At 39.9% G+C, this 246,931-nt stretch overlaps 4 protein-coding genes across 8 annotated transcripts; 2 read left to right on the forward strand and 2 right to left on the reverse strand.

Moving 5' to 3' along the window:
* Positions 1–50,139: 50,139 nt before the first annotated feature.
* VLDLR (very low density lipoprotein receptor) lies at positions 50,140–65,249 on the forward strand. 2 transcript variants are annotated; one of them, XM_080573626.1, is made up of 19 exons: positions 50,140–50,461; positions 54,667–54,786; positions 55,767–55,889; positions 56,770–56,892; positions 58,311–58,682; positions 58,778–58,900; positions 58,980–59,102; positions 59,550–59,669; positions 59,746–59,871; positions 60,284–60,455; positions 60,777–61,001; positions 61,168–61,286; positions 61,658–61,797; positions 61,913–62,054; positions 62,384–62,530; positions 63,441–63,530; positions 63,909–63,986; positions 64,095–64,264; positions 64,596–65,249. In XM_080573626.1, exons 1-19 carry the CDS (start codon positions 50,158–50,160, stop codon positions 64,629–64,631), a joined length of 2,853 nt encoding a protein of 950 aa, XP_080429752.1. In that variant the 5' UTR covers positions 50,140–50,157; the 3' UTR covers positions 64,632–65,249. The 2 variants fall into 2 exon arrangements, with proteins under 2 accessions (XP_080429752.1, XP_080429753.1); XM_080573627.1 differs by lacking the exon at positions 63,441–63,530 and having other exon boundaries at positions 64,596–64,783.
* A 33,957-nt stretch (positions 65,250–99,206) lies between these two features.
* Positions 99,207–115,736, forward strand: KCNV2 (potassium voltage-gated channel modifier subfamily V member 2). The gene is made up of 2 exons (XM_080574381.1): positions 99,207–105,986; positions 110,054–115,736. Exons 1-2 carry the CDS (start codon positions 104,547–104,549, stop codon positions 110,327–110,329), a joined length of 1,716 nt encoding a protein of 571 aa, XP_080430507.1. The 5' UTR covers positions 99,207–104,546; the 3' UTR covers positions 110,330–115,736.
* A 10,310-nt stretch (positions 115,737–126,046) lies between these two features.
* On the reverse strand, positions 126,047–152,903 carry PUM3 (pumilio RNA binding family member 3). The gene is made up of 18 exons (XM_080574376.1): positions 152,448–152,903; positions 152,096–152,196; positions 150,245–150,427; positions 148,321–148,456; positions 147,542–147,617; positions 146,622–146,715; positions 146,340–146,406; positions 145,421–145,595; positions 143,378–143,481; positions 142,774–142,852; positions 140,599–140,697; positions 139,793–139,846; positions 138,559–138,639; positions 134,723–134,865; positions 133,735–133,957; positions 133,247–133,334; positions 131,082–131,172; positions 126,047–126,286 (listed from the first exon to the last, which is right to left on the reverse strand). Exons 2-18 carry the CDS (start codon positions 152,184–152,186, stop codon positions 126,157–126,159), a joined length of 1,914 nt encoding a protein of 637 aa, XP_080430502.1. The 5' UTR covers positions 152,187–152,196; positions 152,448–152,903; the 3' UTR covers positions 126,047–126,156.
* A 3,633-nt stretch (positions 152,904–156,536) lies between these two features.
* On the reverse strand, positions 156,537–234,489 carry LOC308185822 (histone-arginine methyltransferase CARM1-like; the record flags this gene model as incomplete). Of its 4 annotated transcripts, XM_080574380.1 has the most annotated exons (14): positions 234,143–234,489; positions 210,837–210,962; positions 195,153–195,259; positions 194,840–194,944; positions 192,556–192,615; positions 187,218–187,328; positions 175,521–175,698; positions 169,172–169,262; positions 165,842–165,923; positions 164,064–164,149; positions 162,534–162,623; positions 160,706–160,843; positions 158,878–158,967; positions 156,537–156,725 (listed from the first exon to the last, which is right to left on the reverse strand). In XM_080574380.1, the coding sequence occupies exons 1-14, from the start codon at positions 234,309–234,311 to the stop codon at positions 156,716–156,718; spliced, it is 1,443 nt and encodes a 480-aa protein (XP_080430506.1). In that variant the 5' UTR covers positions 234,312–234,489. The 4 variants fall into 4 exon arrangements, with proteins under 4 accessions (XP_080430506.1, XP_080430504.1, XP_080430503.1 ...); XM_080574378.1 differs by lacking the exon at positions 192,556–192,615 and having other exon boundaries at positions 234,143–234,470; XM_080574377.1 differs by lacking the exon at positions 156,537–156,725 and having other exon boundaries at positions 158,874–158,967; positions 234,143–234,473.
* Positions 234,490–246,931: the final 12,442 nt, after the last annotated feature.

Consider the following 246,931-nt stretch of genomic DNA (forward strand, 5'->3'; position numbering starts at 1 on the left):
AACAGAAGTGATTTTACATCCATCTCAGGGTGGCCTGGCCAGCAGGCAGGCACAAAAGTATGTGTTTCAAGGTGTCAGCCCAGGACTCCTGATAGGACCCGTGGGAAATGTGTCAAGCTGAGGCAGGGGAGGTTTAGGCCAGACATCAGGAAGAGGTTCTTCACCGAGAGGGTTGTCGCACACTGGAACAGGCTCCCCAGGGAAGTAGTCACTGCACCAAGCCTGTTGGAGTTTAAGAAGCATTTGGACTGTGCTCTTAGTCACGTTGTCTGAATTTTTGGGTAGACCTGTGTGGTGCCAGGAGCTGGACTCAATGATCCTTATGGGTCCCTTCCAACTCAGGATATTCTATGATTCTGTGATTCTATGACTCCTTGCATGACACGGAGGATGATGAACATCCACTTCTCAGTCCTTCTCTTGTGCCCTGTATTCCCCAGAGTTTGGAAACCCTGTGCCAGACTTTGGTCTGCTCTTCTGTACCCATTGCAGGTCTGTTTCTCCACCCACTCACCTCTGTGGATCACTACAATTTTCTCACCATCCTTCTTACTTATTTGTGTGTTTTATAGTTCCTACTCTGTTTTCTGCCTTCTGACATGATCTTTAAATTGCTTGAGCATTTATTATTCTAGCCTAGTAGTAGGGTCTTCCTTCTTTTAGTGTGTCCTTTATTTTCATGCCGTGTCCCCTTGTATGTGCTAGTGCTAGGGTCCCAATGAGCTGCTAATCTAGGGGTCATCAACCAACACATGGTAATACTATAGCCGTTCTTCTCCCCTTAACATTTCTATTACAATTCTCTACATAGATTTGTTTTAGCAGTGCTACCAACCTTAAAGTGGTCTCCTGGCTGTCTGGGAGAGAAGAAAAAGACTTTTTTACTTGCTTAAAGACTTTGTGAGCTTAGTTTTCTTACTCCCCAAATTTTTTAAGCTTGACTGTAATCTGTGCCTTCATTTGTAGCTGTGTAAAAAAAAAGTTGATTATCAGCTTATCTTCTATCTCAATTCACTATAAATGCTTGGAAACACAGATTGTCTTGGAAGCATTGGAACTGTGTTATATGATGCTGGCAGACGGTGGCACTGATTTTAACAGGTATGTCTCAATGCTACAGACCTACTCCAGTAGGCAAAGACACCCCTGGAGTAAGGATGGGCAAACCACACAAAACCAACTATTCTATTTCAAGGGACTGCCATAAAAGATTGGATAAGTAAATATTGGCAAATAAAAATTACAGTTTCTGTGCAAGCACAGATTGCTACCCTCCTTACTATTTTTACTTAAATACGAAAGCATCAATAAACACCTTATTGTGTTGCTCAATTTTTGGTGTCTATTCTTAATTTACATTCAAGATAGGATGTTTGAAATATATATATATTTTAACACCTTTTAGTTAAGTGTAGTATCTGATAGGAGTGTTTGAAACAAGAGAAGAGACAGCTTCTCTATATTGTCCCAACTTCATATTCATACCTGACCTAAATGAGCAGCCTTCTAAGCATCAGAGCAGTGTTTCTTTTTTCCACTCTTAAGCCTTGAAGTCTGCCAATTGGTTGTTCTCCAAGGTAGTCATTTTACTCACAAAACATTTGAGTGACAAGAAATAGGCTAAAAGTGCCCGATTATCTCTCTGGCCACTGAAAAACATCATCTGGAATGAATTATGCATTGATAAAATATGCATAGAAGAACATGCAAAGATCACACTTCATGAGCAAAACTTGGTCATGATGTCCTATTCAGAGCAGTTACCACACTTTTATTGCCATAGAAATTTGTTTTATTTTGTCTATATTTTACTAAAACCACAACATCTTTGAGAAATTAATCTGTCCCAGTTCAAATTTTCTCAGTTTAACTTACAAGAACCATTCATTTTCATTGGCCTATTTATTCAAGGTGTTTATAAGCAATGTTTAAAACAATCGTTGTAACAAAAGCAACTTTGTGTTTTATCAGGTATTCTGAGACTGATTTTCCATGAATACTAGGGGTCCCTCACACTGCTTGGAACAATTTGAGAATCCTGCAAAGGAATTGGAAATTTGGTTAAAGTACTTTTTTTTTTTTTTTTTCCCAACCTGATCAGTACAGAATTATGGGTTGTCAGTTCAGTGTATTTAGGTGTTTCTTTCTGTGACCATATGATTCATCAATGCAGCTGAAACAGCAGGTTCTTACTTGCATTTGTCATACATTGAAAAGCTTCTTGAAAAAGAAAAGGAAAGAAAAAAACAATAAGTTGCTTTTGAGTTATATCTCTCACCATTCCCTGCTCTGCCTTTGGACACCTGTAACCAGGGAGAACCAGATTCAGTCTATGTAGTTCTTAGCTACAGAAGCTGAGAAGGCACTTGTACAGCATCAGTTCCATGCGCTTCATTTTTCAGTATTTGTTCCATTTGATTGAATTAATCTCAACCCTTTTCCTAAAGGAATCAATGGATATTTGACATAATTGATCTTTCTCAATAAATATGCACACAAGGAGGACAGTGTGTTTTTTCTAGCTCCAGTTCAACCTTCTAAATTGTTTCAAAAATGCATCCATCTCCTATAACAACATTTTTACAGATCAGAACATGTAGAAATTATGGGACAACGCTTGGATCAATACTGCCCTTCCCTCCCAGGCTGCTCACAGGTAACCTGTCTGTAATAGCGGAAGATCTTAAAACATCATTTCAAATGCTTGTTTAGCACTAGGCTATTTCAACAGCCACTACCCATGCACTGGAGTTCATTAATGTCACTGTGTGTTGATGAGGCACTGTACTTACACCTGCCTTCAGGGGTACATAGGAAAGCAACATCACCCAGCACAAGCACAACACACAAGAATTGTTTCTATTCCTTCTGTAGCTCAAGTGTTCATCCCCGGGCCATTTTCAAGGTCTTGTTTTTTTTTTTTTTTTCTATCTATCTCCAATGCTCCTGCTACTGTTAAGGTGACCAGATTTTTTTGAAGGAGTATTTTAGAGAAGGGATCATTCTTAATATATTTAGTAGTCAAGAGCTGCTTATCCAGTTTACTGTTTCATGAAAGCTTGGGAAACCTCCCCTGGAATGCCCTAGAGCATCTTAGAGCACAAACAGTAAAGGGCACCAGATATAAAAGTCTAATGTGATCCTATTATCCAATAATTTTGGCACTGATTTGTATAATCCACTTTATGGTTATCTTAGAGTAAGTGTAAAAAGAAACTGAATTTTCTCATTATACTTTGCCTTCCTGAAGATGATTTAATAAGCACACTCTTTTTATTAATTTACAGGAACATAAGTGACATTCATTGCCTTTATACTTAACCTGTACCGCTGCAAAATTTGGTGATCATATTAATTTCCTAAGAAGTGAAGCATCCTTGTCTTGCTAAAGAAATAATCTCATTAGTAAACACAGTCCTAGCCAAAGGGGTAAATTCTGCACAAGTAATCACTGGAAATTCCAGCTTCCTGGAAACCTGGATCACTTAAATCAAAAGACAGAACACACCCTTGCCACAAAATGCAGCTCTAATAGTCACGCTTCACTTGAGCGTAAGCCATGCCTTAAGGCTAAAATATACCTGCGTGCAAAGGCCCAGCACAAGGTTCACACACCACTTACATCTTCAAAGCAGGACACGAGAGGAGGGCTGGCTTTGTGCAGTCTCTCTCTGCAGGCTGGGTGCGGTCAGCACTGAATGGTGTAGCGAATCGATGCCCTGAAGGTTACTTTTGACTATTTACCTTCTCTCTTCCCTCTACCCATGAAATACACAGCATTCGCCTTTAAAATCTCTCCCTCTGGCAAACTGTTCTGGCATCATTAAAAGTTGCTTTCTCACAGGAGAGTAGATATTCACCTGAAAAATTGTGTATAAAAATTGCATTTCTATATCACAGATATGAGATGTGGTGGTGAACTAATAGAGAAAATCTTGGCAAAACAGAAATACAGGTATTTTCACTTAGATCCTCAGCAGTAGATTTTGTCTGGTGTTTCTAGACTTGAAGAACTTCTAGAGTATTTAAACACAACAGCACATATATTCTTCTGCACTTTACCATACCAAAAGCCATTCATTCTTACTGAATATCCATCTCTTCTAAACATTAATGCCTCAGTCTCACTGCTAATCTCTCCTCCCATCAGCACATCATCTGTTTTCTCTCTCCGTACATCTTCTCCGTACACCGTTATGCTAGCATGTAGTCTCCAACCCAAGGACCCACCCACTTTTTACATCTCTCTCTCTCTCTCTGTTTCCTTTGGCCTTACTTGAGTGTTCTGAGGATGCACATGCAACACACACAAAAAAAACAAGCCACATACAATTATAAATGGCCCCATTCTTAGGGGAGATATAAAGGATAGAACAAAATATAGAGAATATTTGTAGTATTTTAGAAATATTCTTACCAGGATCCAGAAGGTATCTCCAGTTAAACTTGTTGAGTAATTGTGCCAGTATGACTAACTGCATATTATTATTATTATTATCAATAATAATAATAATAGTTTGTACATCTAAAGAGTTTGCTGACTCTCAGTCAGTGGTTACAATTTTCTCTTCAGTAAGAAGCACCATTTACTTTTGAGGATCTCCCCAGAATGCAGCTTTAAATATTTCAGAGATGTTTATGACTGATTTATAAAATCAACAAATGTCTATATCCTACTTTGATGTGGATTTCAATGGCTTATCAGTTTCGGCAGGGTCAATCTGCAATGTCAGGTATGAAAATATTAGTCTATCAAGCACCTAGTGGCATTAAAACCAATTAACTTCCACCCTGCTCATTGCTTTCTTTCTAAGATGAAATTTCATCAGCCATAACAGATATCTTTTTAAATTTTGATCATTAAATACGTCAGAAATTATAAAGCACTCTATATGGCAATGGATTTGGAAGTGAGTATTGTCAAATGGATTGCAAATTGACAGACAAACTGCGAATCCAAGATAATTACCTGTGTCAGTGAATTTGTCTCATGGGTACCTACAGAGACAGATGCTATAGGAAGCATGTCACACCCAGAATCTGGGGTAACTTTTGTGTTATCGGCTGGGAAAGACATGACAGGAAGTGCAGAGCTGATACTGATATTCATCACATCTACCATTTTAATGAGGTTGAAAAAAATAGGGAAAGAATAAAGAAAAAACAGAAACTAAAGCAGAAAATACATCATCCTGTTTGAAACAAAACAAAACAAAGAACAAACAAGTAAGCTAAAAACAAGTAAACTAACAACCACATGTTGAATAGGACATAGATTGAAATCTTTCAGAGTAACTCCCTGAGGCTGACCACGGTGGCTTAAGTATGGGTTTGTTAGCAGAGAGAAAGGAAAAACGACATTATGCAATTTGGAAGATTCATTGCCTCTCACCACAGCATTTCCTTACGGCTAAGAGTACACTTCTTCATACTAGTTCACAAACACGTCCTCCAGCTGCCAGGAGAGAGCGCTAGCAGGTTTAGTCCAGCACGACTAAGGGTGAAGTTACCCTCAATATTTTAATTGGCCACTGTACCAGTTGGCATGCTATGAAAAAAATAAAAATGCCGAGAAAAGAAGTTTCTAAGCAAGAACAGAACAAACGCATTGGTCACTCATTTGCTGTTCAGGCCATCCAGTCAAGCTGGACCAAACTGAGAGGGACAGGACTTCAAATAACCCTTCATACCATGTTTGCTGTCTCTGCGGAGCTCCAGGCTGAATATACACCACCACTCATTGCTTTCCCTCTCAGGTTGTGCACTGGACAGGGAGCACAGGCACCTTGCTCCTGATCACAGATGGCAGGACCTCAGATCAGTGTGGAGGTCCCATTAGAGGAGTTTGTAGCTGGTTGCCTTAATGACACAGGTGTTCAGGGGGGGTGAAATTCAGACAGTAACAAAGCATGTTTAGAGGCCAGCTGACCTCCACTAAGTGGGTGAGATGAGATAGACAGGTAAGCCTGTAACAATAAGAAGACATTGGAGGAAACAATCCTGCACAGTTCTGGCTAATTTAGCTGAAAACAGTAACCACTTCTAATCCACTAGATAGCATGATATTCCCGGCCTTCTGTATCTCATTACAATTCCTCCAATGTGGGAGATATGCTCTTTTGGAACTAAAACAAAACAAACAAACAACAACAAGAAAAAAAATAATTCTTTTTTTTCTTTCAGAAAAACCCACTTACTTTCCCATAAGCCTTCCTCAAGTATTTCAAGAGCTTTCAAGATCAATCCAGCTGGAGGAACGAAAGGAACATTCAAGGTTTACAATAACCTTTTCCTTGAGAGTAGTAAAAATTCAGTTTTGGATGCAGCTTTCAATGCATTATTAGTCCAAACACTTGGCAGTATTTGTTTCTGTGAGATAAATCTGATCTGTGAACACAAAAGAAGGAGAAGGAAGACAGCTGGTCAGACTGGTTGTAGGAATACCTGCTGAGCTCAACAAAAAGCCAATATTTTTAGACAGAAAACCATGAAATGTGGACATAAAACAAAGTGCAATGAGTAGCAAATGCTGGAAGAAAATGTGTTCTGTTACAAATTTCTAAGAACAATTATAATGCAAACTACAGTGACAGTAATTCAGCTGCAATGCAGACAAATTAAAGATATCAAACCATGTAAACAAGTCTCGTATCAAATAAAGAAGACATGAAAGGAGATCCTGAGGCAGTGCCTCTGGGTTTACTGCAGGGGTTTTCAGTCTGCAGATGCCTAAACGCTTCCCAGGGAAGCAGTACACCTTGCACAGCCAGCCTGATCTGCCTACCAGTGGGTTCTCTTGACTCAGCTACCTTACATGGATCATGCGAATGTACTTTTTAAGCTCATAGGGATACACGCATATACACACACAAACAAACAAACAAACAAACAAACAAGTGGGAAACCTCTGCTTTGGTGGTTCAAGTCACCAAAATAGAGAACAGTCATCAGGGCAAAAAGCATGCAATTGCAAGGTTGCGATCTGTACACTGCCATCACTCTGTTAACGTGCTAGGGGTTGGACTGGAGAGAATGGGCAGCTTGTGATATGGCACACAACAGCAGCTAGGCTGAATGAAGGAAAGAACCAGATGAAAAGATTGCACAAAGTTTTTCCATTCAAAATGTGTATTTTTGTGACCCAAAGTCCCTCTGCCAGCTCAGGACTGATTCGTACCCAGACTCCTGCAGAATGATCTGATGTGGGGAAAGCAGCTACAGGTGAAAACTGAGATGAAGCCAAGTGCCTGACTCAGTCACCCAAATCAAACAGGTGACACAGGGTTTGTTTGTCTGTTCAGTGTGCAACATTACTTAAAGAAATCATCAAAAACTTCAACCAGACTCCTTTGTGGCATTTGGTGTCTCTACTACAAGGACTTTAAAAGTATATCAGTTTAGAGTATAAATTAATATCATTAACCCTTCACCCTGGGTGAGGACTCACATTTAGTCCTGTATAGTTTTTCTTTGATCACAGTAATTTATCCTTCCCTCAAGCAGGAGAAAGCTGCTGCAGTCTAATAATATGTTATGTCACAACGGGAACTTCCACAGCAGTAACATACATACAGATTTAACTCTTTGTCTTCAAACCCTCCATTGATTTGACCTAGCTTTCCTGAAAATAAATTACTTAGGGAGTGAGTTGGTTAAAACAGTCACCTGCTTAACCAGATATAATAGCTGATGCCTGTGTCTGTGGAAGGAAGAAAGACAGCAGCTAGGAAAATAAAGTGGACCACAGAGTCTGGAAGAAGGAATGGATACAGCTCTCTGCCAGCCTCTCAGAGAGGCTCCATGAAAATATATTCATGTATCAGGCTTCGCTATCTGTTGGCAGAGCACCCTGTTTGTCCCAGTGCAGGCTCAGGGAGCTGCACTGCTAGTGCAGTGATAGTGCAGTCTGCCTGCCTCACCAGGTCAGAGCGAACTGCGCTCACTGTCTCCAAGGTCTGAGGAGATCTGTGGTCTGCTTTTTCATAAAACAGCTCAGTGACTTCATGGAGGAGTAAGAGGGAGAAAATTGCCCTAAAAACTCAGTACACTAGGATATGCTCTGTATTTTCCTTTCCCTTACAGAAAGAGAGTAATCTAGGTCAGTCTTTTGTAAGCTAAACTTTTTTTTTTTTTTTTTTTGGTAGCTGCAACTAAATTACTCAGCTCATATCCTTGGATGTTCAACGGTTCTTAAAGAGTAGACATTTCTTCTATGGAGCTGATACTCCTGTTCTCCTTCCCCCTTCTCCCATCCCAGATTGCTGTGAGAAAGTATCACTCTGATATGTCATCCTACTCAAATAGGTCTTCTGCAAGCATTATTTACATAATCACCAAATGACCTATTCATCCTTCATAGAACTAAGGTTTTCTTTAATCAAGTCTACAGTTACTCTGTCATGTCTTCCTTGTTAAGCAGACCAGACTTATCTCAAAATGTCAACAACCACTGTGACTAATTAATTATTCTACCTTATCAGTCTTTTAAGAATGACTTCAAAATCACTGAAGATTTCACTTTGAAACCATACTGTCAACCATGAAATAAAAAATTAGCACACAAAAGAATAAAAATAAGAAAAATTATTCAGTACAGAAAGTTCACTTAGACCAGGAAATGGCATCCAGTACAATATAATAAGCTTCACATATTTTATAGGGTTTTGATCCCAAAGAATCTTGATTTTTTATATGTGGTTTGCTCTGTCCTACCTTGCCAAGCATATATACACACATAAAACACAAAGAACAGAAAACAACCTCATTGAGAACAACTGGCAGAGCTTCTTTTTCTCTGAAAGGAGGCATCCTTTTCTATGTCTTTCCAAATCTTTCCCAGATCCATATAATTTTTTTTCTTCTCCCCCTTTCAAGTTTAGGAAGCATGCCATGTACTTTGATCATCTGCCCAAAATTCTCTTTATAATCTCTGTATATTAAGAGCTATCAGACTCTGAATGACTTAAAAATAACCTTTGCATTTGTACATTTATTTCTTTTCAAACCAGTGTAATTAACATTGGCTACCTGCAAAAGCTGTTTTCATTCAACTGTACTAAAGGAAGACGGAGTTGAGTTGTAATGGTGAAGATGTCCATTTATGCCTGTCTGTCTCAAGGATTGAGTAAATGCCAAGACTGTCATGAAGTAGATTTGTGGCTATGTTCACTAATGTTTCTTGAAGATTTCCAAGGAAAGACTATATTACAAAAGAATAAATTGAATAGAACAAACTATCCCTTAACTGGTTTCCACAGGAGTCCAGTGAGCCCATGTTGTGGGGCTGACACATGTCCTGTTGAACATATTCTGAGCCATTCTAGATGCTTAAAATAAATGTCATACCTTTTAACAAATGTTAGAGTATTTGCATTTACTGTGTTTTTCTTACTTATCCATGCAACAAGTTCTTTTGCAATGATTATCATTTGCTGATCTGAGCACTGCTGTGTCAGATACTCTGAGGTGAGAAAAACTCATCTTCTCCCCAAGAAAATAAAGCAAGTAAAACAAAGACTACTAAAAAAATAGTTTGTCATATGTATCCATCTGTAGTTCCGTTTTTTTATACTAAAATTACTTTCCTTTGTATACAAAATAATTCCTATGGAGCATGAATTACGTTCTATGTAGACACCCCATATAGTCTTTGTAGAACTTAACTGGAAAGATTCTACCTAAAGCATACATTTGCACCTGACTATAGCATCAAAGGGAAAACATTTTGTCTAATTTCCTCCTCTTATCCTCCCATCATTTTTAAGGTGAGAATTGACCACTGTTATTTCTTCCATATTTGCAAAATGCAAAAACTTGTTCTTAGATCCCCAAGAGATTTGCAGATTTGCAAGCTGGAAAATCACACTACACTTAGGATGTTTCTGTTGCCTTATAATCGATTATAGGAATCATCTGTAAACAAAATGAAGTGCTGCCCCTTTTCCAAGCATACTGGAGAAATCAATATACTGTGTTAAAATCATCAGATTTGCCTCATATGTTTAGTTCACGGTTTGCAGCTAGAAAAGGCTGAAAAAATGCCACTTTCCCTGCAAGAAGAACAGACAACGTTTCTTCAAAACACATTGACTGTATTGTCAAATACTTGAGACAGTATTTGAAGTATTTAATTAAGAAGTCATTCCCATTATTATGTTGGTTTGCTGCATGAAGTGATGAGAATTTTTTGTGTAAACCTTCAGCAATCTTTTTTTTTTTTTTTTTTACAGAAGTAGCTTCATTTCCATGACTAAGTATGTAGCTTAACGGTGTACCACCCTCTTTGTCCAGCTGCTAAGGCTGGCTAATAAAGCTGTTATTGCTTAGAAATGAGGTAAACCACCACTGGCTCAACACTCCAAAACCTTCTGCACGAAAGGGGAAAACAGTACCTGACAGACTTGCTGTTTCCACTCCCAAAACTTCAATTAGGAGAGAAAATGGTGCCTCTCACAGCAGAGGAAATGTCTGTCCAGTAAATAAATATATGCTCGTGAAAGGGCCTGATAGCCATAAATACTGTAGAGGTTGTGACATCTGCAGAATGTCAGTGGTCTGAAATACATAGGACTCCCCTGGGACCACCAGGCTTACCAATGACAGCAGCTACAGGGAGACTGAAAGGTGAATGGTGAGTGATGAGCACTTAAGGAAGAAGATGCTCCAGAGGAGTAGAAAGAGACACTACACACCACTGATGGTGAGGAAAATTATCTCATGTCCCGCAATACTGAATTTCCACTGGCTGTGCTAGGAACAGAGATGCACAGTCCCTGGAATACCTATGACAGCAACAAGTTGGGCCTCAGGAGCATTAACAATCTTAGTTCTCCTTTGCTGCAGAGAGCAGCATCATTTTGCTGCTGACTCTGTCTTCTCAGCTCCATGCAGATGACCAACAGCTTGTCTAGGAACGTAACCCAGATTTTGAGTAGTGTGACTGTCATGTAGGCAGATACTGTCCTTGTGTGCAAAGACTGAAAGGGTCCCAGAGGAAGCATAGCCAGGACTGCTTCAAGCCTTTCAATAAAGGAGCTCAACGGGACCTATTGCTGCTGCCAGCAAACACTAGAAGTCTGCTCACCACCGGTGATGTCCGATAGGACATCAGCATGCCTCAAGGCTGATCTCAGGAGGAGCCAGTATGGCTGAGGTAGTGCTGATTAGGGAGTAGAAATCCTTTGAAGAACTATCAAAATGACTGGCCTTATCCTCCATACAGCATGTCTCAAAGGGCATCAAGTCAAGCCCTCAGGCTGCTTGTATAAGGCCTGGAAGATGAAGCCTTTTATCACCTCCAGCCAAGCAGGAGTCAACCCTTCTCCCCAGATAAGCGATGGTCACAATGACCAAGGCATGAGCAATTCTGAGCTGGATTACTTTAATTCACTGTATCTAAGGCTCAACACAAGCTGTACCACACTTTTCTATTTCTCAGTCTGTGACAAGTAAATGAAGGTCCTGCTCAGTTTTATCCACTGAACCAGTTAGGCTCAGAAGATAGGTTGCAGCTTTTCTTCTTGTATGCCCCACAGCTAATATGTAGACCAAAAAATTTAAAAAGAGCAAATATGCTTCAGAAGTCATTTTCAGCCCACCATCTAACTAGACAATTCCTAGAGGCAATGCAGCTCTTCACAGAGATGTGACAAACAAAACCAAGAAATAGTCAGAAGGGGACTCTGGCCTGGAACAAGTCACTACAGAAATAGACTTAAATACAGAGTCTCACAGCTTTTATGAAATTTTAAGAAACTCATGAAAATCTCTGCTCTGGCAGTACTGGGGATATTTTATATGTAAATGAACAGCATGTTATCCTCAGAGATTCCAGAGTTTTTTCCAAAGTTTGTGGGGATTTCCCCACACAATGATAAAGGCACCTCTGAACTTGCAAGTAGAATTATTTTGCACTAGTGACATGACAAGGACTTGTTGGAACCGTTCACCTTGGAGAAGAGAAGGCTCACGGGGGATCTTGTCCATGTCTATAAAACCTGAAGGGAGGGTGCCAAGAGGACAGACCCAGGCTGTTTTCACTGCTGCCCAGTGCCAGGACAAGAGGCAATGGGCACAAACTAGAGCACAAGAGGTTCTGTATAAACATCAAGAAACACTTCTGTACTCTCTGGGTGACTGACCACTTGGCACAGATTGCTAAGAGGCTGTGGAGTCTCCCTCCTTGGAGATCTTCAAAAGCCACCTGGACATGATCCTGGACAACCTGCTGCAGGTGTCCCTGCTTTAGCAGGGGGTTGGACCAGATGACCTCCAGAGGTCCCTTCCAACATCAACCATTCTGTGATTCTGTGATTTTGTGATTTCTTTAAAAAAGAAAACCTCAGTGTTTGAGGCTCCAGGGCAAATTTTCGCAAGCAGAAATGTATCAGGCTGAGGTGGGGTCACAGCTTTTTTCCCAGACAACCCCATGTCAATCCATAGGTGCAGTGATCTGCAAGGCACTCGACATTTGATAGGACCTGTCCATGAATGGTCCTGAGTCATTGGCCCGATGCAGTAGATTCACGGGTTTCTATGGAAAGAGTTCCAGCATCTCTATTAGCTGTTCAAATGAGTTTATAATGGAGTCAGAGGTCTGTCAATACAAATCATCTCCCTTGGCTAATGCAGTTGAAGGACAGACATCTTCTGAGAGGGCTGGCTACATTTGTCACACATCAGTTGTTCACAAAGAATTACACGCAGCAGTTCTTCGTTCAGAAGACTCCAAGCAAGGAATAAATGTGGCTCACTGTCTGTGAACCTTCTACCTCCCACTTGAAACCTGAGAGCCCTGTTCCTGCTATTTTCTCAAGTGTGAGGTTGTCCATATCTCCAGTTGTCCTGACAGAGTGAACAACTTCCCTTATGTCCTTGGCCATGCATGCATATGACTCCTCTGCAGAGCAGACTTCTCCCCCTCAATCTCTTGTTTGCAAGTGTTAGACACTACACTACGAGGGCATAAGGTATAGCAACATCATCTTTAAATGTGCTGTGAGGGGTTTCCAAGGACTTAAGTAATCTCTCTCTTTCCAAGTTCCAAAACATAGTTTGTTTTCAAACTTCATTTCTTCCTTTCCCAGTACTTCCAGTACTTCCAGTACTTTTTCCTGTTGCCTTTAAAACTCCCATTTGTGTAAGTAATCTGTGGACATTTTCAGGTTTTCCTCTTCTTTCTCTCTACCCATTTAAGCTCCTGCAGACATTTAGATGTTTGCTCTGTGAATGTTTTGCGCATTTAAGACACAAGTTGAAAATGCAGTGCAACAAGTCAACAGCAGATACTACTAAACAGAGATACCTCTTCCACATCATGACAATACACAACAAACAAGCAGCAAAGCTTTCTCCTGTACCTAGGATCTCACTTGGTCTATGCAAAGAACTTCAGTGGAGGTCTTGAACCAGAGGAACAGAATGCCCTGTGATTAAGGGGACTGGAGTTGCTGAGCTCATGTTGGGGAAAAAGAGGGATGAGAGACTATTGTGTCTATGTGATGTTATAAGTTGCCAGACAGTGTTGTGAAAAGGTAATTGTGTTGCTGTGCTGCAACATGAAAGTAAAGTGTGAAATGCACTGTAGATGCTACTTCCTCCACCAAATCCTTTGGAATTTAATATCGATGATTAATATTAACAATTTAAATCTTTCAGTTTAATTAAACAGGAAGTGGATATTCAGATACATTTCCAGCAGTCACAAATACCTGACAAATGATAGCTAATTTTGACAAATCAGCTGCCAACTAAAAAAATTTAGCTAAATTAGAAGCAAAGCAGATCCTGCAAGATATAGCTGAGTTGCATTCCCTACACATAGAAATTCACAACCCGAATATGTTGTTATCCCATTCCCAAAGGAAATTAAGAACATTTACAGCTAACCAGTGTTATTACTTATGCAGTTAGCAAGCAACTTAATAGGCTATAACATGAAGAGATTGAACAACCCAGTTCCCTGAACAGTTTACATCTGAGTTGCTAGCACACAAGTCCATGCCACTGGGTGTGGCCTGATTTTATTAGCTATGCTATCTCTGCCATAAAGATTACATAGCATTATCTATGCTATATGTAGCACAGATAAACCCACACAACACTGTAACAGTGCTGTCATTCAGCAGCAGGGAGATACCCTTCAGTACCACCTCTATTCCTTTTCAGAAGTAAATACGTTAATGATAGTAAAAGCCATTCAAAGATTTCTGCTTATTTTGTCTATATCCTTTTATCTTATATTACTGAAATTAGAAAGGACCTTTTCCATGGAGAATCAATGTCCTACGCAAAAGCTAGAAGCTTGCTTAACAAAGTAGTTGTAGATTTTCCAGCATTACACTATTGTTAGGCAAAGTAAGCTTTAAACCCCTGGGCTGAAGAGGTCTGGAGTAGCTGGTAACCTAAGTGATCTGGACTGGTGATTTGAAGATCCTGACTGCTTAAAACACTTAAAACAACATTTCCCTTTGCAGAATAAGAGGAGAATTAAAACTGAAGATTTAGATTTCAGAATTAACTCTGAAGACAAAGTGGTATCTCTTATCATTATGAGACCTGAAATTTGTCTAACTCCAGGTCCACAAGAATTGCTGTCTCCAATATTCCTTGGATCCCTAAGATCTGTATCTAGAGAATTAAACACAAAGGCCCTAAAAATTCATTGAGCCAGTAAGATTATTTAATCATTCTCAATGACATTCTCAACTACTTTTAGGGTTTCCATTGAAGATATCTAGCAGGATAAGTTGTATGGACTAAGTACCAAGCCCTGCGCTGGTTGATTAGAAGTGCCACTATGTGAGGCAAACGCAGATAATATGACTTGATCAACACTAATTTGAACCATATGTTTTGGGAATACTCATAGGTCCATTTGTTCCAGAGAGGTACTTAATTACTGAATTAATTTTTCCTATCATTTAGAAGTATATTGCAAGCAATCTATGTAATATGAGCTTTACAAAATGGAAAATGAATAACTGTATTTTTGCTCAGAGTAGAACTAATCATTGCAACTGCTTCAATAGGCTGGCTATCACAAAACAGATTGTATATCACAGGGAAAAAAAAATAGTCCCAGATAAAGATTTGAAGGTACAGGGTGTCTTTTCAAAGTATTTGGATAAACTTAATTGTTGTCTGATTCTCAGGTAAGCTTTTTTTCTTTTTTTTTCTTTTTTTCTTCCTGCGTAACTCAGCTGTTTTTACACATTAGGAGAAAAGCCCCATACTCTACATCATCTCCCCAGATGCACCTCTGGTTTTCTGAGCACACTCAGGAGCACAGAGGGGAGGCAGGATAAATTCCCTCCTCTTGTTTACCCTTTCTCCATCCAGACTTCTGCTGGAGTTCTCCTCAGCTTTTGGTAAAAGTGAGAGAAACCCTAATATTTTTTCAGCTACATAATGGTCTTTAGCCTAAAACTGCTAGAAATTGCTACAACATTTGGCTACTCTGGCCAAATTCTCCTACTTGCTGCTTATTGCCTCAGAATGCTGTCTCATTTTTGGGAAACTAGTAACATCATCTGCCAGGTCTGTACTGTTCAGATTCACTCTTGTTCAAGGTTCTACTGTCCTGCAGATGTCACTTCTGCAGAGTCCCTTGGGAGGCAGTTTTGAAGGGCAGAGGACTCCGGGAATGCTGGGCGCTCCTCAAGAAGGATATCTTAATGGCTCAGGAGCGGTCTGTCCCCAGGTGCCCAAAGATGACTGACGTGGAAGAAGACTGGCCTGGCTAAACAGAGAGTTGTGGCTAGAGCTTAGGAAAAAAAAAAAAGAGGGTTTTTGATCTTTGGAAAAGAGGGCAGGCCACTCAGAAGGATTATAAGGATGTTGTACGGATGTGTAGGGACAAAACTAGAAAAGCCAAAGCTCATCTGGAGCTCAATCTGGCTACTGCTGTTAAAGACAACAGAAAATGTTTTTATAAACACATTAACACCAAAAGGAGGACTAAGGAGAATCTCCATCCTTTACTGGATGCGGGGGGAAACTTAGTTACAAGAGATGAGGAAAAGGCTGAGGTGCTTAATGCCTTCTTTGCCTCAGTCTTTAGTGGCAAGACCAGTTGTTCTCTAGATACCCAGTACCCTGGGCTGGTGGAAGGGGATGGGGAGCAGAATGTGGCCCTCACAATCCACGAGGAAATGGCTGGCAACCTGCTACAGCACTTGGATGTATGCAAGTCGATGGGGCCAGATGGGATCCACCCGAGGGTTCTGAGAGAACTGGCGGAGGAGCTGGCCAAGCCGCTTTCCATCATTTATAGGCAGTCCTGGCTAATAGGGGAGGTCCCACTCGACTGGCGGCTAGCAAACGTGACGCCCATCTACAAGAAGGGCCGGAGGGTAGACGCAGGAAACTATAGGCCTGTTAGTTTGACCTCAGTGCCAGGGAAGCTCATGGAGCAGATTATCATGAGTGTCATCACGCGGTACTTACATGGCAAGCAGGTGATCAGGCCCAGTCAGCATGGGTTTATGAAGGGCAGGTCCTGCTTGACGAACCTGATCTCCTTCTATGACAAAGTGACATGCTTGGTGGATGAGGGAAAGGCTGTGGATGTGGTCTACCTTGACTTCAGTAAGGCTTTTGACACCGTTTCCCACAACATTCTCCTCAAGAAACTGGCTGCTCGTGGCTTGGACTGGCGTACACTTCGTTGGGTTAGAAACTGGCTGGATAGCCAGGCCCAAAGAGTTGTGGTGAATGGAGTCAAATCCAGTTGGAGGCCGGTCACTAGTGGAGTCCCCCAGGGCTCAGTACTGGGGCCAGTCCTCTTCAATATCTTTATCGATGACCTGGATGAGGGGATTGAATGCACCCTCAGTAAGTTTGCCGATGACACCGAGTTACGTGCATGTGTCGATCTGCTCGAGGGTAGGAAGACTCTGCAGGAGGATCTGGATAGGCTGGACCGATGGGCTGAGGCCAACAGTATGCTGTTCAACAAGGCCAAGTGCCGGGTCCTGCACCTGGTGCGTAACAACCCCAAGCAGAGCTACAGGCTGGGAGATGAGTGGTTAAAAGCTGCCTGGCAGAGAAGGACCTGGGAGTACTGGTTGATAGTCGGCTGAATATGAGCCAGCAGTGTGCTCAGGTGTCCAAGAAGGCCAGCAGCATCCTGGCTTGCATAAGAAACAGTGTGGCCAGCAGGGCTAGGGAAGTGATTGTCCCCCTGTACTCGACTCTGGTGAGGCCGCACCTCGAGTACTGTGTTCAGTTTTGGGCCCCTCGCTACAAGAAGGACATGGAGGTGTTCGAGAGAGTCCAGAGAAGGGCAACGAAGCTGGTGAGGGGTCTGGAAAACAAGTCTTATGAGGAGCGGCTGAGGGAGCTGGGATTGTTCAGTCTGGGGAAGAGGAGGCTCAGGGGCGACCTTATCGCACTCTACAGGTACATTAAAGGAGGCTGTAGCCGAGGTGGGGATTGGTCTATTCTCCCACGTGCCTGGTGACAGGACAAGGGGGAATGAGCTAAAGTTGTGCCAGGGGAGGTGTAGGTTGGATATTAGGAAAAACCTTTTTACTGAAATGGTTGTTAAGCATTGGAATAGACTGCCCAGGGAAGTGGTTGAGTCACCATCCCTGGAGGTCTTTAAAAGACGTTTAGATGTTTAGCTTAGTGATATAGTTTAGAGGAGGACTTGTTAGTGTTAGGTCAGAGGTTGGACTAGATGATCTTGAAGGTCTCTTCCAACCTAGATGATTCTGTGATTCTGTGATTCTTTTAAGATAACAGGATCACAATAGAATGCGCACAAAAAAAGTTAGTGTTGAGAAATTGACCCAAAAGGTTTTTTTGATAAACAGTTGGATAAAAATGACACCGAAGAAACAAAGACCTTAACAACATCCCAATATTTTCTTAAGGAAGGAATTAGGTTTGAAACCAAACTGCTTTTCTGAACTTGGAAAGAGAGACATTGCTTACGTGCTTGAAATCCTCCACAACGTAACATAAAAAATGAAGATGGTGGTAATAATAATAATGACAATGATGATGATGACAATAATAATAATAATAATAATAATAATAATAATAATAATAATAACAATAACAATAATAATAATAATGCTTGCTGTGAGATATGCAAGATTTGAGCCAAGAAAAATAGACTTTCAGGAAGTTTTGCAGTGGAAAGAAAGGCTGTAAAGCCAACTCAGTTTCTTTTCTTTATCTGAGATTGGCAATATCAGACAAAGTTTTAGACACTTACTGTAATGATGAATGTCTTGGGACTACAGGTTAAATAATGTTTTTTAAATCTTGGCTTCTGCTTCCCTCTAAGATATTAGAGGCTATTAAAGTAAATAATATCCAATTGCTAAATTGGATAATCTGTCAAGAATGGGTTTCTGGAATTATATTAGACAATACCCACAAAAGTGGATGTAAGACAAATGTGCTCACCAGTGTCTGTTTTAACCAAGAGCTCTTACACACACACACACAAAGGTGCTGCAGAAAATTCTCAAGAAATATTCATACATTTCACAAATTAGTCTAGTCTTGTCCATTGGTCCCAAGAGGTCTTGTTCTCTATGGGTTGAAAGGAATTAGAATTTGATCTACCCCAGATGAGGAATTGATCCCCTGGTTCATAAGGAAAAGAAGAAGAAGAAGAAGAAGAAGAAGAAGAAGAACAACAACAACAACAACAACAACAAAAACAACAACAATAATGGAGCCAGTATTTGGACTGCTTTGCTGTAATAAACTAATAAATAAAATTCTAACACCTAATACTGTGTTCAGTAATTTTATCTAAAAGTCACCTTTTTAATCTGAGGCATGTTCTCTCACTAAAGATTGGGATTGTAGTTGTAAAGCCCGTCAAAATACTTTGCAGTTCAGATGGCAGGGAAGACAATTCAGACCCTGTAACGACTCAGATCAGTGTCCCATCGGGGACTCACACAAAAGGTGGCCTCAACCACATGTATTCTCAACTAGTGAAGGACTCCTCCATGTAATGACCTCTTCAAGGAGCATACTCTTTCCTTCTGTGGACCAGTTAGAGACCATCCCCTTGTCCCTGCCTCCAAGATAACTAGTCCACTTGCCCATAAAGATATCCATTAGGCATCAGTCAGTTTGGTCTTTGTGCCATCACTCAACACAGACCTTATGCCTGTGGCCCCTTCTCCTACTCCTTTGTTTGCTGAAACTGTTTCCCCAGCTCCTGGGCTGGGTCCAGCCTTCCTTGCTAAACAGAAATTTTGACTCCAGTGCAGCCTTCAAATGCACCAGGGCATAGGAATACTTATGGACATGAGACTTTTGGGAACAGGAAAGTATTGTCACTGAAAGAGGCAATAGAGCAGCTTGAAATAGTAGCATGAGACAAAGAATGCCAAAATCACCAGTCAGGCAGGATGAAGGGATGCAGATCTTTGCAGCTGCATGGTTAAAAATTGATATGTGTACCCTGATTAGGATTTTGTATGTAGCAAACCACTTGACACACACCAGAGGGAGAGGTTTTTGCTATCTCAGTCCACATATATTTGATCCAGAATGCACTCTGCCTCGGCATTTTTTTCTGTTAAAAAAATAAAAATAAAATGATGACAAGCACTCCATAACTCATTGAAAACAGGACAATGGTCATGTCTCTGAACTTACATAAAAACAGAACAAACAGGCTTATTTCATGAGACATCATTCTTTCTAACTCTCTATTCTGTACACAAATAAAGAGGAACATTATAAAAATAGAATAGACTCCAGTACTAAATAAAAATATAGCGGGGTACCTAGAAAAAATATCCCTAAACCTACTGTTACTATTAATTACAATGAAGGAGTGAAGGAGGTTACAACCTCTCTTTTCTCACTTTGCTACCACTATACAGTCTAGTCATCCATCTCCTAAACCTGATATGTCATAGATTTTGAAGTTCAATATTACTAGGTACTGGAAATTCTTTACCAGGGTATGCTTATTAGTAAAAGCAAATGGTGTCATTTTGTCCTCCTTGAAAGAGCTGCCATGCAATCCTATTCTATGCTGTAGAATCAGCTAGAAACAGAGTAGGAATTTAAGGACTTCAGTATTAAGAAAAAGAACAAATAGCCACTAGACAGAAAATGAACACGGAGAAGAAGGAACACTTGAGAAGTCCTAGTAGGAAACACATGCATGACTAGCAATTCAATCAGGTGAGGAAGTACTGGAAATGGAGAAGGAGCAAAGAGCAACAGTGTGCCCTGATAGCACAGGCAGTTCATATACCTTTCTGACTGATTTTCTTTTAGCTGGTTCACTTTTCTCATGCAGAATGAATGACGAACAGTGCAAATACAGCCTTATGGTATTGATAAACACATTCTTTTCTTACCCACCCAGCTAGTGGTGCATTTCACAATCAGCAGAAGCCCAAGCAATGTGGAACACTTGCTAATGATGCTGAACTGAATGCTTATTCCACAGAATCAAAAAAAAAAAAAAAAAAAAAAAAAAAAAAGCTGCATTTTCATAGTACAGCCATGTAGCTGCTAATGCCAGCACAAAAGAGGTGGCAGAAATGCATGGCCTATGAGTTAAGACTAATGTGAAATTACACATTGCATATGGACAGAAACATTTAACTTTCACTCTGGGAATGCTGTGTAAACAGAGAAATGCATGACTGCTTTTTGAGAAGCCATGATTTACCATATGCCAAAAGCTGCTTTGTTCTGATGTAGTCTTTCTTCTTACTCCCACAAGAACACATGAAAGTGGCATAAATTGGAAGAAAATAAGATGGAATACATTTCTATATAAATCATTAATGGTTATGTAAATATCTTAATTGGTAGGACAAGACAGAGCAAATTCATATTACAGCTTTTGAGCATTTTTGGGGTAAGGTACTCTGTTCTTTTCATCTGAATGAATAAGCGAGTACAAGACTTTGAACAACACATATCAAAATTACAAATACTACCTTAAAAATATTTTTTTTTGAGTGGACAATCTACAAAAAGCTGATTTTGATGCTTCTTCTGTATCAACATTTGAGCTTATCAAACAGATCACATTGTCAGTACACAGGCATGTAAAACACTATGTTTATGACTGTCTAAATGCTGTGGGGATAAATTTAATTAGATCGAGAAATGGACTATTTCATGTGCTGTTTAGCTTATTTTAACTGAGAGGTTCCAAAAGTATCAGCAACCTTTGACAACAAACACTGAGAATGCAGAATCTATAAACCTCACTGAATTAAAGGTTGTGGTGAACTGCAGGTTTTTTTACATGGAAATCATAGGCGAGGGCTGCAATGGTGGTTGTCTTATAACTTTCATAAAATGCATGCATACATATATATATACTTATATACAAATAGATAGATACAAATACACACATATATACAAATATAGTAGAAAGAAATAAAGTAATTCATTGTTCAAATATGTAGTGACTACTGTAAAGTTACTCTCGTAGGCAAAGACGAGAAATGAGACAGGAGGACTAGGCATTTCAGTTAAGTCATTTTGCTAACATATCTTTAAAGGTTGGAGAAAGCTTCATGTGCTGACCCTATAATATAGCTGATATATAAGATGATGCATTTATCTGTATTTTTTCAACTTTATGTTACAAAATATCCTTTAGTCACAGCTGGAACAATATTACAATAACTTTTGGAATCTGTCTCAGCATTCCTAATGGAGGCTAAGCAGAAAAAAAGCCCACTGCTTCCTGAACAGCCCTGTTGTCTGAAAACCATATGGGAAGGTGTGCTTACTCATGAGCTAACCCCAGAGATAGTTGCAGACACCTCCACTTGTGGATAAGCTCTTAAACAGAAAGCTTTTATTAAGGCACAGTCTTCAGAGGTCAAGCTTAAGGTGAAAGTCGTGCACCACAGTTAAAAATTTCTTGAAAAGATGGTCTTCTAGAGTCTTAGCATATCAAAGTAGTATGATACTTACACCTGGATTTGGAGATGGTGATAATCTGTGGCAGAAAGTATCTCTTTGGCCATGCTTCTGGGCAGAGCTTTCTGTCATTGTGCACCTGTAGCCTTGAGGAAAACAACTGATAGAAACTACTTTCAGTACCATGTGAACACCCAGAGTAAATAAAAACTGGGGAAAAAAATAAAAGAGGGAGTTTTGATATTGCGTCTTAGAATTCAGTTTTCCATTTTTAAAAAGTAAAAAAAATAAAAATAAAAATGTAGAAATCTGCATCTACACCTGACCACTTTTTGTTAATCTTTGTTGTAAATACCTCATTGATTAAAAAAATTAAATGGCAGCTCAGAATCTGACTTCAAAAAAGCAGGTTCCGTAATTTTAGTTTTGGATTACTATTTTGGATCTTCTTTTTTTGGAAAATAAAGTGATTTAATGTTGTTGCTTTGTTCACACCTTACATGCCAAATCATTGTGAATAGTAGCACACAAGAGGAAGAGAGTCTCTGTAGGTAGAACCAAACCGTTTCCTTCTTTTCCTCTATATTAAGGCCTTTTTATTTATTTTTTTATTATTTTTTTTGACAACTGAAATACTGTAATCATTAAAAAATAAAAAGAGTCTTTAAAAGAAAATAACAACAACAACTCATTACACCTATAAAAAATCATTCTTACAATAAAACTTTCTCAGGGAGCTAATTAGAAATAGAAAGTCCTTTAATTGATGAGCATCTGACCATTAGGGCATTTTCAATTTCTCATAGTATCCCAGATGACACTGTTACAGAAAGGCATAACTAGAAAGAAAGAGAGACTAATTGGAACAATTAATTGAAACAACATACAGTTAATTTCAATTATAAGAATCCTGACTCCTCGCTTGTCCCTTGTGGCGTGGCCTGTTGCACCGGGGTGATGTTTCTGCATACTTCTCAGAAAAATCTGCATGGTGCTCCCATTTGCTGATGATTATTATTGTGTTTATGATTTCTGTTATTATAACACACACCAGCTCTATTCCTGCTCCCTGCTTCCAGTGCAAGGTGCTCCATACAAGCAGAATCGGAGAATTAATGACTGTAGAGACAAGCAGGATTCTACATGCTTGAACTACCCACTGAGCCATTAAAAAAAAAGAAAAAGAAAAAGAAAAAAAAAAGTTGTCACTTCCTTGAATGATTTGTTTTCTAAATGTTCCTAACTGAAATTTCCTCAAGAAACATCAAAAAACATTTCACAGAATCACAGAATCATCTAGGTTGGAAGAGACCTCCAAGACCACTAAGTCCAACCTCTGACTTAACACTAACAAGTCCTCCACTAAACCACATGACTAAGCTAAACATCTAAACGTCTCTTAAAGACCTCCAGGGATGGTGACTCAACCACTTCCCTGGGCAGCCCGTTCCAATGCCTAACAACCCTTTCAGTAAAGAAGTTCTTCCAAAAATCCAACCTAAACCTCCCCTGGCACAACTTTAGCCCATTCCCCCTTGTCCTGTCACCAGGCACATGGGAGAACAGACCAATCCCCACCTCGCTACAGCCTCCTTTAAGGTACCTGTAGAGAGCGATAAGGTCGCCCCTGAGCGTCCTCTTCCCCAGACTGAACAATCCCAGCTTCCTCAGCCGCTCCTCGTAAGACTTGTTCTCCAGACCCCTCACCAGCTTCGTTGCCCTTCTCTGGACTCACTTGAGCACCTCGATGTCCTTCTTGTAGCGAGGGGCCCAAAACTGAACACAGTACTCGAGGTGCGGCCTCACCAGAGTCGAGTACAGGGGGACAATCACTTCCCTAGCCCTGCTGGCCACACTGTTTCTTATGCAAGCCAGGATGCTGCTGGCCTTCTTGGACACCTGAGCACACTGCTGGCTCATATTCAGCCGGCTATCAACCAGTACTCCCAGGTCCTTCTCTGCCAGGCAGCCAGTTTCTTGAGGAGAATGTTGTGGGAAACGGTGTCAAAAGCCTTACTGAAGTCAAGGTAGACCACATCCACAGCCTTTCCCTCATCCACCAAGCATGTCACTTTGTCATAGAAGGAGATCAGGTTCGTCAAGCAGGACCTGCCCTTCATAAACCCATGCTGACTGGGCCTGATCACCTGCTTGCCATGTAAGTACCGCGTGATGACACTCATGATAATCTGCTCCATGAGCTTCCCTGGCACTGAGGTCAAACTAACAGGCCTATAGTTTCCTGCGTCTACCCTCCGGCCCTTCTTGTAGATGGGCGTCACGTTTGCTAGCCGCCAGTCGAGTGGGACCTCCCCTATTAGCCAGGACTGCCTATAAATGATGGAAAGCGGCTTGGCCAGCTCCTCCGCCAGTTCTCTCAGAACCCTCGGGTGGATCCCATCTGGCCCCATCGACTTGCATACATCCAAGTGCTGTAGCAGGTTGCCAGCCATTTCCTCGTGGATTGTGAGGGCCACATTCTGCTCCCCATCCCCTTCCACCAGCCCAGGGTACTGGGTATCTAGAGAACAACTGGTCTTGCCACTAAAGACTGAGGCAAAGAAGGCATTAAGCACCTCAGCCTTTTCCTCATCTCTTGTAACTAAGTTTCCCCCCGCATCCAGTAAAGGATGGAGATTCTCCTTAGTCCTCCTTTTGGTGTTAATGTGTTTATAAAAACATTTTCTGTTGTCTTTAACAGCAGTAGCCAGATTGAGCTCCAGATGAGCTTTGGCCTTTCTAATTTTGTTCCTGAACAGCCTCGCTGTGCTTCTAAGTAAGAAGCTGGTTTTCAGCTAAATATCCAGCTCTGATATTCACCAGTCTCTGGAAAAAGTTCTGAAATGTGTGTTTTACAGGCAGGCTTTTCATGCTCCATTTACAGCCTCACAAACATTCAGCTACAAAACCTTAACACCTGTTCATCAAAAAGCAGCGGCTTTCCTACTGTCATTTTTCCAAGAACCAAGCACTCCACTGCTTGTGGCACCATGCACAAGTTGGGTGTGGACTCACCCTTGTAGGCTGATCCTGAAGTGAATGCATTCCCTTGATCTACCAGTTTCTGCTAGACATAGTGATTAGTATGGTTATGATCCTGTCATACCCATGGCAAGGCTTATACTCCTTTTGGTTAGGCTAGGATTTCATGCTCACTCTTTTATTCAGTGCAGAAGCTTATGTGCAGAGTACACTGCTGCCATTATTACCTGTATAAATTATCCAAGGTCTATCTTGAAGTTGCATATGACTCTTGCATCTACATACAGATGTTTTTGGCCTCGAGATTTCAGCTATGCTACAGCTGCTTTTGGGAAAAACTGTTTGATTTTTGATATTAGCAGTCATTTCATATGTCATGGTGCCTCCTAAGTATGCTACAGGGATCTTGTATAAATAGCCTATTCAGCAAGTCTGTGCTGAGTTTGGGACATGGCTAATTATAATTTTATATGGTTGAGTGAATCAAGACTGTACTGTTCAAGAAGGTGCTGGCTGGATAGTTGAATTTAGTCATAACATCCTCCAATGTTTTACCTTGCTTTGTCAGGCACTGTGCTCCTTGCAGCATATGAGAATTATTATTTTTTTTTCTCAGCACAAACTAGCATTTTCTTCTGTATTTTTCCCCATACCCTTCATATGTAGGTTTTCACCATTCTCTGCTTCTAAGCCTTTGCGGAATATACAATCTGAAGCTCATTTTTGTATGGACATTATCTCATCTACTGGTAGCAGAGTGAACAACCCTTCCGATTATCAGCTGTGTTAACAGCTCTGGAGCTCTTGAGTCACTGTGAAGACAAGATGGATGCGTGGAAGAAAAAAATGTGACGGCTGAGTAATGATACTGTCTTAAACTTACGTCAAATCTTTCATCTTTTATTTTGCAAACCATAGATCATCATCTATTGAAGCAGCATTTCCTTATAAATGCACTCTACACAAATGGGCTTCACACTGATAATCATTCTACTCCTGTACTGATTACTCCTGTGTGAACAAAAGCTACCCTAATGCCTGGGTACTTATAATAATTTGAACTTTGTACAACCAAGTATGCCAAACATTCTCAGTGAAATTCATTAGGTTTGTCATATTTTGTCCTATCTTAAAATACAGTCCTATGTCAGACAACTGTGGTGGGTTGACCATGGCTGGTTTCCAGACCTACTCCCAGTTGTTCTCTCAATTCTCTTCCTCGACAGGAGAGAGGGAAATGTAACATGAAAAAGTTAATAGGATGAGATTAAGGCAGTTTAATAAGAAAAGCAAAAATTTCATCTGGATGCGAAGAAAAATAGGAATCTATTTGCCAACTCTCCACCAGCAGAGAAAAGTCCCGCCAGTTCCTGGGAAGTGGGTCCTCAATATGCATGCAGGTTGCTTGGGAAGACAAATTCCATCATCATGAACATCCCTGCTTTTCCTACCTTCCCCCAGTTTTATTGTTGAGCACCTCATCCTATAGCGTGGAATATCCTTCTGGTCAGTTTTGACCAGCTGTCCTGACTCTGTCCCCAAACTCTTGCTCAAACTCTTGCTCACCCCAAGCCTGGCTTTGGGGGCGGTGTATATGTGTGTGTGTGCGTGTGTGTATGTTGAAGACACAGCCTTGACACTATGTAAACACTGCTCAGCCATAGCCAACCCTGTCAAGCCACAAATGCAAAGCGAAGCACTATACAGGCTGTTATGAGGAAAGTTAACTCTATCTCAGCCAGATCCAGTAAAAAAAAAAAATACACCAAGTCATCATCTACTAGAGTGACACGATGCACAGATGATGTTGATACATCAACGGAAATAGTGACTGTCATGAGAACACACCCTAGCTCCTGCAGGACAACAGAAAAGTCCTTCACTTGACAACAAATGGCATCATGGCAAGGATTGATGGAAACCTGAATGAGGAGGATAAACACTTCCCCCACCTCTGAAACATATGTATTTTTTGGAGATTGTTCTTACTTTACATCTAGCACAGGGATCATACCATCCCTGATCCAGGGGCAGAGAGATGATTTTTCACAGCTAGAGCGCAAGACAACAGGTTTAGTAGGGAAAACCAAACCATCATGCAATGAACTCTGCAAAATTCCACTTGTCAGAACTTAAAAATCACAGAGAATTAAAATATGAGATACAGAAAATGAAAACATTTACAGTTCCAATTAAGCTAAACCATTGTATAACTTGCTGCACAATACCAAGCAGACAGCCCAGTGCATCTTCAAATGCAAAAGGAATTTCCATTTTCTTGTTTGCATGATAACTCTTCCACACTTTTTCCTAGTCTACTACATTTCTGGGGTTACTGAAGCCAGCTAAAATGGCTGATAAAGCTGACCTATAGACAAACACTGACAAAGTATCCAGAACTACCATTACCAGTAACAGTCACTGTGAAATTAACAGTAGCAAAGGAAACATGACAGAATTGTAAACTTAGAAATCTAAATGAGAAATGTTTTATATTCTCTTGTCCTTGAGTGCTTACGAGGGTTAAGGAGAGGGTCAGTGTTCTCTTTAATCTCTTGGCTCTCTGTTCAATACAGCCTAACACTCAGGAACTGGATGGAGGATTTTACATACCGGTGAAAAGTTTTCCAGTGGAATTAGTTATAACTGAAATAGGTCCCACATATTTGGCAGGAGCTGTTTATATTAAAGAATAGCACAGAAGATAGGTTAGTTTACATCCAACTTTTTTTCCTATCCATGTGTTTCAGTCAGCATGTCTCTGCTGTTCAGAAGAGATAACAAAATATCAAAAACTTCAAATTGTTCATGCAAGCAGCAGGATAAGGGTAGTAAAATCTCTTTTATAGGCATAAATGGATCAATCACTCATAGAAGGAATTTGTTCTATGATGTACTCCTATTGCATGATTGGTTAGAAGCAGACAACAACAGCTGTCTTGAAACTAAAATATTGATTATAACTGCTAATGATGACAAGAATCAATAATCTGATCTGGAATGTCAACCCATATGGTCTCATATTTCCAGGGCAACACTTCATTTCAATGCTGCTTACATCTTTATGTTTACAGTATTATATCCTAGGTACTAATTCAAAATAATGATATTATTTGATTTAATTTAATTTAATTTAATCTTAATTTGTGAGGTCTCTTGGTAATATAAAAAGTTTAGGTATAAATTACTTGAACTATAAATAGTCATTTTCTACCAGAGCAGTCACACCTGTATGTAATCACCAGACTGTGTAAATTAAAATAACTCTATAAGACCTAGTATATTTTCAGATTTCATAATAGGCTTTCATGACTTCTGATAGTCTTCACAAAAACTGAATATACCTAATATACTGTTAGTGGAGAATATGTCATTGTTTCGACCTAAGTCCATTTTACTTTGTGTGTAGGCTGTATGTATTTTCCAAATGAATTTATTTTTACAAAAAACATAACCTCTACTTCTGGTTGCAGCACAAAATGTTTATTGATGAATCCAGTCTGGAATAAATGTAATGATAAAAACAATAAATGAAGAGAAAAACTGGACACTGTGCAGAACTGGGACTTGAATTTTGTTTTATAAAAGAAACCTCTGTCAGAGTGTGGTACATGGAAAATACTGGAAGCATGGCTGTATTTTGCTTAGATTTGATGTTTCCCAACCCAACATCAGGCTCTTCATTCATTCAGCATCTTAGTCACTGCAATCAGCTGTAATACTGATGCTTCTCCATTGATGCAGGCATAGGCATGACTCTTCCATCTCTCCATGGTCTTGCTACACTGAGTTAGAAACATAAAGAACCTTGATAATGTAAAAGCTGTAAATTAAATTTGACAGGCCTTAGATGCCTCATTTGCCACCTTCAGTACGCTGCAGTCATATAAGGTAACCTTGTCAATGAGGGTTGGTTACTATGCAACTTCTGTGCTTGTGGGTAAGACATAAATAATGAGAGTTGATAAAATTTGTCCACAGAGACAAGCCAATTTCCAGAACACAAGGCTAATCATGCCGTTTTGTTGAAATATATTATAAATATGAGCATTATTAGATCAAGAGTTACTGCAGGAACTTAAATCTATGTGGAAAAAGAACAGTACAAAATCTCCCAGAGAATCTGGGGCATTGTGCTGGCACTGCCATGTATATAATTTCATTATTTTTTTGAGTTTCTGTGCAGACCTATGACCCACTTCTGTTCCCACTGAAATCCATGGCAGATTTAATAGGTGCTCTATTTTTTTCATTTTAATAGGCACTCTATTTATAGAAAAATGTGTAACTTAAAACTATGTGAATTTTAGGCTTGCTTCATCTCCTTCTCCTCAAGGGATACTTCTTACTGAAGAATTAAATGCTACTCCATAGTAGTAATTGCAAAGGTGGCCATACAAGGTGCCTGAAATGCCTGTCATAGTATGCTTAGCAGATTATCCTACGTTGAAGAATAGTCTTTTTTTAACCTAGCTACAAAAATACAATAACCACATTTCATCAGTAAGGCTTTGCCTGGTTTCCTGGTTTTGACAAACCATCCTTCATAAATAAAATAAATAATTTTATACTTCCTCATCTTTGACTTCTTACCACGCAGTATTTGTTGAAGTTTAAAGTTATCAAAAAAGACACCAATGAGGCATGAAGGTTGGAAAAAGTGGAGTTACTTCCCATTGGTCAGTCTTCCATCCTCTTCTGCAATGTCATATGTCAAAGTTAGGTTCTTTGATACACTGCACTGTTTTATTTTCTCATAGTGAGGTGAGTGAAAACTCTTCCTGCTAACATGTCTAGGAAATGTCAAGGTCATTTCCATTCGAAAGATTTCATTCTGCTATCACTATACTGAAGATGTAGTTTTTTTGATGAGTCTCATGGCTGTCAGGACCATGGGAAAGTAAAATGAAGCAAAAAAAATATACCTCTAGTATACAAAAGTAAGTTTAAAAAAGGAGAAAAAAAAAAAAAAGATTTTGTCAAGATAAATTGTTGTGGTACTTCAGGTTTAAGAAACTCCTATTTGTTGCAGACCAATGCCTGAACCAGATGGGGACTCAAAAGCAGTGAGCTGAGGCACAACACCCGAGTTGTGATGTCCCTCAGGAGAGGCTTGGTGATTTGCTGCTGAGCCACAGAGATGTGCAGGGATGGTGGCAGAGGCAGCTCTGTGGGGACTGAGTGGTAAAACTGTCCTCCAGGTCAGGTGTGCCTGACTGCCCTACACTTTACATGGACATTTTAGCAGTAACTTAAGTATGCATTAACCAGCTTTTATGTATTTATAAGCCTTCAATCTTCATTTTCATGACATTTAAAATTATTTCAATGACCCAGACCACAAGTAATTTACAAGCTTGCTCAACCAAAGCAATTTTGTTTAAAAGAACTTTAGAGTATGCTATTGCCAAGCAGCAGCTTACATGGATGCTTATCCAGTCCTGGCATGCTGTTAATCTATGGTAGCGAGCTACAACTCGCAGATATGTACTCCCTTTGCCAGCACACCAATCTAATGGGCCCCCAGCCAGCTCCAAACTGAAAACCCTTGTGACCTTGTTAGGGTGACACTGTGCCTGAGCTAATATGCTGTGCTGAGAGGCAGAGCGATCTGGGCTGGGCTTCACAAATATGCTTTTGAACTGGAGGTGGCTTGTGTCCAGGCAGCTGAGAGCACAAGCAAAGGGAATTTGTGTGTAAGTGCAACCAGCAATGTAGACAGAGACACAATAATCAGCATGAAGGCTACAGCTTCTCTCCACAAGACCTCCAATTCTACATTGTAACATATATGCTCTGTATTTTACTTGAATTTCCCTTTTGAGACAAAGGAAACAATATACTGACTGTACAGTCATCTTCTGGCATTGTTTATTCCTAATAAATCTTAGGATCCATTTGAGTCTCTTGTTGCAGAAACCACCCATTTCCATATGGTTTAAGGAACATTCCTATAATTACCTTGGATTGTAAGGCATATGAAGCACCATTATGTTTCTTCCATTTTAGTAACTGACATGTCTCACAGACCGAAAGTTTGGCCATGTTCCTTGTTCAAACTTGATATGAATATCTGTGCACTATGGCAGTCTTGCTCAGTAAAGTTTGTCTTTTTAAGACATTGGTAAATATGTACTTCAGATGTGCTGCTGCAATTATTTACCACAACATTACTGACATGAAAGCAAGAATTTTTATTACTTGCACTATTGTATATATACAATTGGAACTTCCCTCTTGCCCTCCATTTCTCTCCCCTGTATAAGATTATTGTCAAAGCTGGATGCCCTGATGCTCCATATCTCTTAAGACATGGAAGTTATGCAAGCAGAAAGCAAAATAAGTGTAGAAAAACAAACTGAAAAGCAAAACCAAACTCAGTACAGGAGGAGTAAAAGTACACAAAGTGCAGTGCGGAAAATGACCACTGTTAGATGTTAGTAAGTAATTGGAGCAGGAAGGAGAAATCTAAAAATCAATGCACAAGGAGACTTAGGCCCATTATTAAGTAAGCTGGGTAGAAATTGAAACAGTATTTCAAATGGGGTATATACACACCATGTACCTTAGGCAGATATTCTGACAACTCACATCTGACTGGGAAACCTCTGCATGTCAGATTAATGTTGGGTTTTCCTAGAGGATTGAATGTGTGCAACTAACACATCTAAAATCTCAACAACAAATTCAATGGCTTCTAACTAAGTTATGAAATAATTATGTACCTTTACTGTGTAACATCTACCTAGTGTTAAGAGTGGCCTATTTATTTGGTCATGAGCAGCAGTTGTTTTTTTCGTTTTTGGAACTGTTGATATTATTTGCCATTACATATCTTGTAACCATCTCACTATTCTTAACAGCTTATTTAAAACTGAATTAGGAATTGTGACACTGGACTCTGTGAAAGCAAAACTCTTTTAAAAGGTATCATTATTTCATTATTTATGTGTCTTCAAACAGCTGGGAAAAAATTTTGCTTGCACAGAAAAAAAAAAGAATTTAAGCATATCAAATGGCATAATGAAATTAGAAACTTTCAAATGATTTAATTAAGCAACTGAACTTAATGGGCGAATGTGGTTTGCCTGCAGTAAGGAGACAGCTCAGCTACCCAGAATCCAATAACAGAAAAGAAACAATCAATATTTTCCCCTTCTGGGAATGGAAGTAAGTATCAGCTGCCACACTGCATACATAACAGAGATCTGTCTGAAAGACCAGTATTCAGATTTTCATTAGAATGAGCAAGGAGTGTTTTTAAACTGCCCATCTGACTTAGGAACCTATGTTGCTCATAGTGAGAGTTAAACATGCAACCTGAACTTGGTCTTTTATTCCCCATGCCCCCAGGTACCATTACCCTAACTCACTAAGTACCTTAGAAAGTATGCCCATAGGAAATATCTTCAGTGGGAATGGAGAGTAGTCTGTGAGAACAATGAAGATCCCACTATACAAATGGAGTGATTCACACCACCTCCAAGTAGGGTAAGAGCAGGACCTAAAGGGACAAATAAGCTTCCTCTATGCAAAGAATACCTTATGGTCCTATTTTTAACATGCAGTACAGCTAATCTAGTCCATATGGGGAAGTGCACCAATTCTGTATGGGATTATAATATGACTCAGAGACAGAGTATCTTAGCTTCACAGGATCACAGAATCACAGAATCATCTAGGTTGGAAGAGACCTTCAAGATCACTAAGTCCAATCTCTGACCTAACACTAACAAGTCCTTCACTAAACCATATCACTAAGCTAAACATCTAAACGTCTCTTAAAGACCTCCAGGGATGGTGACTCAACCACTTCCCTGGGCAGCCCGTTCCAATGCCTAACAACCCTTTCAGTGAAGAAGGTTTTCCTAATATCCAACCTAAACCTCCCCTGGCACAACTTTAGCCCATTCCCCCTTGTCCTATCACCAGGCACATGGGAGAATAGACCAACCCCCACCTCGCTACAGCCTCCTTTAAGGTACCTGTAGAGTGTGATAAGGTCGCCCCTGGGCCTCCTCTTCTCCAGGCTGAACAATCCCAGCTCCCTCAGCTGCTCCTCACAAGACTTGTTCTCCAGACCCCTCACCAGCTTTGTTGCCCTTCTCTGGACTCTCTCGAACACCTCCATGTCCTTCTTGTAGCGAGGGGCCCAAAACTGAACACAGTACTCGAGGTGCGGCCTCACCAGAGCTGAGTACAGGGGGACAATCACTTCCCTAGCCCTGCTGGCCACACTGCTTCTTATGCAAGCCAGGATGCTGCTGGCCTTCTTGGCCACCTGAGCACACTGCTGGCTCATATTCAGCTGACTATTAACCAATACTCCCAGGTCCTTCTCTGCCAGGCAGCTTTCTAGCCACTCATCTCCCAGCCTGTAGCGCTGCTTGGGGTTGTTGTGCCCCAGGTGCAGGACCCGGCACTTGGCCTTGTTGAACTTCATGCAGTTGACCTCAGCCCATCGGTCCAGCCTATCCAGATCCTCCTGCAGAGCCTTCCTGCCCTCGAGCAGATCGACACACTCACCTAACTCTTTTCTCCTAAGCTCAAGACACAACTCTCTGTTCAGCCAGGCCGGTCTTCTTCCGTGCTGGCTCATCTTTGGGCACCTGGGGACAGACCGCTCCTGAGCCATTAAGATTTCCTTCTTGAAGAGTGCCCAGCCTTCCTGCACTCCTCTGCCCTTCAGAACCACCTCCCTTCAGCTACCCAAACTCTCTGCTCTGTCATAGAAGTCCAGCCATGACATGAGGAAGGTTGTTTAAGCTGTGCCTTCAGATCCCTCAGCCTGTAAAACAGAGGTAACAGAGCATCCCACCTCCCATTGCTCTCATGATGGGAAATATATAAGAGACCATGAGCTGTTCAGCTTCTGAAATAGGCTATGACTGATCACTGCAGTTACACCATTACCCTTAATCTAGGCCATTAGGAGTAAATTAAGGATCTTCTAAGTCTTCAGTGCTTCAAGAAACAAGAGTGAGGAAGTATTCTTTAATTAAAAAGTTGTTTTCAACATTGTGTGCTTTTTAATCATGCCAACCTTAAACAAGAACAGCAATACAAAATCAAAATAAAACAGAGCTTGTTTAGGCAGTACAAGTCAGAAACATTTATTCAACCAAAATATTGAAGTAGTCAGAAATATCAATTTAAATAATACTGAAACAAAAATACCTTTAAAAACTGTCACAGGTTTCTGTTTATCTATTATAAAAAATGCATTCAGCTATCCTACTCTAGTGGATGTTAACATATAGGTCTTTTTTTTTAACTCAAATTAGATTACAGTGTTAGTAGGTCATAATGGAACTATTGTTCTTCTGCCATGTACATTCTTGTGAAATTCTGCTGCTGATAACACTTCAACTCTAGGAATTTAGGCTGAAGGAGAATGCAGAATCTTTATGTCAAGTCATCTAATGAAGGCATGTATAAAGAAACAATATACTTTAAAACAGCAGGTGTTCAGCTAAGTATTTCTTTCTTACATTAACATTGAAGACAACAATCTCAGGCATCTTTCTGGTGAGGCAAACTCTATCAAACACTACCCAGCCTGGTCTTTCAAATTGGAGGTGTGAGGCTCACCGCTGGAAGAGAGAATAGGAGAGATATTTTTGTGCAGATATGAATTTGTCTGTGAATGTAGTGGTACCACACTGCACCTGCACACGCTGTGTGTGATGTTCAAGTTTCCATGAGAAAAGTCTCACCTTCCCACATGAACTTGCAGGAGCTGCCGCCTGCAAAAGGTGGGAGTGAGAAGAGAGATGTCCATATACTCTGCAGAACCAAGATGTCTTGTAACCTGGTGTGGAGAGGACTTGCAGCACAGGATTGTATCTGTTACTAGATGAATTGGCCACTTGAAAATAATCATTGGGAGCCTGCAGAGGTCCCTAGTAAAGGGGTATTTGCTAGTTGACCTTGTTATTTTTCTGTAACCTGTAAGTGCAAAAGTATCATTTTATGGAAAACTCTGCCTTGGAAGCAGATGCAGGAGATGGGCAGAAGCCTGGGCAGGATCTGGCCTCTTCCCTTGCAGCAGGGCCAGAGTGACGATGGGCCCCACCGCCTAAGCACACAGGAAGGGAGAGAGCTGCTGGCTGCGATCCTGTGCTCTGCCCTCTGGCTAGCAGAGGGTAGATTTCATCACCCAGCCACACTGTGACTTGTACATGCACAGAGCCCCGGCCAGCACCTCATAGGCTTGAGCTCTGCATTTACAGGGCTCGGATCCTTTGACTTCAGGTGTGATTTTTTTTTTTTGCCAAGTGACATTCAGATCAATTCACAAGGTGAATTTGCTTGTAATCCCAGGGCTGCTTCTGCCCCACAGAGCAGCTGTAGCTGCAGTTGCCAGCTCTCTGCTAAGTGTCCTTGAAAATCACTCCATACATCAGGATAAGCATGCTTTAAGCAACATCTGGCTTGTTTAACCAAGAATAAAACTATGTAATTTAAAATTTGCATAAATGCACCCAAAGCCTCTCTTTCTTGTCCATATATAATCAGTCAAATGTAGCATCCTCAGCATACTGTTAACTTTCTCCCAATAAAGCTTAATGAATCTTAAATATGGGGAGGAAATCTGTGGGTAGACTGAAGTGTCAGCAATGTCTTGCTCTTGCAGAGAAAGGCCTGGAGTCTCCATTGTCGGAGGTCTTTAAAAACACATTAGGCAAACATCTGTCAAAAGCAACATGGGAATATCTCAGCCTTCCCTAGAGAAAGGAGGAGGATCAGATGACTCTGGAGGGAACATCTAACCCAGTTTTTCAATAAGTCTGCCTTAAACTACTGATCTCCAGCTGTACTTAGCCAGATGCCAATTTATATAGGCAAAAGCTAGCACCAGTCTTTGTTCACCTCCAAGTCTGATAAGAGTCTCACTGGACCCGTGAAAAAAATAGGTGAAGATTTTATGATTTTACTTACTACTGTCATCAATATTAATTATCTTTTAAAACAGCTATAAAATAATAACAAATACTAAGAGTTAATTATGCCATAGTGATAAGACGATTCTCCACCCATTCACACCATTATACTTTAGGTTTCTGAACAGCAACTGCACTGTACCTTTACAAACATTTCTTTTCTGAAGCAGCTCCTTTTGCCCGTGCTGACCCATCTCTGCATTACACAATACACACAGTGTTATATATTTTCCTTATTTAGGTAGCTACACAGTTATTTACCAACACCTAGAGAGCAATTCCATTCATGGATATCAAACATGTTTTCTGTTAAAATTGTGGAGTGAAATACCAGTAAACTCTTCAAAAATCAGAGCAAAACCATTAGCAAAGTGTCCATGTAAGTACTTCCCCAGCTGCTAAGTCATATCTAAATAATATAATATCCTTGGACAAAACTGAAACCTGGGAAGAAAGTCTGTTGCCTGAATTAGATCCAAGAAAGCAGAACCACAGCAGCTAGGTATACACAGACAGCTGCCAGGCATGCCTTTGGCAAACTGCTACTCAGCAATCAATTAGGAATTGTTACTGCTCACAGTTACATCAGGAGAGAGAAAAAAAAAAAAAAAAAAGAAAAAAAAAAGAAAGAAAAAAAAGGAAAGAAAAACAACCACACACACAAAAACAAACAAACAAAAAAAAAAAACAGACACTTTTACTGAACCAGAGGCCTGGAGTTAGACACATAAAATTCCTTAATTTTCAAAGGGAGCAGCAAGATGTTTCTAATTTAAGGCCCAAATATAGAATTTAGACTCCAACTTCAAGCATAGGTGCATAAATACTTTGACTTTATTAAATAATTGATGTTCAAATTGATCTAGTTCGTAGAATCATAGAACAGCATAGGTTGGAAGTGACCTTAAAGATCTCCTAGTTCCAACCCCCTTGCCATAAGCAGGGATACCGCCCACTACATCAGGTTGCTCAGGGCCTCATCCAACCTGGTCTTGAACATCTCCAGGGATGGGGCGTCCCCAGTTTCTCTGGGCAAACTGATCCAGTTTCTCACCACTGTCTGAGTAGAAAATTCTCCCCTGGTGTCTAATCTAAATCTCCCCTCTTTTAGTTTAAAACCATTCCCTCTTGTCCTATTACTGTCTGCCCATGTAAAAAGTCACTCTCCATCTCTTTTATAAGCCCCCTTTAAGTATTGAAAGCTGCAATGAAGTCTCCCCAGAGCCTTCTCTTCTCCAGGCTGAACATCCACAGGTCTCTCAGCCTTTCTTCAGAGGAGAGGTGCTCAAACCTCTGATCATCCCCATAGCCCTCCTAACAGATGCACTCTAACAGATCAACATCCTTCACATGCTGAGGTCCCCAGACCTGGACGCAGCACTCCAGGTGGGTTCTCACAAGGGCAGAGCAGAGGGGGACAATCCCCTCCCTCGACCTGCTGACCACTCCTCTGTTGATGCAGCCCAGGATGCAGTTGGCCTTCTGGGTTGCAGGTGTGCACTGCCAGCTCATGTTGAGCTTTTTGTCCACCAGAATTCCCAAGTCCTTCTCTGCAGGGCTGCTCTCAATGAGTTCTTCACCCAGTCTGCACTCATGGCCAGGATTGTCCCAACTCAGGTGCAACACCTTGCACTCCGACTTGTTGAACCTCATGGCATCCATTCCTTCTGTTGTATTGACTGCACCACTCACCTTGGTGTTGTCTGCAACATCGCAATGCATCCCATTGTGTGTATCATTGATAAAGATACTAAACAGTACCAGTCCCAAGATGGACACTTGAGGGTCACCACTCATCACAGGCCTCCACCTGGACAGAGACATTGACCAAAACTCTCTGACTGTGGCCTTCCAGCCAGTTCCTTATTCATTAAATAGTCCACCCTTCAAATCCATCTCTCCAATTTGGAGATTAGGATATCATGTGGGTCCATGTCAAAGGCCTTACTGAAGTCCGGGTAGAAGACATCAGTCAGTCTTCCCTTGTCAACTGAGGCAGTCATTCCATCATAGAACGGCACCAGGTTAGTCAAGCATGATTTGCCTTTGGTGAAGCTGTGATGGCTATCTCAAATCACCTCTTTGTCTTGCATGTGCCATAACATTGTTTCCAGGAGGATCTGTTCCATTAACTGGCAAAAAGCATGCCAGAAACTGCATAGGGAATATGCATAACAACACTTCCTTAGAAAGGCTGAAACTCAGGTTCAGGCAATGCTTAGAACATATCATTCGTAGTTGCACAGGAGAAATTCAGCATCCTTGCTTTCAGGACCTGGGGTAGAGGGCTGGTCCCTGAAATGCAGAGATGCTCAGTTTGACAAGGGTGTCTGGGGAAGGGTTCAAGGCCGGTGTGGATGGGGCTTTGGGCAACCTGATCTAGTGGAAGGTGTCCGTGTCCATGGCAAAGGAGTTGGAACTACATGACCTTTAAGGAACCTTCCAACTCAAAGCACTATGATTCTATAAAGATCTGGGTGCTTACACCAAAGCCTTTTTTTTTATCTTTAACCACCAAGACTTCCTCTTTGAGATGCACAGTTCCTGTGGATGACTCCTCTGGAACAATCTCTGAGAAAAAAATGCAGTCAGAAGTCAAAACACATAAAACAGCACTAGGACTCCATCAAGCAGTGAGGCAGCAAGAAGTGGGTAAACAACCAGGACAGCTTACCATGGCAATTGCCTTCCTGCTGAACCAGTCCTGTGGGCTGTCCCTGAGGCTAATCTGCACAAGCTCTTCCCCTGAACTGTCGCAAAGCTTAAATTATTAATATGTGTGGAGCACAGCATGTCAGCGAGTACCAAAGAGCTATTTCCCTGTAAAATAAATAAGAAACAGAGCAGATCTCACTGCTATTAAGAGTCTGCTGATAAAGGCCTGGATCTTGCACTGACCTTAACCCATGAAGATGGGCCTTTCAGCTCCCGATGAGGAGCAGCGTGCAGCACCAAAGCTGGTCACATTACCATTGCTATACAGTCACGTTCCCATATCATAGCTTCTCACTGGGGCCATTTTTCTGGAACTTTCCACCATCCCTGAATCAACTCTTGGGTCAATGGCAAGAAATTCCACTGCTGATTAGTCATTCACAGCAGTGCAACAACCACAAAGAACTATCTTGGTGACAGCCACAGATGATGTGGAGACCAATGCACAACATGTGAGAGCCTGGAACTCATACATATCAAAACATACATTCCTTGGCTTTTACACATCACAGGAATGACTACTTAGCAAAAACACCACAGATAAAATAGGGGTAGTTATTCTCATTTATGCTAATGAGGACCTATAAAGGGTGTTATGCTTTTCTAATTCTTAACATGAGAGGATAAAAGATAAAACAATTTTCCCATAGTTTGTGTGTGCGCTTTTTTCTGGAATGTTATGACACCACAAAGACTTCTGCCATATCCAAGCCAAAAGCAAGTGGACTGTGACCATTAAGTTTTTTCTCTAAATAATCCAACTAAAGCCTAAAACAAACAAACAAACAAAAAAACAAACAAACAAAAAAAGCTGTATGGCTGTATGTATCTGCTGGGAATTGTTTGTTTGTTTTATTTTTTTTAAGATTTTTTTTTTTTTTAAAAGAGATTTTGTCACTAACAGCAATAACCAGAGCAACACACATAACAAGTGGAAACAGGATAGGATCACACTTGAACTTTTTGGCATGCTAGCTTCAACCATCACCCACAGCTGAAATATCAGAACAAGACATACCTTTTACTTCATGTCTTTCTTAACTAATGGGGGTACCTTGGCAACTTGTCAACGGCGTCAGTGATGCTTACACATAAGCAGTACACTTGAACATGACAATAAGGATGATAATGAAAACCTGCTCACAAAGGGCTGAGTAAACAGCGACCAGAGAGAGTCAGGGCATGCTTGGAAAACCAAAGCAGAAAGCACAATTGCAATGGAAGATGGGTGTGACCCTTTTCTCACTGAAGTCTCTGGGACTCATGATCCTGCCTGCAGGATGAATTCCAGCATGACATCCCATTGGAATAACGTGACTGGCAGCTGTAAAAGAATGTGGGATTTAATACAGATGATGCAGAGAAACATATTAGTTTTTGCAAATTTAAAATTACTATGGAAGCTGAAAAGTTTCATCTCTGTCACTTAATCTGTCCAGCTCCACCTTGTAGAAATGCCCATGGCCTCAGTAGCCCATCAGCAGTGAAACTGCACTACCCTCTGCTTCACCACCCAATTCCTCTCATTGTAAGAGACACTGTCTTACTGACTTGAGATTTTCCTGTTTCAGCTTCAGGCCATTGCACCTTGTCCTTCCTTCTGAGAATGTGGATAATTCCCTTTCTTCATCTATACTATTATCTCTGCAATTATTTATAGTCGGTTACTGTAAATCTCTTGAGTCCTCCATTTAATACAGCTTTTTCAGTGTCTTTTTCTGCAGCATATCTTACTTTTCTAACATCATCCACTACTGGCTTTGTAACTTCTCCTTTTCTTTAAGCAATTTTCACAGTATGGGGACTAGATTGCATTCACCATTCTAAATGTAGCAAGATTGCAGCTATTTGAACCTGGGAAAATGTGGGTGTGTTTAACAAGACAGTGAAAGACATATTCAAAAGACCCTGACAACCGTTTTCAAATGGCAAATCACACAGCCTAAACTTTGAAGTTTATAAAGCAAAACTTGACGTATTCTCAGCATCTCCCAAACACTGTTTTCCTCTTCAATCTCGTGCCGTGAAACACGAGAGCAAGCCATCATTGTTGAAATTAATGAATAGCAATAAAAACTTCAGCATTAAAACAGGATCTCATAATAGAACCTATTAACAAAAGCTTTATTCTATCTAGGTGAGAGTGATTCCCTTTTACATGTATCAAAATGAATTTAAAAATTTAAATCGTATTTCCCTAAGAAAGGCCAAAGAAGTCTACAATAACATATATTAGGAAAGGTACACATAAAGTTTATTGTAAAACCAGTTCAGTCTGAATATGTAATACAAGTGTGGCTTTACTAAGCAGAAGCATTAGTAATAGCACTGTTAGAACTGGCTAAATAATGTACAAAGACATTTGCATTTATCTTTGGGAATAATCTTACTGTATTTTCTCACTTTTTATTTGCGAAATCAGGTTATTTTTTAATGCCTGCTGGCTTGATGATAAAATTGTGGGTGTATTTCAAGTTTTCCTAAATTTTCATTTAGAAAAAAATCTGTCAAGTTACTCACTACTAAAAATCTATTAACTACTGTTCTCCATATTCAGCCATATATACAGTAAGGATATACTGCAGGCTGTAGACTGCCTCTATTATGCCTCTAGTATTTACCACTAAACTACCTGAGCACTTGCTAATAATTTATAAGTGTATTCCCTGGGAATGCCTTCTGACACATGGAAGCACTTTTACCTCCATTTTACTGGGCAGAGCCATAACAAAACTGAGTTGTCCAAGAACACCTGGATTTTTTTTTTTTACAGAGCCAACCCATACATTTAACTTGCTGTTCAGCACCCTCACAGCTATATTAAGAAACACACACACACACCAAACAAACAACAACAAACAGACAATGCAGTTGCAGTTGCAAAACCTAAGGAATGATTCATGATATGCCAATAAGATTTATAATCTTGTATCAGGAGAGAGTATACTTAATTGGTGCTGAAATGAGTAATACTAACTACAGGGATCATAATAAACAGGAAAAAAAAAACAGACATGGTGGAATAGCAATCATGACAAAAGCACAGCTTTGAAATGGTACACGCCTACATTTCAAAGACAGTTACCTACAGATAAAGAGAAATAATGGCTATGACAGTGTCATAATTTTGCATGTTAATAACATGATAGACTTCAGTAAAAGAGATGGGAAAAACAAAACAAACAAACAAACAAAAAACAAACAAACAAAAACACAAAACAAAAGAAAAACTTTGAATCAAAATCAGCCTGGAAAAGGAGGACTCTGGTGGAGCTGCATTGGAGTCTGACAGGCCACCCCAGTTTATGGCAATGGTTAGAGACAGGTCTATGGTATTACAAGGGAGAAATGTGTTAGGACAGCGTGTTAGTAGAAAAGACTTAAATTTCCACATAATGGACAGATAGCCATCAGTCCTGAATATTTCTGGATCTAATTGATTGTAAAGGTCATTGCCAAGTAGCCAATAAACCCATATTGTTGTGGTTCAGTTTTAGGTCTGCTTTTCATCACATTTTCCACATTATCTGAGGATAAGATTTGACCAGAATGACCATGGCTGACTCATTTTATCTCAAATGAAATGATATACAGAATTAATTTTTCCATTTGAAAAAAAATATAAATTGAAAAACTAAGAGAACTACAGGGTTTTTGAGAGTTTGGAATTCCTTCAAAGGCTCATCAAATGTACTAATAAATAAAAAAATAAAGTGCATTATGTATGTGTTGCATAAGATATAAAGATTAAAGATCTTCTAAGTGTAACTCTGTAACTGCATTAATACTTGATTCACTTTTGAACAGAAATAATGACGATACAGTGAAGGGTAGGATGGCTAATGGAAATGAGGATGTAGAACAAGAATCACCAAAATGAAACAGAACTGAAACTCCAGAGATCTTGCAGTGGAGTAGACAGTCCCTTTCCTAGGACACATGCTGTAGGAGAACAGATGGGACATTGTTTACGTTTAAGGAAGAAAAGAGGAGCTTGAACTGCTTGGTCAATCAGACCTCCAGTCTTACCTCAATAGTATACAAGGTTTTAAGGCAAATATGGAAGACACAGTAAACTTGAATGTGCTTGGAAAATGGGAGAAAACACAATGTGGACTTACCAGAATTAGATAGTGCCCAGCTAACTTGAGTCCATCTCTTCATAAGTCATCTGAATTTTGAACAAAATATACATTGAATATACATCTGAATTTTGAACAAAGTATACATTGGACTCAGCAAAGCATCTGACAGTACTATACTATTGGTTAAGCAGAAAATCCTGGCAATTTTGTGCAAGAGTTGCCAGATGGGTAACAGATGCCTTGAAGAGAACATGACAAGTAATATTGGAAAGAAAACATGAGGTTAAAAGAGGTTACTAACAGAGTTCATCTGTGCTCAGCCATGGGACCAATTTATTTAAAATCACCACCAATGGTCTAGCCACAGATATTTGGAAGTGGATAATAAAATTAAGGACAAAAATTTGGACAGCACACTTAATAGACAACTGACATATTAAACTGAACAGCAGAAATTGCCTAAATGTCTGTTAATTGTCACACAGAAGTGCTTATCTCTCCCCTTTGATTACAGAGGTAATGGGTATGTTCCCGTTTCTTGAACTTCAAGTTAAATACTGAGGGTAGGCGGTTACCTACAACAGAGACCATGGAGCCATCTGATGCAGCTGGAAAAAAGGGCACAGAGTTAAGGTATTTCTAGCAAAGAGAGTATTAATGTCAGCATAGGGGGCTGGGATGAGACTCACTCCAAAACTCTGTACACTCTGGAGCACCACCCATCTTTCTATTTTGTCAAGCTTGCGAAAGGTGGATTTAAGCTGAGGCTGATGATTTAAGAGGGGATGATGGTCTGAGCTGAATAGTTACAGGCACTGTCTATCACCAGTAAAGTGCCTGATAGCATTTTCCTAGGTTAGCTTAGAAAATAGAGGACTGAGAGAGGACATGGTAGAATGGCACAGACACTGAAGGTGAAGGTCAAACCCAAAAGAATTAGAAACAAAATGAATAGAAACAAATTTTATCTGGAAAGCAGAAGATGACTACATGTCCCAGGAATGAGATGTCAGTGTACTCTTGACAAGGCTTACAGTAAACATCATTGGGGAAAGAAGCAGAAAAAAAGTTCAGGAGCCCCTGTCACCAAACAACCCTCAAAAGGATTGCAACATGATGCATAATCAATTTATTGTTTCCTTATGACTTAAATTTACACAGCATGACACTAGAGTAGACTTAACCTTCCCTTCAACCCTTCTGTTTATTATTATAAACATATATTTCACCTTTTGAAAACATTTGCAACACGGAAATAATTGACCTTACAAAATAAAACATATTTATATCTATCCTGCCTAGGCATGTCCTAAAATAGTCCAGGCCAAAGAAAATTGATTTTCAATCAGCAGAATCAAAGTCAGAGTCTTGTATTCCTATAAACGGACTAATTTATATCATATTATTTAAACAGATAGAGAAACTGAATTTCATAGCATCATTTCAATCCGCAGAAGCAATTCCCTTGTAAGCATGATCTAACAGTATTTCAGCATGCAGAAAAACGTTATCTTGCATATAAAGACATCAGTAGTGATCTATTTCAATGTAATTCGAAATTTAAAAGAAGTGTTGTTATTGCGCATTGCTTCAGTTTGTAAGTCTGTCTACCACTTCTTGTAAAACACCACCTGCATCAGAGAACTTGACCATTTTCCTGTCAAAACTTTTACTTCCACTCAGATGATGGTAACCAAAAAAAAAAAAAATTGTTAAACTCGAACGTATGGGGAGTAGAAAGGCTAGTTAATGAAAATAGCAAAAGTTTACAACACCCTGAGGGACGAAATCTGAAATTTGCATTTAAAATATAAGTAGGAAACACAGTGTGTCAACAGATCATTTTTGCAACAAATATGGGACATGGAAAACAAAATCCACTGTCACTTCGAATAACTGATGAGCCCAGTGTAGCTCACTAGCCAGGTCCTTAGTTTACTCTTTTTCTGCTGCCAAGTGCCACAGCCTCTCCGCCCAATACACAAGAGAACTCCTCCAGTACATTTCTCCACTGCATACCCTTCTACAGACAAACATATTTCTTCCACATTTGTTGACCTTTCATGCAGATCAAGAACCCATTCAGAATTTTCCATATTCAGCCTAATAAACTGTAATCTGTTTCCATATTATCATCAAATCTGAACAACTCCAAAACGTTACAGATCATCAGGTCACAAGTTACTGTTAAGGGAAAGTAACATTTATTTTCATGTCTGCAATTACACCCTCATCATTTCATTATCCAATTTAAAACCTCCCCACTAGCATGAAAGAACACTATGGCCCATAGAAAACTTTTAGTAACATTTCTTTTTATATCCCATCCAATTTACTACACTCTATAGGCACAACACAATCTGAAGTTTTAACCTGTTTAATTAATCATATTTGTTATTTTTAACATACACCACCATTTTCCATCCTTTGCAAAGAACAAAAATGTTAATATCCTGGCACACCAAATATACCTGTGGTATATACATATATATACATATGTGTTGGAACACATATATCAGATGCTTGTGTACTTCCACAAAGTCACTATTACTCATGAGCATACAATAAGAAAATGCAAACAAACTTCAAATTCATCTTTTTTCCACTAGAAAACTTTACAAACATACTTTCAGAGGAATTTGGATGAATCTTTTTATTAACAGGACTAAGTCGCACAGGAAAAATTAGTATATAAAATATATAATAAATTATATCAAAATATAGTTCAGCGTAACTATACTGAAAATAAATCTTGAGGTATCAGCAATTTAGTTTACTATTAAGCATATGGAATTCACATCATGTCACATGAGGGAATGATGCTTCTAAAGAATATCTAATTTGCAAAGATAAACATAAAAAAGCAGAAGTACCCACATAGCTGCAAAATGGACACGGCTATTTTGAAACCCACATTTTCCCTACAAAGTATGTGCAGTACAGTACTGCCAATAAAATATGGATGTTAGTCTAGAAAACAAACTAAGTACTTCCAGGTTCTGATTCTATCATGTCTTTAACTTCTGTGAGGTCCTCCAATACCGTGTCGTTGCTCATATCACACATTCTAGAGCCTCAAAGACCGGGGAAACCCATTAGTGACTACAAAGAGAAAAATGATAATTTACTTCACAGTGCACTGTGCTCTTGTCCTCACAGAAATCAGCAGCAAAATCCAATCCATGTTGGCTGGTCAAGAATTTATCCAATGTGTTTTCCATTGCAAAGAGTGCAACCAAAAGAGACATTTTCTAATATCTTTCAGAGATGAACTAGCCATGTGTCTTGTACCACTAATGATAAAAAAAAAAAAATCATAAAAAGTTGTATTAAAATAAAGAGCAACACATCAGTTCATTCTGCCTCATTTTTATAACTCAGATGGTGATAATGGGAAGGGCAGGGGGAAGTGTTTGTGAATCTTAAATTTGCCTCCTTTAATATAGCCATGAAATGATTTGGATCAGAGGGATTCATGCACATACCTATTTTAAATTATTCCCAAAGGATGAATTCTGTCTCTCTTATGCTGTGTACAACTCCACTGAAGTCAGTTATGCAGATCCCAGCTCTGCACTTCCAAAATACAGCCATAAGCACAGCTCCTTTGATTACTGCCAGTTCAGGTATGCAGCGATCTTACAAAAAAAATAATATCTTTGATGGCAGCACACATTGAAGAAAATATTTTTGCTAGCGATCCTAAGGCAGGGTGCTATCCCATGATATGCAGCTGTTGCTTATTCTACCCATGTGGCTTTCCTTTTCTTTGTTAGATTAAGTTGCTGCTGTAGACATATTCTCACTTCATGTCCTTCAGCAAAGGAACCGGAGGCAAAAGTTTCATTGATTTAAGACCTGAGGGTGAATTAGTAATCCCAGTGCTTCAGGAACTCATTTGGGAATGGAAGTTATAGGGTCTTTAAGACAAAAAGACCAAACACACTGAGTTCATGTATTTTACGTGTACTCCAGAAGGTACTTTCTGTTCTTTATTTTCTTTTTCAACTTGACTTTACACTTTATAACCAAAAGGGTAAATTATCCCAAAGAATCCAGGTCTCTTATAAGTCCAAGGGCATTATCAGGTGAATTGATGTTGCAAAGTCTCTTGGGCCCAATATCCACCACAATTCCCCAAAGGACAGGTAATGTGATGCCATTTCTTGTTACTTGGGTCACTTTTCAAGGCAAAGACCATGCCTGACTGGTTCATTGAGCTTCTTAGCAATCTTTTCCAGCTTTTTTCAAGGGGATATCACAAGATATTCAAGAATACTTCCTAGTTACAGGGCATAAAACAAAATGGAGATTTGGAGACTTCTCTGTAATAAGCAATAATAAGCAGTAATAAAATCACTACACATAATATTTAATATCATTTATCGCTTGACTTTTTACAGTTCCAAGTGCCACAAAGATGTGGCATCCTCTTATCACAGATGAGAAGTCTATGACAAAACTTCACATCTGGTGAAACTCCATTGAATCTCTCTGCTCAGTACAGCAGAAGCCACTGTTAGAAACATATTTTAGGAATGAAAAACTTTTCTCTGATCTCTCAGTGTTTTGATCTTAGAAACTAGCCCTGGATAATGCCAAAATGTTTTTGGAAATATTAGCCTATTATTCTGAACAACACGTGTATTTATAGTGCACATTTAATAACATTACTGCAGATATGTATTAATGCAAGCTCCAGATGATGGATCTATACAATTTCTGAGAGCAAACGGAGCACTCGAGATTGTTGTTGACTACAGGAACTTGCTTAACTGCAGTGGCAATGCCAGCTTTCCCTTCAGACATCGTCTCTGCACTCCATGAGGTAGCCCACTTTCTCACCCACCTTCCGTTTGCAGCTTCCTGACTTACTGACAGCTGAAGATGTACAATACGAGCAGACATAGCAAAAACGGAAAGAAACTCAGGGTCACACATGGAAACAAAGCAATGTTAATGCACTTCCCAGACCGATGATGAAATGACTTACAGTTGCAAACGCCATCTTTTGTTCTCTACAAACTTCAGTACCCTCCCTAAATCTTAGGCTCTCCTGGTTGCTTTGCTCCTGTTTTATAACTGGCAAGGTAGGACTGGTGTTCTCCCAGATGTGCGTATTCTCAACAGAAATCCACAATTTTACTCTGCTTTTCTTGTATAGATCTATTCTGACTTGAATCATTGTGTGTATGAAGAAAGAGACATGACACATTGCACATACTGCAGGTCCCCCCAGACACCTTCCCGTTCCCACATGAGACCTTCACAAGACTACAGCTGTGAAAAGGCACAAAACCTCAACGCAGACAGCTCTCAGCTCCAAGAGATCTCACAGACCTCTGCGTAAGGCAGGCTACTTGTCCTTTTCTTATACAGGCAGAGCTCCTGTAAAGACTGAAGGAGGGAAGAGATCCTTTCTGTCTGAGGTCCTCTTCTGGAGATTCCATGACAGCTGGGGATGATCAGACTCATGCGCTTACCGCTGCATTTGAACTTAGTTGAAACATAAAAAAAATATTTTCAACAAGTTCTGCTTCGGAGTCCAAACCTACAGGTGTGCAAAGGTCTAGGTACATCCAAGATAGTAAGTTGCTTCCCCATCACACAGCCAGGTGAAGGGACTCATGTAGCACGGGTAATGCAGGGGACATAGACCACTTTTCTCCCCTCCAGTAAATCTGTACCTCCCATAGACAAATCAACTCCCATCAACTACTAGTATATACTAAGCTATGTCCAGCCACGTACTTCTGCATGACTCAGGTCTTGCTGCGTGTTGCTGAAAATGAAATATTTCTGTAATGATAACAGGGCATTTGTGAAAATGATGTTCAGTCCAAACCACAGCAGACCATGCAACAGTGAGCACCCGACCGAAGGCAATGTGTCAGGCGGAAGATTTGCAAGGAGAACCACCTTTTCAGTGTACCGCTTACACAAAGACATCTTCCTGAGGACCCCAGTCAACCCCTTTGTACACAATAGATTTTTCTTGTTTGAAGCAGCATATGTTTGCAAGGTCATGGCTATAATAGCCAATGCTACATCCAAGGCAGAACAGGAAAGCAGAGCCTTTTTTGCCCTGCTCATGAGGCCATGAGGAAAGAGGGCTGTAGGGAGACAAGCGCAAGGAGTTGCTCTCTTCACATTTACACACATATCAGAAATACCAGTCCCAGAGGTACTTCATTTACATGAAATTAAATTTTGCCTTTTTTAGCAAGTCTCTGCTACATCAACCATTTGCCCATTTGGATGACTTGGACGATCGTTCATGATGTGATTGCAAGAAATAATCCACTCCGATGTTATTCATGCAGTGGTATGATTTGTCTTTAGTGGAATCATGATACAACTGGACGTGATTCGAAAAGGGCTTCACTCTGCAAATAATACATATAGAAATATGTTAAGACATATAGGAAATATGCAGTCTCAAAGAGGCTTGCTACATTAGAGGAATCATCCTCATAACTGAAAATGACTTAAAATATCAAGCTAATACTGACTTAATTCAAGACTTCTCTTCCAAGGAAAGAAATTAGAACCAGGTCTTTAATCAATTACAGACAAGGAAGAAAGCTTTCTGAGGTTTATGTCACTGCCAAAATATTAATAGCACAGAACACAATATTAACATGAAATAGCAAGACTAGGGAAATTAATGAATAAAGAACAGAGGGCCACTAAACCTCAGTTGTAAACTTAGAGAGTGCCATGAACATAACCACGTTTGCTTTTTAAGGATCTGCCTTTTCTTCCTGTATTTCACCAAGACATAATTGGAAGCTTGAAAGGCTACAGATGCAGAATAAAACTACCAATTCTCCACCTTAAAATAAAAGATTAAGCTTGTAATTACACGACTTTGGCATATCATTTTGTGCAATTACTAATTAACTACAATCCCCCATCGCAGGATGCAGAAGTAGTGATTTTCATCCCCGGCAGCAGTGCCTGCTTCGTTTAAGCCAACTTCTGCTCCAGAGGCGGGGAGGGTGGGAAGGTGGTGGAGGGGGGGGGGGTTCACAGAAGCACGCAACCATGGGAGGGTGTCCAAATGGAAGAAACGCTTTTTTGGCGAAAACCACCCCTCGGCGCGATGCCGGCACGCCTCGCAGCGCTGCGCGGGCCGGGGGACCCAGCGACACCCCCTCCCCGTGGCGGGGCGCGGCATCGGCGCTGCGGGGGAGCAAAGGAGGAAAACAAAGCCGCCGCCATCCGCACCGCCCGGGCAAAGCCCCGCAACCCCCGGTACCCCCAGGCAAAGCCCCGGTACCCCCGGACAAAGCCCCCCCCACCTCGCTTCCACCGGGGGCAGGGGCCGGCAGCGGGGAAGCCCGGTGGGGCGGTGACCACTCACCTTGGGGCCACTCGCCGTGCCGAGCCGAGCCGTGCCGGTGTCTGCAGGTGCCGCGGAGGAGGAAGCGGGGGCGGGCGGCGCTGGCGAGCCAACCGGGGCCCGGCGCGGCGCCGTGAGTCACCAGCGGCCGCGCAGGGCGGCCGGGCGGCTGCTATAAGAGCGCCGCGGGGACACCCTCCCCCCGTGCATGTCTCGGGCTCCCTCCGCTCCTCCTCGCCTCTCCGACCGCGGCGGCTGCCTGCCCTCCGACCCTCCCTCTCCGCCTCTCCTCCCGCCCTCTCTCCCCGTCCTGTCCCCGCGGCGCGGCGCAGCGATGCGGTCGGGCCGGCAGCGCGGAGAGCGGAGCGCCGCGGCGGCCGGTGGCGGCTGTGCCGGAGGAGGAGGCGGCGGTGGCGGCCCCGGTGGCGGTGCGGGGCGGCGGTGGGCGCTGCCGCGCTGCGGGGCGCTCTGCCTGCTGCTCGCCCTCGCCTGCCTGCGCGCTGCCGCCGATGGTGAGTGAGGGGCCTGGGTTTTGGGGGATGGGGGGGGGGGGGGGCGGGCGAGGCTGTGGCGCGCACCCCTGGGCTGCTCCCACCCCCCGCGATGCCCTTTCCCCTCCACCCGCTTATTTTTTTGTTCCGCTCTTGGGCTGCGCTGGGGGAGCGGGGCTCGGGGGGATTCGGGGGGGACGATAGAGCTGAGGGGGGAGCTGCTGGGGTCTGTCCCGCCGCCCCCATCCGCCGCGGGAGGTGCCGCCGCTCCCCCGGGGCCGCGCGGGGATGGCGCGGGTGGGCCCGAGCCCGCGGCCGTCCCTGCCCGCCCCGCCCCGAGCAGCTCTCCCGGGGGAGCCCCGGCGGCTGGCTGCCGCGGGGGTTTCCAGCGCGATGCCTCTGGGTGAGGGAGGGTGTGCCAGCCCGGGGCTGGCACGGTGGCTGGGGAGGTAGAGAACCCCTCGGAAAGCCGGCGGTGTTGGAGGTGTTGTCAAAGTACTCTGCGAGCAACTTTGGCTTTGTGGCATCCAGCAGCATTGGCATGGCTCTAGTTCAGGGCCAGTTGCAACCACCGTACGATCCCTTAGGATCTCCACCTGGTGGCAAGGTTGAGTCTTGCCAGCGCCGAAGCCCTTCTTGCAAACCTAGTAGCCCTAGTCGTGGTCGTCTCCAGCATAGTCGCAATTGTCCCGAAGGCGGTGGAACTTGTGCGTTAAGCGAAATGCGTGGTCAACTAAAAATATTTCCCTCTTGGTAGTAATCAACTTGCCGACTCCTTTCTTCCTCCAGAAACTGAGGTCCAAGCTCCCGATCTAGTTGGGAGGTGGGCAATTAGTGCCTGTGTTGTATCTTGTTTGAGTTGAGGGTTTGGGGACAGTGTGCTGTTAATCTCCTGACTAGCACCCAAAAGTATACTTAAGTGTTTTATTTTGGTTGTATTGGCAAAGTATGCTTAAAGGTAATTCTACCCTGTAGTCCCAACAATGTGCTGTGTTCAGACACTGGGTTTGCAAGGTAGAATCCAGCAAGGAGAAGATTGCGTCTGGTCCTCATAAAAGACAGAAAAGGAGAAATCATCCCTCCGTTTCTAATCATATAGACTGCTCCCTTGCCTAGTCTACAAGAGACATGGACCCCCTTGTTTAAACAGCTGTAAAATGAAGGCTGAAACTGGCTGATGCTGAAGCTGTTGGTTCACTGTAGTTAGAAATTGTACTCAGATATAAAATGGGGGCAGCTTTAGTCCTCCAAGTTCGTCCAGTTCTTCCCTCAATGTGAGATAGTGGCCCACCAGCTCTTATACTGATAGTTGTAATTGCCAGGGTCTGGAGGCAGTCTACTTCACTAGTTCCTGTATGAAGGTTTCCCAATCACTATTGCAAGCTTTTCTGGGACTTGGTGTCAGATGACAGCACACAAGTGTCACATGTCTGAAGCTGCCTAGACAAGTAATCTGATGACTTGCTTAAGGGCCTGAGACAAACAGTGACTGCAGAGGTAAGAAGGTAAAGCAATTGTCAGTTTAACTTAGGTAGTGATTGTAACTGTTCCTTCACCCTGCACACATCGCTGCTTATAAGACAACTTCTAGTGAGTGGATAACCTGGGGAACAGTGGAGTAATTCTTGTTAGCAATCAGAGGCTGTGCAGCTACAGGTCCTCTACATCTTTTGCCCAAGACTTATGTCAAAGAGAAGGTGTGAAGGTGCTTGACTAGCACATGCAGAGAAGCTTTTGAATTAGTGGTGAACTGATACTGATCTAAAAACTAAATGTTTAGTGACTGAAGCTGCAGCTGAGGTATGGCTGTTTCAAAAAGCAGTGGATCAGATGGGTAGCATCTACCTGATATTGCAGAACTGTGCTTAGTGTAAGAAGGGACCATAGTTAGTTATGGACTGGAGCTAGCTTTCACCTTAACTGGAGCTCACTCCATGTAACCTTTAGAGTTTGACAGCCATCTTCAGGAGCATCAACAGATGATGACCTTTACCTTCATGCACCTGGGTGGGTGTTAGGTGCTGTCAGTTCTTTACTTGTTCATGGGCTAATAGAAGTAGTTGCTTTGACATTTCATTTGTTATCAACTGCAGAAGAGATGACACCTTCTTGGAATGGCTTGCAATTGTAAAGTTATAGTTGTAATTCCAAGTTCAGTTCCTGTTTTGTTTAGCCTTGTTTGTAGCTTCCCTGTTGTAACATCACTTTGACCAAATGCATTTGTAAGTCACAATGTAATGTGTAATCTTAGCAAGCCTTTTCCGAGTTATTCTAGCTTGAAATAGAGTAACTGAAGACTGCGGGAGTTATTTTGGGATCTCCTGAGTGGCAGGCTTAGTCTAATATCTCTAGCATGCTATTTTGGGAAAGGTTGACTGTTCCCACTCTGAAAGCCTGGATGAGAATGTCTCAAAACTAGCAGCAGTCAGTCACTTCATGTTTTAGCTAGTTGTACAGTAATAATTGGAATAATGTGTGATCAAGCTTTGCTAGCAGAAGTCTACTTCTGCTAGAAGTAAGTAGATAACAGGGTGATGCTAGGCTAAGAGCAAGCTGGTACTTGTGGCTTCTGTACCGTGTATTCTGCCTGAGGTCTGCCTTCTGGCACTGCTAGGCAAGCTGCTTTTTTGACCACTCCTGACCGAGTAGTGGTAGCTTTGCAAAGCCATTCTATTGGAAAGTGCTTGCTGGTATAATGCTCCCTCTAAAAAGGAGAGGAGGCATGGAAGTAGAGAGCATATGTGCTGATGTTCAATTGCTTTGACACCTCTAAACAGTTCACAGGAAACAAGTTGTTATGGCTTGACTCTGACAAGTGAGTTAGTGTTTTACTTGACCAGTAAGACTGCTAAAACATCAGCACAGCTCAATAAGCTGCTGTTTCAAATACTTTATTTCAAGTGTGAATTTACATAAGACACCCAGCAGGTAAAACTGTCCTTGTTTTCCTTGCTTATACTCTGTCCAGGGTTTGTCATTCCATTACTAGCTCTCTTGCATGGGGTAATGTGAAATGCATCAGTTTCAGAAGGCTGAATAGCTTCCTTCCACTTGGAAACTGTTGCATTTTGCATGTCATGCACAGAAGATATAAAATAACAAGTAATGTTTGTCTAAAATTAGATGTCCTTCCAGACCCTTGGAATGCCAAGACAAAGCACCTCAATTAAATGATGCAATAAATCAAGGAGGACCAGGAGTTTTGCATCATGCCATGGGCATGTGCAGCCAAAACTAATGCATAAAATCATACACTTGCCTGCAAGCATTACATGGATAGCCCTGGCTTAGCTGCTGAAGAAGCAGGCTGCTGCTTTTAGCAGCAGTTATAGCAAGAGCTTCAAGACAAATAACATTCCCTTGAGGGACAGGGCCATACAGGTTCAGAACTGAAGGTATTCTGGAAAATGCACTTTAAGCATCATGCACAATGCAGTACCTAACTGGAGTGTACTAAGAGCTAAGACTTACCAGTCTGGAGACAACAGACTTGATTCCAGAAGGAAGTGATAATTTATCTTGCTCTCTTAGTATTACACTTGACCTAGCTTTAATGAGCAAGATCTAGATATGTCGTGACGCATCCTTTTGGGTATACTAAGGAATATCTCTGCCCTCATTTGTGGGGACAACCAGATGGTAGCAACTAACTTTGTCCATTATTATAACTTTCCAGGCTTCAGGACTACTACTGCTGAAGTAACTTATATCAGGAAAAAATGGTGTATGTTTAAAAAAAATAGAACAGGTATCTAAGCTATCTTTAGAGACATCTTAGGATGGTAATGTATGAGCAGGGGAGTACTGAATTCAGCTCAGCATTAGTCAAGTTTAAACTGTTTGCTAAAAGTCTGAGGATCTTTTAGAATGTTATGTTAGGTTGTCGACAGCAGGAGCCTGTGCACAAGCATCCTTTTCCCTTGCAAACTAGACCCTACCTTAAAAAGGAAAGCTCAGTAATAGGAACACTGAGGGTGGTTTACTACTATCTGACGAGTATACTGTCATACTGCTTAATCTCTGCACTTGTACTATGATGGAAAGCTTCTGGTTCTGCTGTCATAGTTGAATAAGGTAACTACAATCAAAAGATTCAGAGATCAGATATAGTTTCATGCTGATGTTATGCTGTCCATTAAGCTGGTTATCTACTTGATCAGCAGTGGGTGAAAGTGAAGGAAAATACTGCTGAACAGTACTGGCTCAGATTCTTTTTTTCATTGAAGGTGCGAGAGCAAAATGTGAAGAATCCCAGTTCCCGTGTAGTAATGGACGCTGTATTCCTTTACTCTGGAAATGTGATGGTGATGAAGACTGTTCAGATGGCAGTGATGAGAGTGCTTGTGGTGAGTATTTAACCAAAAGAAGTAATCCCTCTGTAGCTATACTCCCTAGTTGGCAGTAGGGGGTTAATGGTGGAAAGTAGATAGCTGGAGAGATACTTACACTGTCCAGCACTTCTTACATGTGGAATACAGAATAGAGGACAAATCCCCTAGAAATGCTAGGGGACTGCCTAAATGCCCTGGATCAAGCTGATGCAGTTGAGTTTTTCTTAGGTTTCTGAAAGTTTCCTGGAACTGGTGAATAAGAGAAAAGCTAATGAACAAAATTTTGTTTGCTGGAGTGGTGATTGCCTAGAGCTGAACGCAAGCCTCTTTTTGGTTGTTGCATGAAAACATAGTAGAAACGGATTGCTATTATTACGCAGCTGTTAGCTATTCCGTGGCTAAAAGTCCTCTTTCATGCGTGAAAGTGATTCTGTTGCATCTCGTATAAACGCTAATTCTAGCTCTGTCTGCCAACTCATGTTTTATGCAGACATGGAGGCCAAGATGGATGACTAGAAATACTTAGAGACACTGGAAAGCAGATTTCATATCCAGCACTGGTGTAGCTGAACTGTCAGTCTGCTCAAGCAGACCTAAACTCTTGTTGTTGGGTTACGTATACTATACTTATGTAATGACACTGCAAATCCAATGCTATGGTAATAAGCATGAAGTTCAAAATCTGAATATAACTATTATTATTAATAGTCCTTTAACTCAGGTGTGATTGAAGTAGCAGCTCTTCTAGCTGCATAGTCTCCCTTTGCACTAGCAGTCATTCAGTGCCTGCTTACAGGAAGATAAATGTTTCTGTGCTGGGTAGCTCTCTAGGAAGTGTTAGACGGTGTCTAAGTTAGACTTGTGGAAGAAGACACCAGACATCCAAGAACTAAGGATGTTGCATCACTTTGCTAGGGCAAGGCAGCAAATCTGTAGCTGCAACAGAACAGCTAACCTCTGGTATTTAAACCAGTGTCTGTCCTTCTCTCTTGCAGTGAAGAAGACGTGTGCTGAATCTGACTTTGTGTGCAACAGTGGTCAGTGTGTGCCGAACAGATGGCAGTGTGATGGGGATCCGGACTGTGAGGATGGGTCTGACGAGAGTGCTGAACTGTGTCGTAAGTGAGCTTTGCATGTCAGCGCAGGCAAGCCTGCGGGTTGTAGCATCTTGACTTCTTGCCTGCTTGCAGCCTGGCTCTCCTCCTAAAAAGATTGCACCTGTCTTGGAAATGTACCTTCGTAACTGCTAGCTTGGCTTTGGCCACATCAGGGTCTTGTCAAGACTTATGTATTAAAAGGTTACAGAACTGTGTGGGGAATCTGCACTTCTACTTGGTAACAGTTGGCGAGTGTAAGATTTCTTACCTTTACAGTCACTAAGCACAACGCTGCAGGCCTGAACATTGCTGTATCTTGTTCAGAGTGATCACTGTCCTCCAAGACAACTACACTGCAATATTACCAAAGCTAGTGTAGGAACTGAGTGAATGACTTTGTGCTGGGAGGAGGGAAGTGAAAACACTGATCCCTGACTATGAGGTCTTGCAGTTATTGAGTCCTAACTGCGGTAGTTAATAAAGGGATATAGATCTGTGGGATCTGCAAAGCTTCATTTCTCTGTATTAGGGCTGAAATACAGTGACTGCTCCTCAGTGTAGATCCCACTAAGTTCAACTGCACTTTGGTATTATTCCTACCTGCTATTATGTATTATAGCTCAAGCTTCTACAGTGTAATTGGTGTGCAGTCACAAAGCTGCCACTACAAAGATACTCTTAAAAGATGCTTCCAATTCCTAACAGATTTACCAAATACTACTAACTACTGTAACCTCTTCTATGATGGAGCCATTAATTTAGATGGATGCTGGCATCTAACTGCAGCTGTGTCCAGAGCTGAAGCCTTTCAGACTCAACTTTCAGGACAACTGCTAAAACCCAAGATCAGTAGCTCTTAAATTTCAGAACTCTTAAATTGAACTTGAACTCTTTCCAATAGATATGAGAACATGCCGGGTAAATGAAATCAGCTGTGGTCCTCAGTCAACCCAGTGTATCCCAGTGTCCTGGAAATGTGATGGTGAAAAAGACTGTGACAGTGGAGAAGATGAAGAGAATTGTGGTAAGGGAAGAAATGGTGGCTGCATAACTCTATTTGAAATTGAGTTGTCTGGAAAGGAGCTAGCTGGACAGTATACCTGGGAAGATAAATTTCTCATACCAATATTTCCTTAAACCTGTATTTGTATTGCAGCCTGTTTAACAAAACAGACTTGTTCTAACACTCCTCTACCCTGTTACGTCAAGATGTACAGTAGTATAAACTATTCAATGTCTGTCTTGCTCTCTGGCTAGTTTTGGCAATAGCCATAGGCATAGTAATTTGTCAAGCAAACCCTCAGAACTTGATCTCCGCAGTATTTCTCAACAGGTAACTCTAGCTGCTGCTTATACTAATAATTTGTCTCCTATACTAATAATTTGTCTCCTTGTCCTGGTTTTGGCCAGGATTGTTAGTGTAAGCATTCTTAGGTGTAGCAGGGACTTGTGTCCAAGGGGGAAGCTGATGTGCTTCATAGCCCTGACCTACAGTATTTTGCACCCTAGTCTGGAAATGCAGACTAGGGAAGTTAGGTTTCAAGTCTTGAGGGGCAACTTCACGCCAGTGCACAAGTGAAACTGCAGCAGTCAGCATTAGAGTGCAGTGTTCCCAGCTTGTTCTAATGAACTTGGTACATATGACTTGCCTGAGGTGTCCCGAGACAAAATTACTGTAAGCAAATCCACAGGGCTGGCTTCCTCCAGAGCTACCTTGAGCCTGGATGGACTAATGAGATGCAGATCTCTGGATGTGTGCTCTGCATCTGTGGGATAGCTGCCTTACTCAGCAAGCAAATGCTTTAATCTGACAGATTTACAGACTTCATTTCTAATGAAGCTGATAAAACTATCAGCCTAGGCATACTGAGCTGCTAGCTACGCTGCTAATAAACCAGCATAATTTGTACTGGCATAAGTTGTGTGGATGTTCTTAATGCCACAGGATCAACTGGTGCAATATCTTGTTCTGTTTATCCCCAGTGGCCCAGGTAAATGGGCCACTGCTGTCCTGGGGACCAGCACAAAACACTTCAATTTCAAACTACAGTGCATGCTGACCATCTGGCTACCTAAACCTTAGACTGTACTCCAGAGTTAGCAATTCTCTTACCTTCTGTCTCTGGTTCACAGGATCTGAGCCTGTTTTCCCAAAGGCTAGCACTCTGAAGCAGAACAGCCTGTCTGCTTCAGGAGGAGGTTACTTTCACTCAGTGGCTCAGAACTGATCCCTCTCACTCAGGCATTTAAGACAAGGAAGATGGTCTGTATGTATCACAAGCATCCTGCAGGTGGTCAGTTGGGTTCTTCTAGAGCATTCAACATGATGTTGACCTACTGTCAGATCACAGATGATGGAGCAAAGAGCCTGCAAAGCAAAACACCATTCAAAAGTTGTCTTTTGTGATAATCTGCTAATATTTTTCACTCCTGTTACTCCAGGTAATGTGACTTGTAGTGCAGCAGAGTTCACATGCAGCAGTGGGCAATGTATTTCCAAAAGCTTTGTCTGCAATGGTCAAGATGACTGCAGTGATGGCAGTGATGAGCTGGAGTGTGCACCTCCTACCTGTGGTGTTCATGAGTTCCAGTGCAAGAGCTCTACCTGCATCCCTATCAGCTGGGTGTGTGATGATGATGCTGACTGCTCTGACCACTCAGATGAATCTTTGGAGCAGTGTGGCCGCCAGCCTGCACCTCCGGTGAAGTGTTCTGCAAGTGAGATGCAGTGTGGCTCAGGTGAATGTATCCACAAGAAGTGGCGGTGTGATGGAGATCCTGATTGCAAGGATGGAAGTGATGAAATTAATTGCCGTAAGTTAGCTTGGTTGCTCTTCTTTAGGAGGTGTTCTTTGGCCTCTGTTCTGACAGACTTTGTAGGTCTAACTCTGTAATGGCTATGTCCTTAGCTTCTAGGACCTGCAGACCAGACCAGTTCAGATGTGAAGATGGGAACTGTGTCCATGGGAGTAGGCAGTGCAATGGTGTGAGAGACTGTCTGGATGGCACTGATGAAGCGAACTGTAACAATGGTAAGTTGGACCTAAACAAGAATAAAGACTTCATGGAATTTCTGAAGCCAGTGGTCTTCCTCATTGTCTTCATTATCAGTTATTCAGTGCTCTGGACCTGGCAAATTCAAGTGCAGAAGTGGAGAATGCATAGATATCAATAAAGTGTGTAACCAGCAGAGAGACTGCAAGGACTGGAGTGATGAGCCCCTGAAGGAATGCAGTAAGTGGACAAACTCATTATGCAGTGCTGACCACTAGACACGTTGGTTACAGGTTCTGAGCTGTCAGATGTTGGACTGGAATGCCCATCTGCATTTCCTTCGTAGCAAGCAACCCAGTTAATAGGCTAGCTTTATCCTAGCCAAACTGACTCATGGGATGGCTAGTCTATGACCAGAAAGTACCTGAGGCCACTAAACTCTGAAGTGTCTAGGAGCCTCAGTCTTGATCTGCTGCTGCCCACTTGTAATGCAAGCAACATGTTGATAGCTGAGCAAATATGATCTTGAGTAGATATTCTGCAAATGACTTGAAGCACCTGTGTGGTTTAGCAGATGTGGCAGACATCCTGAGAAAATGGATGGGTATCTGCTAAAGCACTCCATGACTAAGACTTCAAGACTATGTATGTATGCCATCTAAGAATTGGCCACTTCTTCTCTTCTAGACGTAAATGAATGTTTGGTGAACAATGGTGGATGCTCCCACATCTGCAGAGATTTCATTATTGGCTATGAATGTGACTGTCCAGCTGGGTTTGAGCTTGTAGACAGGAGAACCTGTGGAGGCAAGTATCTTGTGGATAATATGGAACCTACCAATGTTACTGGGGATGAGAACAAATGAAATTGTTGTCTTTACAGATATTGATGAATGCCAGAACCCCGGTATCTGTAGTCAAATCTGTATCAACCTGAAAGGTGGCTACAAATGTGAATGTAGCCGTGGCTATCAGATGGATCTTGCTACAGGAGTATGCAAAGCTGTGGGTAAGTATAAGATTTCTATATCCCTAAGCCTGAAAGCCACTTTAAAGTGAGATACCAAGTGGTGTATGTTTTATGCCACTGTGGTTACAACAATAGTTGTGCTGATCCTAATACAAATTGTACAGACCTGGACACTTTTAACATCTTCTTATGATGCTATGACACAGCATTTAAGGCTACCATGTCAACCTGACAAACTGTTTCCATCTGCTCCCTGGGCAGGAAGACCCTCCCCATGAAGTTGTGGAGGGAGAAAAGGATGAGGTAGGGTACAGCTAAGATGTCTGTCAGCATCTATTAGCAAGTGTGGAATGGCAAATACTAAATCTGGTGACACTTAAATCTTGTCATAAAAGAACAGTCTGAGGCTATATGTCTAGAGATATAGATAAATCTTTTCACTCTTTCACAGGGAAAGAGCCATGTCTAATTTTCACCAACCGCCGGGATATCAGGAAGATTGGTCTTGAGAGGAAAGAGTACATTCAGCTAGTAGAGCAACTAAGAAACACTGTAGCTCTAGATGCTGATATTGCTGAGCAAAAGCTTTATTGGGCTGACTTTAGCCAAAAAGCAATCTTCAGGTAAGTGGACTCAGCCTCTAAATCTAGAATTAAAATGCTTCTCTAATCATCCTGCATTCTGTTCAGGATGCTCTTCTAGAGAATTAGATTCCTGATGTATCATCTGCACTCAAGTCTTTAGGGCAAGTTCGTGTAACTAGCATGTTGTGTGCTTATTGCACTTCTTTGTAACTGCTGCTACAAATGAACCAAAGATACTTCATGGAAAGTCACAAGTACATCTCTGTAGATAGCCTGCCCAAGAGCTATATGCACTATTTGAGGCATGTCAAATAGTGTCTGTGGAGGAAGGTGTGAAAGCAAGTAACTCTTGTCTTCCAGTGCCTCCATCGATACCCGTGATAAAGTTGGAAAACACATCAGAATCCTGGACAACATACACAGCCCTGCAGGAATTGCTGTTGACTGGGTTTATAAGAACATCTACTGGACTGACTCATCTGCAAAGACCATTTCAGTGGCTAGCCTAGATGGCACAAAAAGAAAAGTTTTGTTTCTCTCTGAGCTGAGAGAGCCAGCTTCTATTGCTGTAGATCCTCTTTCTGGGTAAGTCTTTGTCCTGGTTCTTTAGAAAGAACAGACCTGCTAGTACTCTGTCCTGATAATTGACTTAGGCAGCCTTTGTCTAACTACTTGTTAGCAAATGGTCATAATTAAGAGTGATACTACACAATACTATAGTGCATTATACAACATAAATTCTGCTTCACAGCTTTATGTACTGGTCAGACTGGGGTGAGCCAGCAAAAATTGAAAAAGCAGGAATGAATGGATTTGACAGACAGCAGCTTGTGACAACAGAAATCCAATGGCCTAATGGAATTGCTCTAGGTATGTTGAACTTGTCACTGTGCCAGAGGTATTCTGGAGCTTTAGAAGTCTGTTTGCTACAAAAGCCAAGGTCATCCTTCAGGGAACTATTTTCAGCTTTTGAGATTGGGAAGTTCCTACGTGCCTGGAGACACTGCAACAGGCACAGCACCCATCAGATGCTGAAATAGTAACCTTCCTTGTACTGTTCTGTATTCTAGTCAAGGTACAGGTCACTTAGGCAGCACTGCAGCAATCTAATGTGTATACCCATATATTTAGAAACTATGGCAAAACAGCAACTATTCTTGTACCTGCAGGTGTTTCAGCCTTTGCGGGGACTTTGGAGGTCCTGTCTGTGTAGATAGTAAATGTGTCTTTTTTTCTTCTAGATCTTGTAAAAAGCCGACTATACTGGCTTGATTCTAAATTACATATGCTGTCAAGCATAGACCTGAATGGCCAGGATCGTAGACTTGTGCTGAAGTCTCATATGTTCCTTCCTCATCCTCTTGCTCTAACAATATTTGAGGTAAGAATGACTTGCTGTAGTACTTGTCAGAGCTCCTCTTCTTGCTAGTGTGCGGTTAGCAGTTACGGTGGTAATAGTAACACAGAGTGACTGGGATACAATGACTGTTTTCTAGGACCGTGTGTACTGGATTGATGGAGAGAATGAAGCCGTCTATGGTGCCAACAAATTTACTGGATCTGAATTGGTTACCCTAGTATACAACCTCAATGACGCACAGGACATCATCATTTACCATGAACTTGTTCAGCCTTCAGGTAGCTATGAGTTTGTTCTGTCACTGTATACTTTTCATAAAGCTTGCTCTGCCTGGGTGCTGGCAAATGATATCCTTCCCCTGTATTGCTGTCTGTTTCACTGAAGTGCTGGAAGCTTCCAGCCTAGGCACCCCTACTTGAGCTTCTACCTCTCACAGTTTGAGAGAAGGCTTAGTTGCAATTGTTCTTGTTTGGGCAGAGCTGGCACAAACATATAACCTGCAGAGGCAAACAACTCTAGAGTGATTCCTGAACAAAAAAATATGCTGTACCTCTGGAGCATGAAGGCTCACTTCTGTTAATTGCTTAAAATCGACTTGTGCCAACAGGCAGAAACTGGTGTGAAGAGAATATGGCAAATGGAGGCTGTAGCTACCTGTGCCTGCCTGCTCCTCAGATAAATGAACACTCTCCAAAGTATACCTGTGCATGTCCTGCTGGATACTTCTTGCAGGAAGATGGTCTGAGATGTGCAGGTATAGTAACCTAAACTTTTTTTCTAGGGTGGATGGTGAGGAAGAAGGAGGGGTACTGAATCTGTAAGAAACAAACATGACAGTACAAGCTGACAGCTCTGCATGAGTTAGTCTGATGTAACTTATCTTGGAGATCTTTTGGCATGCCTTAAGCTGGCTCTTCAAATCCATAGGTGCTGTTCAAAGTCCATGCTTGGCTTCTGCATCATCATCATCACCCAATGGCTTTCTGCAGACAGCAAGCACACACACAAAACATGCCTAGCTGCTTTCTTATAAAATAAGGGGTATAAACTAACACTGCTCTACAGCGTATAAATATATTGAAAAGCTGATAGGCTAATCTTGCTGACTAGGGAAGGATGTGTACATCACTTCCATGTCCAAAGAAACATACTGCTGCTACTATCCTGAGCACTGGCTATATGGCAGGCTTGTTTGTCCAGTCTAGTGGAACTAGGAGCTTCAAGGTGCCACTTAATATATTGCATGTTGACTCTGACTGCCACAGTCAGAGCAGTGAATAAGAGGATGTGATCTTCTGCTGTCTGAGGATAGTAGCTTCTCTAAAATGTTATTATATGTATTAAAGTACTTGATTAGCAAGTCTGTGGAACTAATTCTTATACAGAGAACCTGAAGTGAGGGGGTGGGGTGGCTTACGGTTTTAATGACTTTACATACCTAGAGCTTATACCTGAAATAACTGTCTACTCTGGTTCTTGGGATTATTTTTGATCAACACCTTCAGCAGAACGTGTACATAGTGAAGTAACTAATGTCAGTGTTTCTGATAAAGCTAACAAGCTGCATGACCATTCTGCCATCTGCTAAACATTCACTGCCATGGCTGTCATAACTAAGCCATTGCAGAACTTCCAGATTAACTGGGTTCTTGATCTATAATTAGTTTCAGGTACTGGAACTACTGTGGCTTACACTGAGGCTAAAGATACCAGCAGAACAGAAAAATCTCCAACTGTTGGACTAGTTCCTGGAGGTACTGGTCCCAATAACTCAGACTGCTAAACACTAGAGAGGTGAAATGCAAACTGACCCACTAGCTTACTTGAAAGTTTTCTCCTTTGCATGCAAGTAGAGAATATAGGACAGTTCATGTATATAGTAGAACTACAACAGCTGAAGAGTGAAACATAATTAGCTCATGGTATTATGGAACCTGTGGGTTCCATGAAATCCCAGGAGTGCTCAAAGAAGGCAAGTAATAAAAGCTTTCTGCTAAGATAAGATGAAACCTCTTAGCAGTTTCTTGCAGACATGTTAATGTTAGCCCACCTTTTGGGCTTAGTGTCTTAGTAAGCCATCTGATAAAAATCTGTCAGCAAGCCATCTCACTACTCTACAAATTTTCACACAGGGTTCAACATCAGTGGTACAGTGTCTGAAGTAGCTGCAGCCAGAGGAACATCAGGAGCTTGGGCTGTTCTTCCCATCTGTGAGTACAGCATGTGCTGGCTATTGGGGACTCTTGTGATGGGATAAGCCACTCTTGTTCAGGAGTTTAACTTGACACTGCTCTGTATTTCTGTTTCTCTCCCTAAAGTATTGCTGGTGATGGCTGCGGTGGCTGGCTACTTCATGTGGCGTAACTGGCAGCACAAGAACATGAAAAGCATGAATTTTGATAATCCTGTCTATCTGAAGACTACAGAAGAGGACCTCACTATTGATATTGGAAGACACAGTGGTTCAGTAGGACACACCTACCCTGCGGTAAGCAAGCCTGTTGATGTGCCTGAGCTCCAGGCTAGTCATCAGAGTAGACACAGCAAAGACTTGCCAGGTTCTATCTGACTAGAACTTGGGAGAGGTCTCTGCTACTGGCTACAGTCAAACTACTGGGCTCAATCAGCTAAGAGCACATCACTTTAATCTTGATTAAAATGATGTTTGATTAAAATTATAGTAGGTAACTGCTACCCTATGACTGGGATGGAGTAATCCAGAGCTGAATATGGTCATTAACCTGAAGAACTAGATCCTAGCATTGTTTTGTATTCTTTATAGGTAAAATTGTAGCTAACTTGTAATTATCTTTTTACAGATATCTGTTGTAAGCACAGATGACGATATGGCGTGAGCACTGGATCAGCAATCACTTTTAGTTTACTTGTGTTTTACACTTATGGGGATGATAAACAGGTTTGTGGCTGAAAGACTTCCTCCGTTCTTGGAAGAATGAAGATACTTTCTCTACGTACGGAACACTTATGTAAATAGCTGTTTTATACAGCTTAACAACCAACTCTGTAAATACCTGTCCACAACAATTCAGCTTTTAGTGGCTACTGTTTTATCAGTACCCTTGAATTGGTCAGTCAGTAACACCACTGGCCAAATACAAAGCACTTTCCATAGAAAGCCATATTCCAGCCACAACTTGTGCTATATTGTAACAGCTGTACATATGTGTATATGCCACTTGTAAATATTATTCCTGGAAAATCACTATCAAGCACTTTGAAATACTTCAAATGTAAATTATTGTACACTGTCTTTTTCAATGGTGGGGGCAATGGCAATAGGAAAAAACGGGTTACTATGATTGCCAAAAATTTGTAAGCATAAGTAATTTTGTATGTATGACTGAAACAATCTTGTCTGTCTCAGAGCTTGACAGGTATGAATGCTCTTTGAGAAATCACTGTAAATCCTAAATGCAAAGGAGGGGAAAAAGTAAGAATAAAAAAAAACCAAACAGTTAAAGTTTCCATTATTCTTCTTTCACTGAAATGAAATGAGTATCTCCTAAGTTGGAAGTTTTAGTGGGCTACCCTGCTGCCAGCCAGAGCATAGAATACTGTCTGAAGTTATTTCAGTAGTACCCCAGACTGTTAAGATAATGCTGACCTGCCAGGTGACTGAGGTTTGTACTCAAGACTGATAGTCTGCAGAGTTCTGGACTGAATGCATCTTGCTTCATAGGTGTCCAGCTGGACTCTTGAGGTAGTATTTTCAGTCACTGTCAATCCTCAATTACATTTGTGTGGTTAAGAGGTAGTATTGACAGAGATGACACATTGTGAAGACAGGTGTCAGTGTTGTTGGCCAGGGAAGTGTAAGGTACTTGTAACAACTCAGCATTACTGCTAGCTTGTACTTTAAATTTTATTCTTGATGGCAACCCCAGTGCAAGTGGGGTCTTAGTAGCTGCTATACTTCCATAAAGGAATAGAAGTGTGACTTGGTTGTTTATCACAGCAGCCTGCTCCTGGAGTCCCAGGGCTAAAAAGCACCTGTTGCTACATATGTAATGCAAGAAGTCCTCTGTAATGTGCATCACCGTGAAGTACTATCCTTCAGGGGAGCGAAGGCACTGTCTGATTTTTGTATGGGATGGAAGGTACTGAGCCAGATGTGTAAGTAAGGCTGACCTTTGTGCATCATGGCTTTTGGTGCTCTGCCTTCAACAGATGAAGTACGTGGATATGCTGATCTCTTCTCAGCATGCTATCTTGTACCTTGAGTGATTTAAATTTACAATGCAAGCAGAAGTTAGAACCTGTTAGAGAACCTTGTAAGTAACCCATCTTGGATGGTCAATTCATCTTAGTGGCTCAAAGATACCGATCATGTCATGTGCTGGAGCCTTCTTCTTCATTGACAACAGGAGAGGAAAAAATAAACTGTACAACTATTCTGACTCTAAGAAAGTGGTATTTATTTTGCTGGTAACAGTTTAGTACCATACTGCTTGAGTGCTCAATTCAGTAGCACCTAGTCCATTTCTTATTCTCTGCACAAGTGTAGTTCACTGGTGCAATAGAGAAGGACTGCAAATAAATTACCTTGCAAGTCTTGTGGTTCAAGTATTTTGCTCTGCAATTAGGTATGGAGTCAAAAATAAGAAGCTTTTGATTGTGGTAAAACTGTTTAGTAGTCTCCAACTAATGGCTAGGCAAAACACCTTCTCAGACCACCTTCTTCTTAGTCTTCTTAGTTGTGTACTTAATGCCAAATTTACTTCCTGGATCTTGGCTTCCTAGGTCTTGGGCTTGAGGATCTTGGCCTTGAATTGTCACCCCCGTGAGCTCTACCAGGAGGTGCTATGGTGCTATACTTCACTGTAGCTAACCCTAATGCAGGTCTGATAAAATGGTTAACTTCTCCCTCAGGATGGGGAAATTACTTATTGTCTTAGCCTCAAACCTTCCGCCATGGTTTGTGGAAGAAACTAAAATCTTCTGGTCATGCTTTAGTGATGACTTGTTAAATCATTCTCTATCATTCACACTAAAATAGAAACAATAAAAATCAAGACAGGACTTGGATCAGTTCCTGGACTTGGTTCTAATGTCTGTTTTCATTGCAGTTACATCTGGGGTCTGCTCTCTTAATGCTCTTCTGTGTATTTCTTGACAGATGAGGATAGCTGCCAACTTCTACAGATTTAGCAAGCAAACCACTCTTGGGGGAGTTGGAGCTTTAGCCAGCTATCTCTGGCAACTCTTGTCTGTGTCTAGATGTTTGCTATATCTGGAATGCACATGGACTAAAATGAGTCGTGAAGATCAGAGTGTAAGGAGAACTTTGAAGTTTCTGGTTAAGAATACTCTATTTTGCTAATATTTTCTGTGATACTTTTTTATTTCACCCTAATGTGTAAGGGTTATTAGTTACTAGTTAGAGTTCAACTGGTTTGGTTTTTCATTTGTTTTTGTTTTTTAGCTGTCTAGCTTGGGATACTCTGAAGTACTTGTGCTGAAATGTGACAAAGCCTAAAACAGAATTCTCAGCCAGCTTGTTAATTATAAACTTTCATGGCAGCTAAATGCAGGCAAAAGGCTTTGCCTTTTTAGTCTTTTCACAGAAGATGTACAGCTCCCTTTTCTTGCTAAAGTTCCTTGCTGTCACTGGTATCATACCAAAAGGCAGACAGAATAATCAATAAAGGCACTTCTTGATGTTAGCATTCAATGGAAGCTGAAACTTAAGTTCATAAGTTGATGAACTAATTCTGTTTATCATTCTTCAGCTTTTGTACTAGCTCAGCTGTGGAGGAGTGGGAGATATCAAGCAGTAGCAGGGGCTTATATAAAATGGCCTGTTCTTAGTTATAGATAGCATTTGGCTTTTAATCTCACTTATGTTTTTCTGCCCCACCTCTCTTCATTTTTCTGTTATGAAGTTGTTTATTTCCACAGCAGGCTTGGAGAGTAGTCAGGGATTCTTTCTGTTTAAAAAAAAAAAAAAAAAAAGATCCAGCTTGCATAGACAAATGCCTTACTATCTTTGAACAATTTTTTTCTCCTGCCATCTGCAAGTCTCTGACTCTGTTTTATTGCTCTGTCATGTGACTTTTTTGGCACCTAATGAAGGTGGTATAGCTGCACAGAGCACTGCGTCTGCAGCAGCCTGTGGCTGTGCTGATGGCTGCTAAATGGATTCTAAGAGCTCATCCTTGCCTGAGCTCCTCAGCTGCAATCTCACAGGCTCCCAGAGCAATGTGACATTAATAACCCCTTTGGTCAAGTTTCATGGGTAACTTGGCTTTGTATGCCTCTCAAAGAACATGCTGTCAATAGATGCATAAATATGGCTTCAGTTGGTTATTGAAGTATTCAAGGTTATGACATAATTCTTTTTTCCCGGCTGAATTCAAAGCCCTCTGGTTCCGGCTACTACTTACTTCTGTTCAGTGTCTGCTGGCCAATGTGAGTGCAGAGCTAGCTTTAAAACTGTTTTTTTTTTTCTTTCCTTACAAATACTCAAATTTCTTTTAATAGCATCCCTCTGCTCCCACATTCTTTCCTCCCTACTATTTGATCTGCCTTTGAGCAATATAATGTAAAATATCTACAATGCCAGCAAAAGCGACGGAAGATGCACATACAGGGAATTCAAATTGCTCAGTGCTTCACTTCTTCCCTTTCTCCACCCCATTCCTCTAGAAGGTAGCTGCAGTGTGTGCTTTTTCCCAAGCCAACTTGTATTTGCCTACATTTTTAATGAGAATACTTAACTTTTTTTTTTCCCATCAGATCTTTGCTGAAATACAGTGAAGATGCATCTATCTATTTTTATGTGAGTGCTGAATCTCCATAGATTAGGGAAAAGGGTCAGAGAGAAGTACTCAAGCTGGAAGAACTTGTGTGGGAAACCTCAGATAAGGCGGGGGGGAAGCTTACAGCTGTGGAAGTACTCTTCTCTCAGTAGCTCTTCTCTCAGTAGCCTTGGGTGCAAGTGAAAGCCTGCCACTGCTTGCTGTAGACCTGCCACAGTATGTCTGCAAAGAAACATGCTTCTCTTCCTCTTGACCTGATTCACACCGATGGTTGGTGTTGCCAGATATTGGAAGAAGGTGCTTGAAGAGTTCTGCTCTGCTGAAGTGCAAAAGCCAACTTAATACATTCCTGGCTTCCTGTTTTTTTCCCCTCTCTTGAAAAGGTTTTGCAGATTTCCCCTTCTGAATGAAGAAGTCTTAAGAGCAGGACAGAGGAAGACTGTGAAACAGTTGGGCTGTTGAAAATCTAAAATAAAGACTGCCTGTTGAACGATGCTGGTCTTAATTCTCCCTTGCATGGCCCTGGTCAGGAGCTGTACACACCTTTGCCAAGCAATAGAAAATGTTCAATATCAGACCTATTCTATGGAAAAAAATGCATTCCACAAGCTCTACAGATTACAGAAGCCTAAAGTAACTAAGCTACTCTTTTGTGCATAATAAATTGCTTGAACATAGAAAACACTGAGCACTAACTTAAGATAAATGCCTGTGAAATACAAAGATTTAGTAGAATTTAGCAGGTTTATTTTGTTTGTTTATTTTTCTTCTGTGGACATGCCCTATCTAGAAAAATTAGGTGGTTTTCAGGTCCTTTTTCCCCACCTTCCGTAAACATGATTTCTGGAGTTCAAATTTCAAATTATTTGGAAATGAAAATGTTTTACTGTAGTGTTAGTGCATAGGCTTAAAGCTCAAATAGTTGGATAGCAACTTGAGAGGATTACCTTAAACATTCTGAGCAGCTCTTTGCCTCCAGTGGAAAGTATTTATTATTGAAAGGTCCTCGGAAGGGCTGATCCTTTACAGAGAATGCCATAACCATACAGGAGCAGTGCTGCTGGCTGTAAGGTCCCTTTTGCAGCTGCATACAAGTGCAGCAAAAGCATTGCATTGCTTGTTGCTTTCTTTGGTCCTTAAATATATTAAAAAAATAAATAAAATCTGTCCATTACATCTATCACTTATCCTTTTGAATTCAAGCAAGTTAGCCTGTGATTTTGTACCTGTGTAACAGATTGTGACTGAGGTTTTTTAACTCATGAAATCAGCAATTAAGTAGGTGCTTTAAGAAATTGTTTAATCCTCTGAGGCCTTGACTGGACATGTAGTTAGAAGCCTGCATTTTATGGGGACATAGAAGTCTAAGAAACTTGGTTGGGGGAGGTTAAGGAAAAGTTTTTAATTTGTGCTTGTTCTATCCTCCAAGCCTACATACTGTTATCAATCTGTATGATACAATTTGAGGGATGTATTCAATCACATGATATGACACAGCATGTGCTGGTGGGCACGTGAAGGGAAAGGTCTCTGGAAGCAGTCTGCATGGAGTTACCAAGGGTTGATCACACCTTAATGACCTGCCTTCCATCAGGATTTCTACACTGTCTTCCACAATATTCTTGTGTACAAACTGTGATACATTGCAGCCCGGATGGAAGGACAAAGAGAAGGGGGAAAAAATGTTTAGATGTTTGGATTATGAGAGATGCAGTTAATGGGTTGTGCCCTACATGGGGGTGGGTAACAAGTGGGCTGCTACCTGATCTATCCTGGAACGAATCCTGTTCAACACGCTTATCAGGCATGGAGGAAGTGATCATCAGGTTTGCAGAAGACATCAAATTGGTGGGGGGCACAACCACTAGGTGCACTCAAGGACAGAATTGCAATCTTGGAGGACCTGGGCAGGTGGGAGGAGTGGGCTGACAGGTACCCCATGAAATTTAGCAAGGGCAAAGGCCAAGCCCTGCAATGGGAAGGCAGAGTCCTGCAGCGACACTGGCTGGGGACAGGCAACAAGGGACAGCAGTGACTGGAGCAGTGTGAGTGGGGCATAGACCAGAGAGGCAGGGGAGGGCAGAGACAGCCCCCTCTGCTCAGTGATCATCAGACCTGATCTGAGTACAGCATCTGGGTTTCAGCCTCCAACTGAAGGAAGGACATTGATAAACCTGGACAGGTTTGGCAAACAGCAAGATGGTTCTGGGCTGGAGGCCTTGCTCTCTGCAGAAGGGCTGCAGCACAGGGCTGACTCAGCCAGCAAAAGGGGCATCATTTTATTCTACAATTTCATCTGAAATGAATAGCTTAAGAACTTTATACTTTGACATATATTACTACTTCAAGCTCTTGTAGTCTGCAGGCCACAACAATGAAGCTTGAACCTCTTTTATTTACTTCCTTTAGAGAATATTTTCTAGGAAAAACAGTGAATTTCTAAATTTCAGTCTGCTCCTCAAGTGTTATGAGAAGTTCACCATAACAAACATTTTTCAAATAATGACACTTACTAAAACCTCAGTACAAAAATTCAAATTACATGTACAATTATTGATGCAGGAACAACTTAGTCATTTTGGTTTTCCAGGAAGAAGAGAACGTTATTTTTTTTTCATTGAGCAGCAACAAGAAAAGCACCCACTTTTTTGTTGCTGAGTTTGTGTTTTTTAATTGAAGAATAGGACAAAGTAATTATGGTGTGTGTGTCCCCACTGAATTTATATCTGAGCTATTGGTTGTGATCCTATCAGGTAAAACATCTATTATCTTGCTTTAGTAATAGAAATTGCACAATTGCTTGGAACTGAATAGCTGATAGATTATAAAATGACCTGCCCACAGACAAACAGCTAGCTCTTCATAATCCTTTTTATTCTTTGGCAGTCTCCATTGCTGGTGTAATTTATGTTAAGTGAACACAGAGAAAGAAAAGCTGTAAAGCCACTTATTTAGAGAGAGCTTAATTTAAATGGTGTTATGAGAACTGTGTTTCAATATTTGATGCACCGCATCCACTTGAGAGGGGGAAGAAGAAAAAAAAAAAAGACAATTTTTTTCACCACCCTAGGTGCCAGCTACAAATAGTCACCAAGAGATTAACACTAACATTTTATTACCTTTTTTGGTAATTCAAAGATCAATTGCAAGCAACAGGTATTCACAGCTGTATTACACCACCCAAAGGTCCCCTGTTGACCAAGAAGAATCCCTAGCGGGAAGCTGTTTAGCACTCTGTGCATGAACGTAGTGTACCCTGATATGACTTTGACTAGGAACTATCCCAACACTTTCATCTAGTGTTCAGCACTTACAGGGGTCCAGTCCATAGTGGGGCATCTGCAAGTCACTAGGAAAGAAGTCAGCACTAATAATTAGACCTGATATTTATTTTGTTCTTCTCCTCGTTGTCTGACACTTCAATAGCAGTTAGTTAATTTAGCAAACACTATGTGTCACTTTTCTACACAGCACTGTAGGGACAACCGAGAAAATGAATGTGCCTTTAAATTGTTTTGGAATGGGAGGAAGTCAAGCATCCAGCCCAGTCATGTAGAGCTTAACAATCATGTTAATGGGTCTGCAAAGAATTGAAATAATCACAGTATGACTGTGTAAGTCAGTCTGGAACTTGCAGACTTCACTGTAACTGGCGTTTTTCTCTTATAGGTCTTTGCAAACCACAGTTGTACACATTCAAAAATAAAAGAGGGAAACCCTGATACTTGGTAAGTCCAAGGTTGTTCACCACCACTGTGGGATATGGGACTCACGTTTAGCTATTCTAACGCTTGGGTTAATCCAGATCTCACTTCCTGAGGTTTTAAAACAGTGTCAGACTGCTGTTTTGTTCTCTCTGTAGGGAGGAAGGGAAGCTTCACATTCTGCCTCAGGTGGTGGGGCTGAGCCATGGGCCTGGGACGGGGAAGCAAACTGTAAGTACAGAATATTCCAGTGCCTCTGTTGCACCTGGATGTGTGACACCTTCCTCTTTGCCCATACTCCCCCCCCCCCCCCCCCCTTTTTTTTTTTTTGGAAGACTCTTGATACTCTGAAATAAGGTCTTGTAGGACAGTGGTGTACAAGATGGGTAAACAAAGAGGGGTGAGCAAACCTGAGTTCACCGGTGTTGAAGAGCATGTCATGTTTGCTAACCACAAAGTGGTGAATGCACTGTGAGGTGGTGGTCTGGATTATCTCCTTGTTGTGCTTTTGTCACTCCATACAGTTAAATAAACTTTCAATTTTTTTTTTATTTTTTTTTGTCCTGACTCAGGTCTCAGGAAGGAACATGACCCACATACACAGCAATCAGAAACAATTGCACGGGTAAGCCCAAAAACACAAGCAAGGCATGCAAAAATCCCATTGCTCACTCTGCAAGAGGTCGGGCAGCCAAAAAGAAAGCACAGTCTGGAAGGCCTCAATTTTGCCTGCAGTGACAGCCTTTTTGCTCTTTGAAGGATGAGGCTCTGACCCACACACACAGACTATGGTAAACCCCAGTAGTCTGGGGCATACAGAAAGGCTCCAGCTCTATCCAAGCTCAGTGTACCATGACTCATCTATCTCTTGAGACAAAGGAACAAGAATAAGCAAGTAGAAGGACATCCTGTATTATTTAAGGCTTTCAGAAATGAATAGAAATACTGGAGCAGTTGATTACAAAGAACATAAAATCAGTTAAAGTCAGAGGTGAAGCTGCCACATTAACTTGTCTTGCAGGGGATGCCTCTTGGTACAGATTTTACTTTATGAGCTGCAATAAGTACAGAGAGGAGAGGTGAGAAGGATTGCCAGTCCCAGTCATTTGAATAAGAATGAAAGTCCAAAAGACCAGTTTGGCACAGCTCAGCTACTAAAATGATGAGGATTAAGAAGGCCATAATAAGTCAGTAGCAGGGAGTATACATTATCAGTGCTTTAATTCATTTTAGTGTTTTTTATATGCTGCAAATTGAAAGGAAACTACATCAATGTCTATTCAGCTTGACAAATTTATGGCTTGACTTCCTTGGATGTTACAGTTTGCTTTTAAAAGAAATACACAGACAAGTGTACCAACAAACAGTCCAATTTACTCTGTACAACGTTCTTGAAAGGGGAAATAAATGTGCAAAATTCACAGAAATCCTCAGCCTGGAACAGAAGAAAATGCCTCACTCAGCAATTTATCTTCTTAAGCATACGAGCTGACACAGTTAGCTACAAAGAGGTATTGTCACAGGATCCCCTGGCACGTTAGAGTTTCTGTGCTCAAGTCCATCATGTTCGATTGTTTATGGTTCATGGACCTTAGAGGTATGGCTAGACAATACAGCCCTGTGCTGCGTAAGGAGTTACAGCTGCTTTTGGATTAGGTACGTATGAAAGGCCATTAAATAGCTCTCGTGGTAAGCAAATGGAAAGTATATTCCATTCATTCTGCTATTTGTCTCCCATTTCATTTAGGGCAAATCTCTTTTCTATGCATCACTTTTTCCACCTGTAACAAGTCACAAGAGCTTGGTGAATATTAACTAGCGCCTGTAAGGCTCTAGCAGAGTATGGAGGTACGCATGTGCACACTCATACATATAAGTACACATGTATAGTCAGATTTTGTATAAGTATGGCCAATATCACCTCTCAGACAAATTTTAGCAAAAGCTTGAGATGGTTTCTAGTGCTCTGCTACTGTGGTTTTCCCAGTAGGTAGTGTATCTGATGTGCATCATAAAAACATTTACTTCACTGTTGTAATATTTTGCGTTAGGCATGCTATGCTTAAGGAGATAGAGAACCAAAATTACACAAATGATTTTTTATGCAACTACATAAATGAAGTGTCTTTATTCTGCAAGTTGTACTGCACTAGCCTGAGATAAAAACAGCAAGTTTGAAAGTTACAAGACATGTAAACAGAAAATAATGTGTCATTAACTGGATTTTAAATACAGAACCGTAGAAAGCTCACTGGAGGTCATCTAATCCACCCTCAAAGCTGGGCTAGTTTCAAAGTTAAATCAGGCTGCTCGGGGCCTTGTCTGGGAAAGTTTTGATCATCCAGGGGATGGAGCTGCCACAAACTTGGGGTAGCCTGGTGCAGGGCTACAGCTCTCACATCCTGAAAAATTTAGAGTATTTTTTTTTTTCTATGATGTGTTAAATCCACATTTTTCTTTTTGCACCTGGAGAGGGCTTTCTCTTTTCCTTTTGTCCTGAGAAAAGTCCTGCTCTGTTTTTACTCTTAGCCCACTCTTGTACTCAGGGGCCAGTACAGGAGGGGCACACATTGGCATCAGGTGGCATCCTGGCTGTATTCAGGTTCAGCAGCCCTTCACAGCCCATGTGCATGCTGCTGACTCGAGTTCTGCCAGTCCGCCAGGACATTCAGGTCCTTTTGTGCCCTGCTTTTTTAGGGAAATAACTAAATATCTCACAGTTCTCAAACTAGGTCAGCCTTTATTACTCAGTTGCTGACCAATATATCATTACGATGTTCATTTCTTTTAGAGTGCAGTCAGCAAGACTTTCTGGTACTGTGCCACAATACATGGTGATATTCTTTGAAAACACTAAGGGACCCAAATACAGATGTCAACCATTAAAGAAAGTGTTCTTTGGTACAATTAACATAATGCTCTTAATGAAAGTAAATGTACTCCGGGATTAGGTAAGGCTTTTGAGTATAAAGACATGCTTAATTTTTCTGTCAAATAAGAACCACAGTCAGTAGGTCTGAAGCTGCTCAGGTTACACGGGAAGTTCAGGAATAATCTGGACTGGCTTTATGGTGCTCAGAAGTCTCATACATGCTTACCACATTTGTCATGTATTAACATACTCAGCACAAGTGCACTTTCAGAAGCAGCAAGATAATAATATGAGCAAAGGCCTTAAGCAGATAGCATGGATGACCTTCAGCTGCTTCTGCTTACTTTTATAAGGCTCCGCCACTAAGAACATTAAAAACAAAGATTCCTCTTAAATTTAACAGAATCATAACACATTTCTGTGACTGTGATCCTTATTACTGTACTAAAACATCTTTGTCCTATACAAGTGCAGAGTTTATCAAACAAGTAAGGTGAAAGCGAGAAAAAGGAAGTGTATTGAGCTGATGAGCACATTCATCCCAAAGACATCAAATAAAAATCAAATTAATACAACTTGCATCACTATACTATTTATTTTGTCTTGACGGCAAAGGACACTGGCATAGCATTTGTATGCACTCCGCCAGCCTGCTCAGCTGTTGCTGCATTAAAAATGAACAATTGAATAAAACCTTTTGTTAAAAACTGGTCAAAAAAAAAAAAAAGTCTGGTGACATTAAAAAAAAATAAATCAGCAATTTGTTTCATGTTTGCTAAAGCTATACATCTGAATATATGAATGGCCTCCCTGATTTGGGAAGACAAGAATTTTCATTCTGCTTATCTTAAATCAGATCCTGCACTGTGGGCACATTTGCACTATGATTGGTCATGTTAAAAACAGTCACAATTAAGTGTTTTGCTTCTATGCTAACACTGGGCTCATAACTCTTTCAGTTTTAATTTCTGCTACTCTGCCTTCTCAACAGGCTCCTTAGGTCATTAGCAAACATGAGCAGTATGGGATAATCAGTAATGCAGGAAGCAAGAGACGGCTTTCTGCTGTAGGATAGGTCACCCCTGTATTGTTAAAGATGTCAGCAAAGCAGTGAGAGGATTTTTTTTTCAACTTTGGGAAACACTGTTAAGCATTCAAGTTGTTTGGTGAAGAAATCAAACTTTGTGGAAAGCTAGGAAAGACAAGCTCACAGCCCGCTCCTTGCTCAGCTTTTACCCCTTTGCTCTCCTTTAGCAGCACAGAGGGGCCACAGACCCCTCTGGAGAGGAATTTCACAAATCTGGGGGCTGAGTGGTGTTTTCGGGGGACTGATCCAGTCTGTGCTGGGGGATCAGGCCGGCCCTTAGGAAGTATTGAGCACAAAGGTTGTATGGTCGCTCAGTTCCTTTCCTCGCATCTGGGACCTGAGCCAAGCACAGGCGAGCCCTGAGGATGCGTGCCGCCTCCCTCCCTCCTCCCTACAGCAGCTGTGTGCTCCAGCACCCAAATAAATCTTAATCACTCCATGGTGGCTCTTTTGTTCGACTGTTTTTAAATGTGGAGACCCAGTTGTGCAATCAAGTTAACACGGGACCCGGAGCTTGAATCTGCATTGTCGTCGACTTTGTGCAGTAATTAAATGGGCATGCCAAACGGCAGTCAAACAGCACTAAAGCCTGACCGACGTTTTGTCTGGCTTTTGTGTACAGCCAAGTGATTGTACAAGAGGCAAAACAGAATATAATCCAGCCTCTGAAGAGGGCAGTCATTTTGCAGCAAGAATAGGTTACTTGCTACAGCACAAGCTGCAGGTTTTGTCATATTGTTGTCATTTCCATCCTAGCTACAATTAATTAAAATTCACTTCGTGCACCTAAAAAGTAGAGGTGCACACTCAGATATGTGTGTGATTGTACCCAGCCATAACAAACAACATTATGTGTAGCATTCTGATGAGTGGAAAATGGTATTTTAAACAATCCTTTCAGTGAAACAGCAACAATGAAAAACAATTGCAAAAATTTTCACAACATATTGCCCTGTTTTCAACAAATTCACAATAAAGTTATTTGTTCTAGATAAAGGGTGAAATGGAACATCACAGATCACTAAAAAAAATACCATGTATTATGAATATTTGTTTTGCACGGATCCTGCTTCAAAGTTGGATGTCATTTTCACTACATTGATGGAACAGCATAAGAATACAATTTTCCATGTCGGAGATTCTATACATCTGATGGGTTTGCCTGGAGTCTGGAGTACAGCCATTCCTTAAAAATCTGCTGAAAATACCGAATCCTGGGACTGGAACCTGTTTTCCTCAAAGAAGCAGCTTTACAGCCACTGTAATAGTACGAAAGTAACAGTCTGCTAAATTCAGCAGGACACAATTTGCAGAATAATAATCTCCAGGACCAAGATAGCCTGAATGGTAATGGAAACAAAGAGATTATCAAGATGTATCAGCTAAATTTTACAGTGAAAAGTTCCAGTTTCACTTAATTACCAGGTAGCTTGTTGAGTGCTCTGTACAGGATAAAAGAAGAGGGAAATTTCTATCATACAGTGAAGGCCTATTGCATAACAATTTAATCTTGATTTGATGGGCTTTGCCACAATTACATGAGCTTAAGAAACCTGTGAAGCTTTAAGGTCACAATCCGAGACTGGAATATGCCTCAGCCAGGAGAGAAATTTCTATCTAACTTTAAGAAAACAGAAGTTTCCCTTTGTTTTTTACAGACTGAGCAACTTATTGCTAGCATATAGTGTCTCACTGCCATTCTACAGCATAAGGGATTCTGTTACTTGAAGTTATGCAAAGAAAACGTACATTTAAATAGTGACATTCTAAAACTGAGTGGAAGTGGTCATCTACAGTTTCAAGTACTTGAGTAGAATTATCCATGTTACTTTAAATAAATAAACAAAGAAAGGATGACAAAAGTAATTGGAAGCAACATTTTATCTTCTGGCTTATTCAGAAGCACTGCTTTATATCTAGTATTTTGAGGATATGTTGGCTAACTAAGCAGAAAGAGCCATGTTAGTTTCAGTGTTTCCAAAAGAAAGAAAAATAAAATAAAACCCAAAACAAACAAAGAGAACATAAAAAAAAAAAAAGAAAGAAAAAAAAATATCAAGACGTGTGAAACAGAAGAACATGTAATTGGTTTAAGGAAATAACATAATTTATTTTTTGTTATTTAGCGGACTACGACCATTTAATGGAAGAAAAATAATAAGTATGAGAAGGAAAACCATTAAATTTTCAGTGATAAATAGCAGTTTTACAGCTTTTATCTTCTGTGTCGTAAGTACACCAGAGGCTGAAACTATGACATCATGAATGCTTTGCTTATGACATGTTGTTGTGTCCACCCACGAGAGGGCAACATGATAAAGCTCAATCAGGTGGTCTGTCACTCAACTGGCAGAAGACACTGAAATATGATATTGTCAGAGGGCAAGCCAATAAAGATACAAAGAAAGAAGCAAATTTTTTTTCTGGCCTATGACCACCTTTTAGCATATATTAGTCCAAGAAATTAAATGAAAAAAATAAATCTACTACACACACATACACACTGGTTATATCATACTCAAAAATTGATCCTAAATTCTCCATTTATTGGGAGACAACTATGCAAGCATGTAAACTAGATTTGTTAGATCAGCTGTAACTAGGTTTTCCTCAGTATGACTCTTTCAATTTGTTTCTTGTATTGCATTAATGTCCTTTCTTTCTTAAGAAAGAGGGGAAAGAAAATCACTAGATGATAATTTCCCAGTTTAACATTTCCATTGTCTTTCATGTTAATGACTTTTCCCAGGCTCAGGGCTGCACCTTATGCTACAGGGCAGCCTATAATAATAATTTCACTCTACAACCAACTCTTACACTTGAGTATTAAACTGTAGGTTTAATTGTGCTTCAGAGAGATCCTTATTAGACTACATTCAATTTCTTTTCCACCACAGACCAGGTGTTCACAAATACTTTATCTATTTAGAAATTAATAAATAGGGTTTCTTTTCCAAGACTGAAATAAACATTTGTTTATTTCAAATAAATAAATTCAAAGGAATTTCCAATTGCAGTAAGGAGGCAATCTTACTTCATTTTCAACTATTTTAATTGTACAATATGTTTTAAAGGCATTAAATGGTTGTTTTAACTGATTAGAATAGGACCATTGTTCTTCCACTTGTAGGTTTTTATCTAAGTGCTTGTTCTGCACCAGCACAACTCTCTTGTGATTATGTGCCTTTGTCAGACAAGCTGGAAGGGGGTCATGTCTCTGAACTGAGATTTTACTGACTTAAGATTTGATTCCTGTAACTGGTAACAACTGAGGCCAAGTGCTGTGCCACACAGCTGAATAAAAAAACAGCCTCTCCAGGCAGCTTCCTGCCCAAATACTTCAGAGATGTGGAATAAGACACTAAAGCAGAAATTCCATGGACTTTTACACTAGTGGAAAGCTGAATACCCCAGATAGGTGGGGTTGTGCTGTTCTCCCCACAGGGCAGGGTGCGTGTACCCTATCAGGTGGGAGAGTGGTTACAGGGGAATTCTACATACATAAATGTGCCAATTTAGCTCAATCAGTGCAAACCTCTTTGTGGTCCCTGGTGTTGCTATTTATTTTGATTGTGTATAAAACTGCCCCAAGCTGAAAGTACAAGTTAGTATGTTTAGTTAGTTATGTATGTTAGTTAGTATGTTAGTTAGTGTGTTCAGCCAAAATAAGCCTGGTTTAAACTTGAAATACATGTGTCCATACTCTTTTATCTACCTACCTACTCTGTAGATAGGAAGAACCAAATAAACCCATCACAAGGTAAGAATAGAGAGAACATTTAGACTTTTGACTCATCACAGTATGGATACACAACATTATTTCAAATGCTCTGGGGGGGTCTCAGTGAACCTCAGCCCTTCAGCAGCACCTGGAACATGGCTCAACCAGTGATTGCACGTGTTATTGAACACTGACATGAACCATAAATCTTCCAGCACTATTATTTCCCAAAAACTAGGACACCTGGTGAAAAAGACCAATTCCTGAACAACCAGTAATAGATGCCATTAAAGACACAAGTGAATTACAAATTCATAGAATGGTTAGAGGTGGAAGGGACATTTACAGATCACCTCATCCACCCCCCCTGCCATGGGCAGGGACATCTTTCACTAGATCAGGTTGCTCAAAGCCCTGTCCAAAGGGAGTGTTGAAGGTTGTGGTAGCTGTGTTAGCACCACACTCAGCAGTGTCACATCCAAAGGGCTGTAAAACATAGATTCCCTTGACTGATTGCACACAAGTGTAATTTCAGATGACTTCACTGGATGCCTTTACAATAACGGTGGAAACAAAATCTTGGCTTTTTATTATTTACTGAGGCTTGCAAAACAAATTGCAGAGAGGCAGCAAAGGGCTCAGAGCTTGGTATACCACTTGGCTCTGAGGCCAAGACCTGAATGGCCTCAGGTAACTCACAGGAAGCATGCACAGATGATAGTCAACCACTACCTATGCTGCAGCTAGGTAATAAAACCCACAAGTCTGAGAAAACTCATGGCCAGAACTTCAGGTGAGCTACAGGTCATGGTGGAAACTAGAGGAGAAGGCAGGAGATGCCACCACCTGGGTGATTTCCCTGCAGGAGCACCTGTGAGGCTTAGGGCTCTCCACAACATTTTCACCCATAAGCATGGGAGACAAAAGGCACTTCTACAGCTGTCTCCCACGGCTGCTAAGGGAAGACCAGAGGTTCCCAGGGGTTATCAGGGAAAGCACAGTGCAAGCAGTGTGATTTAAAACCTCTGCAATGACTCTTTCAATTAGAGGCAAGGAACATTACACTTATTACACTAACATTACACTAACATTCATTACAGTTAGTAAAGCTGACCTTTGTTGCTGTTTGGTCTTCTGTCTTTCTGTCTGGTGGGTACTCAGCAGGAGAAAAAAACATCTGAGATGCTTGTACACCCAGGACAGCCTTCAAGGTGTTTGTGTCTTAATGAATTGAGGGTTTTTGGGGGTTACTGAGAATGATGAGCTTCTAACTTTTTTTTCCTGTTGATAAACCATGGTTTGTCCACAAAAGTCCAGGCCTTTCAGAATGCATTATCACTACGAACTATTCCTACTCTCCCCCAGGCTTTCAGCCACACTTTCCATATTCACTCCTCTTCAGCCTGACCAACACAGCAGTTGCTTTTATGGAGTCTAGCCTTTAATTAATCAACTTATTTGCAGATGTTTTCTGCAGGCTATAATTTTTCATCTATGAAAACATTTCCCTTAGAAAAGAATTTAAGTTTGATAAAATAAAAATCAAGTGGTAACTAAAAACTGAAGTGACTCACTTTGTCACAATCTTCATTGCTTTGCTCCAGTTATGTGATTTGCTACTATAATACCAACAGACTGTGGCAGACAGACCACTGGGATCTCTGCTGTGAGTGCTCGTTACTGCACCTTCTGATGAATGTTGAAGTGTTGAAGCACATTGACAAATAAAGAAGATCACTAACTTATTTTCACAATGCCAAACAACTACTGTAGAATCATAATCTCTTTTGCTCCGCTGTAGACCATTGTGAATACTGGAGCAGAGAAATAGAGCAGAGATTTCCGGACCTTATAGGTAGTCTTCTAAACTGCTCCTACTCCTCTGCAGATCATTATTTTACAGCTTTTTACATATAAATTGAAATGTGTTGATATCTCCCTAGTTAAAGGTTTATCAATGTTAAGAAAGCACGATAAGTCCCAGACCCTTAGCTGAGTTTCTCCTCGGTGCTGCCATAGTGCAAAGGCTGACTAATAAAAATGCTTCTGATGTTGCATCACAGCTTTTTGGATACACCATCTGCAAGACCATCTGGGGTCCCAATGAACGTTATGGTTAACCGTTAGTATGAGGTCCCAGTCTGTGCCTGTTGGAGGAAGCAAAGGAATACTATACAACATTTGTATAAATCTATTTCTAAGGTTATTGAGCAGTTTAACCTGCCACATATTTATATAGCTATTGAAGTCAGTACCTAATCTTTCCTGCCAAAATCAATCAGACAAACAGTCCACCTTATCTATACATCTGTTGAACTTTTCATGTTCCATTACGAGTTCGGCCTTTTGCTGCTCTGTAAAAGTAATAACAAATAATGGTTGTAAAGCTGTGCAAGAGAAACCCAGCTCACATAGCTTTGGAGAGGCAATCTCCAGTGCCTTCCTGCACTGCTGGCTGCCTGCTAAAGTGGTGGATCTGGGGACTGGGCACAGCACACTGTGGTGCAAGCTGGTGGAAACAGTGGTGAGAGCCTGAGCATCAGCAATCGTGAAAAACCCTAGGTGCTAACGTCATGTATTGGGTTACACCCACTTTTGTAACAGCCTAAAACAGGGCTGTGAGCTATAAAATCTGTTCGTTTGATGTACTGGCTAATCACTGAGCAGTTGGTGGCTTTTTCCATTCCTGCAAGCAGCTAACAGAGAACAGGAAAACACATGATGTACTTTTTCCTCTTTCATTTCCCTATCTTGCCAGTCCTTTTATGCTTTAATTAGGCACAATAACATGTCCAAACAGTTACTGGTTGGGAGAGCTCACTTCAGAAATTCACATTTTAGACAGGCATAGAGAAGGCAAGACAGCAGCAAAGTCCCATTCCAACGTTGAGTGTTAGAAGTAAGCTTCTACACCTGCAGAGGAAATAGCAGTCCAAGCTGGGAAATCACACTGGAATTTCTTTGAATACAAAAGGTATTTATATCCCTGGGTTCTTTGAAGCAGAGCACAGACACTTTTCCTATCTAATTCAGCATTAATCACTTCAGTCGGCTCAATAAAAGTGATTGGCATTTAATCGGTTATAGTCACACCCTGTCACTTGAACGTTCCTGACTTCTGTGTGGCCAGTGTATGAATTTATGTAGGGCATGTTTGAAGTCTATAAATATGAAGGGCTGCTCTCTAAGGCAGTAAACAGTGAAATGATAAGGTAGTTAGGACAGGCTGACAACACAATAACTATCACATATTAATGGGGAAGTTAAATACAAGATTATTTTATTTTATTTTATTTTATTTTATTTTGAAGGGAGGTTGTGTTACTGACATTTTAGTATAGCCCAAAACTTCTATATAGGCAATTTATAAATTATAAATGTAATTATAAAGGTGGCATTACCTATAAAGATAATTGTAAAGGTGGCATTGTACTAACCAATGAATAGGAACAGGAAACATTAGTCTACTGTAAAGAACTGTTTGGTCAAAAGGTAACAGCAGAAACAGGAACAAAACAGCCATCAGATGGGAGGAAGCATCAGAAACAAAATTTGGAAAAGCATTTTTCAACTCCAGGACAAAATGTTCCAGTCCGACAGTAACAAAACAAAATCATGTAAGTGATTTGCCATATTTATGTATATATGGGATGTAGCTGTATTTTAATAAGCTGAATTGTTAGTAAGCTAACAGCAGGGTATTTGTTTGAGGAATTGTCTTACAGTCATCTCCTGTTAAAGCTGAGGCTCATACCTGCAGGTGCAGCAAGGAGCATCTTGCTCCTCTCTTCCCTTTTCTGATGAAGACTCTGAAGCTTAGAATAGATTTGTCTCTTGAGAACTGCCCACCTACTGGTGTTACTTAGACTTAAGAACATAAGATTTGTTGTTAAGCTTTCTGGGGATATAGTAAGGTCACAGACACTGTATGCCACATATAATTTTCTTAAGGGATTATTTTTATTGCATTATTCCTTATATATTTTCTTTCTTCCTTGCCACCATTGCCTGAAAGTTCTTTTAGATTCTCCTTGAAAGAGCTGGGTTTTGCAGGTGCCAACTGCTCCAGCTCTTTGCTCCTCAAACCAAGAACTGACTAGTAGAAAACTCCACAATGTCTTCTGCCCTCTGCACCCCTTTCTTGGCATTACATTTTTCCTTCTGCTTGGAAATGTCAGTCTTCAAAACTCTTCCAATATTAGAAACCCTTAAAAATAAGCAAATAAATAAAAGTGCAGAGCTGTGAGAAAGAAACAAAATAGTGCTCTCCTCCCCACAGCCTGAACCTCCCCCCACCTTTAATAATTTCCTTAATAATTTCTCAGTGGTTATCTCATCCATATTCTATGAAATTAACGCTAGGAACACGGGTGAGGATGTCCAGTTTGTCTATTTCTGCCCACTTAGGATGCCTACAATCCAGGCAGTAACTTCCTGTTAATGCAGATGTGCCAAGGTGCAGATACCAGCTGTTCTGGGAAGGTGGAAATGTGTACAAAACTGTCAGCAGCTCTATCAGGTTCTGGTTTCTGGACCACATGCAGAGTGGAAGTTCTCTATAGAAAAAGGCAAAGACACAAAACAAGAGCATTTTCCAATTTATTAACGTATGAATTCTTCTACTGATCTTTACAGGGTCTATTCAAAGGCCTCTGACACCCTTAAGGGTTTCTCCTTCTGGATAGCATTGCTAATCTTTAAAGTAGGAGTCCAGCTATAGGGCTAGAACCAGAAACATTTGCTATCTAGGACAGAAATGTCATAATTCAATAGAAATGCTTGCTATTTATGTCAGTTTTGCATTACCCCTTGGTTCTCATCTGGTGGGTATGAACATTACTGAATTATAATCATAAGTAAGAAAACCGTGAAGAAACTACAAGAACAAAAAGTCCAATGAGAAATGACTGTCTCATTCAGCTGGAAAATTAACGTTATCCTTCATTCAAGGCTTATAACTGGCAGAATAATTGCAATAATGTATTTTAAAAATATCTTACATTTTATTCTAAAAATATTCTTATATTCTATGCTAAATTTCTGCCAGATTTCAAAGACCATGTACAAATGGACTAACCCAGTACCTATGTTGCCTTATGTTAGCATTATATATCAAGATCCATTGCATAATATATCAAGTTCCTAAAAAGACTTGCTTAAACTACTATCCCCTATCATCAAGATCAGTGGCTGAATCGCAGGGCATCCTGGCCAAACTCCATGCAATGTTCAGAAAACATATTTGCACCATATAGCCCCATGAGGGTCTCATGTTCCTTTTCATTTCCAGCTTTATTCTGCTTTATTGCACAGTGTCACGGAGCTGAATAGGTGCACTCGGCCAGCTGGAGACAGCTGTGATTCTGCGATGGACGATGTAGTCCATACACTGTTGGAGCCTATGTTTCCAGGATCATATCCTCAGGTGGTGTAAAATAGCTTGAGTCCATTAAACTTAATGGAGTAACCCTGATATACTGCCTGGAAAAACAGAGATGTTGGCTACTACAGAGTGTGGTTCTCACCAGTTCATCAATGAGATCTAATGTCCTCATATTTTTATACTTCACAGAAACCAGATTTGAGAAACTCACAGTCATTTAGCTGCCCTGAAAGAAAAAGGGTTGTAAAGTGTGCCATAATTCCTGTATGAACTTCTTGTCTGTGGAACTGTTGATTCAAATTTGGATTCTGCAACTGAAGAAAGACTGGTAATATCAAACCGTGCACACTCATCCAGTTCTCGAGGGAGCTAAATAAATATACACACATTCAAAGACTTTCCGCCACACTATTTACAGCCAAAAATTCCTTTCTCCATGGACATGAGAGCTGAGGCAAATATGTCAGCTGAGCTCCTACAGCTCATACATCAGCATTTACTGGAAAACTTATTCTCTTCAATCAGTTTATTCATTTTTCCCCATTTATCCAGAGATTGCTCAGCACAATACTAGCCATAAAGATTCTTCAGGTTATCTTATGTCCTGTATGTCCTATCAGTATTCACTCATCTATTTCTAAATTGCAATTGAAGAAATTCATATTTTGGCCCAAGGAGCCATGAGTTATGATTGACTGGGAAATGTTTTACCTCAAGACTTACTGCCTTTGCAGTTCTGTGCCAAGCAGATAATTGCAGCAGGATATTGTGAGTAGACTGCTGGTGTGAGTATTGCATTGTTCTCATCTCCATACCCTTCATGAATGCAAAAGTAAAATCAGACATACATCCACAGTCACAGTTCGAGTCCCTGAGCAGATTGCTACTCTCAGAAGTGAAATCAAATGTGGTGAATTGAAAGCACTTCTGATTCCCTCTTACCCTCAAGCATGCAAATGGCAAGTTTGCACCTGCAATGGGAGGCACTGATCACCATTTTTTTCAGTTATGCTTTTTGAACTGCCTTGTGCCTTTACTGCAATATCTCATCAGTCAAAAAAATTGTAATTCCATTTTGCTCCTTAAGCCGTAATTTAAACAGAGTTAGGTGGATAAAGGCAATTTTATGCCAAGAGTGCAGGCTGATGAACAGGATTTTTGCTCAGGAGTAAATTCCTTTCCCAGAAAATGGCTTCAGTTATTTTTCAGATAGAGAGCAATGAAGGCACATCCTAATGTATGTATTACATACCATGATTCATGCTGAAATAAAACACTTTTTTTTTTTTTGCTGTTGTTCTTAAGCCTGAAATTCAGTTGTGAATATTATGCAGAAGTCCCCAAACTGTCTTTTGCTTCTTCAGCAGTTCATTTTGTAGTGTCATTGTAGTAACAGATACTCAGTATGATGGTGAATGAGTTGTTACATATTTAGGTTATGCGCTGCAAGAAGGAGGAAGGGCCATCTGGAGTCTCATGGTAGCCAGCTCCTATGAGAGTACTTCATCTTGGCTATTGAATCCACAGTTCACGTAGTAATTGACAAGATGACACACTTGGATATTGCAACACATTATGCTTCATTTTTCTGGACTGCCGCATGGCTTAGGTTTTACAAACCTGCAGATGTTTTACCTCATCATGTAAGTGTTTTAAAGCCATTTGGGAGAGCTCTGTGTTCTCAGTGCAACAAGTTAAAAATGCTGTAACAAGGACAAGTTCCCGTCTCACAATTACATTCTACAGTTTTTATTCCAGATGCACCTCTAAAACACCCCTCTCAACCAGCAAGCAATCCCCAGGTGTAAATAAGCTTTACCAGGCAAAGACAAAGGCAAAGGCAAAGGGGTTTCCTTATCTCCCACTTCACAACCAGTAGCGGCTGCCAGCTACCAGCCTTAGGACAATTTTAACTTGGGTAGGATATAAAATCGTTCTTCAACAGATTAATATGACCTATTTTCTTTTTAAATTAAGTCTTTATAAATCTTCACACAACACTGTTGGTGAGTAAGGGATTGCAGCATACTATCCACTCAAATGTCGTTAGGGCAGAAATGGAGCTGGCACCACTGCACCTTTAGCAGCTTCAGGAGAACACATGCACTGCAACACTTAGTTCTCAACAATGCTCTCAGCATTGTTATTTTATCACGCCATACCTAGGAACCCTAAATATTTACCCAAATCTCCCTGGTTTTATAAATACATAAGAATTAGACTGTTTCTGCCCTCAAAACTTCCCGTCTCTGTGCAGATTAGAGACAACAGATATAGCAGATGGACAAGGTGACAACACAAGAAGAAAATATCTGTTGTGCCAGGGCACATGAGAGCTCCATCTAACCCATTGCCTGGTCCCTGGCAGTGGCCATCTGCAGTTGTCTAGGGAGAATTTAAAGACAGCAAGCAGTGATACTTTGCCAGAACACTCAGCCAGGCTCCACCGATTGGCAGGTCAAGGGCTTCCCCATACAAAGGCAGTGTCTAATTTTAAACCAGCCCTTCATGTGTTTTTCTAAGAATTGACCTTGTCTCCTTCATGAGCCATTACAATTTTAGCATCCACAGAGTCTTTGGACAAGGGGCCAATGCCTTACAAGCTGTTGTGCAAAGAAGAACATCTCCAGTTTCCTCTGATGTCTTTAACTCAAGAAAAAATCTCTGAGCATCCCGCACTCACCATCACAGCACCATGCACAATTTTGTCATTACTCCACTACCCTAGTCAGCTCCTCTCCAGGCTGAGGGCCACTGCCTATGTAGCCAACCCCCTGGAAGAAGAAATTCAGGATTCCTTCATGCAAACCGTATGGTCCATTTGATGGCACGTCAGCTACCTAGCCCCAAATTTAGATTGCTTGGTGAATGCTAGGCTGATTTACCTCAGGCCTGCACAAACCATCAGTCAGGGCATGCATGAAGCCTCAGCCCTTTCTGTCTCCATCCATCACACATGCATGCATGCATGCAGGGCAAGATGGAGCTGCTCTACCACAAAGGCAGCAGCGTGGACCTCACCCTCAGGGGGGATGATTTCTAGGGACAACACACATGGGAAATGACAGCAGGCAAGGGGCAGTGGCAAGACCATCCCCATCAAACCAGCGGCAAGGAGCAACAGCCCAGCACAGTACCACCTTGGCTACAGGGGTTTGTTGTCAGCAGTGAGCAGGGCTTTTAGCAGGGTCCAGCACAGAAGTGAATTTCTCCGTGGAACCTGAGAGGAAAGGGTTAGCAAACAGCAGGCTGAACTTCTCAGCTTGATGTGCCAGCACACCCTCAGCCTCACACACAGCAGCCTGACCCAGCCTTTGCTCAGCCATACCACTGAGCTGCCCACAGCTTGGCTGTGCCAAGTCGTGCCCAGAGCTGCCTGCCTCCAGCCCATCAGCGTCTACCTCTGTGTTCTCTCATGCTGCTCAGCTCCAGGGAAAATGGAAGGTCTTGCTTTTTATCCGTCACACGGGATTCACCGAGGCAGGGAGGGAGACTGTGTCTGGTCTCATCAACATACTAAATATTGCGTTTATCGCATGAACAGCAGCAGTAACTCCAGGATGATTAATTACCTAAGGTACTCCAGCTCTCAGAAACACAGTAAACAATTAATATAATTTAACTTTACAGCTAACACAACAAATTAAAATACAGAAACAAATCCATTTTTTCAGTTCATTAGACAGGACATAAACTCTCCTGTGAACGGGCCTGATAAATGGAATTTCCCTCTAGGGCATTACTTATAAAAAATGACAAGTGTAGTGTTTCTATCCAGCACTTTGCTGAGATTCAGTCAGCAAATCCCCAAACCCTGCAGTTCCAAACTACTCTGAGGGAGATTTTCTCTTTCATGGCTCTTATTAGGAGCTCTTTCCCACCTAAAATGTATTGGGGTTTTGACATTATGGGGCTATCTCTGGAAATACTCTGAAAACCACAAGGTATGGCTCCTCCTCAAGAGACCAACTCCAATTCATTAAAAATAAAATTTTGATCTCATGGGTGTATAAATATGCTGTGCAAGCATTGTGCTGAAGTACAGAAAATTACTCATCTGAACTGACACTTTAAGCTATGAAGAGGAAATGTTTCCACCCATCTAATCTGCCCACCTATTTATACTTCCATTCACCATGGCATCCAGTCACAACAACAGGGGAAAACAACAACAACAAAAACACTCGGTTTGTCAGCCATCATTATTAGCATGTATGAGCCATCAGATCCTATTCACCCTGCTTATGCCTCCATAACTCCCAGGGAGCTGCATCTGCAGTCTGAATGTATAGCACTGGCTTCAAACTAGAGACAGCATGCAATGCTGAATCCTGAAATCCTTCCTTCACTGGGTGTTTCTGTTATCATGGGTCGTTAAGGTGGAGCTCTCTTGGGAGCTTGCATGGGCAAAAGGCTAAAAAGAGTTTTGTCTGCCAGTGACATGTTAACATCTACTAATATTTATCTTATATATTTATCTGAGTTTTGTGGCATCGGTTCAGCTTAAAAAAAATAAAAATCTGTCATCCCAGATTCTCCAACAGTATGAACTGTTACAGCTGCAGCAAAGGCTGTGTTGTCTTCAAGTATACACACTATCAGACTAATTTACATTCATTTATTTGGACCAAGGACTGAGGTTGCCAAAGATTTGTTCCTGCTACCACAGGTGAATAGGGGCAGTATTTAATTTACCTAAATCCAATCAAGGCTGGACCGAATGTACTTAAAATTCAGCAGAGTCTAAGGGAGCAGTCTAACCCTTCTGCTTTTCCTTGTTACCTAGCACAACACCTAAATCCATTAGCTCTTTGCTCCCATGCTAACCTCCCCAGGAAGCAGTGCTTTATAACTTGGATACTTGTATTACTTATGTCAGTGGACTGATTTATACTATCTGTTGCTAAACATACTACGTGTGTGTGCTTGTGTGTGTTTCTACAATTTATGCTGCAGTCAAGTAAATGGTGATCCTTATATGCTGCTTCACTTACTAAATTGGCTATAACGTCTCTTCTGCAATCATTACAGTTTAGTCCCTCTGGACTTATGCAAGCCTAGGGTGGGTATTCAACTGCTCATACCTGAAGAGAAAAAAGTCAGAAAAAAGAATAAAAATAGAAAGTGCAAATTGTCCCCAAGCTAAAGCATTACTGCAGGGCTAATTTAAGTTCAAGATTCAACTTTAAGCGTAGCTTATAGCAAAACAAAACATACTGCAGCCCATAGCTCTGCGAACACAAGGGAAATGGCAAGCCAGGACACTGTAAGTTGTGCCCAGGTCAGGTAACCACCCATTCTCTAGTGTAACCAAGGGGTAGTGTATGTTCCACCCCCCCTCCCCCACCCCCCCCCAACATATGCTAGATTGCTGTTTGTAGGTGGACATCACAGGCTTCAGTAGAGGACTGTCGGGTGACAGACAGGAGCAGGAAGTTCATCATGTGGCAAAGTAGTAGGAACATCTGAACTGCTAGAGCCCCAGTGGGCAGTGCCAGATGATGATCTAATTCTAAGAAAAATACTTTATTTGAAGTCAAGCATGTCCCTCCAGTGTGTGCACGGCTGTCCCGTGATACTTTATGAGTACCATGTGTTGCCCTGCCTCCAGCAGACTCTGTGTGAACTCGTTGGTTCTGCGCAGTGGGGAGATGTGGAGGAAGTGCCAGGACAGAGAATAATAGCTCTGGAAGCCAGCTCTGAGAAGGTGTTCACAAAATAGATGAGGAAAAATAAGAACTCAAAGAGCTACCATCTCCTGAAACATTTCCCCTCCTTTAAAATTAAATTTTCTTCCTGGGCCTATAAAGTCCACCAGTCGCAGCAAATGTGAGGCAACTGTTGAGCTGTGGGTACTGCTTATTACAGGGATCACAACTGCTTCACCATAATCTTTCTCCCATTTTTGTATCACTTATCTCTAGCCATAATCTGCAACCTTAATTCACATGGCATGAACCATGTTGCTTTTTCTGTTGCCTGAAGTGAGGATGGGTTTTGGTGCTTCTGCATCATCTTCCCTGTTCCTCAGTTTTCAGTCCATCAGTATCCCTTGTCTGTAACCTTATCATCCCTTTGCTGCCTGTGGCCTTCCAATGTTGTGCCCCTGATGCACAGCATCTGAGCAGCTTCTTGCCACCAGGTCTAGGCTTCCCTACTGCTTTCAGCTAAGAAAGAGGGAAATCAAGGAAGGCTTTCTCCTTTGTTTTGGTCTCTATTTCAAACATATTAGAGCTGCCATTTGTGGTGATACATTTGTGTTCATGGTGATATGCTTGCTTACACTATACACAGGAGGAGCTAAAATCCTGCACGCAATGCCTTGTCTTTACACCATGGAATAGTAGAGAATCACAAAATTGATCATTTCTTCTTTCAGTAAGCAGGGGTATTTCTTAATGTAAGGAAAAGAGTGCTGTGCTTAAACACTTTCTTTATCGTTCACCTGAGTCTTAGAGCAATTCAGTATCAGAGAATCACACAGAACGGATATTACAGAATGGTTGAGGTTGGAAGGGACCTCTGGAGTTCATCTGGTCCAACCCCCATGCCAAGCAGGATCACCTAGAGCACATTGTGCAGAATGGCATCCAGGCAGGTTCTGAATATCTCCAAAAAAGGAGACTCCACAACCTCTCTGGGCAACCTGTTCCAGTGCTCTGTCACCCTCACAGTACAGAAATACCCTCTCATTTTCAGCCAGAATTTCCTGTGCTTCAGTCTGTGCCCATTGCCTCTCCTCCTGTCGCTGGGCACAACTGAAAATTGTCTGGCCCTATCCTCTTGACACCTTCCCTTCAGATATTTGTATATATTGATAAGATCCCCTCTCAGTCTTCTCCAAGCAAAACAAGACCCAGCTCTCTCAGCCTGTCCTCATATGAGAGATACTCCCTTGCCCAAATTATCTCTGTAGTCCTACTCTGGACTCACTCCAGTAGCTCCATTTCCCTCTTGCACTGGGGAGCCCAGAACTGGACACAGTACTGCAGGTGAGGCCTCACCAGAGCAGAGCAGAGGAAGAGGATCATTTCCCTTGTCTCCACAGTCAGAGATTCCTGAGGGCTAGTTTTGGCGGTGAAGACTGAAACAAAGAAGGCATTCAGTATCACTGCCTTCTTGGTATCATTTATCACCAGGGCAAGCACCTCATTAAGAGTGGGCCCACATTTTGCTTAGCCTTCCTTCTGCTAATGATATATTTGAAAAAGACCCTCTTGTTGTATTTGACTTTCCTTGCCAGATTTAATTCCAAATGAGCCTTGGCTTTCCTTGCCACATACCTGCATCCACTGACAATGTCCCTATGTTCTTCCCAAGTGGCCTGTTCCCTTTTCCACATTCTGTATACTTCCTTCCTCCATTCAAGTCCTTCCAGGAGCTCCTTGCTCATCCAAGAAGATCTCCTGTCCTGTGGATCATGATCCACATTATCAGTATGATCTCTCCCTCTTCCCCTGCCTGCTTGTCTTCCCACAAAACAATAAAAATCAACTGCACTTTCCTAATAGTGTGTGTTGGCTTACCTCATGTCTCCTTCTTTCCTTGCTACCTCCATCCCTTCTGATCCACAGCCACAGCTCCCTATCGCTTCTCCTTCATGGTTATTTCCCACTACAATTACCTAGAACATGACATCCCACATCTTTCACAGCTAAATTATGCCTGAATAATTAGGGCTGAATGCCCTGACCCTGCAGTGCCAACTTTTGTGGTGATGAGCCATACATTCACATAGGAACTACAGTGGTGAGCTAGTGGAGAATTCAGATGGTAACTAAATGTAATGTGGTACAGAGGACAGTTAATGAAGTAAGACACAGCATGATACTGTTAGTGAAGCAGAATGGTGACCGCGGATTGTCCTTCAGGACCCACTTTTCCTAGTGGAGGATTTTAGCAAGTTACTCAGAAAGCTGTTTTGCACATACTATGGAAATCACTGAGATGGGACATAAAAACATGTATTGGACCGTATTGTCTTTGAGGCAGAAAAATGTCACACACACATGTTCTGGAAAGCTCTTGCCTACTTACAAAAGACTGAATAATCATAAGTTAAGTATAGTACTGGAAGGGACTTCCTGGCCATTATCTCCAGGCCCTTGGTCCTGTTTGCATCACTGAAACCCACATCAAAGAATTTCACATAGAGCATAATTACACTTTTTGTTTGCTTTTCAGCTCCTCACGTAGATTTCAAACAGAGGTGCTGACAACTTAGGCAAATCACTCTGCTACACTGCCAAGATTAGCTATTATCAGTTAGTCATGTTTGGCTTGTTTCTCCCAGATTTCTCCTGTTTGTGAATAAGCTGTATAATTCCCCAGCTGCGTTTGTCATCGTCCTGTTTGCTGCTGCAGGCCACTCTGTGGCAGCTTGTTCTGGGAAGCTTTTCCCTTCTTTCCTTCCTTCATCCCAGCTTAGTGCTAAGCCACCCTCACTCAGCTTTGCCATTTTGAACCCCCCTGCAGCAACCCCCCTTGAGCTGGAATGAAGCCCATCTAATGCAGGCAACCATGTCTCACCGCTCATACCACTCACTTGCGCAGACAGCAGGCAAAAGCTCACCATCTCTCTCTTCTGTCCTCCTGAAGCCACTCCTGATCACATTGGTGTTGCAGTAAATCGCCCTTCATTACTACTTTTTGTTCTTCTAAGGCTACCGACAGAGGTAAACTGTAAGGAAGCTGATAGTGCTTTTAATGCTGTCTGGGTTCCTTGTTTTTGCGATCCCTTTTCACTGTGCAGCAGTATATATCAGGCTAACAGGTTACCTCTGATTTCACAGGTAGCAGCTCTAGTTGTAGGATATTAGGCAGTCCTGGTGTCAATATAAACTGCTTCCTTGTAAAAACAAAACAGAAGCAAAATCACAGTGAAAAAAAAAAAGGTCCCAAGGACCTCCTCTCTGTCCTCTGAATATTTTCATGAATTTTTATGCTAACAACATGTATGAAATACTACACTGCCTTGTAGGAATGAGAAAAAGACATCAGTGCTTCAAGGGCATTAAGCATGGTCATAGGTTACTGTAAACTGCTGCAGTGCCATTGCAATACCAATGTTTTACCCAACACAAAAAAGAACCTACAGGTGTGTAGAATACCAAGCACAGACAAGTGGAAGAGGAGCAGGCTGAGACATTTTCATTCAGCAGAAGTCAGAAGCCTGATTTTAGTACAGGGAGAATCTGCGTGGGATTTTGCATGCAGTTGTAGAGGAAGTTCTCTGGGGATGCTGCCCATGAGGAAGGTGGTAGGGAACACTGTAGCACGGCTCCTATGGAGGTTTCTGCCTCTAAACAGATGCAAAGAACAAGGAAGACAAATGTCAGCCTTTGATGAAAAAAGATAGGGGTACTCATCTCAGGTAGCTACACCTGACACATGACATTGTGTTCCTGCAGAATATTTGCTAAATACAGTCTCCTGGACAAATCTGACAATAATCACATAGTGTGCAGAGGTTTCAGTTCACATGGCAACCCCCGTTTCACATAAAGCATCATGCATTTAACCTCTCAGTATATCTTTATCCAAAAAGTCATTAAATGGGGATTCATGACCAGTTTTAAAAACAGCAGAGTATAGTGTATATTCTAAAAGAACTAATTTCAGGATGGTATTCTAAATAGTGTTTGACAAAGGCAGTGATTAGGTTAAACAGGAACTGGAACTCTGTCACCTTCAAAAAACTTCTGTAGCCGGGCTGCTCTACCTGTTTCTTTCTCTTGCTGGCCTTTGAGGTGAGAAGAGCAGAAGGGAAGCAGTGCTTTTCTACCAAAAGTCAAAACCAAAGGAAGATTTTCAAAGGTGCATTAATTATTTCTTTAGAGACAGTATCAGTAAAAGATCTTTTCTCTGCCTCCTTTAGCTCTCTATGCAGAGGAGGGAATGACAATTTCTGAGAACACTGCAGAAAAAGGAGTTTTGGTCATTGCATTGCACTGCACAGGGGGATACAGAGTTGGAAACTGAAATCCTCTCCTACGGAAAGTTTAGCCTGTAAATCGAACCAGTGCTATGCAGACTGGAACAACAGAAGATAAAGCAAATAACCTGTTTAAACCACTCAACCCTATATTCGTGAAATGCATGACAAGCTCACTCTACTAAAGTGATTTCCAAATGGCACATGGTTGTGATAAGGACAGCAATCTTGTTGACAGATTTTCACACATATGCATAAATATGTGTGTGTACAAACACAAAAAATCTGGCTAAAATCCATGCTGCAAAAAGCTTTGTCTGTCCCTGAACCGTTGTGTTCTTTGCTACACAACATTGTAGATAAGTGGAGTCAAAACTCTTCTTGTGTTATGAAAATATCTCTTGGAATTTGAAGTCACGAGTTAGCACTGACTGAAGCATTTTAGCAAAATCTTTTCCTCCACTGCAAAGTTATCTAATTTCCTCAAAAATTCCCAGCACTAGTCTGCTCATTTTAAACCAATCTTTCCTGTGCATTAAAAAAAAATAAAAAAGGATAATTTTGCAGCTAAACATTTCGATTTGTATGCTAAACACAGAGCACAGTGAACTACACACTGACAGAGCATATTAAACTCTCATAATGAATTTGAAAGGTGAGCCCTCGAGCACTCTGAATAGCAAAGTCTCTGTGAGGTAAACATTCATCTGAGTCAAGGCTGAAGAGCGATGGTTTTATTGCAAGGACTGCTGCTGTGGAGCAGCGTGACAGACAGGGTCAAGGGAGTACGATACAGGTACATCATGGGCAGAGAAGGAAGCAAGGACCAGCTCCAGAAATAAAACAAATGCTAGAAAAGCAGAGGCAAAGCAGCTGTATTCCCAGACCAGCAGGGAGAAGTGTGATGTGCATACACATGAAGCAAACAAAATTTCACAACACCACAAATCCACTATGGATTATGGACTTAGAAATGTGGTTCAGAAAATTCACTCCAAGGAGAATGGCACCTCCTTCTCCTCTCCTCAAAGACAGTGCTCCATCTCCACTGTGAATTGTGGATATGCTTGTCATTATACTGAGGAGGAGGAGATACATCTTCATCCCCTACCAACCTGGCAGATCCCAGGATCTTCTTTCAGATTTGGGGTGCAACACAGCATGAAACTTGCACGTGAGGGAAATGCAGGTACAAAGCAGTGAGCAGAGGTTGAGAAGACAGGTAAGCTGTGTTAATTTACCATCACTTGGAGTGCTGTGAGAGGAAAGGCTCGGGAGGGGCAGTCTCACCCAAGGAAAGGAGAAGAAGGAACTACAAAAGAAAGTTACTTGGATGGGTGTGTTTATCAAAGGAAGGAACTTGGAGAAAACTGTTAGAGGTCCTGAAAAATATTCACAGATCCAAAGCTTCCACTAAGCCCTTTCCAAGTCTGTGTGGTCCTGTTGCATGTAAAGTGCATGAATCAGTTGTCTTTTTTCCTGTTAGCTGGTTTCAGTGAAGTCTATATAAAAGATCAGCAGTTCTCAGCACACTGTGTGAGAGTACACATAAATCAGGAGGAATGGTTATCCAGAGGCCATGGCACATGGCACATTAAAACATCCTGTAAATGAGTCCAGCACAACTCACCATTAGCCCACCACCAGGAATCCAAGGTTGAATGCAGCCATGTACTTCATCTTTGTTTTTTTTTGCAAGATCCTGACTTCGTGGACCATCATAAACTCTGACTGCCATTTTGTGACTACCACCTGGGCCAGTAGCCTTTGCTAGGGAAGTGATGCAAACAGGGAAAATGAGGAAGTGTTGGCTGGACAATACAGCTGGACAGTTGGCTGGACAACTGGGACAATACAGCTTACATAAAGAGACTCAGGAGACTCTTTATGTTTCATGGGGCAAGTGGGTGTCCAGACCACTGCAGAATACTGAAATCTGAAAAGGGAATGCATAGTGTGTTGCCAGGAATGACTGTGTGGATTTGTGGGCTGTTATTCCTCATTGCACTTTCACCTATGGTTTCTACTTTGTGGCTTTATCATTTATGAAGTTTAGATGGCTTTCACTAGTACAGAGGTATTATTGCTTGTGCAAGGTCTTTGCCAAAAAAAAAAAAGTGAAAACAGATGCTGCCAGTCAAAAGTCCTTTTTCCATATAAAAGAAAACAGCAAAACAAGAATAAAAACAAACAAATTCCTGGGAAAGAAAGGAAGTGCAAGTGTTTTGATGAGTGTGTCCATTACTTTCTCCCTCTTGGCAGTCCAAAACAAATTCTCAAAGTAAAACTGGCAGTTGAATTCTGTCACCAGGAAAAGTGTTTTTTCCCATAAAGGTGTAATGTTGAGAAAACATCAAGCCTGTCAATTGTACACTCCCCATCCCCCAACTATCCCCTTCCCCACCCCCCAACATTTAGAGGAGTGTGAGTGTCACCGTGTGGTCTCTGCTTCCAGCATATTTCCAGCTTCCCAACATACAGCTGATATTCATTCCCACCCATTAAGTAAAATTTGTTCTCTCTGCTGCTGTTTTGTGCTTTTTAATGTTTGCGTGCAGGGCTGGGACCAGCTGTCCATGTCTGAAGAACCATTAATATTTATGAATGAGCCACTACAAGCAGCAGCGAGCAAGGCGCATGGAAAGCCTGGCAATATGCAATACAGAAAATACTGTCTGATCCCTCTACTGCTTGTATCCTAGTTTGTTACTCAGCATACCACCTGTAAAAACTAGTTATGAACTCATTAAGCCAGAGGAATATGATCCTGTCAGCAGTATATTTTCATCCTACCGAATGTATGTGCTGTCCTGTTTTCCATATTAACTCTGTTCTGCTCACTGTGGTCATAGCTAACTCTTGCATAACTTGGGAGATACTTGGTATTACTTAGTGGTAATTCCTGCTTTCTTTTCTTAACTGTTGGAGCTCTTTATGTCCATATGTCCTGTCTTTGGCAACCTTTGATTCACTGTAATATTTCTCTCCTTGATATGTGGGTGTCTGAATATGTGTGTGAGGTGACCCATCACCTGCATGAATGACTAGCTCAGCTCTTTTATTGCTGTCCATGCCTTTGCAAAGGCTGGCTTGCCTCTTGGAATTCCAGAGAAGCTAGCCTGCATTTGCATATCATCTTCTGAAGACTTTACCTTCATCTTCCATGTAGCTGGTGCTCTATGCAAATGCCTGAAGTTGCTGTAGATCCAGATCAGGACAAAACACTACAGGATCTTGGATCTTGTTCTCTATTTGTTGCTCAGCAATGCATGGGCAAAGCTCCTAGGATTGAATGTAGAGCCAAAACCCAGGGAAAGCTGGATTTTTCTTTCTCTGTATGAGGCTGCACATGCCTCCCATGCCTCACTTCTTGTCTTGTTACATGTGGTTTCTTTGAAATAGCAAATGAAGTTTTGCTGGCTTTTCTCCTCACAGCTTACTGCAAAATCTTAGGCAAATTATACCCCTCAAACAAGACGTGGTTTGGCTCAAGGTTTAACAGAACAAGCATCGATCCATTACAATATCATTTACTATTTCTGTCCAGAGATTCAGGCTCTTCCTACCCAATGCTAGTTAAAATTCCTCGTATTTACAAAAAAAAAAAAAAAAGTTTTATTCTGTCATTATTTAACACCATCTGTATAAACTACTCCTTGTAATTATACACCAAATGTGCTTAGAACCTAATAAGAGCTAGCACACAGATGTTAATGCACGTGATCCAGGGTTATCAGTTGGTATGTTGTTGCTGACAAGCCATCCTTGTGTTCCTGTGGGTACTTCTGCTTGAGTATGCTAAGGGATATCACAGCAGAGATATTTCCCTGAGAAAATATATACAGTAAAAATTGTGTCTTTATTTGTTAAAAAAAAAAGAAAAAAAAAAAAGCTGTAACTTAACAACAATCAGCAGAAGTCCACTGCAATACAGAAAAGATGTCATGGAATTGTAGGTATGTGAAAAGGATATTGGCAGGGACTTAGGTGGGCTGGGTAGACAGGAGGAGATGCTGGCAGAAAACAGAAAGAGTCAGTGGCAAAGGAGAAACATGAACCACTTTAAGTGGATGCAAGGAAGAGTCTCCAGGCTTGTGAGAAAGAAGGGCACCCCTTCCAGAATGCCTCTAGTTGAAACAACATGGAGGGGATGAGGCAAGCTGTGGCACAAATACTCAGCAGAGTTGCTTATGTCAGGTGAAACCAGTAACTGGCTGCATCTCACTCATAGTCTTTGGCAAATATATGAATGTAAATACTAAGGAGAGATTTGCTTCACATTTTGCAGCTGTTTTGTTCCATACCTGTGAGCATTTAAGCATACACATTCAACTATGGTAGATCAGATAATTTGTCCTGGGTCCCTGGGCTTAGGCATTTTTCCTCACCCATCAGGTACATCCCTTGGACATCAGTGCTGTTACCCTGTGTGGCACAGACTAACTGCTCAGGTACAAAACTGCCAGCTTAATCTCGGTCATGTTTTGCCCTCTCTGCCTGGTGCCTACTCTTGAAGCTGGCTCGCTGCAACAGCTTCCTCTGTCTCTGCCCTCTCTTTCTTTTTCCAGTGGTGCAGGCAGCACCAGTGGGTGGAGTTGGGGGATTGCATGGGCACATGCTTCCTGCAGTGTGTTAGCAGGAAGAGATGTGGGCAACTTGGTGGTGCTGACTACTCTAACCCACTCTTTCACTCTTCCCATTCATTCTGCACTTTCTAAGCACCCTCTAGGAAGCTGCAGCAACAAGGTTGCCAGGTACATGAAAAAAAAAGAAATACAGTAAGAAACAGGGAATTATTTGTTTGTTTGTTTGTTTGTTTGTTTATTTATTTTCAACAGACGCATGGCATTTTGAGGGCTGAGAAAGTCTGCGAGGGGTGGTAAGATGCAAAGAACCTGAAATCACAGAATAACAAGGATCCTCTTGCCCACTGTCGCTTGCATCTGAGTCCAGCTGAGTTGGGTGGAGAGGAATGGTAGAGTAAATGTTGCTTCAGCTTTAGACATATCTGTTATTGCGGCATAGTGTGAGCTCAGGCTTTCTTTTTTTTTTTCTGTCCTTTTTTTTTCTTTTTTTCTTTATTGACAATCACTGTTTATAACAAATTGGTATGGGGAACTGAACAGAACAGAACAGAATTGTAATTCTCCCACTGCCTGAGTCGCCCCTCACAGTTTAACCAGACATTACAGTCAGTCAGTCTGCCTTCAACCCCATTATGGTTTTTTTAGTGCCCTAATATAGAAAATAGGACATACATTAATAATTATCAGGTTATTAATAATCACCAGTAGAAGTATTTTCTACACTGTCAACATAGCTTGAGAGGTCACTGGGTGTTACTGAAAAAGTCTGACTGGACACTTTGAAACAAATCTTTATGTAATTTTCAGTGCAATTCCCTACAGAGAGCTGAGCATGTTGTTTCAAGTCTGAAACTAAAGCAGTGAGGCCATATAGAGCCATATAAATTCTTCAAGGTCATTTTAATTAAAAATCGTTATTTATTTATTTATTTAGTCAAGACAAGGCAAGCATATTCAGCTCTGAAGGTGATTTGCTCAGTGTAAAAACATTGTAGTTACATGATCCCTTACCATGGGAAAAGTCAGCACTCCCTAAGTTGAAGGCTTACACAGACTCATCTTCTCATGACCCTCTTCCATTTCAGCTAAAGCTTCCTATTGTGAAAATGGTGTTCTCAGGAAGCTGGTATCCAGAACACTGACTGGTTGATTGGACAGCACTCTCCACTGCTACTGACTGCTACTACTGTCTTCATGTCTCTTCTACTACCCATAAAATAAAATGTTATGCAATTCCTACTACCAACACTTATGAGTACACTGAATGAGATGGCTAAGGAAGAAAATAGGGGTGAAGAAAGTCCCACCTGATCACTTCATTTTCTTGTCTATCTAGGCTGAGAATCTAGCATCTCAGAATCATGTCTGGAAAGAACTTGAAAGAACATAGTAAAAACATAAATAAAGCAATCTTATTTTACCTATTTCATCAGTGCAGGCAACCTTGAGCAGAGTGTATTGGGTGCCTGAGAGTTTCCTTCTCAAGAAAAGATAGGTCAAAGTGATTAGCCTGAGGAGAAGTGAAGCTAGTGACCTTTCTTGCTTTCGTTAGTAGCAATGTCCAAGGTCTTAGACCAGGTGTACAAACTGCTAGCATTTGGCAGTCATGAATTGAAGCTCGTGCTGCTGCATGGTATGAAAAAATATATATATATATCTTTTGAGTAGTGAGCAATGAGCCTTACCAGAGACTTCTCAGAGGTGAGACCAGGAAGTCTGACAAAAAGCAAAACAAAATACTACAGTGAAGTCTGGCAAGAGGAATGTGGTTATACTCTAGCTTGAATCTTGATTAAGAAACATTCAATAATTTTTGGTAGTAAAATGATAGTATTGCAGACCAGTGTTTTTCTTATGTCTGAAGTAGTTTGCTTAGATTAAAGAAACAGCCCTGACATTGTACATTAATTTGTACTAAGGTTGCTAACAGAGGACTAACCACAGCACGTTTTAATATTCAAAGAAAACTGCAAAGCAGATGGGTGTCTGTAATAAGGCACTGACAATCCCTATAAACATGGGCCTTACCTTTATTGCATCGAGAAAGATAAAGAGAATGGGCAGTGGAAAATTCATGAAACAAAACACCCCCAAGAGCACCTAAATATGAATTGCTAGAAACACAGGCCTTAAATAGTGTGACTTGAAGAAGCCTTCATTAGTATGCAGTCTGAGAACAGAGGTACTGTCAAACATTCAGTTATGATGTCTTTTGTCAAGACCTTGTCCTTGTCAAGACCTAGTAAATGTAAAAGCTACAACAAGGAGGTAGGGAAAAGGTGGAAAAGAAAGAGTAATTCTCACAACAAAGGTGATTTTTTCACATAATGCCACCAAACTAAAATTATTTGCCTGCTTGGGAACAACAAAGGAAAGATATTGCCGCAGGAGAGCTGGGGTACAATGTCCTGACAGCTTGTGTGAAAGGGTAGGGAGCTGCAGGTAGAAGACAGGCTAAAGGGTTGCAGATGGAAAGCCCTTAGCAATACACAGGTTCAGTCACTGTGCAACACTTGGTTTTACAGATGGCAAGCTATGCGTATGTATTATTTCCAAAGGGCAGACTTTCATGGCTACAGTACCTCTAAATATATTAATTAGGTGAGATATGATGGTAGAAGAACATTTTCTGTTGGATAGCTGACACTAACCAGACCCTGAAGAAACATATGCTCAACAGCAGCTGATCTTTTTACTATTTATATCAGTCAAACTAATAATCTCACAGACTTTTTCTGCTTATGTGGCTTTTTTTTTTTCAACAGAATCATTTTGTGTTGTATGCAAGAACTCAGGCTGGGACAGAACTCAATCACATCAATCCAAAACAGCTTCTAAGAGCACCTGCTGCCCAAGTATAAGAAATCTCTGAGTTCTTGCAACAGGTCTATTTCCAGATCACTGGTTTCTCCCAGGGCCTGAAGATAATGATCCAGATTTGCTCAGATTATGTCTCTGTGCCCAGGTGCACAGGCAGATGTTCCATGCTGTCGGCTGTGGTCCAACCACAGCAGCACTTTGGGACATACCATGATTCTGGTGCAGGCTAGGCCTACCAAACCTTTTTGATAGACACTCATTACCATGGGAAACCTGGTTTGAATTAACCTTTTGTAGGCCCCTTGCTGTTAGGTAAGCCAGGAATGTTGAAGTTGTGATACTGAGCAGGAAGGAATACAAAGGTAACATAGCCAAAGATGTAACAGGAAGCCTGGCTGCCACTCCTTGAGACAGAGACTTCTTCATTTTAGGGATTGCTTATATATTGAGTTACTTGGTAAGATGCATAAGTGTTTGAGGAGCAGGGACGGAAACCAGGATACTTCCCCTCATCCTCAGTTCCTAGGGGTAGTTTGGAATTTGTGTCAAAGTTTTAATAAAATTGCTCTTGAAAGATTGCTTGGATGGCTAACACCGTCACTGATTATTCAAGATTTCCAACAAGAATTTCTTCTGACTGAGAAGCAGTAAAAACAAAACCTAGCTTTTGGCTGCTCCAAGCATTCACACTGCAGCTTTCTGTACCTGTGAAGGTGTTGCCAGAGCTTTCTAGTTTCAGAGTTTCCTAGTGCCTCATCCCATCCTGCACCGGCCTGTATATACCAGGGCTAATGAGCTGGTGTTAAAAAAAACTCAGGGACTAAGAGTATGCTGAAGGAGCCATATGTTTATTGTGTGTATCCTCTTCTTTAGAGGAGCTCTAGCTCAGCTGAAGTGCTTCCAGCATCAAGGGGAAGCAACCTGGCTTTCAGGAGGCTCATTGTTACTGGAGATGCTTGAGCCAGCTCACCGAGGGCTGAGGTTGAAACCTCCACCAAAACAAGGAGAAAGAATCTATCCTGTCCTGCTAGGTACCTTACATGGCTTTATGCTACTAAACATGCCCTACAAGAGAGGGGGGAGTGGCTTTGCACCCTGTTCCCTTTCTCAGCATCTTAAGAAGAGTTTGAAGTGAAGCAGTGTGCTAGAAACTCCTTCACATGCCCGCTCTCACTTGAGCTGTGTCCAGAGAAGCATGAGACCTGTGCCGGCAACCGGACAGACAGCAGATATGCTAACCATGAATGAAGAGGAATGATTTTTATTTGCTCATCTTTGGAAAATATTTTAAGACTTATGATAATGAATCCCCACAAAATATCTGCATATAAGTTATTCATTATTTTCATTAAGGTAAACCAAGACATACTATACTGATGTAGATGAAAGAAATCTATAATGTTCCCTCTCTTCTCTCTGCTCCTCATATGTTTTCATTTTCAGATTATTCTTAATCCCTATATACTTCAATTAGGGAAATGTATGGTTTTTTATTAGCAATAAAACTACGTTTTTTTTTCCCCCCTTACTGATTTTTCATAGATTTATGGATCCATAATCATTCACGTCACAGCCTGAGGGACATGAGGCTGGAACAGGATAATAGCCCTTAAATCCCCTTCTCTAAGCACTCAGATCTTCCCTGTCAGCAAGATTAAAACAGTCAACAGCAGTCTTCATGTGTCTATATCCCACACTGAGCTTTCACAGCAACTGGAGTGGTGACTGGCAGGAGGAAAAATGCAGAACTGTCGCTGTGCTTGATATCACCGAGGTGAAGAGAGAAGAGAGCAGGACTGTCATTCTTCTTAGTATCGGAAAGGATTGGTGGTAATTTGTCAACCAGGTGAATGATAAGAAGGGAGAAGGGCAAGGGAAAATAGTATGTTGCAGTTTAACATGAGGAGGCAGTTTCCTTTCCTTAAAGCTAAAGGAAGAGAGAGGGAAGCAGCAAATGTCCTTCCACAGCCCGCCAAGAGGAAGGACAATGAAGGCATGTGTTTAGACAAGCAGAGTGGCTTTTCTGCCACTGCCCGGCTGAGCTCCCAGCCCCTGCTGCTCCTTGGACCGGAGGGGAATTACAACTATTATGTGGACGATGAAGATGAGGAAGAAGAAGAGAAAGAACAAGGAAAATGGCCAACCGGAGACCCATTTGAGGGAGAAAACAAGCTCTCATCATCCATTCCTTGCTCCCCTGCCTTTTCCTCTGGAGCCCCAGCCACGGCATCCACTTCATCCGTGCTGAACATTAATGTCGGTGGCCAAAGCTACCGCCTCACCTACCAGGCAGTGGCCATCTACCCCAAGACCCGCCTAGGTCGCCTGGCCACCTCCACTGACCGCCGCTGCCAGCTGGGCCTGTGCGATGACTATGCCGCCCAGGTGGACGAGTATTTCTTCGACCGTGACCCAGCCGTCTTCCAGCTGGTGTACAACTTTTACGCCTCGGGGGTGCTGCGTGTGAGGGACGAGCTTTGCCCACGCAGCTTCCTGGAGGAGTTGAGCTACTGGGGCGTGCGGCTCAAATACACACCCCGCTGCTGCCGCATCTGCTTCGAGGAGCGCCGCGACGAGCTGAGCGAGCAGCTGAAGGTCCAGCGCGAGCTGCGCTCCCAGGCAGAGGCTCAGGAGAATGAGCAGCTTTTCCACCACATGCGCTACTATGGGCCCCAGCGCTGGCGCCTCTGGAACCTCATGGAGAAGCCCTTCTCCTCTGTCACCGCCAAAGTGATGGCGGTGGCCTCCAGCTTCTTTGTGCTCATCTCCGTGGTGGCCCTGGCACTCAACACAGTGGAAGAGATGCAGCAGGTGGACCGGAAGAGTGGGGAGAGTCGGCCTGTCCTGGAGCACATCGAGACCCTGTGCATCGCGTTCTTCACCCTGGAGTACCTGCTGCGCTTGGTCTCTACCCCAGACCTGCGCCGCTTTGCCAGCAGCGCGCTTAATGCTGTGGACCTCATTGCCATCCTGCCCCTCTACCTGCAGCTGCTGCTCGAATGTTTCGCTGATGACGACCAGCCCCGGGGCCGGGGCTCCCAGCATGAGCATGATATCGAGAAGGTGGGACGGGTGGGCAAAGTGGGACAAGTGCTTCGCATCATGCGCCTCATGCGCATCTTCCGCATTCTCAAGCTGGCCCGCCACTCCACAGGGCTGCGTGCCTTCGGCTTTACCTTGCGCCAGTGCTACCAGCAGGTGGGCTGCCTTTTGCTCTTCATTGCCATGGGCATCTTCGCCTTCTCTGCCATGGTCTACACAGTGGAGCATGACGTCTCTAGTACCAACTTCACCAGCATCCCCCATGCTTGGTGGTGGGCTGCCGTAAGTAAACACAACTCGCCTTGCTGGGTAGCCAGAGACCCTCCCTTCCCTCACCACTCTTCCTTTACCCTCCTCTCCCCTCCCCTGCTAGAGTTGCTGACGGTCTTGAAAACAGAAGGCCTAGATCAGTGAACATCTGCTCTGAATTCAGAGCTTACAGGACATACGCACTCACTCATGCACACACATGCATGCACCCATTCACCTCAGTTGTAAGCTTTAATCAAGGCTTAATCAGGCAGACGGTGTTGAAATTCCCATCTGACCAAATGCAGGCAGTACTTGCCCTTTAAAGAAGAAGTGGGAAAAGAGACAGAAATGAAAAGCATTTCTCCATTAAATCCCATTGTCAGTGTTGCCAAAACAAGCAAAGAAAAAAAAGAGTGTATCAGGCTAGCTGGTTGCAGCTGGATGTGGGATTTTCATTCTTGATCTTTTTGAAAATCTACTGTGACCCATCATACAACTGCAAGTTGATAAAACGTGGTTTATGTACTATTCACTGTACTCTGGACAGGCAAACTTGCAAAGTCCAAACTGTCCCAGAGCTCTGGTTATTAAATTTCATTCGGACCAGTGGTTGTTTTACACAAGAGATTGCATTCTGCTCCTTAGGTGGCACTTCCAGTCTTCCATGTCTGCACATATATACACACAAAACATTGGTGGTTATTTGTATTACGCCAGAGTGGATGAATGAATGCAAAAATAAGTGGAATGGCTCAGGGGGCTTATAATGGGATAGGCTGCCTTCTACATCTAGGTCACTGGTTCGAACCCCCACATCAGTCTGTAGTAAGGGGGGTTAATGTCTGGTTAATGTCACCTTGAGTATTTTTGCAGCCTTTGCTAGAAAGAGTGTGATTTTAGTCCCTTCCCAAGCAACTGGAGTGTGGGTAACTGGCTGAGGTTCTGCTGACAAGACTTAGAAAGGAAGGCAGAATGACCTCATTTCTAGAGACTGCCATGGGGGTCTCTGCTCCAAGGCATTTGGGCACATCTCCTTGAGGTCTAAACTATCACTGATCTGTACTACACTCTGTTATGTGGAGGGATGTTTCTCAGGCAATGTTTTCCATGTTGTTTAGTTCACCTCTTGCAGGGGCATGAAGATTTAGCTGGGAACACAGAACCATGACAGTTTAAAGTACTCCACCTTACTTAAAATCCTCCTGGCTCTGACAGTGTACTGGCAGAATGGTTCAGCATCCCAAACTCATAGTTCACCTTAGAAGCATTTACAATCAAAGATGGCCATGCAACTATTTCCAGTATGCTAACCAATTTTTCTCAGACTATTGGCTGACCAAAATGATAGTTATATCCTTCAAGGTGAGCTACAAATACAAAAGAAACACCTCTGGATTGATAAGGACTAGCAGACAATGGAGGCTGGGAAAAGGAAGCACAGGCTGTAAGTAGATGCTTAGCAGATAATCTTGATGCTCAAGTATGGCAGTTTCCCAATTATCATCTATACAATAACGTGTTTTTTTTTTTTTTGGGGGGGGGGTGGGGCTGACTGTGGGGAGAAGTGAAGCTGATCCCTCCCTGTACTGCAGCCAGCAGCATCAGAGAGCTGGAAAACAAGAGCTCTTTATGCGGCAGCATCTGTGCATCTTTACAGCAGCCTGAGTCAAGTCAGAAGGCATTGTGCTAAGGCTTGTTCTAGTCCACCATCACTTGCAGGGTATGTATATTTCCTTTCACAGCAACCAATGCTGTCCTCCATAACCCATTTTTATGGCAGGGCTCCAGGGGCACCTCTGACCCCTGGACCTGGCTATGTAGATGTCTACATCCCCATCACTTCCCAGGCAGGGAAACCAAGGCAAACGGACTGGAAAAGAATCAGAAGAACTCATGCTGGACAATCAGCATAGCGTGGGGCCCACAGGATGGCAACCCCAACCCGTCCAAGATTCCTACTTCTGGCCAGCAGCTGGGGAGGCCCTGGCCAACTTCCCTGTTTCAGCAGTGACTAATTAAATGTGGTGGTTTCCCATGTGTTTGTAGTGATTTCTAAAAATGCAAGATACATGAAAAAATCTTAAGATATCACTCCGGCAAACTGGTAACACCATGATTATTTAGATACTCCTCTGAATCCCACATGACTATGTGAGAAAGGCCTATTTACCTTAGCGAGTGTATCCAAAAGACGTGCTGGAGCATGCACATTGTGATTCTGAGGCACACAGGAATTTTTAAAGCCTATTCATTCTTTAAAAGTAAAAATTAAGAAATACAGATCACTCAAATTTCATCAAAATCCAGCAGTGTCCACAGTCTGACCCACCCGAGAGAACAACTCTCCCTCCCAAACTGTCACAGTGATGTAGAAGACTGTGCCAGTGGAACAGAACCTTATCACAGGATAATAGTTTTGTCCTGGCTGGTAGAGATAAACATCTTGCCCTCATCTCAGTATTTATTTTTGGAGATATTTATCCTGTATTATCATTCAAATCCAGTGACTTAATTTCCATTAAACCAAATGACTAATCCTTTTTATTCCGCAGGAAGCACCAGGTGCATCCTACAAATATGCTTATCCAGTGCTGTCTCATGTAGCCTAATACTTTCTCTATTTGAAATAACATTTTATTTAGCATGTTAGAGGATGGCAGGCTGCACACCATGACCTTCCAGAGACTTATTTCAGTGCTAAAGCCACAAGAGAATTACAGTGAAACTCCTGCCTGTACTGTATTCTGTGGAAGTTTTATATTACCAGATACAAACAGTCTCTTCAGATACTGTGAAATAAATAAATAAATAAGTAAAATTCATTGGCTGAAAAAGATCCCTTGCACAGGAACATTACAAGGAAGTGCCAGATTGCAGAAACCTGCAAGTTTTACCTGCCAGAGAAATATAAGTTATGTTTACTAAATGTAAACATTATAAACAATCAAGATGCATAGAGTGGAAGAACATAAAAGGAGTTATTTCATGCTGACTGTTTGGGAGTACATCATTTATATGTAACATCCATGTAAGCAAACAGCCAGGAATTTTTAAAACTATATTTTACAAAGAAAGTTTTGCATTGCTTGGTACAGTATAGAGGCCGTATAAAACAAAGCTCATTCATACATACCTAGTTTAAAAAGAGAAAAACTTGAAGGCTCAGGAAAAAGATCCTTTATGAACTATGTAGACAATGAGATGGCAAATTTCACAGGTTCATATAAACTGTGAATATAAAATACCATCACTCATAAGCACACAGAAGATATTTTCATCTACCCCAAAACACATTCAAATAAAAATTCAGCAAAATTCAGCAAAAGTTTTGCAAATACCTGCAAGCATATACTGTGAGCAAATATTTCTAGACAACTGAGAAAGATATGTGTTTTTTCATTAGGTCCTTGTATATATGTAAACATTAAAGGCAATTTTATAAAAAAACTTCAGACAGCTGGGTCACATCTTCCAACAGTGCAAACGTTATAGAAATATATTTCACAATTAGCTGAAGTTTTTCATGTGTTTTTCATTCATACCTCACATATGTACATATATGACAAACAAAGGTACTCAAAATAAACATTCAACACTCAGAACACACAATACTCAAAATAGAACACACACAATAAGTCACAAAGCACCGGCTTTCATAATCACACTGGATTTAGACACAGAGGGGTGCCTGTTCCCAGTGACACAATGAGGTAGCAGGGTTGCAGTTGTCATTGGATTTGTGCTGCCCTCTCTATCCACAGCTGAGCAAATCCACCCGCTGGTGGGGAAACATTTGGAAATTCCCTCTGCAGGACAAAGTCTTTAAAAATCTTCCTGACTGGTGCCTCACTGCACTGTTGTCTTTCTTTATTGCAGGAGAGGGATTTATTTATTTATTTATTAACTTCTTTTAACTGGGGACTTTTACATAAAATTAACAGTATCCAAAAAGGCCAGTGCAGTTTTGTGATGCAAAGTGCAAGAATGTTAGCTCCTGAATCATCTCTGATCCCTGAGCAAATCTAGAAAGATTACAAGGAGATAACCATTTGTATGTCTCTTCCCAGCTAATAAACTGACTGCTGATTCGCTTGTAGGTCAGCATCTCTACAGTGGGATACGGAGACATGTGTCCAGAAACTCACCTTGGCCGCCTGTTCGCATTCCTCTGCATCGCGTTCGGTATAATCCTGAATGGCATGCCCATCTCCATACTCTACAACAAATTCTCAGACTATTACAGCAAGCTGAAGGCCTACGAGTACACTGCTCTCAAGAAAGAAAGGGGGAAGGTGGACTTCACACGGAGAGCCATGAAGAAAATATCTGAATGCTGCGGAGAAAGTGCTGCCCGCTCTTTGCCACAACACTGATATAAGCAATGCCTTGGATGTTGGGTTGGAACACGGAAGCTGAAGGAAAAGAAGGAAAATTGATCAGTCAAGCTAACTGGAGATAAACTGAAAAGGCTGAAAGCAACAAAAATTAGATGGTGAAATCTGTTTTGAAATGAGTTACTTTTAAAAGAAAAAAGGCTCAGATTATAACAAAAGATTTATTTTTTCTTGGCTTTGTTAGTCTGAGAGCAGCACTCAAGTGCTCGTCAGCTATCTGGAAGGAGATTATTCAGACAAATCACCCAGAAACTCTGAATTAGATCCACGCAAAGATGTGACCCCTTAAAACCGATCAGACCAATGTCGAAGACCAATGACCAAACCAAAGGGAAACAAATTGCCACCATTAAGGGTCAGACTCTTCACTGCTGCCAGGGTAGTCTTAAACAAATAGTATACTGACTGCATTGCTGAAATTGGTTTTGCATCATCTTTCAAAACCAGGAAAACAGCCTAGAATGTCTTCCTGAATATTAGCAGCATCTACACTCCATGAGCTTTCAGCTTCCACTTGCACTGGTAATTATCCTTCAGTGTCCCAATTGTACTTTTCATCCCAGCAAGTGACTTCCATTTTCACACCTAGGTGAGCAACATGCTGGTTTTACTATTTTCCCCACCACCACCTCCATAATCATCTATATTATGCCAAGATCTAGTGGAAAAATCTGGATTTTGAGTTGATAAATGTCATCAGCTTTGAAAACACTTCTAAACAAATACCTTCTCTAGGGTTAAGTGATAATCTACATTTATTCTACTACATTTAATATATCTGCTTATTGATATGTTAGAAAAATAACAGGCCTGTCACAGGATGTAAATGTTAGAGAAATGTTCTGAAAAAATACTCAGATGAAACATGTAGTAGGTAATATAACACTTTTCATGAAAAGGATATTATTAGCTCTTGTCCGAAGCCAAATTTAAATATAATTTAAAGTCAAGATACTGTGGTACATACAGTTATTAATGACACATTTCTGACACCTTAACCCATCTCCAGTAGTACCTTATTTCCTGAAATTACTCAGCCTTCTTGCACAGCTTGGCTTTTGCATGTTACCCCAAGTACTACGCAACAAATAGCAGTAAGAAAAAAAAAAATAGATGGGACCAGCATTTCTTGTATTAGTTCACAGTATACCAGGAATATTCTTTTTACATAAGAGCAGTCCTACGATTTTAAAAATAGGAACCTGAGCAACAGATCTGAAAGAAAAGTTATTTAATTGATACCCACATCCAAATAGTATAAACTATGGGGTGACAAAAAGAAGCAATGGCAACAGTCACATGATTGTTATTCATTAGCACTCTTTCTGTGAAACAGCCTGACAGCAAAGATGCGCTTTAAAATTCCTGAACTTCCACATTGTGTCTGCCGTGCACTGCTGAATATAAATTGTCATATTCAAATCTCAGAGTCAGGCTGGAGACAATGGTGTGAAGCTCACTCCTGGGACAGCTGAGGGTGAAAAAGTTCATTGATTTTGCTACATCCATACAAATTGTGTCAAGCATGGGGACATTTTTCATTTGCATAATGAGAAGGTAATCTGTAACCAAGTTGCTCATCTCATTCTCTACCTCCAGACAAACTTATCATAAGCCCAGCTGTCATTTTGTTCTTTAGGAATGACAGTCAGCACATTGTGTGCTGAGCAGCTCTGTTAAAAGCTAAACAGTGTCTTTAAGGCACAGCTGAGCCCTGAGAGTTGACTGTGATAGATGTTTGCTGTCCTGGACTGCACACAATGCAGCAGGCACAATCCCAGCACTCACTGACAAGAATAGCTTCTTTACTTTGGCTCTGGGGTGGTATGAATTTGCATGGCCCTTCTGCACAGCAATAATAGGACCAGTGGCTTCCTTAAGTCACAGGAAGCCTCTCTTTTAGACCCCTGTTGCAGTTGAATGGGGCAGCAGGTAAAAAGTATGCAAAAACACAACTGTGCTTCATTTTCAACGTGCAGCTTGAGACAATAGGTTACATCTATCGGATGAGATCCATTAAAGGACTTAAACTTTGGTGACCACCCAACATTCCAAGACAAGGGACACCTTAATTTAATTTCTCCGTCTGAAGGAGCTGGCAGGACTTAAGAGGCAGTTCCCACACCTTGCAGCCACATGAAGGCAGGACTCGCAATACTCTATAACCTAATGGTTAGAGGCCAAAAGCCTTTCAGACATGGAGGAGACCCATTTCTGTTCCTTCAGGAGAAAACAATAGTGCTAAATCCCATCTGAGTACTCTGAACCAAGGCATCACACACTAGGCAGCTCAACTTGCCTAGAACCTGCTGCATGCTCTTCTTCCTCAATACATTTTCCTCACTCCTCTCTCCAACACCCAATCCCACCATTTTGCTGACGGCAGCTTTGGTGTCTTTGTGATTGCTTTATGATTCCCTTATGAGCTGATTTAACATACAAATGTGACAGTCTGGGGGAGCAGGATTAGATTCTTCATTGGTCTGTGCCCTAACTTGATTTGAAGAACTCTGACTAATGCTGATGCAAGATACATGGTAGAAGTGTGCAGTTTGGAGGACAGATCTCCGGCAGCTGCCACATGAAATGTGAAGCAAAAAAATGACTCAGAGTTGTTGTTTTTCTCTTTCCTAATAATTGGATCATTTGCCTTGCCTCATGCAGCAGGGGAACAGGCTCTTAGTGAAGTAAGGCATTTTCCAGCAAACCATAAGTTAGAGTTTTGTGTTTTCCTTAATTAAAAATTCATCATTTGCTTTACTGTATTACCCCACACAGCTTTCTGCCTTGTACCTTACCTCATTTAATTGTAGTGGTGCTGACCTTAAGTCTGTGAATTCAATAGTATAGATTATGCCTAAAATTGAGGCACCACAATGCCAACCGGATGTTGCCCGGAATGCCCGAGTTCTGTCAGTACCAGCGTTTTCTGTAGGTGGTTTCTAGCAAGGTCCTCCCACCTGCCCAACTCCTTAGACATCCTACCTGATGCTCCTACTATACAAACTGGCCAAAGGAGCTCTACCAGCTCGGAGGAAGGAAGGAGTTCATAGTCCCACACAGCAAACTCCTCACTACCTGCAGTGGGCTGTGCATATCTTTATCAGCTGGTTTTGAAATGTAACACTGCATTTTTGCCATTTTGTTGTTGTGTTGACACAATGGTTCCTTTTGAGAAGGGCACAGTTAATTTACTGTCACAGCCACCAAGACTTTCAGTGGCATCACAAGTGCCCCTAGATTACTGTGAAATGAAATAGCCAAGTGCTACATGATGGCATTCAAAAGTAATGCAGGACAGCCTTGATTATCTTGATTACTTGAATGCCATAGGGCTTTGACAATCAAAAGATTTCAAAATAACCACTTCAAGGGAAAATATGCTTAGGTTCAACAAAGATGGGTAATACCATCAAAGCTAAAGTAGATAGGGCTTTTTTTATGAGATGTTAATTTGGTATAACTAAGATTTTGGTGAAACAGAGTGGGGGATTCTCAAAACACTGATAAATTAGAAAACTCACAGAATGTGGCCATGCTTAAGTCTTCCATTTTAACTAATTGCAGATATTAATGAGTCCCAGAGGGAGAAGGAAAATATGTTCTATCATGATGCTTCGCTACAGACTTAGCAAACATGTTGTCCCTGGTAGACAAAGAAACAATTTGTTTACCTGGATGGCCTGGCTTCATTTTTAGACAGCTAAGTATTCCTTCTTCTATTTCTTGTAGGCCTGTGAATTATTGAAGTAAAAAAAAAAATATAAAAAAAAAATAGTAGCATGCAGGGATGGTGGAGTCTGGAGTCTGTCCCTACATGAGACAGTGAGAAGAATTCCAATTAGAATAGCTTTTGCACAAATCCTTGTCTTAGAAGAACATCACTTTCTCAGTGCAATTCAGCAGCTGTTTGCTTTTCTCATTCAGAAAGATAGCACTTAAAGGGGTAGCTAGAGTACAGCCATAGATTAATATGCATCTGGTGCTATTCCCAGGCTTCTAAGGCAAACAGTAGTATTCAGTCTTTAAGTATGTATAATTTTAAGATTATAAACGAAATAAGCTTTAAAATTTCTGGGGAAAAATAAGGACTATCAATAAACCTAGGGGGGAAAAAAATACGTCTACTTGCTTTAAAAGTAGCTTTAACTGTTTAGATTGTTCTGTTTTTATGTTATGTAAAAATATTTGATTCATGCTTATCTGCTATTTACAAAACCTTTATTAACTTCTTTATTCAGAAGTAGAGAAAATACACGGCATTTGACTGTAATCTAGCTCTTTATCTTGCATTGAAAAAGAGAAAGGTCAGAGGTACTAGCTTTTTATGTACTTAGGTAATTTAATGGAAATATGCTGAGAAAAATTAAAGCATTCCCCAGGTAGTTCCCGAGACAGAGATTATCAGAGTTCTCAAAATAAAATTGCTCAGAGCTTACTTCTACTCTGTGAAATGTCTCTAAATGGTCATTCTAGCTTCTGAACCAGATTTGCTCCATTTAGAAGCAAAAGCATTTCCCCTTCTATCAATGACCAGATGAACTAGTATCAAACCTGAAAGTGAGTCGTTCACTACCCCTTATAACAGTTCTTCAGGTCACCAAATACCAACACAACCCTCCTTCCTTCAACTGTTCTGGCAGAAGAAACTGCTTGAAACACTTCTACTAGCACCTGGGAAAAGGAGCAGAGACCCTGCTCTGGCTGCCGAGACAGCGTGGCTACACATGGTTAAATTCAACCAGCACAGTCACAGAGAGAACAACTGTGCAGAGGAGTTTCTCCATCCCCACGCCAGAACAGCCTTTCTCAGTAGAAAAGTTAGACTTTTCATTTTTTTTCTCACCAAAGGCTGCATATTAAGGCAAAGGCACAGGCTGAAGACAAATGCAACGGGCCACCCACAAAAGGAAGGTCAGACTTTGAAGTGAATTCTTCGTGATCAAACCCTGGCATAAGCTGGATCCACACTGACATCAAAAGGACTCCACGCTCCTCAGGCAGTTCAAGCCAACTCTTGAGGGTCAGATTGGCCTGACATCCAAACTCCTTAACATCCAAGTATTTTATTATCATAAACAATCGGTACAAAAATAAAAACAGAAACTTGGAATTCAGGAAAATGCCCTCATCACTCACAAGTTGCAACGGCGGTTCTGCTGTGATGGGGGCCGGGAAGGACGAGGCAGGGGGGTTCTCGCAGGGAAAGTGCAGGTCCTTGCATGGAAAATTGTTCACTGCTGCCACCAGGAGGCTAGAGGACGGCAGAATCCCCCCTTTCCTCCAAAACGCCTCGTGCATACACCACTTGCTGCGTTAGCTTGCTCTGCTGTGTCTTCAGGCACAGAGAGCACTAAAATCCTGGACCTCCATGGAGTGCAGTCAGAAAGTGCCTACAAGAAAGAAAGAGTAACTGTAAAATCTGTAATATCACCTCTAGGGACTAAATGAATCTTCAAAATGCCACATCAATTGCACTGGAGATGATTTTCTCTAGCTCTTTCATTTCTAAAAGACAGCTTCAAAACCAAAAATGCTCCCAGAAGGTCACTGCACAAAAAGGGAACTGATTCTAGGCAGATCTGAGTGATGCTGGGCCATGGTTAATGCTCAGTATGCGTATTTCTAAAACAGCCTAAACAAACAAAAACATCATCCCTTACACCAAAAAATAAAATAAAATAGCCAGGGAATATGAAATTTCAAGACAAAGTTAACCTCAATTGCAGGCTGTATGAATCATTTTAGATCCATAGTGAGACTTTTACTGGCAGTATAAGCAATCACAGTACTGGTCTCAAGCAGTTGTCATTCTGCCTTATGGAATGTCAGGAAGAAAAGAGACTAGCGACATTTTATACACAGATTTGGAGTGCAGTTTGATCATGAAGCTGGGCCAGCCAGGAGATTAATCTGATCCCCTGTGAAGGGAAGGTTTGGTCCTGGCTGCTGCCAGGCTTCCTCCCATGCAACTCTGCCATTTAACTCCTGCTCTAGTGTTCAAGTGGGCTCTGTTTGTTTAGCTCACTAATACTTACACTCTGTTTATCAGCTCACTAATAGAAATTAATTCAACAACACTACACACAAGTCTTTAATAGGTTTGTAAACTGATTCATTTTAGTGAATAGCCTGACAAATGCCAGAGCCGCTGTAAAGAGAGGGTACATTAGACACTTTGTATTTCTGTCTGAAAAGGAACTTTGATGTGTAACTGTGGTTTCTGGTTCTGGTAAACCCTACAGAATCTGGAGTGATAGTGTTCAGTCCAGCATGAACACAACAATTTCCTTTGCAAAGATACAATGCTTCAGGCTTCATTCATACCATTTAGTCCCTACTCACAGCGTCTTCTTCAGAGTAAGAGCACTCAGTTACATAAAAGAATACTGACCTTAATAAAATAGTCTGAAAATCAGCTTGGTTTAAGGAAACCAACCATTTCAATTAAAACAAAAACAAACAAACAACGAAAACAAACAGTCTTGGAAAGGGAAGGGAAAGGAATGGAAAAGAAGGGAAGGGAGGGGAAGGGAGGGGAAGGGAGGGGAAGGGAAGGGAAGGGAAGGGAAGGGAAGGGAAGGGAAGGGAAGGGAAGGGAAGGGAAGGGAAGGGAAGGGAAGGGAAGGGAAGGGAAGGGAAGGGAAGGGAAGGGAAGGGAAGGGAAGGGAAGGGAAGGGAAGGGAAGGGAAGGGAAGGGAAGGGAAGGGAAGGGAAGGGAAGGGAAGGGAAGGGAAGGGAAGGGAAGGGAAGGGAAGGGAAGGGAAGGGAAGGGAAGGGAAGGGAAGGGAAGGGAAGGGAAGGGAAGGGAAGGGAAGGGAAGGGAAGGGAAGGGAAGGGAAGGGAAGGGAAGGGAAGGGAAGGGAAGGGAAGGGAAGGGAAGGGAAGGGAAGGGAAGGGAAGGGAAGGGAAGGGAAGGGAAGGGAAGGGAAGGGAAGGGAAGGGAAGGGAAGGGAAGGGAAGGGAAGGGAAGGGAAGGGAAGGGAAGGGAAGGGAAGGGAAGGGAAGGGAAGGGAAGGGAAGGGAAGGGAAGGGAAGGGAAGGGAAGGGAAGGGAAGGGAAGGGAAGGGAAGGGAAGGGAAGGGAAGGGAAGGGAAGGGAAGGGAAGGGAAGGGAAGGGAAGGGAAGGGAAGGGAAGGGAAGGGAAGGGAAGGGAAGGGAAGGGAAGGGAAAGTTTGCTAGGTATTGTGACCCAATGCTTTCTTGTCAGAAAACAACAGCTTATGCGTTGCAGCAAGTGAAGTCTGAGCAGCACCTCACTGCTTGGAGCAGATAATGTATGCACCGATTTTCTAACTTAGTACACCTAATGAAGACTAAAGGACAAATTAGGACCACAGGCAGACACTCAAAGTGCATCTGAAGCAGAAGAAAAAAAATGATCTGAGATGTCCTGTTATGATATATAGCGCATTTGCTCTGTGAGCAAATGTTCTTCTCTAGTGCTTGTTCCAACGTGCACTTGGTCAGTAACACCCAAGCAGCAAAGTAGACTCCAATGCACAGAATATGAAGCTGAATCACCATCTGTGAAAGCAAAGGTCCTCCAACTAGGGCATGATGCTGTGTAAAATAAGAAATACAAAATTACATTGACATCCATCATTGATGAGGATGTGTTCAAGGGAAATCACTGGACCTGAAGGGATGCTGGTGAGCAGCATGGGTTCTTGGGCAGGCCCACTGAGCTCCCTCATGTCCAGGCTACGGCTAATAAAATATTACACAATTTAACGTTAAAATTCCAAGTTCAACTGTTTTTCATTATTTTGAAGATAAATCATTTAGACATTTCTTAAAGATGTCTTTAAGTTGGTACTACCTGCTCTTTTCACTGCCCACTGTTGAAAGACTTGGAATTCAAACCTGGCTGTAAATATTTTACCTCTTCAGGTAAACAGAGGCAAAAACAAACAAAATCAACAACCACCACCAACAAAAACAGAGAAAAAACACATACGTGGAAAAAACAGTGGCACCAGTTTGTAAAACAGCCTTTGAAAGCATTTCAACCATAAAAAGGATGGTTTTGACTGCCATAAAAACTGGTACTATTATCACATCATGAAGATACCTTAATAACAGGTTTTGTGGCACACAGTCCTCTTCATCTAACCACTCTTTAGGAGCAGAAACTTAACCAATACAGCATATTGAATGAATTATCATATTGCTTTATTATCTTTCTCAAAAAAAAAAAGTTTTATCAGTCATGCTTACAAATCATTACATCTTTAAAATGAAAATCCTTTTTTTTTCTTTTTCTTTCTTTTTTTTTTTTTTTTTTTCTCAGACAAGTGCATCATCTTCTTTCTATCTGTTTCAAACACAGAAAACCCTTCCAATGACTTCTTGGTTCAATGCTTCTAGCACTTGTTCACATATGTCTGTATACGCAGAGCTCTTGTTGATTCCTTCCCTTATATTTTTCATGGCTATTCCCCCTTTCTGCTAAAAGTTGCAATCCTCAGTAGTTAGTGCAGACTGACAAGGTACAGTGATAGGCAGAAGACAGTAAGAATCAGAGAATCCATAAGATTTTATATTTTGTAAAGTATATTTTGTAAGATGCATTTTGATCAAAAGAGCATAAAAATCCAACAATTATAACCACCTTCAATGACAGCAGATGACAAGATGACCAAACCCACTTCAACTAGTACAGCCCTCAAATAAACTTTAAATACATAACTAATGCAAAGGAAAATCACAAAGATATAAAACGTTGAATTGGACATATGTAAGGATTTGCTGCTGATAACTAAGACTCAATGTACCTGGCATACTTTCCAGACATTCATGGTTTTTCCTTCCCTCAATCCCTCTGCCAAGTGCTGCTTCTAAATGCAGTACTTGGCAGAATACTGCAGTAAATGCAGTACATTGGACACAACAGCTAAGTGGGTTAGGGACTTTGCGTGCACTTCAAAGAAAAAAAAACATACCAAGGAAAGCTTGCAGTGACGAAATTTGCAGCAGTAGTGATTGGAGAAAAGGTGGAGAACATACTACAATAGATACATATTTTTGAATAGCAATCTTTCCTAGCAATGCCTCTTTCTTATTAGATAGTTATTACAATCATTATTTACTGATAATAGATCTTGAAAGAGGTTGCATAACCTAAAAGCCTAGGGTCTCAAAGAAAGACAGAGAAAATAAAACAAGGGGGGTTGACAAAACAAAACAAGAATAAAAAATAGTGAAAGCACAGGGGAGTTGGAACCAGATGATCTTAAGTTCCCTTCCAACCCAAGCCATTCTATGATTATCAGAATACAGTATTTAAGACCCAAGCAGAAAATGCGGAGAAGTGCTGGAAGAGCAGTATGTTTAGAGCACATAAACTTCTGTGTTTTCACAAAGTAGGTGTAGAATGCCACACACAATAGCGAGAGACTGGTTTTAACAATGATCTTGAACTTGAAAATGCAGACCATCTGATGAATGCTACAGATTTTTCCAAGAAATCAGAAGGAAACATGTCTTGACTAATGCAGTAACAATTAGGTGAGTTTGTTTTGAAGATGAAAGAAACCTCAGGACAAAACAAAACAAAACAAAACAAAACAAAACAAAACAAAAAACTTTAAAAATATCTGATTATTACTATTATTTATTTATTTATTTAAGAAATATCATAGCAACGGTGAGAACATTTATATAGAAAGTGCCTAAGTGGCAGGTGATATGCCAACATGGAGATGGCCCTGTGTCCATTCTGACACGTCCACAGCCCAACAAAACAAAAGAGATGGGCAGGAGTAAGAAAGAAAATGTCACAGTTCATGGGTCTACCTACAGTGCACACAGTCCCAAATCATTTCTCCCTTCTTTTCCAGCTACTCCTATTATTCTGCAATTTCTGTTGACCCCACTTTGTCCTCAGTCCTCAAGAGGACACTGAGAGCACTCAGAAAAAAATAGAGAATCACTCTGTACATTTTTTCTGCTTTTGAAAAAAAGGTAAGTTGGGGGACAGTCAGAGAAAAAGTGAAACACTTCTTGTTCTTTGTAGCTGCAGACATCAGCAGGAAGGAGAAAGCTGGAAGATGTTCTCTTCCAAGCAAGTAGCACAGACATTTACTTGCTGTACATGCACTGCCACTTTCTTCTTGGCAATAAAAATAAATACCACTAGCTCTGTTAAGATGCTGGCAGTAATGTAAGCAGTTTATATAATCTAAAGCAGTTATAAGTCCTTGCTAAGTGCATTTCAGACAAAACAAAAAGGGAACACTGATAAAGTCCTTTTGCTTCCAAGTCCTTCAGACAATCTATCCCTCAGCCTTCATACAACAGACCAGCAAAAAATGGCACTGCATCCAGTCAAGTTCTCCACAGTGGGGAAGTGAGTCCATTCTGTGAGTAGTCTTCCCTACGAGTAAGAAGGCAAGCAAAGGGGGCAGGAGACCTGCTTGGATGAGCAGGGAGCTCCTGACAAAACGGACAGAAGAAGGAAGTTCACAGCGTGTGGAAAAAGAGACAGGCCACCTGGGAAGAACATAGGGACACTGTCAGAGTATGCAGGGCTGCTACAAGGGAGGCCAAGACCCATTTGGGATTAAATCTGTCAAGGAAGGTCAAGGACAACAAGAAGGGCTTCTTCAAATATATCAGCAGAAAAAGGAAGACTGGGGAAAATGTCAGCCTGCTGCTGAATGGGGCAGGTTCCCTGGTGATAAATGATACAGAGAAAGCAGAGTTGCTGAATGCCTTCTTCGTTTATCTTCACCGCCAAAACCGGCCCTCAGGAATCTCAGACCCTAGAGACAAGGGAGGAAGTCTGGAGAAAGGAGATCTTTCCCTTGGTCAAAGAGGATCGGTCAGAGAGCTCTTAGGCAAATTTGACATCCACAAATCCATGGGCACAGATGGGACACATGTAGGAGCGCTTAGGAGCTGGCTGATGTTATTGGTAGCCCACTCTCCATAATCCCTGGAAAAGTGATGGAATCACACAACCTGGAGGTCATCTCCAAGCACATGGAGGAGAAGGTGATCAGTAGTCAGCATGGGTTCACCAAAGGGAAATCGTGCTTGATCAACCCAATAGCCTTCTATGATGGAATGACTAGCTGGGAGGATGACAGGAGAGCGGCGGCTGTTGTCTGCCTTGATTTCAGTGAGGCTTTTGACACTGTCTCCCATAACATCCTCATAGCCAAGCTCAGGAAGTGTGGGATGGATGAGTGGGCAGTGAGGTGGATTGAGGACTGGCTGGATGGCAGAGCTCAGAGCGTTGTGATAAGCAGTGCTGAGTCTGGTTGGAGGACTGTAGCTAGTGGTGTCCCTCAGGGGTCAGTACTGGGTCCAGTCCTGTTCAACTTTCTCATCAGTGACCTGAATGATGGAATAGAGTGCACCCTCAGCAAGCTTGTGGATGACACAAAACTGTGAGGAGTGGCTGATAAACCAGAGGGCTGTGCTGCCATTCAGAGGGACCTTGACATGCTGGAGGGATGGGCTGACAGGAACCTCATGAAATTCAACAAGGGCAAGTGCAGGGTCCTGCACCTAGGAAGGAACAACCCCAAGCACCAATACAGGTTGGGCGCTGACCTGCTGGAGAGCAGCTCTGCAGAGAGGGACCTGGGAGTCCTGGTGAACAACAAGTTACCCATGAGCCAGCAATGTGCCCTGGTGGCCAAGAATGCCAACAGTATTCTGGGGTGCATTAGGAAGAGTGTTGCCAGCAGGTCAAGGGAGGTGATCCTGCTCCTCTACTCAGCTCTGGTGAGGCCACACCTAGAGTATTGTGTCCAGTTCTGGACTCCCCAGTGCAAGAGAGACACGGAGTTACTGGTGAGAGTCCAGAGGACAGCTACTAAGATGATCAGGGGACTGGAGCACCTTTTGTATGAAGACAGGCCGAGAGAACTGGGCCTGTTTAGCCTGGAAAAGAGAAGACTGAGGGGAGACTTCATGAATGTGTATAAATATCTGAGTGGAGGGTGTTGAGAGGATGGAGCCAGTCTCTTTTCAGTTGTGCCCAGTGACAGGACGAGAGGCCACGGGCACAAACTGAAGCACGGGAGGTTCCGGCTGAATATGAGAAGGCAATTCCTTGCTGTGGGGGTGACAGAGCACTGGGACAGGTTGTCAGAGAGGTTGTGGAGTCTCCTTGTCTGGAGATATTCAAAACCCACCTGGATGCCATCCTGCACAATGTGCTCTAGGTGATCCTGTTTGGCAGGGGGGTTGGACCAGATGGTCTTCAGAGGCCTCTTCAGAGGACAGTAATAATTGATTTAAGTTCTACTTCTAGTAGTAAAAGAGTGTCATCATTAGTATACACCTAAACTGTCTACTTAATAAAAAAATGCATTTCTCAAATAGTAGTAATAAAAAATAGTAGACAGTCACTCCAAACTACTACACATAGCTGTCAGTTAAAGCAACTGGAATTTAAGCATGCAAAACTTCAAATCAGAATCACCTAAGTGACCTAAGATACTCTCTTACAGCTTTTTGCTGTTTTTTATTGGTAACTATCTTTAGTTATGACTTACTTTCATTGCGGCCTTTAATTCTCTGAATTGGAAATTCTGTTCCAGATTTTAAGCATTAGTTTATTTGCCTCAGTAACTTGAAAACTGGAAATGGCTGTATCATACTTTTCCTCCAATATCAATTTTATTCTACCACTAATCATTCAGTCACAAATCTGTTGCATTTTTCTTTCACATTGCTTTTTTTTTTTTTTTTCTTGGGGCAGGGGGGTGGGACATGACGCAGTAAATAAGACTTCTTTAGAAACAGTTCACAACAGTTTAAATTCATTATCTGCTGCTAATTATGTTTTATTGTCACAGGGGAAAATCCTGTTACAGATACTAATGAGCTACAACCTTCAGTAACTGATCCTGGAGAAGCTGTCTGTTTACAAGCATGAACATTTTATGTCAGTGGCAATCAGGTCTAATTGGGATTAACCTTTAAGTATTCACCACTACTTAAAAGCTTAGGTGGAATTAGAAGGAAGCAGAGTCAGCAAAGTATCAGTAAATCAACAGATGCAAACAGAAACAAACTATGGAACCACGTTCAAGTGTAATGCTGAAGTACTACTTAAATTAGGTTAACATTAAGTAATTAAAATTGGGTTTATGACTTTTAAAAATTTGCCTATGCAGGCATCTTGTCATTTTTTTTATACTATAAAATCTTCCCCCTGGAGTGGGTGGACCAGTAAGAAGCACGGGACTGGTGAGTAGCAACAGATTACTTCTTATTGAGAAGAAACAATGCATTTCTCTTTCTTGTATAAACTATTTATAATTAAACATACACATCTTGAAATATGCTTGACAATTCCAGTATCTGTAAACAGAATCTGTAAGTTTTGTGTTCTCTAGGAAACCAGAATATTTTACCACATGCTAAGCATGCAAGCTTGTCTGAGTCTCAAACTCGGTAATCCGAATTTCCTGGATGCTGAGCACTGCAGTTCCTGATGGACTGTAAAAGTAGTTGTGGATCATCATTTACCTCTGATACTAAAGTCATTTAATTTAGAAGACTGATTTAATGTACTGAAAATACAGAAGTTTATGCCAGTACTACTGACAATAGCCAACAGTCTTGGATGCCTTCAAAATGAGTGGTCCCTACAACGCACAGCATCAGAAACATTGCAGTGTTTCAGTGTCTAGGCACTGACATTTGAAATCCAGCACATGCTAATTTGCTTTATGAAGAAGCATAGATACATAGATCTTTTAAGTACCAGAACATATAATTAAATTGACATCACTGTTTTTGGCATATGAGGAATGCCTTAAGAACTAGGAATGATGTTGGTCTCCTTTCTCAGTTGACACATGATAGTACACAAGGTAATTGCCTCGAGTTGCACCATAGGTTTAGATTAGATGTCAGAAATGGTTTCTTTACAGAAAGAGTGGTTAAGCATTGGAACTGGCTGCTCAGTGGTGGAGTCCCCATCTCTGGAGGTATTTAAAAGATGTGTGGATGTGGCTCTTAGGAACATGGTTTAGTAGTGGACACTGGACAGTGTTAGGTGATGGCTGGACTTGATGATGTTACGGGTCTTTTCCAACCTAAATGATTCTAAGAAAGAGCTTTGTTCAGGAGTAAAAATACTCATAGACCTTGAGGTCCTCAGTCATTTTAAATGTCCTCACGTTAAATTTGACATCCAACCCCCCCCCCCCCCCCCCCGCTTCTGATGCTATTTATAGTACTAGAGAAATAATCCGTAGGAACTTTATATCCCATTTCTTTGTACATAATGTCAGTTCAATAACCACTAGCCACTTCCAACCAGTTGCACTGTTCTTTATGCTGAGGAAGCTATATTTCTATAATGGCTAACTATCCACTACTAGTAAAGGAGACACATCCTACCAGGATATGCAACAGTAGAGAGTGACTCCTACAGTCAGGGATTGAATTAATTTTGCTCTCTCTCTGGATCAGTCTATACGCATGACATTAAATGCCAGCAGGTTGTTACATGGATGTCTTGCCAAGAAAATTGCTTAGCAAGAGAAAAATAAAGTATTGGCTTGATTTTTCTAGAACACTTGCTTGATATTATGCACAAATAAACTAAGAATGATTTGGGTTGGAATGGACCTAACAATCATCCACTTCCAACCCCCCTGCCGGAGGCAGGGACACCTCCCACTAAACCAGGTCCCCCAAAGGCCCATACAACCAAGCCTTAAACACTTCCAGGGATGGAGCATCCTCAGCTTCTCTGGGCAACCTGTTTCAGTGCCTCATCACCCTCATAGACAAGACATTTGGAAGAGATTCTTTACTAAACCTACCCTCTTTTAGCTTAAAGCCATTCCGCTTTGTCCTATCATTACACTCCCTGACAGAGTCCCTCTCCCCAGCTTTCCTGTAGGCCCCCTTTAGGCAGTGGAAGGCCGCTTACTGTAAGGTCTCCCTGGAGCCTTCTCTTCTCCAGGCTGAACAACTCCAACTCCCCCAGCCTGTCTTCACAGGAGAGGTGCTCCAGCCCTTTAATCATCTTTGTGACCCTCTTCTAGACTCACTCCAACAGGTCCATGTCCTTCTTGTGCTGGGGGGCCCACAGCTGAACACAGCACCCCAGGTGAGGTCCCAACAGAGCAGAATAGAGAAAAATCATCTTCCTCAACCTGCGAAAAAGTTCCTCATCCCTCTCCTGTTACAAGGAAGATTAAAAACCAAAACAAACAAAAGAAAAGAAAACCCCACAACACTAAAAAATGCTCACACTGGTTTATCAGGACTTAAAAGTCTGTACTTTCTAGAAAGACTTGAAGAAAAAGAGAACCAAACTACAGTCGACTGAGAGTCATCCTCTCCCTTCTGGAATGTGTTTGAAAAACGTTGGAGACAATATTTTCATTCTATTCTTGTTAGCTCCTTCACACAGGTTCAGAATGTTTTTTGTCTAATTTGTTTTTGAGGAAAACAAGAGGGAAGGTCACTATAAACAAGTGCATTTGCCCAGTATACAGGAATATCTCCTGAGCAGATGCTTCCATTTCTATGGTAACTAGGATACAATACGCACATGATTTTCAACAGGAATGAAAACATCTTTGTGCAAGTTATCAGGAAAGATTTAACTTCTTGTTTCCATGTTCAGAAGTTCCCACAAACTCTGAAATCTCAAGATTTAAATATTTGTGAGCAGCTATTTACCACACACAGCACAAGGAGTACAAGAGACAATTTGTTTTAAAAATTATTTAATTTACAAATGCTTTTTAGACACGGAGCAGAATCTTACCAACTGGGAGTTCATTGCATAGTTGCATTTGAAGCTAAAAAGATCAGTTACACTAGGAAGTCAATTTCTCCAGTAATGCTTCTATTCCTTTTACATTTTTGTTCAGCTTCAACTTTGGGACAAGCTTTTTCAGTCCTTTTTTGACTGCATTTGCCACTTCTTGATCAGTGCTCCGGAGAAGGCTACAAAAGGAGGGGAAAAAAAGGGACGTAAAAAGGTCAGAACATAGGTCATATGAAAAGCTGTCCATATTATGAAACAGTTAAATACTTCAGAACAAAATAGTTCAGGGCAGACTATTATCTTCTATTAGACAAAGATGTAAAATTTTCTGAAAGCATGAAATACCACATAAGAACACAACCAACACAGAATAAATCAGACCCAAAGGAACTGCAGAGCCCAAGTCCTATCTCCTGCTCAAAGCAGGTTCAAACGTGAAGTCAGGCTGGACTGCTCAGAGCTTCATCTGGGGTGTAAAGTCCCCCAGCCTGCATGGGCCACAGCTTTACAGCCAGCCAGGCTGTCCTGGTAGGAAAAGGCTTCCCCTCTCTAGCCTAAGACTCTTGTGTCTCAGCCTGTGCCATGCCTCTTGCCCTCCCACCACACATCACTGTGCAGAGCCTGGCTGCATCTCCTCCATCCCATCCTGCCAGTGCCAGGGCTGCTGCTGGGTACCCCAAAAGCCAACCCCTACTCCCAGCTGACTTGGCCCCGCACCACAGCTTCACCTTACAGGGCAAGGCCTCCAGCCCATGACTATACTGGTCAGCCACTATTCAACTCACTTCAGTTGTTGATACCTTTCTTGTAATGGGGGTCCTAAAACTGGATGCAGTGACGTACGTCTAATACACATGAAGTACTTTTAATATTCTAATTCTGTGCTTCCTTTATCACATGACTACAGAAACTTACCAGTCTTGGTAGGTTTTTTGTTGTTGTTGTCATCTTTGTTTTTAAAGATGCTGCTTTTGGAAAACAAACCACCTTTCTTAGATAACTTGCTCCCCAGAAACAAGGAAATTCACAGTAAGTTTACTAGAAAAGTAAAAGTTTCTGCACTTGCACATACACCTACGCAGTAACTTCTTCACCCCTTCTTTCAGGCAGTAGTGAAATGTGCTTGTATTACAATACAAAATAGAGGTAATGGCACATCTATTTTGCCAATTCTAAATGGTGGGTGAACACTGCTTAAAAAGTTTAATGTTTTCTGCAGCCATTGTGTGCAACAGAATTAAAAGTCACAGTGGCATCCAAATAAACTAAGATTGGAAGCAAACTGTAACACATGTGCTGGTACCAAGACGGGTGTGTGATACTACTGGTCTTTACAAATCCTAAGATTCTTCCACCTGGATCACAAATTTGCAGCTATTTGAAAAACTTGCTTCTAGCATACTCTTTAAACAAGCTTTTAGCAGTCCTCCAATACATAAAGGAGACCTACAAGAAAGCTGGAGAGGGATATTTTATCAAGGACAAGAGGCAATTGCTTTAAACCAAGATAGGGTAGATTTAGATTAGATATAAGGAAGAAAATCTGTGATTCTATGATTCTGTGCATTAGATATGGCAAGCTGAACTGAATAAAAACAAAACAGAAATTATTATAGTTTAAGAAGAGATTTAAATTTTACCTCCTTATGACTCTGTATCCTGTGCAGGATGACAACACAATAGGCAGGAAAGCATGTGATGCCCATTGGGCAGCAGTACTATTTTCAGCCACTTTATTCCTACATTTAACTCTATGACTAACAGCTTCCAGTGACAATGGAAGTACTTACATGCTACTTTTAGCTGTAGCAGTATTTGATCAAGAGGCCTTCCTTAAAATTGAATTCAACACAGGCCCAGAGTCGTACTTTTTCAGCTTTTCTGTAGGTCATGTACACCCATTAAGAGCAAGAAAGTCAAAAGTAATGACAAAAGATGTGCTGAATACATTGGCAATTAACCTAGAGAGACTCACCTGGTTTGCTACCTGGTACGAAAAGCATACAGAAGTGGCAGCAAGCCATTTTGGACCACACTTTGATATTTTAGAAGGGAATTTCATCTGCCAGTGGCTGTATGAAAACATGTAAAGCTGTTTTCAAACTGCTGGAATCCACAGGTATTTCAAGACACCACATTTTTAATGTGGAACATCTACATGTCTAATAATGCAGCCAAAAGATTATGATAGTCTTTTTTATTCTCCTGAAAGTTCTTCTAAAATCTGGTAAGCAGATATCTATGTATTTTGTGGATATAAAATGTAACTTCTACAAGTTACAAAAATTGCACACGGAGATGAATAAATCAGTTCGCATATCTATCCTGATGTAACATATCATTGGCAAATTCAATACACTGAGGAAAGGTCAGATGTAGAGATATAACTAGAATAGCATCCATAAAATTCAAGTACTTAAAACATTTTATTTACATTAAGCTTGACTGTAATGTCTGCAGAGGGCTCTCTCATAACCTAAGGACTCTTCTAATACTGCACACTTGTACTAAGTCAGAAGCAGGTCCCAGATTCTTTTATAAAATTAAAAGCAATTAGGACAATGAAAGGATAGTGTTCAGAGGATACCAGGTAACTAATCAGTTGACTGCAGTCAATGAGCTGCACATAACTGGTGAATGAGCTTAAACAACTAGAAAGCCAAAAGCTTCAAATGGACTGACTGAGTAATCCTGAGTTTCAGATCTGCATGTAACAGATGGCTTTCAAAAGCCAACAACACAATAGAAATTAATCACAGTTTCAAGGGGAACTGTCAGTATCTGCAAGTTACCTCTGTAAGAGGGATCTGAGCTCTTTTATGATAAAAGAATAACTTTTTTTTTTTTAGATGAGAAGTTTTAAAAAAACTCAAGTGATTCTATTGAAACAAACTGCAGTCATTATACATACACGACTAAGTTAAATTTATCACTGCTGTACAATTCAGGTAACCTCTCTACATTTCAATGCAAGCAGTTGAACAAGAACAGGACTAATTACATGTGTTACTGAGCTAAACGGGTGTCACATGGTATGGAACAAATACAGCCAGTTATATTTATGTGTTCTCAGCCACCTAAACAAAAGGGCATCCTGCCTAAAGAGTCATTAAGAGAACCTCAACAGATTCAGATTTACTTAGAATCAAAAAGGAATGCTACCCCCCCAACACACACACACACACATACAACAAATAAACCACAACTCCCCACTACTTTTATATCTCCATCCAGATAGATGAGGTTCAATTTCGGTGAAAATTGTTCAAACTGACAGACCAGGAGATAAGCTCCCCTACCTGGTAACAAAGTACCCTTGTCAAACCCCCACCCTATAGTGCCATGTATAATATCAGAAAGGAAAAAAATCACATGCCTCCTTCCTATGTCATTTCCATAAAATAACATCACTCCTGTGTTCACTTCTACTAATATGTAATTATTAGTTTCCTGTTTTTTCCAAAAGTCTTCAAAAGCTATTGAAAAGCTGTTGTCATACTGACAGCTGAACAGCTATTAAAGCGTCATGCATGGAAAAAAAATCCACTAATTTACTTCAAAACATTATCTGGACAATCAGAATAGCTTAGCACATAAACCAGCAACAGCACATGTTAAATCAATCTCCTCAGTCTTAAGTTAGAGAAAGAAGTCCAAGCATGAACACACTGTCAGTGCACAAACCTTTATAAGAGATCTCTACTGAACATCTGTGCATAGGATTAGATTATAGGCATTAGATACATTTACTGTAGTTGCAAGATACAAAAAAAAAAAAAAAAAAGCATTCTACTTTTGTTAACAGAACCATCTTAACTGCCATATCTATGACTACTGTGATGTTGTGTAAACTCTTCTTGTACCCAGATTACCACTACTCTTCTACTACCAATTCTTCTCAGTAGTGATCTGAGTGGCAATGACTAAACAAGTCAGAATTAAACTCCAATTTCAGAAATAGGCCTTCTGTTAAACAGCTTTTGATTCATCTTGCAAAAGAGAATGAACAAAGTAGCCTAACCCTAAGGTAATAAGAAGCAGAGATGGAAAGCAGTCATCAAGGAACCCAAAGTAACTTTAGGAGGAAAAGTGAGGTGGAAAAAGGGAGATGTTTCATTTTTCAAAAGTATGTTGTCTGTTTGAATTGTTTGCTGATTTTGGCTCAGTGAAGTCTTTATGAGGAGCAAGCAGTGTGATGCTGACCCAGCAGTTCCAGAACACAGACCACACACTTAGGCCTTAAGACAAAACCTTGGGTTTCTATGACCTGACACTGACATTTAGTTACCATGTGAAAATAGCAATGGTTAATACAACTGTTGTGAAAATAGCAATGGTTAATACAACTGTTGGCATTTGATAAAAACAAAATTGTCATGTTAGTGGTCTGATTCCTGTGCACTCTTTTTGATCTTACTAGTTGTATCATTACAACTTTCAAGTTGTAAACCAATCAGCTCATCATAATCCTTTGCACCGTCTATTCCAAACACTTTCCTACTTCAGTATGAAACACGCTCAGGCTCCATAATTAATGCATCAAGACAAAGTAGCAAGTTACAGGAAAAAAAAACACTGTATTTGTGCATACTGACCCCAGTCACAGGTATTTCAGGGTTAATTATTTTAATGTAGCTATATGTGGAGTCCTCCTTTAAGTCTTTTGCATTGGTAAAACATGCATTGGTACATATAAGATCAAAAAATGTTTTTTTTTTTTATCTCAAGATTTCTTCCAACACAGAACTACTTCCTAGAACTACAAAACCCTGAGCTCAAGGGACAACCTGTAGAAATTCAGCTTTGAATTTTTCCAGTACTTTATTCCACTTGAAACTTAGCAGTGGCATGGAAGACAGTATTCCATAAGCAAAAAATAGAATTATGCTGGTAGAAATTACAACTAATGTTCTCTTAGCTGTTCAAGAAATTAATACTGGGACCTAATCAGAAATAGTCATGAACCTTACATACCAACAAAGAACAATGGCACCTCGATTTACTTTCGTCCAGGTCTTCAAATTCTCAATACCAACACGTTCCACCAAAGTTCTTCCAAAACAACCTGTAAAGCATGGGAAAGGAGCAGGGGGAGAAAAAATTAAGACAGTAACCTTATACAAAAAAACATACTAAAAATTATCTGTGGCTGCAATTTAATCAAATAGATTTTATCCATCAAGTATTCACAAAGTTATGCTCTCTTGAAATACTTGGCTATTCAATGCACTGATACCTCTGCAAATGGTAGTCCCAAGCATTGCTTAAAATTAGACAGTAACAACACCGTGACAGTTTACTATTATAAAACAGTATATCTGCTGCTTCTCTTTTGTATGGTTTCAAAGACTATCCACATCTCAAAAAAGGCAACCACTCCAATGGAAGAACTTCGTAAGAATGACATCAACACAAGAGATAATTACACGCAACTTACTAACACAGACACCTCTGCTGAAAAATGCTGTTTTCAAGCATTTGAAGCTACAACCAAAGAAACAGAATTTGTACAAGGTGCAAATTGACATGACAAAACAACATACCCTCTGGTATCTTCAGACCAAATCCTTTAGTGACACATGAAAACCAACTTGACTCTTTATTTCTCTTTCAGTTGTACTGGTGCTACAGGGCTCTACTTCTTCAGTAGCTTTGAAAGCCTGAGCTGATTTGCATTACACTAAATATGTATGTAAAAGAAAGAACCAAAGCTGACCACAAGCCCATAGCTGAATTTGAAGAACTGAAATGGACATCCCATCCCTGGAAATGTTCAAGGCCAGGCTGGACGGAGCTTTAAGCTAACTCATCTAGTAGAAGGTGTCCCTGCCCATGGCAGGGCGTTGAAACTTTAAAGTCCCTTCCAATCCAAATCATTCTACGATTCTATGAACTTCAGGGAACCAGCTCTTACAACTTGTAAGCTGAGCAAATTTATCAGGAAGTAACCAAATGAATCCCCATCTTCAGCCTCCCAATAAACACTGAAGCTATTTTTCACTGTCACTTTGGATTAGAATTCCAACTGAAAAACAGGTCAGTTTTTATTCAGCTGTTCCCTATGTGATAATGATTTGGTTGTTTTTTTAATGCTAATTCAATAATCTCACAACAATTCTGAATGGCACACTCTTCAGACGAAATCAAGGAAACCAAAGGGAAATACTTGTGTTTAAAAAAGGAATTGTGTATTGCTAGCAGAAAAAAAAAACACAAAACAAACAAAAAAACCCCACAACTATTGTCATCTCAATTAGTCTAGTTTCTGAAAGACAGTCAGATAAAACTTCCTCTTTGAACATTTCCAATCATGCACTTGGGGAAAGTAATAACAAAACAGCCTCCTTCAAGAAACATTTAATAAAGGCCAGCAACCTCTTATTTTTAAAAGGAAACAGTAGATGGCTGGACACTAAGAAAAAAAGGGTTTAACACAATGAAAAAGCCCCCTACACACAACAGAAGTTCAGATTATACTATGCCTCCCACCCATTTCCATTTTTCAAGGTTTTCATATGAAAAAAAAGTAATCTCTATTAGGATATGGTGATTCACAGAACAAGATTTTGCAGTTACATAATAAAATGAGTTCAAAAAAGCTAAATTAAGATGAGAACATCTGTGCCCAATCTCTACCTTCTGGGATATAAAATAGCAAAGATGTCCTATTTTTGTGCCTGAATTATTGTAGCAACAGTTATAAGGCAGTAACTCAGCACCACTAATGAACACAGTATGGATTACAGCTTGGCTTACAAGCAGTAATGAAACGAGTCTTCCTGTCAGAAAGGCTTTACCTTTTCTATAATTATCCTTTAAATTGCTGTGTATTTGAGCAAAGAAAGACATTTTAAGCGCAGAAACGAACACAGTCCCAAACACACTGTAAACCCAGAGAACAAAAACAGACTAGTACTTGCTTTGTACAAAAAAAACCAAACAAACAATCTTTTGCATTCTGTTCATGTAACAACTCACAACAGCAAAAAAAAGATAGTAGCAATGATCTTAGAGGGTATGTTAAATTTTCCAAATATCAGTATGTTTAAAGAAATAAATGCAGCAATCTTATTTTAGGTCAGTTAACTGATCACTTCAAAGTCAAAATTTGAACAAGTACAGCTGAATTTCAAACATACCTTCTTTTCCACTCTCTCGCATTTTTTCATCTTGCTCTATTAGCCATTTCAGTACTAAATGACCTGCTGGATGTTCTGCAATGTGAAGCTTTAAGAGGGGAAAAATACAAATTATTCAGTGATAACAATACAAAATGTAGTTCCATAGTTATTTCTGCATGCTTTATCTACTTTTCCCTTTGTGGAAAGCCACCACACCACACTTATCCATTTAGTCATTACCTATGCAAATATCAGCAAGTCTGATGCAAACATCTGAACACTTATTTAAAATGACCGGTTCATTTATTTATTTTACTTTCTGCCCTGTAACATCTGACTTTTAGTAATATAAATTGTATCTGTTGCTCCACATCCACTAATGTTTCATCTATCACTGCTAAGACTTCGTGCTTACTTAGCAGAATCTCAAGGTCTTGTTGCCTCTACATGAATATCCAGACTTTTCATGTTTTCATAGATTCCAAAATTTTCCTCTGTTACATTACCTGCCCATCATGGCCACCTGGAACCAGCTCTTCTGCTGCTAAATTAGCAATTGCATCTAATGTGGGCTGGATTTCACCTACAGCTGTTCTTAAAATGTCAGCAACCAAGACAAAAGTAGCTTTGTCCATCACTACTTCTTGACAATGTTCTTGCAAATATTCTAGCAAAGGTGGGGAAATGGCTTCCAGGAGTTCACGGCGGCGGAGTTCTGTATTCTTCTTGCTAACGAAAGAGACAGCAAATTACTGTAGTAGACTTGCTCCTCATACACATCAAGTCAAAAGAAATTCAGAATACACATACTATTTGAGACAGCTATATATTACTGAAGAGTCAAAACAAACCATTATTCTTCCCTCTGTTTCACATACAATTAAATATTGCACACATTTTAAGAACACACAGAATAAGGAAGTATACAGCATTTAAAGCTGTCAGTAAACTTCATAGAGTATTTCGTTAGCAAGAGTTACTTGACCTCCATATACTGTCTATTCATTCTGTTACCTCAGCTACTGAGAGAGATGCTTTAACAGTTCACTAATCATCTAAAGTTGCTGCTTCTTCAAAAACTGATAAGCTTCATTGTCATTATCAATATCGGGGACTGAATTCAAATGAACATTTTACACTTCTATTGCTAGACTTTAAGATATACTTTTATGCAACTCAAAATGCATATTAAAATTTTACTGTTATTCAGTATTTGATATAGGAGTTTAAACAAAGAACACATTGTATTTTTTGCCCTTTACAAAAGGGGAAAACTGCTGATCACCAGTACACTGATAATCACCAATCATCACACACAAGCTTCAAACCAAATGTTTAAGAGTTAGGACTTCAGATTAATATACCTAATAGTATTTGCACATTATATAAAAGCGTTTACATTACTTAGATATATTATAAAGAAAATTTATCATGGGAAAGTTGGATGAACTCTTCTGGACTCTAGAAAAAATTTAAACTTGATATCTCAGTTACCTATAGGCATTTCCATCACCCTGTTGCAGAAGTGTGATGATTTCTGGAACAAAATGTGCAGGGTCTCTAGGACTTAGCAAGTACAACAAAACCTTTTTTCCATGTTTGTTGTTAATAATGCTGGGCAAGGAAGCATTTATTTCCTGTAAAAGCAAACAAACAGCAACAAATATAAGTAAGTTTTGAGTTACCAGTAATTACTGATTGTCTTTCAAACACAAAGCTTAGGAAAACTAAATATTGTGAATAGGATTCATACATGCTTCTAAAATTAAATCCAAAAAACCCCTAATCCAAAAGCAAGTTTGCAGAAGTGAAAGAAATGGAAAAAAATATTAAAGGTTTGATGCATCTGCTAAACAAGTCTTAATGTAATTGATAAGAAAAGTACTTTGAAAGAACAAGATTTATTCTTTGTACTTGCTTGTATCAGCAAGAACACCACATATTCTGGTATGTCAGATGGTGTACAGACATAACCTGAGTAGAAGTCATAACCTCAACAGACCAAACATACAAAGCATCATCTATCACATCACCTACAATCAATCACTGAAACCATGCTGATTTTGAAATGGCTGTACATAAGTACATACACACTGTTGACAGTGCTTAGGAAGGAAAACTCCATCTTAAATTGATCACAGAACATCAAAGAATAACAAAAAAGTTTCAATAACTGAATAAAGCTGACTTCTGCCAGAAGCACTACCAGTATTATTTGCAGTTTATTTAAGCATTAGAAGAAAACACTGGGCTTTCTCCAGAGACCAGCAGATGGCTAGGAATAACTATTTTGTGAGCTACAGAGTAGGTACATCACACCCTTGTGCAATGACAGGGCTAAGGAAGAAATGCCTTATTATATAATGGAATTTTCTTGCTAATACAAGTATTTCGTTATATTTGGACAGAAGCACCTACATTAGCCCATAGGTTTGTACTCACATTTTTGTCAGCATCTTGACAAATGCCCTTTCATAGAGTAATAATTTTCTTTTTATGCAAGTAACACTGGAGAACCCTGAATACCATCCAGATATTCATGACTATTGCAACAATCAATTCCCTCTTGAAGTGTATCTACAAATGTCACCATTTTTAAAAACAAAGGAAAAATAATCCTGGACTTTGAAATCAACCTATGGCACAGCCATCTAGCATAAAAAGAAATGCTTTTATTTTCAATTAAGTCCTTCAAAAATTCTATTTCCCCCTCTGATTCTGTGATTCTGAAGAATTACCGAACTTCCTCACCAGAGCCGTGAGAAAGTACCAGGAGAAACTATAAATGGCAACGGGTATTGTTACATTGGTAACATTATCCTAGCAATGCTTACTCAGAATTCTTACAACCTTCCCTCTGAAATCTGCCTGAATCCTAACATGTGCCAAACACACATTTTACAATTCCAATCATATATGAAGGTTTAAGACAACATACTTATTCTCTGGTCTAGGATTAAGACTCTGCGTAGCTGAGAGATAAGGAAAGACTTTCCTCTGAGGCTTTTAAGAGCTTACAACTCTCTCTTACATGGGAATTCCCTACCATTCTGCCAATCCACATAAGCAATCTGTTTTATAATACAACAACAACAGAAAAAAAAAAGACTTGACAAACACTGCTTTTTCTCTTCCCCAGATCTTCATTATTTTCTTTCCTTCAATTAAGCTTTTAGTATGGACAGAATGATTAACATGTATAAAGTATTTCAGAAGTCTAACTTTAAGAAAATTAAGTTTTTGATTATTCCATAGAGTGTGCTTCAAGACGTGATTTCTTGATGCTTCCACCTCATCCTCAAGTTACTAGTTTTCTTTCCCCATCTGAAGAGCTGGTTTTGATCTTACTTGATACATTTTTCCTTTTCCTTGACACCTTTTTCATATTTTTGGCCTCATATAAGCCCAGACAGGCTAATTCGGTATATGCAAAGGCCACTCCTTCTTATTCTCCTTTACTCCTCTGTCCAGATTGATGCAGTCACATGACCGAACAGTAAACACTCCATTATCCGGGATAATATAAGGAGGTCTCAGATGGCAGAAAACCACAGGTGATGCTGTAATTAAATGGCACTTTGGGAGCTAAAGTCAAACACAGTATCTTAACTAATAAGTGCCCAGCAAGCTGAGTGCTTGTAACATAGCACAGTAAGGCATCAGCGATCTTGTACAAGGATGCCCTGATCTTTCAGGGCTTATTTGTTTGGAACTTGCCCAAAGGTGTTACATTGTTGAATAGACTCTGGAAACAAAGCCAGCTGTGATCACAGTTAATATACCTAAGGAACACAAACCACCTCCACACTGAAACGCTTTCAATCTTTCTACACACATAGGAGAGGAACAGACTTCATGATGAATTTCCATGTTAGGATACACAAACCCAATTCCCCCTATACAACATTCCAAGCAAAAGCAAAAGCAAGGCAAGCCTCCTCATGACCGGTTTCTCATACTCCTTCTCCACATGTAGAGCATTCACCTTATCTACACCTCCTTGCCACTGCCTCCCAACCTCTGTGATCCCATGTATATCAGTACTGTGAAAAAAGCTATCACATGAGTATGACTATAAGCACATTGCAACCTATATATATCAACATTAATTATTTTACCTGCACGAAAATTGTGTGCTATAAAGTCTCTTTTCTCAGTGTGAAAAGACAACTATATGGTCATTTACAGTTAAACCAACTTAAAAGCAATAACTTTTGCATGTAAACATGGTCTACGTAGAAATACCTTACTACCATTAAATCATTTTTTTGAAAGAAAGTGGGGAAATAGGGCATTCCAGAAGGAAGCAGATGAAGACTAGAACATACTACCATTACTGTTCATCATGCAACTTCATGCAGGTGCTGCAAAATAGCTAGAGTGCTCTTGTGTTTCAGACACCTATCTATATCCATTTTGAAAGTCTGATAAAAATATTACACGGATTTTATCCAGAATGCCAATTTTCATTTAATTATCAACACATTATGTCAAGTATCAAATTCTGAGAGTTAATGTGAGTCTACATATTCAGCATCCAGACAAAAGTCTCCAGCTAATTGTTCTTGTTCAAACTAATGTTATATTACGGTAAAATCACAGAAAACTCTGGGTTGGAAGGGACATTAAAGAATATCTGCTTCCAATCCCCCTGCCATTGGCAGGGGCATCTTCCACTAGACCAGGCTGCTCAAAGCCCCATCCAACCTGGCCTTGAACACTTCCAGTGATGTGGCAACTGTAGCTCCTCTCCGCAACAGGTTGCAATGCCTCACAACAGTATAGTCAGACATGTTGCCTTGTTCCTCTAAGATAATAACCGCTCATCTTGAAATCTTACTTTCCAAGATACTTTTTGGAAATGAGCTAAGTATGTTAAATAACCTTTTTTACAACAAAAAGCTTACATTACAATGACACTCTAGCCATGGATATCATTGATTTTTTATGTTTGCCCATAAAATGTATAAGGAAACTTCCTCATTCCAAAGTTTTACATCGCTTCAATCCCCACAATACTAGCAGAGCTCAAACTTTTATGACAAAGACATTTTCCATTAAAGAGACTGAAGTCATTCACTAGTTAGAATGAACATATACAAAAAGGGTAATTTTCAGCAAGCAGTGAATCCAGCTTAAATTCGAATTCAATAAATTAAAGTGCTGAGTCATCTATGACAAGAAAAAATGACACAAATATAAGGAAATATAAAAATTGGAAAGGAATTAAATGATTTGTAACAAGTGGATGGATTCCTACTTTGATCCTCCAGTACAATGACAAATACAAAGACACTAATTAGTACAGTACTTCAGGAAAAACTACTTACAGATATAATTAACTGTTTCACAAGTTTAGTGTCATCGACGCAATCAAATGCTGCCAGCAAGACCAAATGAGAAAATTCACCCTGCAAAGATGAGACATGAGAAAGCTTCACAAACATGTAGCCGAGTTCTATGAACACAGTACCTCATTTACAATCAACATTTATGACAGTTTGTCTCAAACATGGTACAACATGAGTCTACAAGCAAATTCTGTCCACTGTCACAGAATGTCACAGAAAACCTCACATTTAGGCTCTTTGAAAGCAAGAGCTTGTTTGTTTGTTTGTTTAACAGAAGCCTCTTAAAAAAGATTTCATCAGGCATTATAACTTGATACATTGCTTTATCATATGCAAGCCGTTAACCTCATCCAATTGTATAATAATAATCATTTGAAATGACAGGATTTGCCTTGCTGGAACACATAATCATAGAATGGCTTGGGTTGGAAGGGACCTTAAAGACCATCTAGTTCCAAACCCCCTGCTGTGGGCAGGGACGCAATTCACTAGATCAGGTTGCCCAGGGCCTTGTCCAACCTGGTCTTGAACACCACCAGGGATGGGACATCCACAGCTTCTCTGGGCAACCTGCTCCAGTGCCTCACCACCCTGTGAGTGAAGAATAGCTACTCTGTTGGTGTCTCAGTCTCCAATCATACTTCTCATTAAAAAAATAATTACAGACTTCTTCCATTGTACGTCAATTCAATATTAATTCATTTTAGAGCCCCCTGACTTAAAAATGTATTGAGCATGTTCTAAAACTAATATGCTTAAACAAGTTTTCCAATGACATCCCTAGCGTATCTTAATTTTTGTTGTTCTTCTGCATACAGATTTTATTTCTAATAAATTAACGAAGGCGTAGTATGAAGACAAAATATAGAGATGGACTTGAAAATATCTGCTCTTTCTGTCTTAGACTCTCCTATAAACTAACTCTCCTACACATTAATTGAAGAAAAAAATGTAGAAAAAAAGATTTATAATTAACTCAGCTATTTTAGAGAATACTAGATGTAGTGCCTGCAACGAAGCTTCTTAGTGTCTCCAAATAATCAAGTTGAATACATTCCATACTATCTAGTACAGCATCACTATTGCAAACCTCATTTTATTAAGACCTTACAGTTGTTTCTACTACCAAAGCACATTAAAATCAGCCTTTAAGCATTAAATCAGGTATTTAAGAAATTTTTATTTATGAAATAAATGACTAATGAACACTCACCGTTGCTATTTTTTCAATATATGTCTTCATAGTTTTCACAATGACTTTTCTGTCCTATCCAAAAAGAAAAACTTGAGTGAGCCTATAACGTCAGTAATTCTGAACAACTGAATTGTTATTAACACCTTCAAAAAGATAACCTACATTTTGCTTTCTAAAGCACAGAATAGTTACCGATGTCCAACATTTGTAATATTAATCAACACCTAAACAGCAGTATAAATGGCTAAATCTGAATTGTGAAAGAGTCAGTCTCAGGGCTGTTCTGTGAGATGTCCACATGTTCACTCTAGGAATGCGAGAACATAAAAAAGGGGCAACTTAAAAAAAAATATTCACCTATATCCTGTCCATTCCTTAGGAAACAAGAATGCACTTGGCACTCATTGCTTGGAAAGAAACCCATTCAACATGACCTGAATCTTTAAAGAAGTAAGGACTCTAACCTGTCACAAAACACCTTTGCTAGCATGGTATTTTTCTGCAGAAAGTTTACCCAGGTTTGTTCTTCTAGATATTACAATCATTACTCAGTCTTCTTTAGAAACATTACTAATCTCCAGTCCCTAGCAACCTTTTTTTATTTGTTTTACTGTCTTTAACAATCAAACTGTTTTTATAAGTCTCTATTTTTTGAAATAAGGTGCGTTTTTCTGTTTATGCAAAGAGATAGGTCACATTATGGTATTTCCAAAAGCTGATACCCTATACCTACAAACCTTCAACCTACATGAGCAGTCATAGTCACATAGTCTCAGACCAGACTATTTTCAAGCAGAGCTGGGTAGAAAGGAACCAAACAGTACCTTGGGAGTACCATGCCATAAACAGTGCATTGCTACTCGGGCTCCATCATGAGTGTGTGCCAGGTATATGACAGCCTCTCTTATAGCTTCTATCATTTCCTGATGAAGAAAAAGGTGATAAGTAAAAAGGTGAAAGAAACTACAAGGAATTTTTGCTCATGACACTACAGAGAACATCAATGGTCCTATAGAATCGCTCTCAGTGGCTTGACCTACAAGAACGGGCCTCAAAAAGAATCCCAAAGACTGTAAATGACACAATCTTCCCTCTTCCAAAACTGTACATCATGTGAAATCCAAAGCATATCAAAGCCTGTCACTTGTCCTATTAGAAAAAATACAAGAAAAAGATCTTTGAGGGGATATGATTTACTTCTACATACTGGGCATCAGCTAGAGAGCATGAAGAACTAAAAGGTCATCTACATATCAAAAGATGTAAATAAGATATGACAAGATTGAGCCAAAATTTGGTTTTCATATTGTGAGAAACTAAGTTGTGTTTTTGCAGTAGAGAACTAATTTTCTGTATTCAAAGGTAGTTGTGTAGTCATAACAAGGAGAAATGCTAAGTAGGTAAGTGGACAGTAGAAGGCCTCACTGTTCCAAAATAAGGTAGAAGCTTGAGAAAAACAGGATGAGCAGTGTGGGAACAGTAAAACAAAGATCACAAGTTCTCAAAACATAAAAAAGGAAAAAAAGGGAAAAAGGAGAAATTAAAGGGTTGAAGAAAAAAAAAAGTACATATATCGTATAGAGGAGCATCGAGTAGCTTGTGAACCTGTAGTACTCAGCCAGTGAGGAAACAGGGGAGGTGATCAGGTGTCAGGTAACAGGGAATAAAAGGCTATCACTTGTTTACTAAAATGCGCTCCTAACTGGCAGGACGACCACCACTGCAATCACGAATAAAATAGATAAAATAGCTTCACAGAAGATCCTGTCTGAAGAAAATTATTTGAGATTTTTCTCACAATATCAAAGCCATCTGAAAATAACATCAGGCAAAAAAAAAAAAAAGACAACAACCTAGGTTACTAAATACTATTCCTGTTATTGTCCGATAGATACCTTGACATGGAGTTTCCATTTTTCTCCCTTTCTAGCCCTAGCTGCTTCTGGCTCTCTAGAAACTGCTCAATTACGACATTATTGGCATCACTGGCTATGTGCACAGGAAGGGACAGGTCTACAAAAGACATTTCCAAATGGTTGCATGTGCACAAAGATGAAAAAAAATCAACCCACCTATCCTTTTCATAAAAAGAATATTCAAATGTTACCATATCTGTACAAAAAGACAGGCAAGGGAAAAGAGCTGCGCCCTTACTCTTCTTGAGTGGAATTATTACAGGAAACCATGCTCAGGAACCTTGAATTAGGTAAGATATGTATGTAGAACAGGCCACAAATAATACACCTCACTGCTCTTAGTTTTGACTTTCTTAACTGTAACAGAAAAAGAGCTCAGTCTAGCAGAAAATAGGTGAGACACACAGCAAGTCCAGAAGACTCCACTTGGCCTAGAGTCAGATGGCCCTGAGCTGCAGAACCAAAATGAGGACATTGGACAGGGTTTGGAGACAGGTGACACCAGGCAGGATACTAGCTCATACAGATGTCACTTTACTTGGATAAATTTAGGCCTAGTTTTTGCAAGGGTGGCTGGGGTAAGCTTAAAACCGCAGTTTAATACAGACATAGCAATACAACCCACATGCTTGGCTTGTGGGCAGAAGACTTTCATCTGCTGACAGAAAGGACAGATTAGATTATACTTTGATCAAAAGTATTTTGTAAAATGGCTAGAAGAGGTTAATAAACTTTGAAAGCTGAATTACTACAATTAAAGCTGGAGACAAAGCTTCTTATTTTCCAGCTACTGAAAAGGAACATTTAGCACAGCCAGAGAAAACATTAGTTTTCCATCACATTAAGTCTTTGCATTATACTTTAATTATTTTAAAGTCAAACATCACCACCACTATTGCTTTAGTATAAAAGATCACTGTAAGTCTCCATAAAACAGCACTCCCCAGACACTTATCTGGATGACCAGATAAGAAAAATTGCAATTTCCCCTGTATTTCTTTGTAGCTACAACACTTTTATAACAACATTTAAAACATTTCATTGAAAGGTAAGAGAAAACAAAAACAACCAAAGGATACTTACAGATCTTTGTTTTGGAAGAGCATAAGTGAAAAAGTCCAAAAATACTTTATGTACCAGTGAGTGTTTTATCACAGCCTCTCTGTATTTGGGAAGAGGAAAAATGAGAAAAAGTCCCCCATTAGCAATGGTTGTAACATAAGCTAACACTGCCTCGTCTGTATTTCCAAAAAAAAAAAAAAGTCATTCAGTATGGCATGCAGAAAATATACAGTCACTCTGAATAAGACGTTTAGCAGTTGCATTACATAGAAAATTCTACCAAAAGTAAAATTCTAAAACCTCTTAAGATATTTTTGCCTAAGACCACTCAAGATTCTTGTCCAATAGCATATTAAGAAGGCATACCACACTGTCCAGAGTTCTATCGGGCAGTGGCAGCAGGTAGGGCATTTTACTGTATAGAAATGGAGCTCATAATGATTTAAGATATTCGTTATGGCAATTTTGACAAAATCATTGTTACTTGTTACCCCCTGCAGCAATGTTACAGGTGAAAAGAACAGCAGTATTACTGCTGTTCTTCCACATAAGCAGATAATGTAAGTAACAAAGAAACAAACAGGTACATGCTAGATTGACACCTTGAGTTAGTTTTTGTCCTTACTTTTGTGCCATTGGTGTAAGAATCTGCTTCATTTCATCCAAGATAGCTTCTCTCTTTTCAGGCTGAGCTTCTAATACCTTATCCAGCGTTGGAACAACTGGTGTCTGAAACGAATGTCCATTCAGAGGTTTAATCATTCCCGGTAGGTATCAGAGTTCATACAAAATTATGTTCTTCAGTCCCTTGTCAAACAGTAATTCATGAACAATATCACAAACAAAATGAACTTTCTGCAAAACTATCAGCTTTTAAAACTAAAATTCCAAATAAAAAGTGTTATCTACTTTGAATATGTCAGAAGCTATATACTTAAGTTCTCACAAACTTCATTAGCATTAGTCATTAGCAAACAAAAGCTACTTCTACGGACTGAACTGTTTTCTGGCAATTGCATTCAGCTTTTCATGAGACTGTCAGGTACAAAGTAAAATATATGAAATCGGCAGTGTGTTTAAGGGAGTCTTGCAGGACAGCAAGATGCATACATGCCTGTGCTCAACACAATAACACATCAATGAATTAAGAAGTTAACAGAGGTCCATGAAATTCCAGTCCAAGAACAGCATGTAGATGACTATGTACTTTGAATACAGAACTAATTTCTGGTAGAATCACAGAATATCCTGAGAGGGAAGGGACCCACAAGGATCATTAAGGCCAACTCCTGGACTCCCAAAGGACCACCCAAAAAAAATCAGACCATGTGTCTGGGAGCGTTGTCAAAATGCGTCTTGAACTCCAGCAGGCTCGGTGCCGTGACCACTGCCCTGGGGAGCCTGACCCAGTGCCTGATCACCCTCTGGGTGAAGAACCTTTACTTCACATCCAGCCTGAACCTCCCATGTCACAGCTTCAAGCTATTTCCTCGAGTCCTATCACTCGTCACCAGATCAAACTAGACAGATAATTAGAAGAAAACTGTTTTCCTTTTTTTCCTATTTGCTATATATTTTCTGTATGCTGCTGGAATGGGAGTGGAGAAGTTGGAGACAGGAAGGGGAAAATGGGATCACAATTCAAAACTCCACAAAATTCTTTGTCTTTTAAGGATTACATCATAATTTCATATAAATCCACCTAATTTTGAGTCTAAGGTTTATACCACAAAGTATGATTATTTGAGGCACTCAAGACAAATGCTAGAATGGTAGAATCTTAGACTGCATGCTTGATTTCAAAGACTGTATACTCCCAGAAAAATTACAGTCCATAAACACAGAAAATATGCTTTTTGCATTATAGTGTTGCAAAATGCTTTAATAAAACTTAAGATAACCTGTAAAAAAAAAATAGCTTTCCAGTTCAGAAATGAGCTATTAATTTCCTATAAAATTTTACCAGATTTTTTTTTTTATGTGAGGTACAAAAGTCACTCTGCTGTAGTTAATAATAGGGTAAAACAGTTTTGTACTTTGTAGCAAATAGAATTGTTTGTGCCTCCAGTAACAGGGAACGAAATCAGCTAGGAAAACGAACTAAAGGTCAAAACAAAGAAGGCCACACTTAAAAATCTTTCTGCTGTCTGCTGGGCATCTGCATCTAAATAGTTTCACGAGTTTGGACTCAAGTCCAATAGTCTCTGCGGAAAAAGAAAACTAAACCAAAAATTAAGCTTAAACAGCATGCTATACATATATACAAGCACATTTTCCCCACACTCAGTTCTCATGGGGCATAAGGCAGTTCTGACACAAAAGCCATTTACAGCATTATAGGGGAATTAATCCTAAATCTTATCTCAGCAAGGATGACTACATCAAGCTAGACACTATGATAACTCCAACTACAGAATACTAGACTGTCTTTGATGAGCAGAACAAGCTCATACATGAACGTAATACATTTCACATAGCTCAAACTGAAACACTCAACCTGTAATGGAAACGCACAACTTGCATAGCATTTACTTATGCTGAAGTAGAATGCATTTGGACAGCTCACAGAAGGGAAATTTATCACAAGTAGTAGGTAAGATAGGTAGGGTATCAATAACACGACATATTAGATACCACAACACCTTAGGCTAGAAAGTATTGAAGTCACCTTGTAAACCTGGAAAGTATTCCCATATAGTTCTTCTGTCAGCATATTTCTCTGCTCCAGAATGGCTTTGTCATTATAAGCATATTCCACTACAGCAGATGCTTCAGCATGACGGAGCATTTTTTTCACATGACCTTTAAAACTTTTTATTATTTCTGCAATTTGTGGTTTTGTCCTGTTTCACAGGGAAAGATTGATACCAAGAGTTAAAACATTAGGGAAGAGGTGATCTAGCATTAGTTTTATTTCTGGAAGCTTATCTAAGTGGTAAGTATTAGCATAGAAACCAGAACGTGCATACATCTGGATCAACATTATAGCTTTTACAAAAATACGGTGCAAAAACCAAAAATCTGCAGAAATTATGAAGGACGATTAAGTGTGCTTTCTGACACAACAAAAAGAAACAGTGGATAAATGCTGCAGAAGGATGACTCCCTGAAACACTAAGTTTCAGTGAGAACAGAACATCTTTACAAGCCAGTTGTTACATGTAAGGTAAAAATCAACTTTGAGCATGTATCTCAGCTTTTTTGTCACTTTTTCCTCAATTATGTGTACAGCTTTAGCTTTACCGCTTGCAAAAGAAAAACAACTACCAGCAATCACAGAATCACAGAATGGCTGAGGTTGGAAGGGACCTCTGAAGATCATCCAGTCCAACCCCCTAGGCGCAGCAGAATCACCTAGAGCAAGATGGCATCCAGGCGGGTTTTGAGTATCTCCTGTGGAGGAAACTCCACAAACTCTCTGGGCAAAATACCAAACACTCCTGTCTCACTACGATTATAAACATGCTTCCAAATACAATTTTTTTGTTTGTTGTTTTAAATCATCATTGGTGCACTATAAATTCCAGAGTATTCACAGTGAAAATGAAACAAAGCATGACAGCTAAGCAATCTCACTTCATACTCACCCATACATAAGAAATTTCTTCACTATATTTCTGGAATATTTTGACTTGCTCAACTCCACTAGGCTATCTAGAAGAGGGGAAAACACATTCAGCTATCTTTTGTTTTTCGTGACATTAACACTACAAAACAAGATGCCACTATTTAAGTAATTATTAAGAGCTCACTAGAAATGATCTATTATTTCAGCAAAAAGCAAAAAATATTTTAGAGAAAATAACTTGGCTTGTTTTAATGCACCTTAACAACAATGCACAAGCATACAAGTAAAAATAAAAAAATACCTTTCAATTCTTCAAATGTCTCTTGCCTTTGCTTATCGTTACCATACTGAATAAAGCACTGGATCACTCGAGTTGAATCATGTGCAAATGCCAGCTGCAGGACACATACATTTCATTATCCTAGGTCATTCATATGTCATTATGTACAAAATTTATTTTAATGCATTCTATCTCTGATACAGCTTTATGCCACATGTAACAGATAACTACTCTTATAATTGTCATTACATGTTGCAACAAATTAAGTTTTACGTGTTTTTACTGCTTTAGAAGTACTATCAAACAACACACAGAGAATACTTGCAGTTGCTGACAATTAAGAAAAACTGTAAAATGCATCAAGTATTTAACACTGAATGAAAACCACGAAATTTTATCTTGTTTTCTCTCATATTCTTTGGAATTTCTGAGTGAGTGTTACTCTACAGTTCCACTTGGAATACCAAGAATCCCTTTAGAATACAGCAATATTTCACTGCGAATTTGCACATTTCAAGAATTAACAGAAAGACTGTTTAGTACAGTTAATTATCAGGGCAATAACTTCTGTGAAGCAATACCACAAAGCAACAATCGTAATTAACCAGAAGTTTGAGTGGCTGATTTTAAAATTCATTTAAGATCGTTTCACTAGATTAAATCTGCTTGGCAAAACAGCCATTCTTACAATAGCCAGCTGATAGGCAAAGCATCCCAGGACTACTGTTCTCAAATTTAAGGGGCAGAAGCAGCCTCTCAACCCTGCTAGTTTGTTTGTTTGGTTTTTTTAAACGTGGTTAAAATAACATTCCCTGTAGCTTCTAGAAAAAAAAGGTTGGTACTATATTATAGCATTTATACTTCACTATTCTTAACAGGAACTTTTGTGAATTTGAACCCATTACATGATGTTTGTTATATGGCATTGATTTTTTCCTTACATTTTTAATTTTTCCTTGAAGCAGCTTTTGTAGTTCATTCATCAACTTTTCCCGCTTCTCCTTATCACATTTCTTTCTACAAGCAGAGAAGTGAAACAGTCTTAATTAAGGAAACATATGATTCAGTTCTATCTATATAATGAAAAGCAAGATGGTAAAAACCAATATGAAATTAGCACCTGCTAATCCACATTTATGCTGACATTAATTAAAGCTGTGACTAGATATAATTAAGCAGTTTCAGTGCCTAGAAACCAAAACAGATAATCACACTTCGAAATAATTTTCTTCTGAATAACAATTAAGAAGACTATAAACTTAAATCTACAGTCACAGTTGTTCGTGTCACTTAGATACTTGATTCTTAAGTGTCTTATAAGCAAAACCGGAAAGCACATACAATTAGAGCATACTAGAATTAACTTTTCCTTCTGACAGGGGTCCTCAGTCTGAGAATTACACTAGCACAGAGAGATAATATAAACCTCCACATCTAACTGCAAGATCAGATCAAATCAGTATATGTTCTGTGGTTCACAAATCAAAAAACTAGACAAATCCTTAAATATTTTAGCCTAAAATAAAAGTGACACCAATTCAGACATTTCTACATTCCTAGCATTACAGAGCACCACACTTTGCTTGAATCCTCTACAGAACTACACGTAATGTTATGATCTACCCACAGTTTCACTGTAGAAATACGGTTTCATAAAACTACCAAAGGAGAAATAATCTCTTTGCAACTTATGACAATGAAAGAAAAAAAAAATCATTACCTTCTAACACTTTCCCATATTTGCTTTGATTTCACAATTATGTCATAATTACTTTTATCACTGAGCTGTCTGCTTTGCTTTAATTCCTTTTTTTTCTTTTTGAAGTCATTCCATTTAGGCTTCTTAGAATCTGACCCTGAAGACAAAAATAAACATATTTTCTATAATTAACAAGAGTGGAGCAAGGGAATTATTCATCAGAGTGAGCTGTGATAGCTCTGTTACTTCAGTTCCTAAGACGTCAGGAGCTTTGCCAGCAGTTTCTCAGCTAGCTAATATGAGAGCAGAAATAGTTAATAAGCATGCTAAGCTAGTTATTTCCACTTCTAGAATACTGGAAGAACAAGGCAAACAATGACTTTCCTCAAAGCTCTGTCAAAGGACGCATCACAAACCTCTTCACAGCTTGAATATTGACCCTAGATGCACCTACCACCATGTGACTGCACAGCCCCAGGTAACTTTCCCTTTGTTCTTCATTCTGTCCACATATATACTAGTTTCATCTGTCAAATGGAAGGGAACCCCTAAATTAAAGATACATAACCGAAATCTCAGAGAAAGGAAAAAAATTAAAGATTTTTTGCAAGCTTATTCCTTTTATTCAGTCATTTTTTTCTAAACAGCAGGTTTTGCTATACAATAGCTATACCCTGCCACACAGCAAGTTCATTTAGGGCAACTTTCTATAAAGTGCCACAAAAATGAGTTAAGAAAAAAACTTCAAGTGTTTTAGTTCTACTCATATCCTGACAGAAGAGTTCATCATATATTACTTTGCTTTCCAGAAGCAAGTGCTAACTATCACTTCTATACGGAACAACACTAGAGATAGAGCTTTGAAGTTTTTGGACCTTGAAGCACTGTTCTTTTTCATCTTTGCAAAAACATGTAACTAATTAATTACTGTGACAGTTCAAAAACCATACTCTCTTTTTACAAAGCGTATTTTAGAATTTCTGTATCACTTGTCCAAAAGTAATAGTGATACTTTGCTTTGATAACAACACCACCATGCAGTACATGGCAGGTTTTGCTTATTCTTATAAAAAACATTTAAAGCGGTTTGTTTTTAAAAAAGCTTAATATGAACATTCTGTTGCTATTACGTTTCCAGACAATTAGCACTTTCCATCTGCGAAGCCATTCTGTAAATGTGCAACAGCCACTATACCAGAACACCCAACACTCTTTACCTGTCCTTCAGACGACTAACATTTTTCAAGTGAACTTCAGAATCCACCTTGCAAGATTCCACCTCTCATTTTATGTTGCTGTTTATGTTCAGTCATCCCAGTAGTTTTGCTTGACAGCAAAAGTTCTCATTTACCAAAGTTAAAAAATATATATATTTAAACACTGATAGGCATTTATTAGCCTCTCTATATAAAGACAAAAACAAGCTGTAAAGTGTATAAAAAATAACACAGTTTTTTTTTTTAAGAGGTGACTAGATATTTTTCTGTGGTCCAAACTAACATAAAGAAGGATAATCAACTTTGTCTCACAAATGTTTTCATTCCAAATTTTTAGCCAGTACTTTTATGAGACGATTCCATTTCTAAGACGAGTCTATGAACAATTCTGTATTTTTCAGAGTTATGTGGAAACTATCACTTTCATGCTTGCCACAATATTGTCATTAAAATAATCACAGCTTTATGATGGCATATCAGTTATTTAAATTTGCTATTGCATCTTTACTTTTGACTTCCAAGAATACTCTTAACTGTTGATTCTCATGACTTTCGCCTCAGGCTTAATCAGGTGAAATAAATTTTTACACAGAAAAGGCTAAACATAAAGTAAATTTGGAGTTTGTCAATTTGGAAAGGCGATAACAAGGTGTGGATAAAAGATTTAAATGAACAATGTGTTTATCAAATCCTTGTTTCCACTGATGTCCAGGCTTAAATCTGCTCACCTCCTTCTTCCCCATCCTGAAGTTTCCTCTTCTTTGCAAGGCTTTCTGATTGCTGTTTATTCTTGAACTGTTTGATACTAGCTCTTCCAGGTCTTAAATTTCCTTTCACAAATTTTTTGGAAGTGGATTTAGGCTTTCCCTCCTCATCTCCTTTGTTAAGAAATTTCTTTGGAGGACCCGAATCTAGTAACAAAAGGGAAAAAAAAAGTTAAAACATCACCCCAAAGTTCAAAATAACAAATTACAATTATAAAAAGCAGCAGACTACTTTATAATATGTAATACCAAACACATATATAGTAACAATTCTTTCTTGCTTCTCAAAGCCAGTGGTTTTTTTTTTGTTTTGTTTTGTTTTTCAGTCCTTGGGTCCTCCAGTTTTCCCAAGAAATTTTGCCCAGGCATTATTTTCCAGCCTGCAGCATAATAGCCCAGACATAAAAAGGATTATTTTAAATTAAGGACATCAAAGTCACCAGTCCTACAATCACCTGTTCAGTTTTAGGTCAAAGCTGTTTTGACATCAGTTCTAACCATTTTGTTAGTTATGTCAGAACTAACAGAACAGAGCAAGTATTGAAGGATATTTTCTCCATCCTAATTCATAGCACTTCACATACCCTAGTTTCAATGAAGACTTGCTTCTTAATGTGGGAAAGCAAAGACCAGAATCAAAAAGTAAGCAATGTGAAATTTTTAACCAACGAATATTTTAGGTCAAACAAATATAGCTGAAGGGTTTGCAATCCAATCTCCTTCAAAAATTTCTGCTTCGTTTTTTCCAGTTTATTGACCTTACGATCAGCATAGTTTTGAATGCAACACAGAATCAGGCTGGTTTAGGTTGGAAGGAACCTCTCTCTGGAGATCGTCTTGTCCAACCCCCAATATACAAGCAGTAATGCCTACAGTGAGTAGCCCACAACCATGATCAGACTGCTTTTGAAGACCTCCAAGGAGGGACACCCTGGAAAACCTCTTCCAGTGCTCCATGCAGAGTGAAAAAGTGCTTCCTGATGTTTAGATGGAACTTCCTATGTTCCAGTTTGTGGTCGCTGTCTCTTGTCCTAGCACTGGGCACCACTAAAAAGAGCATCGCTCCATCCTCTTTGTACCCTCCCTTCAGGTGTTTATACACCTTGATAAGATCCTCCTGAGTCTTCTCTGCTCCAGGCTGAACAATCCCAGCTCTCTTAGTCTGGCCTAGCAGGAGAGGTGCTCCAGTCCCTTCATCACCTTGGTGGCTGCCCTCCACTGGATGCTATCCAGTAGGCCCATCTCTCTCTTGTACTGGGGAGCCCAGCACCGGACACAGTACTCCAGGTACAGCCTCACCCATCCAGAGCAGAGGGGAAGGCTAGCCTGTCTTGATCTGCTGGAAATACTTGCCCACCTCTCCAGCCTGCTGAGGTTTCTCTGGACGGCAGCACAGCCCTCTGGTGTATCTGCCACCCATCCTAGTTTCGTGACACCTGCAGACTTGCTGCGGGTGCACTCTGCCCCACCATTCAGATCATTAGCGAAGACGTTACACAAGACTGAACCCAATATTGACCCCCGGGGTGTTCTGCTCATTACTGGCTTCCAACTAGACTTTGCACCACTGACCACTACACTATGCGCCCTGGCATTCAGTCAGTTTTCAACGCACCTCATTGTCTGCTCATCCAGCACACATACATCAACCTCTCTATGAGAATCAGACGGGAAATGGAGTTTAAGGCACTACTGAAGCCCAAGCAGAAAACACCGCCTTGCCTGCCAGGCCAGCCGTTCCGCTTGGTCAGGATTTACCATAAAGCTCGCGCGTGCCGCTGCACAGCCACCCCCCCACGGACGAAGCCTCCTTACCATTATCTCTCTTGAACTTCCTCCTTCCGTGCAGCGCCTTCCCATGAGGTGCCTTCCCGCTCCTCGCGGCCGGCCTCCTTTTACCTTCCATCGCGACGCGGCTGCACACCACACGAGAAGCGGCGTTAGCGGCCGGACCGACCTGCACCGCCCCCGGGTGCCGGCACCGAGCCCCCCCCCTGCGCGGCGCGGCCACGATCGCGCCCGGGGCGGCGGCCACGAGGCTGAGCCGTCCCTGGGCGGCCGGTGCTCGTCCGGCCGCGGCACCAGCCCGTGCCCAGCCGGCTCCCGGCCCCGCCGCGCCACCCCCCCCCCGCCCCGGATCCCCCCATCCCGCCTCCCCCCCGCTCACCGCCGGCCCCGCCGCTCCCCTCACGCCGCCCGCACCGCCGGCTGCCGCCCGCGCCTTACGCCACCGCGCGACAGCGTGAGGCCACCAGCCGTAAAGCGCCGCCCGGCGTGGTGGTGGTGGTGCGCAGCACGGGGGCCCCTTGCCCTACGTCAGGGGCAGCACTGGGCAGTCCCTGGCAGGGGACTGGCAGTGGGGAGTTCCGCCACTGTGCGCCCGGTGCTTCAGACGTTAACGCCGTGCCCGACAAATTCACGTGAAAACGGGAAGAGAAGGAGTGTAGTTTGGAGCTTGGTTTAAATCGAGGGGCGTACGCAAGGGTGCTTGCGCCCAGCCAAAGGCTTTGCATCACTGCTTGAAAAAGTGTCTGTAGGGCATAGAGTCACAGAACCGTTAAGGTTGGAAAAGACCTCCGGGATCATCTGGTCCAAACATCCCCCTACCACCGTTACCCACTAAACCATGTCCCTAAGCACCACATCCGATCTTTCCTTGAACTCCCCCAGGGACGGTGACTCCACCACCTCCCTGGGCAACCCGTTCCAATGCCTGACTGCTCTTTCTGAGAAGAAATTTCTCCTAATTTCCAGCCTGAACCTCCCCTGACACAACTTGAGGCCATTCCCTCTAGTCCTGTCAGTAGTTATCTGTGAGAAGAGGCCGACCCCCAGCTCCCCACACCTTCCTTTCAGGTAGCTGTAGAGAGCAGTAATGTCTCCCCGAGCCTCCTTTTCTCCAGACTAAACAACCCCAGTTCCCTCAGCTGCTCCTCACAGGACTTGTGTTCCAGGCCCTTCACCAGCTTCGTGGCCCTTCTCTGGACACGCTCCAGGGCCTCGATGTCCTTCTTGTAGTGAGGGGCCCAAAGCTGAACACAGTACTCGAGGTGTGGCCTCACCAGAGCTGAGTACAGGGGGACGATCACCTCCCTGGTCCTGCTGGCGACACTATTCCTGATACAAGCCAGGATGCCGTTGGCTTCTTGGCCACCTGGGCACACTGCCAGCTCACGCTCAGGTGAGCATCAGCCAGCACCCTCAGATCCTTTCCCTCTGCACAGCTTTCCAGCCACTCTCCCACAAGCCTGTAGTGCTGCATGGGGTTGTTGTGGCCAAAAGTGCAGGACCCGGCACTTAGCCATGTTGAACCTCATCCCATTGGCCTCTGCCATCAATCCAACCTGTCCAGGTCTCTCTGTGGGGCCTTCCAACTCTCTGGCAGATCAACACTTCCCCCCAACTCCGTGTCATCTGCAAACTTACTGAGGGTGCACTCAATTCTCTTGGACTTGTGACAGTCCAGGTGGAGCAGCAGGTCTCTGTTTCCACCTGAACTGTGGGGGTTTCTTCTGCTTCTTGTCCCAGAATTCCAGGTCGGGAGGCTGAGTACCCCAAGGATAAGTGGTCTGGCTAGTAAAGACAGATGCAAACAAGGTGTTTAAGTCTCCACTCAACTTATCTTTTTTTTTCTTTTTTTTTTTTTTCTTTTGGTGGTTTCTTTTCAAGTACTAACACCCGTGAGATCAATTAAGGCATTAGAAAATGCATTGCTATGTTCAACTTGATTGCTATAATATGAACACCTCTCAGAGAAAAAAGCAGTGAAACATTTGAGTTTCAACCAGAGATTTAAAGTCATGATGAATGCACATTCAAGCATTCATCTATTTTACAAAATAATTATTGGTCCCTTAAAATTCTTCAGGTACCTTACAACAGCCTGTAGTTGTCAATGATAATTATTGACCTAATCAGGTCTCCAGGATATGTTCAGAGTCAGTATGGATGTTCTCATGTCCATTTATTTTTTTAATATCTTTTTTAGATGCTGTTTTGATTCCATGGAGATAAAAATAATTGAAGAACCAAAAGATGGAAATTCAGAAAAATGAATTTGCCATTTGTGTACACTATATGTAATAGTGTAATTCAGTATTATCAGTCCGTGTCTCTACCAGGAGCCTGATCTCAAGAGCCAAATTTACATTCAGATTATTTTAAAATTGTGACTGACTTGCATAACTGTGTATTATCCCTTGAACATGAGGTTTCCAATTTTATATCACAAACATGGTTTCGGATCCCTTGGAAGATGTGTCAACAACCTTGAACTGCCTTTCAAATCATTATCTCTCTCCACACTTCCTCCAGAATATAAAAGGTGTTGTTGTTGTTGTTTTTAGTCTTTTTTGCCATAACAGCACAGAACTCTGCACCACAGACACACCTATTTGCACCTCTGCTTCTCCATTTGCAGTGTGCCAAGGACCTCTTGTCTGGACCATTTTTAGGCACTGCAGGAAGAATTTAGAACAGAACAGAACAGAATAGAATATATTATCATGTTTCTAGGCAGAAGGTTCTGTAAGCTGAAAACAGTGCATTGTACAGCTTAAGGGTAAGCTCCTGAACACTCAAAATCACCAAAGCTTCAAGGCAGGAAAGAAGATACTGGAGATACTCAAAAGTCATTTGGACATGGTCCTGGACAAGCAGCACTAGGTGGCCCTGCTTTAACAGGGAGGTTGGAGCAGATAATCTCCACAAGTCCCGCCCAACCTCAACCATTTTGTCATTCTGTGATTCCATGAAAATGTTAAATGATAGGGAAAAAAAAAAAGATTGTTACAAGTAATTCACAATGTAAAGTTTTTGCCCACAGAAAGCAAAAATCTTTTGATATATAGATGCTTTTTAATGACATCCAGATCAACAGGAGGCATTACAAATCTATAAACTGAATTCAGATTTCATATACTCCTGTCATATTTGCTGAGGGAAAACCTGCCAACTTTTGGAAAACTCTGAACTATAGCTGCCTGGTATTTGGATTAGGACATTCATGGATTTGTTGCTTTTTGTCATAAAACAATAAAACCAATAAACAGTACAGAATCAATTTAAAAGGATAGAAACCTAATAATCAGGTATTGCCTCAGGTATCTCATTACAGAGCTTGTACAGGTTAGAATGATAATTTGTTATAATTCCATGCAACAAACTATATTAAATACTATTCATATGTGTATGAGTGTAAAAAAAAAAAAGTTTTTTATTGTACAAATTACATTTTTATACAAGAAACTTGTCATCTGCTGTATTAAATGCTTCTGGAAATGTCCTGTTGAGACAGTTGAGACAATTACATTCAGACACTAATTTCAATGGCTTCACAGTCTTAGCCATGAAGTTCATGTTGCATTTACAAGTTCCACAGTTTTAGGGACTACTTTTGGTAATCTAATAAACTATCTTTAAATGGCTATTGTCTTGGAAAAATAAGAAAAAAAAATCCTAAACCATTTCTTAATTACTTTCAGCAAGGGTCCTTAGCTAACAAGGTCTTTTGATCAATGTTGTGTGTTACTTCTCAACAGAAGGGTCAGCCTTGGTGCAGCTTTTCATTCAGACCAGCCTTGCAACAGCATGCGAAGGGCTAGCAGGTGATTATGTTTTGCTAGAGGTATCATTGCAGTCATGTTTGTGATAGTAAAATTATGTATACATTTCCATAACAGTTCTCACAGAGATACAAAAAAATGAAAGTCTCACATTCTATCATACTTTTTTATTTCACTCTACGCTGAAGTAATTTACAGATGTGTCCTATTACACTTCTATATGCTTGGAGGAATCTCAGAACATTTGCAAAGTATATGCAAGATGATTTCTGGTTCATGGCTCAAAATGAAACAAATTAAAAAGCCCATATATAAAGAGAAAATTGAAATATTCAACGCTACTCTGGTGAATGAGAATAAAAACACCTTACATTGAAATTTCTGGAAATATATGCTGAATGTTTAAAGCATGGACACAACACACTGCTGGCAGATCTGATATATATATCATCATGAGGTAGGTTTTGTTCAATAACCTAGCATGTTGTTAAGAACATAAAAAAAAAAAACAAAAAAACCATGAACTAATGTCAGCTTGCTATAAAACAAATTAAAATAAATACAAACAAATACTTTTTGATCTTTATCAAATGAACCTTCTGGAATAAAGTTGTAAATGTCATAAATGTAATAAAAGTCATAATCGTGAGTGCAAGCTAAATTTCAGTTAAAAAAAAACAGGAGCCACAATATTCCCTTATCATGCTAATCACTTTTTTATTGTTGTTATTATTACATACACGTACAGTTACAATTGATTTTACACAAAGACCAGTAGATGTACTAGGTACTGGACAGATTTCAGTGTTGTTGGTTGCTCAGCTTGGTGAGAATCTCATTTCTGTTTTCATATGCTATATTATGCTATGTTCTAGTCATACCTAAAATGGATGAAAGAATAAGATAGTTATAATAATATACACAGTTCTTTGACACCTTACAGAATTAGCTAAATTAACAAAGTGAATAAATTCTAATACAGCTTTTCTTACTTTACTCTGAAGAAAAAAACTATGGACAGCTTTTTAATATTTAATATGGACTTTCATGAAATTGGAAGTATTGTAAACACAACACTCAGCCAATGTATGGCAGAGAAGTCTCATTGGAATAAAAATGTGTGCTTGGAATAGAACCTTGTGCTGTTACTGTATTTAGTTAATACAATATAAATTTGAAAACACACTGTAACTCTTTTCATCTATATCTGCAGCATTGCAACGGGTGTAAAATGCTGCCAAATCCACAACAGCTTATTTTACAAGGGCAGTGCCTTTTTTTCTGCTTACATGTATACCAGTGCAGGCCACTGCCTTTACAGAAATGAGTCTACTCTAGTTTATTTTTGCTTTATGCTATAGAATTAGTATGGAGTTGTTCAAAGTGAGCCAAAAATGGTACAGAAATAGGTATTTGAATCAGGCATACTATGAGGCAGTGATGTAGAAAAGAGTTGGGCTGTTTGTGTCAGCTACTTACTTCCTTCCCCCTTGAAGAACTTGTGGAAGCTTACGCCTGAAATCTAAATCAAGTATTTCCCACCATGCGTGACAATTTTGCATGTCCTAGTCTAAAATACAGGTTATACTTTATTTTTTTAAAACCTTATGAATGCTTTTAAAGTTATGTTTATAAATAAGCACTTTTCTTTTGGGAAGTCTTCTTTGTCACTGCTTTTTCAACTCTTCAGCTGAAAAACTCAGCTATGGGAAGACAGGGACAAAATGGAGAAGGATCAATAAACAAACAAGCAAACAAAACTATAATGAAGACTCACAGGGGAAACCTGTTAAGTAAAGTTAGTGTGTTGCAGCAGAATTCCACAATGAAGCGCTCTAAGAATTAATATATACAAGAAAAGTAGTCTGAACTGTTGAACTGAATATGGTTAATTGACTAGCAACCACAAAATCACACACTGACATTCTTAAATTTAATTTTCCAATTAGAATACAACTTCATATAACTTAATTCTGTGTAACATATATCTTCACTGTTTTCCCCCATTCTCTTTCAATCGAGTATTAGTATACTGAAAGTGATTTCTACCGTTAATGTAAATTAAAAGCTCTCAGCAAAAACTTCTTTTGCTTCTAAATGAGTAGACTTGTGAATGACTTTTCAAAGACGATAAAATGACTATGCAATGGCTGCGGAGTATGTATGGCAATTTTAGAAGACCGGTTACCTTATTTATTCTCATCCCCACAAAAAGCTTTTAGATTTGAAACCTATATTAAGCAAACCATAAGCCTAAGCAAACTAGATACTGTCCATGTCACAGGGTAAATCTGAGGAAATTCCAGTACACAATTTCACTTATAATTATTCCATGTATTTAATGAACAATCTTTTTTATAAGGCATGTTTATATATTTTATCAATATTTTTCTCACAAATCATTTTTTTTTTCTTTTGGAAGAATTTATGGTTCTTTCCTCCCACTTGTTTTGATCTGTAATTAATAGCTTTGTTTGTTTGTTTGTTTTTCCCAAAAAAATACAGTGGTTTAGCAACCTCTGATGAAGATCCCTGCTCTATCAGAAAAAAATTGCAGGAGGTGCGTTTTTTTCCTCCCCACATGTTTAATATATAAAAGACAGGTCCTTCATGTCCAAGAGTAGTATTGATATCTGTACTTAGCGTTGTGCTTTGCAGCATACTGCTGATTCCTTAAGAGTCCCGGTGATGCAAATCACACAACAGGAAATAGCAAAAGATTTAAAATCTTATACAGTAGTTCAAATAAATACATATCTACTATTTTGTCACAGCAGTAAATCAATACAGATCTTAAATATATTTGTTCTTTTTCTATTTGCTATACAGCCTAAATAGAATAATGATTGATATAAATAACTACTGCTAATACAAAACAAAAATACACTCACACCTGTAGAAATTAAATAAATCACAAGTTCAAAACCTTTTTTTCTATAGTAGGTGTATTTTGCTTTCTGTCATACAAGACCTGTCCACTCTACTTTGATTCATTAAATACAGTGTTGTATTTTAGTCAAAAGCATTTCTTACCTAAAAAATGGATTCTTCAAATCAAGAGTATTACCAGATTTAAATCCTGTCTGGTCCACCATAGCCACAATCTGAATATCATAACTTTGTCTGCATCAGAAATAAAAGTAAAAAAAAGGAGATAATGGAACTAAATTATAGTTAAAATTCTAATATCTTGTGTGAAAAATATCAGTGTAGTCACTGTCTGAATAATTACCATTTAGTGTTACAATCAAACAATTTATTTATCAGTGCCAGGGCATAATTTTTTAACCATATCTAAAGAAGAATAATTTATAAGACGCGTAACTGATATTTAGTGTTTGCATCTGAAAAAACATTATCATTTTACATTATGGTATTCAGTAGTGAAAGATCTTTTTCTCTCTCTCAAACAGAAATACTATAAATTTCTACATTAGCTGAGTACATTGTCATGATCAAAAATATCTTATTGGCCAAACACCATTAGGTTCAGTCTTTTTATAATCCCAGGTTTCATCTGAAAAGATATTCTTCACATACCTTTTTCCAAGAAACCAAATTCCTGAAATGTAAACAGGACTGACGGAGCAATGGAGAACATACAAAAAGGCTGAAGCTGGCCAAAGCTTCTCTAACACAGAACTGCAAGTGCAGAATTACATAAAGGTGATATCTTGATTCTAGAAACAAATTAGCTTTGTAGTGGGTTTTAGCTCTGTGCGAAAACTTGGTTTAACTGCTCATTCTAAATCTAGCAAGGTCAGTAGTGCAGGTGTCTCTGAGCTGTGCTCAATTGTAGATATGCCTTACATATTGACATGCTTACAGCAGTAGCTGTGTGATCATTTTGTGGCATACAGTGCTTCTTTCGTATACTAAAATACTGAATAATTTACTTTTGAAAGAAACCTATGAAGACCTGTATTTGTTATTGGCTCCATGAGGAGTTCCTAACCAGATGTTGGCATTTGCCAAATGTCACATAAAGCATTAGTTGCTTGTATGACTGAAGAGCCTTTGAGTATTTCCTTCTTTACCCCCCTCCCTTCCTCACCTCTGCCCCCCCCCTTTTTTTTGGGGGGGGGGGGGGGGGAGGGAGGGGGGCAGAGGCAGGGATGGGGATTCACCTTCCTATATAGAGAAGGTTTTGGTTTGTTTTCTATTAAACCCACATATATACGTAAGCAAACCAGGCTGCAACTTGTGTGGTCCAGTCTCTTGACAATAATTTCCAAAGCAAAGTATTTGAGTGGAGTTTCCAAATGTGACTGATAGCAGAAGCAGAAGAGAAGCACTTTGGTGAGGAAATATGCCCTTCCAAAAGCAGTCATTGTCATTAGCCTCAGTGGAAGGACTAAGAGCATGTGAAAGCACTATTAAAGAGGACAGCTTGTCTACAGGATTTTTTTTTCTCCTCAGAATTACAAAATGTAGTGGATTGGGAATCAGCCCCACTTCTTCTTATCTCTGCATGGAACTTGGTGGGAGCTGAGGGATATTAGGGCTTCAGGCAAACAACTAGGCTGATGACTTAGACATTACACTAACTGAAAAAAAGGTGCGAAAAATGATTGGACATGACCTAAGAAAACTGTTGTGCATGATAAGAGAGCTGCCAAAAGTTATAGGTAGCATTGTGAGGGATGGCAGGATTTCATGGGTGTTTGTGGAGGAATTATGTGAGAAAGAACATTACACATGAGACCTTTAGGTGAATAGAGCCTTGCAAGGCCAACAGTGCTTACGTCGATTTATCAGTTGGATTTATAATAAACATGGGTACAAGCATGCTGAAAATTAACTGTTATTGTTTGTGTGTCTCTAACACTTCAAAATCTGCTTAGGAAACTTTTACACTTACCGTTTATTTGCAACAAACAAGACACTGCCTGAGAGAGTTTCCCCTTCTTTAGCAAAGAGGGGCGTCTGAAGAAGGCAGCGTACCTGATACCAGTGAGTGAGAGGTTCTGTTGGCGCAGTTGACAACCAAACAGTTACCCTAAAACAGAAGAGAGGAACTATGTAGAATGACTCTCCAATCTTCTTTCAGAAATGATTATACGTATGTGGCTTTTCAAAACTGCTTATAATGAAGTTTAAACTCTATTACAGTCAATGGGGCAAGTAATTCTATGGAATCACTCCGTAGTGAGGAAATAGTGAAGAATTTGTCTGGAAATTGATACTTTAGGCCTTAATTTCTTTCTTGGCTCATGCTGTGCACATCAACACAAGACCTGGGGACCAATTATGCAGATTAAAAAAGAGACTCTTCAGACTCCTATTCTCTCTTCTTTCTGTGCTCCCAGGACAGGAAATACTGATTTCTCTCCCATTTCACCACTTAGATCGTAGAATCTTGGAATGGTTTGGGTTGAAAAGGTTTCAATTAAAGATCATCTAGTTCCAGCCCCCCTGACGTGGGTAGGGACACATTCCACTGGACCAGGTTGCTCAAAGCCCCATCCAAAGTGGCCTTAAACAGTTCCAGGGAGCTTCGCTGGGCAACCTGTTCCAGTGCCTCGCCACCCTCTGAGTGAAGGATTTCTTCCTAATAGAAATCTACTCTCTAAGAAATTACAGGAAAGAAAGGTTGCTCCTGAACGTGGCAATAGAATTCTTTGCAATGCTAGTTTTATCCTTAAAAACACTGCCCAAAAAGCTTCTGTATCTAGTTTTCTCTTGGAAAACATATTACAACAATTTTCCTGAAAGGGGTTGTAGGTATATAGAAAAGCATAACACAGGTCCTAGTGTTGTGAGTCTAATCCGCTGAGATTTCACATGCTAAGGCAAAGAACTTCTAGAGTTCTAGCAACATGAAAGAGGTGCTGTTTAATCAATTTTCTACTGCAAAATTGAGGCCTTCTCAGCTGAGGATTTCAGTTAGTTCCTGTAAGTCTGCAATTTTGTCTATTGTTTTACATCATGTAGAGTTTCTAAAGCTTCTTTTGGGATTAAAACTTTTACTATCAGTTGTTAAAATAAATATAAATGCCATATCATTTTTCTCTTTTAATGGATATACTATTCTGAATTCTTGTAAAACCTTATTTCAAAGGCTAATAAAGGGCATTTATCTACACAAATAAATGGAAGTGCATTTTAAAATATTTTGAAAAAAATTTACCTCATCTAAAACTAGACCTATATAACTGGAAAATCAATAAATCTTATCTAAAAGCTAAATATAGTTAACAGAAATCTATATACTGACTACCTAAGTTTAGCTAATTTTCCCCTACTTCCTATACAAGTTGTCCCCACTTTGAAATAAGTACCTGGTGCTGCAATGAAAATTTTTCCCAAGCCTGGTGAAATTTTCTCCATTTCCATTCTGTCAATTGCAACTTGCAATCAGCTCTCATTTTTGCCCACAAACAAGACCAGCACAAATAAGAAAATCCACCTCATATTTGAATGCTGCTTCTTTACGTAAAATGTAAAATGTAAAAGTATATAATATTATGAAGAAACAGTAACTTGTGGAACAGTATAAACCTATGCATCTTGACCCTCAACAAAATCACTACCATCTGAGACTTGCTGCTCAGAGTTACCATATTTCTTGTTACCTCTAGAAGGCATTATTTTAAAATAACAATGGGCATGGATAATTACATTATAAACCAGCTCTGCAACAGATATACTACTAATTCTGGCACACATTGTATGAAAGAAGTACTCACAGTGACCCTACAAATGCCACATCAAACCAGAAGGCCAGGCCATGTATTAGTCCAGACTGCATCATTTGGAAAACAAAAGGGATTTCCACCCTATAGGAGGAAAAAATAAAACGAAAATCAAAATGCTGCAAAAGTAATTTCCAAAAAAAACAGTACTGGAAACAAAAATCCATCAGAAATATATTAGTGAAACCTACCCTATATTCATTTATGTATTTCCATTCTTAATCAGTTTACGCCTCAATTTTCCATATATTAAAAAAAAAAGTTTTTTTTCTCTATATCAATAGAACTCACCAACGGCACTGATTTGGCCTTATTTGGTCATAGAATCAAACATGTCACTACGTATGTGTTACTGCATCATTTGATACATCACTGCAAGATGTTACAAATACAGCAGTTCAGTCTTTCCAATGGAAAAATTCTTATTCCCAGTGAGGGATTTGGATTTAGTTTTGAACAGTAAAATGCTCCACTACAAATTTAACAAACAAGTCTACTACTGGAATCAAAAGCTAAAAATTGAGCTACCCAAGCAAGAGCTGGAACATTTTCACTTCCAAAAGAAGTATTACTGGCTATGCAGTTTTACCCAAATCTCACCCACTGTTGCAGAAACATATAAAACTAGCATTCAGGTAGAACATATTAGTCCTCCTGAGAATGACTGAAATAAGTCAACACTAGCCAGCTGATACTGGAAAGCAGATCTCCAGCTGTCTCCCCCTCTCACAATTACTCTTCCTCACTAGACCATGCAATTAGTTAGGAGTCATGTTGAAAAATAAGCAGTTCAGAGCTTCAAAGACAGTCTGTGATATCTTCCTGTGATGACGATGTCTTGCAAGTACTTGTGGTACTCCCTCAAGTTCTCCCATAAGATGTTTTATTTCTCTAAGGTACCAAGGACGAGGTACCAATTTCTCTCTATAACTCTGGGACACAAGGAATGTAGGTAAGTGCAAATAGAAGACCTTCCAAGTAAAGTTTTGAAGGATCTCTGGAGGGAAGAAAAGAGGTGCAACTGGCCCCTCTTACACAAGAAATGTTGTAAACAAAAAACAAAAACACACAAACAAACAAACCAAAACCAACAGCAAACAGATACACAAGAGCTCAGCAAAGTGGCTTGTGATGACACCATCTTACCCAGAATATTTGAGGTCGTTAAGGACGTCCAGCTGGAAAAACAACTACCTTGTCACTAGATTTAAATATTCTAATGTATCCTAACAGACAAAGCTTGGTAGCAAACTGACTTCTAGAGTCCAGTTTATCCCTTTCATTAAGAATCTTCTAAACTTCTTTACTGTTTCACAGGCTCACGGACTTCTCTGCTAACAGTAGACAAACCATCCTGCAGACGAATGTTCTGGTATATTACTAGAGGTGTACTAACCATCCTGGCATGCCACCTTCCCTGCTCCACACCCACTGCTAATCAAAACTTTCTCTGTCTCCCATCATTAACCATCAAAAGCCAATCACAAAAAGGAAAAAAAGAGTAGGTTGCTGGTGTCTGCTAACCGATGCAAATCTTCCTCGGCAGCTTCTGTGAAGTTAATGGTGTACTTCACTGTCTGGGCCATCAGAATTCTCATGTCAAAAGTATCCTAATGGGGGAGAGAGGAGAGGAGGAAAAGGTAGTATGTATTACCATTCAGTTTTGTCAGCATATATACTTGTTATCTGTTAAACAAAATGGGAAGAAGACACAAATCAAACTTCACCCCAATAAACTCATTTTAAATGTTTCTTTTTTTTTTTAATTTTTATTTTTAATGGTCCTGAAAACACTGTTAGATATGAAAACTCTCCATCATCATCAGGATTTAATACACTTGATATCTTATGTTAGCTATTTGATAGCAAAGAATGTTTTATTAAGCCAGAAACAAAAAAAAAAAAAAAACAAACAAAAATCTGTCCCCACATTGCTTTGATAACTTCTAAAAAATGCTGTGATTTTTTTGTTCTTATTTTTTATTTTATTAAGGCACACATTTTGATGTCCTTTTATGCACTGCACAGTTGGATAAACCCAACTAAGAGACTATGAAAAGACTTGAAAATTAAATTGTGAAGTATAGGAAGCAAAAGTAACGCAGACTGCCTTCTAGAAACACGTTAAGAGCAGACAGTCAGCAAATGGAACACTTCCCTACATTTTTCTTTCTTCAGTCACATGCACTAACCCTAATCCATTACTGTTCACAACCACTTTGACAAGTAAAGCAAAGCCTTAACATAAATGCTTATATCACATCCTCCTGAATGAGAATTGAAATATATCTATAGAATAAGAGGAAACCAAAGAGATACATGAATTTTTAAAAGAAAAAACAATTTAACATGGCTTTTATTGATACGTAACTTTATGATCTTCAAGGGAAGAAAATGCCAAAAGCCAATCATCAATTCATATGGGATGGAAATACATACTTCAATTCTACAGATTACTCCATTCTCTAATTGAAAGCCAAAGAACCAGCACTGAGATGACCATGCTATAATCAAAAATATGGCTGAAATCTATGAATACAAATGAGAGAGTTTTCTTATTTCACATAGTAAAAGCAAGAGAGTGCAAAAGGTGGCAGCTGTAGTCTGATGGTCTTTCCAGATTCCTCCATGCAACAGCAGCTATACCTCTATCATTACTTAAACTAGTTAGCATAAATCCAGCCCAAATTTGCTGCAGTCAGATTTCTGAGAGCAGAACTTTACATTGTGCCTATACTAAAGCATTAAACTGGGCTGTGGTGGTGGGGTAACTGTTTTGCTTCGGTTTTCGTTTTTTTTTTGCTAGAGAGCTCAAAGAAAGAGAGTGGCAGGGGCTAGATACAAGTTACCCATGAAGAAAGTATATTTAAATATTTTAAAAGGTTGTTTCATAATGCAGAAATGTGTTTGTTTGGACGCTTTCCATTTTGCTTTAATTTGTGGATCAGAGAAAGGAAGGGAAGATCCAAGGTCAAGTTACTTGTTTAAGAGAATGAAAACTGAGGGAAGCTAGTTGCATGTTAGGAAAACAGATGTGTTCACATGCTGTGGTTCCCTAATGCATGCATATCTCTAGACATCTGTTACTTACAGCAAAACCAGGAATATCACATATAGTTGTTAACCTCTGGCAGCAGCTCTGTTCACAGTTCTCACAGAGTGTGTTGCTGGCTCTCTATTCAGCAGCCACAGAGCTCTGTTAAACAGCGAGTCTATGGTACATATAGGATTTTGTGGAGAGAATAAGGTAGGAATAAGAGAGGGAAAAATGTAAAAAGTAACCCCCAGACAAACAAACCTACCACAATAGGTTGTCTGAAATACTCATCCACAGCTGCACTGCGCAGACTGGACAAATTGACCCCATAAAAGCACTCTTGGTACCTAGAAACAGTAACACATTTTTAAATTTTTAGTGGAAAAATGGTTTTCTGGGCTCCAGCCAGACCCAGGCAGAGTAACTGTAAACAGCAGGTGAACTACAGCTGGCCACATCTTTCCCTTTTTCCATTTTGCCAAGAGACAAAATAGCAGACCTCCTCAGTTTACATTCCCTATGATACAGGCCTTCTAGCCAGCACAGTTAGGTGACCTGAACCCCTCAAGAGGACATTACGTAGACATTTCACACTTCATTTCTGAAACAAACAAACAAACAAACAAAAAGAAACAAACAAAAAAACCCATGCACATGCAAAGCAAAGAACAGGGATTAGACTGAGGCAGTCTTAAACTACTTTTGCAAACTTGATTTATTCCAGAAATGGGGGTGGACCTCATGCAGATAAAAGTGGTGCTCAGTTTGCCTATATTACAGGTCCGTTCCTTTTTATTGATATAAAAGGGGAAAATAAAGGTCATCGTATATCAACTGAAAAGAGGAAACAAACAAACAAACAAAACCCTATTTTTATCTTACAAATTTTTGCAAATGTTCATTTAATATACGTACAGGCTGCTCCCAGTATGAACTTTGAAATTAAAATATACATGTCTGCAGAAATCAGCCCAGACCCTGGGTCTAATCAACTCACTGAAAATTTTAACAGGTATCTTTAACCCCAGGTAACATAAACAAATAGATAGAAAGGGATAGAAAGGGGAAACTGCAAGAGAGATCAATTTCTTGTGATGGAAGTGTCATAAAACCATGGCAAACTTTCTTCTGAGTCTTCGGAAACACCTAAAAAGGGAAACCTTGAATGTCTGTTCTCATTGTTAAAACATCATACAATTCCTAAGCTATCATTACTTTTTTCAAAGTGGATGAGGAAGTCTAAACCAATCTGGCAACACCCATTTAAGACTGATAAATTCTACATTACTGGTTCTGTGCTAGTTGCATAAATGGAAGATGCTCAGGTGACTACAGCTGAGAAAGTATCGTTAAGGAAGGAACTCAAATAAGCACAACAGCAGAAATCATCTGACACCAACTGATCTTTTACTCTTACCCATATGTTTGCTGCACTGTGTAATTGAGTTGCATATTTATTACTGATGAAAAACAGACAAAATGCACATTATTTGTAACCCCTTGCTGTATATTTATGCTTTGTAATTGAGTTGCTTATTTATCACTGATGAAAACCAGACAAAATGCATGTTATTTTTAACCACTTTTATATTTATGCTTTGTATCTTTCTATCTTGGCAAGATTTTTCACAACAAAAATAGCAGTCTGCTCTTCTATGGTAGACTATATATTATAACACTTCTAAGAATGATGTAAATACAAATTAAAACACAACTCCAAAGCACAACAGTAAGCCAAACTACAGGCCTGAAGAGAAACAACCTACTTACATCATAATTACTATTACAAGAATTACAATAATTCTAAGAGTAAGAGAAAGATGTAACCTTTCCTTTGTACAGTAAACAGGCTAAGCTATCTGCTGTACCTAGCATTAAATCACACACTATGATTTTTCATTATTACTTTGGAGATTTTTCCAAGGTCCTGTACCACAGGCAATTTCAAACTGCAAATCCAGATATTTCTTCCAGTCTTTTGGCAAGTATTATCATCCAGTTGGTTCCAGAAACACGTCCAGTCTTTAAGACACAGGGATATGCAGTTAGCTAGATAAGAAATCATTTATTAGACAAAAATAGTCTTCTGTTCTGGGTGACAAAACTGGACAACGAATTGAGGCTGTATTTTGAAGACTGCGATTCACAGCTTACAAAAATTACAGCCTGTCAATAACTAGTTCCTGACAGTACACTTCAAACACCCAAGAAAGCCCAGAAGTGCTGTCTGAAGTAAGACTTTTATAGTTTGGGATCTACCAGGATTCCCAGTCTTTTTAACATGAATGTCCTAGAGTGCTGCTGAAGCAGAACTGCTGCACTCTTACTCAAAAAATGTTGATCCCACATTTGATTGAAGAAATTAGAAGCACTAATGTTTTGGTCTGTAGAGCACTCACTGGGCATATATCCATCCAAAACTACAACCATATGGGATGACAGAAGGACAGATAGAAGGACTGATAATGTAGTCCTCTGCATAGGGAACATTTCAAGACAGCTATAAATTATATTGTGAGTGCACAAACTAGGAATATATCAAACAGAACCTGATATAAAAGGAGTATCACTATAGGTAATTGTGTCACACTTCTGTGGTTAATTTGGTTGATCCATTCTCATCAAAAATCAAACGGAGGTAATACAAAGATCTATAAAAAATGATCCATTCTCATCAAAAATCAAATGGAGGTAATACAAAGATCTATCAAAAAAGAGAGACATCCTTCTGCAAAGATGGGTGAAGGAGAGACTGCAATACTTTGTGATTTAGATACCAACCTGACTGCTCTTACAATTACGAAGTATTACTACAGCTTGTGATAATAATGATAAAAACATTGTTGGTGTGAAGAGAAAGTAGTTACTAGGGAAGACTTGAGTGATCTGTTTTCCACCTTTCTCAGAAAGCCTTGCAGTAGTTGACAGATAATTCATCTGATTAAATGCAGAATACTGGAGATGCTTAGAAAGCAACTGCACTTTTGCTGAAATGTTATTTTTTCCTCATAAGAATATCACTGCTAATGTTTCCCCCTATATACAGCACAGCAACAGCTCAACAGTGGAGAGTTGCAGTGGGACATTTCAAGGCAAAAAGAGTGCAACTGCTAGCTGAAGCTGAAAGAAAAATTCAGGTGGACGAAGTAACTACCAAACTGGAAATTGCTCAGGACACAGGAGTTAGTATTTGTTCTCTGTGATGACACCCAAGGAGTCGTTCCCATGCACAAACAGCTGGGACTTGAAGAAATAAAATAATCACCATCTACAGCATACTCTACTGTGGTACAGCAAAGGAAATACCACCAACTGATTTACAGACAACTATTTCTCACAGTAGATGCTCCATTGAGTTAATTTCTTTTTTTTTCTTCCAGCCAGCTCTAGCACTTCCTGAGAGATCTTCCAGGTTTGCACAATAAACAGTACGGCTCTAGTCCAGAGAAGTAATGAAGGAAAATAGAAAAGTATTCTCTTCCAATACTGACAGATACTATGTACCCCTTTAGGCTGAATGAAATAACTGATTGAATTTTTAACCTCTACTGAACCCTGGGTGATAAACAAATAAAATAACATAAATAATCATTACCAAAAATTGGCTCTGGAGTAGTGTTCCATGTACAGCTGCTCATCACAAAAAGGAGCGAAATGAATTTCACTAAATGTTGGAAACATCATTCCTAGTAAACAAAAGACAATATAAAGTAGCAAGGCATAGTCCCACAGGCAACTCTATAGGAATGTCTTAACTACTTAAAACCACCAGTTCAAGTATCTTAACATTTAGTTTTATTAGCATAGGGATTACTGATATATGAATATGTTAAAGCATTATGTAAAACAAACAAACAAACAAAAAAAACAATACTTCATAAAGTCTTCATAATTTATGGTCCTATATTAATTATTTGAATATTTTAGCTCCCTTCAAATGAAGCAAAATGCTAGTTATTAAATACCTTCTCAATGTTCTCTAAAGAAATTATAGTGGCTTTTTTTGCTTACTCAATAAATACAATATTTGTGTGAGGGACTTTCATTATAGTTCAAACCTGATCTCAAATTAAATTGAGGATGGTGCTTCATCTGGCTTGGAGGCATCATCAAGGTTGTCGGCTTATGCTCTGCCTCAAAACAGCTTACACAAAGAAAAACAGATGGGTCATTATCATAGCAGACTCCCTTCCAAAGAAAACAAGAGGCCTAACATGCAGACTCGACCCACTTCATAGGGAAGTCTGCTGCCTCCATGGGGCCTAGGTTAGAGATGTGAGGAGAAGCCTTCCTACCCTGGTGCTACCCTCAGATTATTATCCATTATTGATTTTTCAGGTAGACAGCAATGAAATTCCAACAAGTCCAAGGGCAATCAAGAGAGACTTCAGGGCCTTGGGACAACTGGTTAAGGGATCAGGAGCACAAGTAGTGTTCTCCCCTAACCCTCCAGTTGCAGGGAATGAGGACGGGAGAAAGAGGAAGAGCCACCAGGTGAATACCTGGCTCCAAGCCTGGTGTCAACAGCAGATCTTTGGGTCTTTTGATCATGGGTTGTTTCACACAATAGCAGCCCTACTTGTAACAGACAGGGTATACCTGTCTCGAAGAGGGAAAAGGAGTTAGCAGGGCTCACTGAAAGCTTTAAACTAGATTTGAAGGGGGAAATGCAGGGCCAGAGGCATATGTGAACTTGGACAGCCACCAAAGTCTTATTGCTTTGGTAGGCAGAAAGCCCTGGGAACATGGCAATTAAGAGAAACTTAGGAAAGCACCGAAGTACTGTTTTTGTACTGTTTTGCACATATAAGTGCTACCGTGAGATTGCTTAACCTTGGGCAGCGAGAAAGTAACAAAGTGCATGTAGGCTGTATTCTGTTGCTAGGAGGTTTCCATGGTATTGTGCTATCTCCAGACGGATATAAAAGAGCAGAGGTAGAGACAATAAAAAAAAACTCCTTTCCTTTGCTTGAAACTTGCATTGGAGTCCGTGTGTTCATTGCCACAGGGAAAGGGATAAAAACAGGCTCACTAAATATAAGCCTGGGGATAGTATGCCAATGGTTGTGGGATGTTGTGCTACCAAGGCCCCCTGTCTGCCATCCCAGTGGAAGTAGGTGATGGAGAAACAGGCAACAGCAAAGACACGAGCTTTTCTAATCCATATTGATGGATTAGAAATCACAGAAGTGCCTAAGAACGGTCACATAGGAGTTAGGGTTTCTACCCCCCAAAAGCTGATGGGATCATTAGCCAAACTGAAGTGGAAACCAATGCATGCAGTGTGGGCAGCAAAAAGGAGGAGCGAGAAGCCATGGTGCAGCAGGAAAATTATGACATAGTTGCCATCACAGAAACATGGTGGGATGATTTGCATAACTGTAGTGCTGCAATGCATGGCTTTAAACTCTTTGGAAGGGATACGCTAGGAAGGAGAGGTGGTGAGGTAGCCCTGTATGTTAGGAGTATTTTGATTGTCTTGAACTTAATAATGGGGACGATAGGGTTGAGTCTTTATGTGACAGAATCAGGGGGAAGGCCAAAAAGGCAGATGTCACAGTGGGAGTCTGTTATAGACCACCCAATGAGGATAAAGAGGCAGATAAAATATTCTATAAGTGGCTCAGAGAAAGTCTTATAATAGCCAGCCCTTGTTCTCATGGAGGACTTCAACTTACCAGATGTCTGCTGGAAATACAATACAGCAGAGGGGAAACATTCTAGGAGGTTCCTGGAGTACGTGGAAGATAACTTCCTGACACAGCTGGTGAGTGAGCCAGGTAGGGAAGGAGCTCTGCCAGACCTCTTGCTTATGAACAGAGAAGGACTTGTGGGTGATGTGAAGGTTGCAGGCCATCTTAGGCATGGCAATCACAAATGAATAGAGTTTTCAATTCTTGGAAAAGTAATGAGGGACGTTAGCAGAATTGCCACCTTGGACTTCCAGAGGGCAAACTTTGGCCTGTTTAGGAGGGTGGCTTGTAAAGTCCCTTGGGAGGCAGTCCTGAAGGGCAATGGAGTCCAGGAAGGCTGGACACTCTTCCAGAAGAAAATCTTAAAGGTGCAAAAGCAGGCCATTCCCATCTGCCTAAAGGTGAGCTGGTGAGCAAGAAGATTGGCCTGGCTGAACAGAGAGCTTTAGCTAGAACTCAGGAAGAAAAAGAAAGTTTATGACCTTTGGGAGAAGAGGCAGGCCACTAACAAGGACTACAAAGATGTCATGAGGCTACACAGGGAAGAAATTAGAAGGGCTAAAGCCCAGCTGGAAGTTAGTACAGCTAATGCCATTAAACACAATAAAAATCCTTCTAAAATTACATTAGCACCAAAAGGAGGACTAAGGAGAATCTCCATCCTTTATTGGATGTGGGAGAAAACACAGTGACAAAGGATGAGGAAAAGGCTGAGGTATTTAATGCTTTCTTTGCCTCAGTCTTTAGCAGTAAAGTACTCCATGTACTAAGCCCCCTGAGCTGAAAGATAAGGACAGGTAACAGACTGAAGCCCCCATGATCCAAGAGGAAATTACTGGTGACCTGCTAAATCAATTAAGGGCACACAACTCTATAGGGCCAGATGGGATCCACCCAAGGGTACTGAGGGAGTTGGCAGAAGTGTTCACCAAGCCACTTTCCATCATTTATCAGCAGTCCTGGCTATCCAGAGAAGTCCCAGTTGACTGGAGGCTCGCAAGTGTGAAGCCCATCTACAAAAAGGGCTGGAAGGAGGACCCAGGGAGCTACAGGCCTGTCAGTCTGACTTTTATGCTGGGGAAGGTTATCAGCAGATTATCCTGAGTGCCATCAAATGGCACATACAGGACAACCAGGTGATTGGGCCCAGTCAGCATTGATTTATGAATGTCAGGTCCTGCCTGACTAACCTGGTCTCCCTCTATGACAAGGTAACACGCTTAGTGGACGAGGGAAAGGCTGTGGATGTTGTCTACCTAGACTTTAGTAAAGATTTTGACACTGTTTCTCGTAGCATTCTCCTGGAGAAACTGGCTGCTTATGGCTTGGATGGGTGTATGCTTTGCTGGGTAAAGAACTGGCTGGGTGGCCAGGCCCAAAGAGTTGTGGTGAATGGAGTTAAATCCAGTTGGAAGACAGTGACTAGTCGTGTCCCCTAAGGCTGAGTACTGGGGCCAGTTCTCTTTAAAATCTTTATCAATGATCTGGATGAGGGGATCAAGTGCACCCTCAGTAAGTTTGCAGACGACACCAAGTTGGGCATAGTGTTGATCTGGTTGAGGGTAGGAAGGCTCTACAGAGGGGTCTGGTTAGGCTGGATCAATGGGCTGAGGCCATCTCTATGAAGTTCCACAAGGCCAAGCAACAGGTCCTGCAGCTGGGATACAACAACCTCATGCAGCACTATAGGCTGGGGAAAGAGTGGCTAGAAAGCTTCCTAGAGGAAAGGGACCTGGGGGTATTGGTCAATAGCTGCCTGAATATGAGCCAGCAGTGTGCTCAGCTGGCCAAGAAGGCCAACAGCATCCTGGCTTGCATACGGAATAGTGTGACCAGCATGACCAGGGAACTGAATAACCCCCTGTACTCAGCTCTAGTGAGGCCACACCTCAAGTACTGTATTCTATTTTGGTCCCCTCAATACAGAAAGCTTTGGACATGCTGGAGCATGTCCAAAGACAGGTAACAAACGTGGTGAAGGGTCTGGAACACAAGTCGTTTGAGGAGTTGCTGAGGGAACTGGGGTTGTTTAGCCTAGAGAAATACGTATCAGGGGAAACCGTATCTCTCTCTACAACTAACTCAAAGGAGGTTTTAGTGAGATGGCGGTTGGTCTCTCCTCCCGAGGAACACATGATAGGACAAGAGGAAAAGGCCTCAAGTTGTGCCAGGGGAGGCTTAGGCTGGATATTTGGAAGAATTTCTTCACTAAAAGGGTTGTGAACATTGGAACACACTGCCCAGGGCAGTGGTTGAGTCACTGGAGGTATTTAAATCACGTGCAGATGCGTTGCTTTGGGACATGGTTTAGTGGTAGACTAGACAGTGCTAGGTTAACAGTTAGACTTGATGATCTTAGAGCTCTTTTCCATCGTAAATGATTCCATGATTCTATTCTATGATTCTAAATTGCTGGGTATGTTTTTTGTCGAGATCAGAACTGCTGTTAATGACTGAGATAGTCATGTATATGTCACTCTTAAGCCTTTATCCAGGAAACTCATAGCACTTAGGAATAAATATTATACATAAATAAAAATCCTACAATCATAAAAATATATCCTCTTTTTTTCTTTTTTTTTTTTTTCTTTTTCCCCTCCAGTTAATGAAATTGAGGAATGGAGAATTTTATTTACAGTGTGGCAAATTATTTACAGAGCAGGGAGTTAAATCCTGATCTATCGGTTTGCAAGAATTCATTTTTATTGGGAACTCAAACTCAAATGGCTCAGAAAACCACAGGAACTATTTTCCATTATTTTAAGTGGACAGTGCTTCAGACTAACCAGCAGCTTTAATAGAAGCCCTTGTATTCTGCAATGTATTCTAAGCATCTTATAGCTTCTATAAGTGTGGTTGTTGTGAACTACATTTGAACATACTTCTTCAGCTGCTTGTTTACCTGGTACAAAATATGATGAATACCTGAAGGGAAGGACAAGTAAAGGAGGGTAGGGAAAAGGAAACAGCTTTTCTGTATTCAGTACATATAGGAAGAGACCACAGGAATTCAAATAAAGAACAACACCCACTCACAAAAAAGATTTTTAAAACTGGTCATAGGGAGAAAATTAACAAGTTTGCAGATGAAAATGTAGGACAGAAAGTTTACGAACTTAACTGTTTGGAATAACTAAATATTTGCAACTTAAACAAAATGTCAGGATTTCAGCTCACTTCTTAGACAATCATTAAGTTTAATAATCACTATGTAAGGTGATTCATTCCCACTGGACAAGAGAATAACTGGGAAGTTTGGAAAATATGGAAATCTTCATATGCATTCACTCATATTTTTAGCTGAAAATGAGATGCCTACAGATCAATTTTCAGAAGCCCTCTTTGGAAACCGAGTCCTAAGAATGTAAATAGGAGACTTAAAATCAGTGGCTGACTTTTGAAAAATACTACCTGAATGTGATTTGCAAGTTTGAAACAACAGCAAAACCAGTAGCTCTCTGCCTTGATATACAGATTCACTCCATGCTTCACAAATTTCTGCACTAATAATTTTACTTGAGAAAGATCAAAAGAAGTCTTTTAAAGAGAGACTTCATAGTTAATTTTCAGCAGTTCACACGGATTTATCATTCAGCAAATGGATGCTCAGATTTGCCTCACATAGAAGATTCCCACGAGGCCCTGGAACTCCTAGATTCCCTTCAAAACTCCTCCAAACACAGGAGAAATGAAATAAGGAGTACCAAATGCTATGAATCTCTGATATGTCTTTGAAAAGGTAAGATATGAGTATGAGAATAAGGTATCTGGGAGAAGCCCAGTGAAAGGATTTCAAAACAATTTGAATTTCAGTTTTCCCAAGCAAAATATAATAATTTTCCACTAAAAAGCTCATCCTATTTGACCATTCTGCTCTCATCCACATTCCGCTGTGTGGCATATGAGGTTAGTGTGCCATCATCTATTGTTATATGTTGCAACAGAGATGCAATTGTAGAATATACAACCTCATGTTAAGATTAACACACAGGAAGAACTTGGCAGTGCAACACCAACATACTCAAAAACTATTTCCACTGTGAAACAGCAAGAAGTCACAGCATAGTACGATAGCTGCATCATTATGTTTATTCCCTTGGTCTGTCTAGATGTTATTGGTAGAGCTAGAACCAGAGTATAATACCAGACTATCAATATCCAGGACTAATAATGCAGGTCTTTGATTTTTCTTTCAGAAACTTTTTATTTACCTTTCTATATGCAATGGGGTAACTGTGGTGACACACTCACCATTTGACTTCAGCCATTTCTTGGAATGGAGGTAACTTTCCAACATCCTTTCATTGAACAGCATATAACCCATTGGTTCAGAAATTACCACATCAACACTCTCAGGCAGGGAGATCTCCTCAATTTTTCCTGGCAGGATTGTGATCTTGTTAGAGAGGTTGTTACTACGCACCAACAGCTAGAGAAAAAACAAAAAACACACAGAAAGTGTTGACTCCTTTTACTAACAGAATTTAGTTTGCTCAATGGAGCAAACTCAAAGAAACGTATTGTGCAGGATCAGAAAGCATCATTACAAGAAAAGTCACATAAGAGATAATTGCAATTAAAATCTACAAGAAAAAGAGAATTACCAGGAATAATAATAATAGAAAGTGGATATTTTATGACAATCAGAAGATTGTAAAGAAAGCATTTTCCGACTTCTCCAAGTTGTTAAAAACAAACAAATAAAAAAGCAACCACAACTGTTCTTGAATAAGTTATTCAGTTATGAAAGAAGAAGAAACTCTATAGCTGAAAAGTTTGAGGTGAGTCATTTCTAAACATAAGTGGAGCATAGCTTTACATTTGCATAAATGCATTCAAATGGCTAGTAGTTACAACCAGGGTACTGGAGACTCATCCACTGCCATTTGCATAGTGAACCTCAGAGCACAACATTTAATGAACAGGAGAGATGGACCTAAAATTTTATGTTCAATATAGCAAGTTATTAAAGCAAATAATACCTTTTCAAACTCTCTTTATCTCTACACATAGATGTATATCCTACCTAGCTGTGCTGTAATCAGACATACAGGGAAGTAGCTAAACCCCTCAAGTTCCAATTACGAGTAGAATCTGGTTTTGGGGGGCACAAATGTATAAAGAATCACTTATTTCACACTAATCTACTCTAACAGAGGGAGGTGTCTACCGAGAGACTCTAAAATGAACTACCGTCTGCAACAGCACAATAGGAGATTCATAGAAACATTAAGGTTGGAAAAGACCTCCAAGATCATCTGGTCCAACCATACCCCTACCGCCAATATTACCCACTAAACCATGTCCCTAAGCACCACATCCAACCTTTCCTTAAACACCCCCATGGACAGTGACACCACCATCTCCCTGAGCAACACATTCCAATGCCTAACTATCAATTCATATTGATGTCCAGAGATACCAGGAAAACCAAGCATACACAATTCAGTAAGTACTAGAAATCATTTCCACACAGATGTGCATGCATTGGTATAACTATAAGACCAGTACAAGTGCATAATTACTTCAGCAAACCTTTTCGAACACAGTCTGGGTGTTAGGTAACAGCTATGAAACTTATACCTCATTTTAACTAGAGAAAGAAGGACTAATATTGTTATTAGGTACTTATGGCTACTAAGATGATTAGAGGACTGGAGCACCTGTCGTACGAGGACAGGCTAAGAGAACTGGGCCTGTTCAGCCTGGAAAAGAGAAGACTGAGGGGAGACCTCATCAATGTATATAAATATCTGAAGGGAGGTTGTCAAGGGGATGGGGCTGGACTCTTTCCTGTTATAGCAAAAACAAACAAAATACCAAGAAATATTGTCAGTACTAATTCTGTCCTTCAGAGTGGAGCTATGTCTTGGGAAAGCTAAAGATCTCTGTGTTTTCAGTCTTCCAAAGCTTAACAGAGGCAAAAATTGCATTTTTTATGAAGAGTTTAAATGCTGTAGGAAGGTTTTGCCTAGAGAGTCTCAGGGAACAGAAACCTCTGCTTGTCACAGAACATTCTTCTCCATGTCCTACCAAACATGCTCTGACAGTGCTCTGAAGAAGCAAAGCAATCCTGCATCTGCCAAATCCTAGTCTGTGTACCACGATTTTCAGGATGCCAGTGAATGCAAGTTTAAGTAAGTATTCTTTACAAGCATATCTGAGAGAGACTAGATTAAGATATTGGTTTATTTCAGGGAGAAGATAACTTGTTTTATGGCAGCTACTTTTTTTCTTTTTTTTTTTTTCTTTACAGCAGTTTAGAGTTAATGGTGGCAATGAAAAGCTAGTTTTTCATTGTTTCCAACATTTGTTTTAAGCATTTAATTACTAATTTTTTGTTTAAAAAACAGGTTATTTTTCTGAAACTAGAATTTATCATGCATTAATGAACTATGAGTAGTAGCTCATTATCACAGAAACAGAAGCAAAAATCAATTAATTGGCATTAAGTAGTTCAGAGCTACAGTCTGCCACAAATATCATGCATCTCTTTTTCCACATGAGGAAGATTCTACAAAGGTTAATATAAATAATTTAAAACAGATATACAACAGAAGTGCATTATAGTAAAAGCACAGAAAATAGTGTTAATTTCTAATCCCACACACTATTAGTCCAAAACAGATTAAATAAATAAAAGGCTATAATTAACAGCTATAAGCTATTGCTTTGTTCTAGCAACTCCGACCTTGTTTGAACTGACCTTACTTTTGACAGAATTATTAATAGTACATTAATACAATCTCTGCAGCACCTTAATGAATTGAAAGTTTTAAACATGAGAAGTTTTTTCTGCCATCACCAGTATGACTTGCTCAGGCAGGAATATCAGCTATGCCTTTTAAACACATCAATTTTTCATCTCTTATACTGAACCCCGCAGCCCACATCTTATCTCCGCAGAAAGGGATCATAGAATCATAGAATATCCTGAGTTGGAAGGGACCCATAAGGATCGTCGAGTCCAACTCCTGGCATCACACAGGTCTACCCAAAAATTCAGACAACGTGACTAAGTGCACAGTCCAAACGCTTCTTAAACTCCAACAGGCTTGGTGCAGTGACCACTTCCCTGGGGAGCCTGTTCCAGTGTGCGAGAACCCTCTCAGTGAAGAATCTCTTCCTGATGTCTAGCCTAAACCTCCCCTGCCTCAGCTTGACACCATTCCCATGGGTCCTATCACTGGTGACTAAAGAGAATAGATCAGCGTCTTCCCCTCCACTCCCTTTCATGAGGAAGCTGTAGACCATGATGAGGTCTCCCCTCAGCCTCCTCTTTTCCAGGCTGAACAGGCCCAGTGACCTCAGCCACTCCTTGTATGCCTTCTCCTCTAGGCCCTTCACCATCTTCGTCGCCCTCCTCTGGACACTCTCCAACAGTTTAATGTCCTTTTTGTACTGTGGTGCCCAGAACTGCACACAGTACTCGAGGTGAGGCTGCACCAGCGCAGAGTAGAGCAGGACAATCCCTTCCCTCGACCGACTAGCAATGCCATGCTTGATGCAGCCCAGGATACGGTTGGCCCTCCTGGCCGCCAGGGCACACTGCTGGCTCATATTCAACTTGCTGTCAACTACAACCCCCAGATCCCTCTCTGCGGGGCTGCTCTCCAGGGTCTCATCGCCCAGTCTGTACGTATAGCCAGGGTTGCCCCGTCCCAGGTGCCGGACCTGGCACTTGCTTTTGTTAAACTTCATGTGGTTGGTGATCGCCCAGCTCTCCAACCTGTCCAGATCTCTCTGCGAGGCCTTTCCACCCTCAACAGAGTCCACAACTCCTCCAAGTTTAGTGTCATCAGCAAATTTGCTCAAAACACCTTCTAGTCCTACATCCAAATCCTTTATAAAAACATTGAAGAGGACTGGCCCTAAAATGGAGCCTTGAGGGACCCCACTAGTGACCATCCACCAGCCAGATGCGGCCCCATTTACCACAACTCTTTGAGCCCTGCCCGTCAGCCAATTGCTCACCCATCATATGATGTATTTGTTTCGGTGTATGCTGGACATTTTGTCCAGTAGGATCCTGTGGGAAACTGTGTCAAAAGCTTTGCTGAAGTCCAAAAAGATCACATCAGCTGGTTTCCCTTGATCGACTAGATGGGTGATCTTATCATAAAAGGAAATCAAATTTGTTAGGCAGGACCTACCCCTCATGAACCCATGTTGGCTGGGACCAATGACTGCATTGTCCCCCAGGTGTGCTTCAATAACTTCAAGGATCATCTTCTCCATAATTTTACCAGGCACCGATGAGAGACTGACAGGCCTGTAATTGCTAGGGTCTTCTTTCTTACCCTTCTTGAAAATTGGCACAACATTTGACAGCTTCCAGTCTGCTGGGACCTCTCCAGATTCCCAAGACCATTGAAAAATAATTGAGAGAGGTCCCGCAATGATGTCAGCCAACTCTCTAAGCACCCTGGGATGAAACCCATCCAACCCATGGACTTGTATGGATCCAGGTGGAGCAGCAAATCCCACACATGTTCAGGGTCGGTTGGGAGTTTGTCATTCCCACTGTCATGGTCCTCCCCCTCAGGGCACCCTGGGTCCCGAAGCCCATCATCAGTGTTGAAGACGGAGGCAAAGAAAGCGTTAAATGTCTCTGCTTTGCGTATGTCCTTGTCTGTGAGGTGACCTTCCTGACCAAGTAGCGGACCTATGTTTTCTTTGGTCCTCCTTTTTCTGTTCACATATCTAAAAAACCTCTTTTTTATTGTCTCCTACAGACCTGGCCAGCTTCAACTCTAGTTGGGCTTTAGCCACACGAATTTTCTCCCTACAAACACGAACAGTGTCTCTGTATTCCTTCGACGTTGCCCGACCCTCCTTCCAGCAGCTGTACACTTTCTTTTTGCGCCTAAGCTCCAGTAGAAGATCCCTGGTCAGCCAGGCCGGCCTTTTGCCCCGCCTGCCTGACTTCCAATATTTTGGAATTGCCTGATCCTGTGCTTTTAGGAGGCAGTGCTTAAAGACTGACCAGCACTGATGGACAGCGATACCTTCAAAAGCAGTTTCCCAGAGGACCTTGCTAGTTAGTTCCCTGAGCAGCCTGAAGTCTGCTTTCCCAATACCCAGGGCTGAAGTTTTGGTGGCAGTTTTCCTTCTGTCACCACAAATTTTAAACTCAACCACTTCATGGGCACTATAACCGAGATGGCCACCGATTGCCACGTCCCCCACAAGACCCTCTCTGCTCTCCAGCAACAGATCTAGGAGGGCACCTTTCCTAGTTGTCTCCCTTAGCACCTGCACCAAGAAGTTATCATCTAGGTGCTTTATGAACCTCCTGGACTTGCTCGTGTCAGCCGTGTGGTAATCCCAAGATATGGGAGTGCTCATCGACATCAGGCTCAACATGAGCCTGCAGTGTGCCCTGATAGCCAGGAGGGCAAACCACATTTTTGGGTGCATTAAACACAGCATGGTGAGCCAGTCAAAAGAAGTGATTCTCCTGCGTTATTTAGCATTGGTGCAGCCTCACCTCAAATGTTGTGTGCAGTGCTGACCTCCGCAACACAAAAAGGATATTAAATTGCTTGAAAGCATCCAGAGGGCAAAAAAGCTGTGCTGGAAGGTATGTGCTGAGCAGAGGCTGAGGACACTTGGATTGTCTTGTTTGAAGAAAAGGAGGCTGAGAGGCAGCCTCATTGCTGTCTGTAACGTCCTGAGGAGGGGAAGTGGAGAGGGAGGTGCTGGTCTCTGCTCCCTGGTCACCTATGACAGGATGCATGGGAACAGCACAAAGGTTACCAGGGGAGGTTTGAACTGGACATTAGGAAACATTTTTTTAGCATAAGGGTAAAGGAACAAGCTTCCTAGCACGGTGTTTAATACCCCATGCCTGCCAGTGTTCAAGTGGCATTTGGATAATGCCCTCAATAATACCCTTTAATTTCTGTTTAGCCCTGAAGTGGTCAGGCAGTTGGGCTAGATGACCTTTGTAGGTCCCTTCCTACTGAACTACTCTATCCTATTTTATGATTTTCTTATCTTGACAGCATGCTGTTTTCAGAAATATCACTGAAAAGAAACTTCTTTTATAAATATAACCTATTATTATTATTATTATCATTATTTCAATTTGACTGACTGGTTAATGAAAAGCTAAGGGTGATGGCAATAGAACTTTTTTACTCAGTGCCTTGGGGAATCTTTAACAAATCTGTGGCAAAAGGAAAGGAGCTATATCTGAATGGGTGTGGTGACAATGTTTTCACCTCCTACACAGTATTTTATAAATTCCTCCAATCATCAAGTTACAGTCAGCAGAATGTGCTTGAAGAAAAGAAATGATGTGGCTTCAATATTTTATAGTGTAATTTTTATATTTTAGTGAGAGGAAAAAAAAGCATATTGAAGAGGAAACAATATTTAATTCCACTGGTGTCTTATTTTGTCAATGATTGAAAGGAACGTATTTTCAAGAGCCTCACTATTTCATGATTCTCCTGAATTTCAGAAAACTTTGAAAGCATGGCATGATTACAGTGATGGAGATAAAATACCTTGCAGCATTGCCAAAAAATAACCTCCCAGAGTCTTTTATGAAACAGTAAGGGTTTGTTTGACAAAACCCAGATCAAAATTGATCTTTGCAATATACGCATGTAAATATATACATGTATACCTCACAAAAGGCAAATCTATATCTAGATGTTGCAGATCTCTCACCAAATTAAACAGACACAGAAAGAGGCCCAACTGTTCTGTAAGCCTGGTAATTGATGTAATGGATCATACAAAGCTATGAATAACTCAGACGTCTTCCATATGACTTTCCCCAGAAATATCTTCAAACACTATGAAATATCATCATATGTCTTATATTTTGACAATGGAATCCACCTTCAATGAAAAGCAAGAGTCTATTGTATTTGGAGACCAAACAAAACTTATAAATTTCTTCATGGAACAAAAATAAAACTCTGAAAACAACAACAGCAACAAAAAAGTCTGACTTCCAAAGGAGCCCCAAAGACAGCAAACAGATCAAAGCATTTCACACAGATTTAAAAACTGATCTGTGCATGTGCTGCAGTATGAACTCTGCCAAAACAGTAAATAACATAGCAGCATCCTTAATACTGAAATACAAATAATCAAATGGCTACTTATCTAATTGTGCAGCTACATACTTTCTAGGGATGCTTAAAAACTACATATTTGAAAATACTGTTGTAATTAAACTTATATTGAATGCTGATGCATGTTTTCAGAGAAAACAGAGTAATTTCTCTGTAAATAGAAGACTCAGAAGGACTAAATTTGTTGAGAACATACATGTTAAAAGCATGTCTTTGTGTGACACTTGAAACAAACCAGACAGAAATACAGAGTTAATTTGATATACATATTCTCTGTGCATTTTTGCAAGAGTTAACAGCAAGACTGACAGATGGCCCACCCAAAATCCTAACCAAAAGTGTGGCAGAGGCTTTAATTGGCTGTGATCATCAGCTGTCATAGACAAGAGCACAGTTAGCTGCAAAAGAAATTTGACAATTTGTAGAGTTAGTCTATCAGGAACTATTATAGTACTCTCTGCCTGCTCAGATTTTGCACCTTAGCAGCAGCTGCACTTATCTAAGCATGCGGGTCAATTCTCTGACCTCTCCTAACAGAGGCAGTAGGAGTAATTACCTAATTATATAAGAACTTAAAATACAAGGTCTGCATCTTAGAGTTTATCTGAACTGCCAAGTCTATTAAATATAGAGGAAATCTAAGAGTGTCTAAACAAGATGTTTGTTCTCTGTGAGTTCCAAAGAATATGAACTTCGTGTTCTGTGATGGAGAAGCCTTCTTGTGAAGCTTTGTACTTCCATCACATTGTTTCTGAAGACTATTTCACCAGATTCTCAGCAGCAATTGCTGTGTTTATTTGAAATGGCTAGCATTTATATGTCTGTATTCAGCTGGACAGCTGAAATACATCTTCCTTGACAGGGAAACTGCTATGCTCTCGGGTTTTTACACAGTTGCCCCTTGCAATAACAGCATCTAGCCAGTTTTCTTTTCACTTTTTCAGTGTATATCATCACCATACGATATAAAATCCAACATACAGCATCTGGCATACCAGATGAGATAGCACACAACTTACCACTTAATTAAATGCAGTTAAAGCCTACTAATTTAAAAAACAGAAAACACAAACAGGTGCAGTTTGTTTGTTTCACAGAAGACAGCACGGTGCATACAAAGATCGCCTAAACACTACACAGCAAACAGGTGCAAACATTGTGGTGACTGAGACAGAACCTTTGCAAAAGTAGCTGTCCTGAGAGCATGTCAAAATGCCTGTCTAAACTCCTGTATAGGTCTTATATGCAGCCTGAATCCACACATAAATGGGCATTCTCACAGGACTTGTCTTTCAGTCCGCTCAAGGCTAATTATCTTTAATTAAATCTATTCCCTCGTGTTGGTTATTTCAACATAGTAAGTGGCAGTCTTATATACTGCTATGCATTATTTATGTCCCATATCATGGCAGACAGACAAGCATTTGTGGGGCATCTCTAGGGTCATTACTAGAGATTCAATCATACCATTCTACTCAGCATTTGTCAGGCTGCACCGGTAGTACTGTGTCTAGTTCTGGTCTCCACAATTCAAAAAAGATGTAGGTGGGCTGCAGAGGATCCAAAGGAGGGCCATGAAGATGATCAAAGGGTTCAAGAACCTGCCTTGTAAGCAATGACTGAAGGAGTTAGGTCTTTTTGCCCTGAAAAAGTCCCCAGCAGAATATGAATATGTATTCCAGTATGTATTCCAGGGCAACTATAAAGAGGATGGAGGCTGACTCTTCACAAGGAGCCACATGGAAAAGACAAGAACCAATGAGTGCAAGTTGCACTGGGACAAGTTTTGTATTGATGTAAGAAATACTTTTTTACGCTGACAGCAATCAATCAGTCATGGGAAGAACCTCCCCAGGGATGTGGTAGAATACCTGTCACCGGAGGATCATATATACATAAAAACACAGCAGAGACTCACGCCTGTTTAGCTTTTCTGAACAACATAATGACACCATGGTACAACACAGAAATACAAGCATATTGACTTGCAAACCAATGAATTGCAAAACAATGACTGACGCAGACATGAAGTATTTTTCATCGAATATCTATAACAAATGAGTGCCTAAGCAACAGCCTGTATGTTTCCTAATAGAGCAGCTGCTATACATTTTCCTTCTAACGTAATTTTCAAATGTTCTGCCACTGCACATCTGTTCGCAGTACAAAGTTTTTAACACTGTCATTTTTTTTTTTAATATCATTCTTTCAAAATAAACCTCTAACCATAAAGAGGAACCTATTGTAATATCAAAACTTTCTCAGTAAGTAGTACTACAACATTAATTTTTACTGTTCAAATATAATTTCACTTCAGTCAGTAGTTCACTGTATTGGAATACTTGCTTTGTACTAAAATAGAAAAAAATGAAAAAGACTCATTAATCTCATATTCAGCTTGCTATATAGTATATATCTGAAACAGATGTTAAATACAATAAATCCATACAGAAATGAGAGAAGAAATGGATGGAAAGTAACGTTCTTTTTATAATCCAGATACTTGATAAACCATACTAATGAAATCCCATTGTGGAAGATGAGGAAATGACAAATAGAATACTGAATATGCAGTATAGGAATTTAATTGACTGATCCAGCTAAGCATCCTTTTTTGAAAAAAATAAATAAATTCTTAAAACATGCTACATGTTAATAGGTCAGCTGATCTGCAATACAGTTCATAAGGGTGAACAAGTTTTCACATGAAATTATGACCACAGAAATCTATTATAGTTCTTATGAAAATTGAGTCCCATTTGGGGAAGTAAAAGGAGAAGAAAAATAACCAAAAAGCTATGAATTATCAAACTAAAAATAACACTTTAGCCAGTAGTCCCAAGGATCTACAGCTATATAAGGTTCTTCACTTCTCTTTATCGATCCTAGTTTTTATCATTTTAGCATTTCAACCACCCCAGGAGAAAAGCAATTCAGTTCCTAAAGCCAATGGTTTCATGCTGTTTCTCTATCAAGAAGTTGCCATATATTTTACTCACATTTATATTGCAATATGGTTACATACCTGGTTTGATGGACTACAGATGCAACATGTACTCTATCACAACCAGTGATTTTGTTGACTTCTGACTTGGGCCAAGTTCTGAGTGAACATACACTCACTGAGTGAGCCAATGCCCACTACCTGCTAGGATAAGCAAGCTGTCTTTTGCTATTTTTATTATGTTTTCATAAAACTTCTGTCTATTATGAAACAAAGATACTGGACAACATTGCATCTATTTACAAAATCCTACATGAACTAAGAACCACTCTCCACCATTCCCTCTCTGATAGACACCTTCCATATATTAACCTTTGCTTAATGTTGTCAAACAATAGCCAAAAAAAATTCTTTTAATTAGGTAGAATTTTTGTAATTATCCAAATTATAATAAAAACCAGAAATCTTCTTTTAGTATTTAGCAGATAAGTCAGGCTAGTACACCCTAACCAGTTCCAAAAGTAACAAACACATAATAATAAAGCCTTTTGTAAGCAGCAACATAAATAAGATGGAAGCAGGAAATGACCATATGAAATTTCTCAGGTGAATTCTATATATAATAGTATATACACATATCTTAAAAATATCAAAGAGATAGTTGTGCTACAATATTTTTATTCAGTATATGAATTAATGCAAAATGTATATGGGGAGATTATTAAGAGTTTTGTATTTGAAATAGAATGAAAAATACATAGAATTTACAAATTTCTGCCTGGAGAGAAATAAAAATGTCTAGTATCCACATTTTCTTCCTTAATATCTAACAGATTATCTCAATTCCAATAACAGTGCATTTCCTTTACAGTATTACGATCAACAATTGGTGTTCACTAGCCTTTACCATGAGTAAGGCTGGGTTGCTGAATCATGACATAAGGGAGGAAGTTCCACTGAACTGCTGCATGTACTTTGTGTGGGCTTTGAGGAACTATTGACTCCCAATCCTGCTCGTGGACATTTATGATCTAGATCAGCAAAGCAAAAAGAAAAATGGACATCTGGATACTGCAACTTTTTTCTAGGTGTGAGATGAAAATTCCTTCACTTCACTACTTTTCACCCTCTTCTACATTCAAGCTATTGTAAAAACTCAGATGGAGGTGACCAGCATTAACAAAATTTGTAACAATAATGCTCTCACTCTCCCCACACGTTCTGATGTTCACCTAAACAAGCAGAAACAATGAGAAAAGACATGGAGATTTTTGCTGTTGCTGCTATTTAGAATTAGCACTTTATAGGTACCGAACTTTTCCTAAGGCGTTTAGTTTTCTATACCATTTTCAGTGCTTAACTTACTTTGACTGATATTATAATACTTTGTAAAAAGCAATACCTAAAAAATATCTTTTAAAACTGAATACACTCTACAGACATGTCTTCTTTGAACATAAAAACATTTTTTTTCATAAGAAGGCTGAATGAGTAAAAGGGTAATGCTTATCAGGAAACTCAGCCAACCACCTGATCACATGGATGTTCAAGAGACTCAGGAAAAAACACCCTGATATTTTTGCACAGAACCCTTAGAAACATCTGGTTTTTTTTTTTTTTTGGTTTCTTTGTTTCGCTTTGATTTTTGCTTCTGAAAGTAAAAAACTTAATCACGGTTGTAACAATGAACACAAGTTTTTCACAAAACCAGTGATGCTATGTTTTACAGACTTGATATAATATTTAGGTCACCTTCAAAAATTACCGTCCAAGATGTGTTGCCACTGAGATCTGACTTATTAGAAAACTCAAAATGAAATTTTTGGCATTAGCCTTTTAGAAGCAGAGTTCTAGATCTCTAATGTTTTCATACTATACCATTCTAACACGTGCCTCAAATAAAACACTTACCTCTGCATATTTTGTCACTGAACTGGCTTCAACTGCATAGACTTTTCTTGCTCCAGCCTGCACTGCAAAAAATGAAAGGATTCCTGATCCAGAGCCAACATCTAGGACCACCTTGAAAACAAAAGGCACACCAAAAGAAATGAAGTATTTAAAAATCACTTTCTGACCCCTCTTTTAAGTAACAACATTTTTGTAGCAGTACATTATATTTAATAAGTCTGGCACTATTCCAAAATTATTATGAATTTGACATGAAAAAGTCAAAAAAATTGTTTATGAAGAATCTTAATACCCTTAATCTGCAACAGCAGATTGAGTTCTAGCAGCAACAGCATATTTTTAAGAGACCATAGGCTACTTTCAGGTGTAACTACATGTGTATGGTTTGGAGGAAATAGGTTTTTCTATCAAACTTTCCTTGGGAGGAAAACTTGAATACTGAGCCTAAGCCAAATACAGAGAGGGAAGGAAGATGTGACAGTAATTATTATTGAAGGAATATAGAACTATGTATTTTCAAATGAAAAATCACTCCATGATGTGGAAGCATCTTGAATAAAACTGAATTATATATCTTTGTTCAAATACTTGCTCTGCTTACTGATTTTTTTTCCCATTTTGTTTATCCAATTACTTTGATTTTTACATCCATTTCACTTCTGTGGAATTATAATGGAAAAAGGAAATGGGCCATCAGACTAAAAAAGGGTTCCAAATGCAGTTACAAGATGTCCACTGGAGAGTAATGAACCTATATGCAGGTCAAATTATATCCACTGTTGCATGGCCCTTGAGCACATGTTGAGGTGCTACGTGTTGTGACCTGTCCAAATAAATTCATACACCTGTACTACTTTTCTCAGGAAGCCAGCTAAAGAAGAGCTGATGGAAGATGAAGATGTCTGTGGCATCCCTGGGGAGCAGGAGGATTTGCAAGAATCTTCTGATGTCTAATGCACTTCTAGAGATGAGGAAGAAGAAGGTAGAGCATCCCCTCACTTTACATATTTAAGAGGATGACCGTTCAGATTAAATGAACTATAGACTCATGACTAGATTGATCATTCAAATTTCAGCAAGACCAGTTTCAACTATCACACACTTGTGCTGTATGTTAGATTACGTTTATTTTTTGTTTATCTTCTATTTAGTCATTACTGGACAGGTAGCTACAGCATTCAACAAAAGCCCTCACTTCTAAGAAAGTTAGAAAGAAGTAGGTTGTTGGTTTCTTTAGTTGCTCTCCAGGTAACTGACAGATCTCCCTTGTATTTCTCCAATATAACTCATCCAAACTTTTTTTTTTCCCCCCCACTTTCTCTCAAAACAGAGGTTTCAAACCTATGCACCAAAGAATTTCCACTGTTGATTCTTCATATTGAAATTTCAGACATCTCTATTTCATGCTACACATGCATGAGTTTACTGTAGAGGAAGTTGCATGAGAAATGCACATAACTAAGTCATAGTGACCAGCTATGTATTTATGATTCTCTTTTTTTTTTTGTCTACTTTTATTAATTTAGATATCTTATTGACTTATAACTGTACTGTATGCCTTCTCTGGATGAATGTATATTGTCCTGTGAATGGAAGAGTGTTTCTTTACTGGATAACTCTCTCAGAAAAGCTTTCACAAATGACTCATCCTAGTTATGCAAACTTCATAAAGATATAAAGATGGTCTCAAATTTCATAGAAGACAGGACTTTTCAACCTCTGTTAGTTTTCAGCAATAATTTCCAGGTCTTTGTTGCAGTTCTTGAGAATTCTTCATTCTATAGGAATGAAAGAGTTAAGACTGATCATACCATCTTGGCAAATCTAATAACCTCTGAAAAGTTCCATAAGTTCAATGCATCTTTCTTCATTGTATACTGAAAATTTTCTGTAATTACTTTGTGAGTATGTAAAAATTGTGAAGTGTGGAGGTTTGAAAATTTTTCAAGCTACATATAATATTTTTACAGCACGCGTCCTGACTCTTTCTTCCCTCTGCCTCTTTCATCCTGTAATTCAAATTTTGGTTTATCTGCTCAAGATGGGGAAAAAAAGCATAAAAACTCTGTAAACGTAATGTTTTGAGAATAAAAGAAAAAAATAAAAAGAAAGAAAAATATGAAGATGTCATGTCAATTGCTACAGAAATGCCTTAAAGTTTTCAAAAATTCAAATGTCTGGAGACTGCATCTGAAGAAAAAGATTCCGCTTTGGATAACCAAAAATACATAGAGGTGCTGTACTGCATTTTCCTTCTTTTCCTGTCTGCATTAAAACCTTCTTCTTGAACAAATGCAAATTGCACAGCAATTAAAATCACCTTTTTATATATTTATTTATTTGCATTCCATATAGAATTATATACAGAAAACATCACATGGGGTCAAAGTAAGTAGAATGGAAACTGTTTTATTTCATGCAGACTAAAGTTGAGTTTACCTTACTAATAGTAAAGCAAACTGTCAGAGATAGAACAAAGCCAAATTGCTCTTCTTTAAATAATAAAATAAATCTTTGATGGAGATTAGGTGAATGATACCTGGATCCTGTTAACATTAATGACAACAGAAATTCTTGCTGAAAACCTGTTTTCATCAGAAAAAAGTTTCATTATATCTGTCCTGCCAGGACTATTCTGTTGGGTTAAGATCCCCACTTTTTTAACTCTAATTACTGGTATTTTAATTAACTGTGTCATATCAAAAATATGGATTTTAATTAACTGTGTCCATATCAAAAATATGGACCATTTAGAGAACAGAATATATAGAAAGATGAAAGAGATGAAAAGTATTGAACATTTTTTTTTGTCTACCTGAAAGCCTGCAATAAAAACATGATTATGTTCTTTGTTTTGTTTGAAAATTTTCAAACTTTTTTATGATGTATGACTTAGCCTTCACTTTATTATTTTAGCAACTTGAATTGTTCTAAATAAATTCAGTCTTTTGTAATTACAAAGCATCTTAATTTAAAGTGCATGGATTACTTAATTATTTATTTGGATGATCTCTTTCTTCTTTGTTCTTTTCTGATTTTGGAAGATAAATTCCTGGGCCAAGCTCTCCTTTTTCTTTGGCTTCAGACAGAACACAGCCCTATATATTCAGCCTTTAAGATTCTGAAAAGGTTGTCATCATCCTCCTGTGGATTCACTTCATGAAGATCTGTTTTTTGTTTGTTTGTTTGTTTTTCCTTAAGAAAGAGTAAATAACATGTCTGTAATTCTTAGTTGCTGGAGAAACTATTAAATACAGATCTTCCCTTATCTTTTAATTCCTAATTATACTAGGGTCTTTCCTTTCAATTAATTAGAAAGGCTTTTTTACATCTAAAAGTGTCCTTTGGCTTAGGATTTAACATCTGTCTCTTCCACAGTGCACTTCATGCTCTCAGTGAGAATTTTTAATATTTTTCTAGAATGTTTTTTTTTTTTTTTAGAGACTGAACTGGTTGCTCACAGAGTGTGTGGAATCTCTATTCACAGATCCATTCAACATGTTACTAGACAGACCTCAAGCACTAGGTTTGTACTAGAGACCTCCAGGGGTCCTTTCCAAACCAAAGCACTGTAATGCAATGATGCTATACCACACCTTGCTCCCCAACTGGCATCACTGCAATCATTGCCATGTCCTACAGAATGCCTTGCTTGCTTCACATAGGAAGAGCACTCTATCACCGTACACAAGAGAAGGCTCTGGTGTGACTTCACTGCAGACTTTCAGTACTTGAAGGGGACTTATAAAAAAAGATGGAGAGATGGAAAGTGACTCTTTGCTCAATCAGATATTGACAGGACGAGGGGGAATTGTTTTAAACTAAAAGAGGGGAGATTTAGTTCAGAAGTTAGGAGGAAATACTTCACTCATAGGGTGGTGGGGCACTGTAACGGTCTGCCCAGAGAAGCTGTGGATGCCCCATCCCCGTGTTCAAGACCAGGTTGGATGAACCTTGAGCAACCTGATCTGGTGGGTGATGTCCCTGCCCATGGCAGGGCAGTTGGAACTAGATGATCTTTAAGGTCCCTTCCAACCCAAGCCATTCTATAATTCTGTGATTCTAAGATCAGAGCTGTAAGAGCAATCAAGATGAAATATTGTGAAATTCAATATGTTGTACTAACGTACACATTTCTGAAGAGAAAAGTAGAATTTTAAGAGAAGTAAGAATTTTAAGATAGGTAGCTGGGGCATGATAGTGCCATTCACATTTAGAGTAAAGGTGGTAGATTGTATGTGTTTCGGTATTTACTTTGAAATCTGAATGCAGCTAATTCAGTAATTACCAGAAATTGTAGTCAGGAATAAAGGATACCTTACCCTCCTGAACACAGTTCAGTACTATTCCTGCTTTCGCCTATGCAGATGAATAACATGCCAAATGTGAATTTAATGGGCAGTAGTCACATGTGGTAATAGGCTTGCATACTTAAGTACTTGCATAATTGAAGTCCTGAAAAGGACTTTTGCAAAAAAGGGGTGAGGAGTAGGGGTTGAGGAAGGAAGACTGTAAGAAGGCAAGCATATAAAACTAAAAGCAAAAATATCACATATATAGTAATTTTGAATGATAAATGTAGTTGTAGATATCAGAAAGATTATATAAAAAAAATATTCATTTTTAACAAACAACAAACAAACACAAAAATACATACACGCAAAAAATCAAAACGTGCCTTTCCATAATCTGAATGGTTAATTTCTGTGATCCTTCCTCCAGGATCACTAAGGATATTCTGATTCAAGTTGCTTTGCTTTTAAGTAATCTATTTGTAAAAAGATGACAAAAAAAATCAAAAGGCTTTGAAATTTAGACTTGTTTTAGAAGAAATACAGATGTGTCGGCTAGTATTCAGTTTCAAACAACTTTACATGCTGCTACTGTAAAATTTAGTTAAAAGCCTTTTTTTTCATTTTAACTAAGTAAAACACCTTAATTTCCCTCGTTTGGCAATACAACTATTCAAAATCCAAGACAAAGTTTTATTTCACAAAAATAGTGAAAGTTCTAAAAAGTTTCCTTCTAAGGGTAAACATGTAGAGCGTATGTCAGTAAGGACTACTATATTAATGTGCAGTATCCAACCTTAGACTCATCATATTCTGAATGAGTTCTCCTTATTCTTTTAAGATTCAATATACATAAATAGTCAACACAAATTCTCTTCCAGTTGGTCCCATAGTGCCTTACCTCTGAGACACAATGTGTTTAAATTTATCACCAAGAACCCTCTCAATGGGTCAAGCACAACTCAGATTACCTGTTGCATTTTCTCATAAAGATAATTCTTTAGAAAAATAAATAAATAAATAAAAGTCTGGAGTAAGAAAAATACCTTATCAACAGAACTTTTGACTACAAGCAAAAATGTCCATGTAATAAACCATCTGAGAATCTAGAGAAGAAGGCAAAAAGAAAAAAAGATAATTAAAAAAAAGAAAAAATAAAAAAAATACACGGAGGGAATGCAGAGTAGGTAGGAAACAGAGTAAGTCAAATAGCAATTGAATGAGATTTCTTTCAGTAATGAAGGTATGAAAATAATTATGTACTTTTTGCCTTTTTTTAATCTCCCCACCACCATCATTAAACACTTCTGTCTGCCCTGCATTTCCTGGATGTAAAATAAATGTAGCTGCAGTATTTCCAAACTGGCCTACTCTGGTCTCTGCACAATGGGATTCTCAGGTTCTCCTGGGAATGTTTTTTTGCCACAATGTAGATAGTTCAAGTTTTTTTCAGCTACATTTACTCTGAAAATTGCCATTTCTCAACAGAATCAGGAAAAAGAAAGATCATTTTCTACGTGGGTGGCCAACAACACCCAGTGTGTAATAGTCTTACTAATAGGTATGTTGAACAGAGGCCAAGGCACCTCCAACAGTTAGGAAAATAAATAAACCAAGAGTAAGAGTAAGCAAGCTGTACTGCTGTACAGTAGCAAGATTTCCTGCAGAGGCAAAGACTACACAAGGCCTGAACTCCTTACTGCAGGCACAAAAATGAAATTAAGATATATTACCTGCATACAAAAATCATCCTTTTGGGTTACAATATGTGACTATCCTAACTGACAAGAAGTGAATTGCAAATAAAATCTTTTCTCTGTTGTTTCTTTCATCATACACTAAGTTCCATGTTCCAGTACAAAATTTAATCCATTAATGATACAATAGCTCTGCTTACCCAGCTGGTAACATCCAATACCACATGCTTTGGGGTTTGATTCTGATGTCTATAGAAAACTGGCACAGCCCTGTGCACAACACTAGTTTGCTAACCTTATTGAATTATATAGGAGAGGAGAATTATCTCAGGCCTGAAAGAACTTACAGAGACTGAAATCTGTTTCTAAGAAGGTAAATATTTAAGTATGGTTTCTAAAGAAGCACATTTTGCCTAAGTCACATGGCAAAGAGAAATCATCATTTGACTTGAATTTATTACTAAAAATAGTTAATAGCTAAAACATAACAATCTTAAAATAATCAAAATAGATTTCATACTTACAATTCTCCTCATTTTGGCTCTAAATATGCTACACTTTTAGAGGGAAATGTTTTGTTCAATACTTGCTTATGTGTTATTAAAGACTCATTTTGGTGATGTAGAAGACCATTTGTGCTGGTATGAGTTGAAGTAAGAGGCTCCTTTTAGAAGATGAGAGAAGGAAAGGGAAAGGGAGAAAACACAAGAAATGACAACAGGATAAAAATATATATACAGAAATTTAACTTCATTCTCACCATCTTTATTTATTTGCAGTATTCTGTTTGGACATCAGAAGAACAGCTCACATGATCTCAGTGGACATTCTGAGACCTAGAACACAATCTTGCTGGGTGGCTAAGCTGTTGCTTACAAACTGCCTATTAGCTTACAGAATGTTCAATGTGGTCTAACATTTTTTGCTATTTTTCTTTATTTTTATTAATAATTCTCTTAAGAGAAGTGAGCAGTGTCATACAAGGATCTGCAGATGACACAAACTTCAGTCAACGAAGAGCACAGATATGGACTGAAGGTAACTGATTGGTCAATACAAGATAAACTCAACTCAGTGCTGATTAATATAACTTTGTGGAAAATCTAAACTATTCTCATACCATCCAAGTTCAAAATGAATCGCATCAATGCCAGGAAAAAAAAAAAAGAGTGAGCCTAAGCACCATTATGAATTGTTTGGTGAAGATCAATGCTCAATGAATAAATGTAGTCCCAGGAAAAAAAGTAAATAAATACAAGATTTATAAAAAGTACAGTAAAGAATAACTAGAAAGTCAGAATTCTGCAGTATAAATTAATTGTATGGCATTGTCTTCACTACCATATATAAGTCCTGCCAATCATTCTCAAAACAGATGCCACAGAATTTATGGTGACTCTGAGAAAGATAGTAAGAATAATAACATGTCATGCACTACTTCTTCATAAAGAAAAAAGCTGAGAGGACTGAGAATATTGATCTCAGAATCAAGATTACATAACAAGAAATGACAAAATTTCACCAAAAATGGAGGAACGATTAGCAATTTCAATCAAATTGTGTCTCACAACATAAGAGCAAAATGACAAAATTAGAAATCACACTGCAACATTTAAGACTTAACAGAGCTTACCTTGTCTTTAAAATCTATGTGGTTTTGCAGTATAGCTCTATGGTAAGTGGCTGTCCTCACAAAATCCTGCATCATATTCTGTTGTTGAGACAGACTGCCATAAAACTAAAAGGAATGGAGGAGGGGAAGAAAAAAAGAGAGAGAGAGATAGACAGATAAATCCCATTTCTATCAGTCTTACCAGTACTTAAATTACAAAGGTCTTGACCAGTCTGAATAAACCTAAGCAATCTTTCTAACTGGCCTGGTGACTGAAGTCAGGAAAATAATGGCAATTTAGATTTCATAAACCGGCACTGAAAACTTTCATTACCTGAAAATACTGAGCAGCAGATGCTTCATCTGTTCTCTGACTGAACGCAGAGGTATCCTTCTTTTGGTTCCAGCGTATCTTCAGTACATTTGAAAGTATGTTGTATTCTGGAAAAGAAAAATAGAAAAGACACAAATGTAGCAAAAAATACAAGGATAGTAAATTAAGATGAACATCCAATGACAAGATAGGAACAGATTCAGTCATACTTGAGAGTAATGTTTCATTTGGCTTATGGTGTTCTTAAAGACACAGAAAATAGTTTCAAATTTTATTAAACAGAGAAGAATTTTTGCGAAGATCAGCATCTAAATTTTTTAAGAAGTACCTGGATGAATGCAACAATATTGTCAAGGATTCTTCATTCATGTTAGCTAACTACTGTAAATAATTGTAATGGTGAACTCTTAACAGAGGAGTAGGTGAAAATGAGACTCCACCTACTATTTCAGTTAAACTATACTAATCCAGTCTCCAGAGAGAGAGAACCACCTAGGGTTATTATGAAATACATATATTTGAGTTGGGAGATTTAAAAGCTAGAATAAAACACTCAAAATTTAATTGGCATAAAAAGCCAGGCTGAGCATCACTTATCTTCCTTTAGAAGCAGTCTAAGAAAAAAAAAGCTCAGACTGATAACATTTAGGCTTCTGTGGACAAAATCAATTCTCTTATTATCAAAGTAACAGGAAAATTCTAGTTGACCTAAAAACAAAACAAAACAAAGCAAAACAAAACAAAAAAACATAAAAAATAGTAAACAGAAGGGCTCCTGTCCCAATCTTAAAAAAATACCTGACCAACCTCTGAAACAAAGTAATTCCTTACATCCAAAAGACAAGCACATGCCAGTAAGTAAGCAGAGACAGTATCTAAAAATATTGAAAAACTGGCAGGTGTGAGCAGGGGCCGGGGGTGGGGGTGTGGGGGGGCAGGGGAGATCTTATAAATAGAGAATAAAATCAGAGATGAAACTTCTGCTTATACAAGGAAAAGAGAAGATAGAGAAATCAAGCCATATCCCATTTGTAATTTGCTAAATCAGACAGGAGACTCCTGTACAGTTCACAGATTTTCAATGAAAAATAACAAGTGCCTGAAGCATTTAAATATATGCACCTGTTAACTGCTCTAATTCTTTGGAGATAATTTGATAACAATTTGATAATTCAAATTATAGCCATTTGAAGTAAAGGGTCTGAAGTAAACATTAGAAATGACTCGTTAGTAAACTTCTCAAAACAGTAACCAAGAAGAAGGATTTCCCTTATCATTTCAGGAAATTATGAAATCTGAGAAACAAAAATTTTGTTGCACTTATCCTTCTCCAGTGCAGGAAGCTGGTATATCCAAAAGCAAAGAGGCAAAAGATAGCAAGTCATTTTCCATTTATCTTTGGAAATCATGACAAGTTCAATGTAAGGATATCTGGGAATGAAATCAAAGACCCGTGTCTACAGGAACTGACATAAATATAGTTAATGCAAAGCTACCTTTACTGAGTCAAAAAAGTAGGCAAGTAGGGCAAGACCCATTATAGAAAATTTTAAATACTTGGTAAAATTGTATAATAAAGACAGCAAAGACTATGGTAAAAGTTTTACAGCCTATTATTATTTTTATCCAAGCCTTCCATTCTTTACACAACTAGGAATCACTTAGGCTTGAAAACTGGATGAAAAAAGCTCCACTTCTGAGGCAGTCATATGTTGTTTCGAAAAAATGACAAATAACCATAGTTCCTCAGAGAAGTTTGAATGAATTGAAGGCACAGCCCCTTGAAGTTCTTGGGCAACTCCAAGCTAGACTAATATAACAAAGTTCACTCCTAAGCTCACTCCTGGAGAGTCAGGTCATTTTTCCTAGTTGAGATTATTACCATTCTAATAGTTGTAACGATACGACTTTGTCAAAAATCTGGAGCAACAGAATCATAGAATCACAGAATGGTTTGGGTTGGAATGGATCTTAAAGATCATCTAATTCCAACACCACTGCCCTGGGCAGGGACACCTCCCACCAGAACAGGTTGCTCAAAGCCCCATCCAGCCTGTCCTTGAACACTTCCAAGGACGGGGCATCCACAGCTTCTCTGGGCAGAGCTCTTAGAAGCATTACAGCATTAGTTTGCTATGAACAAGTAAGTTTAACCCAACAGTAGCAGAAAACTTAGGGCAGCAAATATTCTAAAATAAAACTCATACACCTATTCTGTAATTTGCTATAAACACAAGCACCCCACCTACTGATGAAATCTGCTAGAGTGCTCATCTATGTGCATTATTCTAGATCATTACTAGGTGAGATAAAGTCCTAACTAACTTCATAACTTCTGTCATATCGACTCAAGTGGGAAAAAGATGCCACACATCTGAATTTCGGGTGATATGAGGTCTCAAAATTGCTCAAGTTGGTCCAAAAGTAATTGTAAACTACAGTGAAAATGCACAGATGCTTTCAACATGCCCTTTTCACTCACATATATAAGGATGATGTTCAGAATGTAACAGTAAGTGATTGGATCATGACAAAAGATGAAGAAAAGCCCACATTACAGTGTCAGTTTTCTTCTGCAAGAAGCAAGAAACAGCTTAAAATAAATCAGTCATTCTGTTATTTCTCTGCCTTAGACAGCACCAGAAAAGCACCTAACAGCAGAGATTTTTCCATATATTAAGCTTATCCTTTTTTTTTTCTTCTTTCTTCTATCTGACTGTAACAGATAATGCTACAGTTTCAACAACATGCTTGTCTCCTTTCAAGTTGCACTTCACCATTATTTTCATACCTCTGCACAGACTTTTTGGCAACTCAGAAGAACATCTTTGGTGTCCTCCTGAAGAACTGATTTCAGAACCAGGGCAGGGTGAGAAAAATTGGAAGAAGGTACCCAGTGAGGTTATGCAGTGAACTTTTTTATCCATGGAAGTTTTCAAGACATAACTGTATAAAGCCCTGAGCAACCTTGGGTGGAACCTGCTTTGCAAAGGAGACTTGACCAGGTAACCAAATAAGCTCTCTTACAATTGAATTATTTTATGATTCTATGAAAAAAAAATGTATGACTTGCTTGTGGTACAGTACTCCTCTATATACAAGTAAGAATTTTGTACTTGGAGCTCTCCAAAGTGCTGGCAAATTACACAATTACTATTTGCTGAGTTGAGGAGATATCAACATAATAGACATAAAATAGAAAGAAATAACAAGAGGCTGGCAAAGTTCCTCCACAGTCTTTCATAATGAACCTCAGATGTCCTCAAAGCTTTCATAGTAGAGTATTTGTAACACCACAAAAAGCTCTGACAAGCTATAACAGAAAAAAAAAAGTGTAATTTAATTCATCTATCTCTAGAAAAATAGATACTAAAAATCCTCTCTATTAGATGGCAGTAAAGATGCAGGAATAAAAGAAGGAACAGCATTAGATCTAATACAGCTCAATCTTTTCACAAACTTTTAATCAAACTCCACATTCTACACATTTATTAATGACTAACACTGTGAGAAAAAACATCTGAGGATAAACAAAGAGCTTAATTTCAACTACTGTTAAAGTAGTTCTGTAAAAGAACTTCACTTTACTGTTTTTGTATGAGAAATGAAAAATACACTTGTGAAAAACAAAACAAAAACAAACTAAAAACAACCAGCAACAACAAAACAAACTTAATCACTTATCCATGAAAACTTAATGACTTCATCTTCGAGAAATACTCATATCTTTCTCTGATCCCATGCTGATTGAATAAATATACCATGAAAAGTCCACTCTTGGCATGAATTTGCTACTCTTTACTTCTTTTCATCTGTTCAGTGATTTCTTTTTCTTCTGAACACTTACAAATACAGCATTCACCAAAAATCTTTTAGTTGCTTCTACTTACTAAACAGCAATAACTAAATACCAGGTTTAAGAAAGGAATTATTGTTGCAGATGTGAATTTAGGATTTTGTTTTGCTTTTGAATGCAAACAGTTAAAGGATTCAAAAGGAAATCACTTAGGGTATCCAAAATTGCCCAGGAATTTTTCATAAGAATTACTACCAGTTTCAAATATTTTCTGAGAATTCAGATATATATTCATTTATGTGACTCTCAGGGCAAACTGCCAAATAATAAATTTTTGCATATTAAGAAATACACAGAATTATGTATATTAAATAGAGAAAAAAATGGAGTAAGCTATTGTGCACTCTCTGCACATGACACAAAGTACACAAACCATTTTGTCTCTCTTTAGCACAGACAACGAACATTATGTTTCTCCCTTTTGTAGACTGTCCCAAAAGAAAGCAAAGCATTTCTCTTGAGTCTGTTTTATATCCAGCAAGTCTATTTCTTATATCCAACAACTATTTACAATAGCCTATCTTCTCTCCATTTGCTTCTGCACGCAAATACACTACGCTTTTATCTTCTTATTTTTTCTATAAAGGAAATTCTTTATTAGCTTAGACATCATTGTGCTTGTGATATAAAATATAGTTTTATGTGCATATTGATTAAGGTCCTTAAAATGAAATATAACTTTGGTCTTCCTAAGAATCTGGGAACTTAATCTGTCGTACAGAGAAATACATGAAGAACTGTCCCTAGCTTTTATGAAAACTGGATTTTCTTCTTTCTTTAATGGTAGAAGCGGACAAGAAAAGAATCCACACCAAAAGCAGACAGCCTGGACTACTGGTGGGTCACTTATTTTAAAACCAGGAGTTAAGCATACAAAACCAAAAATGAGCAAAGTATTTCTCAAGAACAGACAAAGGCTATTTGCTGTTAATACTCAGTCCTATGTTCATCATCAAGTTTCTAGCACTCAGCGAATCTTTTCCTTTGAGGCTCTAGGGAATTGACTTTCTCATCTCAGGGAACAATCAGCTAACCTCTTCAGATCTTCTATCATCTTTACAAAATCAATCTTGGCTATAATGCTTCTTTATTGGAGTGTATTGCCTAGTAATCTGAGTGTACTGCGTAGAATGTCACCACTTTTTATTCAGTCCTGAATTTTTGTCTGCTTATCTATATTAAAAAAATAAATAAAATTTTTAAACAGGATTCTGCTTACTCATGAAATTTGTGGGGTTATCAGGGGTTATACATCAAAACAAAAGGTCTTCTGCAAAATCCAAATTCATGTGCTTTTGTCTGGGGGGGGGTGGGCACAGGTACTTCTTAATGCCATGCTAAGCCTTCTTTCTAACCTCCAAACTATTTCACTAGCTTTATTGTCTGGGAAAACTGTAAACTGAGAAGAACATAGAAACTCTTCTTAAACAGTCTTGGCTGTCTTCAAAGAAATATCTTACAATTTTCACTGACTGAAAAACAAAATCCCTGTGCTATCACCACCCCAATCACTTAAATCAACCAGCAGGTTGAAAAAAAACTCAAAACTTAACAAGACTTACAGATGTGTTGCAATAGTGTCATATTAATGGCTCAAGACTTTCAATTACAGAGGTAAGAAGAAATATTTATTGTCTTTTCATTTACACTTTTCCGTATATCCCCCTCTCACCTTAAAGAATGCATTATTAGATTTCAAAACAAAACTCTCACCCAGCCACTGACAAGGCAAGAAGTACTTCCACTTTTGTAGACCAAAGTGCTTTTGCAAGAATCTTGTTTAGAAAAAAGAAAAGGTTTCCCCTGCAAATAACTTCATAAACGAACATTAAAAATATAACTCTTAAACATTTTCTTTGAAACCCAAGCTTGTTAGGATTTTGATTTGTTTTCATTTCCCTGTTTTTTAAAATTTATGTCTTATAACAGGTACTCCTCTGAAAATTTTCACCTTGACAGAAAGCTGTATTTTGCTGAAAAATGGGGGAATTTGTGTGTAAAGTTTTGACTAGATATGCGTCTCAGCTAACTCGTATTTGCTGTTAGATATTGAACCTGAACTAATCAATTGTGCAGTCTGATAACTCGTTGGAACTATTCCGCAGATATTACTATAGTGATAGCCTAAAAACTGCACTGGGTAGACACTGAATTAAGGCCAGCTAGAACTGATTCTCATGACCAAAGAGAACAGGAATATCCTCCCAAAGAGTTCTGCTCCCTTCTCAAAAATGAAAGAAGCTCCAGAACTCTAGCAGTTTCCACAGGGATATTCATACCCTGCTCCTGGTAATTTGTCACTTGAATAGTTGCACACTGCATAAACAGAACTTCCGTACCGATTTCTCTTTACAAAGTGCTTATCCTCATGGCAGAAGACACATACAAAACCACAAGATATTAAAGTCGTGCACCTCACTCATCTGCTCAAAATAGATGGGATTCCATTACTAGTCTAAAGGGTGAAGAGAATGGAGTAGTAGCAAAACAAAACAAAGCAAAACATAACAACACAAAAAGATCTAGCATTAAACTTGGATGGCTGGTGAGGGAGAAATGGAGGGAAAATAAACACAGAACAAAACAAAACAAAAAATCCATACAAAGAATAAGAGAAAAGAAGCCCAGTGGGGAATAAAAAACAAAACAACAACAACAACAAACAACACAAACAAAACAAACACAAAACCACAAACCACATAGAGCACCAATCCGAAACAATGATACTTTCAATAAACCAATAAATAAATGTATTTACCAACAGACATTTGATTTTCTGATCTAGGGAGTTTTGCTAAACGCTTTAGAGAAGTGCTATTCCCACAACATTTTGCACTATGTGCTACAGGCTACTACTAAAATGCAGTACCTATATTATGCAGTCAATTTGGCCTGCAATTGATGACAGGTATACAGCCATAACTTTGTATGGGTTTGGAAACAAACACAACATACAATCATAGAATTGTTTGGCTTACAAGAGGCCTTAAAGATCATCTAGTTCCAACTCCCCTGCCATGGGCAGAGACATCTCCCTCTAGACCAGGATGCCCAAAGCCCCATCCAGCCTGGCCTTGAGCACTTCCAGGGATGGGGTATTCACAACTTCTCTGGGCAACCTGTTCCAATGCCTCACCACCCTCACACTGAAGAATTTCTTCCTTATGTCTAATATAAACTAATCTGATTTCAGTTTAAAACCATTCCACCTTGTCCTGTCGCTACAATTCCTGATAAAGATTCTGTCCCTAGTCTTTCTTGTAGGACTCCTCTAAGTATTGGAATGTCAGTGTAAGGTATCCCTGTAGCCTTCTCTTCTCCAGGTGAATAACCCAAACTTTCTCAGCCTTTCTTTACACTAGAGGTGCTCCAGATGATCCTCAGATCATCTTCGTGGCCCTCCTCTGAACCCCCTTTAACAGGTCTATGTCTTATGCTGCAGGTTCCAGAGCTGAACACAGTACTCCAGGGTAGGTCTCACGAGAGAAGAGTAGAGGGGAAATCCCTCATCCTGCTGGCCGTTCTTTTTTTGATGCAGCCCAGGATATGATTGGTTTTCTGGGCTGCAAGAACAAATTGCTGGCTCATGTCAAACTTTTCATCCACCACTACCCTCAAGTCCTTCTCTGGAGAGCTGCTCTCTATCCACTCATTGCTCAGCCTGTTTCATGTTTAGGATTGTCCCAACCCAGGTGTACGACCTTGCACTTGGCCTTATTCAACTGAATGCTGTTCACATATGACCACCTCTCAAGCCTGTCCAAGTCCTTGTGGATAGCATCCCTTCCCTCAAGCATGTCGAACACACCACACAGCTCGGTGATGCTGATAAACTCGCAGAGGATACATTCGATCCCACTGTCCATGTCACTGACAAAGATGTTAAACAGCACCTGTCCCAGTACTGACCCCACAGGAATACCATTTGTTACTAGTATCTACCTGAATGTCAAGCCATTCACCACAATTCTTTGAGTGCACCATCTAGCCAATTGTTTATCTACCTAGTGGTTCATTCGTTAAATCCACATCTCTCCAATTTGGAGACAAGGATGTCATGTGTCAAATGCTTTGCACAAGTCCAGGTAGATGAAATCAGTTGCTCTTCCCCTATCCACCAATGCCATAACCACATCATAGAAGGCCACCAAACTTGTCAGGCATGACTTGCCCTTAGTGAAGCCATGTTGGCTGTAACCAATCATCTCCTTATTTTCTACAGACCTTAGCAGAGTTTCCAGGAAGATCTGCTCCATGATCTTGTTGGGCAAGCGGTGAGAATGACTGGCCTGTAGTTCCCTGGGTCTTCGTTTTTTTCCTTTTTAAAAATGGGCGTTATGTTTCCCCTTTTCCAGTCACCAGGAACTTCACCAGACTGCTACAACTTCTCAACTGTGATTGATAGTGGCTTATCAAATTCATCTGGCAGTTCCCTCAGAATCCTTGGATGCATCTCATCAGGCCCAATGGACTTGTGCATGTTCAGGTTCCTTAGATGGTCTCAGACCTGATCCTCTCCCTACAGTGAGCGGTTCATCGTTCTTCCAGTCCCTACCTTTGCCTTCTGTGACTTGGGCTGTATGGCTAGAACATACCCTGGTGAAGATGGAGGCATAAAAGTCATTGAGTACCTCAGCCTTCTCCATATTCCGGGTAACCAGGTCTCCTGTTTCCTTTCAGAGAGGGTCCACATTTTTCCTAGTCTTCCTTTTATCACTGACGTACTTACAGAAGACCTTCTTGATACCATTGATGTCCCTGTCCAGATTCAATTCTCTCTGGGCTTTAGCTTTCCTAGCTTGATCCCTCACTACATGGACAATTTCACTGTATTCCTTCCAGGCTACCTGTCCTTGCTTCCACCCTCTCTAGGTTTTGTTTTTGTATCTAAGCTTGGTCAGGAGATCATTGTTCCTCCATGGAGGCCTCCTGGCATTTTTGCCTGACTTCCTCTCTGCTGCTATGCACTGCTCTTGAGCTTGGAAGAGGTGATCCTTGGACATTAGTCAGTTCTCTTGGGCTCCTTTTCCCTCCAGGGCTTATCCCATGGTACTGGGAGGATCTACCAAGTAGATACCTGAAGGGACCAAATTCTGCTCTGCCAAAGTCCACAGCTGTGAACTTGAATTGTGCCCTTCTTGCTGTACTAAGGATCTTGAATTCCACCATTTCATGGTTACTGCAGGCAAGGATGCCTTTGAGTTTCTTATTCCCCAGAAGCTCCTCCTTGTTGGTATGAATGAGGTCCAGCATAGCACTTTTCCTCATTGACTCCTCTGTCACTTGGAGAAGAAAGTTATCATCAATGCATTCTCAGAACCTCTTGGATTGCTTATGCCATACTATGTTGTCCCTTCAACAGATATTGAGGTGGTTGAAACCCCCCATTAGGCTTGTGAATGTGAGGCTGCTCCTACCTGTCTTCAGAGGCTCTCATCTACTCAGTCTTCATGGTCAGGTGTCCCGTAGTGGACCCCCACACTATAATGTTACCTGTCTTTGCCCTCCTTTTAATCCTAACCCATAAACTCTCAACTGGCTCCTCATTCACCCCCAGGCAGACAGAGTTCCATGCACTTCAGCTGGTCATTGACATAGATGGCAGTATCACCCCCCTCATCTGTATGGTAGTCCATGACTACATCAGACAAGACTACATTACAAGACTACATCAAACAATAAGATTGGTCAACCTGTCTCCTGTTATTAAGTGGGACACAGTCTTCCATTTGGAACAACAGAGTTGAACAATATCTAAATAATAAAATGCCTGCTTTGGAAAAAAATAGAAATGGGAAGTAAAAATATAGTAAACTGATCAAGGCTAGATTACCATCCAAGATGTCCAAAGTTGGAGTACTATCTCCAAAAAAGGAAGAACATCTTTTTGTTTTTATTCATTTTTAAGGAGACTTCAGACATTCACAGTGACACCTATTACAAGTACCTCAGTAAAATTCCAGGAATGTTCACCACACATAGTCAAAAAAGCTTCCAGAAATCCTTGAGTTTACATCTGTTTGACAGCATTTGCTCAAAAGATTTTTGATACACACCTTTTAACAAAATATACACATTTCATAGTTATAAACAGAACAGACTGGACTAATAAGATTCTGTTCATTTTAACAACTCATTTACAAATACTTCAATCACCATTATAAAATTCTGCTCTGAATGTGACTGAATATTAAAACACAATTTGCAGACTGGGTCACTTACCGGAATACTACTTTAAGATTCAAATTCTGCAGTGTACTTTTAAACTTTTTTATTAGTCTTGATTTCTGCACTGGGAATGGTTTGTTCCACACATACTACTCGGGGAATCATTTCAAGCATCAGCACATTAGAATTCAATGCTTGGAAATTCAGTCAGCACTCAAGGGACTCAATCAGTTGTACATTTTTACAGGAAACATGACTTATGGCATTGTGTCATGCTGCATCAGAAGCTGGATTCCACATGTTCCAAATCTCATTATTAATTTCCTAAGTCACACTTTTCCCAAAGCAAAAATCTTTTACATTTTTAGCAATAGTAACATACACTTTCTGTGGTAAGCAGAAAGCAAAATACTGTACTACCTCCAAACTAAATATTCTAACTAAAATAAATTTCCTTCTAACAGAACATTCCATCCATTAGTAAGTAATTCACATTTGAACTAAAACAAAAATGATGCCAGATTCACAGAGCAGTCAGTTATTATCAAAAAGAATATTAAAGGAGTACCTTTAATTCAAGCTTCAATCACAGCCTAAAGCAATGTGAATTAGCAGATGCAAAAGTTTCCCCCCACGTCAGTCTCACACTAAAAGTGTTACCTAAAGAATATTCATAATTCATAAAATGACTTTATGAAGTATCTAAATTTACATGTTTCACTTTTTTTTAGAACAACCATTAGAGTTGTATTAAGCAACAGAGAGACAAATGGGTTTTAAAGCTGTAGTTAGATTTACATAAAGGTTGCAAAAATTATTGTCATATTGCAAAACTCTTAACACTATATTTTTGGAACTTTTAAACATATTAAGAATTGGATCTTTTACTTTATTCATCCTCAAAATAATGTGATTTTTTATATAAACAATCTTCCTCAAAACACACCTTAAGCTTTAATGACAGATGAATGCTTTAATGAAGAAAGATTATTTGGCTTAATAAAGTACAATAGGATGAAATGGAAATATTGAGGCAGATATGGTTGATGTAGGTGGCTTACTTGTGTCTACTAGATGTAAACAGCCACAGTATTGAAAGTCTTGGTATATGAAAGGTCTAGCAACACTTAGGGAGAGCCTCGTTGAATGGGTAGACACAGACATGTCTTGCTGTCTGGTAGCACAGAATTAGTGGCTATTTTAGAGTATTACAAATTGCCAAAAAGCTGGAGATTGATCTTTTTTTCCAATCCCTTTTAATTTGTCCTCCCAGGAATCAGAATCAACAAGTATTTTAAAATGCTAATTCTAAAAAACATTCCCACAGAAATGTTCAAGGAAAGTCTGGAGAAACACAAACTACTGAAAATAGTGCCAGAAGTGCTCAGGCCTTGAGCTTCCCTTAGATTCTACACCTTGAAAACAGTGAGTCAGCTCAAAACACTACAGAACTTTTGTATAGCTGCCTTTAACTGGATGAAGAAAAGCAACGCCATAGAAAATCACAGACTGAGACAGTGGCAAACCCAAAGGTCTGAACAGCAAGACTAATGGATATAGATACCAGCAGCAGGCACAGTCACTGGTAGCCTCCTCTGTTCAGATTTACAGATAGATGAACAGTCTCCAAAATCACATGATGAGTATTTGTTCTTGCACACCGTAGTCCTCAACTCCAAACACAACCTGGAAAATTATTAACAGACACCTATTTCCTTGGAATCTGAAGAGGTCAAACTGATGGCTGCATATTCCCAAAGGCCATCCAGTGTTTGGGATATACGCATACATGATTTAACTCAGAGAAAATACCTACAAAGCTTAGAGCCATTATATGACAGTGGACAAATGCAGAAACTGAAGTGTAACACAGAACCAATATCTCTGCCCCAGAGGTGATAAGTTAAGGATGACAATTGTGCATGCAGTATGGCTTAAAAAAAAAAAAAAAATCAAACCCTTTCTGATCTGGGAGTCATTTCAGTAGTAGAACCTCCTACTGCTTCTCTGAGACTAGCAAATGCTAGATTTCATAATTCCTGCTAGTTGCAATTACAGTCTGTGTGTTGAAAGTTCTCTTAAAAAGTTGCACCTCATTGTTCATGCAGTAAAACTCTGCACGAGTTTCAAGATGCAATATTAAAAACATTTGTGAATTTTACTGTGTTTTAAATTGACTGAAACAAAATAAGACTTACGCAAGCCAAACTCTTTTTTTTCTTTTGCTGAAAACTAGAGTCACTACTTCACACAGAATCTGGCGAGGAACCACGGTGTCATTTTGGTTGTTTACTTCGTGAACCTTATTATTAGGTACAAATTCTTACATTTAAACAGCTGAACAGCTTCCTTCCAACTACTTGGTCTTCAGGTAAATCCATTAGTTGTCTCTACTCACTGTGCTTTGCATTGCATGACTGAGCAGTCATGGAGTCACACTAAGCCGAGTCCCTCTGGATGAAATTAAACCAAAATATGCATTCCAGGAATAAACTTCAACAGTCAATGCGTATTAAGTCTATGAGACTAGTCTAGATCTAGTTCAAAGTATACACACCCTCTATTCCTGCTTCCTTCTCAAATAAGTACAGTTTGCATACCAGGTCTTCAGCACCAATTGTTCTGTTCTACAGATTTGTTTCTTCAGGACTGTCTGGTTAATGGGATCAGAGCTCAATAGATCAATATGTCATTCTGTGAAATAATAATTGAGGGGAAAAAAAATCATCATAAGACATACTACGTTCCTTTGCTTAAATTATACTACACTAACAGCATGTGCAGTCTATATACACAAAATAACTATGTATACCTTTAATATATGTATTATATATATATTAATATGCATACACAGACATACACTTTTATGTCTCTATCTCAGTTCTGTACGTGGATATCTACAAGTAATATATGCTATAAATAACTGCAAACTGTAAGAAGCCCATTTTTATTTTCCTGAACCGTGCTTCTATGTAAGTGGCACAGATAATTAGAGCTGACAAGTTTTAAGATGAGTTTTGCTAGTAAATAAACATCTGCAAAGTACTGGTATGTCTAACGTCTGGATGCACTGTGAAAGTGGCTAGTGAACAGAGTTAGGTTTGAAAGAGAAGGAATCCACATTCTGCCAAAATCTGAAAGAACAATTTATCCTATGCTCATGAACTAATTCTGTGCTAAATTAAGCAGGGCATTTCCACCATGGAGTAGAAAGCTACATACCAAATCTGCCACAGATGAGTTACTGACTGGTTGGTTGATCTGTTACAGAGAAATGATCTTTGTTTTGGGGGGGAAATTAAAAAAAAGCCTTTAGGCTACTAACTTTCATATTTATTGCCTGCATGATCCTTCTCAGATGTTTAACATATGTTCAGCAGGAAATGGAAGATACAGTCTGTGATTTATGATGGAAGTCAAACAGCAATTCTCTGTGTGGGCACAAGCAGGGCATTAATTTCCCTCTCCCCTCATTCCTCACTCGTCATCTTCCTCTACCTTCCTAAATGACAGCGGACTTAAAAATCCTAAGGCTTTTACACTGCATTTTCATAGTTAACACTTTTAACATACCAACAAGGAGTTTTCAGATGTTTTTTGAATTACAGAATCATTTTTATTTATATACTATACACATATAAGCATTTGAAAATTCATAAAAGTGAGACTAACACCTGCACTTGTATGCAGTTAAAAACAAACAAACAAAAAGTTGGCTTCTTCTTTAAAGGTTTGTCTTCTTTGTAAAAGCAGATACAGTTCTCAAGATTAGGGACTGCCTGATATACTTAACACGTAGAAGAAGGTACCAGAAAACTATTGCTATGATGTGGGGAAAAAACATCCTATCAGTGACTTTCAGTTTAACACAGCATGCAAGACAGAAATATTGACACTCAATTTTGCCATGTTAACAACCAATCAGAAATAATAAATTAAGAGACTATCTATACGGTTCTGATCTATTTCACGATATTTAGCTATATAAATTACCTAAATATAAATCACCACGGAATACAGCTAAAGAGGGGATTGAATTTACCTCTTAATCTTCAAAGTACCCCTCCCAGGAATAAGACCATACTGTGCAGAAACTATTTTTTTTTCCAAATACTTGTTTATAAAGGAGGAGGACAGAACTAACAGGAACTACTTTTGTCTTGGGGTCCCAAACAATCAGTGCCTTTTGGAATCAGGACCTGCATAGGTAAGTAAGACATGGTAGAGATTGTAGTCCAAAGAGTAGAGAAAAACTTGTCCGTCTCCCACCTTAATTACTTGTTATTAGCTATCTGTGCAATAAGCCAAGTAAATAGCTGAACAACCTAATCTTAAGTATCTTTTCAGTTATGATATGGTACTCTGTAAGTGCCAACACCAAATTGCAGGCTCAAGAGAAAGAGCTCAGTGAAAACACAATGCTGAATTGTAATTCTCAAATATACAAATTAAAAACAAACAACAAAACACATCGCAGCACAACACTAACAGTCATTCTTTGGTTACATTCATATTGTTTTGTAAACTAAGAGACTGCAAATGTGAAAAGTTTTTCTTGATGAATACAGATGAAAGGTAGGACTTTAAAGGCCACCAAGATTTGGCACCCAACTGAAAAATTGGGTGAGTCTAAAAACTGCATTTTCTATTACAGAGAGACAGAAGAGTGCATGTATTGTGTCTGTGTGACCATTCCGAGTTTCTATGAACTCATTGCACAAACCCATACATGTCAAAATTCTCAGCCTTTGATGCTTCGAAACACGTACGTATCTTTAAATAAGCTGCCAAATAGCAAAAGTACTTGTTCTGTGACTCAGTTTCCGCACAACATAAAATGGAAATAACCATAATGGACTCCTCTGGAAATCACAAGTCCTGCTGATATAGTTCTGCTATGTAAGAGCTCCTGGTTCTTGTTAAAGAGGAAGCTGTATGTTACCTGTAGTTACACAATTTCAAAATGAGTTGCAGCCATGCAACTCATACACACTACTCAGAATACACAGGCAGTCTTTTGAATTTGCTTGCAAAAGAACTAAGAATGCTTTTGAAAAAGACAGTAAGAAGACGGGAATATAGTACATAATAGAAAGTAGCAGTTGTTGCATTTATTAAAAAAATGTGATTTAGAACCATAAAAATATAAAGCCAACATTTTACTAAACTAGTTATGTTTCTGTAACAGTGAGTTTCTTTTTGCCATCACTACTCACAAAATATCCTAAGAAGTGCAGGTGTATATTAAAGTACTTTAATTAATTATTCAGATGAACAGATCTGTAAGACAACATCTGAATGTCAGACAGCAAGTGGCAGATTGCTCATATAAAGCATTATTACATTTACCAGTTATTACAGTTCATTAATTTAAGTTACATGAGTCTGTTATCTACATCTGCTTTTTCTTCAGAAAATGAATGTGCAGTTGCTTTGTTAAAAAACTTATATTCCCCGTGGGAATGGTCCATACTCCAAAAGAGACAGTTGCAGTGGGTCAGAGGCAGATGAAGTTGTGTAAATCATCATAACAAAATGTAATATTTAAATAGCCAGCATAAAACAGTAGTAGAAGACAACAACATGTTTTAAAGCAAACTTTACCAATACAGTAGGATGACAGGACAGAGAAGATAGCCATAAACGCAAGATGTACTTACCGACTTGTGACTTGAATCGAAGCAAGACACTCTTGCATCCCAGTGTAATTAACAAAGAGTCTTTTCCCACACGACAGTATTCGGTGTTCCTGTTAACCAAGCATTTAAGCACACAGATGCCATCAGCTGAAGGGAAAAAAAATACTTTAGAAAACTTTAAGTGGTTAAAAACAAAGCCATATAACGAACTAGATGTCTCTTTTGATTAACAATATACATAAACGTGTATCTGAAGTATACAACCTGGGAGGCAATAAATTTTCTCTAAAATGTTCTTTCTTAAGCTGATTTTCCAGTCATCTACAGCTTTGCAAAAAATTCATCCAACCTATCATACATACTTCCTTGAAGTTGCCCTGTCCTCAGAAGAAGGAAAGATAAGTGCCTAAATTAATTTTTTACCTCAATCCTAACAAGGTCATAAATGAACATTATTTCTACTTGTTTTGTTTCCACAATTCCATATGCACATTTCTTGATAATCTCTAGAGAAGCTGCTCAGGCACATGAAATGGCAGGGAAAAGAGTCAGGAATAAATTACATCAACTAAACAAGACATAACCCATCTTTTTTCTTTAAACACACACTACATACCACCCCATGTGTGGCAACTATCAACAAACCTACCAGTGAGGTAAAATAATGCAATTTTTCTGAAAACGAAGAACACAGGTATGTTAGAGCTAGGAGTCAGAGCATCAGAGGGCAAGCTTGTGTGCTATGCTCCTTAAGCTTCTGATACTGATCCCCCTCCTTAAGTAGTACAGTAGCCCATGCACACTGTCTTATTATCAGCACTGCAGCTGTCAGGAGGCAACTGCATGAACACATGAAGCAGGATACACATTATCAGTTCCAGAAACCTGAAACAGGTCAGCAAACACCATGCACACAGCAGCTATGGACATGGGCTAAACCAGGCAAAGCTTTTAAATTATGCTTTTTATTTGTCTTTGTTATACATGTCTTCACCCCTCAAACAGCAAAGCTCTAAGATTCCATTTCCCTGGACAATTCTTGAATTCATATTAGTCAACTCTGCTGCAGAGAGTTAAGTTCCTCCCATGCACATTTTATCCTTATGGAGAAAAATGATAAAATAAATAAAATAAACAAAAAATAAAAGGTTTAAGGGAAAACAGAAACAAAATAGAGAATTAGAACCAAAAATACAGGAATTAGCAGCAACACAAAAAAGTGATATACTGCAATATGTTAGAAAGTGTGCAAGAGAAAAACCGAAGGACAGCCAGAACGAAAGGGAAGAAATCACACATCTTGAAAAAGCAAGAGACATGATAAATAAATTATTAACAAAAGTTCAGTAGAAAGCTAACTATGCGCTGCTCACTATGTTATTGTGCTAACAATGCTTGAAAGACCATAGAGGGCAAGAAGGCATACACAGACACATGGAGATACCACAGAGGTACTCAGTACATTTTGAAGCCTTACATTTCACAGCACTTGCTGTAATGATAGGTGAACAGAACAAATAGAAAGATCATTGTATAACGTTCCATATCTCAAGCAAGGTTTAATCAGGAAAAAAAAAAAAAGTAAAAAAGAGATGTGTCCCACCTGTGCCACACTTATATCTACACATGCAGTTATATTTGTAGCCTCTTCCACAATTCAGGCTTGAGAGCAAACTGAAGGAACACTGGCTTTGTACTTCTGCTACAGTAGGTCAAACGTAGTTGCACAGCTGGCTATTTTTCCACAGCTTAAGGACTTTTTCCTTAGCATTAGCACTAATTTCCAAGGCTTTATTCACGTTCTACTGTTTTTACAGTGTTTGCACCTATAGTCTTGTGCACAGGTCTCAGACTTGGGTAATGAAAATTCTTCAACTAAAGAACCATTACGTATTCATGTATTTAAAAATTAAAAGTATCCTTTAGCTGATCCATTATACAACTCTATCCTCAACGTTAAAATGTTACTTCCACTGTAAATCCCTGTAGTACTCAAGGGACAGACTAACCAAAAGGAAGTGGGAAGAAGACTTGAAATAACACTCACCACTTCCACAAATAATGGTGATGAATATACCCATATATATGCTATTCCCTACTTGCCAGCTGCTCCTTTGTTTTTAGCCTTCTATTCCTTGGGCTGAACAAAACCCAGCTCCCTTAGCCTCATTTTGTAAACCATGTGTTATAGTTCCCTAACTATATGGGCTTATTATGGTTTGCCAAAACATTTCATAGATTTGCAAAGTGGTAAGCATATAGTCTTCTGGAGTTCTGTTTGGATCACACATTTTCTTGTATTTCCCAAAACCTAAATTTATCTTTCACCCATATCCAGCAATACTACCTTCCTTCCTTCGAAAGAGTTATATATACTCCATCAGCTACTTAAAATCATCAGTACTGAAAAAAACAATCAAGTTAAGTATAAATGCAAAACACTCCATACATACAACAATACAGTGTGAATGAACCCATTTCTGGTTCACACTGTCTATAAACACCCACAAAAATTGTCTTTGTACCTGTACCTCAATTCATTCATATGGATCTGATTAACAATTTCTAAATAGGCTGGAGCAACGGACCTTCTACAAACATACATGCTTTCTAATATTATTTCTCTACCTCACAACTACAAGAAAAACATCCTTTCAAAGTCTTCCAGTGGACCCTTAATACTTACTCTTAGAATCACTGCATAATTCAGGCTATAAGGGTTCTCACCAGGGCTCCAGTCCAACCTCGCGTTAAAAGCAGAATCAGGTGAGAAATCAGACCGGGTTGCACAGTGCTTTACCCAGCTAGGTCTTTAAGACCTCCAAGGATGGAGATGGCAAGACTTTTCTGGGCAACCCCTTTCAGCACCTTGTAACTCTTGCAGTATGGTGTTTTTACTTGTATCCAGTCGGTATCTCCCCCATTTTCAGACACCCTCAACCCTATGCCTGAATTTTCAGGGCCATTACTTATTGAACACAAAGTGTAGATGGTAACCATGATAAACAGGGAAGGTATCAGGATAGACCTCTGTAATATGGGTAACCAGCCTCCAGATGGAATACTGGAATGCACTCATTTTAATGAGCGATGCAGCCATTCTTTCACGCACCTAGCTATCCACTCAAATAACCATAATATCCCAAGTTAGGTACAAGGATGCTGTTTAAAACTGTCAAAAGTCTTGCTGAATTCGAGGTAGACAATATCCACTATTCTCTCATCATCCACATATCTAGCCATCTTATCATTGAATGCAACCAGACAGATGAAGGATGAAGACTGCTGTTCCCACATTCTTATTCTATGCACTTGGAAATGGTTTCAAAGATGACTTGTTCCACTGTGCTCCCTAGAACCAAAGCAAAGCTGAGCTTCCTGAAGGTCTTCAGATGATCCTTTCTGCCCTTGCTGAGGAAAGGTGTAACGTTCCTTTCCCCATTTTTCAAGGTCCTTCCTGGAGCTCCATGACAGAGTGCCTTCACAATGACACCAACCAGTTCCTTCAGCTCTATTGGATGCCTCTGACTCTGTCCTCTTTATGGTAGTTTCTTTCAGCTTAGTACCACTCCTAGACACAGAAGACAAGTAAGGCTTGTTAATGAAGACTGAGATAAAGAAGGGACTAAGTATCTCAGTCTCACCTATGCCTCATATCACAGAGTCACCACCCCATTCAGAAGCAGGATGAAACTTTTTAATTTTTTTTTTAAATGGTAGTGCAGCAACAAAAGCTCTTGTTATCCTTGACATCACTTGCTAGTTTGAAGTCCAGCAGAACTTTGTCTTTCCAAGTATCATTCCTTCAGGACTGGACAAAGTTTCTACACTGCTTTTGTGTAGCCTGTCCCCGCTTTCCAGTACACACCATCTCTACACTGCACCTGTGTCATGAATTCCCTATATAGCCAAACTGATCTCCTGGTTCTTCTCTTCATCCTATCTGGATGGACTGTTTGAGTGCTGGGAGGATGCTGTCTTGAAAGACCTGTTAGCTTTTGAGCTCTTTCATCTTTCAGAGTCGCTTCCTATGGGATCATACCTACCAGTTCCCTGAGCAGCCCGTCTGCTCTCTTCTGACATCCATAATCTGTCCTCTGCTACTCTTGTATCTCCACTCCAGATCTTCAAATTGTTATTCCATGATTGGTACAGCCAAGGCTGCCATTGATAATGTTGATCCGCTTTCAAAACTTGAAAATATGGACTTGTTGCAGTACTCCTGTAAGACTTCTACTGATATCACCAGGCTTTTGACTAGTCCTTAAATATGTAGGTATGCATATTAAGTGAACTTAGATCTTGACTTTCACTAACGAAATGTGTTAATTTACCTCAGTATTTTTTTAGGTGCTTGACCTTTTGCATGAAGAATGAAGATAAGTGCCTGCATCATTTCATGTGTGTGGTACAAACACAGAGACATTCAGAGCTATTCAGAAAACTACACAGAAAACAGCGTTGGAATGAGTCATGCTTCATAACATTCCACAGATATAATAAAATCTTCAACCACAAATGTTTGTGTATTCTTCCTAGAGTACATTTCATGCAACATGGAAGATGCTTCTATACAGAACATCATGAAAATTTCTAAAGTTTACTGCATTGGAAAGATGAAGAAGAATTGCCTTTAAACTGAACAAAAATGCATGTTATCCATATGGTGATTATTTCAGACTAAACAAATCCTTACATAGTTGGTACAGTATTGCTCAGTAGCCATGATAACAGCTAGCTATTCCAAAACAAACTGTACAATCATCATTTAAACACCCTTCCAAGCAGGGAAAATGTTTTATCTCACAACGTGTATTAACTCTTTCTCAAGGGAGTCAAACTGTAGAATAGTCATTCAAGGATTATATTTAATTCAGGGCAAAGATGATACTAGTCAGCCAAACTAGGGAAAGTAGCTCTTCCAAAGAGGTGGAAAAGGTAGTCAAAAGTCTGCCAAGAGCCTTCAGGCTGCTTCTTCCTTATCGAGAGACTGATAATGCCTGGAAATGAGGCTGATCTGAACTTAAACAGAATCCCAAACATGGATGTCTATATGAAATAAATATGCAGTCTGAGTTTGGCTCCTATAGTGGTAAAGAAACCTAGGAACACAGAATTTGCTAGAGTGTTATTGGGAAGTTTGAGAAATCAGTAATCTTAGAGAATAAAAAACAACAAGCATTCGGGAGTTGATCTAAACACGCAGTTAAAAATTAAAGCATTTTAGGATGTCTATTTCAGTGTATGTTCTTCCAGAAATGTGCATCTACGGTGTGTATATATACATACATATATATAATAATATATATGTATATATATAACTTATACTGCCATTATGAGTCACAATTCTATATTTATTCTAGACTACCTTGCCAACATACAGTTATAGTGATGACTCTGCAATCATACCAAAAGGCATCACTGGAGTAGAGGAGTACCACAAGTTTTGCTGGTCACTTGACACCCCTAAAGCCACAAACATTATATACAAGTCAGAATCTCTACAGATATCTCATGCATTCATTTCACATTTAATTCATATTTACAGCCAAAAAGAAAAAAAAATAACAAATTAATCTATTTTCTAGATTATGATTTTTTTCCTTGTTTATCAATTGTAAACTACAATGTTCATCATTCATACCCAGACAGTGATACATTGGCCCCAGACACCAAGCAGTAATACTGTTCTTCAACACAGCTCCTTGAAATAAGACCCCATGTCACGAATACCACTTCCCTTCACAATTTTTGCAGCTTGGACTGCCCACCATTTGAGGGCTGTTTCTGACCATTTCCTCCCAAAGACAATCAAGGTTTCCAAGTCTAAATATCTAGCAGGCATATTTTCTTGTAGGTATGTCACGGTCTACTGCAATACAACACCCCTCGTGGATTACTACAAAAAGCTTTACAAAAATCAGTAATAGGAGCTTAGAAGAAAGCACATGACTATCATTTCACCTGATAGATACTAACAGTAACAAGAAAATTTGTACCAAGCTTTTTGTCTAAGCAAAAGAGACTTAGTGGACATGGCCTGGAGTGACTCCATCAAAATTTCAACATACAATGAATCTAAATGACTGAAGTTTACAAGAAATCCATTCACAAACAGGAATACAAGAGAGTGAAAGGTCAGATCCCAAGAGGAGAAAAAAAAGAGAGAAACACAAAAAAAGAAAAGTACATAAATTGTCTTCTTTCACTTAAACTCTTAAATTTGCTGACAAACAGATACTCTCTTTAAACAATAAAGAAAGAACTATTAAAAAATATGAAACTCTAATAGTATGATGTGGCACCTCTCAAAGAATACAGAAGCATTTACATGCAAATGGATTCACACCTGGATGTCTTAGGTAGCTGCCACTACATCCCCATTTCTGGAAATACATGGTTTATGCAGCTGTGCTGACTGGCAGTCCCACCTCTCCTAACTAACCACAAAGAAATCTCAAAATCAAACCCAAGGGGCACATCATCATCACAAGAGAAAGGTATTTACACTACATCTACTTTATCTTACTTGTAAACACGCACTTTATTGATTCTGAATTTGTATGTTCAACATCCTAAACTTTCCCAAATAATGGGAAGAGTGAAATCAATTGCTTGTTAACTTGTAGTGTTCATTGGAGTCCCTGCAGACTTTCCCCACACATTTACCTGCCTGTAGGGAAAAGAGTGTAAACACACAGAAGTTAAGATCTCTCCTCCTGTCAGCCCATAAACTATGTAGTACAACAATACAAAATTAAAAAACATATAAAAAACATATTTGCCACGTACATATCTGCACAGAATTTCCTTTAGCTTGACAGATAGGCAGCACAGTGCTGTTATTTCAGAACAGCAACAAAATACAGAAAAGCACCACATTGTACTCTTTGTGTATGCACACACACACACACACGTGTGTGCATGCTGGTTCAATGCCATTTCATCTTGTTGGTTTTGCATCACACTGATTACCACAGCTCACTGTTGAACTACACTAGTCAGCAACCAAAGAAGGCTTCACTAGGATTAGTAGGTAGCTACTGCACAAACCTGGACAAGGATATTGGTCAAAAGCTGTGCAGAGGAAAAAGATCTGGGAGTACTGATTGATGCTCACCTGAACATGAGCCAGCAGCGTGCCCAGGTGGCTAAGAAGGCTGACGGCATCCTGGCTTGGATCAGGAATAGTGTAGCCAGCAGGGCCAGGGAGGTGATCGTCCCCCTGTACTCAGCTCTGGTGAGGCCACACCTCGAGTACTGTGTTCAGCTTTGGGCCCCTCACTACAAGAAGGACATCGAGGCCCTGGAATGTGTCCAGAGAAGGGCCATGAAGCTGGTGAAGGGCCTGGAACACAAGTCCTATGGGGAGCGGCTGAGGGAACTGGGGTTGTTTAGTCTGTGGAAGAGGAGGCTCAGGGGAGACCTTATTGCTCTCTACAACTACCTGAAAAGAAGGTGTGGGGAGCTGGGGGTCAGCCTCTTCTTGCAGAGAAGATGGGATTAGAGGGAATGGCCTCAAGTTGTGCTATGGGAGGTTTAGGTTGGAAATCAGGAGACATTTCTTCTCAGAAAGAGTAGTCAGGCATTGGGACGGGTTGCTCAGGGAAGTGGTGGAGTCACCGTCCCTTAGGGATGTTTAAGGAAAGGCTGGACATGGTGCTTAGGGACATGGCTTAGTGGGTGACAATGGTAGTAGGGTGATGGTTGGACTAGATGATCTTGGAGGTCTTTTCCAACCTTAATGATTCTATGATTGCTGATTGCATTGCTTTTCCACTCACCGGTAACAGAGATTCTCCTTGATACACTCAATTTCCTCAGCTGCCTTTTAAAGATAATTTCACATCCATTCTGGTTGGAGCATGGCTCTCAAGGACTATGCACCAATTATAAAAATTAGGACTACTTCCCTCCTGAGCCCTGTGTTAGCTCTCTCATTAGGAAGCACTTCAGGATACTCTTGGGGTACACTTTACTATATACCCAGCTAGCATTTGTAACAGGGACTACAATTTTGTAGTAAACAAGAGGAAAAAATATGGAGAAAGACCCTCACTTCCCAGCTTCTGGAACATTTACAGAGCAGTAAATCACACACTAACTTAAGGTTTGTGGAGAAATTTAGCTTTTCAGAATAGCACATCTTTTTCTCTTAAAGGACTCAAACAAAGTTTATGCACTTGGATAGTTAAATAATCAGGACTCTCTCAACTCCTATAACAGTACTCTAAGGAATCAGAAATGAACAAGAAGGAATGCGCAAAGCCCATTGCTTCCAACCTCCTTAACAGAGAGGATTTCTCACTGTTTTTCCCTCTCACTTTATGCTACTATTATACCCACTCAGACAATCACTCTGTGGCTTAGCACCAGGTGGGAGGCTGCCTTCCGCTGGGCTGAGCACACCAAGGGTGCAGTGGAAGCTGGAGCAGGAGGCTGTGTGAACACTGCCACAGAGATCAGACAGCTGCCCAGGTGTCTGAATGAGCTCTCATTCAGACTCCTCCTGCTTTGTCTACAGAAAGGGAAAACAGTCTTGCAGGGCTTATGGTGTGAAAAGGAACTTTTTATTAGGTCAGATTTTGATTACAAGAGTTTCGTTCGTTCCAGTGGCGTCCTCCCTTTTCCAGGCATCTCTCATCTTATCAGCCTAGAGTTTATAGTGGAAAACAAACATCAGACACACAGATTTCCATGCAAACTGAACAATAATCTGATAAATCAGAGCCAGATAGCATTGCTATATTATCTTTTGTCACAACAGTGTGTCAAGATCCTTCTCTACATAGGAAGATTCTGTGTGTGATTTATTGGTATTACTAAATGATTTCTATACACAAAAATTCAGCTGATTAATTTACTTTAAATATTTTCCTGATACAGCATATTAATAAGAACAACAACAACGAACTAGCAGGAGCATGATTAGATGTACCAAAGTCTTCCTCCTTTGCTCCTCTTTAAGAGACCCTGGTAAAATTTTCCTCTGACAGTCTGAGAAGAAATATGATAAAGACTGGGAATGGGGCAGAGAAGTGAGGATAAAACTAGAAAAACAAACAAAAAATAAGAACAAACAAACATACAAGAACACAAAGGAACAAGCTCTGCTAATTTCATAATTTCACTTTCATAGTGCTCATGAATAACTGAAATGAAAATCCCTTATACCCTTGCTGGAAGCATATTTAAGCAATAGCTATTTACTTGAAAAATAAATTTATCTTGTAGGTAGCTGTATCTACCCATAGATTCCTTACAAATTGAGTGATGAATATTTTATGTCAGACTGTCCTTCATCTGATAAAAGATGTTAAGTGAACTATTTGTTACCTCAAAGTGGTTTTAAATACTTTCCAGGTACACGCTCCTTGAAACAAACTGCTATTTAGCTAAAGCAAGTAATAACCAGAAAAAGCATTCACCTCACAGAATGATGTTTTATAGGCATCAGAGATCTTCCAGGGAATTATAAGACAGCATTTGTTAGTATTCCCCTGCCAGTTCTATTTGCCCTGCCTTCCATGACAAAACATTTTTCCTTTAAGATTTTCCTGAACATTATGGTTAAGAGGAAGAAGGTATTTATATTAATTTAATAATTATCAGTAATCAGATTTAGAATAAAGATATTCCAATGCAATTATCTACACCTACTTGTTTTTTGCATCTGTATTTTTGTTGTTCTTGTTCCCTATACCTGTATCCCACTTTGAAAACAGGTGGGTACCTTCCATTTGCAGAAGACTATTCCCCCAGATAATTTTCCAGTTAATTCACAGACAGACAGCCTTCAACATTACCTTGTGTGTGTTTGTTTGTTTGTTTTGTTTTGCCATTGGTGCAAATACAAAATGAAGAAATACAACCTCACCAATAGTGGACTTCAGATGAGCCTGTTTACTAATCACCTGTATCACACTGCTTCTTTGGCTGACTCATGACATCCATTAAAACACAAAACCCAACAAAATGTTTACACTACACATCTAAGTGCAATGTAAAGACTCCTCAGGAACGGTATACCTAAGCCGGTACACTCACACAGCAAAAGGCATCTTCCAAAGACACTGACTCACTCAAGCCTGGAAGTTATCTACAGGCAACACACTCCTGAGTTAACAGGTAACCTGACCTTTGAAGGCATAGCCAGTTTTTACATGCACCTGTAAAGGGTCTGGTCAGTCAACCTCAATACTGAGTTCTGCCTTTACCCGCACAGTCACAGGCAGCTTAAGTAATAAAACATGTAATTGCAAGCAGATGAAGAGTCGCTGATTGCAAGTGGTGTGAAAAGAATACTGTGGCACAGAACAATCTGTGCTGATTTTAAAAGAGTATTCCTATTTATTCTGTGAGCCTCAACAATATTAAGTATCATGTTGCAATAACAACAAAGACTAGAACAAGTTACCTCTTCTAATTACTAGCATCACTGATACATTCAATTTTCAAAAGCATAATTCATTTTACAAAAAAAAAAAGAAGAGGACAGCAAGTTAATCTAGTTGATATTTAGAACCAAGGGCTCTGATTTTTGTTCCAATACTCAACCCACCTTACCCAACAACTTCCTTTTGCCTGTAATCTCAGTGGTGATGACTGCTCTAAATATTAACTGCACGATTTAAAGCCTAATAGCCTAATACATGACAATAAAACAGCATCGAAAGGTGCAAAGAATCTTTGTGACATAGATTCACAATGCTGACAGTTTAGGACTACTCAGTAGCCTGACTGGCTTGGATGTAGTTTGTAAGACACTCAGAGCTCAAGCAAGTATTCTAAAAATAACCTCCCCAGGAATGTGATTTGAGGGACAGAATATAAGAATTGCTTTAATTGAACTATACTGACCTTCGAAGAAATTACTTTTTATAAACACTTTTTAAATAACACTGAACTTTCTCAGTCTTTCCAGTCTGAGAAATGAATGATGAATTATACACCAGTATCTCTAACAGAGTATTAAGAGTTACTGTTCTGCTACAAACAGGCAGTTTCATTAACTTCAAATTAGAAAGTATTAATCATAGTCTACTATGCTAAATCACTGTAGATTAGTGACATGGCAGCAATATAGCACTGAGCTGTCAAGCGAGACATACAAATACAGTGGTAATGTATATGCTACTTCCTTGTACTTTTGAAGGACATAGAATAAGAAAGTCAAAAATAGCATTTCATAATACCTCATACTGCTAGTGTCACACTGCTGGTATTTACTTGGCTTGAAATTTAATGAGTCAATGAATCTCCTTTTTTTATACAAAAACTTCTTGTAGAGGAAGGGCCTGGTGTAAAGTTACCAGATTTGCAGAAAGAGAAGGCCAGGCTTGTTTCCTCACATTGCAACACCTTTTCTAATTTCAATAAAAATATATTCACTTCTGCTTAAATTTTTCCTTATTTTATGTCCATACATTTTGAGAGTATCGTTACAATTCAGCTACACTTTTATATAAATAAGAATACCATAAAACTATCAAAGAAAAGCTACAATGATACATGCCTTTTGACTATCTGTATTTAAATTATAACAAGACTATAGATTGAAAAGCACAGTGTTCTCTGGACTGTACAACACAATTATCTCAGCAGCAGCACTTTTAAAAGAATTAATGGGTGCAGTGCAGCCAAAAATGCCAGCAGCAATTAATCTATCACCTTGATAATCAAGTTTCTTCCATTTTGTACTGAGGAGTAAATTAACAGATTAAAATGCCTAAATATTTATTAGCCAATGCAAATTATTATCAAATATAAATAATAGAAGGGGAAAAAAAAAAAAAGGTTGTTTCCTGGAAAATTCCTCTTTTAATAGTGATAAAGAAATGAAGGAGAGCATTAAATTAAGACTCTCTTATCCATGGATATCTAATGAAACTAATCTTCTGTTTATGACTAACAATTTAAAATTAGGGAAATTAAGAAACTAGTCACTGCCCAATACACGATTTGTTAAACAAGAAAACAAGACAGTATTTTAACTTTTTATGAACTGGTGAGAGGTATCAAGGAAGAAAGAAACAAGACCCAGACATCCTCAGGACAGCAGTAATTTTTATTGCCTTACCTCAGTGTCCTGTAGCCTGCTATGTAGTCTGTAATTTTCAGTCATTTTCGGCTGCTGCTTCCAAAACAGCAGAAATACCTTTTTTTATTAGCTTAGTACATCTTAATTATATGTGATATATTTGAAGTAGTTTTCCCATTTTATAAATATTTTATTTGCTTCATGAATGTTTTTAATGCATGATTTGACAAAAATTCATGCAGACACCATAGTATTTCTTTCTACTCAGAAAGGCATAGTCACTTCGTATGGTGGAGTTCCCAAGTTTTAAACACAGAGCATGGTAACTAATAATAAATATTCAAGAATTCCTATATCTGGACAAATAATTGGAACTTCTTTCTATTAAATATTTCCCACACTTGTTTGGACCTATTACCATTGCCTGCACCTGCACTGCCTTGTACACATTTACATCATGCTAATTAGGAAATCAAACAAGCAGACACGCATTTAGGAAAACTAAGCTGCTAATACAGCATTTCTGCTACAGTTTTAGAAAACACTTTAAATTAGGTCCACATTCAGCAAAGCCCACTGCATATTTGAAACATTCTGTGCATATGACTGTGTGAAATGTATGGAATGCCTCTCTCTAGTGCACACTCTTTAGCTGCCAGAAAAATGTGGTATACAAGCAGCTGGCACCAAAATGATCAGGCCATCCTGACCTCAGTGCAGATGGCTTGCTTTCCAGATGTCTATTACTAAACAGTTGCAATTTGTTTTCTGGCTACAAAGAACCTGATCCTATGGACACATGCAGAGGTAATGACACCCATGCTACTTTCAAGAATACTGCCAACTGAATTTAATGAAAATAAATCACAGAGACTAAATAACTAGTATAGATTTTTGCAGAATAAGAATTTCTGTCAGCCTCACTGAAAACTATATTGCTGAACAGAAAAGGATGTAAAATGTTCATGTTGTGTTTTCAGATGCAGAGACCTTAACTAATTTATAGATAGCATGTAAGATTATTGAAAGGATAATATAATTTACCTTGGACTTACTTACGATCTAAATGTATATGTACACAGCGTCAGTTTTACCCAGAGACTAAATAAATGAAAATTCACCCACAGAAAATTCAAGACAGGGATAGGAAAATACCATCAAAATACACCAGTAATAGAACTTCTATTATGCTAATACAAACATGTAGAGGTGACCTGTGAGAGTACAGTTTTGACACTACAACTATATAGAAATCTTTTTGTGTTTTTAGAAAACTAGTTCAGTCATCTTTAGTTCACAGGACTAAAACAGTAGAGACTTTTCTCGTATGACAGAGAAGTACAGGTCCACTGCACTAAAATGCATTGCTGTGCAGAAGCTCTGCCAGCTATGAAAACATCTCCCTGACCAAAGTTTTCAGTTGACATTTCATTGCTTTTACAATAAATACACTGATCCCTTTACTTGGTTTTGGTTGGAGAAGAGACAGGCAGAAGCAGGCTCCCTTGAAACTAGTGAAAACTTTCCCACTAGTATTACCAGGTTTTGAATGAAACCCTTTTGGCATCTATCCATACATCTTCTCTGTGTACGCAATTCAACTGAGCAAAATAGTGCAAAGTTCTGCATCCAAGTGCAAGGTCTTGCACCTGGATCAGGGCAATCCCAAGCACAAATACTGGCTGAGTGGAGAATGGATTGAGAGCAGCCCTTATGAGAAGCACCCGGGGGTGCTGGTGGATGAGAAGTTTGACATGAGCCAGCCAAGTGTACCTGCAGCCCAGAAAGCCAACCAGATCCTGGGCTGCATCAAAAGAAGCCTTGCCAGCAGGTGGAGGAAGGTGATTCCCTGCCTTTGCTCTGCTCTTATAAGACCCCACCTGGAGCACTGCGTTCAGCTCTGGAGCCCCCAGCACAAGAAAGACATGGAACTATCGGAATGAGCCCAGATGAAGGCCACAAGGATGATGAAGGGGCTGGAGCACCTCTCCTGTGAAGACAGGCTGAGGGAGTTGGGGTTGTTCAGCCTGGAGAAGAGAAGGCTCCGGGCAGACCTTATAGTGGCCTTCCAGTACCTAAAGGGAGTCTACAGGAAAGCTGGGGAGGGACTCTTTGTCAGGGAGTGTAATGAGAGGACAAGGAGGAAGGGCTTTAAACTAAAAGAGGGTGGGTATAGATAATATATAGGGAAAATTTTTTTTACTCAGAGTGTGGTGAGGCACTGAAACACGTTGCCCATAGAAGCTGTGGATGTCCCATCCCTGGAAGTGTTCAAGGCCAGGCTGAATGGGGCTTTGAGCAACCTGGTCTGGTGGAAGGTGTAATCCCCACCACGGCCAGGGATTAGAATGGGGCGATCTTTAAGGTCCCTTCCAACCCAAGCCATTCAATGATTCTATGATTCTAAATAAACCTGTCCCCATAAATACCTGAATAATTTCCCTTCTTTCCTCAAAAACAAACTCAGAAAAGTATATGTATTTCAGAGGGCAGACATATATTAAACTCAATCTAGATTACTGTGACACTTACTGGCTGACTCCCAGATTTAAAAAAGAGTGTCTGGTAAGGCATGCTTCTTTGTTAGCTTTGCAATCTAAAGGAAAAACAAACAAACAAACAAAAAAAAAACAACCAAGGAACTCCTCCTTTACTCCCTACTGACTTTTTAAAATCTCTGTGTTCTAGTTGGGCTCTGAACTGCTTAAGAAAGAACTGTTCTGTTTTGTTTTAAGTATCTAAGCAGCACTGCAAAACATTTAAAAGCAAACATACAAGATTTATTTATTTTCACATACACAAGTGTATTTTCACTAAAGTATGTTGCCTATCTAGGTAGTGAGGAAAAAAATGCATACAAAATATATTATTGTGGAAAATATGTATAGTTTTCCATGGTACCTATTTCCATCCAAACTATCTCTTCTTGACATGAGCACTGGATGTTCGAAGTCCTAATTTAGATCAGATTAAGTTGCAGAAAAAGTAACACAATCTGAAAGTATTTTATTCAGCAAGGCTTTTAAATTTTATCTGGTTCGTTTAGAACTATTTATTGTTGTGAAAAAAAGTTTCCAGCCTTGCCACCTTACTAGCACATAGACTGGACATTTTTTACTCATTCTCAAGATCCTTCCTCAAAGTTTAAGTTCATAAACAGCTGGAATCATCCTATGAACTCCTCAATACATATCTTGAAACCTTTGCAAGACGGCTAAAGAGAAGTCGGAAAAAATGACAGATTTTTTTTTTTCTAGAAAGCTATACTAACAGCAATAGCATAAAGACCATCAAATTGCACCTTAAAATTGCCAGCATGATAAAAAAGAACTGACTCAGAGGGCAAACACACAGACAGGGTAATAAGCCTGGGCAAATATAGTGGCTTCTCATCATTATAGATGATGCTATTTACAGTAAATTAAGCTCTAACACTTCCAGTACCAGCATCATCCACTGTAAAGATATTTCAATCCATCTACAAATGGTCTCATTGCCACAGTTTCTAAGCACCACACAACTTTAAATATTTAGCTTTACCACATGACTGATGGGTCAAGAAGTTGTATCACTGCATTTTTACAGACAGATTAGCTATATCGCTGAGGCAGACACTTCAGAGGAGAGCACAGAACTGAAATCAGGCTTCCCTATTCCCCAGGCATCCCTAGCCAGAGCACCACATTTAATACACAGCACATGCAATGTGATAGTATAATATAAAAGCCTAACAAAAATTAGTTAAGAAGGGAGAAGCAAAATAATAATAATAATAATCATCATCATCATCACCAAAAAAGTAAAAGAAAAAAAGAGCAAGCAAACAAAACACACACAGACAAATAATAAATACATTAAAAAAAAAAACATCAACAGCAACAACCACAAACAAGCTACCCAGAATCCACTGTAGTCTTTCAGGTTAGTTATTGAACTTCTTTATTCAGTCTTTACTATCTCTCTATATACTTACCTATTTACTTATACAAACACACATCTCCGTATATATATATATATATATATATATATATATATATATGTACATCTATATTCACGCAAATACAAAAAAATGAGTGCTTTTTATTTTAATGGTGAGGCATGCTCCTACTGCAAAACTGATGCTTTATCTACGTCTCCTTCCAGATGCAACCGGACCATATTGACTAGCAAACTACTTACATATTTCAAAAAAAAAAGTAACTTCTGCAGGGAAGAAAAAAAATTGCACTGGAGAAATAACAAAAAGATCCTGTTAGAACTTAAATTTAAGGATTTATCTACTCAACTAACCACTAGAATACTTCGTACTATGATATGAAACAGTTAACAGAAAAAAAAACACAGGATTACTGTTTCTAATCATACCACATTCAACAACACTACAATTCCTTCACATACACTATTCTGCTTATGCAATTTCCCCTTAGGAGGGGCAGGGAAAATGAGAAGTAAACAAAAAAGGCCTGAAAATAACCATGACAATTTATAGAAACGTTAAGTGCTTTCTTTACCACCCCCCACCTACCCCTCCAAACCTTCTGTGCTTCTTCCCTGATGGATATGGAAAGAAGAGGGAAAGGGCAGCTAAAAGCCTCCATATCATCTCCATGTCAGAGGGTACATGACTTTTGTGTACAAAATGTTAACTAAGTGATCTGTTCAAACTTCCTCTAGCAACTGATTTTTCCACACTAGAAAAAATGAAGATTTTCATGGTGGAAAAAGAAATGTCAAACTACATCAGATCTGCTGTTCACAGTGGTTGCCCTCTCCCAGCACACTGGGGATGCTGATACTGGTAGTAACTGTAAAATGAATGTGAATGTACAGTATCAGACCATAAATGACCATTCACACTATCAATACATTTTCTAGGGTATCCAATCCTGATACTTTTGCATTTCAGCTCACATAATAATTATTTTATTTTCCTAGCCTCGTAATGTTTTAGGATTTAACACTGTTCTCAGTATGTGATAGGAGAATATTACACAATATATTCAGCTAGAAGGTACTGCATGTGTGGAACTAAGCAGGGGCCAAGTGAAAGAATGCAGAGTTTATCTCTTGTGGTTAATGGTTCATATCCAGTCCAGATCAATTGTGCCTGAAACTCACTACCATCTCTGTTTTGTTACCACTGAATTGGTGGAACTGGAGTAGCTTGCAGTGATGAGTTTTTCCAAGCTACAAAGTTTTAATTATCACCTGTGTTCTAGAGCACAAATAGAACACATTCACTTTGAGTCCATCAATGTTGCATACTTTCCCATTCATGTAATTTTATAAAAGCTAAATATATGGCTGATAATATTAGTACTTATTAAGACAAAAGGCAGCAGTGGCTCTCGACAGCTATCGCATCCTGTGAGACAGTACTCCCTACTGACTATCCATCTTGTCTGCAGTTCGTTTGCTGAAGTAGCTGGGAGATGATCTCATCATAGAATCATTAAGGTTGCAAAAGACCTCCAAGATCATCTAGTCCAACCATCACCCTAATACCATTGTCACCCACTAAGCCATGTCCCTAAGCACCATGTCCAACCTTTCCTTAAACATCCCTAAGGGACGGTGACTCCACAACTTCCCTGAACAACTCGTTCCAATGCCTGACTACTCTTTCTGAGAAGAAATGTCTCCTGATTTCCAACCTAAACCTCCCCTAGCACAACTTGAGGCCATTCCCTCTAATCCCATCTTCTCTGCAAGAAGAGGCTGACCCCCAGCTCCCCACACCTTCTTTTCAGGTAGCTGTAGAGAGCAATAAGGTCTCCCCTGAGCCTCCTCTTCCACAGACTAAACAACCCCAGTTCCTCCTCACAGGACTTGTGTTCCAGGCCCTTCACCAGCTTCGTGGCCCTTCTCTGGACACATTCCAGGGCCTCAATGTCCTTCTTGTAGTGAGGGGCCCAAAGCTGAACGCAATACTCGAGGTGTGGCCTCACCAGAGCTGAGTACAGGGGGACGATCACCTCCCTGGTCCTGCTGGCTACACTATTCCTGATACAAGCCAGGATGCCGTTGGCCTTCTTGGCCACCTGAGCACACTGCTGGCTCATGTTCAGGTGAGCATCAGTAAGCACCCCCAGATACTTTGCCTCTGCACAGCTTTCCAGCCACTTTCCCCCAAGCCTGTAGCACTGCATTGTGACCAAAGTGCAGGACCCAGCACTTAGCCATGTTGAATCTCATCCCATTGGCCCCTGCACATCGACCCATCCTGCCCAGGTCCCTCTGCAGGGCCTTCCTACCCTCTGGCAGATCAACAGTTGGTGTCGTCTGCAAACTTACTGGGGGTGCACTCAATTCCCTCATCCAAATCATCAATAAAGATATTAAAGAGGATGGGCCTCAACACCAACCCCTGGAGAACACCACTGATGACTGGGATTTTTCATATGCTTCTTCAGGCATAGTATTACTTCCTGAAGAGTATGTGACAACTTCAAAAAAAAAAAAAAACCAAAACTTAAGAACTCAACCAAAACCGGTTGTTATTTTTCCTAGAGTTCCAAAGTTGGAATTCAGAGAGGCAACTCTTTAGATGATGTGATGGATCTTAAACACGAGTAACAATGTAAGAATGTAAAATGTAACTTTCTTTGGGGCTTTTACTTACTATATTAATTCTTCCAAAATTCATGGCCATTGATAGTTGCTCATAGTTTCTGATCAGCCATAATTAAAAAAAAAAATATTAAAAACTTAAGTACATGTGAAGACACTGTAACAAAATTTGAAAGGATAGCATTTACCCAGTAGTTTATGTAAGGTTCAAGTTCTTCTTTTCTGACATCACCTAACATATAAAGAACAAAACACAGATTTATTGCAGACTTCCTAATCTTTCAGTTGAAAACAAATGACAACATAAGCAAGTAGTCTTAAAATTTTATGTCTGTCATTTACAACTAAAAAGCTCTTTGCAGGTACTGAAATATGAAAGGTAAGGGAAAAAAAAACACACACACACACAAAGCAGAATTTCAAAGAAGACTGCTTGCTTATTTTTCAAAAGAAACTTCTGCCCTCCCAGTTTCATCTAGCTACTATCCAGGTCCGCTGAACAGAAAGGAAGTTTGCAAAGCAGCCTACTCAGGTATCACTGTGTTTATTCTGAACACAACTAGAGAGAAAACTACGTTATTTGCCAGACTGCTGTTGAATTGATTTCTTTTTGAACTATTCCTTGAATCACATACACGCACACAGAAGCTTCTCTCTTTCCCTCCCTCACTGTAAACTATGAGGCATAGCAATGAACCGTTTCCTAAAAAGATACCATATATTTGTTTTTCTTAGTAACCTGAGGAAAAACAAATTATTGAATGAAAAGCTGGTACACTGTGCACTTCTACAGAACTTGGACTTTTATGCAGAAATACATGGAAGTTGCAACTGTTAGCTACCATTGCCTATACTGAGCTTCAATAGCTCTAAACATTGTTTCATCAGAAAAACACCATGACCGAGCACAGTATTATCAACTTCTGCTAGGTTAATAGGGAGGTAGACGTGTTTTGTTCTTTGGAAGCTTAAATCTCATCTGTGTTTATATCCTTGACATTTGCAAGAGGACAACAATATCTCAATGGTAGGAACAGAAGTCAGTGCATGGCTCCAAGGAGTTAACAGTGTGTTCTTAAAGAGGATTCAAGGCCCATTGTTTTAATTGCCTGTAGAACTGTCAGGTAACGTGGGGAAGAATACTTCAGAGAACCAGTAGCTAACCGGTATTTTTTCAGAACAACTAAGCAGGAATATGGCATAATTAAGGAAGGGCTGCTACAGCTAAGAAAAATTTCCAGACTGCCAAATTTGGGTTTGAAGCCTTCAATTAGAACTTAACTCAGTTTAAGATCACCACTTGCTTACATACCAAACATTATCACAGGAAAAGGAATCCAAGAGGTCTCCCAGTCTTGGAAAAGCCACCACACTGCTACATTTGCATTGTACTACACTCAGCCATCTGCTCTTAAGCTTCCCTTTATCCAAGTAGGTTGCAGTTCTGTTTTTTCTCTTGGTCTCTCAGGAGCACATCCTAGACACCAGTTTCTCCTTTCTTCCAAGATGTTCTATCTATTCATATCAGGACTTCTGCAATTCTGTTATGAGCATTCCATAAAACTGCTACAAGCCACATTTTTTATATCCCATCCTCCCAAACTAATGCACAAAGCCACAGACAACAGGACTTCTTCTGTTCAACACCCTCAGAAATATTTTAACACCAGGTCTGCATCCTCTCAGCAGCAGCTGACAACATTTCAAGAGTAGTTTGGCAGTCAACATTTTCAGACCCAAATCAGATGTTATGAACCACCTCAGACAATCAGTAGTACCTAGTGATCATCTGTCTTACTGACACTATTCCTCCGCAAGCGCCATCAGTTTCCAGCTCTCCTTGGAGAGGAGAGTTGTCCAAGAAAGAGCTGGACAACTCACCAGAAAACCTGATGGACCCTTCTCTCAAATGTTTGTAGCTCCAGATCAGCACTGGGCCCACTGTACAGTATTCAGAAGCGTTCTTGCATCCTGCCTTTGGTACCTGTACTTTATAAAATCCAGTGCTTCTTCTCACTCTGCATATATTAACAACACATTGTGGAGTTTCTTTCTCTCTCCCATCCCACAGCTGAAACAAAGTCTTTGCCTGATAAAGCACAATCCTTCATTCTTCCCTGTTTCAACATCTTGTGTTTATCTGTGAGTTTCTGCATCACTCAGGGTCACAACCAGTGGTTCCACTTACGGAGAAATTCTACAGCTTCCAACTCCTTCCAGGGGATATAGAGTAGTTGTATTGATTTCTGAGTATAGAGGTAACTCTCTACTCAGTTACCATCATCACATTATAAACAGTAATAGAACAGGTTCAGACAAACACAGCAGTGATAGGAGAAGTATAAAGCCTAAGATAAACTACATGCTATTACACGGATAAGAATGTGATTCCGATTGAGTGAAATCATAGATCTGCAGTTAAAGAATGTCTCTACAGAATAATTTTTCAATGAACTGTAAGTTACAGACAGTTTACAACTTTTTATTTTAAAGTGCATGCTTCATTCTCCACAATTCCTTACAGACAAATGACAAATATTCCCTTACCAATGAAGTAGATGGTAACCTAAACTAGAACTGTTGTGTTTTTTTTTTCTTTTAATAATCAGAAAGGAAACAATAATCCCCCTTCCAGATGTGTTTAAAGAATCACAAAAGCCACAAGCAAGTTATTTTTTCCCCAAACACACCTAATATATAGCTTTGGGAGACTTATCCAGGTAGAAAGCCTGAAAAAAAAAGAAATTCTCATCACTTCAATGTGAAGTATGAAGGGAAAAAAAAAAAAGCCAACCCTTCAAATTGCACCATCTTTTTTTAATTGCTTAAATAGCCCATATCTTAGCACCACTAAGTAAAGGCACCACAGTAAGATCAATTGTATTCAAGCTTTGTAAGAAAACATTTTTCCTTTTCACAGCAAAATTGTCCATCCTAGCTAACCCAACATAATTCAATAGCAAGATCATTCTGATGAGTGGATATTAAAGCTAGACAAACACACTACATTGGCAGAACTAGAGTATTTCAAACTAGGTGTTTGAAGATTGTTTCTCCCATCTAATGCGCAAAGTCACAATAATCACTGTTACTGAACTCCCAGATACCACTACAAAGATTTGTGTTATGCATATGGTCTGATAGGGCATAGCTTCAACATCTTCATATGAAAGGAAGAAGATGAAAGAAAATAGCTTGCACTTTAGAACAGGTTTGCAATTCCCCCCCTTTTAGCAAGAATAGCAAAACTATATACTGATGTCCAAAGATGCACCCTCACGCAAAATTTACCAGACAAGTCTTCAGTGAATGCCTGGCAACACTGAAGTGTTAAATAAATATATAAATATTTTTAAAATCCCTTCTGTATCTTCAGAGTTTTCAGTTATGTTCCATGTGAGCCCTTCCAAGAAAAAATCTGGTAACAATGTTACCAGGCTTCCCGCAGGTCTTTCATACACTTGCATGCAAGAATGAGCATATGTGAAGTGAAAGACCAATACAACAACATTAACTACATCAAACTAATACAATGTAAGATAGAAGCAGATCTTGTGGTTAGTTTTTGTCATTCACACTTTCTTAAACGGCATGTTAAATATCTGATAACACAAACACTGAGTATACGACATATCTAGTATATGTTGAGTCTGAACTCTTCATATACTGGTTTACTCAGATGGAATCATAGAATCCTTAATATTGGGAAAGGCCTCTAAGATTATCTAGTCCGACCTTTAACATGGCTGACCCAAACCTAAACAAGACTGTAACCCATATATTTCAGCAATCTTGTCAGAAGTTACTCAGCTCACTCTCAACAAATCAGTCCCAACAAGCGCTGGGTGTCTAGACCCGTGTAGGACTGAGCTCATATTCACCCACCTCGTTGACAGCATATTTACTTCCTATAGATACAGCAGTTCCTGCTTTTCCCCAGTCATCCCACCGTGCAGAATCAGGGAGAGTTTGTTTTAGGTTTCAATGTCAGCCCATTTATCAGCCTGTAAAGACCAAAATCTGAACGAATAATTGTTTTGGATGCAGCCATGACCCGTATTTCCTGTGTTTTCTGTTTCCCGTTTTTCCTAAGTTTGCCCCGTGCGCATCTTAAACAGCCTGCCCACAGGTAACGGAGCCCGCTCAGCCACCGTTCCAGGGCGAACCGCTGCCTCCCGCACCCCTTCGGACCCCAGCCGCTGCGCATCCCAGGGCTCTGCCGTACTCTACCGCCCTCACAGAGCGTTTGCCAAACGGGCAGGAAGAGCAGCATAAAAGTAAAACCTTTTTTTTTTTTTTTTTCTGTTGACACATCTACAGTGTGGCTTCTTTACCTCCCACCCTACCCTGCTCCTCTATTTTGCCTCGTCTCCCTCGGCAGATCCTGTCCTCCAGACAAGCGGGACAGACCCCCTCGAGCCGAACTCCACCCCTGGTTAAAGTCAGGAACTCGACAGCACGAAGCTAGCTCGGCCCTGCCATCCCAGCCAGTGCCGCCTCGTCGCCGCTCGGCACGGGGCGAGCCTGGGCGCCGCAGCCCGCCCGTTAGCGGCCCGGGACGCCCCGCCGCCGGCACCCGACCCGCGAGGCGCTGAGGGGAGGCGGCGGCAGCGCCCTGAGGGGAAGGGCGAGGCCGCTCCGTGCGGCGAAGGCGCGAGCCCCCTTTGCCGCCGAGGCGGCGGGGGGCATGCGGCAGCGGCGCGGCTGGGTACTTAACCGTCTGTCACGGTGAGCTGGGCGTCCTCCTCTCCCGGCTGCACCTCCAGCTGCAGGGCTTTCTGGCTGGGGCTGGCGAGGCGCAGCCCCGCCAGCAGCTCGTCGCTGAGGAGGAGCAGCTTCACGCCGCACCGCAGCGGCCGCTGCTCCTGAGAAGACGACGCAGCCATCGTCCTCGCCGCACCACCTCGGCTACGAGCCGCTGCCCGACGAGCCGGACTCCGGCGAAGCTGCTCCCGCCGCCGCCTTCTACCAGCCCCAGGAGAAGACTGCAGAGGAGGCTTCACCGAGCGGCGGAGACACCCCCGGCGCTGCCCGGCACCTGCCCCGCAGCCTCGCCCCGCCCCGCCCCGCCCCGCCCCTCAGGGCGCTCCCCAGGCCCGTGGCTGAGGGCGCAGGCGGCAGCGGGCTCCCGAGGTCCGGCAGCGACACCTCCCGGCCGCAGCTCCGCCACCGCACCGCGGGGAGCCGGGGGCCTGTGAGGGGCCGGCGGGCGGCCTGGGCCCGGCACGGGGGAGAGGCGGCACGGCTCGTGTCGGGCTCCACGTTCGCACCCGGCCCCTTGGGACAGAGCCTGTGGCGAGGATTTTACGGGGAAGAGGCACTGAAACACGGACAGTTCGGCTTCTCCTCCCCCCACCTCGATGTTTACAGCTCCAATTTCGAAGAGCTTAACCGTGTACCTAACATTAACCAGTAGGTGTCGCTATTTTGCTATAAAACGTTTTCTGATTTTTTTTTTTTTTTTTTTTTCCTAAAGTCCTGGTATGGGGGAAAAATATATTTGTTTTTTTTTTTTTTCTGCTTTGTTTGCGTCTCTATCAAAGAAACACGGTGAGGTTTAACTTTAACTAATGAATACTCGAAAAGTGCTCTGAGCACTGCTCAAAGTTTAAACGGGCTTCGGCTCATTTTCCAGGCATTATTGCAGTAAGTACATCAGTAAGATCTCCAGACCATGACATGGGCTAGCTTGTCTCTAGCTGGCTGGAAAGTTAGAGAATGTACTTGCACTGGCTGAGTCAACAGGTCTGTCTCCCAGATGGACAGAAACTTGTTCCACTAAGCCACTTAATCCACAAAACGTAGTGAAGTAGCACACACACTGCTGAGCGTTTCTTTGCACTAATGACCTGGATGTGTTGTCTGTAAAGACAACAAAGTTCTGTCACTGCAATAGGATGTTTCTCTGCCTCGACTTAATTAACCTTTCTAAGAAGGAAAAGGAGACATTCCCCCCCGGCCCCCCCCCCCCCCCCCCCCCCCCCCCCCCCCCCCCCCACCCCCCCCCCCCCCCCCCCCCCCCCCCCGTTCTTCTGTCAAGGAATTATTAATAGTCCTGTACAAAAAATTGACTTCACCTTTACAAAGGAGGAATAAGACAGTCTGCACATACCATCAGGTGTTTGTGCATAGCAAACTGCATGTGGAAAGTTAGGGCTTTGGCAGTCAGCAGGATTGCTTATACCCAAAGCCAACTCCACAGCCTCTTAGCTAACCTCTAGGTCAAAGAATGGGGATTTCTGGACTGTCAACTTCATGACTGCAATGAAATGTTGAATACATATGAGTAAGTCAAGGTTATGCTTGCTAAATGCAGAAAAGCAAATCCATCTGTAGCTGGAATATAAGGTAAGAGCCAGAATAAGAGTTACAGAAGTTCAGTAAATAAGCAGGAAAATGTTTCACAGAGTAATTCTGCCTCTCCTAGTGTCAAACTCTAACCCTTGCTAGGGGTCCTGAGGCCACTCCAACCCTGTGATGGGCCCCATGGCTGGGCCAGGGAACCAACCTGTGCCAGTATCAGTTGCCCCTATATGCAAGATAAAAAAAAAATGGATACAAAAGTCAAGTTGTTTAGAAGGGAAAGGAATTCCTATTCAGACAAGGAAAGAAGAAGAAGATGAGACTACTAGGAAGTGGCTGAGCCATCATGGGAACAGGAGGATGAAGATGAAGATATCATCAATAGCTACCTGATCCCTAACCCACGGTAAGCTATGAGATATGTGAACAGATTTCATCTGTTGTCCAGATGAGCACATTATCACCTGGCTGCTCCAATGCCGGGATAGCAGGGCCAATAGCTGGAATTAGAGGTCAGGGAAGCCAGGCAGCTGGGATTCATCTCTAGGGAAGGGGGCATTGACAAAGTAATTGGAAAAGGGGCGCAAGTCCTCAGCCTCTGGAGGTGACTTCTGTCAGATATGAAGTAAAAATATCCTTTAATGGAAGATGATGTATGTCACCCATGCAAGTGGACCACCATAGAGAGGTATATCCAGTACCTTAGAGAACTAGCCATGCTGGAGGTGATTTATGATAACCTAGACAACATACAGCTATCCAAAGATCTAGGTGAAGTCAAGTGCATGCTACCCATGTGATGGAAGTTTATATGGAGTGCACCATGCTCATATGCCAGTTCATTGGCAGTAATGATCTGAAAAGACTGAGAGGAACCCATGGTGCATGAATTGGACAGCCAACTCCAGCAGTATGAAGAAAGTCTCTCTTCTTCCCTACTGGCCTGCATCTTGACTATGAAGAAACTTTCCCAAGAGGTCCATCAACTGAAAGAGAATGCTTTGGAGAAATCTTCCCAACAGGTCCACTAACTTAAATATATCTTCCTCCCCATCTGAATGAACCAGTATCTCATCAATCAGGAGTAAGCATCCCTCTGCTCAAGAAGGGGGATATTGTGGTTACCACATGCCACACTGTAGTTTTACCTGTGTGACCATGGAAAGGACGTGAGAAAATGGGATGGAAAATGGGAGGCACAGATATGTGAGTTGCAAGGAAAAACAATCACAAAAGGGAGTTTTCCTGAGAAAATTGCTGCTCCAGCTTCCAGTGGTCAGTCCCCCAGACATGGTAATGAATACTCTGACCAGTACTAGAGGGGCCCTGCCTCCAGCCAGAGTAAGGAAAGGGACAGTCAGGTTTATTGGACTGTAGGGGTTCCATGTCCTGGCACATCAGACCCTCAGAAGTATAAGGCTCTAGTGGACACCAGTGCACAGTGTACTATAATGCCATCAAACTATAAAGGGTCAGAACCCATTTATATTTCTGGAGTTACAGGGGGATCCCAACAACTAACTGTATTGGAGGCTGAAATGAGCCTAACCGGGAATGAGTGGCAAACGCACCCCATTGTGACTGGCTCAGAGGCTCTGTGCATCCTTGTCATAGACAACCTCAGGGGAGGGTATTTCAAGGACGCAAAAGGGTACTGGTGGGCTTTTGGCATAGGTGCTCTGGAGACAGAGAAAATTAAACACCTAACTACTTTGACTGGTCTCTCAGATGACCTTCTGATGTGGGGCTTCTGAGGGCTGAAGAACAGCAGGTGGCAATCGCTACCACAACTGTGCACTGGTGGCAATATCACACCAAGTGAGACCCCCTGATTCCCATCCATATGCTCAACTGGAGCATCCATAAGATCAACTGGAGAGCCAAGGAGCGATCAGCAAGACTCACTCAACCTTTAATAGTCCCACATGGACAGTGCAAAGGTCTAATGGTGAGTGGAGACTAACAGTGGACTATCATGGCCTGAATGATGTTACACCACTGTTAAGTGCTGCTGTGCTGGACATGCTAGACTTTAGTGCAAACTGGAGTCAAAGGCAGCCAAGTGGTATGCCAAAACTGGTATTGTTAATGATTTTTTCTCAACCCCTTTGGCAGCAGATTGCAGGCCACAGTTTGTTTTCACTTGGAGGGGCATCCAGTACACCTGGAATCAACTGCCCCAGGGGTGGAAACACAGCCCTACCATTTGCCATGGACTGATCCAGACTGCAGCGGAATACGGGGAAGCTCCTGAACACCTGCAGTACATCAATGACATCATTGCGTGGGGTGACACTGCAGCAGAAGTTTTTACAAAAGGGAAGAAAGTAGTCCAAATCCTTCTGAAAGCTGGTTTTGCTATAAAACAAAACAAGTCAAAGGACCTACACAGGAGATCCAGTTTTTAGGAATAAAATGGCAGGATAGATGTCATCAGATTCCAATGACACATGCTGAAGAAGCTCCACAGTATAACAAGCTACTAGAAAATGAGAAGCAATATGCCCTGTTCACTGGTGAGTCCTATCGTATTGTGGGAAAACATTGGAGGTGGAAGGCTGCTGTATGGAGTCCTACATAACAAGTTGTAGAAACTGCTGAAGGAGAAGGTGAATTGAAACAATTTGCAGAAGTGAAGGCCATCCAGCTGGCTTTAGATAGCACTGAATGATAAAAGTGGCCAGTCTTCTATCTCTAAACTAACTGATGGATGGTGGCAAATGCCCTGTGGGGGTGGTTACAGCAATGGAAGCAGAGCAACTGGCAGCACAGGTACAAACCCATCTGGGCTGCTGCATTGTGGCAAGATATTGCTGCCCAGACAGAGAACCTGGTTGTAAAAGTATGCCCTCGTGTACCCACGAGTTGGGCTACTGAAGAACATCAAAACAACCAGCAGGTGGATCAGGCTGCTGCAATTGAAGTGGTTCTGGTGGATCTGGACTGGCAACATAAGGGTGAGTTAGTTATAGCTTGATGGGCCCATGACACCTCAGGCCACTGAGGAAGACGTGCAACATACAGATGGGCTTGTGATCGAGGGGTGGAGCTGACCATGGACACTATTGCACAGGTTATTCATGACCGCGAAAAATGTGGTGCAATCAAGCAAGCCAAGCAGTTAAAGCCTCTCTGGTATGGAGGATGGTGGCTGAAATATAAATATGTGGAGTCCTGGCAGATTGATTAGATCACACTCCCTCTGACCTGCAACAGCAAGCGCCATGTAATTACAGTGGAGGGAACAACCAGTGGGTATCTGGAAACATATCCTGTGCCCCATATCACCACCCAGAACACTATTCTGGGCCTTGAAAAGCAAGTCGTATGGTGACATGGCACCTTGGGAAGAACTGAATCAGACAACATGATTCATTTCTGAAACAACCTCACAGATACTTGGGCCAAAGAGCACAGTATTGAGTGAGTATATCATATCCCCTATAATGCACCAGCCTTCAGGAAATATGAGCAATATAATGGACTGTTAAAGACTACACTGAAGGCAATGGGTGCTGAGACATTCAAACATTGGGATATACACTTAGCAGAGGCCAAATGGTTAGTCAACACTAGGGGATCTACCAAGCATGCTGGACCTGTCCGATCAAACATGCTACATACTGTTGAAGGGGATAAAGTCCCTGTAGTGCCTGTAAAAAACAAGCTGGGGAAGGCAGTCTGGGCTGTTCCTGCCTCAGGCAAAAGCAAACCCATCCATGGGGTTTCCTTTGCTCAAAGACCTGGGTACACTTGGTGGATAATGCTGAAGAATGGCAAAGTCCGATGTGTACCTCACGGGAATCTGATGTTGTATGAGAATAGCCCATGATTTGAATTGTATGATGTTAATTGCTGTGTAATACTGTACATCATCACAAATAAGATTGCTACGTCACATTAATAGTATCACAGTAGGAGTCACCTAGATAATGACAAATGAATTTTGATAGAACTGCACAAACACAGTAGTGATGGGATCAGAACTGGCTTCAGCATGCAACAATTCAACACCACACACCATCTGACAAACTAACTCAATGGACATTATGTATATGTGTATATGTATATATACAGGAAAAGTGATTAATTGGGATATTTTGGAAAGTGTGGGACCCGAGCATTTCAGCTAGGGTTTCAGCTAAGATAGAGTTCATTTTCCTCCTAGTATCTGATATGGTGTTGTGTTTTGGATTTAGGATGAGAATAATGCTGCTAACATGCTGATGTTTTAGTTGTTGCTGAGCAGTGCTTACACAAAGCCGAGGACTTTTCAGCTCTCGTGCTGTCGGTGAGGAGGCTGGGGGTGCACAAGAAGCTGGGAGGGGACAGAACCAGGACAGCTGACTCAAACTGGCCAAAGGGATGTCCCATAGGGATATCCCATACCATATGACATTATGCTGAACAATAAAAATGGGGTGGCTGGCCAGGATTGGGGGGAGGGGAGGGCTGCAGCTCAGGGATGGGCTGGGCATCTGTCAGTGGGTGGTAGGCAATTGCTTTGTGCATCACTCGCTTTGTATGTATGTATGTAAGTTTGTATCTATTATTATTATTTCTCTTCCTTTTCTGTCCTATTAAACTGTATTCGCCTCAACCCACAAGCTTGTACTTCACCCCCTCCCCCCCAACAATGCTCTCCCCCATCCCACTGTAGGTAGGGGATGTGAGCAAATGGCTGCATGGTGCTTAGCTGCCTGCCAAGTTAAACCATAACACACATAAATTCTTTGAGCACTACAAGCTGCTTTATACCCAAGTCTTTGTGTCCATCACTTCAATCAATTTATTGTTAGAACAGCTTCTTCAGCTGCTTCCACAGTCTTTCAGTATTGGTGAAAGACAATATAACCTCAGACCGCAACTTCTGCAAACAACCAGTTCATGAACCAGTTCATGGTCCTTCTAAAGTGCATATTAAACGGTATTCAGGTATTTCTGTTCACAACAGTAGTCCCAGTAGCTATCTTAACTCTGCTTCAACACCTCAAGGATTGCAAATATCCTTCTGCCATTACATCTTTAAAGAAGATAAAGAACCTGAACACTTCCATGCTTTCAGCAGGTTGTCAGGACTTTCTAACCAACAGCAGCAGAGACATTAGTACAAACCACTTTAGTTTGACCAAAGATGGTTAAACCAGAGCTGTGTCAGGACACTGTCCATTAGTGTGGTTCCACTGTGGGCAAGAGTTACATCCAACTGCAAAGAGAACAGCTTGAGGCAGCATTTCTTTTTATACCACTTCAAGCTACATCTCTGAAAGTATGTCTGATTTACTAACTACTAATTACTAAATAAGCACTGACCTACTATGTCTGCCCTAAACTCTGATAATGAAAGCAGCAGCAGATTTTTCGTGCAGTATGCCAGTGGAAAATATCAATACGTAGAGGGATTCTTTTTAGAACAGTCCTACTTGTCAAATTGCTTAGAATAAACTGCCATCAGCAGCACGCTGTAGTCAAGGACAAGTAGTTTTAGATTTTTAATGGAAAAATTGTACTGATTAGGTTAATACAGGTATTAGATAAGAACATATAAAATGGGATTTAGCAAAATTTAGAATGAAATCAGAACAGCAGAATCAAGTAAGCATAAAAACTCTCTCTGGTGTACTGTCAACATGCCAAAAATGGATCAAGGATTCTAACTTGCCTTGGTCAGATGCCTTTTTGGAACAATAACTGACTTTAAATTTCATGTGGCTTTTGGCATAGACCTTAATATGGACCTAAACTGATACAACTTGGATAGCTGCAGGCTATATGACATTTTGTAGAATAGAAACCACTGCTTTAGATAAGACACATTAAATACACTTAAATAACTTGATATAGAATGGATCATATTTATTTTGTATCATTAACATCGTGCAGAAAATTACTTCACAGAAGTAATAATAATAATCTTCATTTGTAACCCTTACACTAGTGTCCTCTTACAGCACCTAGTCTGTCAGAATTTCTCCTATATTTCTGTTGTGGTTCAAGCTTTAAGTGCTGGACTGTAGCACTTCAGGATGCTGAACAAAACTTCCCTCAGTTAACTAATTAAGACACTTTAATTAATATCAGCAACAGCAGAGGTGGAATTCTGCAGGATCTTCCTGGTAATACCATCACTGGGAAAGAACTGAATGATACTACAGCCTGTTGGCTCTATCAGCTATTAGTTGGCATGAGAGATACTCCTCTATAGATTGTTTTCTCCTGTATGTGTACTGGAGCAAGACCTTTTCAGTGTCAGCAAGGCACCAGCTAGGCAATGGAGACGTAGTGTCCATTAACAGACCAATTAGGAGCATTCTGTAAACATAGATGTATGTGGCTGGTCACTATAGTAGAAAATCTGTATTCTTGTTTGGTAGGATGCATTGCAGGAACCAGTCCTGTACTCTACTAAGCTTATGGACTTTATTTGAAATGAAATTAGAGACAAGGACTGAGCCTACAGTTCAACTTACAGCTGAACTTTCTGAGAATAATAAAGCTTTCCTATCCTTACTATAATTTTGTGAGAAATACCTGTTCTATATTTTGTATCCAATAGCCATTTTGATTTTTTGTCACCTATTACTTGGTGGGTCCTTCCCAGTTAAAATAACATTTTGTATTTTATATGAAACCATGCCTGGAACACACACTAGAGACCCCTGAGAAAAATAACCTGATAAGATTAAGCCTTTGCATTTTTTTTGTGAAACTGCAAAAACATTCAGTGCATTAGTATATTGTAGAATACTTACAACAAACCCTTCAGAAGTAGTTTCTAGTCACAATGAAAATTAACACCCAATAATTCCTGGAGGCTTAAGTCTGCAAGCCCCCTCACTAACAGCTATTAACTAGCTAAATCTGTAATTGGGTAGTATTGTTGATATTTAAATTAGTAAGTATTTTACTATCTGTATTTACTGGGTAGATGGACAGTCTGAGACATGTTCATCACTTACTTTTGTTGCTGCTAAATAAGTGTTTGTGTTCTTATTTAGAATTCATAAGTAGAAATAATTTTCTCTCTCAAAATCTACAGTATTACAATCCAAAATAGCTGGCTATATAAAAACTGAAGCAATACAGTTATGTTTGTAACAAGAAAACAAATTTATTGATTTTAAAAGACAAGACACAATTTTGTTTTGAAAAACACAAAAAGCTAGCCTGAGTTCAAGTCTGAAATATTCAGAAAAATCCTACTGTCTTTAGTATGTTCCAGTCATTTTTTTAAACAACACACTAAAAGTTAATATATATTTTTATAATTATAAAAGTTCCCCAGTTATTGTACAGTACACAATACAAATTGCCCACAAACTATTATTTAGCTCCTGCCAGTTTTGAGAGGACATGATATACTAAAAGATTTAGCATTTCTCACAAAAATCACATCAGGAAATACGTATTTACAAAATCAAATACATTATACAAAAAAACCATCACGTTATTCTGTAAAGATGTCTTTTTTAAATAATTAAAAAGTATATTCAACTGTAGTCCAAAAACTGGAAAAGAACATTACATTATCTCACACATACAATCTACAAAAAGTTGCTTACCTCATTTACATAATATATTCAGTCAACCGGAAAATAAAAGTTTGAGTATGTCCTAGTGTTATGATGTTTCTGTGCTGTGGGACTGAATAATGTAATCTGCCACTTACTAAGTGAAAATTTAAATGATGGCACTTTAAAAAAAATATAGTATAAAATAAATGCAAGAATGGAAGTTTCCTAGAAGGTAAGAAAGCCCTGAGTGATGACAAAATTACTGATTGGTAGCTCTAGAATTAACCTAATTAAAGTTTACCACCTCAGGCACAATTTTCCAAGTTTTTGAAAGGCACTCGAAGTTTCTTTAACAGCCTCATTGGTTATTAACTGTAAATCCAAATTTTCAGTGAAGATGCATGGAGATGGGCAACTTGCTTTGGTACGAAGTGTTATTTTTCTGACATTTTAAATTGCTTAATTGGGTTACTTTAAGATGGATATAATGTTTAAATGCAAAGCAATCACATTAATATTGTATTGAAGGAAACTTTATTTGGGGAACCCTTTAGTATTCTTTGTGTAAAAAGCTCTTCCTGACATCAGCAAGTCAAAAATAATTGAAATGAGTTCCTGGTAAATACCAATCCATGTGAGGTTGTCCCTCCAAAATTCCTGTGACAAGGACATTTATTGTTTCAGAGTAAAATTCATCCAGAACTGAAAACTCTTGTAAGACATTTGCACCTGAATCAAGAAAGTGCTTAAGAATATAGAAAAAAATATTTTTTCTAATTTAGATGTAAGTGAGGCTCATTTGATGCTCATAGTCTTGTTCTGGGCCTTCTTTTCTACAGTAAATTTCACCCTTAATGAGCAATCTAGAAGAACATTTCTTAGCAAATATTTAACTACTCAGGGCTTCCAATCCCAAATTGTTAATTTATTTTTTCAAAAGGAAAAGGAAAAAAAATCAGAATAAAACGAGTTAAAATGATCATTTTCAAACTAAGGCATATTTTACTTCAAACAAACATTAGGCAGTCACTTTGTAAGTGGCTTTTACTATTTCTCAAGTTAAACTGGTAAATTAAACTCAGGTCTACTGGCACATAAAATCACTAGCAGCAATGATCAAGGCATGCAAACTCAGAAGCATTTACATTAAATTATGAATAAAAAAGTTGTTAAATTAAAACCCTTTGAGTATTGCATTTATGATAATTAATTCTGCATGAATTTGCATTAACTGACTAAAAATGTTTACAGCTTACTTGCGTTATACTACTGACGTAATTGCATTAAATAACTTTAAAAGAGACCTTTGTTTTTGCCCTCATCTAGACTTAAATAAGTACACCTGCATTTAGTGTTTGCTGACAGATTGATACTGCAAGAAACCAGTAGAAAATGTACAGTACTCTCACTTAGTAAGGTGGCATTTCTCTCTTTAATTTCAAAGAATCTGTACTTGCTACTACACTTGTTCCTTTGCTCTTTTGAGCAGTATTTGTAAGAACTAAGGGGCATTTTAACATGTCAAAAAGCTGGTGCAGTTTCTGGGTTGCTTTTAAAATTCTGACATTCAATAAGGGCCATCCAAATTGTACCCCTATAGATGAAGCTGAACAGAATACCTTCATCTTTCCATTAGTTATTATTGCAATGGCTGAATGTTAAAAGGAATATGAACATAATTGTATTCTTGCTTATCAAAAAAGACTGCAGAAATTTTTAATGCAAACATATCAAATATTCTGTAAAATTTTTCTTCTTCACTAATCTTACTTTTAATCCTAAAGATTCTCTTGTACAGTACCAGAATATTCCAATACTAACCTACCTAAGAAGATTTTCAAAATAGGCTAAATATAATATATTTTCTAAACCTTCATCTTCTAAAGGCATCTTAAATTAGACATTTTCATGTCTGTAGAAACACATTTGATTTTCTTTATGTATTTATGCAATTATGAAAACAAGGGAGCTGAAGAACTGTTTTCCATTAGACATTACACATCAATGGCAGTGAATATTTTGCCTGAACCTATTGAACCTCCTGTCACAAAATCATTCCCATATAGTATGCAAGTATTTACTTTAGAAATTAAACAAACAAAAAAAGTCTACCATGCTATCAGGTATTTCAAAGTATATGTTCAGTGGACTAATTAAATTATCTAAAAAGCTTTATTCTCATCATGTGACTTACAATGCTCAAAGGGTTAACGCAAGGCATTACATTAAATTAATTTTCTAATACTAGAACTAAGCACTGTGTGTTTATGCTCCTATTCCAGTTTTTTTATTTGTTTCTCTTAGATCACCAAACAAATTAGCAGAGATAGTACAATTCCATTTACTGATTTGTTTTAAACCATACACACAGAGGTTGTCCTGTTAGAGAGACAAGGGCCCAATTTTCAGAAATTCATGCTGCTCTCTCAAATGAATGTTTTAAACTCTGAAATTACTGTTGCAGATAAGTACCAAAACATACTTACTTTATTAATGAATTTTTCTTCCACTTTTATGGAAGTGGATAATTTATGGCTAACGATGGTTAGTTTTATTATGTAAAACCATTCTGAATTAAGTCGGATTGCAGTGCATCTCTAATATAAAAGTTTTTCTAAACAGTGATACTGACATATCAGATCATGTCTCTTAGGGGAAAAAAATGAAAAAAGAGGCGTTTTCGATATTTAAAAATACCTCGCTTTAAATTAAATTTGTATATAGACCTATACATTCCTGAATGACCATACACCAGAACATTATCTATTTTCTTATTTATGAACTAAAGGCTGTAATGCTGTAAGTCATCATTTTACAAGTAAATGATTTCAAATCTGTTTTCCAAATTTTTATGGAAGTTTTATTTTAAAAGAAGGTGCTTATAGCATGCTACAGTACATGAGTAAAACACACACAAAAAATATTTGAAAAACATAAAAATAGAAAACATAAAAAAAGAAAAGCTTTAAAACTGATTTACCATGAGAAAGATGGAAATGTACCAAAAATTATCATAAATATAAAACTTTTGAAAATTGGGCCCTGTGCTTTGAAAAGGTACTTCAACAATACCCATTCCCTCACACTGTTCACTGTGTCTTTTGTGCTAATGGAGAAAATGCCTGTAAATAATTATTTTCAATTCTATGTCAAGATCAGTTAAAACACATAAATCGTTATCAGATCTAATAATGTGTATCCTGTAGATACATGCTACACTTCTCCGGAGCACTAATAGTAGATTTCAGAGCTGGTGTGTCAATGCAACCGCATGATACACATTATAGGATCTGGACTGAGGTATTCATATCTCTGTCATATAATCATTACTAAAACTATTAAAGATAGTAGGAGTGTGCAAAATGTTTTACCTAAGTATGTTCAATTCAAATTTCGGTAAATGTAAAAACAAAACACAAGACTCCCAAACTTGTAACTACACAAATTAGCTTACAGTAACTCAGTTCTTTTAAAAATCTGGTAAAAAGGTAGGGGAAAAGAGTGTTTAAAAACTCTACAGAATAATCAATTGATAAGAATGGGAATATAGATGCCATTCAGTTTTCTAAACCTGGCATAGGTCTAATTTGCTTTGTTAACTGATTGTTCGTAGAAGCTATGAAATACATTGCAGCATTCAAGCTTTGTATTCATTTTTCAGAGTTTTTATTTTTTCGTTTGTGGGTTGG

Source organism: Anser brachyrhynchus (assembly GCF_964034855.1).
Source record: "Anser brachyrhynchus genome assembly, chromosome: Z".
Lineage (NCBI taxonomy): Eukaryota > Metazoa > Chordata > Aves > Anseriformes > Anatidae > Anser > Anser brachyrhynchus.

Coding starts and splice junctions, on each gene's coding strand:
- VLDLR (XM_080573626.1), top strand. CDS start 50,158: ATGTCTCGGGCTCCCTCCGCTCCTCCTCGCCTCTCCGACCGCGGCGGC. Junction 50,462..54,666: donor CCTGCGCGCTGCCGCCGATG/GTGAGTGAGGGG, acceptor TTTTCATTGAAG/GTGCGAGAGCAAAATGTGAA. Junction 58,901..58,979: donor TGAAGCGAACTGTAACAATG/GTAAGTTGGACC, acceptor CTTCATTATCAG/TTATTCAGTGCTCTGGACCT.
- KCNV2 (XM_080574381.1), top strand. CDS start 104,547: ATGTTGCAGTTTAACATGAGGAGGCAGTTTCCTTTCCTTAAAGCTAAA. Junction 105,987..110,053: donor ATGCTTGGTGGTGGGCTGCC/GTAAGTAAACAC, acceptor ATTCGCTTGTAG/GTCAGCATCTCTACAGTGGG.
- PUM3 (XM_080574376.1), bottom strand. CDS start 152,186: ATGGAAGGTAAAAGGAGGCCGGCCGCGAGGAGCGGGAAGGCACCTCAT. Junction 146,407..146,621: donor GACATTTGAAGAATTGAAAG/GTATTTTTTTAT, acceptor CCCCTCTTCTAG/ATAGCCTAGTGGAGTTGAGC. Junction 140,698..142,773: donor CTCTTCCAAAACAAAGATCT/GTAAGTATCCTT, acceptor TTTCTTCATCAG/GAAATGATAGAAGCTATAAG.